The sequence below is a fragment of the Felis catus genome, chromosome C1, assembly GCF_018350175.1.
Source record: "Felis catus isolate Fca126 chromosome C1, F.catus_Fca126_mat1.0, whole genome shotgun sequence".
Classification (NCBI taxonomy): Eukaryota; Metazoa; Chordata; class Mammalia; order Carnivora; family Felidae; genus Felis; species Felis catus.
The window spans coordinates 212,093,788-212,332,385 of record NC_058375.1 but is presented as its reverse complement, the minus strand read 5'-3'; the positions used below and the strand labels follow the sequence as shown (position 1 = coordinate 212,332,385).

Sequence of the window (238,598 nt, the reverse complement as noted above, 5' to 3'; positions counted from 1 at the left end):
CCTGGAGAAGTAACCTGGAGGTAAGTAGAGGCACGTGTGCAGGACGATTAGGGGCGGGAATAGAAGAATCCTTCCAAGGTGGAAGGAAAGGAGCAGTGGGTTAGGAAGTGAAGCTGGCTAGTGAAGAACCTGGGATGTTAAAGGAGAAAAAAGCCGAGTGTTTACTGACCGTGAACTTGCTGGTGGGTAGGGCTGTGTTCTATTTAGACGAGCGTCCCCGGGGGGCTGAGTCCAGTGCCTGGCGCAGAGTAACTAACAAATGGTGTTTGGAAATGAATTAATAAGGAGAGTCAGGGCAGCAGCTAAGGGGGTGGCTTCCAAAGACTGCCGAGGGAGGGCAAGGCCAATGCAGGAAGAGCAGAGGACGGAGTGGGAGCAGGTGGGGGGGGGGGTGCTGGTAAACGAACAGTGGAAGAAGTTTGGTGGCCGCCAAGGAGAGAAACAGGATGGCACGAAGAAGGACAGTAGGGTGAAGTGAAGCTTCTTTCAAGGAATGATGGGTACAAGTAAGGGAAGGAAAGAGACGGGAATCTGTGAAGAGGACAGCCTGAAGGTGCAGAAGAACACGGAGGGGGAAGGACCGGGGTCCCTGCCAACAGGAAGGGGTGAGCACTGGAAATAAGGTGACGCCTGCCTCTGAAGGTGGGAAGAAGAAAAGGCGGGACCAAGGACGGGGAGATTTAGAGCAGGAGAGAAAAGAAGCTGTGCGGTTTACACTGGTAAGTTCATTGCTGCCAAGTGGGAGGCACGGCTTGAGGACCCACCGGGAGGAGTCCAGGAAGTAGATGAGACAGTAAGCGGGCTGTCGCAGCAATGGCGGGAGGCCAGATGAGCCGGGTCGGTCTCTGTAGTGCACCAAAGAGGCGCGTCTTAGGATGCTCTCCGGCAATGCTCTGCAGTCAGACGCAGGGAAGAGGAAGTAGTCTGCCAGCCCAGGGTGAAAGGGGAAGAGTGGTCAGGTGTCACTGAGGGTGTCACTGATCACGGAGTCCAGAGAGGGCAGGCAGCCAAGTACAGCCAGTGAGGGGCTACTAGATGAACAGGAAGAGATGGGTCTGAGGAGGCCCAGGTTAGAGTAGAGCAAAGAGTCACAAGTGCTCGGAACAAGTGGAGGAAAGGAGACTTCCCTCGAAGGGGAGGTGGCCTCACCCCAGAGATCTCAGATGTGAATGCTTCAGAATAACCGGCCATGTTGGCTGTGTTGGAGTGTGGCTTCTGTGGACCCGAGGCCTCCAAAGCAAAATGTCCACAAACAGCGAGGGGTGAGAATGCTGGTGTCGAATGACAAAGGCTGAGAAGCAGCTGCATTTGTCACCTAGGAAAGGAGAACTGGGTCATACGGAAGGCAGACATCACTGGAAAAGCATTCAAGGTGCCACAGATGAACGGTATTGACTTCCAATAATGACAAGCAGGGAGGGTTGGGTTGAGGGTCTCAAACTGGCCCTGGGGAGCCCCTCCTGTTGTCAGGTGAAGTTGAAAAATATAAGAGTCCTTCGGACGGACTGGTTCCCAAGTGGAGGGAGTGGCAGGAAGAGGAGGAGACTGAGCCTGGAAGGTCCTAGTGAGCCATATTGAACACTCCACTCAATCCCTTAATTTTCCTGAAGATTGTGTGAGGATTTTGAAAAAGAATTTACTCCTTATTATTAAATGAACTTAAGATATTTATTTATAGAAAAAATGGGCAATAATTTAATTCATCAAGAAAATAGATGGAGGGGCATTTGGGTGGCTCAGTCAGTTAAGTGTCCGGCTCTTGATTTTGGCTCAGATCATAATCTCATGGTTCGTGGGATTGAGCCCCACATCAGGCTCTTCATGGAGACTGCTTGGGATTCTCTCTCTCCCTCTCTCTCTCTCTCCCCACCCCCTGCTCTCTCTCACTCTCAAAAACAAATAAATAAAACTTAAAAACAAAAAAAGAACATAGATGGAAAAATCTTCAACAAAATATTGGCAAACCAAATCCAACAATATGTTTTAAAAAATCATTCACCACAATCAGGTGGGATTTATTCCCAGGATGCAGGAGTGGTTTGCCATTCACAGATCAATCAATGTGATACATCACATCAACAAGGATAAACCATATGATCATTTCAATAGATGCAGAAAAAGCATTGAACAAACTACAACAGCAATTCATGATAAAAACCCTCCACATGGGACTGCAAGCTGGTGCAGCTACTCTGGAATATGGAGGTTCCTCAAAAAACTGAAAATAGAACTACCCTACGACCCAGCGATTGCACTACTAGGCACTTATCCAAGGGATACAGGTGTGCTGTTTCAAAGGGACACATGCACCCCCATGTCTATAGCAGCACTATCGACAACAGCCAAAGTATGGAAAGAGCCCAAATGTCCATCGATGGATGAATGGATAAAGAAGGTGTGGTGTGGTATATATATATATATATATATATATATATACACACACACACACACACACACACACACACACACACACACGATGGAGTATTACTCGGCAATCAAAAAGGATGAAATCTTGCCATTTGCAACTATGTGGATGGAACTGGAGGGTATTATGCCATGTGAAATTAGTCAGCCAGAGAAAGACAAAAATCATATGACTTGGCTCCTATGAGGACTTTAAGAGACAAAACAGATGAATGTAAGGGAAGGGAAACAAAAATAATATAAAAACAGGGAGGGGGACAAAACAGAAGAGACTCATAAATATGGAGAACGAACTGAGGGTTACTGGAGGCGTTGTGGGAGGAGGGATAGGCTAAATGGGGGAGGGGCACTAAGGAATCTACTCCTGAAGTCACTGTTGCACTATATGCTAACTAATTTGTATGTAAATGTAAAAAAAATTTTTTTTAATTAACAAAAAAACCCTCAACAAAGTGTGTTTAAAGGGAACATACCTCAACATAATAAAGACCTTACACAAAAAAACCACAGCTAACATCACATTCAATGGGGGAAAACTAAGAGCTTTTCCCCTAAAGTCAGCAATAAGATACGTATGCCCACTTTCACCACTTTTATTCAGCACAGTATTGGAAGTCCTAGCCACAGCAATCAGACAACAAAAAGAAATAAAAGGCATCCCAATTGGTAAGGAAGAAGTAAAACGTTCATTGTTTGCAAATGACATGATACTATAGATAGAAAACCCTCAAGGCTCCAGCAAAAAAACTACTAGAACTAATAAATGAGTTCAATCAAGTTGCAGGATACAAATCAATGTACAGAAATCCACTGCATTTCTATACACTAATAATGATGCCACAGAAAGAGAAATTAAGAAAACAATCCTATTTACAACTGCACTAAATATAATAAGATACCTAGGAAAAAACTTAACCAAAGTGGTGAGAGATCTGTACTCTGAAAACTATAAATCACTGATGAAATTGAAGACGATACAAACAAATGGAAAGATATTCCATGCTCATGGATTGGAAGGAAGAACAAATATTGTTAAAATGTCTATACTACCCAAAGCAATCTACAGATTTGATGCAATCCCTATCAAATACCAACAGCATTTTTCACAGAACGAGAACAAATAATCCCTAAAATTTGTATAGAACCACAGAAGACCCCCAATAGCCAAAGTAATCTTGACAAAGGAAAAAACAAAACTGGAGATACCACAATTCCAGGCTTCAAGTTATATTACAAAGCAGTAGTAATCAAAGCAGTATGGTACTGGCACAAAAATAGACACATAGATCAATAGAACAGAATAGAGAGCTCAGAAATAAACCCACAATTATATGGTCAATTAATCTTTGATGAAGGAGGCAAGAACATGCAGTGGGAAAAAGGCAGTCCCTTCTACAAACGGTGTTGGGAAAACTGGACAGCTACACGTGCAACAATGAAACTGGACCCCTTTTACATCACACACAACTATAAACTCAAAATGGATTCAAGACCTAAATGTGAAACATGAAGCCATAAAAATCCTAGAAGAGAGCACAGACAGAAATTTAAAGACGTCAGATGTAGCAACATTTTTCTAAATATATTCTCTGAGGCAAGGGAAATAGAAGCAAAAATAAATTATTGGGACTGCATTAAAGTAAAAAGCTCCTGCACAGCAAAGGAAACAACCAATAAAACTAAACAACAACCTACTGAGTGCAAGAAGATATTTACCAATGACATATCCAATAAAGGGTTACTATTCAAAATATATAAAGAACTTTTACAACTCAACACCAAAACCCCCCAAATAATCCAATGGGAAAATGGGCAGAATACATGAACAGATATTTCTCCAAAGAAAAAATACAGATGGCCAACAGACACATGAAAAGATGCTCAACACCACTCATCACCAAGGAAATGCAAATCAAGACCATAATGAGAGATCACCTGACACCCGTCAGAATGGGTAAAATCAAACACACGAGAGACAACAAGTGTTGGCAGAGATGTGGAGAAAAAGAACGCTCATGGGCTGTGGGTGGGAACGCACACTGGTGCAGCCCCTGTGGAAAACAGTATGGAGTTGCCTCAAAAAGTTAAAAATAGAACTACCCTATGATCCAGTAATTTCATGGAGTATCCAAAGAATACAAAAACACTACTTTGAAGGGATACGTGCACCCCATGGCTATTGCAGCATTACTTAAAATAGCCAAATTACAGGGGTGCCTGGGTGGCTCAGTCTGTCGAGCATCCGACTTCAGCTCAGATCATGAGCTTGTGGTCTGTGAGTTCGAGCCCCGCGTCGGGCTCTGTGCTGACAGCTCAGAGCCTGGAGCCTGCTTCGGATTCTGTGTCTCCCTCTCTCTCTGCCTCTCCCTGGCTCATGCTCTGTCTCTCTCTCTGTCAAAAATAAATAAACATTTTCTAAAAAAAATAAATAAATAAATAATAAATAAAATAGCCAAATTATGAAAGCAGCCCAAGTGTCCATTGATAGATAAGTGGATAAAGAATATGTATATATATACACACACACACACACACACACACACACACACACACACACACAATGGAATATTATTCAGCTATAAAAAAGAATGAAACCTTGCCATTTGTAACAACATGGATTGATCTAGAGAGTATTATGCTAAGTGAAATAAACCAGTTGGACAAAGACAAACACCATATGATTTCACTTGTATGTGGAATTTAAGAAAAAACAAAGGAGAAGAGAGACAAACCAAAAACAGACTCTTTTTTTTTTTAAGTTTATTTATTTATTTTGAGAAAAAGAGAAAGAGCTTGAGCAGGAAAGGGGCAGAGAGAAGAGGGAGGGACAGGATCCCAAGCAGGCTCCATTTGGCCAGTGCAGAGCCCGATGCGGGGCTCAATCCCATTAACTGTGAGATCATGACCTATGCCAAAATCAAGAGTCAGACGTTCAACTGACTGAGCCATCCGGGCACCCCCAGACTCTCAACTATATAGAGAACAATCAGATGGTTAACAGAGTGGAGGTGGGTGGGGAGGACGGGTGTAATGGGTGAACGGGATTCAGAGTACACTTATCTTGATAATAATATGTGAAATTGTTGAATCACTATATTGTCCACCTGAAACGAATATAACACTCTTAACTACACTGGAATTAAAATCAAAAAAAAAAAAAAAACAACTTAGTTCATCAAAACTTGGAATATTCCCTGGACAACTAAATTAGAATGGTCTCTTATATTATGCTCAAGGCCCTCTAATTATTTCAAATGACCTTGGGCAAATCCTATCACCTTTTCAAATTCCATTGGTCAAATGAGGTGTTGGCTCCGCAAAGAGAAGTGGTATGTGGTTTTTGTGGTTAAGCGCACAGACTTTAAGTACAGATTTAAATATCAGTTTTACCACTTATTAGTTACGACACCTTGGGAAAATTAATTTGTCCTCTTTGAGAATAATTTGAGCCTTGCAGGCCATACAGTCTGTATTGTGACTCCCAATTACTGCCACCGTAATGTGAAAGTGGCCATAGATGATGCTTAAACTATGTCCCAATAAAACTTTATGCTACAGAAAGAGGCGCTAATCAAATTAGACCTACACCATAGTTGGTAGATCTCTGATCTCTAAGACAGAAATAATAATCACTTACTTTCAAGGGTTGCTGCAAGAATTAAGTTGGTTACTACCTGTTTCTTGGCACACAGTAGGCATTCAACGAATGAAAGCTGCCACTACCATTACCGTTACTATTTCTAAGCTTATTCTAACTCATTCTGTGACCATGGATCTATGGCTATAAGACTTCCTGGATGGGTGGAACAAATTTCACAACTGCAAATTACTTTTCTGAATGGAGACCTATGTGGAAGGAACATGGATCTGGGAACAGGATAAGCAGGGAACACGGAGTCTTTGGTAGCTCCCGGCCCTGAGGGTTCCATGTTGCAAGGAAGGGCAAATGACTGCCACCCCGCGGTATGGATGATCTCGTTTCAAAACAATAAATACGTAAAGCTAAGATATCAGTTTTACTTTCTAAGATGACCTCATGCATAATGTTATGTTTTAACTGCAGGGGCATGTTTTTTCTTTCATGTGGTGGTAGCCTGTCTACGTACCGTTTTTAATATCGAAGACATTCACTCCTATTTCACCAATGGCTCCGAACTGAAAAGCTTGGACATTCTCCCACAGTATATTATCTTAACACAAACTGCGGATAAATGGCATCACCTTAGAGCTCAGAGCAAAAAACTGTCGCACAAAGGTTTTCTGTTTTTAGTTAAGGTCGTTCTATGTTAGTCTTGGGCGTCGTGGGAGTCAGTTTGGGGTAATTAATGAGGGCTGGTGACCATCTTGGACAGAAGCAGCTGGGAAAACAATGATGAGTGGTGACTGGTTAAGTTGTCCCACCCCTGCTTCCCACCCTTCGCTCAATTCATAGTCTCTGTCTACATCTTGAGCCTACTCAGAATCACTATTTTGATCAATAATCCAAAATTGATCATTTGGATTCCACATAAGTGAGGCTGAATGCAAGTACCGAGCTAACTCGTTCAGGAAAAAAGCAGTAAGAGAATTTGTCATTAAGTAAAATATATTTTTTGTTGTTTATAAGTTTTCACATTTGCTGTTGTTAAGTGGTCATTTTTTTTTAATGTTTATTTATTTTTGATAGACAGAGACGGAGCATGAGCAGGGGAGGGCAGAGAGAGAGAGGGAGACACAGAATCCGAAGCAGGCTCTGGGCTCTGAGCTATCAGCACAGAGCCCGATGCGGGGCTCGAACTCACAAACTGTGAGATCATGACCTGAGCCGAAGTTGGATGCTTAACCGACTGAGCCCCCCGGGCGCCCCAAGTAGTCGTCCTTATAACACGAAACATATAAATCATCCAGGAAATATCAGCATTTTGCTTTTACTGTGACAACGGTAAATGATAACAGAGTAGGAACACTTTTGACTGAAAATATGAGAAGGGGCAAGATTATACGATGCTGCAGCATTTCACTGTGAAATGGTGTGTCATAAGCAAAGCAGATTAATTTGTCTATGTGAAAGCTGTCAAGTGAGGCAGAGACCAACACCAGACCTGCCTGTTCCCATCCAGTGGGATCGTCACGTGGGATCAAACATGGAGAATGAGGCTGGCGAAGAGGGGCAAGATGTATCAGCTGCTGAGGATACTGGTCCCCTGCAGGATAGTAGGTTGGTGATACTGTCTATAGGTTGACAAAAAAAAAAAAATTATAATCAGGTAATAAGGCACCCAAATCATTAGGGCAAATAATCCCCAGAATAATCTAGTAACCTATGTTATTTAAAGTCCTATCTAACAACAGTCAACGTATGAATAACTCCCTTTTCATTGCTATTTACTTTCAGCGCCCATTTTTACATTATATTTTACGTAGGTAATAAGAGTTTCCAAATGGCCACATTTGTGTTCCTCCAAACACAAATTCATATTGAATCTAGAATGTTGTGCCCGCCCATAAGCTTTCAGAGTCTGTCAGTTGATTAAACACTAGATATGCAATGCTTAAGCTGTTGACATATTTGCATCGGCGACGAATGAGTTGCAATTTTATATTTATGTAGTTATGCTGCACACCAAGTTGTGCACACACACAGTCGTTGCACACACGTGGTATTAATCTGTGTTCTGGCACTAAACAGCTGGCCCTGAGCGACCTCAGGGACCTCGGGGAGAAACAAGGCTGCAGGGGCCGTGACGAAGCGCGTGCCCTCCGCCTGCCGGCCAGTCACCTGCGTCACCCTGACAGATCTCTCCCGGGTGGGGAATGAGGCCTGGGTCTCTCACCCATGAAATCTTTGCTCTTTGCCTGGACTCCATCCAGGCACAACTTTGACAGGAAGCAGACTGCGCTTGATCTCACAGATGTTGCTGAAAAATCTCCGAGTTTCATGGGTGTGAGTTTTAAGGGATGGGAGTTAAAATCTGGTGCGATATTAGCACAGGTTTGGGTGAAAAAAAGAGAGAGAGAAAGAAGGTGTCACCAAGCCACAGCCATGAGCCGTTCGGAAGGACTCAGGCGTGGAGAACAGCCCGTGTGCGAGGTCTCGGGGCATCACAGGAAATTCCCCTGCACGGGGAACAGGTGCAGCATAGATGATCTCTTTTAGGCACTAAGGTGGAGGTCGTAGGGAAGAAGAAATGGTAACAGCGAAGAAGGTGATGGGAGGTTGACAGCTACTTTTTTCTGTCACCTAAAAGGAGTCATTAGATTACTTGCGCTAAGAGTGTCATTATCTGGGGGTACTTCATCCTCAGGACAGCTCGGGGAGAAAGCGCTTTCTAAATTACCCATCACATTCCTTTGGGGAAACAGCATCCCTCTGAGAAAAGCTGGTAGCTCTATCTGGCCACGTGAAGTCCTGGGAAGGTGGGCTCTGGAGAGGGGTCCGCAGGCAGAATGCTGGGCTCGCCGCAGGGCCAGATCTGGGGTTGTCCCCACGCAGGGATGAAGTGTGGCATCCCGGGGCCCACAGGATGGGGCCCTGAATTCAAATGTAGGGGAGGAGAGCTGGGAAGGCGGCTATGCTCACCAGACTGCCAACTGCCTCCCGTGGCCCCTGCCCCTCCCCATTCCCTGGGGGGGGGGGGCAGGGGGGGAGGACACAAAGCCACCTCCATTGGGGAAAGATTCAAAAGCTCGGGACGCCTTTCAAATGCCAGAAAAAAAAACTACGGATATGTAGTAAAAAAAAAAAAAACCTGCTAATAATCATTTATTGTTTGTTTCCTGTACAGCAGAAGCCTCTTATGGGTATCAAGGGCTTCCTGTCATGCAGCCCTTTGCAGGGGCCACGGACTTGACCCTCACTGCAGGAGACTGCGGTTTAGGTAAGGCACTGCCGAGTCGGGTTTGGTGCACCTGTGCGCCAACACCGGCTGGGTATGCTTCTCGGGTGGGTCCTTGAACCAGCCAGTTCAAATCGAAGGAAATCTTAGTGCTCAGTCGAAGGAAACAGAAGAGATTGGGACGCAGAAGAAAAAGACAGCCGTCTCTCGGCCCTCCTGCAGGTGGGAAGATGTGTCCCTAAAGGTGACTGGTTCTATGGCTCCCTTGTTTCTGTTTCCTCTTGCGGATCTGCCGCTGGAGCTGCAGCTTGTTGGTGAAGAACATCTGCCTCCAGCCCATATCCTTGGCCAGGGCCCTCATGTCGGGTGTGATGGTGTCACAGCAAGAGTGAACTATCTTCTCCCACAGCTCGTCCGACATGCACAGCTGTGGGTGGAAAAAGGCAGAGGTGGGTTACGTCGGTCCCCGGGTAGGGAAGGGTCATTCCCCCACAAAATCACTACCCGATTCTCGCGGCCGGTGAAGACACTGCAGGAAACATTACCTGAGCATGAAGACGTACCAGACACAGTTCTTGCCTCCTTTCTTTCCTCTTGGAGGAAAGGCAAGTGCCCAAATGCTTAAAAGGACAAGGCGGCATTTGATTCGGGGAGCAAACCAAGCCCTGCTCTCATTTAAGACGAAAAATACACGACAGCGGGAAATAGTGCATACACCACGTTATATAGTTAATTTATAAACACCACGTTATAGCGTCAGTTTCCAATTAACCATGCAATACAGGCTGATAATGGTATGGCCCACCAACCTTCCACCAAGCGCTACAGCAGCTTCGAGAGTGGGAGTGTTGCTAACTCCTGCTAAGCTTGCCTCCATTTAAAAAATGTTTTTTAGTGTTTATTTTTTTGAGAGAGAGAGAGAGAGAGAGAGAGAGAGAGAGAGAGCATGAGCCGGGGAGAGGCAGAGAGAGAGGGAGACACAGAATCGGAAGCAGACTCCAGGCTCTGGGCTGTCAGCACAGAATGCGGGGCTGAAACTCAGGAGCCGTGAGATGGTGACCTGAGCTGAAGTCGGACGCTTAACCGACAGCCACCCAGGCACCCCAACTTGCCTCCATCTTAAACCTTCACTTAAGCCATCTCTTCACTGGGCTCATACAGCTGACGGCTTAGTTTACTGCAGGCTGCTTGGTAGCAGATGGCCTCATAATGAACAAGCAGCCCTCAGACAGCCAACCTGCCCCCATTCCTGGTGCCAGGGTCCCATCCACAAGTTTTGCTCTGAGTCCTTTGCACACTGTGACATCACACCGTGTACCAGAATCACACAATTCTGTGTACTCACTGGGCCCATCCAGCACATGGCAAAGTGAGCCATTGTCTGGGGAGAAACTTCTCTGAGAGGTTCCTCTGCAGCCTGGGGCTTTAACTGGAAGCCATGAGGCTAAAGGACAGATAAGACCCCTCTGGCCCAAGATCTGCATGAGGCCATTTTGTCCTCCCTCCAAGTTCAGTGCGGCCACAATTCAGCTTCCATTTAGCCAGGACTTTCTAGTATGACATTTTTTTTTTCTTAACATTTATTTATTTTTGAGAGACAGAGAGAGACAGAGGGAAAATGGGGGAGGGGCAGAGAGAAAGAGAGAGACAGACAGACAGACAGAATTACAAACAGGCTCCAGGCTCTGCGCTGTGAGCACAGAGCCCTACAAGGGGCTCGAACCCACAAACCTGAGCCGAAGTCTGACGCTCAACCGACTGAGCCACCCAGGCGCCCCGAGTAGTCATTCTTATAACATGAAACATATAAATCATCCAGAAAATATCAGCATTTTGCTTTTACTGTGACAAAGGTAAATGATGACATTTACCTAGTGTGACATTTTCGGTTGGCACCATTATTTATGGCACTTTTGCCCTCAACAGTGTCCTCCTACTAAACACTGTGCAGATATCCTGACCCCTTCCATAACATGCCCCAAATCCTTCCTGAAGGTAAAGCTTCTATTATATTTATTTAGTATTACCCACCTTGGCATTCGCCATGGCTTTTTGGTCTATGCAATAGGAACATTTAAAGGTGCTTGGATATCTGGTGTTACACACAGCAGGCACTCTGGCTGTACAAATCGTGCCCTAAGAGGGGTTCCACGTGGGCCTCGGAGACAGACACTGCCTGACTCCGTCCTTCCTGTGCCGGTTCTGTGCTCCGGGGAGCTAATCAGCAACCCGATTTCCCTTTTCATCAGTTCCATTCAGTGGTCGTCATCTGTGAAAATCCGGAAGTGGAAAGGGCGAGGCATGGTGGACAGTCAGTAAGGTGCCTGGAGTTCCTCTAAGCCAGTGGTGCCAGGGCACGCTGGCCTGGGCTCCTGTGTCCCGCTCAAGACCCTCTCAGACGTACCCCATCTGTAGGCACACCCACAAAGACTCCTCTCCGAAGGAGACAGAAAGGCGAGAAGCCTGTGGACCCCTGAAGGATCTGTCGTTGACGGAGCATATGCCCAGAGCAAGGAACTTTGTGTTCATTGCCTTACTTATATATGTATTTATGTCGATTTCTTTAATAAGTTATTGATTACAGCAAAATAGTCTGAAGCAATCTCGTGAGGGATACGACGATGGAAAGCAAGGCATTCAGTCAGTTTACGCACGATGCTGCTGAAGAACCACAGCACGCAAGGAAAGCAGATGCCTATCTAGAATAGAACCAGGATCCAGGGAGGATAAATGGCTGCCTCCTCCATGATGAAGAATCCGGTGTTACTCACCCGCCACTGAGTTCCCGGCTGGATGCCCTAGAGTGCAGCACATTGAGGGCTCAGTGTTCGTCCCTCCTGTGACAGTAGCCGGATTCCTCTTGATAAGAAGAGGCTCCTTCTGAGTCCACACACAGGCCCCATCCTTGCCACTGGGCATTTTGGTTATGAACCCAGCAGACATTAGGGTGGCCAGGGAAACAAGCTGACGGACAGCCACAGGGCGGGGCATCTTCCCCATCTAATAACTGAAAACTTCCTCTGCATCAAGTGCCTTTTGATGAGAAGTCACATGGGACACAAATTTCTGTATCTTTTGGCTGATTCTGAGAAATCTGTCCAAATACCTCTTCCCTAGGAATCATCACAAATCTCCAAATCTTGTTCTTTTCAAGACTTTGACCATCTGGCCAAAACAGTAGCCTCAACCCCATAGGAACCCAAGAGCTGTTTTTCGAAAGCAGAACAGTTTTCTCCAAACGAACGCTTGTCTGTACTCTAAAACCCTGGGATACAAGCTATAATTTTCCTATGGAGGCACAACACAGGTCTCAGCGAGGATCTGGACAGGCCACCGCCATGTAGGCTGAAGACCCTCTGAGCATCACTGAATCTTCTGGACCATGAGAAGCCAGAAGCACTGCTGCTTACACCACAGTCAGGACCAGGAGCTGGGCTCCCCTCGCCACTGGCAGCTTTAGGTCTTCACGGAGAAGCAAACTCAAACTGTGCATGTACCTTGAAACCGAAAAATGATCCACAAAGAGCTGTGGTAGAGCTTATGGTCCACAAAGAGCTTACAGCAGGAAGTAGATCCAAGGCACGGGATCTCAGGTCATGTCTAGAGACGGCAGGCCCCTCAGTTTTTGCACAGTTCATCTCCAAGTCCTTGACGTACACGCACCTTACGAAGGCACCTGAGGTATCTGCTGCTTCCTGCTCATCAGCACGTTGTCTACAATGTTGACCAGCACATAGGAAAGGGATACGATCAACAGCTCTGTGATGGGGGCACCCGGGTGGCTCAGCCAGTTGAGCGTCCAACTTCGGCTCAGGTCATGATCTCACAGTTCGTGGGTTCAGGCCCCGCATCGGGCTCTGTGTGGACAGCCCAGAGCCTGGAGCCTGCTTCGGATCCTGTGTCTCCCTCTCTCTCTCTCTCTCTGCCCCTCTCCCGCTAATACTCTGTCTCTCGTTCTCTCAAAAATTAAATAAGTAAATACATAAATACTATTAAATATTTTTAAAAAATAGCTCTGTGATATAAGTAAATTCCACGGCTAGCAAACTAACATAATCCTGATACAAAATGAAGAAGGTATCCTGTCCTCCCCACCAGGGGAAAGCAAATAAATCTATTGTGTTCTTATTGGAAAATCTAGGAAGACATGAGAATGGCATATAATGGGGTGATAACAAAGGAGGAGGTGAGAAATGGCCGGATTGTAGGTATATTTTGAAGGTAGAACTCATGAGACTTGCAAACGAATTCAATGAGTAGAGGAAAGAGAAGAACTAATGATGAGCTCTTTGGCTTAAGCAGCTGGGTGAGTGGTGTTGCCAATGACCGAGAAAATAACACTGTGGGAGAGGTAGAATTGTTAAACAGGTGTGTGTGGAGGGACATCAGTAAGTCTGGTTTTGACGTGTCAGATCTGAGATGTCTATACTACATCTAGGTGTAAGTGTGGAACATGCAATTAGACATAAAAGTAAGGAGTTCAAGGGGGCAACCTGGACTGGAAACATATATTTGAAAATTATCAATATGTAGGGGCGCCTGGGTGGCTCCGTTGGTTAAGCATCTCATTCTTATTTCAGCTCAGGTCATGATCTCAGGGTTTGTGGGTTCAAGCTCTGTGATGGGCTCTGCACTCAGAGCACAGAGCCTGCGTGGGATTCTCTCTCTCCCTCTCTCTCTGCCCCTCTCCTGCCCATGCTTGTGTGCATGTTCTCTCTCTCTCTCTCTGTCTCCCTCAAAATAAATAAAAACATTTAAAAATAAAGAAAATTATCAATAGGTAAATACTATTTAAAGCCCTGGGATCAGATGCTATCATGTAGGTGTGACCATAGCTAGAGAAAATGCCCAATGTCTAGGACATTCCAACATTAAGCAGTCAAAAAATAGAAAATTTTTCAGCAAGGGAGACTGAGAATAAGGAAGAAAACCCAGATAGCAATCCAGGGGGTCAGATGCTGTTGAAAAGGTCGGAACTTGAGACTGGCTGGTGTTTTTGCAAGATCAGGGACAACGGCAACCTCGACACGAGCCATTTCAATGGCACAGTGGGGATGAACGCCTGGCTAGCGAGTTCAAGAAAGGAGAGGAGAGGAAGCGGCTATGGCAAGTACAGACACTCTTTTGAGGGAATTTTGCTTGGAGGGCAGAACAGGGAATCAGGTCAAGGCATTTTCTCTTTCTAATTTCTGTGCTGATGGGAATGATCCAGTAGAGAGGATAAGACTAGTGACAGAGGATAAAAAAGGACAGCCGCACGAGCAAAGTAGTTGAACAGAGGAGTTGAGATGCACAAGTGGAAGTGTGAGTGTAGGTAATAAGAGGGAGAACTTCTCACCTGTAACAGGAAGCTCACGGAGCAGAGGGTAGAGCTGGGGAGGGAACAACGGATCCCTGGTGATGGCTTCTAACTCCTCCGTGAAATAAGAAGCCAGAAAATCAGCCAAGAGCGAGGATGAAGGAGACTTGGGGAGAGAGAAGAGGCTGTAAAATAGACATCTTGGAGGGTAAAAGAGACTAAGACACTCAGTTTCTTAGACAAAGGGTATTTTATATATCTTATAAGTAGGATGTAGTCTTTGGTTCTGAGTCGGTTCTTGATGCCGGACCCATGCTCACGGAATAGGGTCCCGAGAAACACAGAAAAGATAATAAGCGAAAGTACGAAGGCCTCTTGCGTCTCATATTGACGACGTTAAAGCAGGGAACTGTGTTCAAGACACCACGCTCTCACGATCCTGCCTTGGGATAGACGAATCTGGAGGTGCACCCTCGTCTACCCTGGATAGCTGGTTCGCCGCACAGCTAGGGGGGCTATGCGAGTATTGCACCTGTTCTCCCACACTTCCCTGTTCCTGGCAGTCAGGGGGCTGCAAAATTTCAGAACATCGCACGTGAGGGGCGCCTGCCTGGCTCAGTCGGTGGAGCGTGCAACTCTTGATCTCAGGATTGTGAGTTTGAGCCCCAGGTGGGGTGTAGAGATTACTTAGAAATAAAATCTTTCCAAAAAAGCGTTAACAACATAGTGCACGAACCTCTTCTCTTCCATATTGTCTGAGGAGACCTCACATTTCAGATGGCGCAGTAGGAGACAGTGGGGTTCTCTCTAAGCCTGAGTGCCTGAGGGACTTTGTGCAGAGCATAAAGACCATAGACCCACAGTGGGTAAGAATTGTGGATGAAAAAAAAAAAAAACCCAGCTATTATTGTGTTAAGCCACTGGGGTTTGGGGGTTGTGTGTTATCCCAAGTCACAATCTAGAACTTAGTCTTTTTTTTTTTTCAACGTTTTTTATTTATTTTTGGGACAGAGAGAGACAGAGCATGAATGGGGGAGGGCAGAGAGAGAGGGAGACACAGAATCGGAAGCAGGCTCCAGGCTCTGAGCCATCAGCCCAGAGCCCGACGCGGGGCTCGAACTCACGGACCGCGAGATCGTGACCTGGCTGAAGTCGGACGCTTAACCGACTGCGCCACCCAGGCGCCCCTAGAACTTAGTCTTATGCTAACATCGCTATTGCACAAAGCTCTTGAGATTTTTAGTACATTTGGCCTATGCTATCTAATTGCAGTTTAAGGATGGCTATGAGCTTTGAGTCCTTCACAAGATAATGATGGGTCCCTTCTTACAGAGAAACTCACCCAAAACAGAATCACTTCACGTAATCCCATCAGTTAAATAATAAACTGGTACGGGGCTCAAGCTACCTTCTGACATCTTCCCTTCCGTTAGTTTAAATTCCATGATGGCGAACGTGGTCATTGGGAATGACTCGTAGACAAATATATAAAGCTACATGGAAAAGAAAGCCAAGTGTTCACAGTCGTATAGGTAACACAGCATAAAGGATAACGAAGACTTTGAAATAGACCGGACCAAAAACTCGGACATGTATCTTAAGATGGGGAGGAACCCCATTTACACATTGCTGCCAATGGATGCTTCCATGTGGCCGGAGGAAGAAAACCCTTTCAAAACGATGGTCTGTCATTGTGGTACCTACCCGCTGTAGTTCCTATCTACGGAGGGAAGAAACACATTCCCATACTTATCTCCAATTTTATAAAAGGCAGACTCTTTTTCTTTATGTTTTTCAGGTACTGAAGCGGACGACTAGTGAACGTAGTTGATTTGAATTCTGGCCCTGCCACTTAATAATTAACTAAACCTGGACGTAATACTTAATTGCTCTGAGCCTGTCTCCACACCCAGCCTTGTGCTTGGTCATCTAAGAAGCAGAATGAAGTGATTTTAGCACAACAGCTTTGGGGTAAGATTTCCCAGGTACAGTACCTGGCTCCCCTGCTCCCCAGCTGTGGACTTTATCTGAACCTCTGTTTCCTTCTCTATAAAGTCAGGACAAGATATTCTCTGCCATCCACCTCACAGGGCTGCTTAAGGATTACATCGAATTACGTATTCGGTGCTTAGCACATAGCAGGCACTCAGTAAATGACAGTTATGATTCTATGGAAATGATACTAAACTTTTAGTGCAGATTAGGACTAACATTTGTGGGGCGCCTGGGTGGCTCAGTCAGTTAAGCGTCTGACTTCGGCTCAGGTCATGATCTCATAGCTCATGAGTTCGAGCCTCTCATCGGTCTCTGTGCTGAAAGCTCAGAGCCTGGAACCTGCTTCAGATTCTGTGTCTCCCTCTCTCTTTATCCATCCCCTACTCTCACTCTGTCTGTCTCTCTCTCTCTCAAAAATAAATAAACATTAAAAAAATGTTTTTTTTTAAAAAGGAATAACATATGTAAAGCACATGAGATATATATAATTAACGAGCAGGAAAGGGAGACAGAACGGCCTGCTACCTCACCCATTTCTCAGAAGACACTAAGAGGGATGTCTGGGTAGCTTGGTTGGTTAAGCATCTGACTCTTGGTTTTGGCTCAGGCCATGATCTCACAGTTCATGAGTTAGAGCCCTGCATTGGGCTCTGCACTCACGTTGCAGAGACTGCTTGGGATTCTCTCCCTCTCTCTCTCTCTCCCCCTCCCCCACTGGAGCTTACTCTCTCCCTCTCAAAAAATAAATAAACATTAAAAATTAACAAAAAAAAAAGACACTAGAAAGAGGCCCCGTATGCATGTAGCTACCACTGGGTAGACAGTTCAGCTGCCATGGTTGGGAGTCTGGGGAAAACCAAGAAAGACCATCAGTTCACAGAATGGAAGAATGAGAAGTCAAATACGAATCCAGAGACATCAAGGAACCACCTATTTATGGACAATGAATAATGTGATTAATTAATTCCTGTTCATAGAAATTAACACCAGAGAAGGAACTACCTATTTATGGACAATGAATAATGTGATTAATTAATTCCTGTTGACAGAAATTAAGACCAGAGAAAAATGTTCTTTTTCTTCCAAGTAGTCACTTAGATAAACTTAAGGATCTGAAGAACCAAAGCATCTATCTATCCTCTCTCTGTCTACGCAGACGTTTCTTCAGAACCTCTATTTGCCAGGCATGAGGAATACTAAGAGAATACTACAGAAGACAGATTCACAATTAAGTCCTTACAACATGCTCTGTGCTAATGCTGGAATGAAACTAACAAGGCCAAACTGACCATCCTTTCGGAACAAGTTCTAGAATGTTCTCTCCCTCCAGATCATTGAAACCAAACTGAAGAGAACTGGACCCACCCATTCTTTCACTGGGCACAGTGCTGTCATCCCAGATGGTCCCCTGAGCAGCCAGCTCTGGCTAGCAGGAGGTCAGGAGAGCAATAGCCTTCACCCCCTAACCCGTGGGCTTAGACATGGTGTGAGTAGCACGACATCGAAGGGCTGAAGCCCCAAACCTTGTGGAGAACATGGTGGGTGGGGAAGCCCAGCTGCCTCCCTTGTCTCTGGGAGGAAGGCCTGAGCGATTGCCAGGCATCCCCAGACACAAGGTACGTTCTGTGTCTGCCCCTGCCCTGGACACACTCCTGCTCTGCCTGTCGCCACCACCATCTAGACCTGCCCCTCACAAGCTACAACCCACGCTGAGCACCCTGGGACCCACCCCAGCAGCATTCCACAGCCACCCAGAGGGAAACTATGAGTGCCCCTGATTTCTGTCTGCCTACCGGCGGCCACCATTTCAGTCCACCTGGCGCATACCCAGCCACGTACTGCCCACTCTGCCCCCGGCCCCAGGCAGCCAAGCATCCCACTGGCACCACTCCGGGCCTGGCCTTGGCTCTGTCCTGTTTGTGTTCGTGCGTCCTAACTTCCTTCTGGGAAGGGGAAAACAGGTCAGCATTACATCCACGTCAGGACACCATCACACTTGGTTATGAGCAGAAAGCAGCCGGGATTGTTTACTTCTATACTTCCCTATACTCTCATCCTACTCTAAAAGTACTCCAATAAGGGGAAAGAGTGAATTACAAATAGAAATGAATAGTATAACGAGCCATAATCACTTAAGATTCTTCTTGCGTAAACATCGAAGCAAAAACGATTACACATTCACACATGATAGTGACAGCCCCCCAAACATTTTGATATTCGTCATCTGTCATCCTATCTTCAACAGTCCCTCAAGGTCTGATTTCCCAACTGAGATCACAACATATTCTAAACACAAACGATAAAGGGAAACTCTCAGGAAATGTCTTAATAATAACAAAACAAAATGGATCCTCTGATCCTCCTTTAAAAGATTTGAACTCTCAGACGAGGATGACTACCCCATGACCAACACGACACATTCCAGGATATCTGAGTGTGTCTCCTATAATGAAGATTATGGGAGACAACTACGAGGTTTGGAGGAAAAGAAACGAATTCTCAAAAGAGAGCTGAAATCTCCACCAGTGTAACTCCATTCGTGACTCATATTTTATACTGGAAATATTTACGATTTGTGTTAAACTACAAATTAGTCTGCAAAATACCCTCATCTAAGCCTTCCAAACCTGGGGCTCTTAGCTTGGGAGATGCCAGGCTGAAAAACACAAGGTCTACATCTTGACTATGGTTCCAGGGGCTTTGATCCAAGGCACAGCTAATCGTGGAGTTAGCTCCCCCTGGCGGTGGTGCATGAACTTAACACACGATGCTATCTGAAAGTTGAAAGGGATCCCAGGGCTTAACTGGTTGAGACCTCTCCTTTTACAAAGGGGGAAATTAAGGCTCTGAAAGGATAAGGGCGCTGCCCAAGGCTCATAGTGGGAAGTGGCTGATCAAAGAACAGAACCCAGCTGTCTGTCAGGACACCACCACACTCGGTTTTGAGCAGAAAGCAGCCGGGATTGTTTACTTCTATACTTCCCTATACTCTCATCCTACTCTAAAAGTACTCCAGTAAGGGAAAAGAGTGAATTACAAATAGAAATGAATAGTATAATGAGCCATAATCACTTAAGATTCTTCTTGCATAATAATCGAAGCAAAACACCCCACAATACCTGTACACAGTAAAGATAGGAAAATACCCCCCCACACTCCCCCACCCTAACTTCCAGCCTTTTAGAGACCTTTTATCTGTAGCTTTTTTAATGTTTTATTTATCTTTTGGGCATGGGGGGGAGCTCGAGTTGGGGAGGGGTAGAGAGAGAAGGGGACAGAGGATCTGAAGCAGGCTCTGGGCTAACAGCAGCGATGTGGGCTCGAACTCATGAACTGTGAGATCATGACCTGAGCTGAAGTCGGAGCCTCAACCAACTGAGCCACCCAGGTGCTCCTATATGTACCATTTTAATATCAACCGGTCAAATTCTTGGACTGAACTCAGAATTGGGTTGCTGTAAATATAAGCAAACACATCAAGAGCACGGATGCTGGGTCCACCTCAGACCCGCCTACCCCCCTCGGGGTGTGGGCCTAGCCCCTCTATTTTCACCTGCTCCCTGGGTACCTCGCCTACTTGGCAGACTTGGGAATCACGGTCATAGGGAGCCTGTAACAGTTCCCGAGGCACAACCAAGATGAATATACCGGTCACCATTGTCCCTGTGCTGTCTGGGCTTCAGTGTCTCATCTAGCTGAGGGGGACGTTCTTTGGGTCTAATCTGCTGCAGTTTGCAGAAAAAGGATACCGCCAAGGTCTGGTGCCACCTGGGGCAAGCCAGCAGGCCCCCAGGCAGGTCCCCTGTGGCAGCATGACCTTAAATGAGCTCCTAGCAATCCCAGGGCTGGCCCTCAGGCTGACCTTCCCATATCCCCTGGCCTCGGATTTACCCCTCAGGGGTGTGCTCGTGTTAGCCAAGCTCCCAGAGGATGCCTCCTGTTTTACCCTCAGAAATAGAATCATCCGGCGGCCAGACTTTCAGGTGCGTACCCACGGAAGCCCTGTGGTTGGGTCAACATGGAATCAGAGCAAGAGCAGATGGCGGCTGTTAAGAGTGGTGGGTCAGAAGGAGGACTTTCCTGGAAGAGGGAACAGCACACAAGAGAGCTGCAAATAATTTACCTGGTTGGGGCCATAGGCGGGAGGCAAGGCCAGGGCACCATGGCCTGATGTGGCAGCTAGAAGTCTGGACCTCGTTCAGGAAATACGGGAAGTCACTAAGGGTCACTAAGCAGGATAGTGACATGACTGGAGTGCATTTTACGGCCACGCAGGGAAGACAGGCCAGTGAAGGGATGGCCACAAGAAAACCCAGCAGAGAATCCTGGAAGCAGAGATGGGTCAGGAAGAGGAAGGCCCGAAACAGGTCCTTTAGATGTGACAAGGAGAAGGTTACTGTGAACTAGGCCAGGGATATTTAGGAGGCACGGATAGAGGAGGGAACAGACGATGAAGTAGGGTGACCGTGGACTAGTGGCATTTGGAATACTTGGGCTGCTGGAAGACCAGTGAAATTTCTAGAAACAAAATTAAGAACCAAAATAAGGTAGCCAACTTTTTTATTTTTCCAATAAGGATAATTTGTTAAAATGATCATGTTTTAAGGTCACTATTTAATACAAAAAAAGGGGGGGGGCATTTTAACTCTCCCCAGGATAGGAAGGCCTAACCTCCAATAAAGGATGATCATTTAAATGGAATAAATTTAGCCTGATAACCAACTCTTCATATCGCATTTACTTACTGTTCTCATTTCATCATGGATTATACAATCTCACTTCTATTGATGACGCTAGTTCGCGGAGGGTGAATTGTTCTGTAAACTGTTTTGTTTTGTTTTCCCAAAGAGAAGAGGAAAGAGATTGGCTACAAATCGAGTCAAGAGTTTTTGGTTTCTGCAGGATGAAGACTGATTTGAGAAAATGAATGCACCGAGAGGAAAAAACAATTGAAAGAAAGATTTAAAGTTAGGAACTAAATGCAACATAGTATCCCAGACTGGATCCTGGAACGGCAAAAGAACATTAGTGGAAAAAACGATGAAATACGAATAAAGTCTATGGCTATCCCATAACAGTATTATATCAATATTAATTGCTTAGTTTTGATAAATGTCCCGGTTACGTAAGATGTTAGCATATGCGAACCCTCTGTATTGCCTTTGCAACACTTACAGATCTAAAATTATTTATAAACAGAAAAGGCTTTTAAAAACAGCAGCAACAACACAGAAGAGAAAGGAGACGAGCGACAGACTGAAGTTCCCCAGGTTGGACTTTGGAGCCAGGTGGCAGGTGGCCCGGGCCTCGCACAAGAGAGGAACACCTCCCTCCCCGAGATCAGAGGAAAGGGTTGGACGCAGTCACAAATAACTTGCTAATAAATTTGTCCGCAGGAATTGGAAAAGGAAGGTTTTTTCTTTTCACTAATAAGAGAATGTAGTAAATAAATGATAGGACAAACAGGTAAATAAAAATCGTTTCTAAATGCAGGTGAAAAGTAAGTAAATGGTGTCCAGGTAAAATGTAGACCGAAGATAGAAATGAGTGGTTAATATTGCTTGGAGAGAAAAACAGCAGCAGCCTTGGACCAGGCTCCGTCTGCTAATAATTCTGCTCTGCAAGGATACTGAGAGCTGAAATCAGCAACCTAGAAAAGCCTTACTTTAGAGCAGCAGGTAAATTACGGAGGGTATTTCCAAGACCGCACTGAAATAATGGCAGGACCCTGAGAGGGAGAGTAATCGAGAGTGGAAGTGAGCAAAACCTAGAAGGAAGACAGGTGCTCAGCACAAGGAATAAATTCCAGAAGACACTGCAGTTGCTGCCATTTTCTGTCAAATTCTTCCATTTCATTTCAGGAACAAGCGCAGGCCCTAGCAAAAGCTTTCCATAGATCCCCACTAGTACATTTTATGTATTTTAAATTCTTCTGCACCGAAAGTATGAATAATCAGCTTCTTAGCAGCAGCCGACCTTCACGTTAATACATTTTTTAATGGCAAAAAAATATACAGTGACTGCTCTAATACTTGCTTCTGGCTCTCCATTTTTAGGGGGAAAACCCAGTAAAAAATATACGCTTTTATTCTCAAAGGGGATACATCAAATAATATCAAACATATTATTTTTAATTAATATATGAAAATCAAGAAATATTATGGCATGATTGTGACAAAAGCATTGACTCTCTAGATAATAAGATTATTATGATTTAGGGGCGCCTGGCTGGCTCAGTCGGTAGAGAATGCAGCTCTTGATCTCAGGGTCCTGAGTTCAAGCCCCACATTGGGTGTGGAGCCTACTTAATAAAATAAAATAAAATAAAATAGAAATGAAACAAAACAAAGTAAAATAAAATAAAATAAAAATAGATGAATACTTCTTAAAAAAAAAAGATTATGATTTAAGTCATCTGGGAAACGTTGCATGCTCTTTTATAAATGGCCATTGTGCCCCAGTATATTGTAACTAAATACTAACCTAGGTTTCTTCCATTTCAAACAAACTCCAACTCTGATTAATTTAAGCCAAAAAAGGATTTAATGGAAGGACAGTATGTGTGTCTAAGAAGAGCTAAAGGGGCAGGAACCAAGGCACCTTCCAGGATCCAGGGAGAGGAACCAATAATGGTTGCATCAAGGCCCTGACATTGCACCAAGCGTGTCTTCTGATCTCGTGTCATTCTGCTGAGGATTCAGAGTAGTGAGAGAGTCCATTTGGTCAGCCTGGGGCATGGAGAACAGGCTGAAGAACCTGTTCATGAGAACGTCATGAAGAACAATTCTCCAAAACCATCCACACCGTGCATAGATAATTCTGCAAAGGACGGTTAGTGGAAGAAATGGAGGTACATAAGGGGCAGCCACTACTTACCTTATTCTTTCATGTGGCTGTGCCTCTGCCTGAACTTGGAATGCCCCTTGACCTGAAATGCCCCTAGTCTTCCAGACCACCTGGTGAACTCTTATTTTCCTCCTGAAAACCCAGATAAAATAGCCCTTTCTGTGAAGCCTGGCAGAGGAAATGACTTTGCACTGTCTTTGTACCTCATACACGCATCCCTTGTTGAACTGTTCACACTAAACTGTAATAATTTGTATTTGTTTGGATCTCTCCTATTAGACTGTAAATTTCTGGAGGGCAGAAATAATGTTTTTTCACCTCTGCTGCCTCTGTGCTCAAAACAGTGCTCATGATTAAGTATTCAACAAATGCTTGCTAAAATAAATGCAAACAATAAACCACTGCTATGTTTAAAAAGAGAAGAAGAAGAGAGGAAGGAAGGAAGGAAGAAAGGAAGGAAGGAAGGAAGGAAGGAAGGAAGGAAGGAAGGAAAGGGGAGGGGAGGGGAGGGGAGGGGAGGTGAAGGGAAGGGAAGGGAAGGGAAGGGAAGGGAAGGGAAGGGAAGGGAGGGAAGGGAAGGAAGAAAAAAGTGAAAAGAAAGAATAAATTAAAACTTTGAGGAAGCACAAGGAAAAACCTTTATAGACACAAAATAATTATCTGTTACCTTTGCAAATCTGCGTGATGTTTGAGAAAGCCTGGCAATATCTTCAAGATCCAGATAAGAAATGATACTCAGGAGCAAATTGTCTGAGAGCCGTTCAAGGAAGTCAAATTTACCTTCACATAAATTGAAGACATAGTCTAATACTCTTGCACCAAATATTAAGGCAATTTGAACTGCAATTCAAAGAAACCAACAAACCAACAAGGTTATCATGTGCAGTCAGGTAAAAACCACGACCTGTATCAGTAAGACGGGCTTTAGGGCATTCTTCCCCCCGGGGGGTAATGTTGGATTAGACCAAGTCATTCCTACTGTCACCAAGCTGCCCCTGGGACTCGTGATATGCCTTTGTGAGACATTTGTTTCCAACTGCTGTCCCCGCGGTGAGATCAGAACCTTTGAGGGACACTCACTGTTGAACGCAGTGATGAACTGCATCCCTTGATTTCATCAGCACCAACTTCAGACAACTGACTTAACTAGTCTCAGTGCCTCCCTTAGCCTCATCCCTGACTGGGCAAAGATGCTGGTCCACGTGGGTTTTCTGCCACCCTCCCTCTCCCCTGATTGGCCTGAAACATGTCAATATCTCTTCATTTGAGTTGAGTTTTCTTCTCTCATTGCTAAACGTGTTTCTCCACCAAACTTTCTTCTTTCCTCTTTACCTTCTTTCATCCCCATCTTTACATAATAGGGGGAAAAAATAGAAAGAGGAAAATAAGTGGATATTTCATGAAAATTGTGTTAACTTTTGCCTAATATTTTGTATGCTTTTTCAGTCATTTCCAAGTTAGGGAAAAGTTCACAAAGAATCAGCCCATATAATGGCCCTACCTAAGCATGTTCAGTGCAAGAAAGTACTAGCTTGGTTCTTTTTTTAACCCTGAAAAACCTTCAATGTTTGGAAGGATATATATTCAAATTTTAACGTGGTTAAATCTGGATGGTGACTTTCACTTCGCTTCCTTTTGTTTATTTGTGTTTTCTAATATTTCTACAATAAACCTGTATTACCAGTGTAATTTTTTTACATCTAGGTAGGAAGGAAGGGAAGAAGGAAGGAAAGCACGCTACCTCCTTATACAAGAGAGGAAAACATTGTGATGATGGAATAAGCATGTGGATTCCAGGGATCCCAAAGCAGGGACGTTTTTGGTTTCTTGAGGCTCATGTTTTCCATTCGGACTCTGAAAGCACCGCTATAACTAGCCTCTCTAGAGACCTGTTCTTCAAAGACAGAGAACTCTCTACTCTACATGAGACTAAATACCCAAGATTTGGGGGACCACCTTCCTTCCTCAGCCTGGAACATTCCTCCTGGAGCAAGCGGGATGGAGCTGTCAGGAACACTGGGCCCCCTGTAGGAGTTGGCAGAACTGATTCAACTGGTTGATGGGTCTCCGATTTCAGAATGGATGTAAGGTGTGGACCATATTCGTGCAAAAACTCTAACTGTGCAACTTGGAAGAGCCAGGCATATGTGATTTCTCTCCCGAACTGGTCAGTCAAGCACTCTAGGGCATTAAGGGTTTTAGTTGCTTCTGAATCCCAAGTGGTTCCAATTCAAGGCACTTCGAAAGTCCAAGGGCTTTCCTCAGGGAAAAACAGCCCCGTCAACTCTAAAGGATAGTTATTGTGGACAACTCCTAGCCCACCAGCAGAATAAGAGGAAAAAGTGGTGCTTACTTATTGGAGGGAGAAGAGAAGCCCTGAGTGCAATAAAACATCCCTTAATAAAACTGGAGATGTTTGTCCATTTTACAATGCCAGGAAAACACGTTCAATGAAGACTCAGATTTACTTTAGGAATTCTCTACCAGTAAAGTCCTCAAAATGTAAAAACTAGAAAAGGATATATATCAGTATTTTAGGATACATAAAAGTATATAAAATATATAATTAAAATTAAAAGTATATAAAATATATAAAATATATAATTAAAAAGGATATACAAAATGGTATATAAAAGTATTTGTGTTCAGTTGTATGTAACCAACATTTATTTCTTTTGAAATAACAACAACAACAAAAAAAAGGTAAAACAAAATCCATTTTGAAAAGCAAAATCACTGTCTTCATGTTGGACTATGTGGCGACCAGCCTCCAAGGTGGTGCCACAGATTCTCTTCTCCTAGGCTCATTTTTCTGTGTCTCCCTCCCACACTGAATTAGAGGTGACCTATGTGACCAATAGGATAGTGTATGAACGACATTCCAAGTCTTGGTCGTAAAAGACAGAGGGCATTCTGTCTTGCTGCTGCCTCTGGGATCACTCACACTGGGAGAAGCCAACTGCCATATGCTAACAATGCTCAGCAGTGTTCTGGAGAGGCCCATGGGGAAAGAAATTGAAACTTCCCAGCTACAACCACCACTTATTTGTCAGCCATCTATGGGAGTCCTCAAGGGATTCGAGCCTCAAGCCCCAGTCGAGCCTTCAGATGACCGAGGCTCCACACGACACCATACGAGACCCTGAATCGCACGATGGAGCTAAGCTGCTCTCAAACTCCTGACCCACAGACACCGTTTGAGTTAATAAACATTTATTATTGTTTTAACCAATTAAGCTTCAGGGGAATTTGTTACACAACAATAGACAATAAAAATTTGGGTGCCTCCAAGTGTTGCGGTGCCATAATGGAAACCCAAGATGTGGGAGTAGCTTTGAAATTGGCAATTGTACAGGAAATATGAATGAGTTTGAGGAGGGTGTTAAGTGCCAGGATGGAGAGCTTTCAGTAAATAGTATAATTAATTAATTAATAGCTGTTAGTAGATGCTTGATGGACTCTGAGGAGGCTTTACAGGCAAGAGTTTAAAGGAAAGTGAAGAAAATATTATTAAAAACTGGAGGACAGATCCTTGTCACGTAGTGGCAGAAAGTTCAGTTACATTATTGCCTACTGAGATATGCAAAGCAGGAAACAGACTTAAGGAGATGTGATTCAGCTATGTAGATTTCCAAGCAAGGTGTTGAACATGCTGTCTGATTTCTTCTTGCTGCTTAAAGTAAAATTTGAGAGCAAAGAGAGAAGCTAAAGAAGGTTTCTTACAAAGCTGCCAGGATTTGCTGGTCTAGAATATTCTGTGCCTCGTCAGATGGCAAACAATGCTAAAATTAAGGAATGCCTTGGGAAGGCAAGCTGGTGCAGCCACTCTGGAAAACAGTATGGAGGTTCCTCAAAAAACTAAAAATAGAACTACCCTACGACCCAGCAATTGTACTATTAGGCATTTATCCAAGGGATACAGGTGTGCTGTTTTGAAGGGACACATGCACCCCCATGTTTATAGCAGCACTATCAACAATAGCCAAAGCATGGAAAGAGCCCAAGTGTCCATCGATGGATGAATGGATAAAGAAGATGTGGTATATAGATATAATGGAGTATTACTCGGCAATCAAAAAGAATGAAATCTTGCCATTTGCAACTACGTAGATGGAACTGGAGGGTATCATGCTAAGTGAAATTAGTCAGCGAAAGACAAAAATCATATGACTTCACTCACTCATATGAGGACTTTAAGACACAAAACAGATGAACATAAGGGAAGGGAAGCAAAAATAATATAAAAACAGGAAGGGGGACAAAACAGAAGAGACTCATAAATATGGAGAACAAACTGAGGGTTACGGTTGGGGTTGTGGGAGGGGAGATGGGCTAAATGGGCAAGGGGCACTAAGGAATCTACTCCTGAAAGCATTGTTGCACTATATGCTAACTAATTTGGATGTAAATTAAAAAAAATTTTAAATTTAAATTTAAAAAAAAAAAGAAACAAACAAAAATAAAAATTAAAAAAAAATTAAGGAACGCCTCTCAGGCAAAAGTCAAATTTGGAAAAATCTCAGGAAAATATGGTCTGAAGATGAAGCTGAGGACATGGCTGGAAAATGCTTTGTTAAGAACCATTCAGTCAAATTTTAGAGCTTTCAAAAAGCTGAAGGGTATTGCCACTCAGGAGGCAAGCACAGAAACCAAGTTAAAGAAGGGCTTATCTAAAAACAAAAACAGGGGCACCTGGGTGGCTTGGTCAGTTAAGCGTCTGACTTCGGCTCAGGTCATGATCTCGCAGTCCGTGAGTTCGAGCCCTGCGTCGGGCTCTGTGCTGACAGCTCAGAGCCTGGAGCCTGTTTCAGATTCTGTGTCTCCCTCCCTCTCTGCCCCTCCCCTGTTCATGCTTTGTCTCTGTCTGTCTCTAAAATAAATAAACGTTAAAATTTTTTTTTAAATAAATAAAAATAAAAACAAAAACAAACAAACAAAAACAAAAACAAAAAAAAAACAAAGCTGTGTAGGTGTGGTTTTGTTTAATGGAGTGAACCCCAGTAACAGCAATAGACAATACACGAAGTTTTAAGAGAATTCTACTGGTAGAAACACCGCCTGCCAGCTTGAACTGGAAGGGTCAGAGGCAGTGGAAAAGGAAAAAGACTTTGGACTCTCAAATTCCTACCAGCAGGAAGTAGGCTGAGAAAACAAAACCTGCAAAGATGGGTTATCTTTTGTGGACAAGGAAGATGGCTCAGACGATGGAACCAAGAGCCCAGGAGGTGAAGCCCAAGACTCATGAAGAATTGGCTACAACAGGGACTTAGAAATATTGTTACACTAACTAACATAAAATCAGACCTACTGGACAACCCCTCAGAAATATATAATTTATCAATTCTGACTCAAGAAGAAAAAGAAAACCTGAGAAACTATAACCAGTAAAAACTTTGAAACCACTGATTGGATTAAAGAGGAAAACCGTCAAGCAAAGCTTCAGATCTACACTGCTTGTGAGCCTTTAATAAACTCCCAGAGAACAGACAATCCATATAGAAGTAGAAGGAAACCCCCAGCTCACATTATGAGGTTGCTTAAACTAGAAATGATGGTAGGCAAGAAGAAAATTTGCATCTGGAAAATCACTTAGGAGCATACACGGCAAAAATTCTAAATAAAATGTTAGGAAATTCAATCTATCAATATATAAAATAAATAGATAAATTGTGACCAGGATAGTTAATCCCAGGATAATCCAAGGATGCAATAACTTTGGAAGACTATTTAATATAATTCACCATATAAACAAATAGGTTTATAGGAGGAAAAATGATCATCTCAAAAATACAGAAAAATTATTTCGTGAGTTCTAACCCCTATTTATGAATAAAAACTCTTAGGAAATTGGGGCACCTGGGTGGCTCTGTCAGTTAAGCATCCAACTCTTGATTTCAGCTCAGGTCATGATCCCACAGTTCATGAGAACAAGCCTCACGTTGGGCTCTGTGCTGACAGCAAGGAGCCTGCTTGGGATTCTCTTTCTCCCTCTTTCTCTGCCCCTCTCCTTTACCATCTCTTGCTCTCGCTCTCTCTCAAATTAAATAAACATTTAAAAAAAAAGAAATTCTAGGGGCACCTGGGTGGCTCAGTCGGTTAAGCGTTCGACTTCGGCTCAGGTCATGATCTCGCAGTTTGTGAGTTTTAGCCCCTAGTCGGGCTCTGTGCTGACAGCTCAGAGCCTGGGGCCTGCTTCAGATTCTGTGTCTCCCTCTCTCTCTGCCCCTCCCCCACTCTCTCTCTCTCTCTCTCTCTCTCTCTCTCTCTCTCTCAAAAATAAATAAACATTTAAAAAAAAAGTAAAACAAAAAAAGAAATTCTACTGAAAATGGTCAGCATCGCTTCTCTGTATACCAGCAACAATTAATTCAAAGTGATGACTTAATACGCATTTGTCTTTTGACCCAGTAATCTCACAAACATATTGCCTAAATATGAAACAACCCATGCACAAGGTTATGCATTTTGGCACTCTTCGTATTATCACAAGATTGGAAAGAACCCAAGATTTCCTCACTAGGATTCTGGTGCATTCACACAAAGAAATACTATGCAGCTGTGAAGGAAAAGAAGAAGGAAGAGGAGGGGGAGGAAGATCTCTAGAGGCATGAAGTGATCTCCAGGATATCCTGGCGGAAACGGTAGGGGTAGAACGCTACCATTTGTATAACAAGTAAGGGGATACAAACACATATGTATATGAATTTGTTTATATCGGCACAAAGAATCACTGAAAATGTCCATAACAGGCACAAGCGGTTAGCCTAGGGAAAGGGAAGGAAAAGGCGGAACAGATAGGGACGAAACCAAACCTCTGTATGTACGTTGTTTTACAGTTTTGACTTGGGAAACACATCCAAGTTTTACATAATCTTAAAACAGAATTTTAATCGTTTCAAATTTTAATCTTTAAAACTTAAAACTGGGGCGCCTGGGTGGCTCAATCGGTTAAGCCTCCGACTTCAGCCAGGTCACGATCTCGCGGTCCGTGAGTTCGAGCCCTGCGTGAGGCTCTGGGCTGGTGGCTCAGAGCCTGGAGCCTGTTTCCGATTCTGTGTCTCCCTCTCTCTCTGCCCCTCCCCCGTTCATGCTCTGTCTCTCTCTGTCCCAAAAATAAATAAACGTTGAAAAAAAAAATTTTTTTTTAAAACTTAAAACAGAATTAAAGTGGATTTTTTACCTGATTTTATTCTTTTTTTTAAAGTGTGTTTATTTTGAGAGAGACAGAGACAGCATGGGTGGGGGAGGGGCAGAGAGAGAGAGAGAGAGAGAGAGAGAGAGAATCCCAAGCAGGTTCCCTGCCACCGCCAGCAGCTCAGAGCCTAATGCGGGGCCCGAACCCACAAAACCACAAGATCATGACCTGTGCCAAAACCAAGAGTCAGAAGCTTAACCAGCTGAGGCACCCAAGTGCCCCTACACGATCCTACTCTTAGCTAAAAAAAAAAAAAAAAATCACCAACTACCCAGGAAGAATTTGAGCAAAACATGTTTAAAGGTCAAATAAGACCGATGTGAAGAAAACGTTAAAACTCTACGTAAAAGAAGACCTAAATCAATGGAGACCTATACCATGCTCATTTTGAGAAGACCAAAGGATGACAATTCTGTCCTCAAAAATCTAGAAATTCCACCCAATTCCAATTAAAATCTCAACAGGGATCTTTGCATAGCTTTACCAGCTGGCCTTAAAACTCATATGCAGAGTAAAAAGTCAAGAACAGGTAAACAGTTCTTTTTTTGTAAAGAAAAGGAGGAGGAGGAAGATGAATTCATTTTAGCAGGTAAGAAAACTTACTATAAAGACGGTAATTAAAGCAGTGTAGTGTTGGTGGGAGACAAACTAAAGATCCTGTCCTATAAATACAGAAAAAACGTAAAATTTCTCATCTCATCATAGCCAAAAATACACTTGAGATAAGTTAAAGACTAAAATATGAGGAACAAGTTGTAAGATAGTTCAATTAAAAATAGGAGTATATCCTCACGAAATCAGAGAAGGGAAAGATGTCTTAAAACACAAAAGTATAAGCCATATATTAAAAGACTGACAAGGGGTGCCTGGGTGGCTCGGTCAGTTAGCATCTGACTCTTGATTTCAGCTCAGGTCATGATCTCATGATCGGTGAGATCAAGCCCCGAGGAGGGCTCTGCACTGACAGTGTGGAACCTGCTTGGGATTCTCTCTTTCCGTCTCTCTCTGCCCCTCTCCTGCCCCTCCCTTGCCCCTCCCTTGCTCTCTTGCTCTCTTGCAAAATAAATAAATAAACTTTTTTTTAATAAATAAATCATTTTCAAAAACACTTATAAAAAAAGGTTGACAAATTTGAACTACATTAAAACTGCAAACCTCTATATGGGTAAAAACACATAAACAAGGTGATAAGATAAACCAAAAACTTGGTGAAACCTCTGCAGCACATTTAACCAAACTTAGTATTCAAAATATGCATGTAAAAAAATTCCTACGATCAATAGAAAAAAGGATAAACAACCAAAAAGTGGAAACAGGCGAAGAAGTGAACTAGCACTTCTCAGAAGGGAAGACCCACATCATTAATAAATGTAAGAAAAGATATTCAACCTCATTAATAATCAGGGAATTTACACACCCAGTTTGGCAAAAATTGACATGTATCTCTGATTACAGCAAATGTTGGTAGGAATATAAAGAAATAACATCTCTCATAAAATGCCAACGAGAGTATAAACTGATTTAACCCCCTTGGAGAGGAGATTGTCATTCCCTGGTAAAGTTGAAGAGGCACATATCCTATAACTTGACAAATACACTTCTACACACCCAACTTAAAGAAACATTCACACATTACACAAGGGTAAATGAAGATGTGTTGTTGCAAAAAAGTGGAAACCACCTAACAACCCTCAGTAAGGGAGATGTTTGAGTAAACTATGGTTTATAATATAATAGAATACCATTAACTATTGAGACGAATGAACTAGATCTACATACATCAACATGAATAAATCTCAAAACCAGTGTTGAATAATAAAGCAAAGTTGGAAAATGATATATTAGGATGCCATTTATGTAAAATGTTAAACATCTAAAAATAGTATGTATTATTTATGTATAATAGAATATCCTTGGAAATGAAAATCGCAGTATAAGGGAATGGAGGGAAAATAGGGAAGAGGTAGAAATTTGACTATATATGTAATGATTTTATGTTTTTAAAAGATATTAAGTAAATATGGGGCTCACTTCGGCAGCATGTATAATGAAACTAGGATGATAAAGGAAGATTAATATGGCCCTGAGAAGGGATGACAACAAAGTTAAAACCATTTAGAGTAGATTCTCTGATCCTTTGTTACCAGCTAGAAATAAAAAAAAAAAGTAACCAAAAAAATTCCAACTACCTGGAAATTGAACAAAATGTTTCTAAATAATCTATGGGTCAAAGAAAAAATCAAAATGGAACTTAGGAGATATTTTAAACTGAATGAGAATAAAGGTAGAACTTATCAAGACTAATATAGCTACACTTAAAGAAAGTTTAGGGCGAAAATGGCTGAGAACAGTGATTTAAGCTTCTATCTCAAGAAGCTAAGAGAAGAACAAATCAGACCTAGTGGAAGTAGTAGGAAGGAAATAATAAAGGTAAGAACAGGAACAAAAATAATAAATAAATAAACAAACAAACAAACAAATAAATAAATAGAAAATTAACAGAGCTAAAAGTTCTTTGAAAAAAAATTATAAAACAAATAAACCCCTAACAAGGGGCCACAAAGAAAAAAAAAAGGAGAAAGCACAAATTATCATTATCAAGGGATGAAAACTAGAACAGCACTACAGACACTACAGCCATTGAAAGAAGAGGAGATTATGAGCAAGATACACCAACATATTTGATAATTTAGATAAATGAAGTAAATGTGACAAATGCTAACATCTTTTGTTATTGGTGTTGGGTTATCTTCTGTTTTGTAGGTTTAAGATATTTCTGAATTTTAAAGCTTTCAAAGGGCAAGGTATAGAACACAATGTATAAGATTCTTCTTTTTGGGTTAATATATTTTGTATATATGCATAGACCATTTCTGGAAGGATATTCAAGAAACTGTTACTGATGGTTGTCACAGGAACTGAACATGAGATCAGAGGGAGACTTACTTTTATTCTAAAATTGTTTGTTTGTTTTTGAAGTTTATTTATGTTATTGAGAGAGAGAGACAGAGAGAGAACCCCAAGCAGGTTTTACACTGTCAGCATGGAGCCTGACATGGGGCTCAAACTCATGAAGAGTGAGACCCATGACCTAAACTGAAATCAAGAGTCGGACATTCGACCGAACCACCCAGGCACCCCTATTTTAAAAATCTTTTTAACCTGATTTAATTTTTGCTTTACTATGTGTATTATCTCAAAAAATTAGTCAATAAAAAAATAATAAAATACAACAAGTCTTACTCAGGTCTGCTTTCCCTGCTCTGTAGCCCAGAGCTAGGCTCCCACACTTCCTCGAAGTGCTTTTGCCTCTAACACTCTCCTACCCCACCTCTACCCACAGGCCCCTACCCCAGGCGGGCAGAAACTAGAAACCCAGGCTGAAGACAAGGACCAGCTGATTGAAGAGGCCAGAGAGAAGGAGGGGAGTTGACTAAGAGGTGGTGGGTAGGCCTGAGAAAATAAAGTCCCAAGTCAAAGTCTGAGATACAGTGAAGAAGGAACCCAGAGAAAATGGATCACGGATCCATGGTGTGGGCCTGGCACAGGTTTGGGAATAAGGTAAGAACATCTGTTTCCCACTCTCTTATTTCCCGGTGTACCAATATTCTTAGAATCTTACCACAGGCCAATATTTCAGGATTATTAGTACTTATTCGAGTTATCAACTTTCCATTATAGTCCCCATTTCGAACGTGCAGTCCCATTTTCCTCATAAATCATCTAAATGTCCAAGAGAATTTCCATTCTTTGACGTCTATACTACCTCACCATATCACCCACGTTTCCTTTCACAAGCAATGGCAGAAACAAGAAACTTTGTCGTTTGGTTCAGAAGATACGGTTGTTGAAGCCATTTGGTTTTATCACAGGGATTTTTGTGGATTGGCCTAAATACTTAACCACTACTTATACCTCATTCGAAGATCAAAGCAACCAACTATAAAAGGGACGTAAGTTGGAAAACAACTTATTTTTAGGTTGGATTCAACTTCAACCCATGAATCAGCACTTTGGAGTTTATATAGGCAGATTTTTGCCTTAGACTCAGTTTTTTAAAATATTTCCAATAGCTAATTTTCTGATTATTCCCATTTATTTAACTGAGAGGAAAAAATCCATAGATGTTTCTTCAGATTTTTTAAGGTCTCAGGAAAAAAAAATTCAAACTTCATAGACAAGTGGACAAAGAATACAGACAAGCAAATTACTGAAGGATATAAATGGTAATTAAACATGACAGGATGCTCAACTTACTAGTTATCAGGAAAATGCTAATTAAATATGACACTATTTTCACCATCTGGCTGCAAAAGATGAAAAAGAATAGTAATATCTAATTAGTGATGGCAAAGGTGCAAGAAAATCATATCCTGGTGGATGGAGTATAATTAATACAGCAGTTTTTCGGAGAACAGTTTTGTGTGTGCGAGAGAACAGCAAAGTAATTGGCATTTTGAATTACTCAAGCTTTGAATTACTCAAAATTAAAATATGGTGACATCAAAATATTAATGAAGTCTCATTTTATGAATAAAACTTGAAATAATGCAAATCACCCAATTTGAAATGCTTTCCAAACTAGCGTAATTATAAAGGTCAGATAAATTATAGATGGCATTTGTGCTGTATCCCATGACAGGGCTACTCAAGCCAGCTAACAGAAGTTCCATCCTCGGTCAAGTTAGCCCTGAACTCTAGGTTCAATAAAAAAAAAAAATACTCTGGGGTGCCTGGGTGGCTCAGTTGGTTAAGCGTCCAACTTCAGCTCAGGTGTTGATCTCACGGGTCATGGGTTCAAGCTCCACATCGAGCTCTGTGCTGACGACTCGGAGCCTGGGGTCTGCTTCAGACTCTGTGTCTCTCTCTCCCTCTACCCCTCTCCTGCTCATGGTCTGTCTCTCTCTGTCTCTCTCTCTCTCTCTCTCTCTCTCTCTTTCAAAAATAAATAAACATTAAAATAAAATTTTTAAAAATACTCAAAATACTCTATCAAAATTATAATGTACATTTCTTTAGTTCCAGTAATTCCAGGAGTTCTCACGTAAGTGTTCAAAGATAAATACATCCCAGAATGTGCCCAAAGGCTTTTGAAAATGCCCATCAATTGAGGATTGTATGTTTCTACAATAAAATACCATACAGTCTTGGAAAAGGACAAGGTACTTCTTTACGTATGCTCACAGAAAAATGTTCACAATATAATCAGTGCAAAAACAAATTAAGGAATGAAAGATTCTATTTCTGCAAACAAACACACACACAATCCCAAGCAGAAAGAATTCAAATGCAAAGAATGAAGTTATTTATAGTAGTTACCTCAGGGGAACAGAGCTTGGAGGAAGAGAGAAGGAATTTTCACTTGTCAAATTTTAAAAACTGTGATAGCCAGTTGGTACGTGTTTGGCAAATTCTAAGCACTTCATTCAATTACTCCTCATAAGGACCCTATGTGTGAAATGCTTTTATTATTTCCATTATCAACAGTTGAGGAAACTGATATCCAAAGAGACTAAACCCCCTGAATGCGGGGGGGGGGGGGGAGGGTAGACCGAAAGAGGAAATCTTAAGCAAGCTCCAAGCTCAGCACGGAGCTGGACTAGGGGCTCGATCCCACAACCCTGGGATCATGACCTGAGCCAAAATCAGGTTGGATGCTGAACCAACTGAATCACCCGGGTTCCCCCATGAATGACTTTTTAAATAATAAACTTGTGAATTTTGTCCTTTAAAGATGGAAATCCAGGAGCGGCTGGCTGGCTCAGTTGGTAGGACACCAGACTCTCGATCTTGGGGTCATGAGTCCAGCCCCCTATTGGGTGTAGAGACTACTTAAAAAAATAAAAACTATGGGGCGCCTGGGTGGCGCAGTCGGTTAAGCGTCCGACTTCAGCCAGGTCACAATCTCGCAGTCCATGAGTTTGAGCCCCATGTCAGGCTCTGGGCTGACGGCTCAGAGCCTGGAGCCTGTTCCCGATTCTGTGTCTCCCTCTCTCTCTGCCCCTCCCCTGTTCATGCTCTGTCTCTCTCTGTCCCAAAAATAAATTAAAAAAAAAAAAACGTTGAAAAATAAAAAATAAAAAATAAATGCAAATCTGGGGGGGGGGGGAGTTCGGCAATGTTTTTTATTTTGCAATTTAGATTGTGACACATATCACTGTGGTAGGCAGCATAACGGCCCTGCCAAAGATGCCCTGTATCCTCATCTCCAGAAGCTGTGAATATGTGACCTTATATTGCAAAAGGGCCTCTGCAGGTGTGATTAAAGATCTTGAGAGGGATGCCTGGGTGGCTCAGTCAGTTGGGTGTCCGACTTTGGCTCAGGTCATGATCTCTTGGCTTTTGGGTTCCAGCCCCAAGTTGGGCTTGGTGCTGATAGCTCAGAGCCTGGAGGCTGCTTCGGATTCTGTGTCTCCCTCTCTCTCTCTGCCTCTCTCTCTCTCTCTCTCTCAAAATAAATAAACATAATAGTAATAATGAAAAAATTAAAAAAAGGTCTTGAGATGGGGAGATCACCTATCTCACAGATCAAGTGGGTGGACCCAATTCAATCACGAAGGTCCTTAGGAAGGAAGGAGGGAGGCAGGAGGGGTAGAGTCAGCAGAGGAGGACATGTGACCACTGAAGGAGTGTCAGAGCAAGAAAGATTGGACAGGCCATCACTGGCTTTGAAGATGGAAGAAGAGGCCAGAAACCATGGAATGTAGGTGCCTCTAGAAGCTGGAAGGGGAAAGGAAACAGATGTTCAGAGCACCTAGTGGCTCAGTCAGTTAAGCGTCCAACTTCACCTCAAGTCATGATCTCATGGTTCGTGGGTTCGAGCCCTGCATTGGGCTCTATGCTGATAGCTCAGAGCCTCGAGCCTGCTTCAGATTCTGTCTCCCTCTCTTTCTGCCCCTCCCCTGCTCATGCTCTGTCTCTCTCTCTCTCTCTCTCTCTCTCTCTCTCTCAAAAATAAACTTTTTTTTAAATGTAAAAAAGAAAAGGTAATGATTAATAAGACATGGTCCCTGAGCTTGAAAAACCATCTTAAAATTACCAGTCTGGGGGGGCGCCTGGGTGGCTCAGTTGGTTAAGCAGCTGACTTCGGCTCAGGTCATAATCTCACAGTTAGCGAGTTCCAGACCCACGTCAGGCTCTGTGCTGACAGCTCAGAGTCTGGAGCCTACTTCGGATTCTGTGTTTCCCTCTCTCTTGCTTCTCCTCCCCTGCTCGTGCTCTGTCTCTCTCTCTCTCTCTCTCTCTCTCAAAAATAAATTAACATTAAAAAAAGAAAGAAATTTAAAAAAAAAGTGGACAGTCTTTCCCCAACATGATTCTTTTTAAACCACTAATGCGTATTATAAATACCTGCTGTAAAGAGGTTAACAAAGAAAGATGTATGCAATATCAGAAATTGAAGGCAATCAATCCAGACTTTCAAAGATTTAATGAAACAAAACAAGACAAAACCTACTCTCTGTCTAAAACAACAACTATTACACGCTATAATTTAAATATAGAATATCTTTAAGAGGGTTGATTATCAAAGATCCACCCAGAAGGTGTCTTTAAAAATAAGATTGATATACTTGATTTTTTGGCTCTCAGTGCTTAGTCCTGGCAATGTCTGAGGTTAGCTGTGGAGCCCTGGAAAACCATAGCATTCTGAGTCTCGTCTGTGAAATGGGGATAATACTCGTGATTTCACAAGGATATTGTAACAATAAAATGAGAATGCATATGTAAAAGGTCCTTGATATTAACTCCTAATGAAATAAAAATCTCTATAATGCCTTCTAGCTTTAAATTTTTATAATTAAAGTAAATTATTATTAGGGAGTTTAGTTAAAAGGAATCCTTTTTAAAGACACCTACTCAAGTAGTTTGGGATAAAATGATGTAACAATTGAGATTTGCTGCAAACGAATTCAGTGGGAACAGTGGCTTTGTGTAGAGGTTTGGCTATATTTTGAGTATTATTGAAGCCAGGTTATGGGTACATGAGAGTTTGTTAAAAACCATTGTTTGATTTGTATTTGAAATTTTCATACTGTGAAAAGCAAAACAGCAAAGGGGAAACTCAGGGCAATTTCTATTTAGTCCACATGCTACCTAATTAAGGCTATTTCTTTTTCTTTTCTTTTTTTTTCTTTTTTTAATGTTTATTTATTTGGGAGGTGGGCAGAGAGAGAGGGAGACAGAGGATCCGAAGAAGGCTCTGCACTGACAGCAGTGAGCCCAACGCAGGGCTCAAATTCAAGGGCTGTGAGATCATCACCTGAGCCGAAGTTGGACACTCAACTGACTGAGCCACCCAGGCACCCCAAGGTTATTTCTTGAAGCAAACTTTGATATTTAAAAAAATGGTAGCAAGAGATACAGGTATGCTGTTTCGAAGGGGAACATACACCTCAATGTTTATAGCAGCACTATCGACAATAGATGAAGTATGGAAAGAGCCCAAATGTCCATCAATGGATGAATGGATATATATATGATGGAGTATTACTCGGCAATCAAAAAGATTGAAATCTTGCCACTTGCAACTACGTGGATGGAACTAGAGGGTATTATGCTAAGCGAAATTAGAGGAAGACAACTATCATATGACTTCACTCATATGAGGACTTTAAGAGACAAAACAGATGAACATAACGGAAAGGAAGCAAAAATAATATAAAAACAGGGAGGGGGACAAAACAGAAGAGACTCTTAAACATAGAGAACAGAGGGTTGCTAGAGGGGTTGTAGGAGGGGGGATGGGCTAAATAGGTAAGAGGCATTAAGGAATCTACTCCTAAAACCATTGTTGCACCATATGCTAACTAACCTGGATGCAAATTAAAAAATAAATCATTAATAAAAATGTAAAAAAATAAAACTGAAAAATGAAAAAAAATGGTAGCAATTTTAAATGCAAAATGCATAAGCGTTCAAGGATTTGATAATTTGATTACATTTTCACATAAGCTTTTAATTCATTTTTAACTAAAGGAAACCTATTATAATTAAATGCTACAGCAAAAAATTACATTTACGCAATTTGAGATTATTAGTGGAATGAACACGTTAACCTATAGAACCTTAAACATTTGGGAGATTTTTCCCAAGAGAAATTTCAGGGTATGTTAACAATTTTCTGTCTTTAAGTACATAATTACATATCAATAGTTCAAATGATGATATGTTGGATATTTCTGCAAGAAAATCTATCACTATTGTAAAGAGAACTTAGCAGTAAGTATATACAATGTGCTCCCTTTCTGACCTTGGAGGTGGGAGTTCTCTAGGAACTCTTCGTGAGTGTCTTTTGCTTCTCCAGGCTTTGCTGATCGATGCTCACTCCTCAGAGAGATCTTCCACCATCTAAAGATTACCTGTGATTGGATAGAAGGGGAGAGAAATTAAAGCTGATCTCAATACCAACAGCTACACTTCGGTCTGGGATTTTGAAAACTCGTGGCAGTAGGCACATAAGGCTGTGTGTCCAACATCAGCTATGACTTTGCGATCCAGCATCACATCAAATTAGAAAGGAGGTCTGTGCATCTCACATTTCCCTTAGAGATCAGGGTCACAAAATCAAAGTGCTGGAAGGCATCTTAAAAATCTATCAAGTCGGGGCGCTGTGGGGGGCTCAGTCGGTTAAGCGTCCAACTTCAGCTCAGGTCATGACCTCACAGTTCGTGAGTTCGAGCCTCACTTCCGGCTCTGTGCTGGCAGCTTAGAGCCTGGAGCCTGCTTCAGATTCTGTGTCTTCTTCTCTCTCTGCCCCTACCCTGCTTACACTCTCTCTCTCAAAAATAAGCATTAAAAAAATTAAAAAAGAAAAATCTGTGAAGTCAGTGGATGTTAAACCACACAGACCCAGATGGCTATCTGTCTCTTGAGGATCTCTGAGTAGAGAGATTCTCTAACTTGGGGAGCTGGTTCCAAAGTAACTGCTCCGCTCCACTCTCTGCCTCCCTTCCTGTCTACGGGGCAGACGGGATGAGTGGATATTTTACTCATAGAGAAAGGACAGTTACACGGCCAGGGCTGGGGAAAGCACCGTTGTGCTTTGTTTGATGCGTGTAAGTGTCATTACGTAACCAGGACACTTCTTGGTAATGGATCTGCCCATAGTCCATTTGTCTTCTACGAGCATGGTGGTTTATTTGAAGCAAACCTCATTTCCCTGGTTACGAACCGCACCTAAATTCTATGTTGATTTCATGGCAGTGTCAGCCCTTGGCCCTAATGAGGAGCCCTGTGAAGCTTATTCAATTTATCTCACGTTTTTCAACCTGTCATGGAACTCGGTAGTTAATTGAGATCGTAAAACTTCCACCAAACAAACCAGCTTCTTTCTACACTTAGATGAGGGCTTTGGGGGAAGAGATGGGTTAGGAGACAGTGCGGAGAAACTGGTTGGCTTCCTCTCTCCCTAGCATTGCCACGTGAGGTTAAAATTGCCGTCAGGAAGACTCTCCCCAAGGCAAAATTGCTAAAGCAGGTAAAGCTTGCTACGGGGCCTCCCTTTATTTATTTCCTCTCCCCTATCCCCACCCACCCATTGCTCCCTGGGGTCCTCACAAGTCTTGGTGTACCTTTTTTGGGCCACTGTGAGCAAAAGACACTCACGAAGAGTTCCTAGAGAACTCACATCCCTACTAGTTCTTTGGCCCTTCTTGGTTGTTCTGGAACCACCCCCCCACCCCCACCCCCACCCCCACCCCCACCCCCACCCCCACCCCCAGCCTTTGAAGTGCCAGACCTTCTCCTTGCTTCTTACTCCTTGCCCCCTTGCTTACAGGCCTGGGCTTCAGCCAGCTTTCCTCTCCTTCTAGAGCTGCCTCCCTGCGTCCTATCATCTCCTGAGGCTCATCTCCCACCTGTCTCCCCTTCCCTGATATCTGAAGGATAACTGCTATCTCTCAGGAACATGGAGATGTGCTATGCCACCCTACCTAGCACCCTGCCCAACAGCAGGTAGGTCCTTTAAAGGGTTACTGTTCATTTGGATGTTGTGCTGATTGCTATAGATAAGGGGGAAAGAATGTGTACGTTACAAAACTCTAAAGTCTTGGGGCGCCTGGGTGGCTCAGTGGGTTAAGCGTCTGACTTCAGCTCAGGTCATGAACTCGCAGCTGGGGAGTTTGAGCCCCGCGGCGGCTCCAGGCTGACGGCTCAGAGCCTGGAGCCTGTTTCAGATTCTGTGACTCTGTCTCTCTCTGCCCCTCCCCTGCTTGTTCTCCGTCTCTCTCTCTCTCAAAAATAAATAAACATTAAGAAAAAAAAAAAGAAGTGGTGGGTTGTCTCTCCCTGTGGCCATACCACCAGGAGGTATGTTACAAGGAAAGCGAGTCTCAGATTGAATTCTGCCATGTCACCAAGCAGGCACAAAAGTCCAAACTACGTTTCTGGAAGGTCAGTGGAGTCCCGTCCTCGCCAACCCCTGGGGCACTGTGCGGGAACCTTCACGGGAAAGTTTCTCTCTGCTACAAGCACACCTATGTTACAATGACATAATCAGCCACAGTTCTAGCCAGATCACACAACCAAATCCTTAGTTAGGTGGACAATTCAGGAACAGATGGAGTTCTAGACCAATCACTACTCCAGCAATGTTATACGACCAAGCTTACTTCTTAACATTGTTCAAAGAAAGGCGGAGAGATGCATAGAGTTGTTGACTCGCTATATTGTACTCCTGCTATGAATATAACAGTGTGTGTTAACTACTCCGGAATTAAAGTAAAATAAATAAATAACAAAACATTTACTTTTTTTTTTATGTGTTATTTATTTTTGAGAGCAAGAGAGACAGAGCACGAGTCGGGGAGGGGCAGAGAGAGAGGTAAAGACACAGAATCCGAAGCAGGCTCCAGGATCCGAGCTGTCAGCACGGAGACCCCACACAGGACTCGAACTCACCGAACCGAAAGATCATGACCTGAGCCGAAGTCAGACGCTTAATCGACGGAGCCACCCAGGCGCCCCGATAACAAAACATTAAGAAAGGCAGAGAGACACTTGTTCAATCTTATTTATCAGCCTCATATCTTGCTTGTTACTCATTTGTTTCATCAGTGAAAAATTATTTCCAACATTTAGTATACTAATTCATCAACCCTCTGGTACTGATTTAGAAGGCCACATTTGAAGTGCTTGCCAATAATGGCCTCTAGAGGGAGAAGCCTCAGGGCACAAACTCAAGTCAACTTGCTCACAGATCAGCATCGGCTCCTCTGACGTATCTGAAGTGAATTACTGAGAATGTAACACTAGCCTAAAGAAAGACGACTGGCTAGACCCAGAGTCCAAGCCTCCTCCCTTCGAACTCATAAACATAGGGTTTGTTCTGAGGCCCGAAGCTTTCTTCAAGTATGACCTTTATCCTACAGTCATTGGGTCATCTCTACAGGGCAGTACATAAAAAGCTAATATTCAGAATCACTACTTAGCTTTGTCAAGACTCGCTTATGTTCCAAATGTTGTACTTATTAAAACAGAAAATTATGGTAGATATTTTCTACCACTTATTGTCTTTCAGATTGGTAAAGGTTTCCTTCCCTTCCCTTCCCTTCCCTTCCCTTCCCTTCCCTTCCCTTCCCTCCCCTCCCCTCCCCTCCCCTCCCCTCCCCTCCCCTCCCCTCCCCTCCCCTTCCTTTTTTCTTTTTTTAAGTGACAAGGGAAGAATAAAGCCCTTAATAATCATTGAGAGAGGCGTGAATTGGTTTGGCAAATACCTATCAAAAGGCCATTCATGCCTTTTGACCCAAACATTCTACTTGTTAAGAATGTATCCTTTGTTGGGGCACCTGGGTGGCTCGGTTGACTAAGTGTCCATATCTTGATTTTGGCTCAGGTCATGATCTCATGGTTCTTGAGCCTGAGTCCCACATTGGGCTCTGCATTGACAGTGTGGAGCCTGCTTGAGATTCTCTCTCTTTCCCCCTCTCTCTGCCCTCCCTGCCTCTCTCTCTCTCTCTCTCTCTCTCTCTCTCGCTCTCGCTCTCGCTCTCAAAATAAATAACTTTTTTTTTCTTTAAAATACATCATCTTCTTTTTTTTTTAATTTTTTTTTCAACGTTTATTTATTTTTGGGACAGAGACAGAGCATGAACTGGCGAGAGGCAGAGAGAGAGGGAGACACAGAATCGGAAACAGGCTCCAGGCTCCGAGCCATCAGCCCAGAGCCCGACGCGGGGTTCGAACTCACGGACCGCGAGATCGTGACCTGGCTGAAATCGGACGCTTAACCGACTGTGCCACCCAGGCGCCCCTAAACAACTTTTTTTTAAAAAAAGAAGTTATCCTGAGGAATTTGCCAGAAAATGTGTATAGCATTTTCCATGTGTTTGCCATAGGTTAATTACGACAATGAACAATCAGAACTGACCTAAGGGTTTGCCAGCTGGGACTAATTAAATAATGATGGCACATTTAGATGATGGAATATTTCACAGCCAATAAAATATTATGTGAAAATATAACACAGAACAATGCTAATGATGATTTGTTAAAAGGCTCACAAGTGTATACACCACTAATCCAAATATTGAAAGGAAAGTATTTATACATGCAGAGGGAAGGAACATCAGAGTGGGAGCAAATATAACATGCCAGATGGAGTTTGAAGGGAGCAGAGCTATGAGGTATCCCCAAATATTTGTGAACTGATTGCTACTTATTAGCTAGATATTAGCTCATCAGCTCATTTTAGCTCATATATTCATACATAGCTATTGTCAGGTATTTAGCTCTATTTTGAAAATGTTCAAGCCTATAAATATTGTTTTAAGCATCTTGTTCTTATTAACCGTGCATGTTTTGTTAACGAACATGCAAGACAAGCTGCTGAGGGGCTTACGCTGGTTTTTGCAAGTTGAGATATGGCTGTCACATGGGCTTCACTGTCCTCTCCCCGGGTCCCCCGAATCTCCCGACTGCCTGTGAGCAGTACACGACTGTCTTTTTATGAATGGAGAAACCCACCGTGGACAGCTGAGATAACTCGCATCCGTTTCTGAGGCTCGGGGAATCTTCTGGTGTCGCCCCGTCTACTTCTCGTACAGGGCCTCATACCCGCTCCAGGAAGGATGGGCAGGCAGCCTCCTCAGAGGATACGCACCAGGATTTGATATCTTAGTAGAAAACACGTGATCGCTGGCAGAATTCTTTAACATTTTAATTTATATATAGCATGTTTTTAGACTTCTATATATTTCCAGTATATCTTTGTATTATAAACTTGGACATTGAGCTTACTTTGTTGTCGTTGTTGTTTTAATGCTTATTTATTTTGCGAGAGAGGGAAAGCAGGGGGGACAGGGCAGAGAGAGGGAGAGAGAGAACCCCAAGCAGGCTCTGCACTGTGAGCCTGTCATGATCTCATGAACCACGAGATCATGACCTGAGCTGAAATCAAGAGTCGGACGCTCAACCGACAGAGCCACCCACGTGCCCCTGAGCTTACTTTGAAAAGAGAGGTCAAAGATTTCTCATTAACCTCCTGGCATCTCTCCTTCACCGGTTAGGAAGGCAAGATGAGGAGGCATTTGTCGTTCATCTGGTAAAGGCCCCTAAACGTTAGGTCCTTTCCACCACTGGGACAGCAACTCAGTAGGCAGCCCTTGAGGGGACACGGGAAAAAAAGTGGGCCCAGCTGGGCATCTCAGCATCTGAGTATATTTGGACAATGCACACCCCCGCCCTCCCCCAGGGTTGAGACTGTGCTCCCACCACTACCCCTGCTGAGAAATCCTACTAATGGGAGAAAAGCAGAGACTCTGCGATTAGATGGGTCTGGGTTTGTTTTTTGTTTTTTGTTTTTTTTTTAATTTTTTTTTCAACATTTATTTATTTTTGGGACAGAGAGAGACAGAGCGTGAACAGGGGAGGGGCAGAGAGAGAGGGAGACACAGAATCAGAAACAGGCTCCAGGCTCTGAGCCATCAGCCCAGAGCCTGACGCGGGGCTTGAACTCACGGACCGCGAGATCGTGACCTGGCTGAAGTCGGACGCTTAACCAACTGCGCCACCCAGGCGCCCCTAGATTGGTCTGGGTTTAAACCTTGTTTTCTATCAGATACCTTGGGCAAATGTCTTCATCTTTTTTGGCCTCGGTTTCCTCATCTCCAAAATGGAAATAATGATGATGACTCTTGGAGGGATAACACGGGAGAAATCCAAAGCCCCCAGCCCGATGCCAGATATGGAGTGTGCCCCATAGAGGTGGGTCCTTGCCTCTTTCTCCCTTCTCCTCTTGTTCACCTGCTGGTCAGGCCTTCATATCCATAGAAACCAACTCAGCCCCAAATCCCAAACATCTTCTTTCTCATCAACTAGCTAACAATATTCGCTCTTATGCAGCGAGGTTTGCTTTCCTGATCGGATTCTTCACAACACATAATTTATTTCAGTTTTTCACTCTGACCTGATGTTCGATTTTTTTTTTAATCTTCAGTAATCATTAAGAATTGCATGCTCTTTGCTGTAGTTCTTCAACAGCATAATTAAGAAGAATCATCTATCTGTCATCTATCTAGTTAAAAACAAAGTTACTTAGGAAGGGTTAGAGTAACTTGCCAGATAGCACACAGCCAGTGGGAGTTTCCAAATCTTTCTCAGCGTCTGTCTAGGAAATAGTTTTGTAAGTGAGCACACGGTGCTCTCTGCTTTGTCTTGCAGACTATTGTTATTCTAACAGATCAAGTTTCTCCCTGCTTTGGACATCATGTATAATTGGGGGATTTCACAGAGTGGGGTTTGAGATTCTGTGTCATGGAGAGCTTGGGAATCAGATCTGTTATTAGGTGAAGAAGGATTTTGTTATCTGAACAGCCTACTGAGAAATGGAGAAGTTAGGACTGCTAGGTAAACTCCACATGTAACTTTACCTTTCAATACCACTCAAAAACTCACAAAGCACTGGTTTTCCAAAAGGTAGAAAGGTGTTATTTTTTTAGATGAACTATGAAGATAGTTTTATTTCACCTTATTTAAAATAGCCCATAATTCTGATATGTTTTGGGGGCAAATTTACAACATCAAATATGTGTTCCTCTATGTTTGGTTCAATTTGTATAAACACAGCGAAACTTAGATTTTCAGCCATCCAAATTTTCACTCTGGGATGGTAGTAATCACTAGGAATTAAAACCTTAGGAATAAAAGCAACATTATTTAAAATGGAGAGGAGTCTGAGGTTGAAATAAGAATGGAATAAACTGAAATTAACAAGGATTGTGTTGAAATAGTTCTTTCCTTCAAGAATTCACAAATGAAGTTGCCCTTGGAGAATCAAATTAGTAAATTTCAGGGGCACCTGGGTGGCTCAGTCTGTTAAGCACCAGACTTCAGCTCAGGTCATATCACCGTTGGTGAATTCAAGCTCTGCATCGGGCTCTGTGCTGACAGCTCAGAGCCTGGAGCCTGCTTCGGATTCTGTGTCTCCCTTTAGCTCTGCCCCTCCCCCACTTGCTGTGTGTGTGTGTGTGTGTGTGTGTGTGTGTGTGTGTGTGTGTGTGTCTTTCAAAAATAAACATTAAAAATTTTTTTAAGTAGTAAATTTCAAACACGATGAATGTGATTAGGAATTGATAGCAGTCTTTGTTGGTTGCCACCCACCTGCCTTTTCTAGAGGAGCCCTGATTTGTCCAGCAAAGTCTCTCTTCTGCATAGCTTACGCACAGATTGCAGGCCTCATCTCTAGCTCCAGAAGGCGGGACACGATTGGTCTAAGTCATTTCCGGTAGTTCCCTCCATACCCTCACCAGTGATTGGTATGGGCATGGGCATGTGATAAAATTTTGGCCAATGAGACACCAGAAGTCAGCAGAAGCTTCCAGAAGATTTTATCACTTATACAGAGAAACACATCCCCTTTTTGGACACCGGCCGTTGTGCTTTGATGTGACTGCTGGAGTTACTGTAGCCATTTTGTGACTAAGAGGGGAGCCAGGTTGAGATGACAGCAGTCACCTGGAGGACACAGAAGCAATAAGTTGTGGAGAGGAGGAGCCAGAGCACTGTCACTGTGTTGGGAACCTCTTTTCCGTTGGATGTGTTTATGTGAAATAATACCATATTTCATCAGATCGAATACACCAGCCATTGTATGCCACGGTATTATTTTATGTGTCATGTAGAAATAGCTCTGTCCAAAAAAATCGAAGTACAATGTTTTTTTAATCACTTATATTTATTGAAAGTCTCTTTTGTTCTTCACTAGACATGTACTTCATTATGTTTTTCTTAGCATTTGAATTACTTCATTAATTGTATAGATTATATTGACACAATATATGTATTTTTTTAATTTTTATTTTTATTAATTTTTAAAATATTTATTTTTGAGAGAGAAAAAGAGAGAATGCATGCACATAAGCAGGGGAGAAGAAGAGACAGAGGGAGAGAGAGAATCCCAAGCAGGCTCTGCACTGGCAGCACAGTGCCTGATGTGGGGCTCGATCTCATGAACCATGAGATCATGACCTGAGCTGAAATCTAGAGTCGGTCACTTAACCAACTGAACCACCCAGGGGTCTCTGTATTTTGCTAAATATAATAAAGTTATATTGCCCGCGTGTATACTTAAAAAAGGAAAATATAAGTGGAATAAACAAATGAAGGTATTCCTGAAACTCCCCCATATTCAGAATCTGAGTCTTCTGGATCATTCTTTGAATGAGAGTTTCAACGTCTGACTCAGAATATCGTCCTCCATGACATCAAGAACATGGTGATAACAGCAATACAGTACTGAACTCTTCAGCTGGCTTTGCAGTTCTGTAGAGCCGGCTTCCTTTTGATTTCTACTTTGGGAGGGCTGTAAACGTCTCAGATTCACCCCTACTTCCTTGTAGCTTCTGGATTTTCTTCCAAGCTGCTGCTCTCATGCTTGGGCTTCTGAGTTGTTTTCAGTTTCTGGCTCTTATGGATAAAGTTTCTGTAAACATTTGTGCACGGGTTTTTGCCCCCTTTTGCTCCTTTTAAGTTGTTAACCATCGGGGCGCCTGGGTGGCTCGGTCGGTTAAGCGTCCGACTTCGGCTCAGGTCATTATCTCACGGTCCGTGAGTTCGAGCCCCGCATCGGGCTCTGTGCTGACAGCTCAGAGACTGGAGCCTGTTTCTGATTCTGTGTGTCCCTCTCTCTCTGACCCTCCCCCGTTCATGCTGTCTCTCCCTGTCTCAAAAATAAAATAAACGTTAAAAAAAAAAATTTAAAAAAAAAGTTGTTAACCATCTTCTATTCATTAACAATTCTTTATAATAAATTGTCCTTGGTAAAATAACAGTATGGTTTCTGTCTCCTCAGTGGACCTTGCTTGAGATCACTGATACGAATCTTTAATCATTCATTATGTAGGGCACTCAGTAAGAGCTTTTAATTTGGGTACACTTCAGGTTTAGGACATTTTCTTGTACAGTGTTTCTCAGGAATTCCTTTTTTTCAGGTATTGGATGTCCTGGTCTAATTCTTTTATTTTTTCCCTGTTTTCCATCTCTTATCTTTGGTTCTTTTTCTCTAGGAGATTTCCTCAATTTTATATTCCAACCCTTCTGTTGAGTTTTTCATTTTTTTCCTATCATATTTTTTTATTTTTTAAAAGGTGTTTAACTTTTTCTGAATGCTACTTTTTTATTGTGTTCTATTCTTGTTTCATGGATACAAAACCTCTTCTTACCCTGCTGGGAACATTACTGATAAGTATTTTGCTCTGTCTGTGTGCATTCTCTACTTTTTCCAAAATTATATTTCCTGGATTTTGTTGTTCATGGTGGTATTGATGATTTGATTTGCCTTTCCTCAAAAGCCTGATAATTCTTAGATGTGCATGGGTATTCAGGAGTGGGGTGCTAGGAAGCTGACCGGAAGTTCTGGCATTCGAGCAGGGCTTGTTCAGAGGAAGACTTCTTTATAGGGTGACCTGCTGGGGCTCTCTGGTTGGAGGATCCTGACTATTAATACCTTTTGATCTCGTTACTTGGCCTGGTCTGATTCTCCAGGGAAGAATCTTCTAGTTTTTTCCCTCCTGAGCCTTGGGAGAGTGAGTCTCCTAAATCAGTATTTGGATTTTCACTTAATCTCTTGCCATAGTTAACACTGAGTCCCTCTGTCCCAGTGGCCTGGGGGCCCGAGGCCATACATACTCCTCCAGAGTACATACATACATCCATACTCCTCCAGAGACCAAACTTCCAGTCTTCTGGGGGGTGAAGCAAAACTGATGTTGGTTGTGCAGAGGAGGGGAGGATATGAAGAAGGTGGTTGTAACATCTCAAACAGAATTCCAATCATTCCTACTGTTGCCAGGTCCTTCTTTACCCTTGCTTTCAAAAGAACCCACTCCTGGGACGCCTGGGTGGCTCAGTTGGTTGAGCGTCCGACTTCGGCTCAGGTCATGATCTCGCGGTCTATGAGTTCGAGCCCCGCGTCGGGCTCTGTGCTGACAGCTCAGAGCCTGGAGCCTGCTTCGGATTCTGTGTCTCCCTCTTTCTCTGCCCCTCCCCTGCTCATGCTCTGTCTCTCTCTCTGTCAAAAATAAATAAACATTAAAAAAAAAAAAAAGCCCACTCCTACCCATTCTTGAGCTTTGCTGCTCTTGAGACTCTGGGGCACAAATCTGATGGCTTCTCCACTTGCCCACCCTGAGCTTAGATTTTAGCTTTGTCAGGGCTGTTAAATCAGCTTCTAGTAGGTCATCCAACTTCTAGCACGCAGAATTGTTGCCTTTCCTATTCTCTTTGTCTTTGTGGGTTTATGCTTTAGGAAAACCCTGTAATTGTCATTTTAGTGGTGTTGCCCGAGGGAGGGAAGGTATATAACAGTTTTTTAACTAGAAGCTGTACTTAGTGTATTCTTAAGATGTTTACAATGCTACAGAGAATCTGATATATATATTTCTTAATTTAATTTAAATACATAGGATAATATAAATGATTGAGTTGGTAGTCAATATTTAAACTTAGGAATATCTATTAAGTTTATCATGATTTTAAGATATCTAAAAGTTTAAAAGAGTTTGATCTATATTTTTACATTTGTTTCATTACAGTTTTTCAAACACTTGGTTTGATTTTGTTAGATTTGTAATTATGTCTCTTTAGAATTTAGAAATGCTTGAGAAAATAAAAGACATTAAATTTGTGGTATAGTTCGAAATGCTTAAGATGATTTAATTAAGTTGCAAATGGTATTTACATTTAAGAGAACTTAATTTTATTAAATTTATAAGTTCCATGGCTTTAATTGATAATTTCTAAGATAATCTGATTAAGTTTGTAAATAGTGCTTAAAAGTTTAAGAGATTATAATTTGTTAACTGTAAGTAGCTCATTAAATGTTTATCAAAGGATAATGGAACTCAGTGTTTTTAATTTTCATTCATAATTACTTGATTTATATTTGAATTTACTAGGTTTGTATTTGAAAGTTTAAAGAAAAATAGGTTTTAAGGGCGTCTGGCTGGCTCAGTTGGTGGAACTCACGACTCTTAATCTCAGGGTTGTGAGTTCAAGCCCCACATTGGGTGTAGAGATTATAAATAAATAAATTTTAAAGAAAAATAGGGTCTTACTTTTTAGCTTTAATTGAATAGCAGTGATAAACACAAATAACTGTAATAAATTAAAATATTTGTATTAAATTATAAATTATAAATAATTAAAAATAATTATAAAACAGTTTCCTAAATCAGATTAAAAAGATTGATTTAGGAATCTGGGGACAACTGAGTGGCCATTTGGAGAAAAAAAAAAAATTGATTGGCCTAACGACCAAGATAAACTCCAAACAGATCAAAGATCTACATGCTAAAAATGAGACCATAAAAGTACTAAAAGGAAACCTGGTAAATTTCTTTATTATCTTTCCAACTATGTTAAAAACCCAAAAACCAGGGGCGCCTGGGTGGCTCAGTTGGTTAAGCATCTGACTTCGGCTCAGGTCAAGATTTCACAGCTCATGGGTTTGAGACCCGCATGGGATTCTGTGCTGACAGCTCAGAGCCTTGAGCCTGCTTGGGATTCTGTCTCCCTCTCTCTGCCCCTCCTCTGCTCATTCTGTGTGTGTGTGTCTCTCTCTCTCTCTCTCAAAAATAAACATTTAAAAAAATTAAAAATAAATAAAGATTTAAAAAACCCAAAAGTCAGGAAAGAGAAGATTGATAAATATGACTCTATAAATATAAAAAACTTGGAAACATGGAAATATTTAAAGCAACTTTATCTGTAACAGCTCTAACTTGGAAACAACCAAAATATCTATCATTTTATGATAGATAAATACATCCATATGACTAAATATTACTCAGCAATAAAAGGAACTGCTGATATGTGCAATCACATGGTTGAATCTCAAAAGAATTATGTTAAGTGAAAGAAGCTGGACATAAAAGGCTACAGACTGTCTAATCCCATTTAGGACATGTTGGAAAAGGCAAAACAGAAATCAGATGAGTGCTACTAAAGGGATGGGGATGGGAGAGGAGAATGTGACCAGAAAGGGGCATGAGGGAAATCATGGGTTGATAAAGATATTCCCTATCTTTACTATGGCACTGGTATTTCATTTGTCAAGCTCATGAAACCTATACAGGGTGATTTTTACTATATTAAAAGCATACATTGGGGTGCCTGGGCGGCTCAGTTGGTTAAGCGTCTGACTCTTGGTTTTGGCTCAGGTCATGATCTTACAGTTTTGTGGGTTTGAGCCCCGCATTGGGCTCTGCACTGGCAGTGTGGAGCCTCCTTGGAATTCTCTGTCTCGCACCCCCCCTCTCTATTCTTCCCCCATTCACTCTCACTGTCGCTCTCAAAATAAATAAATAAACTTAAAAAAATTTTTTTTTAATCATACCTTGGGGGCGCCTGGATGGCGCAGTCGGTTGAGTGTCCGACTTCAGCTCAGGTCACGATCTCGCGGTCCATGAGTTCGAGCCCTGCGTCAGGCTCTGGGCTGATGGCTCAGAGCCTGGAGCCTGTTTCCGATTCTGTGTATCCCTCTCTCTCTGCCCCTCCCCTGTTCATGCTCTGTCTCTCTCTGTCCCAAAAATAAATAAACGTTGAAAAATCATACCTTGATAAGCGGGGTGTCTCCCTCTCTCTGCCTCTCCTGCTCAAGCTCTGTCTCTCTCTCAAAAATAAATAAACATTAAAAAAAATTTTTTTTAAATACCATTTTCGTTTAGAAAATGGTACAGGGACCAGGGATAGTATCACACTGAGCATGATCATGCATGCTTTTTATTATTATTTATTATTGAAAGGCAGTTGACATCCAATGTTATATCAGTTTTAGGTGCAAAACACAGCCCAATTTTGTACGTTATGCAATGCTCATCGAGTGCTGTTACCATCTGTCACCATGCAACGATATTTCAATATTATTGACTATATTCCCTATGCTGTGCTTTTCATCTCTGTGACTCATTTATTTTAATACTGGACGTATTTTTCTTTTTATTATTATTTTTTTAAGTTTATTTATTTTTTTAGAGAGAGACAAAGACAGCGCCGTGGGGGAGGGGCAGAGAGAGAGACAGAGGGAGAATCCGAAGCAGGCTCTGCACTGTCAGCACAGAGCCCAATGTGGGGCTCGAACCCACAAAACCGTGAGCCGAAATCAAGAGTCAGGCACTTAACTGACTGAGCCACCCAGGCGCACCAATACTGGAAGTTTTTTTTACCTCTTAATCCCCTTCACCTATTTCACCCATCCCTTCACCCTCTTCCCCTCTGGCAACCACTAGTGTGTTCTCCGGATTTATTTTTTGATTATACATGGTTTTTTTGTTTTTTTTTTTTTTAATATTCTCAACGTTTATTTATTTTTGGGACAGAGAGAGACAGAGCATGAACAGGGGAGGGGCAGAGAGACAGGGAGACAGGGAGACACAGAATCGGAAACAGGCTCCAGGCTCTGAGCCGTCAGCCCAGAGCCCGATGCGGGGCTCGAACTCACGGACCGCGAGATCGTGACCTGGCTGAAGTCGGACGCTTAACCGACTGCGCCACCCAGGCGCCCCTGATTATACATGTTTTTAATATCATCCTTATTTTCACACTGAAATCCTGGAATCAGAATTCCAGATTCTGACTCATTAGAAGCTATTATTTTAACTTGATAACTCACTATAGAGGTTGTAGCTATTAGTTTTGTTTCCTCCTCCTAAGTTTTGAGATCCAGAAATGCAGCTTTAAGCAATATTCTTTCTAGAAAAACATTCTATTACGATAAAGCAAATTGGAGGTCCTACAGAATTCATGACGACTGTAATTTCCTCCTTACCATGCATAAAAACTTGGGCATTTATACCCCAGACACTATACAACATTAGGAAGATTTTCTGAAGGCAAAACTTTCACAAGATTTTGCACAGAAGAAGGAGGATATGCAAGAAAACTACACATGCTAATGATAAAAATCTTTCCAAAAGAAAACAGGGGCAAAATCGCACATACTTATGATACGGGAAGAACAAGTCATATAAGCAGTAAGAGGATAGGGAACCTGGCTGGCTCAGTTGGTAGAGCATGTGACTCTTGATCTCCAGGTCATGAGTTCAAACCCCACGTTGGTCTTAGAAATTACTTAATTAGGGGTGCCTGGGTGGCGCAGTCGGTTAAGCGTCCGACTTCAGCCAGGTCACGATCTCGCGGTCCGTGAGTTCGGCCCCGCGTCGGGCTCTGGGCTGATGGCTCAGAGCCTGGAGCCTGTTTCCGATTCTGTGTCTCCCTCTCTCTCTGCCCCTCCCCCATTCATGCTCTGTCTCTCTCTGTCCCAAAAATAAATAAACGTTGGAAAACAAAAATTTAAGAAATTACTTAATTAAAAAAAAAGGCAGCAATAAGAGGATAAAACATGTCACAGCAAAGTGGATGGGACATCACTGACTGTGGTCCTACACCGTGAAGGCACAAATGGGGTTTCAAGGGTGTTCAAGCAGCTATTTTGGACCCAGAGGGACATTCCAGTGCTGAGATTTAGTACCAGGGTGACCTTGGGCAGGTCTCATAGTCTCTGCCTGCTTGCTCATATCCATCACAACTTCTGGGAGGATTAAAATGAAATGGTACATGTAAATGTGCTTAGCAGAGCACCAGATACGGTTTTGTGTTTCTATTCTATAAAATCATCGCTGGAATGCGTTTCCGTAAGAGGTTAAAAACACAGACGCAGCTCCCCAGGTTTAGAAGCAGCGCAGATCCACTCTTGCAGCGGTCGTCGGAGAACTTGATGAAACCCGCAATTTTCTCAGGCTGGAGATGGTGGGCTCATCCCCAAGTGCAGAAAGACAGTGTGAGGCAGGGCCACGCCAGTCAGTTCTAACACACGCTTTGCAGAGGCCTGACCCCAAAACAGTAAGTGTGTTTGCCAGATGGGCGTGCTAAAAATCTCAAAGAAATCCAAAGTACTCTATAAACAGTAAGATCAAAGCAAAAAAAAAAAAAGAAGAAGAAGAAGAAGAAGAAGGTCTGAACACAGCTGCAATTGCTTTTTTTTTTTTTTTTTTACCTTTGTATTAGCACAATATTATCTTCTGGAACAATGCCCAGAAAAAAGAATAGAATCTCTCCAAAACCTTCCTGGATAAGGGCAGGAAAAGTGACTGAGCAGGCAAAAGGCCCAGGTGTCTACGGCCCCGCTTCACGGAGCCCGTCTCGGGATGCACATGCCGCTAACTCACAACCTGCTTCTCCATAAAATTACTATTTACAACTCGAAGATGCTTTTGCTTTTACTTCTGGTAACAAGATAGTAATCTACTGGCAGAAAACTTAAAATGTCCCCAAGTTTCCTGGAGGTCTAGTTAGCGGTAGCTCTACATGTGCCTAATTCCCTGGCACGGAATGATGGAACAGTATGGACCCAGAGAAACTGACAGTTTCTCTCTCGATGAGATAAACATTTACTTATCAGAAACACAGTCTCCTCTCTTTCTCTCTCTCACCTCTCTGTCAGCAGCTACTAACTGTATTTCCTCTTGTTCCTCACCCATTCGATATTACACTTTCTGCAAATGCAGCCCCAGGTAGGGTCCAACCACTCGGGAAGGGGCCACTTCCTGGTTTTACTTGTGTGCCCCCTCTCAGGCTCTCTCCACATGTCGTGTTTCCCTCTTCCTTATGGTTTCTTTCTTCTTGTTTGTAAGATGAACACCTGCTACTGAATATTTCCATCTATTCCCTTCTCAGCCCCTATCTGCGAGTCAAAAAAGACTCACTAAAGTACGTGTGTTTCTGGGAATTAAATATAATTATTAAATATATCACAATTGGAGGTACTTTGTGCAAACCTTCCTCACCTTCTCTTATGGACTGAACTGTGTCCCTCTGATATTCCTATGCTGCAGCCCTAACCCCCAGTGTAGTTGTATTTGGGGACAGGGCCTTTGAAAGGGTAAAGGTTAAACAGGTAAATGAGATCTTATGAGTGGGTCCTAATCCAATATGATTGATATATATATTTTTTTAATGTTTATTTATTTTGAGAGAGAGAGAGAGAGAGAGAGAGAGAGAGAGAGAGAGAGAGAGAGAGCGCACAATTGGGGAGGATCAGAGAGAGAGAAAGAAAGAGAAAGGGAGACAGAAAATCCCAAGCAGGCTCCATGCTGTCAGCACAGAGCCCAACACGGGGCTCCAACTCATGAACTGATTATGACCTGAGCTGAAATCAAGAGTCGGACGCTTACCTGACTGAGCCACCCAGGTGTCCCATGACTGACATCCTTGTAAGAAGAGGAAGAGACAATGGGGATGTGCACTTTCAGAAGAAAGACCACAAGGGGCCACAGTGAGAAGGTGGCCATTGCAAGCTCAGGAGAGAGGCCTCAGGAGAAACCAAACCCACCAAGCCTTTGATCTTGGCTTCTACCCTTCAAAACTATGAGAAAATAAATTTCTGTTGTTGAAGCCACCCAACTTGTGGTATTTTGTTATGGAGGCCCTAGCAGACTAATACAGCTCCCAAAATGATTATGATAAAATAATAACAGGTTTTTAAGTGCCCACCATGAGTCACATGCCGTGTTCTTTGGACTTAATCCTATTTAATCTTTACAACAAGGGAGGTTAGTGCCGTTGTACATTTTACGGATGAAAAACTGGCTCTAACTCATTCACTGCTCAGTGGGATTTGAGTCCAGGTCTGCCTGACCCCAAAGCCTCTAAATCTGTTCAACATCTTGCCTTATTGGAATGATGAAAAGCCTTAACTTTTCAACGTCCACGATATGCAAGGAAGCAGCGGTGTTTATAAACCTGAAGGTGTTAATCTGCAAATCGTGACTATGTGGCATTGGATGGGTCTTTCACTTACTCTGGGTGGCGGTGTGACTGATGTGCTGAGATGTCAGAGCATTTCATTCCCTTCACAGGCCACAAGCACAGAGGGCGTTGTGTTGTTCTAGCAAAACTGACAAAGCCCTGTGCCCGTGGAGCTTACGTTTATGGGGTATGGGGTAAGTGAGCAAAACAAGTAAATATATTTCATAGTGTGTTAGAACATTAGGTAAATGCTGTGAAGAAAAACAAACTAGGAAAGCCAGACAAGGAGTACTGAGCAGGGACGGGGGTTCCATTTAAGTTGGATGATTGGAGCAGGTGTCATTTGAGCCCTTGCGAAGCCAGACGGTGAGACACAGGAGCCAGTAAACTGCTTTGCTTCTCACCCGACATGCCCCGTGTAGCCCTTCCCAACCAACAGGTTGGTAAGGAAAATCCTTTTCCAGCAAACTACCCTAAAGCTGAGTTGCTCACTGGAGACAAATTCTACCTGTACTGTATCGCATGACCCCAGGGTTACATCGCACGGACTTTCCTCCTAAATTGCAGATTGTAAGGGAGAAGAAGAGCAAAAAAGCAATCATGGACATGTTCTTCAAGTGCTTTGATATTCACTCACGTATTTGTTTTCATGTCTGGATGCTTTCTGATAGCCAGCCCCTTAGAAGATCTTGTCTGGAGCCCAGTGCGTCTTCCACCTGGAAGATGCTAGCAAACGCAATGAGAAATTGGCCTCCGGATGATCATCATCCCGTCTCGCTGGCCAGTGTCATGTCTCATCACTACCCCAGTGAGTTGTGTGCAGGTGCCATGTTTGGATTATACCGCCATGGATTTGCATACGCATGTCCGATGCCTAGAGTGTCCTCCCCTGCCTTGTCCTCCCGAAAAACTCATTCTTCACGACTTAGTTTGAGTCACTTTCTTTGCATCATTAACAGTAAAAGATCTTATTTGTCCGCCATTCAAATGACCCGCCGGGTTAACAAATGTTCTCTATTCTCTCTGGAAAACACTTAGCCCTCAATATATGCTCAAACTTCCCAAGAGATTTGAATCAGATCTTCAAAGGGTCTATAGTGATGGTCACATATCCATTTACGCGAGTCAAGACATTTATCAGTCAAATAAATATTTACTGTGTCCCTCTCCTCTGCGCAAAGCAGTGAGCCGGCCAACTGTTCATGGAAGAGGGCGGTATAAAAAGTGACTAAGTCTTACTTAAGAAGATCATATCTGTAGAGCTAGAATATGAACACAAAGTAATATAAAACAACTACTTATGTGACTTGTAAAATGAATATATGGCTTTAACTACTTAGAATCTATATTATGATATTGTAGTAAATAGGACACTCACTGGCTTAACACTCGTGTGCAAGAAATACAATTTTTCTGGGAAGTTTCTCTCTCCATCCCAACCCGAAGAAAACATGTTTCCTAAATCTAATCTCCGTCCCTTTGGCACCTCTTTCCTCTCTACTGAGGCTGAGTCCAAGTTTCTGAGGAGTGGGGAGTCCTCTGTGCCACGTTCGAGCCGGCAACGTGTGAGCTGCCCTCCATCCCATCGGTTCTGGGTTATCATGGAACAGGTCACAGGTAAGGGCTGCAGCGGTCTCCTCTTGGTCCTCTTTTGGCAACATTTCCTCCCACTAGTGGCCCGCAGAAGGAGGTGCCCTATGACACCTGAGTCCTGCAGGAGACAAAGAGCGTCCAGACACCGCCTTCTTTGGCCACCTGCTGGGGTAGGAGGGCACCCGAGACCCCTTAGCAGACTCCTATTCACCTGCCTCACCTGGTGGGGAGGAGAATGGTGAAGGTCTGTTCAGCTCTGGGAACTTCAGTCTACCTGGGGAGTCCACTGGGGTTTTGACCTTCATCCCCAAACCACCTTGGAAGGAAATGGTCAAGGACTCTTCAGGTGAACCAGCAGCATCTAACTCCTCTTTCCCTCCTCCCTGAACCTCTCTTCCCTCTGCAATCTGGAAGGTTTTCTCGATTACAGAATAGGGAGAGGAGCAATCTTACACGCCAAAACTTTTAGGTGCCCAACCCCCACCCAGTTTGGGCTTTTGAAATTTAAAATGCTGGGGCCTTGCATCTCAAAGCCTGATCTTGGGAAACTCCCCGAAGGCACTGAATGAAGCTGACTTAAGGGAGGAAAGCGGAGCTTGAAGGGAAAACACGATACGAAAATTCAAGAAGTCCTCAATCAAATTTCAGGTTTTGTGTGGCTCACAGTCTGGTGTGATAGCATAACCTTTTAAATGTATAATTTAAAATAAAATAATGCCTAAAAATATTTTATTAGGTACAGTAATTAAAATGATTTATGAAATGTTCTTGTGGGGAGAAAAAACATTTTCTTGAAGAAATTTAAATGAAACACAGTTGATTCAAATACTTCTTTTCCCGAGTTACATTAATGACCACAAATGCAAACTTTGGCAAGTTTTCTTGTCAATATATACAAGTTTCCATTCTCAGGTTTAACAGCTGGCCAAGCAACCCATGGTCCTTTCTGTTTAACCTAAATTGGAATCAATCAAAAATCATTCGTAAGCATCCACAATCTAGATTTTTCTGGTTCCATTCCCTGACTTCTGATCTTGGACAGAACCCACCTTATCTCCTGTTAAAAAGAAAATCACAGGTCCAAAATGGAGTCACTTAGGCCAAGCCAAGTCACCAAACAGAACTTACTACTTAACCTAACTGCAGTTTCAACATCCCCCAGATATGTGACCTCAACCAGTCAGTCAGGCATTTTCTGGTCAGCACAAAGGAGGTCACCTGTCACATGGGCCTTCTCCATCCTCCTTCCTCTCCAGAGGAGGATGAGATAATCCATCAAATAAGACCCCCTGCTCTCCCCCTAGGGAAAGTGACCTTGCCTGAAATAATCCTTTCTTTTCTTTTGCTAATTGTCTTGCCCCACTTCTGCCAGTAAAATCCTTCCATTTGTAGAGCTCCTTGGACCTCCTCTTTACTTGCAAGATGGGATGCTGCCTGATGCATGAATTGATTAGTAAAGTCTATTAGATCTTTAAAATTTACTCAGTTGAATTTTTGTTATTTAACACCCCTCATCTCCCCTCCCCCCTTCCCTCTCCTGCGGGCTCAGCTCTTATCTTTTTATTTGGGCCCGTGATTTTTATGCAAGGTCTAGGTCTCAGAGTTCTGATCTACTCCCCTGGGCCAGTCCTCAAGCTCCATGCTAAGATTCTTTCTTCCTGAGACAAAGTAATGTAAATTTTCCTCCAGTTGGCTGCTGTCCAACATATCTCCGGTTCTTCAGACAAGCCTTTTTCAACAGTAGTCTATGCATTATCTCTAATTCCTCATCCCATCACTTTTCAGCCCACTGCAGCCTGGCTCTGTACTGCTTAGAGGACACTGCTTAAGTCAGCAGTGATCTCTTTAGTGGTTTAATTGTGAAACATTCATTCATTCATTCAACAAATATTTACTGTCAACCATGCGCCATGCACTTGTTCTGTGTGCTAGGGATAGAGCAGCATAAGAAATGATTAAAAGTCCCTGTGCTCATGGAGTTTACATTCTAGCAGGGGAGGGAGAGAGACCATACAGATTTGCTTTCTTTACCCTATTTCAGTGATATGCCAATCCTAGTCACAAGCTCATAAAACAAGAAATCTAAAAGAGCCTGTACTTTATTCTCCACTCAATTGGTCACCAAGTCTCAGTTCAACTCCTAAATCTCTTAATCCACCCTTTATATTCCCACGACTTGCCTTGGTTTGGGCATGACAGAAATATTTACACACAGAAATTGGCAATTTCCACAAACCAGCACTCCCCCCACCCCCACCAACGCCCCCAGTTAGTTGTAAAACATTTTCCAGCACATTACTAAGTACCTTAAATGTTTTCCCCTTGGGCAAGTACAGAGGTTTTCCATTCTCCACCTCCTTCCTCCCCGGTCTATCCTCCCAGAAGTCATCATTCATACATCTGCTGCTAGAATGCCGCTTCTAAGCTTCTAAGACATCAATGTGATTGTGTCAGTCCTCTACCTGAAACTCTTACACGGATCCCCATCCCTCTCAAGGCATTGGCATTGCGTATAAAACATTCCTGATCTGGCCGGTCCTTATCTCTCCAGCCTATGTCTGAAGTTACATTGTAGTCTACCTACATACCAGCCCTTGTATTTGTCTCCTACTCTTCTTGTGCTTTTGTACAGGCTGTTCCTTCTGCCTAGGATACTTGACTAATTCCCAGGCATCGCACAAGACTGTTAACGCATGATATTTGGAGTTTCCTTTTCAAGCTCAGGCTGGTTAGATGCCTCTCCGTGTGTGCTTATAGAATCCTTTGCAGAAGTCCATCACAGCACATAAACCACTGTACTAGAGACTGGTCTCCTTCTTGTCGAGTTCCTGGTTAACCTCATGTGGGACTGTGACCTTCACTCCAATCCTGGAGTTCAGGGCTCTCTGTAGGTTCTTCCTTAGCTTTTTCCTTATCTTACTGGTAGTCTTCCTGGGTGATCGATCCATCCCTGACTTCTTCCCTGGATTTCTACCATCTATGCGCTAATGATTCACCATTTATATCTCCAGCCCAGATCTCTTAGCCTAATGAGCATCTCTACCTGGATATGCTATGCTACCTTAATATATTTAAAACAGAATTCAATTATCTTCTCCAAGCCTCCTCTTCCTGGATTCTTGTGTCAGTGAATGGCATTGTTAGGGGTCCACAAATTCCAGCCAATAGGCCAAATATGCCCATAGCTTGAGCAAAAATGGTCCCTACACTTTTAAAAAAGAAAAACCAAAACACAAAGAAGAATATACTATACACACCATACGTGGCCTACAGTGCCTAAAATATTTCCTATCTGGCCCGGTAGAAAGTTTGCCAACTTATGGGTATTACCATTTGTCCAAGAACCTGGGAATCAATAACAATGTTAATTAATTAGTAGCAATAATTAGCAAAAATTAAATTTACCTCATTGAAACACCAGATGCTGTACATATTTCACTTTATTCTCAGATCAACCTATAACTGTTAGGATGCTTTTGGCTACATTTAACAGACAACCCTGACTAGCAGGCTGAAATGGAGTCTAGGGAGAGGGGAGGCCCAGGCACGGCGTGTGATCAGTGGTTCAAGTACGTCATCAGCGATCTAGGTTTTTCCATTGCTCTGCTTTCTCAGGCTCAGGCAGTATTGGCTTCAGCTAAAGCCTGGTTCCCGTATGGTCACGACTTGGCTGCCGGTGGCAATTGGGGCTACATGTGTTCTCATTAACATCTGCTGAGAGAGAGAAACGCCCTCAACCATGGAATATGAGGACTTCTGTATGACTGAGCCAAATAGTTCAACATGCCCACCCCACTGTCTACTGTATAGCTTTCTTCCTTCCCCCAGATCCAAACAATAACCAAGTCTTCAAAAAAAATTTTTGACCTCCTAAATATCTAATTTATTTCTATTCCTCACGACTGCATCCACCGGTCTGTAACATCCTAGCAGGCAAAGGACAAGTGTCTTCTCTTCTCTGCATGGTCAGCATCTGCCTGGAAAGTGAATTTTATGAATGAATGAAGAAACTTCATTCACGTATCAGGTTTTCATTTTCCCGTTGAGGAAGGTGAGATTCAGAGGGCCAAGGTCACAGAGCTAACAAGATCTGATGTACGTCGGTCTGACATGGAAGCTCGTGTTACTCCAATTAGTCTATGTCTCTTTCCTCCTGTTTCATCATTTCCTTTTCCATTGGCTTCTTCCTCTTAGCCTTAAACATATTCAAACCTCTCCTCTCTGACAAGCATATAATCCTTTGGGCATGCTTTCCCTACAGTTTGAGCCTTCTCTGACCCTTCCCTTTACAAACAGTTTTCTTAGAAAAATTGTCCACTTGCCTTGTCCTTATTTCCTCTTTCTCCATTCACACCTATCATGTCACTGAATTCATCTTGCAAATGTTACCAGGATCCTCCCAAGTTTGTATCAAAGGGCACACCCACCTTTATTTTACTGTACTCTGCAGCATTTGATTCCCTCTCTTGATTCCTCCTCTTCTCAGAATCCTCCCATATTTCTAAGGCTAAGTTCGCCAAGGATTCCTTGCCTTGTAATGTCCCCCTGTCTTTGCACAGGATGGCCGAGAATCCCCTCTTCACATCCCAGAAGGGATTTCTACGGCTCCAATTCCACCCAAGCTTCACGGTATCTGCTGAATAGCCCAGTTGTTATCTGAACTATAATTATTTGTTTATCTTTTGGGACTGCCACTACCCTCCAAAACAACCTCCAGGTCTTAGTTGGAGACTTTTTTTTTTTTTTTTTTTAGTCTACAGAGCACCCTTGGTGAAAGACACAGAGTTGATACCAATAAGTGCTTGTTGAACGAATCATTGAATAAATTAATGCATTGACTTATCCCACACCACACAGCCAGGAAATGGCAGAAATCAAATCAAGAGAGGTCAGAGGTTTTTCGAGTAGACTATACTGTTGGAAATGATAATAAGGTTTTTAGGCTTTGGAGGTCATCGTTGGGGCACCTGCATGGCTCAGTCTGTTAAGCATCAGACTCTTGATTTCGGCTCAGGTAGTGGTCTCAAGGTTTGTGAGTGTGAGCCCCACTGACAGCATGGAGCTTGCTTGGGATTCTCGCTCTTTGCCCCTCCCCCACTCATGCGCTCTTGCTCTCTCAAACTAAATAAATAAACGTTTTTTAAAAAAGAGTATATAAAAAAGAAGTCATTGTGAATGAACTAGAATTTCAATAAAAATTTGAGGGGCACGTGGGTGGCTCATTCGGTTAAGCATCCAACTTCAGCTCAGGTCACGATCTCACGGTTCATGGGTTCTGTGCTGACAGCTCAGAGCCTGGGGCCTGCTTGGGATTCTGTGTCTCCCTCTCTCTCTGCCCGTCCCCTGTTTGTGCTATATCTCTCTGTCAAAAATAAATAAAAACATTAAAAAAGATAATTTAAAAAAATAAATAAAAATTGAAAAGAAAAAAATGTTTTTAATTTTTGTTAAACAGACAAAATATCTGTATATGATAAAAATAAGATTGGAAATAAATAAAACAACATTTTAAAAAAGAAGTCATCCCTATGTGGGATATAAACTGCATAAAGCTATACATTGGAAGATACAAAATTCAAGTAATATTTATATTGGAATTTATATTCATAGATTTATATTCATAAACATTTGTATATACGTTAATTTGTTTCTGTTTAAACATACCTTGCTATGTACACTCATTATGCATTTATGTATTTCATTTAAAAATCAGAAAAGTGGGGCGCCTGGGTGGCGCAGTCGGTTAAGCGTCCGACTTCAGCCAGGTCACGATCTCGCGGTCCGTGAGTTCGAGCCCCGCGTCAGGCTCTGGGCTGATGGCTCGGAGCCTGGAGCCTGTTTCCGATTCTGTGTCTCCCTCTCTCTCTGCCCCTCCCCCGTTCATGCTCTGTCTCTCTCTGTCCCAAAAATAAATAAACATTGGGAAAAAAAAAACAACAAAAAAAACAAAAAATAAAAAAAATAAAAAAATAAAAATCAGAAAAGAATAAACTAGAGATACCAAGCCATCTAAAGCTAAACTGAGAAATCCTTATTATCAATTTTTTTTTTTTAATGTTTATTCATTTTCTGAGAGACAGAGAGAGACAGAGCATGAGCAGGCAAGGGTCAGAGAGAGGGAGACACAGAATCCGGAGCAGGCTCCAGGCTCGGAGCCGTCAGCACAGAGCCCGACGCGGGGCTTGAACTCACGAACTGCGAGATCATGACCTGAGCCGAAGTCAGAAGCTCAACCGACTGAGCCACCCAGGTGTCCCTAGAAATCCTTATTATGAAAATACCACAAAAGCACTGTTGTGTGAATGGGCAGACTATTTTCTGTTAAGTAAAATTAAGTACTTTAATCATATTTAAGCATATTAAATCATTTAAAAATTAAGACTGCAATTCAGCCACATCTTATGATTTCATGGCCTGCCAGATCTAAAAGAAGTGTGTGGGGGGTACCAAATAATGGCTGCCTGCTGCTTTTCTATGTTTTGGAAATGCTAAGTAAGGGCCAGTACTAGGGAAATCAACTCGATGAAAATGAAGAAGGAATTCTCCTGCAGAGTTACTTAAATGGCCATAAAAGAGAAAAAGATTAAACTCCACAAAAGGGCTAAAATGTTTGCAGACTGGGAGGCAATCTTTCAAATTAAAAAAATAAATAAATAAATAAGAGGGGTGCCAGGGTGGCTCAGTTGGTTAAGCGTCCGATGCTTGGTTTCGACTCAGGTCGCGATCTCTCGGCTTCAGGGGTTTGAGCCCCTGCATCAGGATGGGTGCTGGCTGCATGGAGCCTGCTTGGGATTCTCTCTCTGTCCTCTCTCTGCCCCTCCCTCACTTGTGCTATCTCTGTCTCTCTCAAGGTAAATAAATAAGCTTAAAAAAAAAAAAAGGAAAGATATGTTTTAGAATTTTAAAATTGGGAAATACTACAGTGAACAGGCCTTTAATAAATAGATTAAAATTAGCCTTAACCTCTTCAGGGTGCTCCGCTATTTTATTTCCATTTAACTGCTATGAATTGTATACGTGCATTGCATTTCTTTGCAAATAAATTAAGCTTTTTGTAACAAAAAATAAAATGAAATAAAACATAAAATATAATCAATAATCTGAGGCTAGGGTGGGGAGATAAACTGCACAGTTGCTCTGGGTGTAGGAACCCATCTTTAAAAACTCAACATTTGGGGTGCCTGGGTGGTTCAGTCAGTTGTGCCTCTGGCTCTTGATTTGGGTGTGGGTTATGATCCCAAGGTCATGGGATTGAGCCCTGTGTCAGGTTCCATACTGGGTGTGGAGCCTGTTTAAGGTTTTCTTTCTTCTTTTGCCCCTTTCTCCCTGCTTGCTCGCCCTTAAAAAAAAAGGGGGGGGGTGCGCCTGGGTGGCTCAGTCGGTTAAGCGTTCGATTTTGGCTCAGGTCATGAGCTCACGACTTGTGGGTTCAAGCCCTGCATCTGGCTCTGTGCTGACAGCTCAGAGCCTGGAGCCTGCTTTCAGATTCTGTGTTTCCCTCTCTCTCTGCTCCTCCCCTACTCACATTCTCCCTCCCTCTCCCTCTCTCTCTCTCTCTCTCTCTCTCTCTCTCCCCCTTTCTCTCTCAAAAATAAATATTTAAAAAAATCTATAAAAGAAAATAAATAAAAACTCAAAACTTCAGGGACACCTGGCTGGCTCAGTCAGTAGAGCATGTGACTCGATCTCAGGGTAATGAGTTCAAGCCCCATGTTGGGCATGAAGCCTACTGGGAAAAAAAAAAAAAAAAAAACTTTCAAATCTTCAGTGGCATTGTTCTCACACTGTGTGCATAAATGAATATCTTGCTAGACTTACTAAAAATTACTGTGGATATGTTTCTAACAAAAAAATAAAAACGAGGTATCCTGAATGACTGAAGTTTACCCTGAAAACGTAAATGTATCTCCTTTTCCCATCTCAACTCCCCAGATCTATAAAAAGTAAAATGGAAGAATTCAAATATATTCTCCATTAAGGTAATCATCTAAGCTCCAATTATTTTTTCAGTAGAAAGCTTAAAAATCTGCCAATTAGGATGTCTCCACCTACTATGGGCTAACCACAAAAAAAGGTGAGTCAGTTTTCCTGGAGCGTGTTTTCATTTATCTGGCTTTTAGCAATATTGGCCACACCCCTTCCTGAACAGTTTGCTGGCAATAATTCCCCACATTACTTTCTTAATGGTATTAATTTTTTAAAGAGAACATTTTAAAACATCAAAAAAACCTTTACGGTTTTTTATAACAGTGGTAAGGCTGATAGTAAACAGTTCAAATAAGAATACAAAGCACAAGAGGGGGTGCCTGGCTGACTCAGTCGGTAGAGCAAGCGACTCTTAATCTCAGAGTCGTGGGTTCAAGCCCCACACTGAACACGGAGCCTACTTAAAATTTTTTTTTTTTTAATTTTTTTTTCAACGTTTTTATTTATTTATTTTTTTTTGGGACAGAGAGAGACAGAGCATGAACGGGGGAGGGGCAGAGACAGGGAGACACAGAATCGGAAACAGGCTCCAGGCTCTGAGCCATCAGCCCAGAGCCCGACGCGGGGTTCGAACTCACGGACCGCGAGATCGTGACCTGGCTGAAGTCGGACGCTTAACCGACTGCGCCACCCAGGCGCCCCCAAATTTTTTTTTTTTAACATTTATTAATTTTTGAGACAGAGAGAGACAGAGCATGAGCAGGGGAGGGGTAGAGAGAGAGGGAGACACAGAATCGGAAACAGGCTCCAGGTCTGAGCTCTCAGCACAGAGCCCGACGCAGGGCTCGAACTCAAGGACCACGAGATCGTGACCTGAGCCGAAGTCGGCCGCTTAACCGACTGAGCCACCCAGGCGCCCCGAACACGGAGCCTACTTTAAAAAAAAAAAAAAAAAAAAAAAAAAAAAAAAGCCACTCAATGGTACAAAGCATGGAGGGGAAGTCAAAAAGAAACCAAAATCTAAAATCCCATTTTCAAGCATTAAGTGTATCTTACATTCTCCAAACATTACTCAGACTCTACAAACATTTACAGATGGATTTGTGTGTTTGCATATGTGCATATATTAGTTTTACATAATTGGGATAATACTTAACATGCTCATTTGTGAAGTCTTCTTTTACTCTATGTCACAGACATGTATTCCTGTGATGTCTATATAAAACATCATCATTTTCAGTGGCTTCACGGTGTTCCCTTACACGGAAGTATACATACTCTGCTTAATCAATTTTCTTTTGAAGGACTTTCAGCTTGCCCCACTTTACTTTTGGGTTGTTATAAATAATGCTGTGATGAATATCCCATTTACGTGTCAGTTCAAATGTGTGTAATTATCTCCTAGAGGTAAATTCCCTGAGGTGGGCTGGTAGGAGGGTAAAGGACACAACACTACTTGACAAAATATTGCTAAACTGCCCTTGGGAAGCAGATCTGTCAGGATTAGGTTCAGCTGACTTCGAGAGAACTCCCAACAAGATGGCTTACACGAGACAGAAGGTTACCCAGAAGAGGAGGCAGTCCATGACCCAGGGGACCAGGCACCTTCCATTTTGGTGCACCACCATTTCAGAACATGGCTTCTTCAGCATGGTGTGAGGTGGCTGCTTAAATTCTAGCCATTGAATCTGCACTCCAGCCAGCAGGAAAGGGAAAGGGACAAAAAGGGTCAAATCCCAGGGACTCTCCTGTGAGGTCAAACTCACCATTCGGGCAACATCTATTGGCCAGAATTTGGTCATGTGGCTACACCTCGCTGCAGGGCAGGCTGGGAACTGTAAGTCATTTTTCCTTGGATGCCTTTATGTTCAGTTAAAAGTCAGGTGTTCTTTTACTGAGGACAAGGGAAAATGGATATTGGGGACAGCCAAGAGTTTCTGCCCCGGGAAGGATGTACCAACTTACATCCCTGTCAATGTCATGCAAGAGGTGTCATTTCCCAAGTCCCTACCAACCCTGTTATCCAACTGTTCTCACTGCCAACGCATTTTATTACTTAAAAAGGAAAATATGTAACCTATTCTCAAATAGCCTGTTTTAGTGCATACCACTAATATCAGTGATGTATACACCAACCCCCGCAAAAGTATAAAGAACATGCAAATGCGGGGACATAACTGTTACTCTGCCTTGACTTGTGCTTCAGTGTTAAAGCTCTGTCCTTAGCTGACTTCTCTTCTCCTCCAGGTAATCTCATCCATAGCTTTAATGCTGCTGAGTCAAAATCTGTATTTTCACTCCTGATCTCCCGAGTCTTAGTAAATTAGCCAGCTGCTTACTCCGCATACTCATCTGGGTAATCCACCAGCATGTTACAATCAACTATGAAAAAAATCGGTCTCATCATCTTCTCTTACAAATACTTCCTCCAGCGTTCCTTATTTTGGTGGCACCGGTTGAGTCATTTACCTTTCTCTCATCAAGACACCGCCTGCATGACCAAATTCTATGAATTTCACTTCCATAACAACTCTTGCCATCCCCTTCATCTCCACTGTGCTCTTGAGGATCAAGATAAAATCTCATGACTCTCTGCCTCCATGCTTGAACCAATCCAGGCTACTCTCAAACATGGCAGCCAAGGGCTTCTTACTAAAATGCTAATGTGAATATGATGGCCCTTACTCTCTCTCTCTCTCTCTCTCTTTTCCCCCACCAAATCCTTTAAAGGGTGTCCATAGTCAAAAAGCTGGATGTGGCACGTGCAGTCCCCCAGCCAGTGACCTTCATCGGCATCACCTTGTATGAATCCCCTGACTATATTCCACATTTCAACACATCACTTGTGGTTTTGCAATGCAGTGAATTTGCTAGTGGGTCCCTCCTGCCTAGGATTCCTAGAAAAGATCTATTCCCTTTTTTTTTTTTTTTTTTTTTTAAGATTCAGATCCTAGAGACACATCAATAAAACCCTTCTCGACCAGACTCCCTACCTTGTGGCTACTTCGTTTTGTGCCATTTTTGTGTTCTGTACTTTCTTCTAAAATATTATAGTAAAGAGGGTTAATGTTTATTAATCCAGCAAATGTTTACTGAATTTCCACTGTGTGCTTAGAATTATGCTAAGAGCTAGATTCATGACCACATGTAAGCTGAACATAGACCTTACGTCTTCGCAACCTTTAGTCTGTGCAGCTTGCATTAGGAAAGGCTAATTTCCATTTACCATCTCTGGTTGGCTAGAAAAGAAATTCTTTCTCTCCCCCATTAATCTGAATGAGACACTAAGAAACTGATGTTGCCCTGTTGATCATGTCGAGATACTCTCTTCAGTGTCTTGCTGCTTATTCAAACACGCATTTATTTTTGCTTTTATGACTTCATGCTGTTGGCTGCCACTATCCAGGATCACTTGGATGTTTAAGAAGGAAAAATTAAGGGTAACCTTATTTGACCTAGTATTTCTCAAGCTCTTTCCTCAAACTTAACCCTGACGAAGGCCCGGCTTAGGGGATTCCTGGCAGAGAGGATGCAGACCTAAGAACAGGATGCACGGCCAAGCAAAGATTGGGGAAAAGGTGTTCCAGGTGGAGGGCGACGGACAGAGCAAAGACGGATGGACAGAGGTGAGGAAATGGTGTCTCCATGAGGATGGGCCCTCCATAAACAAGACTGCATAGGGTTAGTTCACAGCACGTTTTAAGACCTGGCTCAGTGGATCACACATGACCCATGGAGGTGCAGCTCTAAGGGCTGTGTTACCTGTCTCTGCTTCCCTTCTCCCTCTTGGGCTGCCCTGCAAAATTGCTACTCCTGTTTTCCTCCCTTCCTTTCCGTCTGCCCAGTTCCCAGTTTCCTCTTTTACCATCGATCCAAGATAGGCATAGTCCTGAACTGAAAAATCTCGCAGAGGCGATTTACAGAACGAAGTCCAGGTACACTAAATTTTGCACAAAAAAAGAAATCCAAGTTAGGGACAAACTCGTGAGGTAGAGGAGAGTGCTAGAGTGCATTCCAGATAGATCAAAAGTGTCTGGGTGTATTATTCAGGACTGCTGATCTCAAGAGACAGAAATTCAATCCGGAGAAGTTTAAATAAGAAAGCAGTCGTGTCGGGTTATATAACTTGGAAAGACAGCGGCATGGCTGGCCTCAGGCACGACGGGATCTAGGTGGGGGTGCAAAATGACAGCATCAGATTATCAGCTCTTTCCCTTTCCTTCTGTCTCTGCTCCTCTCTGTTGTTGGCCTCATTATCTTCTATTGTAAATGTGTGTCACTTACGCAGTGGGGAGCCTGGCAGCTAGAAACTCCAAGCCTCTATCATCCAGTGTGAGGATCCTCCAAGAAATGATAAACTAACTCTTCCTAATTGAGGGTGGAAGATCTCAGGGAATAATTGCATGGAGCCAGTCTGTCAACCACCCACATGTGTCCCGGAGGCAAGGGGGGGAGGTGTCATGATTGGCCAGGTGTGGGTCATGTGCCTGTCTTTCTGCTTGCACCTGGGTGGATTCCTCACAGGTGTGGAGATGGAAGTAGGGGGAGGAGCAGCGGCTGAAATCTGGGCAGGAAAAAAAAAAAAGTGATTTGATTGGAACAGAGACTTTGTGGCAGAGTATTAGGAGACAAGCTAGGAGTGGGAAATGGGGCCAGGTTGTGTAGATCACTATCATGCAAATGAAACGGAGAACCGAATATTCAGGAAAGTCTCCGGATGTGTATGTGTACAGCTGATTCTCATTATTCATGGTACTCAGGTTCTAGAAAGTCACCACCGTTGCTGAATCCGCAAATACCGAATCATTGCCCTATGGGAAATACAAGGGTAGGTTCCTGCGAGTCTCTGGTCACATTTTTATCAACTGATCAATACATAACCTTGTTTTATGAGTGTATATGTTTACAGATACTTTAAAATATGCTGTCGATTCATTCGTACGGACCTCACAGCCAAAAGCACAATCACTCATGTCTGGACGAAGCTTATCTAACGCACGTATTTTCTGCATCAGGCACATCACAGCCTTCTCCCACTTAGGGGCACCGGACAGCACTTCAGGACTATGTCTGGGGCCAACTTAAATAGCAAACTCACCAAACAAAAAAAAAAGCACAAACATAAGAAAAACATGGCACCGAAGAGACCACGAAATGGACACTTGCTTGTTTACCCAGTGAGAACTGAAACATGAAGGCAGGTGTTGTCTGGTCCCATCTCAGCTGGGAACGTGCCAGTGGGTGGAGTCAGCATTAGCTCTGCGCGGGTCCAAGAATGAGTGAAGAAGCGTAGAGAGAATATGGATGTGGGGGCTACGCAGGCATTTTAGCGAGCAAATTCACAAGTACAGAGTCTCTGAATGAGTAGGATCGGCTGTTAGTTTCCCCCTCAGTATTTGGAGGATTCATCTGGCACTGGTGGGCAGGAAGGAGGATGGCACTGGATGGGAGATCAAGTGGGAGACACAGTGGCACTGGTGGGAGGCACCATGGGAGCCATGTGGCGGGGGGGGGGGGGGGGGGGGGGGGGGGGGGAATGAGGGATGAACACGAGAGGGAGGGAGGGCAAGCTGGGCTTCTAACCCAACAGGACATGACCGTGGTGGGGGTGGGGAAGAGGGCCCCATGGAGGAGGGAGGGAGGGGCCAGCAGTATAAAAGGAGGGAGGGAGGGAGGGAGGGGTCAGTGAGTCTAGAGAAATGAAGAACCCAGTTTGGAAGAGAATCTGACTTCAATTCTGAAATGAGCCATTGGTCCTGTCAGACACTATGTGTTCTTCGCTCCGAGATTTTTTAAAAAGTGGACATTCAACTGACATGAAAATGAGGAACAAGTAGCGTTCTAGTATTAAATGTCCCCATTTCCAATCAATTAAGCAACCTTATTAATAATAATGGTAATAAAAAACCACACACATGGCACTTACTATTTGCCAGGCATTGTTCTAGGCTCTTTATATTTATTCGTCCATTTATTCCTCATAGACTATGAGGTATCATTATTAGACCCATTTTTATTTTTTTATTTGTATTCATTTTTTATTATTTTCTTTTTGTTTACCCCAGTCTTATTTATGAGATAGATACATGTCTGTGTACATGTATGTATATGTATATATGTGAGTATCGTGCAATTATTTAAAATGACTATGAAAGAATATAATCCAGTAGAGAGAAAAAACACAGCCCAGAGAACACATGGTAACATAGAAATTTAACATAGCTTAACAACATAGAAAACATAAACACATAGAGAAAAGACAGAAAGGAAAAGTCAAAAATGTGAAAGTAGGTGGCAAGGTAATTTAAAAACTTTTTTCTTTCTACTTCTCAACATTTTTTAAGTTTTACACACACACACACACACACACACACACACACACAAACCCTATTACTGTGCATTGCGGAGGGCACCTGTTGGGATGAGCGCTGGGTGTTGTATGTAAGCGATGAATCATGGGAATCTACTCCCGAAGCCAAGAGCACACTGTATACACTGTATATTAGCTAACTTGACAATACGTTATATAATTTAAAAAACCCTATCACCTTTGTGATCGTTGATATTTTTCATTTTATTTTAATAGGCAGTTGGGGGGGAGTGACTGCTACCCATCAGTGGCTCACCCCCAGGTGCTCTAGGTCCCCTTCCAGGACCAGCTGGGTTGGGCTGTCTGTCCATCCTGCAAGTTTGCTGTCCCTGAGGAAGGAAAGGTCCTTTGTGGCTGAGGGAAGGTTTTGTGTGCTTTACAAATAATCTCCTTCAAAACCTTCTGCTTGGAGCCTAGAGCTGTATCTCTACTCCTGGGCTCCAGAGACATGTCTGTCACCCAAGGCTGGGTGTCACCGCAGCCTGGGCACTGCCCTAACAGTCCCGGAATGCTTGTGTCCGAGACCTTAACTGGGGGCAGCCCTGCTGAAATGAGCTCTCTGTCCCAGGTGAGACTAGAACTGCTTCTGCGGCATTCCCCGAAGTCCAGGAGTCCTCCTGGGGGAAGACGACCGGAATGTGGGACGGGAAAAGGGCACGGGATCTGCACCTTCCTACCCTTCACTAATATCCCCAGTGCTAGTTTTCCTTTGACACCCTGGCCGGCCAGTCTCCTTCACTCCCAATGGAGGGATTCTCACACCAATCGGATTTCCCCCTTCTGAGTCTGCCAATTCAGTCCCTCCCTTCTCTTTGCTTTTTGTAGGGATACAGGCGACCCTTGCTACATTTCTCTCATAATTGCCGTATGGCCACTTCCTTTATTACTCTGTTTGTGGAGTCATATTCCCTCTGCTTACTTCCTGGAAATGATTCCCGGAGACCCCCAACGAGAAGACTACTGTCTTCTCAGACTCAGAATGGTCACGGCCCAGTGCTTCACAGTGATGTCTCAAAGGGCCACATGGTTCCCTTTTGTTCTTTACTACATTTTTTTTTACTATTTATTTTTTTAAGATTTTATTTTTAAGTGATCTTTACACCCAACGTGGGGCTCAAACTCACAACCCTGGGATCAAGATTCACATACTCCACTGAGTGAGCCGGTCAGGTGCCTCTATTAAATATTTATTTATTTATAAAGACTTTATCTGTAAATAATCCCTACACACAATGAGGGGCCTGAACTCACAACCCCAAGATCCAGAGTCGGATGCTCTTCTGAGTAAGCCAGGCGCCCTAGACCCGTTTTTAGAAGAACAAACTGAGGCAGAAGGGTAGTAACCTGCCTGTAATCCCTAAGCTAGTAAATGCCGGAGTCTGTTTATAGAATCCATGTTTAACCACCATGTCATGCTGGCAGTATTCGTTATGGTTTTTTTTTTTATAAGCTCCCTTTTACCACACTGCTGTCTCCCTGCCTCCCCCCTGCCCATGCCAATTCCCCCCACGCCCCCTCCATCCAATGTATGGTTTTGTCAATATTGCTCACCCTTTCTCATCTAAAATCGAACAGTAATAAGCCACGTTCACACTAATTTCCTTCTTCATTTTCCTCCCCCAAAACCCAACAATGATCTTTAGCTAATTTCAAATTATAGCCCACAAATCCCGAAGTCTATCAAGTTTCTTTTCTGAATAAGCCTAACTGAACTCCTCATTTTCTTATACTTAAAAAATACCAGTTTGTGGGGCACCTGGGTGGCTCAGTCGGTTAAGTGTCTGACTCTTGATTTCGACTCAGGTCATGATCTCACAGTTCCCTGTGTCGGGCTCGGCACTGACAGTGCGGAGCCTGCTTGGGATTCTCTCTCTCCCTCTCCCTTTGCCCCTCCACTGCTCGCACATGCGAGTGCACACACTTTCTTTCTCAAAACAAGTAAACATTAAAAAAATACCAGTTTGCTAGCCTCTAGCAGAAATTGCTTTTTATTTTTTAATTTATTTTTAATTTTTTAATTTTTTTAAAGTAATCTCTACACACAATGTGGGGCTCGAACCCATGACCCTGAGATCAAGAGTTGCACAACCCACTCACTTAGCCAGCCAAGAGTCCCACTTTATCTTTTATATTTAAAACAGTAATCATCTAGATTTTTAGGTACTAATAAAATGATTCTTTTTGCCTTAAGCAACTCATGTGACATCCTCATGTTTTTGTTTTTTTAAACTTTTTAACATTTATTCATTTCTTGAGAGACAGAGTGTGAGCCGGGGAGGGGCAGAGAGAGAGGGAGACACTGAATCCAAAGCAAGCTCCGGGATCTGAACCAACAGCACAGAGCCCGACATGGGGATTGAACTCACAAACTGTGAGATCATGACCTGAGCCGAAGTGGGACGCTGAACCAACTGAGCCACCCGGGCGCCCCAACATCCTCATGTTTAAAGGAGTGACACTATATTTCTCATTGGAATACTATTTGATATTTACAAGACAACTGGAAAGTCAGACATGGAACTTTAAATAAATGCAAGTGTTTGTGGAATTTGCCTAGAACATCTACACAAACATCTCTTTTGTTTGCCAGCTTTATTTTAGTTTTGATTTTGCGTTAATTCCTTAAACACAGCTGGTTTCTAAGTGTGGAGAATGTGGGAGAGGTTGTCTTCAAGAAAGGTGGGAAGCATTTAATTCAGCAAACACATACTACTCTGTGGCAGGCCCCTTTATTCAGCACACACAACCTCATGCAGTTTTCATGAAAAGAGCTTGGGCGATGGCTACATCAGCAGTCTGTCTAGGTTCAAGTGCATGGCCACAGCGTGCCAGCAAGGTTGCCAATGGGCCAAGGCTCCAAAATGCTTCACATACCTACTCACGTGCTTTAACAATAATAACAGCCTTCTAACAATGGCCATCATAATTTAAGAACTCAAAACTTTTTAAAAACCATTTGTTTTTGAGAGAGAGAGAGAGAGAGAGAGAGAGAGAGTAGATGCGTGCTAGAGTGAGGGAAGAGTGGGCAGAGGATCCAAAGCGGGCTCTGTACTGACAGCAGAGAGCCCGACGCGGGGCTCGAACTCACGAACCAGGAGATCATGACCTGAGCCAAAGTCAGACGCTTAACCGACGGTGCCGCCCAGGCCCAGGGGTGCCCCTAAGAACTCAAAACTTTTAAGCTTGCCTTGCACACCCTTATTTATATTGGAGAAGCTAAGCATCGAACTCCCTGTCTCACCCACCCTTCCCATCTCTGGGGCTGAACGTCCTTGAGCTTACTTGGTTCTGCAAATGACATCTGGCGTGCTACCCTAGCTGCTGCAGGTTGGACCGGGGTGACCATCTGACCTGGACCAGTTAGCACATTTTCAGTTTTAGGTGATGGAAAACCCTGTCAACCTGGTTTGAGTGAAAAAGAGGAAAAGCTTATTGGCTTACAAAGCCATAGGCCCAGCTGGCTCCAGAGGCTGCAAATGAGGCCACAAAGACCCCGATCTCTCTTTATCTCTTGGCTTCTTCCTCCTCTGTGTTGGCTGCATCTGCAGGCAGGCTGTCCCTGGTGGTGACAAGTTTGCAGTTCTTTGGTGATGACAAGATGGCTGATTGTAGCTCCAGGCTCGTATCACTACAGCTCCGAGTTGGGGGCAAAGGGAACGCTCCTCCCTCAACAATTTTGATATCAAATTGGCTTCAGTTGTGTTGTCGGCCCATTTCTCAATAACCATGACCACCGATGACGTCAGGTACAGCTACTTGGACCACATGCAGTGAACATGAAGTAGGATGATCGGGACACTATTACAAGAAGGGAGGCAGATACTGGTGGCAAAAACATCAACTCTACACATATGACCCAAGGACATGCAATACAGAGGCTTGACTGTGGCCAAGGAGGAGGCCTGCTGGGAAAAACTCAACAGGGACGAGTGGCTGAAGAAAAACACAAGATCCTCTCTCTGGAGGAAATGGAACTAGAAGTCCAGAACTGAGGAGCTGGTAGGGACAGTATAAGTGGAAGGACACAGAGACACAGAGACCCAGAGACCAGGAGGGAGGGGGAATGCTGGAGTCTCGTGGTAGGGAGCAGGAAAGCCCCTCGAGCTTCTGCTGAGTGAAACCAGGCTAGTCCTGGGGCCCCGGCACCTGCAACATCCTCAAGTCTTTGGGGCAGAGCTGAGCCGCTAAGAGTCCTATGATCACTATCCAGGTATTTCCTCATGATGAAGACCCACGGCATTAAGTCCCAAAGGGCTTAACTAACATTTAAGTCAGGAAAGGTAAAGACAAGAAGGAAAAGAGATAAAGGGACAAAACATGGTATACGGGGGAGTGGCAGAGAGCACGATTTTCTGTGCTCTAGGAAGCTCCATGCTGTGCCAGGACGGGGTGGTGCTGGTGGTGAGCATGAGGTGTTTCCCATGATTCCTTCTACCCCTTGCCTCCGATTTTATTTCCAGGCAGCCAGCTGGAGAGGCCCCTCACCCCACCCCACCCTTAAGGAAATTTCCTGCAAGTCTTGAATGCTTAGCTTCAAGATCTTACCTAGCTACTAGGGAGGTGGGACCTGCGGTCTTTAGCCAGGCAGCTCTCAGCCCAACTACGGTTCGGTTCTTTTCTAAAGGGTGAGAATGGCTGTGGAGAGGCAACGTGCCATCTCGGCCACATCCCTAAAGCCAGGCTCTGTGCTGTGCCTAACAATCCCCCTCCTCTGTGCCACCACATCCACCTATGGTCATGTCCCTTCTGCTCCTCTTGCCCAGTAGGTTCCATATGGTTCAGAATGGCCATCTTAAACTTCCTCTTTACTTTTCTATTTCAGTTCCCTGCCCCGAATTGGCTATATCACTTTAAGTGCTTGTCCAAATTTTCTTTTTTTAAGTTAAAAAAAATTTTTTTTAATGTTTATTTATTTTTGAGAGAGAGAGAGAGAGAGAGAGAGAGAGACAGCGTGAGTGGGGCAGGGGCAGAGAGAGAGGGAGACACAGAATCCGAAGCAGGCTCCAGGCTGTGTGCTGTCAGCACAGAGCCCGACGCGGGGCTGGAACCGGTGAACCACGAGATCATGACCTGAGCTTTGACCGACTGAGCCACCCAGGCACCCCAGTTCTTGTCCAAACTTTCAAAAGAAGGATCAGCTTGTCACGCTAGGCCACACAAGTCATACAGTTGCCGGTCAACCAGCGGATTCGATGGCCCAAAGACAGGTGTCTATCTTGGTCCAATTAACTGGCAAGGGGAGGGACAGAGCAACTGCATGGCGCAGACGGTGACTTATCTCAGACGGGACTTAGCCATGGTATGCAGTGACGGACTATCCAGACAACTGTGTTTTCCCACTGACATATTCAGGTGAATCAAATAGGTAGGTAACAAATATCCTCACATATTGTATTAGTTTCCCACGACTGTTTTAACAGAGGACCACAAACTGGGTGGCTTAAAACAATAGAAATGCAGTGTCTCACAGTTCTGGAGGCTGGAAGTCGGAAATCCTGGTACTGGCAGAGCCCTGCTCTCTTTGCACCCTGCCTTGCCTCTTCCAGCTTCTGTGTTTTACTGACGATCTTCGGTCATCACATGGCCTTCTGTGTCTGTCTTCACACGGCTGTCTTCTTAAAGACACCAGTCAGACTGGAGCAGTGTCCACCCCACTCCAGCATGGCCTCATCTTAGCTAACAATATCTGTGACAATCCTATTTCTAAATCAGGTCACTATCCGAGGTAGTGGGGGTTAGGACTCCAACGTCTCTTTTGGGGAGGACACGATTCAATCGTAACACATACCTACTCAGGTTGTACAGCCAATTTCTCCACAAATAAAATAGACATCTAACCATTACGGCGGACTTGCTACTCAAAAGGCATAGGACGCTGCAGTGAGTACTATGATATGGATGAGTATGGACGCTGGGTGGCTCAGTCGGTTAAGCATCCGACTCTTGATCTCGGCTCAGGTCATGATGTCGTGGTTTGTGGCATCGAGCCCCATGTTGGGCTCTGCACTGATAGCGTGGGGCCTGCTTGGGATCCTCTGTCTCTACCCTCCCCCACTCACACGTACCCACTCTAAATAAATAAATACATACATAAATAAGTAAGTAAAGTTTGTTTTAGAGAGTGAGTGGGGGAGAGGGGCAGAGGGAGAGAGAATCATTTTTTTTTTTGTTAATGTTTATTTATTTTTGAAGGAGAGAGAGACAGAACATGAGCGAGGGAAGGGCAGAGAGAGAGGGAGACACAGAATCTGAAGCAGGCTTCAGGATCCGAGCTGTCAGCACAGAGCCTGACATGGGGCTTGATCATGAGACGTGAGATCATGACCTGTGCCGAAGTTGGATGCCCAACTGGCTGAGCCACCCAGGCGCCTCCAGAGGGAGCGAGAATCTCAAGCAGGTTCCATGCTCAGCGTGGAGCGCAGAACCCAACACGAGGTTCGATCCCATGACCTTGAGATCATGACCTAAGCTGAAACCAAGAGTCAATTCAACTGACTGAGCCACCCAGGCACCCCTAAAGAAACTTTAAAAAGAAAAAGATGTGTTTACTGTGTCTTTCTAGATTCATCAGATGTTCTTAGTTATGATGGTAGTCTTAGTGTTAGTAACCTCTTTCCAAAAAAGAAAAAAAGGTACAAAGAAAATCAGTATTCAAAGGCAATATTGAGGAATAATTTTTATTTGATTTATTTATTTTTATTTACTTTAAAAAATTTTTTTAAAGATTTTTTTATGTTTATTTTTGAGAGAGAGAGAGAGAGAGAGAGAGAGAGAGAGAGAGAGAGAGAGAGTGTGAGCGGGTTAGGGGCAGAGAGAGAGGCACAGAATCTGAAGCAGGCTCCAGGCTCCGAGCCGTCCGCACAGAGCCCAATGCGGTGCTCGAACCCACAAACCGTGAGGTCACAACCTAAGCTGAAGTTGGATGCTTAACCGACTGAGCCACCCAGACGCCCCTGATTTATTTTTATATTCTTTAGTCACTGGTGAGATAAAGTGTATTAATTCAGAAAAATAAATGTTACACAGTAGGCAAAATACAAAAGCACGAAAAATGCATCCAACTGCTCTTAGCTCCTTTAGGGTGTCTTATGTGGAGCCTGTGTAAAGGCCAAGATGGCTGCCATCTTCAAGGAAGAAAGAATCTTTTGTAGCTGCAGGAAGTAGTGACCATGTGGAAGAGAGTAACGGAGGAGCTGGAGGCAGCCCCTGAGACAGAGTCTGGCATAAAAGGATATGAATGTGTAAATAATTTTTTCCTGTTGAATGCCAACGTCTCCCTTTAAAAACAAATGCCAAAGAGACATTTTAATAGTTTCAGAGAAGAGAAAGACTCATCTTGGAACTACAGGAATGTACCAAAAAAATAACGTAAGGCAGGAAGGAAATTGTGTCAAGAGTTTGTATACATAAAATCCTTAAAACATTATTATGAAGTAGAAAGTATTACCTACATCTTTTTGTGTTTTCTTCTTTCATAAGAAAATGAGACCAGGGGCGCCTGGGTGGCTCAGTCGGGTAAGTGTCCGACTTCGGCTCAGGTCATGAGCTCCAGGTCTGTGAGTTCGAGCCCGGCGTCGGGCTCTGTGCTGATGGCTCGGAGCCTGGAGCCTGCTTCAGATTCCGTGTTTCCCTCTCTCTCTCTGCCCTACCCCACTCACATTCTGTCTCTCTCTGTCTCTTAAAAATAAACAAACATTAAAAAACCTTTTTTTAAATAAAAAGAAAATGAGACCATTTCAGGAGCCTGACTGCCCGTCTCTCTTCCATTCTCCCAGAAGCTGTCTCCCTCTCCCTTGTGTTGTCTACACAGCTGGGGCCAGAGTCACAGTTCCGTAGTACGGCTGCATTCATGCCATTCTCCTCTGCAAGAACTCCTAGAATAGGAGTTTCCAAACTTTTTCATAGCAGAACCCTTTTATTAAGGGAAATTCTGTACAGATTTTATGTATATCTATTTATGTGGGGCTACATCAATTTATGTTTATCTATTGGACAAAAGGAGTATTTAATGAAGATAGTTTTTTTTTTTAAGTTTACTTATTTTGAGATAGAGCACATGTGTGGGGGAGAGGGGCAGAGACAGAGAGAGAGAGAGAGAGAGAGGGAGAGAGACAATCTCAAGCAGGCTCTGTGCTGACAGTGCAGGGCTAGATCTCATGACCGTAAAATCATAAACCTGAGCCGAGACCAAGAGTCAGATGCTTAACCAACTGAGCCACCCGGGTGCCCCTGACGTTCTTTTCAAATTCAGATTAATAATATCATCAAGTTAACAAGAACACAGAAACTATTCTCCTAAAAACAGCACTTTGAAATTAGGCAGTGAAATAGAGAGGAAGACCATTAGTGTTAGGACGAGTAGTCAGTTAAGTTCTGCATTTGACGATAAAATAAAAAGAAAACTCTGATCCATGCCAGACAATCATAAATCTGTTCTCCACATTCTATCCCAGTGATCTTTTAAAAATGCAAACCTGATTAACATATTTCATCAACTCGTTAAAACGCCGACGGTAAATTGCATCATTATTTCATGTATGGTCCAGAAAAAAAATGCTCAGTAAATGTTGATTTGGGAGATATTAAGATGTGAAAACAAGCGTGTCTCACAATCACTGGAATGTGGTATGCCAGCCGCGTCACCCTCTTAAAGATCAATGGCGTCTGGTTCTCTCGGAATCACGACAACACTCCTGATGTTCACCACTCTGTTCTCTGCACCCTAACTGCACTGGCCTTCTCTCCATTCACCCAGTCTTCCAGATGGCAGATCAAGCTTCACTTCCTCTGGAGAGCCTTCCCTGACCTCCCTGACCAGGCCACGTTCCTGAGCATTTAAGTGTCTCCTTGACAGCACTTACCATGGTGGACATCTTCTTTGGTTCCCATCTTAGTTTGGCTTATGTGTTTGTATGATTAGCATCTAGCTCCATGAGGGCAGAGAACATGAACTTCTGCTCCCCACCGCTCCCCACTGTAGCATCCTGTACACAGAAAGCACTCGAGCATTTGTTGAATAAATGAATTGAAATAAAAAATTTAAAAATTCATGTTGCTCATTTTCAGATATCCTTCAATTCAAAGGATCCAGAAGATTCATAAGTGTGAGCAGTAAGAATTGTGTTTCATAGTTGAGTCATTAACAGTATCTACCAAATTCCTGTCTCCTTATCACAGATACCAAATTTAGACAAAAATCATTGAAAATTACTATGCGTTAAAACTCTGTCCCTGAGTGTTATTATCACAAGGTGGTCAGTGTGTTTTTGTGAATTCTCAGTTCCAAGATTCTGTGCTGAGCTGGTAAGTCTGAGCTTCTGATTTTCAGGTTTCCTCTCTGCTCTGATTATACCTGCCTTGTACAGGCATGAATCCAAAGAGGGTTGGTCAGAGCTCAACCTTCTGAAACAATGACACATTTGTAAGAAATTCTACTGTGTTCACAGCGATGATAGATGCTTTCCTCTGGCCTCCACCAAAACATGTTCATCTAGATTTTGGAAGCACGAGTTAAGGCATTAAAATTTGGTATATAAAATATCTGAGGGTGTAGGCATTTCTTTCGTATAACAAGTTTTAAATTAGTGAAAAATATTCCCAAAGAGGTTATTTGAATAAAATGCTTGTGCAACCTCAGAGGTACATTTGTTTCCAAAACCAAAGGGTAATATGAAAACCACTGACTCACTGAATCAAGTTTTTTTTGTTTTTTTGTTTTGAGATTTTATTTTTTTAAGCAATCTGTACAGCCAACATGGGACTTGAACTCACAACCCCGAGATCAAGAGTCACAGGCTCTACAGACTGCAGCCAGGTGCCCTGGGCTATATCAAGTCTTAAGGCTTGATTTGTCAGGAACTTCCTGATCTGCTCGCTGGCTGCCGCTCAGTGGTCCTGGCACCCAGCTTCACATCCTGCAAGAAGACAATACTTAGGACTTGTTCCGGAACAAGCTCTGTGCTCACGCGTTTGCGCAAAGGCCCATCCCTGGCTTTTCTGTCTTGGTCTCAAGCTCACATCTAGTAGTTTTCACTGAGTCTTCCCTGATGCGCTGACTTTTCAGGATTCCCTCCAATTCCCTCACCAGGCAGCTCAGATCTCTGCTACATGACCTTGCTGTCACCTGTCTCCCCACTAGACCGCAAGCTTCCTGAGGGAAAGGAACTCATCTTTGCACTGTTGGCACGTCCGGGACTTGGTATGCAGCAAACACTGAAAGAAGCCCTTTCGGAGCTTTGCCAACTTGGGTAGTTTCAATTGTTTGCCAGTAGAAAAATTTCTATCTTGTGGTTTTATTTTTTAAATTTTTTTAAAAAGTAGGCTCCACGCCCAAAGTGGGGCTTGAACTCACAACCTCGAGATCGAGAGTCATGTGCTCCACCAACGGAGTCGGCCAGGTGCCCCTCTCTTGTGGTTTTTTAAATTGTATTTCCTTGATCACTAGTAAGATTAAGCATCTTTTCGTGTTTATTAGTTATGTATTTCAGTTTCTTCATGTTCCTTGCCCATTTTTCTGCAATGTTATTTACTTTATTAATTTGCAAATATTTATCTATTGCCTCGACACTTGTGAGACTATTTTAAAGCTCTCCCACGTAGGAAATTCCATATCCTTTCGTAGTCATTCGTCCCACTGAGCCAGTTCTTCCCTACGTTTAACCCAAATCCCACACGCTGCGGTGGGGGCTAATGCCTCTCGTTTTGAGCCCTGCTGAGTTAATGGAGAATAGCTGATTATCATCAATTATGATGAAATCATTCTTAAAAAAAAAAAAAGTACCATTAAATAACCCAGATCTCCCTGTGTAGTTAAATAATCGTATAATTATTCTAACCTATATGAATGGATTCTATTTCCTAATTATCTTTCTCTTTACTACTCAACTGTGAGTCTTCTACATTCTTGAATCCAGAGCTTAGAAATGGGGCCCAGGGACTGGCTAGCGGTAAGCGTAACTGGAAGATGAACTTACGGTTGCTGATTTCTGCACTTCTATTCTTGCCTCTCATGATGGCGCCTCCCCCTCTTGCAAGGCTACTTTTTTATTTCAGCGCTTGATAATCACTCCTAAAATATTCATCAGCCAGACTGAGCAAGATTACAGAGCAAGAATTCCCTTTTAGTAATTATTGCTCTGCCCCAAGCGCTTGACACTCTTAATCAAAATTCTGTGGCTCTCTTACCATTTGTCCATATTGGTAAGGAATCTACGTTAATAATGCTGATCCTACCCTCTAATACCTAAACCATGTTGGCAAATGGGTTTTAAGGCAAATGAAATGGTATGTTTCTTCTTCTTCTTTAAATGTTTATTTATTTTGAGAGAGAGAGACAGAGAGAGAGACAGAAAGAACACGTGCTAGCAGGGCGGCGGGGGGTGGGGGGGATGCGGAGACAGAGAAGGAAAGAGAAAATCTCAAGTGGGCTCTGTGCTGACAGTACGGGGATGCAGGGCTTGACCTCACGGGCCGTGAGACCATGACCTGAGCCGAAATCAAGAGTTGGACGCTTAACTGACAGAGCCACCCAGGTGCCCCTCTTCTTCTTTTTTCCCCCTAGATCATTGGCCACTTTGTCCTGACCCCCCATTCTCCAAGTCAGCATGTATTTTCATAACTATGCTCTGAGGTTGGTCCTCTGTCCAGTGAGCCTTTATAGGATGGTTGTAAACTGATTCCCTAATAAATGGGTGTTTCCTATAGAATATAATCTTAAACATGTTAAAGCCAAAAATAGACTGCATCAATTCTTCCAAATCCCCCTTTCAAGGTTATAATGAATGAGTCTGACAAGGCTTTTTTCTCTTCATGAGTATTCACTTATCTGTTCAAAAACAAAAAACAACTTTAATTCAGATGACTCTTTAACTTTAGAAAATTATACTGCTAGAGTTGTCCTAACAAAGTACTCCAGACTAGATGGCTGAAACATAAGTTTATTTTCTCATAGTTCTGGAAGGTAGAAGTCAAGGTGTTGGCAGGGTCGGCCTCTTCTGAAAACTTTCTCCTTGACATGTAAATGGCTAGTTCCTCCCTGTGTCTTCACATGGTCTCCTGTCTGTGCATGTCTGTGTCTTAATCTCTTTTTATAAGGACACCAGCCATATTGGATTAGAATCAACCCCAATGACCTTGCTTTTTCTTTTCTTTTCTTTTCTTTTTTTTTTAAAGGCAGAATAGATTGAGAAAAGCTAAGGCACAAATACAGACTTTAGAAACAGCAACATTAATGTGGTCATGAAGGCAAGAAGCACTTCAGTTGCCATAAACCTAGAAGAAACCAAGAAAGAATCCATGGACTATAACAAAGGGAAGCATTTCAAGAAAAGGCTGATCAACAGCATGAAACGTCAAGTATGCTAAGGTCATAAGACATCCTTTAGATTTAACAATTCTAGATTACTGAAGTAACATACCAGGAGTAAGAGGGAGGTAGGAGTTGTCTTAAGGAATGAATGAGAGAAAGGTCATAGAAGCAGTGAGTACTTTGTGAAGGAAAAGAGGAGGTGAGAGACAGAAAGGACGTGGGGATGCCTGGGTGGCTCAGTTGGTTAAGCTCAGCATCCAACTCTTGATTTTGGATCATGTCATGATCCCAAGGGTGTGGGATTGAGCTCCATGTCAGGCTCAGCTGGGCATGGAGCCTACTTAACATTCTCTCTCTCTCTCTCTCTCTCTCTCTCTCTCTCTCTCTCTCTCTCTAAATAAAAGGGATGTGGGGTCAAGGATGTGATTTTTATTTTGAAGTGACAACATGAAGGAAAATAATCCAAGAGTAATTTGTTGCATATTAATCTCTGAATCATTCTGAGTCATTCATTGTTTTCATTGAAAGATTATTTTGTTTTAAATGGAAACCAAGCTGAGATGTAGCTGTGGCATTTAGAAAAAGCCTAAGTAAGATTGGCCAAAGGTTATTCTCTGCTTGGTCATAATGGATGGATCCCAGGCAATTCGTTTAAGCTCTCTAAATCCCAGTTTCTCACCTATGTAATAATCGTACCCATTTTGTAAGCTTGTTTCAAGGATTAAATGCCTCACCTGTTATAAGCACTCGATGTTTAGTTTTATTACAACAGTTAGGTTTGTTATTAAGAGGTGGCTTTAGAGGGATCAAGCAAATTCTATTTCTGGATTTTAATATGGTTCTTAGGTGAATAATTGTTCACTGAGATATATAGTAAGAAAAAAACCAAGCATCTTTTAATTTTTTTATTTAAAAATTTTTTTTAAATGTTTATTATTGAGAGACAGAGCGTGAACAGGGGAGGGGCAGAGAGAGGGAGACAGAGAATCGGAAGCAGACTCCAGGCTCTGAGCTGTCAGCACAGAGCCCGACGGGGGCTCAAACTCACAAACTGCAAGATCATGACCTGAGCCGAAGTTGGACGCTTAACCGACTGAGCCACCCAGGCACCCCCCAAACATCTTTTTAAAAAAATTATTTTAAGTTTATTTACTTGAGAGAGAGCAAGGGCAAAAGCAGGAGAGGGGGAGAGAGGAGAGACAGAATCCCAAAGCAGACTGCACCATCAGCCCAGAGCCTGATGTGGGGCTTGAAGTCATGAACTGTGAGATCATGAGTTAAGCTGAAACGAAAAGTTGGATGCTTAACCAACTGTGACACCCAGGCACCTCTTTTAAAAATTTTTTTTAAGTTTATTTATTTATTTTGAGAGACACAGAGAGAGAGACCAAACTGATCTTTTACCTAAGTAAGCAGGGAATCTATTTCAATGTTAAATCATAACTCGTTAAAAAGTTTATTAATTTATTTTGAGAGAGAAAGAGCGTATGAACATGTGAGTAGGGGAGAAGTAGAGAGAGGGAGGAAGAGAGAGAATCTCAAGCAGGCTCCACACTGTCAGTGCAGAGTGACTTGGGACTTGATCTCATGAAACTGAGAGATCATGACCTGAGCAGAAATCAAGAGTCAAACGCTTAACTTACTGAGCCACCCAGGCACTTTTGAAAGTGAAGAATGCTACCAATCTCTCCAAATCCCTAAATAATCCGATAAACCGTTTAGAATTTCTAAATGTTATGGAGATGTTAGAATACTAGCATAGTTATTCACTTCTTTAAATATTCAATTTATTTAATCTAAAAAAAAAAAAAAGTTCACCCATTTCTCCCATTCCCCACTCCCTGCCTCTGGCAATCATCAATCTGTTTGTTCTCTATGAGTTTGGTGTATATATGTGTGTGTGTGTGTGTGTGTGTGTATGTGTGTGTGTGTGTGTGTGTGTGTATCTTAGATTTCACATATAAGAGAGATCATATGGTATTTTTGTCTTTCTCTGACTTATTTCATTTAGCATAATACCCTCTGGGTCCCATCTATGTTTTTGCAAATGGCAGGATTTTTTTAAGTAGGTTTCATGCCCAGTGCAGAGCCCAATGTGGGGCTTGACTCATGACCCTGAGATTAAGACCTGAGCTGAGATCAAGAGTCGGATGCTTAATGGACTGAGACACAAAGGCCCCCAAAGATTTCATTCTCTTTTATGGCTGAAAAATATTCCACTCTTTGTGTGTGTATGTATATAACTGCTTTGTCCATTCATCCACTGTTGGACACTTAACACTGTTTCCGTATCTTGGCTATGATAAATAATGTTGCAATGAACATGGGGGTGCATCTATCTTTTTGAATTAGTGTTTTTATTTTCTTTGGACAAATATCCAAAGAAGTCAAATTGCTGGGTCATATGGTGGTTCTATTTTTAATTTTTGAAAATGTTTATTTATTTTGGGGCACCTGGGTGGCTCACCCAGTTACGCATCCAACTTTGGCCCAGGTCACGATCTCGAAGTTCACGAGTTTGAGCCCCATGCCGGCTCTGTGCTGACAGCTCAGAGCCTGGAGCTTGCTTCAGATTCTGTGTCTCCCTCTCTCTCTGACCCTTCCCCACTTGTGCACGCTCTCTCTCTCTCTCTCTCTCAAAAATAACTAAACATTAAACATTTAAAAAATTTAAAAAATGCTTGGTCTCTTTATTTAAAAAAAAGTTTATTTATTTTGAGTGGGGGGAGGGTAGAGAGAGAGGAAGACAGAATCCCAAGCAGGCTGTGGCAGAAGAGAGAAAGAATTCTAAGCAGGCTCCGTGCTGTCAGTGCAGAGCCCAACGTGAGGTTCAATCTCAGTGAGATCACGACCTGAGCCGAAATCAAGAGTTGGCTGCTTAACTAACCGACCACCCAGGTGCCCTGCTATGCTGAGGCTTTTAAGTTCGATATAGTCCAACTTGTTTACATTTTGGCTTTTGTGGCTTTTGCTTTGGGTAGCAGATTTAAAAAAGCATCCCCAAGACTTATGGCAGTTTACTGCCTATGTTTTCTTCCAGGATTTTATGATTTCAGGTCTTCTATTCAAGTCTTTAGTCCATTTTGAGTTTGTGTACAGTATGAGATAGTGATCTATTTTCATTCTTTTGCACGTCTGTCCAATTTTCCTAAAATCATTTACTGAGGAAACTTTCCTTTCTCCAGAGTGTATTTTTGGTTCCTTTATCATAGATCAATTGACCATATAGGTGTGGGTTTATTTCTGGGCTCTCTATTCTGTTCCATCGATCTGTAGGTGTATTTTGGTGCCAATCCCACATCGTTTTTTTAATTTTTATTTATTTTTAAATATTTCTTTTGAAGTTTATTTATTTTGAGAAAGAGTGAGAAGAGTGCAAGCTGGGGAGAGGGGCAGAAAGAGGGAGAGAGAGAATCCCAAGCAGGCTTTGCACCCTCAGCGCGGAGTCCGATGCGGGGCTCGAACTCACGGAAATGCAAGATCAGGACCTGAAACCAAGAGACAGACACTTAACTGACCAGGCACCCTGGGACTGTTTTCTCAATTTCTTTTTCTGATAGTTCTTTGTTAGTGTATAGAAATGCAACAGACTTTTGTGTATAGATTTGGTATTCTGCGACTTTCCTGAATTTGTTTACTAGTTCTAACGGTTTTCTGATGGAACCTTCGGAGTTTCCCACGTCATCTACAAACAGGGACGGTTTTATGTATTCCTTTGCAATTTGGAACCTGTCATTTCTTGCCCTTGCCTAATTGCCCTGGCTAGGATTTCCAGTACTATGTTGCATAAAAGTGATGAGTGTGCATCCTTGTCTTCTGAACTTACAATTAAAACTTTCAGTTATCAACCATTGAGTATGATGTTAGCTGTGGGCTTGTCATACAGTATATGGCCTTTATTATTTTGAGGTATGTTCCGTCTACACTGCTTTACTGAGAGGTTTTTTTTTCTTTTTAAATCATAAACGAAAGTTGAGTTTTGTCAAATTGGTACAATTAATAATCTTTGGATACTGAAGTATAGGAACTCTTTGCCTGCTAAATATGCGGCCAACATTTTCTCCCAGGCAATTTATTAATTTTAAGTATTATTCATGAAACAAAACCTTTTTATTAAAAATTTTTTTTTTATTTTGAAGTAATCTGGACACCGAGTGTGGGGCTCAAACATATAACCCTGAGATCAAGAGTCACATTCTCTACTGTGTGAGCCAGGCAGGCGCCCACAAAACTTTATTTTGTAGGTACTTGATCTGCCATTCTTCTCCTTTCTGGCTTCCAGATTCGGAGTCTTGTGTATACTCTACCTCCAGACTCAAATGATATTCTCCCTTATTTTCTTATGGTACTTTCATAGTGTACGTTTGTGTGTATAACATTTAGCTCTTTGATCCATGTAAGATACTATTCAATGGTTCTTTATTTCCATACTGATCTCAAATGGTAAGTGGGAATTTTCTTTGTTTGTTCGTTTATTCTGAGAGAGAAAGAAAGCATGAACCACACTCAGGGGAGGGGCAGAGAGAGAATCCCAAATGGGTGCCAGGCTGTGAGGGCAGAGCCCTACTGCAGACTGGTGGTGATCCCACGGAACTGTGAGATCATGAGCTGATCTGAAATCTAAAGTCAGATGTTAAACAGACTGAGCTACCCAGGCTCAAATGTTAGGAGGCATTTTCTTTTCTTAATGTTTATTTTTGAGAGAGAGAGAAAGAGCAAGCCTAAGCGAGGGAGGGACAGAGAGAGAGAGAGGGAGACACAGAATCTGAAGCAACCCCCAGGTTCTGAGCTGTCAGTACAGAGCCTGACGTGGGGTTCAAACTCACAGACCACGAGATCATGACCTGAGCCAAAGTCAGACGCTTAACCGACCGAGCCACCCAGGTGCCCCTAATGATAGGCGTTCTTTAAGGAATGGTGAGAATGGTGATCCTGGAGTCAGGAAGCACTCAGTTTATAATAACCTAAATAATAACTTAGAGAAAAACAGCAACCTTGAATTTTAGCATATAGCTTAAAGTCCTATTTTTTTTTTTGTAAATAAAATTCAATTATTCATTCAAAATAGAAACTTTCAGCAAACATGAAATGAAAGGAAACATCTTAAATGTGATTTGAAAAAATCTACAGCACACATCATACTTTATGGCAAAATACTGAAAGCCTTTCCCATAAGTCTAACAGCAAGACAGAATGCCTGGTGTCATCATCTTTCTTCAACATTTTAGTGGCAGTCTTAGCCAATGTCATAAGGTAAGGACAAATAAGATAGTTGGCTCAGAAAGGAAGAAACATGTCACTATTCACAGAAGACAAGAACGTGTCAGAAAATCTAAAAAGTTACAAATTTTTAAAATTAGTGACTTGGTAAGATCACCAGATAAAAGGAAATTTACTGGAAGCAAAAATCAATTGTTTTATTAAAAATTTTTTTAATGTTTTTATTTTTGAAAGAGAGAGAAAGAGAAAGGGAGAACGAGTAGGGGAGGGGCAGAAAGAGAGGGAGACACAGAATCTGAAGCGGGCTCCAGGCTTTGAGCTGTCAACACAGAGCCCGATGCGGGGCTAGAACTGGGAAACCATGAGATCGTGATGTGAGCCACCCATGCACCCCTAAAATCAACTGTTTTCATTAGTAGCCATAAATAGAAAATACAATTTTAAGAAGCAATATAACTTACGATAAAATAGGTAAACACCTAGAAATCTAACAAAAATATAAGATTTCCATACTATAAGATATTGTTGACCAAAATTAAAGAATACCTAAAAAATTTCTAGAAAATGGGTATACTGTATTTGTTGATTGGAAACTTGATATCATAAAGATGTCAATTCACCACAAATGAAGCTATATATTCATTGCAATCCCAATCAAAACACCAATAGGTACTTTGTGGAAACATAAGCTAATTGTAAACACAAAAAATAAAAATAAAATAGGAGGTGAGTAAAGAGTTACTATAATCCTTTTATGGAAAAGGTGAAATTTGGCTGGTTTGGCATTGGAAGAAAACAACACAAGAAACATTTCCTCGGTAGTTGGCCGCTCTGTACCAGGCACACTGGTAGGTATTTTGCAGTCAATATTCCCCAGAACCTCAGCTCCTGAGATACTCAGAGAAAAGGGGGCTCCAGAGTCACAAGCCTATAGGAAAAGCTCCAAGGTACAGTCTCCTCTTGAGAGATTCATGGTGGACAGCAGGATTTGAAAGGCTCTGACAAATTCCGGAGAAGAGAAGCAAATAGACTGTGTTTGACCCAGGATTTTCCAATCCTATTTGATCAGACGACCTCTCTTTGAAAAACACTGGCCTGGAGTGCTTTATGTATATATATATATCTGGCTTTTACTGTATCTGTGAAATAGCCAAGAGCTGAATGGCTCATTTTACAGATGAAGAGATGGAACCTCAGGCAGGTGGAGACTTATACCAGGTCACATAGCTACTAATATAGAATCTTCAATGCAAATCTAATTTTTCTCAAAAAAAAAAAAAAAAATCGAGTGCCGTTTCCAGGATGAAATACCACTTTCATGCAAAACAGCATTTTAGAAATGGAATAAACCTTCGTGATCTCTTGGACTAGGAAACTTACAACGTTGATGAGGCAACTGGGGCCCAGAAAAATGAAGTGTCTTGCCCCAGGTCAAGAGCTTGCAGGCTAGCAGGAGGAATAAAAGAACCCATGACTCAGTGACTCCCAATTAAGTGCTCTACTGCCCCATATAATTAGGAGACAAATCTGTGTCAGTGTAGGGTGAGACCAAATTAACTGCCCAGAATGAGTAGGTGCTCATAGGTGCTGAATGAACGATTTACCTGAGAAAAGATATGATCCTGGTGCTCTGTCGGGCCCTCGTGTAATTTTGAAATGAGGGTTTAGGAGTCACTGGACAACTGGCTTCTAATATGGTAAGGCACTGAATACTGTAATTTTAAAGAATTTGATCAGCTTATTTGTATTATTTTATCCCCCCTCTCCCCAAAAGTGCCACGTCACTTTGGAAAATGAAAAGGAATTTCCATTTCTGATGAAAAGCCACTTGACAATTCGAATCGGGTACCTCCTGGAGTGTCACGGGCTGGGACTCATTTTTCCGAAGGGCGTCAGGTCTGAGGAATGGAAGGACAATGCAGGAGGCGTGAACACCTGGCGGAACCCGTGGGGCAGGGCAGGGAGATCAGGGCAGGTGTAGGTCGCTGCAGGTCAGAAAGAGGTGGGAAAACCAGAACGCTCCCGAGGAGGGCCTGGAGCAGAGGACCGGACGTTCTAAGAGCGAAGAGGGGAAAAGCCTATATTTAACAGCAGAGGGAAGAACAAGGAGCTTTGGGAGACAAAGAGCCCCCAAAGAGGGGGATAGGTCAAATCCTAAAGAGTAGGCAAGAGGAAAATAAACTAAGGCAAGCATTCCGCTGAGTTTTGGACTTTAAAAGGAGCGGCAGGGGAGCGGGGGTGGCTCAGTCGGTGAGGTGTCAGACTTTGGCTCAGGTCAGGATCTCTCATGGTTCGCGGGTTCGAGCGCCGCATAGGGCTCTGTGCTGACAGCGTAGAGCCTAGGGCCTGCTTCAGATTCTGTGTCTCCCTTTCTGCCCCTCCTCAGCTCGCGCTCTCGCTCAAAAATAAAATAAACATTAAAAAAAAAAAAAAGGAACGGCAGTTCTGCGTGAAAACGTTTTGGCTGTGGCTGGTGGCCATTGGGCAGAATGGGCGCAATAGCTCGATGTCAGAGATAATGGCATGACTTCAGTCCATCAGGGGAGACGTCCCCTTAGGGACAAGGCAAGAGTAACCAGAAGCAAAAGGGGAATGTACGTTTACTCCCCTCTGCTGTGTCTTCTCCATGTATGTGATTCTTGGGGACCCTATGTGGGAAGCAGGGCTAGAGTAAGGCATGATTTAGGGGCTCCTGGGGCCTCTGGGAAAATGCCATCATGATAACAAGTTGACTGCACCCCATCCTACTTCCAAAATGTGCAACCTGGTGTCTAGTTAATATGCTTTTATTTATTTATTTAGAAAATTTTAAGTAATCTCTACACCCAACGTGGGGCTCGAATCCATAACCCTGAGATCAAGAGTCGCGTGCACCACTGACTGAGCCAGCCAGGCGTCCCTAGTTAGTATAATTTTAGATTACTTGAGAGGTTCTGTTCTTTAAGCTTTATGGGGTGGGGGCATATAAATCTATTCAGTGGATGACCTCTGCCTTATTTTCTTTTCTAGATCTCCTTTTTAGCTCAATAATACTATGTCATCCGCAACAAAGCAAGAGAACAAAGTTGTACTTTCTCAAAAGTAATTATCAGCTACATTAAAAAACAAAAGACAAAAGCAAAAAATGTAAAATCAGAAGTTTCTAGACCTTAAAATTTCCTAAGTAGCCATTAACCCATTTGCATCTTCTAAACTTGTTGAATTAGAACCCCTCCCCCCATCAGTAGAATCTGGTGACACAGTTATTAATGCTGCTCATTATTTAAGGTGGGAGGTGGCTGAACGGTGGTACCGGTACAGCAGGTGGAAGCTAATGTAAGGAGCAGGACTGCTCAGAGTAAGTGTTATCCGCTTCCATTTTCATTTTTCCTGCTTTTCTCTGATTACAAAAATAAATGCTCATTGTACAAAAACTCGGATCTTTCAAAAACACATAATGCAGGGGCCCCTGGGTGGCTCAGTTGGCTGAGCGTCCAACTTCAGCTCAGGGCACGATCTCACGGTTCATGAGTTTGAGCCCCGCGTTGGGCTCTGTGCTGACCGCTCAGAGCCTGGAGCCTGCTTCAGATTCTGTCTCCCTCTCTCTCTGCCCCTCCCCAGCTTGTGCTGTCTCGCTCTCAAAAATAAAAAAAATTAAAAAAAAATACATAATGCAGGAAGTGAAAGCAATCACTAATTCCATCTCTGAGTGATGCACTTCAGCTGTTTCCTCTTACACTTATTTAAACGCCATTAACATTTATTAAAAAAAATAAAACTACTCTGGTGGCTGTTTTTTCCTATAGGATATGTTTAACCCAGCAACTTGCTTTTCTTGCTTAAGATTTGGTCTACTGAAGAGATCTGGCACGTTGTTTTTTAAAAGGTTGCAGAGTATTCTACGGTATGAATGATTCACAGTTTAACCAAATTTCCACTAATGGAAAGATGTTTTTACAATTATTTCACTCTGGTGAGCTTCTTGCTCACAGATCCTAGTACTTATGTGAAAGCATTTTTGCATAGAAAATCCTAGAAATGGATTTGCAGGGTCAAAGGGTGTATGTATTAACATTTTTATTAGGCTGTACTTGAATCTTATATCTTTAAAATTGCTGTGCAGTTTTAAGTAGTACCTGCAGGATTCTTTGTTGCAAAGTCTAAACGTCAGTCACCAAGTCTAGTTTCTTTTTTTTTAATTTATTTATTTGGAGACAGCCTGTGTGGGGGAGGGGCAGAGAGAGACAGAGAGAGAGAGAGAGAGAGAGAGAGAGAGAGAGAGAGAGAGAGAGAGAATCCCAAGCAGGCTCCACACTCAGCATGGAGCCCGAGATGGGGCTCAGTCCTACAACCACAAGATCATGACCTGAGCTGAAACCAAGAGTCCGTAGCTTAACCGACTGAGCCACCCAGGCATTCTCACCAAGTCTAGTTTTCATTCCTTTTTCAGAAGTCTTTGGAGAAGACAGTTTCCTGTCACAGGCTGGCCTGCGACCTCAGGTGTTTTCAGTCTGTCAGTGCTGCAACTCTAAAGCATGTCAAAAATATTGGTTATTTTGGGGGGAATGAACTTTTGGAATTTTTTTTTCAGATGACATTGCTTTAGGTATCTTATTGGAGTCTTTAGGAGGATTAAGTAAAATAGGTAAATTAAGGTCATTATGCAATTCTTCCTCTTTTCATTTGCTGGGGTGACTATCACACGTTGCCGCTCCAGGGACAACCGTCTAACACAGGTGCAAGTAGCCAGTATCCGCCAATTCTCATCTACTTAGCTTACAGTTAATGCTTCCCGCAGTTTTCCAGTATTTGTCACATTAAACCTAAGCCACTAGTTGTGACCACCTTAAGCAATACTTCCATTTCAAGAGTCAAATATTGATAATAGTACCCTCCTGAGCCTCCTAGCCTGAAGTGATTTTTGTTTCCTCTGAACTCACAATTTATTTAAAAAGTTTTTTTAATGTTTATTTATTTTTAAGAGAGGGAGAGAAGGGGGGGAGAGGGAGAGAAGCGGGGGGGGGGGGGGGAAGAGGGGCAGAGAGAGAGGGAGACAGAATCTGAGGCAGGCTCCAGGCTCTGAGCTGTCAGCACAGAGCCCGAAGCAGGGCTGGAAACCACGAACCACGAGATCCTGACCCGAGCCAAAGTCAGATACTCAACCGACTGAGCCACCTAGGTGTCCCTGGACTCGGATTTTAAAGCATCTGTGCTACTCATTAACTTGGCGATGAACTTCCTCTGTTCTTAAAAAAAAAAAAAAAAAAACAAAACTATTTCAGTGTTTATATAAATCAAATCACTAACTGTTTGCTCCTACCTAGATTATATGCTTCAGAGAGGAGGGACTTTTGTTTGGTTCACTGATGTTTCCCCAGCATCTAGAACAGTACATATAAAAGGTATATAAAAGGTGCTTGGGCACCTGGGTGGCTCAGTCAGTTAAACATCAGATTCTTGATTTCAGCTCAGGTCTTGATCTCACAGTTCATGCCCTGTGCTGGGCTCCAAGGCTGCTTGGGAATCGCTCTCTCTCTTAAAATAAATAAATAAACTTTAAAAGGTGCTTAATACATATTGGTGGAATGAAAGATGAACTCTTTGAAGGCAGAAATCTTATATTTTGCATCCCCATAGTAAATGCCAACTTGCTGATTATAATTAAGCAAAGGGTCACGATTTAAGATTTTCTTAGAGGTGAAGTGTGGAATATCCCTTGCCTAAATAACATTCAAGGTTCTTTCCAGCTCTTACTATTAATCTACTAGTTTTCAAAGAATTAGAAACCAACATAAGAAAATATATTTACTACTAAAACTAGGTGAAAATAATTGGGTAAACCTTTGATTTAGAAAGCAGGGCATTGATTTTTCTAAGATCATTATAAAGATCGAATTTGAAGGGTGCCTGGTGGCTCAGTTGGTTAAGCGACTAACTCTTGATTTTGGCTCAGGTCATGATTTCCCAGTTTGTAAGTCTGAGTCTCAGTCTGTAAGTCCCCAGCATTGGGGGCTGTGCTGTCACTGCAGAGCCTGCTTGGGATTCTCTCTCTTCCTTTCTGTCAACCCTCCTCAACTTGCACACCCTGCTTGCTGTCTCTCAAAATAAGTAAATAAACATAAAAAAAAAAAAATTGAATTTGAGAAGCCATATTAACCACAAGCTATATTCTATAAGTTCCTTTCTTGGGAAAAAAACAAAACATCATAGCAGCAAGTTGTTAACTGGGAATGCCTCTATAAGCATTAAAATATATATTTAATGTTACTGTATAAGAAGCAAAGAAAATATTTATGTACAACATTTATATTCTGTGCTATCCCAACCACGGTCTGACCCTAATGAGAGAGATACCTGTCTTCAAATCCATGTCAAATGTGCAATCATTTGAATTTAAAGTCAATGAAAACAAAAGCAGTGAAAAAGAATAAAAAAGAGAATCAGAGGGAAAGAAAGATCTATCTAAATCTGGGGTATATTTTGAATAACATACAATATTTTTTAAAAAATAAAAGAAGAAAGAGAAAGGAAAAATTTTACAAAGTCATTCCAGAAAAAGTCCATCTTATAAAACATAGTTTAATTCTAGTCTTTTAGTCCTTATTTATGTCAGACCACCTCTTAGTGGATGTTTGGTTTCCTGTGCTGAGACTTAGAAAAATTATCCTGTGGTTAGAAAATAGCATATTCTCAAGACGGTTGACTGAAAAGACTATTTTTTTGGCTTACTATTTTTTACAACAAATTTTACTTTAAAAAGAGAGTGAATTAATCAGATTTGAGATGAACTCTCACTGGTAGAACTATAGTGGATATATTCCATCTGCTTAAAAAAGAAAATGGATCAGCTTGAAAAGGATTTTTTATAGAAGCAATTGACAGGAAGAATAGGGCCTGAAATAAAAACCAGTTTTTGATCTGTTAAAAAAAAAAAAAAAAAAAAAGAAGGAAAGAGAAAAAATTAAGAATACTTGCGTGGGGGGAGGGGGATTTCATAAAACACAGGCATGTGCCCAAGTTAGACTACAGAGCAAAGTCTGAACGACATCAACAAGGGAAGCATTCCTGGGGAAAACTAATGCCAGGCACTCTTAATGGTTAATTTACTAAAATAAAAAAGTAAACAACTATTCACTTGTTGAGGCTTACAACATTATAACACTTGTAATACCAGACCTTCAAGAAAAAGAAAAATCTCAAAAAAATGTTTAAAAGACAAATTATGGAAAAGACTGTAAACATTAGAACATTTTAACTTACGTGAGGTAGATGAAAAGAGAAAATGAAGTATGACTATGGTAACATGTTATTGCTTTCAATCACTAATGTTAGAAAGTAAGAAACTGTTAGGATCATACCTCCTAGAACAAATGGAAGATAGTCCCAAAATGTACAAAACAGTGAATTTCAGCTTTTAAGAAATTCTAATTAAATGTGTAAAAATTCCCCCCAAAATGTTCAATCAAATATTTAAGTTTGATAGGCTATCACGCTTTTATTACTGACACTACACTTGCAATATTTAAACATCTGAAGTTTAAACAATAAAATATGTATTATTTTTACTTTAAAAGATGCTTTTGAAGCTATAAAAAAAGCATTCTCTACCTACTTAAGGGCTCACGGGAAAACTGATGCAATATTCAAGATCTACACTAAAACAAATATATACAACGTTCTAAATTTCATTTTATAGAAATACCATCTATTAAAGTACAAGGTGCTTTATCTCAGTGACAGGCTTAAGCTCAGCCAGGAATCAGAAAACGGGTTCCGAGTGGAGGCCCAGTTCAACTTGATCATTTCATGGGCACAATAAATCATCCAAAAGCCCACCTTAAATAGCTAAAGTAGTCATAAAAATAGGCTGATGGTTACTTCACTCCAGCGATAACATAATCCTCGGTCTTATTGTTGTGGAGCAGATGTCATTATGGGTGGGGCCGACGCGCAGAGCAGCTGAAACATTTTTGTACCACCCCCCGCACACTTTCAATGGGATAGAAGGGGCTCCAAAAAGGTAAGGGGAGAGCTCTCAACGATCAATTCCTACTAGAAATAAGGAAGTTTTGATGTGGTCGTGGTACCCGTAAAGACCACAATGAGATTTTAAAAATCCCCCATGATTAACTCCTACCCTGGAAAAGAGATCTTCCCTTTCTCCCCTCCCCTGCCGGCTCCTCCTTGGGACACTTGGCTGAGTCTTTCTTTCTCTCCTTCCCACGCTGAGGTGAGGCTGCACGCAAGCCGGGGACGCCTGTTTTTCTCTTCGCGCGGAGGGAACTCTGCGGGTAGGAACCCTCGGTGGCAGGAAGGGAGCGGGGTGCGATGTGGGGAGGCAGGAAAGCTCGCCAGGGACGAGCGGCCCTTGGGGTGGGAAAAGGCACGCGGACTACGGAGGAGCCGGCCGAGGAGGCCGAGGTGACGAGGGAAATCTCCCGGCTCGGAGCTGGGACCGGACGCTTCCGGCGGGCCACAGTCGCTCTCGGCCTAGCGGGGCTAGCGTTCCGCGCTCCACCGGGGCGGCAGGGAGCTTAGAGAGGGTAAACCGCGCCTCGCACTTGCCTGGGACCGGGTGACCAATAACTGGTAATAGTCTTTGCTCGGCGCTGGGCCTTGTCCTACAATTTCGAACAGAGTCTCCGGCAGCCACGACGCCATCTTGGGACGCCACCGCCGTCGCTAAGACAACCAGGAAGGGGCGGGGCTTGATTGGGGTCATGGGGCCAAAGCCCTAGTTTAAATCGAACCCGGTTTTGAGCTAGCAGGGGGTTTCTTCCTTAGGGTGATGGTCCCTTCTCCTAAGAGTCAGAGGGAACACTGATCCGTGAGATTTCCACCCTCAGGTCCCCGGTGACCCGAAGCGGAATTAGTTCCTGCTGCCACGGAGGGGAGGGGGTGACCCCGGCGGAGGGATATCAAGCGGAGCCCCACATTCCCCTTCCTGGTCCCTCGAAGGGATCGGGAGGAGAGCTCAGGCCGCTGGGAGAGTCACGCCGGGCGGTGGGGGAGGGAGGGGCGATGTGATGGGTTGCGTGTAGGCAGCGGGGCCTTACCCGCGGACGAGCCCGTGAGCCGGCGGCAGCGGGCAAAGTAGTTCCCGGAGGGTGTTGGAACGGGCGGGGAGGGAGGCGGCGCGGGCGGAGGCGCACGCCGGCCGCGGTGCTGCGGCTCAGCTGATAATTGAAGGGACCCGAGGAGCCGCCGCCGCCGCCGCCGCCGGGGGGGGGTGGGGGGAGCGAGTGGAAGTTACTGCCGCGCCACCGAGTCCGGACCGGAGACTTTGGGGCCCAACTAGGTAATTGGGGCGCAGGTCTGAGTGGCCGGGCCAGGCTTGGGGGAGGGGGTTGTACGAGGGGGTGAGGGGCTGGGGGGGCGGCGAGGGGGGGGGTGGGGAGGAGCTGGAACAGAAAGTCCCAGGAAGCCCGGTTGTGTCATCGCCGCGATTCGGCCCCCGCTCGGCCTGCTCCCGGCGGCGGCGGGGCCGCGGAAGGACCGGGTCGGGGGTTGACGGGCGAGACGCTCGAGGGAGACCGGGGCCGGGCGGGAGCGGGTGGGGGGGGGCGGGAGGAGGGTTCGCTGGGTCCCCGCTCAGGCCCCCCGCGATGAGGAGGGCCCTTCACGGAACCGGGGTAAGGCGTGCGGGTCTTGGGGAGCCCGGTGGTGGCCGGGGGGCCGGAAGTGGGCTTTGGAGCTTGGAGGGCCTCTAGGAAGCGAGAAAGTGGGGGGCCGGAAGTGCAGGTGGGGGGTGTGAAGACGGCAAGGGTTCCCCGGAAATGGGATGGGGGGCCCGGAAACCGGGAGAGGAGAGGCTCCAGGGCCGGGGACGGCCCGGAAATGGAAACTAGGGAGCAGCTCGAGTGACAACAGTTGTGGGAAGCGAGGGTCAGAGGAGGGAGAGGCCGGAGTGACTTTAGACCGCAGTAAGGGGTTTCCTGCCAAGGGGGAGGGTTGTGGGCGGGCGAGCCCGGAGACGGGGTCTGCGCTGGGCTGTTTCTTTAGCCGTGGGAAGTTGAGGCTGAGTGAGGATGACGACGAGACGGGCGTGCAGGGGGGCTGGAAAAGAGGCCGAGAAACTTGGCTGAGAGGAGCAGAGCATGCTTCTAAATAGATCAGGATGGAAATGGGGGGTGGGGGTTCAGGACTTGGGAGGGAGGTGGACCAATTGTCACTCCAATCGTATTAGTATTCAAAGCGAGTCAGGCGATTAATTTATTTATATGTGGATTACATAAAACCTATTATATCGTTTGCCCATTCAGTTCACCCTCTCCTCCGTCCTCCTCCATAGTGAGTGGGTTTTTAGTTCAGAAACAAGTTAGAGGGGACTTCAAATAACGAAGGTTGGAAAATCCCCAATCCTGTCCTTCGTGGCGCTTCCTTCCTCAGAAGAACAGAAATCCTTAATTTGCTAGAGGGGAGAAAATAAAGATTTAAAAACACATGCAAATCGGGAGGAAATAACACATTTGAACGGCCGGGGCGGGTTTGGGGGGGGGGGGACGGGAGGGGAATTGGTTACCCTTGTGTGGTAAGGAGAGAACGGAAGGGGCTGCTCCTAAACCCTTAAGACAGGTTGGTTGGTTTTTGATAACGTCGTTTTACTTTGGGGACGGTTAGCTTAAGCATCGTGTCTGGCGGTGGGTATAGTTTAATTGCTTCGTTAGTTAATTGAAGGAGGGACTGTGGCAGTGAGTAAACGTTCGTGTGTGAGGGGTGCGGGGGGTACGTTTAATAGCGCAGCGAATGTGTTCTGAGTGGCCGTCTAACTGCTCCCCTGCTGTCTCCTTTCCTAGTCGGCCTTCCCCGGATCCTGCCTGGGTTGCCAAATCACCCGATCCCCGGGCTTTACTCCGTTTTGTAGGCCCTTTAGTGCTGTGTTCAACTTTCTATTGCTCTCCAGTCTCTCTATAGATATTTTTGGCATTTCATTTTTTAAAGACCCGGGAAGTGGAGGCTGAGGATCTCCTCTCTAAAAACAAAACAAAACAAAAAATATAGGGTGGAAAGTTGAAAGAGCTATTGAGTGGGGCAAAAAACCGACGCTCTGAACAAAGGTCCTAGTTGTTGGAGGAAAAGGCAAGAGGCCTATATATGAGGCCTGTGTGTGTGTGTGTGTCGCATTTACACGGGGTGGGGTGTGTGTGTGTGTGTGTGTGTGTGTGTGTGTGTGTGTGGAGGGAGCAGCTAGGATTGAGGAATGGCCTTATCAGATTTAGAGACAATAAGTTGCAGATGGTTTTATTGAGATTTATTTTCATACTTAGATTATGCAAAGAGATCAGTATTGGGAATTTTAGAGTAAACAAAATTTCCAGTTCTTCATTTTGAAACAACCCTGCTCCATGTTCAACCCCAGAAAGATTGAATTGGGCTTTTACATCATCTTTGTGAGATTGTTGGCAGAGTTTTTATTTCATTTATTTTATGCTTAAGAGAGCATATTAACATGGTTGGAGGTTGAGGTTGTGGGCTTTGTTCACATCTGCCTTTCTATGAATGTGCCAGTATCCGTAAGAATTTAAGGACTGTAATAAACATTATCATTGTTTCTATTCCATTCCCAGTTTTTAAGGAGTTTGAGTGGTTTTTTAAGTCTGCTCTGCTGACAATTACTGTTTAAGTTTGTGTCGCGAACAGGCTTTTTGTTTTAGTTTTTCATTTACTTTCTAAGTTTTAGAATACTTCAGGCAGTTAGAGTTCTAGAAGCTGCTAAACTAAAATAATTATTTTAAAAAAGTGAAAGGGATGCTAGGCCAGTGTAAAATCAATGCTTTCACCTAGCAGAGTAAATTTGAAGTAATGTTTACTTTTCCATTCTAACTTTTAAGATTACTGGGTTAATGTTGTCTACGTAAGATTTTATGATCCTATTTTAATCACATCATCCTAGCAAAGAGACACAAACTCATGGGAATTCACACACTGACAGTAGCTGTGTGACCTTGAGCTTTTCACTTATTCTATCTGGTCTCCAGTTATCTGTAAAATGGGGATGGGCAGTCACTGTCTTACCTCACTGGGTGGTTGTGAGACCCAGTGGATACAATGGCTGTGAAAAATCACAAACTGCTAAATAAGTGTAATATGTCATCATTAGTTTTAGAAAATTACATTTGCTATTTGAGGCCATTAAGAACACTTAGAGCTTTTCACCAGTGATGGTGAAGGGTGGGGGGGCGGTGACCTTGATGTAAGATAAGTTACAGCAACTTATTTTTTTGAAACTGCTGTTAAATTGGTAGTGGAACTTGGGCCCAATTTCTGTTAAGTTACTCTTGGGTTGATTGGTTGGTTTTGGTTTTGGTTTTCGTTTTTTTGCATCAGCATGCTAGATTTCTACCATACTTTCTCCTGAATAAATTTGTTAATCATATTTAGAGAAATTTCTTTACATTTTCATTATTGATAACACATGTACCTGTTTCGGATCGTGGCTCTTACGGAATTGACTTTATAATGTCAGAGTCTACAATGAAGGGAAAACCTTGCCAAATCTATTTTTTTTTTTTTTTTTTTACAGAATTTGGGGAGGAGGTGTTTTGTTTTTTTCTTTTAGGTGGATGATGATCTTTTCGAGCCAATAGAATACCAGTTGCCCTTTTATTTTTCCATTTGCTGAGGAAATTTGATGGACTCAGGTTGAAAAAAGCAACCTGTTTGTTGCTTTTCATCTTCTCTCAGGTTCCTGTTACTGCCAGACTGACCTGCACTTTTCCTTTATTGAAACCATTTTAGGTTCGCTTCAGCTCACCCCTTTCTAGCACTTCCTCAAACCCTTCTATCCCAGGATCTTTCCCATTTATTTCTTGGTTATCTAAATAGGCTCCATTTTGGGATTATAGTGTTAGATTTGTTGACATGTGTTGCGTTTGTTTCCTGACTGGATTATAGGTTTCCCCAAGTCCAGGATTATCTTGTATCAACTGTGTTTTGCATGAAGGTGCACTCATAAGCCTCATTGAAAATAACACCCATTTTCCTTCCCACTCCAAACCAATAATGTTAACCTAGTCTTGCTGACTGTGCAACCAATCTTCCTGCTTGGAAAGTTTCTTGGTCTCAACAGATTCCTCAGGATGCTATTTGCTTTGGTGATCCCAGCCTCTTCCTATCTTCCTGACTGCTGGAAAGGGCTTAACAGTAAGAAAGAATCTGATGGATATTATACAATAAGTATAATCTGTCAATTGTAATGTAATCTTGATGCTTGTAGTTCGTAACATTTGACATGAGCTTTACATTTGTGTATTTTCTTTCGTTGCCTCTGTATAGTTCAAACAGCTGTGTCACAGATTTCTTGAAGGCACAAACTCCTAGCAATTGTTCTTTATAATCTCTGCCTGGTTTGCTGGGTTACTCTGACACATAGTGGGTGCTTGCTGCTACTTAACAGTAAATAGGTAAGTATACTTCTGCTGAACCAGTCTCTTGATTTTTTAAGTAAAATTTAACTTGGCCAGTGTCCTGGATTTTCAAAAATGCAGTTCTTTAATTAAACCCAATATCCTAACTTGATTTTAGGTTATTGGCAAAAGAAGTTGTTTCCTAGGCTGAAATAAGTCTGCTTTGTAGTTCTTCTCTGAGGCCTTTCAGCTTTGGGTTGGGATTCTTACAGTTTCATTAAACTGGATTGGCCAGAAGAGAAAGGAACTTGTCCATTATTCAGACCTACCTATTTTGTCTGAGTGTGCAGAAGCTATTGGTAAATAGTTCTGCAGCTCTGTTTGAATTCAAACATCATGTTAGTGGACTAGAGTGAAAAAAACTGCCTGCTACCCTGTCCTCTCATTAGTGAACAGCACTATTCAAGTGAACATCTGATTTGAGTGTAGACTTGGGCTGCAATCTTGACTGCCTTTTCCTGGGTCTTTGTGACCTTGGACAAATAATTTAGCCTTTGTGAGTTTCAAGTACCTAATCTGAGCGTGGCTAATTGCCACCTAGATTTAATTGTCATTTGTATGCTAGACACTACTTAGGAGATTAGGCTCCAAAGCTAGATTGGAACACAGGGCTCTTCCTCCACTGGTTCATTGCAGCACTGACCATTGCCTCATTTGTTAACACCCTTCTACCTAGAGCATACTTCTGTTACATATGTAGACTTGAAAGTCTTTGAGTATATCATATTCCTTAGTCGATTATGAATTCCTTAAAGCCAGTCTTCCCCCTTTTTAATCCCTAGTATCTAGCACAGTGTCTGGCCTATAATAAGGAATCTTTGAATGCTTCTTGGAGGAGTTAGTCTTGTGAGAATAAAATATTACTGTAAGTGAAAATACTTTGTAAGGGCTTAATGTCTGTCTTGTTTTGACAGACATTTTGAATCATAGTTAATCCTAAAAATGATTATAGAAGTTTTCTTTTTAATCTGTTGATATGTATTTTAGAGACTGCAAGTTATTTTAAATCACATACGAAAAAAATTAGGACAAGCCATTTGTATTCTGTGATTGGCCCTTGTTTACATATAATAGTTGATCATTTAAATGCTAGATTGAGGCCCTAAATAGATTTTGACATAATGTGTGTATTAAGTACAAAGCTGAGTTTTATACCTCATTTGAGTTTATTTTTGTTTTGTTTTTAGAAAGTATGTACTTCTATAAATTTGGGTTACTACCCAATATATACTTTGAAGGCTATTTATAAGCTGAAGTGTCTATCAGCAAGCCTTCAAGACTTGAAGTTAAAGCATTTCAATGTGTATTTTAATCAACTTGTTGGCTGTGGTAACCAATGAGTTCTACCCTGACTTCAAAACTCCTACTCATTCCACCCGTGGGCAGCATTCTGAATAAATAGATGTACCTTGTGCTATAACTTCTTAAGGTCAAATTAACTAAATTTGAAGTCCTTATCCTGGTAAACATATGTGATGCCCTGGAAAACCCAAAATGAATTTTTTCAGGTAGCCCTTCTGAAATTCACTGTTGAGTTGTAATTTAAGCTGTTTTGTGTCCTTAAAGAGCAGGTTTGTGGAGATCATATGGAGCTCCCCCTCCCCCTTTTGTTAATCTTCCTGAAAACCAAGTGTTTGTAGTTTCCTTGTAAGTAGTAAATATATGAACATGCTGTAACTTCTGCTATGGCCCCAGTATTTTATAATCTTGTCTGTGTTGCGCCCTGGGCTGGATGTGGGCAGATTGAGCTGTTCATTCCTTCTGAACACACTCCAGGAACCTCAGCATTCTTGCCTGGACTTTGACTGTTGAGTCCACCTGAACTGATACCCTTCTCTCATCTTGTATCTCTTGTAGTGACATTTACACATTTAACTTTTTCTTTGGGTAGCTACTGTAAGAGTTTTACTCTTCACTTCTTTCTTCCATAACGTTTTACTAGTTATTGCTTTCACCATCTGCCTTAAATAATTAGTTGCTTACTTCTTCTTAAGTAAATTTTTGGCTTCTTGTGCTAAAGGTTTAATTTTTCCATGCCCACAGTGGCTGGCACAAGGCTCCTAACCTGCATGGTATATGGGCAGGGATAGAGTTCGTTTCGGTGACACATTGAGAAACTATATTATGAAGTATTATTAGCACCATTTGCCATGGTTTCTGTCTGCTTGCTTATTTTCGTTTCTCAGGGTTTGGTAGCTGAGTGTAGGATGCTAGAATATAAATTTTTCAGAATTAGGTTCATTAAAATATGCACTTAAGGGACTGATAAGACAGTAGACCATTTTACTGACTTTGTGATGTTAGGTTTAGCATTTGCGAATTCTGTTTACCAGTAGATAAAAGCATATTTATCGATACGTATTTATCAAGTGCTGCTGTGTGCCAGGTCTCTGCTGGGAGGAATACAGAAGGTTCCTGTCCTGAGTTTTTGTTTCATTTAGTTGAAAAACACTTCTCAAACTTGGTAACTATATATAGTATAGCGTTTAGCATCGAGAAGTATCCCGTAGATACTCTAAATGCAGGTTTTCTACGTTTAGGAAACCTGATAGGCGAATCTAAATTAAGAAACAGAAGAATTAGGGCACAAAATTTGGCTTTACCGAATAAATTGTTGGAAGTACTTTAATTGTGCAGATATTTCCTCAGCAACTAATCCATGTGCATTTCTGGTTCCATACCAGGTTTGCCTTCTTGAAGAGTGAGGAAGAGAAATAGGAGATTTATAAAAGATCTCTTACGTTGGAATGTCCTTTACCGTAAACGAGTTCAAACTATGATAGTAGAACACAACATTTAACATTGTGCATATTTGTTACTAAGTACAAAGTTGAGTTTTTTATACAGTGGGCCCTCGGAGGTTTAGAGAGAGATTCAGTCCTAGGTTGCAGTTACTGAGGAAGACTTGCTACTTGAACTGGCCTTGATCGTTTGGGTAGGTAGAGAAGAATGGGTAACTTGCAAAGGTGTAATTGAGGCGAGGGGCTGATGGGAAGCTAAACTAGCCCTTTGCAGTAGAGGATCCATATTTATGAACTAACAGAAGATTCAGGCTGTGTTGATTGAGGTTCTTAAATGGGAGATCAAGAAATTAGCTTTAACAAATAGACATGTTGACTTTATTGTTAATCCCTGAATAGGCTGTGACAACATGAAAAAAGTGTACGGGCATATTTACTTTGTAGGTGAACTGCAAAGAAAAAGTGCTTTTACATTTTATTTGTCTTTCAATGAAATTGCTTCCTTTTCTAGGACTGTATGTTATAGGTGTGTTTGTGGTAAGTTTTGGGGTGATAGAAGCCGTGGAGGTAAAACTTGTTGTTTAGTGTCCCTACTTAGTAGTTAGGATACTTCCAGTAAATAAGCAGGCGATGTCTAAAGGACTCCTGTTGCTTCTGTCCAGTCATGGAATCTTTAGTGGAAGCTGGCAATCATTTTGTCTTAACACATTCGTCTATTGTTTATTCAGAGATTTTTTCTTTTTAAAATCAGAGTACTGGTCCAGAATTAATAACATGACTTTTTGTGAGTTACTCAGTAATGTCAGGTGTAAAAGAAACTTCTGCTAAACATCTAATGCAGTAAAAGAAAAAATGATGTTTTTAAAAAAGCACGTTGTGGCTTAAGTATTTACATACTTTTAAAAAGTGCAAATTAATATTCCCTGTTTCATCAAGCTAAATATCTTGGTAAAATATTTGCATAGCACTCCAGTTTGATGTATTAGTAGACTGTTATACCTTTTTCAAGAGTAGGCAAGATAGGATTTCAAAATTGGGAAATGAAGTTAGATGGTGACTGGAGGGAAACTGAAGATGCAGAGAATAATACTTTCATTCAGGGGTCTGGTAGCAGTAACATTTAGCTTTCTTCCAGCAGCTTTTCTTTCTAGATTATTCTCGTAGACTTTGCTGACTGCAGTTTGCATTCATTTTATTTTTACGGGGAAATAGCAGAGATGCTAGCAGTTAGTGCAAATTCATGAATTAAATACCTGTTCAAGTTATAGAGTGCAAAATTTGTGGGATTTTGTGGACTGTAGAATAGAGACATTGGTGAAGGCTGTGTATTTTACCGCTACAAGAGACATGGGTGTTTTTTAATGTAAGGTATTCATGCAGCTGTCTAATTTTTCTTTTAGTAAACCTATATTTCCATTTCTTCTACCCACTTGGGGAAAGCAGCCTCGTCTCAAAAGGGAGTTAGGGACTTGACATCTCCCCCTCCGTCCCTGACCCGCAAGCATTTCTGCCTTCCTCCCAGTAGATGGCAACAATTAGGCTGATTTTTGAGAAGAGTCAGTAGTTCTTACCTTTGTGATCAGACTTGTTCCTAATTATTTCTCAAGTGTCTTTAGGAACTTTAGTGTTGATTTACATATTTTGACGTCAGCATACTTTTCTCAGAAAACTAAACTGTCAGTTGCAGAGTTCATTCTTTTTTCTGCTTTACTCTTCACCCTGTCTTTAAGTTTGCCCTTCCAGTTGCTGCTATGAGGTAAGACTTGGGGAATTTCAGCCTTTGGTGTGGCCGTGTAAGATAATCTGCTTCTGCCTCTTTGAACCATCTAGTATTACTTTTCAGCTGCCTGTATATTAGGTCAGGCCATGTTTTCTCCAGGTATCTTCTCATTACACACACTAAGTTTTCTGAAAGGAATTTCGGGAGAGATAAGACACTATCATTTGGGATCTTTGTGGTGGCACTAGTTTTAAATGATACCCAATTTATGCTTCTTGAATCAGTTAAGGAATTGGTCAATTTAATGTTGGCTGGAATAGCAGCATTTCTTTTCTGGTGGATGGGCCTCCTACTTCTGCATTTACTTCTATTCAGCGTATGTTAGTTTTTTTGTGTGACTGAAAAAGAAAAATAAGATGATTCATAATGCACAATTAACTTTTCAGAGTTTACTATATTTAGAGATACTTAGAACTTTTTTCAGGATGCCTTCTGAGTTGATTTAAATTTTTGATGTGAGAGTAAAGGATTTGGGAAGTTTCCATATTAAGAGTTTTATAGTTAGGAACGTCCTAATCTGTAGTTCTTTTAAGGAACACATAGAGACTTAGCAAAACAATAGTTCTAAAAAAAAATTCTGCAATTATGTCTGTTTTGTGGTCCAGTATTAGAATCCTGGTCCAGTAGAAAAAAATTATGTTGGTTTCAGCAGCTGCTGTACTCACACCTAGAAAAATACTCATGTAAGGACATCTTTGCTCTCAGTTAAGGTAGTCTGAAGTTAGCAGTGGGCATAGAATTAATGTGTATAAATAATCAAAGGGTATGTATTAATAAATATTTTTGAATACTACTGACTTAAAGTCCTAGATCAAGATTTGGGATTCTGAAGATATGTAAGATGACCACATTTAACTCTAAAATCAATTCCATGTTGTATTTCTGATGTGGCTTTCACTGTAGATATGCATAATATAGCCTTAGCAGTCATGGTGTGGGAGATTAATGGGATAAAAATAAAGAAAAAGGCTTTATGAATCATAGCAACCAACCTCTGTTGCATTCTTCCCTTAGCTCAGTGGTGTGTAGGTCAGTATCCAGGGGACTGGGATGGGAAATGAAGAGGTGGGTGGGGTGGGGATGGATAGGTAAGTGGGTAAATAGAAGAGAGTTGGACATTCTAGACCAGAAGTGTAATGAAGGTGGGTGAGTGTCTGTGTCAGAAGAGGATGTCATTTTTGGTGGCCAAGGAGAGTTCGTTGTACTGAGTAAATACATTCTAGATTCTGTGTTTGTTTTAGTAGTTTTTTTGCCCCATGACATTACATAGGCAGAATGTACCATATTCTTCCTATGCTTTGAGTATCCTTTGCTTTGAGTATCCCTATGCTTTGAGTTATTCATAACCCCAACTGGGATAACAGGGATTATATAAATATAGTATAATGGAAAATGAGATGGAAGTATGAGTCAATTAATCAGTGCATACATTTACATGAACATTTCTCTTTTTAAAGTTGGCATTTTTATCATGAAACTTCAGTCAGTTTCCTCGGACAATTTTGCTTTTTTATGGCTATACACATTTACATATTTTGAAGGCGGTGCCATATAGAAAATATGGGCCTTGAAGCCAGAAACTCTGTATTTAAGATCCTCCCTGTTCTAGCTATGTGATCTTGGATAAGTCATTTAAACCCTCTGAGACTTCGCTTTCTTTTGAATAAAATGGGTTGGTATTAGAATCTTGCATAGGTAGTATATACTTGATAAATGGTATAGCTGCTGCTGCTGTTACATTGATGAAGAAAAAAATGTATATTAATTTGGATAGTTTAGAGGAAGCTTATACCCTGTCTTCCAGAACCAGGGTCAGTAAACTTTTTTTACGAGGTGCGGGACAGCAAATATCTTGGGCTGTGTGGGTCATGTAGTCTCTGTTGCAGTTACCCTGCTGTTGTGGGGCAGAAGCAGCCACTAACTTTGTTTTAATGAAAGTGATCTACAGGGTGAAGCAGCGGTCCTGATTTGGCCTGTGTGCCAGTTTGCCAGCCCCCATTCCACGGTATTACTTGCTACCTTTACTTTGTTCACACGAATTTGAAATGGCATCTATGCGTTCTAAAGATCGTGTGATAATGTCTAAGCGATGAAGGAATTTGGTGTAAATGGCTAAGGACAAAGACTGGGATTTTATTTAAACCCTGGCTCTGATACCATTAACTTTGTGACCTTGGGTCAGTCACTTTATTTCGGCTTTAGTTTTTCCATTTGGAAAATGGGAATAATAGTAATACCTATCGTAGGCTTGTTGTGAGGATTAAATTAGTTAATGTGTAAACTGTAAAATAGTGGCTACTGTAGGATAAGTGCTCGATGTGTTCTTATTTGTTAATAATCATTCTTTTTGAGAGGAAGCATTTCTGTTTTCCTTTGTTGATTGTCTAAAAAGAGGTTTGAGAAGATGGGTTTCTCTGACATCATCTTGGAATTACGAAAGTGGTAGAGTCTTAAGGTTGAAGGAGATAATTTGATAGGTTCGGTGGACTCAACAGCAAGATGAATTTGGTCCCGGTTTCCCGGTTGTTTGAACTCAAATCGGACAAGTTATTAAGGTGCAAATGATAGAAAAATCTTACTTTACAGGATTCTTTTGAGTTTGTGACGAGAGAGTGAAGTGCTTAGCACAGTACCTTGTTCACAGTGAAGTGATCAGATGGTAGTTGCTATGATTACAATTTTTTTTGATTAGGTATTGGCTCCTAGAAGGAGTTTAATAGTAGCTTTTATTCTATATAACAGAACCATATAATAGTTCTTTTAAATGATGGCTTATTGTCACAGTTGCTGTAAATGTCTAAAATTACAGTCAACAGGGTGTGAATTTATTGTTTTTCAGATGTTATAATTTAGGTGTTAGTAAATTTAATGGACAATTAAAATGACACTTTAAAGATTGAAAGGAAAAGTATCCTGACCTGGACTAACATGAAGTGTTTGGAAAAGTTTTTTGGGGACCGTATGTACATCTGATCCAGGTTCAAAGATTTTATCGTTGCTAATTATAGTCTCTTTGACTACTAATAGTTTCAGTAAGGTCAGTGTTAGATGTGTGATATGGCTTAAGGCTTTTTGTTTTGATGGCTTTTTGATATAACTTCAGACTCCTAAAAATGTTGTAAAAGTAGTGTAAAGAATATCCCATATTCCCTTTATCCAGTTCCAAGGTCAAATTTTTATATCGTTAGAAGATAAGTCTGTTTTCTCTTTTAAAAGTTTTTTAATCAATAAAAAGCCTTTTTTTTTTTTTAAGGAAATACATGTAAAATCGGAAAAAAGGTCAGTGCAGTGAACACTTTTTTTTTTCATGTGGCTCTTTACCAGTCATTAATACACTTGTTGACTTTTCAGAATGTTGCGAATGGGTTTTGTTCCTGACTCTAGGCTGTCATTACTGAACATTACTATTGGCAGTCGGACCCTCCTAAATAGCCTGCTTTTTAAGGAATTACTTGCTTCGTACAGTGAGTGCGCCTTGCCCCTCCCTTGCTGGCTGGTGGTCTTGTATATGTTGCGGTACTCTGTGTGTTCCCCCTACTTCCCCTGGCTTTTAATATGTGTTGAGTTGCAAAATCACTTCCTAGAATTGTGCATTAAGCAAGTACGTTCTGAGTGAAGGCTTGCGTTGTGTGGCTTTAAGAAGGTGATAATTCTGGTAGCTCATTTTAAAGATGTATTCTCAGCACTTTTTAGTGGAGGGGATCAATAAGACCTTTTAAAAAAGATACTTTAAACTGGTTTCTGAAAAGGGTACGATAAGTGAGAGCCTTATTCTGCAACAAGTAAGGGCCTATTGTGTGCCCTGAAGACCTATTGTACAAAATCTTTTGCTCTTAACTTTCAATATATAATCTTTTTTTTTTTTTCCTAAATGCCTTCTCTGCTTTTGCCTGCTATTCCTTATTAATGATTCCTTCTGTCTGTGCCTGCGTGCTTGAAGAGTCTTAGGTGAGAGGACTTAAACATTAAAAAACCCAAAAAACCACAAAACACCTCTTCTTGGATTTATTAAAACATTTTTTTTAATGTTTATTTTATTTTTGAGAGAGACAGAGCACGGGCAGGGGAGGGGCAGAGAGAGAGGGAGACACAGAATTTGAAGCAGGCTCCAAGCTCTGAGCTGTCGGCACAGAGCCCGACGTGGGGCTTGAACCCACCAACCCTGAGATCGTGACTTGAGCTGAAGTTGGACACTTAACCCACTGAGCCGCCCAGGCACCCCCAAAACACCTCTTTTTAAAGAGTAGTCTTAGATTTATAAAAAAGTTGGAGAGATAGTTACCTTATACTCCTCACCCTGTTTCCCTTTTCTTAAGATCTTAGTATGAGTGTATTTTTGACTCAATTAATGAACCAGTATTGGTAGATTATTACTACCCACACTTTATTTGGATTTCCTTAGTTTTTATCTAGTGTCTTTCTGTTCCAGGATCCTGGATAGATTTTGTGAGGCATTTATTTCTGATAATAAAGTACAGTCAATAAATTTGAATAAAGAAAAATATAAAGAGAAAATTAAGAACCCGTCCATAATGTTTCTACCTGACACACCAGTGTAAACATTTTTGTGTTTTTTTTCTAGCTTTTGTTTTAATAAAAAGGGGTCCATGTTATGTTTTTCTCCATGCTGTTATATGATGAACATTTCTCTGTTTTGTTATTCTTTATTGTTTACTTTATATTTACTTGTCTAATTGTTTTGGCAGATTTTTAAAAAACTGTTGTTAATACTTTAAGGAACCGCTTTGTACTAAGTTTTAGAATGAGGGCTATTTATCCATTTGTATTAACTTGGAAAACATTCTTGTGTGTGAGAGGTGTGCATGTGTATGAGACAGGTGTGTGTGTGTGTGTGTGTGTGTGTGTGTGTGTGTGAGAGAGAGAGAGAGAGAGAGAGAGAGAGAGAGAGAGAGAGAGAGAGAGAGAGATGTGCACGTGGTAGCATTTGGTGGGAGAGTTAGAATGCTCCATAGGACTCCTTTCTGTTCTGCCTCTCGCCAACCTCTCTGACCGTAGCTCTTCTTTCACCTTTTAGTGGCCCTTTGTGCTGCCTGGAATGCTCTTCTAGATCTTCTGCATCTGTCTCCTCATGTCTGAGGTCTTGGCTCAGAAGTTACCTCTCGAAGAGGCCTTACTTGGCCACCCTATCCATGATACATAATAATCCCTTTGATAGGAAGTTTCACCTGCAGGTAATAGAAAACTTGACTGGACCTTAAACAGTTCGAGGTTTATTTTTCCTCCTATGACGTGGTTCAGGTATGCAGTGGTTCCAGCAAGGATCAAACTCTGTTTCTGCTCTGCCACTGTTAACAAGTGGTTCTCCTGGACACTGCATAGCTGCGTCATGGCTTGAAGTCATTATGTTCATCACATTTGAGGCAGGAAGGAGATGTGGGCCTATTTATTTATTTATTTATTTTTTAATGTTTATTTTTGAGACAGGGAGAGACAGAGCATGAATGGGGGAGGGTCAGAGAGAGAGGGAGACACAGAATCTGAAGCAAGCTCCAGGCTCTGAGCTGTCAGCACAGAGCCCGACGCGGGGCTTGAACTCACGGACTGCGAGATCATGACCTGAGCCAAAGTCAGACACTCAACTGACTGAGCCACCCAGGTGCCCCCCCCTTTTTTTTTTTTTTTTTTAAATAAGCTCGATGCCCAGTGTGGGACTTGAACTCATAACCCCAAGATGAAGAGCTGCATGTTCTGTGATCCAGCTGGCTACCTCCTGGGGCCTTTTATTTAAAATCCAGAAAGCAAAAGTATTCCTAGAGGAAGCCCAGCATATGTTACCATACCTCTTATTGGGGAAGAGCTAGGGTATACCTCTGTCAAAAACAAATATGAGTAATGGTATTGTTGTATGAAGATAGGTTTAAACCACTGATTTTTGAATTCTTTGGATCTGCAATCCATGATAAGAAATGCCCTACTTTGCATTTCCAGTGTATGTGTAGATATGTGTATGCAACTGAAATTTCAAAACAGTACTTAAGCATTAGGCACGCTATTTTCTATTTTCTATTTCATTTAAAACCTCTGATTATGATCTTTTAAGTCTGAGAATTCTTAACCTTTTTTTGTGGTGTGGACCCCTGTAGCAGTCTTAAGCAGTACACCCCTCAAATAAGTATTTTTAAATCCTGAAATAATTGCATAAGACAAAAACTCCAGTATATCAGAATGTTGAATCTATCTCTTAAACTGCTTAACTAGTATGTTGTAATGCAGTAATATGTTTCTTTATTTTCACTTTCAATAACATGATCTAGCAGCTGTTCAGAGTAGTGATGAGTGTAAATGATATCTTGAGGTATGTGCAACAATTGTAATGCGATAGGATAATATCTGTGATTTCTCTTGGTGCAAGGCCAAAGGTACTGCCAATAATGCTGTGGTTTGTTGCCTACTCATGATGGAGGGAAATGTTAAATTTCAGTTAGAGGTTAGTGAAATTATATTCTTTTTGTTTTTTAATTTTTTTTTTTCAATGTTTATTTATTTTTGGGACAGAGAGAGACAAAGCATGAACGGGGGAGGGGCAGAGAGAGAGGGAGACACAGAATCGGAAACAGGCTCCAGGCTCTGAGCCATCAGCCCAGAGCCCGACGCGGGGCTCGAACTCACGAACCGAGAGATCGTGACCTGGCTGAAGTTGGGCACTTAACTGACTGCGCCACCCAGGCGCCCCTATATTCTTTAATCCAAGTTCATGAACTCCTGATTATGAACCCCTGGTCTTAATTGATTTCAAGGCTCTAATCATGCAGTTTGAGAAAAAAATACTGGCTTTGGCCCAATCATGACTCATCCTTTAGGGCCAGGGGAGTAGCCTACTTCCTCAGAGGTGAATGGATTTGTACCCCCCTATAAGGCAGGATTCTTTTGGCAGGGAAGAGAGTGGGGTACATGGAATTAGGGTAGGGAATGTTATCTTCTGCCTTCTCCTGCCTGTAGTCCCCCCTCCTTTATTCTTTCCAATTGTTTTAATTTTCTTCCTGCGCTATCCAGTGTTACTGCTTCTGCCTCCCCAGTGGAATGTAAGTTCCCTAAGGGAGAGACTGTCTATTTTTCCCTTTCTCCTAGTGCCTAAGGCCTAGGAACTAGGAAGTAGGGTAATCAAGAATTGAGCAGCTGAGTAAAACCTGTGGACTCCCCTATACCGTACAGTGAGTGTGGGCCTTGCTATCCCCCTCCTCCTCCCTTTTCCCTTCTCTCAAAGAAACAGGTGTGACTGATGTAAAGGCTCGAATGTGAGAAATGTAGGTAAAGGCCTTGCTACAAAATGCTTCATACACATGAGATGATTCTCCTGGTGGACAGGGGTGTAAAATGACTTGCGTTCATGTGGTTCCCTGCCTTGCACTTTCAGATCTGTGGGTGTATTTCAAATAGTTTGTAAGCCAGGAACAGAGATAGTTTTTCTTAATTTGTATAAGAGGAATAAAAAGAAAATCCTTCAATAAAGAACTGTAGTCTAAGGACATTAATCTAAACCTCCCTGGAGTTAATAGTATGCTTGCCATCTTTACAGTTTTTTTTGTTTTTAAACTTCAAGGCAATCTTCCTTTCCTTTTATTTATTTCTTTCCCTTTTTTTAATTTTTATATTATTATTTTATATTATTTTTTAAAGTAGGCTTCATGCCCAGCGCCAAGCCCAACTCAGAGCTTGAACTCACAACCCTGAGGTCAAGAGTTGCAACAACTGAGCCACCCAGGCACCCCTTTCTTTCCCTTTTTATCTATTTTATTTTTTAAAATTTATTTTTTATTTAAGTTTATTAGAGTGCACGCATGTGAGAAAGGCAGAGAAAGAGGGAGAGAGAGAATCCCAAGCAGGCTCTATGTTGTTAGCACAGAGCCCAATGTGGGGCTTGATCCCACAAACTCTGAGATCATGACCTGAGCTGAAGTCAAGAGTCGGACTGCTTAACCAGCTGAGCCACGCAGGTCCCCCTTTAAAGTAATATTTCTGACTTAAAAGACACATTAATGCCTTTTGCACAGTTGGGCTGCAAAATTCTGTTGATTGAATGCATTTTTATGAGTCTGCATATTTGTCTTGAATATCTGCCTCTCAGTCTTTAGGGTTTGTTACAGTTTTGTTACAAGATAAACTAGTACTTCTTTTGGATCACTGGACTTGTGAGTCCTAGAAGAACTTCATTTGGAACAGATAAGTTGGGTTTAATTGTTTTGTTTGCTTTAGAAAACGTTAATAATGCTTAAATTGATCAAGTGTGAGATACTATGAAATATAGTTGTTAGTTCCTATGTAAGTACCTCTGGTTTTCATTTTATTTTTATATTTAATAGCAATGTTGGGAAACAGGAAAAAGCTATTGACTTCCTAAGCAGTGTAAGGACTATGAAGGAAGAAGGCATCATTTATTAGAGAATAGGAAGATGTATAAGTGCATCATTTATTAGAGAATAGGAAGATGTATAAGTAGTGAAGAAATTGGATTATCAGTCAGATTTAGTAAATGCGTTAAAAAATAGATTCCATTATATATAGGAGTCTTTTCATTCTTAACAAACGATGATTATTTGTCTTTAAATGTCATTTGGTTTGCAGTACCTTTCAATACCTATTGGGAAGAGTCTGGCATGTTACATTTTATTTGTTGACATATATGAAGATCCCAAAGCAACAGCTTTGGAGTTTTCCTTTTTATGCAATACTTCGGAAGGCAGGAACTACTTTCAAAGCAGAACAGAATTTTTAAAACTGCTTTATCCAGATAATGTAATTCATATGCCATACAATTCACCCATTTAAAGTCTACAGCATTTTTAATATATTCAGAGTTGTGCAACCATCACCACTGTCTACTTTCAGAACACTTTCATCGCTCCAAAATAGACCCTGTACTCACTGGATTCTGTACATTTTAGTTTAAGTTTTAGAATTGACGATTTGGAGATAATGTGCTTTCTGTTACTTAAAATCATACCAGGTAAGACCAGTCTTGCCCATTGTGTAATGTGGGACTACACATGGGAACCCCGTTACTTGGATTTGTCCTCCAAGGTGGGTTCATCTCTTATGATAATTTTTCTATTTGAAGTTATTATTAGTTGAAGTTAAACATCCTATTAACTAGAAACTCTGCTTCTTTGTTGGCTGTAACAGTGTCACCTGAACAAGGCAGGATAGGAAACTGTTCTTGGAAGATGCCACATGTACTTCAGAACCAAATTCGGAGGGCTAGTTCTCCATGGTAGGGAGCAACTTAGGAGTTCTTTCTGCTTTTCCAAGGTAGAAGTCCAACTAACCGATAAAAATTGAATTTTTGATTGGCTTCTACAGACTAATATCCCTTTTCTTATTTAGAATTTTATACAGAATGTTTTGTTTTAAAACACACCTATTAACACTCTACATTACTGTATCTGGAATGCGGTTTAGTTGGAAGTGTTTAGGTATGATTTCTGTCTTTGGAGTGTCTTTTGTCATTTCTGTTGTTAAGGTGTTTTCAGACTCTCCTCTTAGACCCTAGCCGGCTATTTTCTGTTCGTTCGTTCATTCATTCATTCATTCATTCATCTATGTTCCTAAGTCCTTCTGAAGCTGTTTCTCTGTCTGAAATGCCCTCCTTGCTTTCCAGTCCCTCTCTCTTCTGGACAAATACTTGGGTTTTTTTTTTTTTTTTTTTTTTTTTTTTTTTTTTTTAGTTTATTTATTTTGAGAGAGAGCGCAAGCAGGGTAGGGGTAGAGAGCGGGGAGAGAGAGAATCCCAAGCAGGTGTCGTACTGCCCGGGCTCTGTAGGGCACAGACTCATGAGTTGTGAGACCATGACCTGAGGTGAAACTGAGAGGCAGACACCTAACGACTGAGCGAGCCCCCCCGGCTGCCCCGCAAATACGTTGTTATCCATAAGAGTTTTCTTGCTTGCATCCCTGGGAGGTGTATTGCCTCCCCTAAGGAAGGCTTGGGTTGTTCTTTTGTAATAGTTCTTCCAGTAGTAGTCTATTAGTTTTCATTCTAGGTACTTTACAGTTTGGTTTTTCATTGGTCTGAGCTTCCCAGACTTCCTTTCGGTCTTACATGCATGTTACCCAGGATTCTAATAGCATCATCACTATCTGCTCATCTTCTCTATTTTTATTTATTTATTTATTATTATTATTTTTGAATGTTTACTCGTTTTTGAGGTAGAGAAAGAGACAACACAGCAGGGGAGGGGCAGAGAGAGAGAGGGAGAACAGAATCCGAAGCAGGCTCCAGGCTCTGCGCTGTCAGCACAGAGCCCAACCTGGGACTCTAATTCACAAACTGCAAGATCGTGACCTGAGCCGAAGTTGGACACTTAACCGACTAAGCCACCAGGTGCCCCTCCCTCACCTTACTTTAAAAAAGGGCCAGGGCTAGCTGCTGTCTCAGCACAGCACAAAATGAAATCTTTCTTAACCCTTTAGTCACTTGGTTTATTCTTACTGGTTTTGTGATTCTTTTTTTCCAGGAGAAACTTAATTGTCCTGTTTTATGTTTTGGTATTACCTTCTCTTTCTACCTTTCTTCCTAGTTTTGTTTTGTTTTTTTTCCTTGTTTTTTTTTGTGTGTGTGAGAAATGACTACGCATAGAAATTTGGTTCTGGTTTCGTTTGGTTCTCTTTCTCTTTTACTCCGACTGCAAGTGGGTACTTGTATTAGTTGTATTTCATCTTAATATTTTTCTCCCTTAAATTTTAATAAAGGATGGGGAAAGAAGATACTGAATTTTGATTCCTTGATAACTGATTTTAGCATATTCAGCAATGCTATTTAGTACGGTTTTTAGAGTGGTATGTTATTTTAGTGTTACTGTATGTGTTACCACTTAATTTTGAATTTTTTTCACTAAGGGTTATATGTAGTGTATTACAAATGGAAAGTTACAAACTAGGTTTGATGCATACTTTTTTTAATTTAAAAAATAAAATTTTTTTTAACGTTTATTTATTATTGAGAGACAGACTAGGGGAGGGGCAGAGAGAGGAGGAGAGACAGAATCTGAAGCAGGCTGCAGGCTCCGAGCTGTCAGCACAGAGCCCGATGGGGGGCTCGAACTCACAAACTGCGAGATCATGATCTGAGCCGAAGTCGGATGCTCAACCGACTGAGCCACCCAGGTGCCCCAATGCATACACTTTTAAAAAAGGCACTGTATAAGTAAATTCGTCTGAGAGGAGACTGGAGTTCTAATCTGGTTTCAATTTTAGATACTTGAGCATAGTTGGATTTCCTTTGAATCTCTTCTGTTAGATATGAGTAATCTTGCTATAGTTCTGGAATTGCTAGGATTAAAGAAAGTCATGTGTTAGACGTATACAAAGTATTCATATAGAACAACAATATACAAAAACTTAGTAGTTTTGTCTTTGTTATTGGAGGAAACACTGAATCTCCATGAATGAGTTGGGATTAAAAGAACATCTCAATTTGGAGGCCTGAAAAGTAAAGTAGGACTTAAAAAAAAAAAAACAAAACAAAACTCTAAGCATTAATTGAACACTGGGTCACCTGGAGCTGTTGGTTACTTGAGATCGACTAACTACCCATCTGTGTCTCATGAAATCTTTTAAGGATGGAATCAGGAAGCTGGGCCTCAGGAACAACAAACTGAAACCAACAGTTCAGATAGTCTTACCTGTTGTCTCTACCCCGTGTGTGTCTGCTTTGTCCCTTTCTCTCAAGACTGCTTCCTAATGAGGCTGTGTTAAACATAGCCATTATAATGCCAGGCTTTACCCTTAACAGTCTAGGTACCCAGAGAATCTTGGGGAAGGACTCTTGAGTAGTCCAGCATAGGTCATTTACAGTCTCCTGAGCCCTAGCTAACTTGTGGGTGTTGTGGGATATAGGGGCTTATCATGTAGTATGTGGCAGCTTCTGTAGGAATCTGTGGGAATACATTGCATAGAGAGAAACAGATGAAACATGGTTGTCTAGTATGCGTACCCCTTGTATTTAATGTCGTATTTCAATTTGCAAAATGCCACGGAGCTCTTCAGATCTCTTCTGTAATACGCAGAAACATTGAGAAATTTAAGGCAAGATTTTTTTTTAATGTTTATTTTTGAGTGAGCGAGCACAAGCTGGGGAGGGGCAGGGCCGGGGCGGGGGTGGGGGACAGAGGATCCGATTCGGACTCTGCGCTGACAGCAGAGAACCCATGTGGGGGCTCAAACATACGAACCATGAGATCGTGACCTAGCTGAAGTCAGATGCTCAATTGACTGCACTACCCAGGTGCCCCATACTTTAATGTTTTTGTTCATTTTGATGTTTTTATTTATTTTTGAGAGAGACAGCGAGTGGGAGAGGGGCAGAGAGAGGGAGACACAGAATCCGAAGCAGGCTCTGGGCTCCGAGCTGTCAGCATGGAGCCCAACACGGCGTTCGAACTCACCAGCCATGAGATCATGACCTGAGCCAAAGTTGGACGCTCAGCCAACTGAGTCACCCAGGCACCCCTTTCATCAGTTTTTAAAACCTTACTAGATAGTGTATGTTCATTTACATTTATCTGTCACCTTTATTTTTGCAGTACTGTATCTGGGGTCATTTTATTGCTGGTGGAAAAACTCAGTTTTTAATCTGACAAAAGCTTAATTCTTAAAAGATAATTTCATATGGTATAGAATTCTCAGTTGGCATATATCTTTAGTGTGCTGAAGAAAATAATTCCACTGTCTTCTGGCTTCCATCATTGCTGTCAAGAGGTCAGCTGAGAGTCTGTAAAAAATAATTTCTCTCCTTTCCTTAGATAGATTTTCTCTATCTTTGATACTTTGTCATTTCCTTATGACATGTCTAGGTAAATGTCTTTTTATGTATCCCGTTTAAGATCATTTGGGCTTCTTGAGTTTAAACGTTGGTAGAGAACACCAGTGAGATCACCAGTGCTAGAAGATTCCAAGCCATTAAATGTTTCGATATGCCTCTACAATGCCTTCATTCTTGTACTTTTGCGATTGTAAATGTTATGTTTGAACGTCTTACTTTATCCTCAGTATATCTTCGTTTTTAATCTGTTGGCTTCTGTGTTGAATTCTCTGTAATTTTGGTCTTAATGTTTGTTGCCAGATCTATTGAGCTTTATTTTTATACACATATTAGAAGTTCATTTTGGTTTTCTTTCATACTTGTCCTTCTAATAGTTTCCTTGATACCTTTGGCTTTTTTTTATTAAAATTTTTTTAATGTTTATTTTATTTTCTTTTTGAGAGAGAGAGCGTGAGCGGGGGCGGGGGGGGGTGCAGAGAGAGAGAGAGAGACACACACATAGAATCTGAAGCAGGCTCCAGGCTCTGAGCTGTCAGCACAGATACCGACGTGGGGTTGGAACCCATGAACCATGAGATCATGAGCTGAGCTGAACTTGGACGCTTAACCCACTGAGCCACCCAGGCGCGCCCCGCCCCGCCTTTGGCTTTTTCAATTTTGTCTCTTATATCTTTAAACATAGAATTTTAAGATTTGCCTGATAATTCTAATATCTGAAATCTATGTGATTGTTTCTGTTGTTTGTTTTTGCAAGTTCTTGTTCATGGTGCCTTGTTTACTTATGTATACTCTGTGTGGTGTTCACCATGTAGTTTATTTGTAGAGGTTTCCTGAACCTGGAATAAAGGAGCCTTTATCCAGAGAAGATGTGCTTTGGCTTCTGGCAGGTATTTAAGTGCACAAAAACTTTGCTACCAAAAATGTAGCCCTTCGCCTGGCAAGGGAACTTGTTAGAAATGCATCACACCAGGCCTGTACTTATATTTTAATAAGAACCTGCATTTTAATGAGATCCCTAAATCAGTGTTAGGCAGGCTAAATATTGAGCCGCCCTGTACTGAAAAATTGGCAAGATTTGGAATACTCCGGTTTGAAGTTTCTTGGATTATTCAGATGATTGAAATTTCAGATTATTCAGAATATGACAGGAAATCTTGGCAAGGCATGTGTAGCTTTCAGATTTGGTTTTTTACTTTCTCTTTTCTCTCCATCAGTGACTCTTCCTGTCCTCACTGCTTAGCAAGTTGATTTAGCAATTTAAAAAAAATTTTTTTTCTAATGTTTATTTATTTTTGACAGAGCATGAGTGGGGGAGGGGCAGAGGGAGAGGGAGACCCAGAATCCGAAGCAGGCTCCAGGCTGTGAGCTGTCAGCACAGAGCCCGACACGTGGCTCGAACTCACAGACCGCGAGATCATGACCTGAGCCAAAGTTGGACGTTCATCCAACTGAGCCACCCAGGCTCCCCTGATTTAGCAATTGAGTGGAATGAGGATTAGGGATATATCTGGTCATTTTAATCCTCAAGGTGTAGCTCATAGTGGGTTGTTTTTAATAAATTGATGATGACCAAAATTTGAAATAAGATTCGGTTCTTGAGTAATTTGGGTTTGGAGAGTAAAGTGGGGAAAAGCTTCAAACAAGTGATCAACATCATTCATCGTTAAGGAAATCTAAATTAGATCAGTGAGATACCACTGTACCTCCATCAGAATGGTTAAATTTTAAAAGACTAACACCATATGTTGACAAGGTTATGGAGCAACTTGAAATTGTATACTTATTGATAGGACTGTAAAATAGTATAGCTGCTTTCGGAAAGGTTTTGTGGTTCTTTTAAAAGTTAATTATAATTGTTAGGGTGCCTGGGTGGCTCAGTCAGTTAAGCATCTGACTCAGCCCAGGTCATGATCTCACAGTCTGTGGGTTCAAGCCTTGCATCAGGCTCTGGGCTGACCACTCAGAGCCTGGAGCATATCTCGGATTCTGGGTCTTCCTCTCTCTCTCTGCCCCTCCCCTGCTCACATGCATGCGTGCGCACTCTCTCTCAAAAATAAACAAACATTTAAAAATGTTAAAAAAAAAGTTAATCATAATCTTCACGATGATATAGATATTTTGCTCTTAGTATTTACTTAAGAAAAGTGAAAGCATATATCTATGAAAAGACTTCCAGAAGAATGTTTGTAGCAGCTTTATTCATAATGGCCCAAACTTAGAAACAGTTCATGTGTCTGCTAACAGAAGAATGGATAAACAAAATGTGATATAATAATACAGTGGAATACTACTTAGCAATAAAAACTGATAACACTCAGCCACGTGAATGAATCTCAGGATATACAGAGTCAAGGAAGCTTTGTGCAAAGGAGTACACATTCTGTGGTTAAATTTACATGAATTTGGAAAATAGGCAAAACTAATCTCTGAGAAAAATTAGAACGGCACTTGGAGAGTTGGGAAAAGTGCAGGATTGGGTGGGAGCACAGAAACTTTCTTGAGTGGTATTCTATTTGATAAGGGTTTAGTTAACACATTTAGGACTAGGTGTATGCATTTGACAAAATTCATTAAATTTTATGCTTAAGATTTGTGCATTTCACTGTTTGTAAATGTAACAAAACTTGAAACAAAATTTTCATGTTACTTAATGATATACACAAAGTATAATGATGTCTGCAACTTAACTTTGAAATGCATCAGAAATAGGATGGACATTTGGCCAGACAGGGATGTATAGGTGAATAGATAGGGATACATATGTGATAAAGGAGATTAACACACCACTACTTGTAAAAAGCTAGGTGATGGAATTATGGGTGTTTATTAAACAGTTCTTTCAAATTTTTGTATTTTGAAAATTTTCATAACAAATTGTTGGGGAGAAAGTAGTGAGAGAGAAGTGAAAAAGATTAAAATGAGTTCAGAAAGGGAATTGGATTTATACAACTAGCCTGTTGTACGAATTCTGTTCATTTTACATTTGTGCCATGTTAAGGATGATAACTATTGATTTGAAAGTGGCTTTTAATTTTTTGATTTAATCCTTTTATTCAGCTAAGAAATTTTTGTTTTAGGCTAGAAAGCAGGAGAACCGCCTGTCTATATCAACTGTAGTGTGCCAAAGACTCTTTGTAGCTCAATTATTGCTGGCTGTGTCCACTCGTGTGTATGTAACAGATCCAGTGCTCCGTTTAGAAGAAGGGCTTTTGTTAATATACCTTATTGGTCCACCCCAGGGTTGTTTCACTTTATTTCATCATATTCCGTGTTTACATGTTATTTACATGTTACTGCTTAAGGCGCCCGTTAGTCAGTACTTGTGATTCAGCAGGATGCTGAAGGGCGGAATGCCTAAGGTGGAGGAGTTGTGCTAGAATGGAGTCATGTGATCGCTGTTGAGCTCCGCTGCAGATAGTTGGGCAGAGTGTGGAATTGATTCTGCATCCTCTGGAGTTTACTGTGAGGCAGTTGGATCTCGTAGTATCAGAAGACTCGTACTCAGCTTCATATGATGTGTGAGGAGGGAGTACTTCTCCACTCAGGAACTATGAAAACAGGACTGTGGGAAGATGTCCAGTCACTGTGGCCACTTCCCACACAGATGGGGGACAGGGTTTTCTTTTGTATCTTCACCTCTGAGAGGCATGTTTTCTTTGATAATCTTACACTGTTAGAGTTGGGAGTCGGGCAACAGGGATTTAAAGGATGAATTAATGAAATGTAGGTTGACACATTTAGGTCAAGGATGATTTGTTCTATATCCAGAAGCTCAATTTTTCTCATTTCTGATAGAGAACTCTCAATGGACATTTTTTTTTTTTTTTAAAGCAAGTGGTGATGACTCTGGAAACAAAAGCAACAGTCTTCCTTTCCCCTCCAGAGATGATAGTAACATATATTTGAGTGCTCACTCTTTCTCTAAGAGACTGTTGTTATGGAGGGTTTCAAACATACAGAAATAGAACTGTCTCTTGAAGCTCCGTGGACCCACAACCCAGCTCTGACACCATTAGCTCCTGGCCACTCCATCACCATACTCTTAACCCCGCCTCAGTTACTTTGAAGCAAATTTTTTTAGTTGTTATTTGATCTGTAAATGTTTCAGTCTGCTTCTCTGAAAGATGAGAACTCTTTTTAAAGACATAAGCTTAATACCATGGTTGTATAATAAAACATAGTTCTTTAAGATCTGTAAATATCCATCCAGTGTTCAAACTTTCCATACTGCATTTTGTTGATGTATCTCTTAAAACTTAGTACGTACATGTTCTCTCTTCTCCACCGCGCCCCGCCCCCCCCCCCCCCCCCGCGGTTTGCTTACTGTATTTTCTAAGTGTTTTACTTTCAGTTAATATTTTTTTTGTAATAACTCTGGTCATTTTTCCCATTAAAATTTTTTTTTCAATGTTTATTTTTGAGAGAGAACGAATGCGAGTGGGGGAGGGGCAGAGAGAGAGGGAGACAGAATTTGAAGCAGGGTCCGGGCTCTGAGCTGGCAGCACAGAGCCCAATGCGGGGCTTGTACCCACCAACCACGAGATCATGACCTGAGCTGAAGTTAGACACTCAGCTGACTGAGCCACCCAGGCGCCCCAATTTTCAGTTAATTTTAATAACTTAATGAGATACAGGTATCCTCATTTTATAGGTGAGAAAACTAAGGCTTTGGTAGATAAGAAATTTCTCCAAGGTAACATGGTTTATGCTGGAGCCATGATTCGAACGAATTAAAGAAATAGATGCCCTTTATAAGCTTCCCTCTCTGCTCTACTGTTGACATTTAAGGTATCTTTTTATGGACTTTCCCCCCTGCATATGTACAGACCAATACATGGAATTTTTCCCTGTTTTGTTCTTATCCTCAGGTCTCAGCTTAACATATCTCTTCAGAGAAGTAATATCTGATGAGTCAACCTTTCCTTCCCCCTTCCTGTTACTCTCTACTTTGTCCTATTTTTCTTCTATTCCATCTTTCCTGGCAGTTACCACAATGTGCAGATAGCTGGGTTATCTTCGTCTTCCCAATTGAGCATGAGCTCCATCCAGGCAAAGGTTATGCCAATGCCTGTGAAAGCTTGAAAATACTTGTTGAGGGAATTTACTGAGTTCTGCCCTTCGTCTGAGTGCAGCATTTATGTTTACCTCTTTGTTTTTAGGACTTCTGGGCCTGCCGTAGACTTGCAGCAGTGTGGCTATTTCACCATTCCCCTCCTGAAAACATTTGGATTCTCTCCAGTTTTTCCTCTGTGACATACTGCAGCTAGCATCTTGATCACATATATTCTTGCATACTTGTGCAAGTCTTTCTTTAGATTCCCTGAAGATTCCTAGAAGTGGAATGCTGGATTCTAAGAAGATGAGTGCAGGTTTTAGCTATGGGATGTAGAAGAGTCATGTAAAGATTGTGGAGGATTATGTGAGGTGTAATGATAGCAAGAGAATGGTGTAACCTGTGTCAGTTCTCAGACCTAGCTGAATTGGAATAAAGTAAGGGTCTTTAAAAAAAAAATCAGCTTTGATTTCCCTTTACCCCCATTCTGATAGGGCCCAGGAACCTGTATTTAAAAAAAAAAAAACTTAGGTTTGGGAACAACAGCTTTTTTTTTTTTTTTTAAGTTTATTATTTTGAGAGAGAGCAGAGAGCAAGCATGAGCAGGGGCAGAGTGAGGGAGAGAGAATCCCACGCAGGCTGTGTGCTCTGAGTGCAGAGCCTGATGCCGGGCTTGATTGCATGAACCGTGAGGTTATGATCTGAGCCAAGATGAAGAGTTGGATGCTTAACCGACTGAGCCACCCAGGCGCCCAGGGAACAACAGCTTTAATATTTTTCTTGGTTATAGGTTTGTTACGTGTTCTGGCTCATTATGGAGGCAGTCCTTAGCACCTGTTTATTTTTAATTTTTTAATGTTCGTTTATTTTTGAGAGAGAGCGAGACAGAGTGCGATCGTGAGGGACAGAGAGGAGGGAGACACAGAATCCGAAGCATGTTCCAGGCTCTGAGCTGTCAGCACAGAGCCCCACGCGGGGTTTGAACTCAAGAACTGTGAGATCATGACCTGAGCCAAAGTCAGACACTTAAACTGACTGAGCCACCCAGGCCCTCCAGCACCTACTTATGTTTTGTAAAAATGCTACTGTTTGTAGAAATGTGGAGCACTGGTCTGTAGAGTTTATGACATTCTTTTTTTTTTTTTTTTTTTAAGATTTATTTAGTTTTGAGACACAGACAGAGCATGAATGGGAGAGAGGGTCAGAGAGAGAGAGGGAGACACAGAATCTAAAACAGGCTCCAGGCTCTGAACTGTCAGCACAGAGCCCGACGCGGGGCTCGAACCCACGGACCGCGAGATCATGACTTGAGCCGAAGTCAGATGCCCAACCGACTGAGCCGCCCAGGCGCCCCGAGTTTATGACATTCTAAATGTGAGGCTTTTTTTAACCTTTGAAAAATACTGTCTGAGACTATTTTCAAATTTACATACAATTCCTATAACATACAGAATTTTTTAAATTAATTTTTCTCCTGTGACATAGATAATTTTAAACAAAAATTTGGCACTGTGCATTTTTCTGCTTTATGTTAAAGTTAGTCTGTATCTTGTTTCCCCAACTTTTGAGTTAAATTTTTTAGTTTTGTTTTCCCTGAGCCTAACCACAAACTTAGTAGTATTTGTTCCTGAAAATGCTTCAGGATCTAACACTGTTGATTACAGGTTACATATTGTTGTTTCAAAAAGTTGGTACCAATCCATGATTATCACAGTGTTGAAATATTTTTTGTTGTTACCAGGCAGGCTAGGTAGACTTTTTAATACAAGCAGTCTTAAATAAATTAACCTCTCTGGTTTCATTATTATGGTGGAGTTCGCAGCAGTGATGAGAACATACATGTATTGAAGAAAATATTCTGAAATTGCCTTACTACATGTATTCTAAAGGTCATTTACCAAACAAAATTGTTTTTATCCATGGGGAGCACCTTGTTGTAAACTACAGGATACTTCGCGTTTTACTTTCAATGACTGTGATTCTTACCCAGCGGGCATCTTCCTATCCCTTCCTTTCCCTGGTGGAGAGAGGCATTTTACTGATTATTCTTCCCTCCTTCCTTCAGTAATTCTTTCCTTTTGATAATCACTGTGTCTGATTGTGGTGTTACTAGGTCTTTATGAGGAAGAATTTACACAATATACCCCATTTAAGAAAAGCTAAAATGTTAGGCTAGAGTGTTACAAAATTGAGAGCGGAATCAGATTTTAGAGGCTAGCTGGTCCATAACCTTTCCCTTTTGTCTCTTCATTCCTGGGTAGGTAGAAAAGAACATCTTTAAGAGGATGTACTAAAAATGCTGGTGATAAGCTGACCTTCTACCCCCACCACCGACTGGCTAATTATGGTAGCCCGCAGGATTGAGACCTGTTAAAACTGGGTCTGTGAGCCATCTTGGGCACATGGGCCGAAACTTGCTGACTCTAGTCTATAATCTTGAGGCCTTAACAACAAGAAAGAAATGCTCTATTAAATGTAGTTAGTGTTTTGAAGGATTATAGAAGTGATAGGAGCTAAGACAGGATTTATATTAAGGAATGAGGTGCTCTGCATTTTAGAAGTAGCTGGACTGGATTGTATCTCTTTGTGATAAATTGGCTGATCATAGTATAGTATTCCACAAAATAGATTTTTGGTGCAGTGACGGATACACGATCTCTGGCTGATTCAGCATGTCATTCCTTGTGGTCTGTGTTTTAGGCAGTAAGAACTCCATTTACTTGGAAACAGGATTTGAATTACAGATTACTTTTTTTTTTTTTTTAATAAACATGTATCTGGGGTGTGGAAACCTTTGAAAATTACGTTTTGAATTTTTCTGCAGTTTTTAGTAATGAGGCCACATGACTAAAATAAATGAAAATGAGAAAATAATCTCAACATGGCTAGTATTTTAATTTTTTTTTCCTGGTTATTCTTACCCACTAAGTGTTAAAATTACAACATATGTGATTGTGTGAAGAATTTTTTGAATAGGGAAATAGGTACATGGTTCAGAATGTGAAAGGCATCAAAGGGTCCTGTTCTAACAAGGTAGATGATTTAAAGTTTTTTTTTTTTAACGTATTCTTTATTAGTAATATTTAAGCCAGTTATTATTTACATGTATAATATATATGTAGATGTGTCTGTGCCTAGCATTCTGTACCTGCTTTTTTGCTTAACAAAATCTTGACAGTAGTTCCATTTGTAGTGCATAGAGCATTTTCCTTTTTAAAAATCTTAAGGTTGTCTTTCTGTTTTATAACCTGTTTTTAACATTGTACAATAGTGTTTTTTCTTCTGTTTCTTTTATTACCCATGTCCTCCTTTTTTGTCTCCTTCAGTTGTTTGCCCAATTCAGATTTCTTCTTCTGCCCTGCAGTTCATTTTCAGTTTTGCTTTTGGTCATTCTCCTTTTGAGCAGAACAGATCATCTCAGTGCAAAGCCCATGTGCTACCTTTTGCGTGGTGGGTTGGTGATTGTTTCCCCAGCTGATCTTAATTTTGGAGTTGCTGTTTCCCTTTCCTGCTTCTCTCTCCAGTTCTAGGCTGTTTTTTGTCCTGATTAATCAGGGTGCTGTTAAACACAAATGGCGAGCCTGCCTCCTTTTTAGTAGGTACACCTCCCTCCTGTTCCGCAGCTTGTGAAATTGGCCCCTAAGGAGAAGGCACTTTGATCTTTTGTTGCCCTTGCTCTGCAATTCTGTTTTTTCCAGGAAAGGATCATTGATGGAAACCCTTGAGGTATTCTTACCTTTTTCTTCTTTAAAAACTCCATGGTCTTTACCTCTTTCCTGTTTTTGGTATAGATTTTATTGTATCTGTTGAATTGTCTTCTATGATTTAGGGTATAGTCCACTTTTCTCTGGCTTCATTATGCGTGGGATTTTTTTTATGAGTTTTTAAGCTTTTATTCATTTTGCTTGATTTCAGGAAGGGAAATGAAGAGCTTTCACCACGCTGTCTCCTTTCTGGGAGATAACTGCTGTGTCTGGGTTACGTCCAAAAATCTTTTGAATCAAGTGTGCTTAGACCCAAGAAATATTGGAGTCTCTTATATACTAATTAATGTATTGACAGAGTCCATTGTGAATCTCAAGTCTTGTTGAATAATATACTTTGTAAGAATAATGCCAAAATTAATCTCATGAACTCTTGCCAGATGGCACGTAAGGTAGATTCTTAAGGCATATTACAATTGTAAAATGGGGGTGTTGGCATCCCTTCCTGTGCCCAGTTTTGAATTTAGTTGGTAGGTGTTGGGTGATACTTAGAAGATCGAGGGTTTGTTGTAGGCATTTTAGTTTTTAATTTGCACTTTGTAAATGAAAGTATAGTATAGAAGTTATTCAGAGTTCAGACCGTGGTGGGTCAGGTGTATTCTATTTGCCCCTCTGTAAATGGATTAGCTGTCCACAGATCAATAAGCAAAAAGTGGTTAATTTTTTGGAGTAGAATAGCATGTGTAAAGTATATTTTCCACTGGCGTTCTGGAGAGCTGGATTCTGCTGTCAGGTCTGTATATCCCTAAATAGATGTAGGCTCTTGAGCAGTTGACTCTTTGGATGAGGATATCCTCTTGCATAAATGAGATAATTCCATCAGGTATGGATTGAACATAAGTTTATGGTTTCTACTCTCATGTACGTTCTTAGTGCTGCTGGGCAGTCATCCTTTCCCATAGCTCCTTCCTCTGTTTTACTTTAGGTAAACTCTTTGAAATCTCCATTCTCTCTTATTTTTCTCATACCTGTTAGTCACAGATTCAGTCAAGCTAGGCGTGTACTTCCTTGCTTCCATTTATCTTCTCTTGCCTTGGAGATTGATGTACCTTTCTTATCTGAGGCTTATGCTCTTAATTCTGTTTTTCTCCTGTAGGATATTGTTAGTAAACTATACACCGTTTCCAGCCCTTTCAGTAATTTTTTTCCTTATGACATAAACATGTTCAAGACATTTTTTTAGAAATGAAGGTCACACCATGTGGCCTTGGTCAAACCTGCTGCCCTTACTTGGTTGGCTGTCTCTTCTCTGTCCTCTTTATAGGCTAGCATTTAGTATTTACTGTCCATTTAACTTAGTCATACATTCTCCTCCCCTCCATTTCTAGAAACAACTCTCACCAGTATCCAAATCTGATGGACACTGTTCCGTCTTGTGTGTCTGTTCTTTCTGCCTATCTTATTCCACTTAGTGTCTGCAATACCACCTTCCTGATTTTTTCCCCATACTTTTTGTTTTTGTTTCATATTTTCAGTGTTTATCCCCCATACTTTGATTCTTCTCATCTGAATTCTTCCTTTTCTGTTTTCCTTAGATTTCGGTGTTTCCTAAGGTTTCATCCTGGGCCTGTTGCATACTTTTTATTGAGGAAGTGAAGTCTCCTTGATTATCTTGGTTTCACCTTCTACACATTGATCATTTTTATCATCTACACATTACCCTTAACTACTTAATTCCAGATCTTTATTTCCATCTGTATGCTGGAACTCTTCACCTAAGTATCCTACATAATAACTCAAACTGGACATGTTTGACATTAGACCTTTTTTTTTGCCCCATTGGTTTCCTTGGGTAATGTTACTACCATTTCTTATGGTTTTCTGAAGTTAAAAGCAGAACTTAAAACTATAGAATGAACACGTAGTAAAGATTTTATTCAGCTCACTAATTAATGAAGGGGAACCTGTTAGGGAAAGCTGGTTTAAAAGCGTCTGGGGAACTGCGTATTTAAAGGAAATTTGATAAAGGATTTTAGAATAAGTTTACTGGTGTCCTACAGGGCAACAGGCTGCACTCTTTGGGGTTATCTTATCAGCTGCTGTAGAAGTTCCTGTGGTATTTCCACTAGACACAGATCTGCAAGTCAACCTGTGAATTCATTGTCAGAACCCCTAAATAATAGTATATAGCAAAGTTGATGCTAGTCTTCTCTAGAAAATTAATTCCTAAGTGAGCCTGCTAATGTTTCATTTGATACTGAAAGGATTTGCTTTCTTTACTTTTTAGATAACTTTTCAACCCTTGTTACCACAGCAAGGAACCTGAAAGGCATTTCAGATCAGTGTTTCTGTTCATATGCATGCTGAAGTTGGATAACCACAGACCCATATTCTCTTTTTTGATTGCCTAGATTTTATCGTTTCAACCTTTGACTGCCATCTCTTCATCATTTCACCTTCCATCGTTATCAGACCCTCATTTATCTATCCTTAGATCTGTTTGGTAGCTGAATAGTTGATCTGCCTCCTTATCTGTAGGTCTTAAACTAGTAATTTTGAGTTTTTAGGCCCTTCATGATACAGATCAGATTTGTTTCCAGGTCCAAGTTCTTCCCAGATCCCGTGTTTGAGCGCTGACAACTTACTCAGTACTCCTCCATTGTGATTTCTTCATTCCTGTGTGCCATCCTTCTTGGCCCTCTTTAAGCTGAGCCTTCTCAATGGAGTAAGGGCAAAATTAAGTCACCTTTTCTTCTCTGTTTACAATATTACCTTTGATATTGCCTCTTGTATCATTTAGTATAATTTCTGATCATTCATTTAAGGATTGGGCAGTTAACAATGATTTTCTCAAAGAACTGTGAAAGGATTAGAATCTTCTGGATATCTTCCAAGCTTGGAAAGGTCATGGTTCTCTAATGTTTTGACTCTTTAAAAAAGGTAAATGTATAATTATTTTTATTTGTTCAGCCATATAACATAGTCACAAAGAGCATGGACTTGAGGTCAAATCTGTGTTTGGTGCTGACCCAGTTTCTTGTTAGCTTTGTGGTGGTAGGGTTATTTTAACTTAGCGTGTGCCACAGTTTCTTTGAAGGAAGTGAATTTCCAGTACCTATTTTTGGTAAGGTTGTTGTGAAAAGTAAATGAAAAAGCATTTAGCCTTGTACATGGTAAGCACGGAATAAACATTACCCATAATTGTTTTTATTTTAGTTTTCCCTTTAAAACCTGTATTTTCCACTAAATATTATTTTCTAGTGTTAAAATATATAATTTGAAATTACTTTGTGTGTTGTACAACATTCAGTATTCCATCATAACACTGGATTGGGTTTGATGCCCCTACATTGAATCAGACACTTAGCTGACCCAGTTCTCAAGTCACTTGGCCCTTTTCCCTGTACTCCGTGGCTCTTCTTCCTCATTTCTGCTCCTTGTGAGCGGGGATTGTTTTGTCTCTCTCGTACCTCTCAACCCCTTGCTCTTCGGGAAGCTGAAAGGTTGTTCATTAAAGATAGTGTTGTTTGAAGTCCTTGACATTCTTCTGCAAAAATGGCTTTTTGTTTTCGTCAACAAGGGTGACTTCTATTCCATTTTATTGTGGAGTTTAATACTGCCACTGGGATGTTTAACTTCCCATACCTGCTCCTAAGTCTGGACTTTTTGTTTTCATCTAGTATTTAATCTAGTATGTGCAGTTGTTCACATCTGCGGTTCTGGATGCCGTTACCTGCAGTCTGAAAGTCCACATGGCTTTACTCCGTACACACAGAGGCTACTTAATTTTGTAACACTTCCCTTTCCTTATTTGGAAAGTAGGAATAATAAAATGGTTTATAAGGCTCATTGGCACATTTAAATTTTGCTTAATAGAATAAACAGAGGAGTAAAGTGTTAACGCAGTTGTGCTTATCACTGGTGTTATTAAACTCTAGTTTCAGAATCTGAAGCCAAACCAAGTGCCCTTTGCAGGCCCACGTCTAAATAGAGTGCCTAAGAAATGGGGTGCGGGGGAGACAGCAGATAAATAAGATTCACTTTCAGTGTCAGTTCTGGACGGGGAAAACTTTTCTGCAGACGTTGTGTGTGGGACATACATTGTAGCTTTTTAAAATGTTACCATCTTTACTGTGAAATAATGCAGCTTTTTTTAGTTTCAGTGTCGCCTCTTAAATAGGTAATAGGTAGTGATGACATTTACGAATTAGCTAGCTCACTGTTCTGGGTTACTAAGTTGGAGATTGGTTTTCCAGTCTGTCAAATGTCCTTCATGTGATAAAAATTCTGCATAAGTACTAACGAACCTCTGTGGTATTCCTTTTCGTATTTTCCTTTCATACTTGGCCATTTGATTAGGAAGAACTACTACATCCTGAAGTTAATTTTTGTAATCCATTTCTCTTGGTGTTCTGAGTTTTACACTAAGTGAGTGGTTGGTTTATTTCATTTTATTTTCTCTGTTAAAGTTTATTTATTTTGAGAGAGGAGAGAGAGAGCGGGGGAGGGGCAGAGAGAGGGAGAGAATCCCAAGCAAGCTCAGTGCTGTCACCACAGAGCCAGGTGTGGGGCTCGATCTCATGAACTGTGAGATCATGACCTGAGCTGCAGTTCAAGAGATGCTTAACCAACTGTGCCACCCAGGTGCTCCTGAATCTTTTTTTTTTTTTTTTAATCTCCTTCCCTCCCCCCCCCCCCCATCTTAATCTCTTTTCTGTGATTTTGAATTAGCAGAATTAGAGGGAAATCAGTTTCCAGAATGACTACAGTTGAAATTTCCTTGAAAGAATATCCTTCTTTTAAAATTTTAAGAGTGCATTTTTAAGTATAGATTAATATGCCATTCTGGATTTCCTGAAAGAGTTCTATTTGCCTGAAGAGCTAAGTACTTTTCACATAAAATTCAAATGCTGTTTAACCTGAACAATGGGTAAGTTTGTTGGCCACTTAGCTGGGAACAAAGTCATCGTGAGTTTTATAGTCGTGAACATACCCATTAGTGTTTTTATGCTTTTCCCGTTGAGGTCAGAGTCCTATATGCCATCTATTTTATTTGAATATTTTAGGATTTAATATCAGAGGTTTTATGTGATTATTTTCACAGAAATGAAGGTAGTATGTTAGAAGAGTAGGATGTTTCAGGACTTGATAGGGTTATTAACAGGTTGGACTTAAAACTTATAGTTTCAGCTTTAAGATGGAATCTTGAGTTCATACTCATTTCAGGTTCTTAAAACACAAATTATAGCTATGATATAGTTTCTATATTGGTGTAACTCACACGTGTGTGTTTTAAAATTTAGTTAATAAAATGTAGTAGGCATAAGAGTATAACAAGAAGGAAAAAATCACTGTATGGTGAAAATATTTGGGCTCTTACCTGGAGCCAGAGGATTCAGTTTGGTTGAAGTTGAGGTAGTGGTGATCTCCGGAAGGGATAGATCTCCGTGTCAGATTCAGAGGACTAGATCCTCAACAGATGGCTTGAACTTTTTTGGATTGGTAAAGGGTGGTTGAAGTTGGTCGCCCTGGATGGTCCCTTCCAGCTTTGGATTTATTGGTAATCTGGCAGAGGGGGAGGTCCTGTATATATTTTATGTTAATCATAGATTTACTTTTTGGGGTTTCGTACTCCAGAGTTGAACAGAGCCTGGCAGCTTTCCTTAAAAAACAGTTAGCACTTGGGTAAATAACTGTCTTCTTATTTGCCACCACCCTTTCTGTCTTTAGCAAGAGTTATCTGTGAACAGGCCATGGGCTGGTAATGGTAACGGTCACCGGTACTGGTGGACAAACTCGGAAGAAGTCGGGAGTGTTGTTAAGGCGCCTTCGGTAACTGTGGGTCCGAATGACCAGTGTCGCTTCCATCCCTTTGAATGACTTAACATCCCGTGACCTACAGTGTGCATTTCAGAGCGGGAGGTAGGCTAGTGAGACCTACCAGTCTTGGTCACTAACAGTCTTCTTTGCTTTTCAAAGTGAAGGCAGCAGTAGCTTGCTCTTCTCTTGTTTCCATGCTGTTGAGGGTCCAAGTGAAATGGCACTGTGATGTTTGAATTAGTAAAGCTTCTCGGGCGAATCCTGAGATAGAATGGCTTTTGCTTAATTCCTGAATAGGGTGCGGTTGTTCGCGGGTGCGGTACTGCCAGGAGAGGTCTTTTAAAATGTTTCCGGTCCTTGTCCCCACAGAATCAGAATCTCTGAGGGCAGAAGCTGGGCGTTCATATTTTGACAAAACTTCTCAGGTTATTGTGTAATTAATCCTTACTTAAAAGCACTATTGATTGTGTTTATAGCAGAATTCACTTTGAAACTCTTATCTCTAGAAATGTAAGACTCACCTTGATAGTGGTTTTTATGAAGTTTCCCCCAATGCATTATTTGGCCACAAGGGTCCTATTTATTTGCGATAAGCATCTATAGTAATAAGAGTAATAGTTAATATGTACTGAGCCTTCGGAATAGCGTAGGCACCGTGGTAAGTGGTTTGCGTGGATTTGTCACTTAGTCCTCCCAGCTGCTCTATGAGGTAAGTTCTTTATCCCCATTTGGTAGACTGAAGCAGAGAAGTGTATGTACAAGGCCACACAACTTGTTGCTCGTAGAGTCAGGACTCAAACTCAGCCAGAGGCAGTTTGACTTGGGAGCCGAGAGCCGTGCATTTCTAACTACTCTGCTAGAGTGACCTATCTCATGGCTTATTGTGGTTTATTGTTATTATGGTTTATTATGGTAGATAACAACAGTGACTCTTTTCATTTCAGACCTCAGACCCCAGGTCCTCTTTCTGAAAGGCAAGCAGTATTAAGTTTGCAATGTGTAGACAATAGATAAGGATACATATGCAGTCTTTTAAATCCGCATACACACAGCCAGGAGTTTTATAGTGTTTACCCTCTAATATATCTTGGGGGAGATCTTTCCACATTGATACATGTAAATTCAGTCTTTCTCTCAGTGTTTTGTACTGTTCCCTGTTTTTTCTTTCCAAAATTGACAGTTAGTACATGAGTAATTTGAACTTTCTGACCAGAGTTTATTTAGTATATTGATGATGATGTGGGCATATGTGACAGAAACCATCTTTTTCTGCTGCTGAATTGGGTCAATATGTAACTCCAAAGAGAACCCACTTCTTGTTCTAGAGCATGGAAGCTCTTAAAACAAAATCCAGTAATAGATTTAGTCGTGAGTAATTTGCATTGTCTTTGGCACTGTGTCCTGTGATGTCACATGCGTTCTTTTCCCTTCCCAGTAAACAGAATGAAAGAACTCTAGTTGGAGTTTGACTGGAGGCTTAAGAAAAATTGTGAAGATTTGATTTACACAAATTGTGGTTCTTTCTATGATGGTGATAAGGGCCTGTTTATCAGTTAACTTGATTTTCTTTGGGTATCAGCATTTTTTCTACATAATAAATTTCTAATAGAAAGTTCACATGGATTAAGAACTGTGTTTCGAGTTAAATTGTTATATTTGTGAATTATGTTCTCAATATTGTATTGCTAACAACTCTGTGGGATAGGTGATATACTGATTTCACAGAAGAGGTAAAAAGAAATCGAGAGATTAAGTGTCTTGTCCAAGGTCACAGCCAGCACAGCTAATGTTGAAATCCAGGATATCTGGGACCATTTCTTAGTTCACTGGACTTCAGCCCCTTTCTCCTCATTTCTCCATAGTGTTACAGTTTCCTTTGCATTTATGATGTCATTTGTTATTCACAGCAATACTGTGAAGTAGGCATGACATGTTGTTTATTCTGTGGCTGAGGAGTTGGAGGCTAGAGGCTCTGATTTGTACAAAGGCAGACAGACCCCTTTAATACCTGTTCTGTCACAGGACTTGAGCCAGAGTGTTCTGATGCTGGGTGTAGTGCCCTTTCTTACACACTATAAGAAATGGAGAAGCAAAGACAAATTTCTGCTTGTGCCCTGTTTTCTTTGAATTGAGAATTTCCTGGGTGTTCCATGAGAAATCTATGTTAATTTTATGTGCTGGGCTCTGGACCACATGCCTTGAATTTGGTATATTCTTGCCATCTTATATGACATTAATCAGATTTCAGATAAGACAATGTAGCATCAGTTTGGCCGTATAAATTGCTGACCTGAAATGTCCCCTTCATCTTTGTTGCCCCTTATCTGGTTTCTGTGGTGTACCACATATAGCTGATAATTTTTTCTCATTTTTCTTTTCAGTGAATGGTAGTGTCTAGAAAGGGTATGTCCCTTCAAGAGAGAGGTGCCAATGTCCAACCGGCCTAATAACAATCCAGGGGGGTCACTGCGACGTTCACAGAGGAACACTGCCGGGGCCCAACCACAAGACGACTCGATAGGAGGAAGGTATGTATTGGATGGTAATTTGAAAAGTAAGTGCTGAAAAAAAAATACTTTTTAAAAACCTCATTTTGAGGACAGAAAATTAAATGGTTCACTGCAAATGGGTAATTTTTTCCTAATTTTTTGAGCCAAGTAACACAAACAAAACTGGAATTCAAAGCAGTTCTTTCATCATTTTCCAAATGCGCTAGGCTCAAAAAATAGTTGCCAGTCACTGACATTATCAGAAATCTGATTCAAGGGTCGTTAGCATATGGTATGTCCTGTTGTGCTTGCCCTTTCTCCTCACTCTCTTAAACATGCTACAGCGTGTCTTTCGATCGTTTGTGGTACCTTTTCTTTATGCAGGTCTTATTTACTTTATTGAAAGGAAGCTTCGTTTGTTTTAAGACCTTGAGTTCTGATAACTAGCTTTTGAGTCTTTTCCCCATTTTATTTTTTGCCAGTGTGTGGGTACCGACAGGCTGGTGAGGCAGTCTGACTTTGTGGGCCTCTCCATTCTTGTTTTCTCAGTGGTATGGTGTTTCGCAGGTTTTTCAGTTAGAGTACTTGCCTAGGGGGGTAGTGTGAAGAATCAGATGCATTCTGTGGAATGGAAAATTCCTTGTCTGATTTAGCCAGGGACTGTCATTGTATGTATAAAATACTCAGAACCTCACTTGCAAAGCCTTCCTCTCCAATCCATGTTTAGCTTGCAATAAATCATGGCAAGGTTCTGATACGATTATCTGACACAACATTTGGAGACACTACCATGTGTATATTGTCTAGCAAATTATAAAAAACTTTAAAAAAAAATTTTTTTTTTAACGTTTATTTATTTTTGAGACAGAGAGAGACAGAGCATGAACGGGGGAGGGTCAGAGAGAGGGATACACAGAATCTGAAACAGGTTCCAGGCTCCGAGCTGTCAGCACAGAGCCCGACACGGGGCTCGAACTCACGGACCGCGAGATCATGACCTGAGCTGAAGTCGGCCGCTTAACCGACTGAGCCACCCAGGCGCCCCTAAAAAACTTTTTTTTAATGTTTTATTTATTTATTTATTTATTTTGAACGAGAGAGAGCGTGAGCAGCGGAGGGGCAGAGACAGAGGGAGACACAGAATCCGAAGTAGGTCCAGGTTCTGAGCTGTCAGCACAGAACCTGACATGGGGCTCGAACCCACGCACCGTGAGATCATGACCTGAGCCGAGGTCGGACGCTTAACCGACTGAGCCACCCAGTGCCCCTATAAGGAAAGTTTTTAAATGTCACATGTAAGGAATATATTGAAACCGATCCTGCTGACATCAGGCTCTTTTAGTAGGTGAGCATATGGACTTTGGACGAGGACAGCATTGTGTGAAATTACTGCCTCTGCCATTAAATAGCTGCGTGTCCTTTGTTGTATCTTTTAGGACACCTCGGAGTTTAGGACACCTCCCCACGCAGTGGGGAGATCTGTTTCATAGGGCTGTTGGTTAACATCAGCAATCTGTAGTATGTTACATTGCGAGCACAACGCTTAGTGTGCAGAGTTCTGTTCTGAAATTGTTTTTTGCTTTATTTTACAACCATATTATTCGTTGGAGTGGCGACACTTTATTTTCTGTTGATTAAAAAATATCCTTCCCCCATTGTAAAGCATGGCATGTTAATTTTAGTGAATTTAGAGAATAAGAAGAGTATAAAGGAAAAAACCATAATTCCACAATCCACTTCTGACTTACGCTGTTAACACTGGCATGTTTTTCCTTCGTCTTCTTTATTGCTATATATATACATATATATACATATATACATATATATATATATATACATGTATATATATATATATATACATGTATATATACATATATATGTATATATATGTGCTTATATGTGCTTGTGTTTACACGTAAATAACCTGTACCAATTTGGGGGTGCCTGGCTAGCTCAGTCGGGAGAGCACATGACTCTTGATCTTGGGGTCGTAAGTTCGAGCCCCATGTAGAGATTTTTTTAAAAAGCAGAAAAAAAATCAGTAACTTTTACCTTTTGAACAACTGCAGTTTTATGTAGTAATACTCAGGTTCTATTGGACTCTTGCACGTGAGGGACAGTTTGGTGTCTCACATAGTACGCTGGTTCTAAAATCCACAGCGATGTTTTCAGTGCCTTTATCTTTTTCTACCCATTGGTGTTAACTATTTTATTGTATTAATGTATTTTAAAAATATGAGCAAGAAATAGAAATGGAAATGGTTAATATTAGTTATTAAGATGTATTGGTTTAAAGAACTAAGATAAAGTTGTAATCAAGATAGAACTCTTACTTATTTGTAGAATGGCACATTTTTGCTATAGTTTATTTGCTTTAAGTCTGTCAATGATTAGTTCAGTTGGTGCAGCCACTGTGGAAAACAGTATGTAAGTTCCTCAGAAAATTAAAAATAGAATTACCATGCAGTCTAGTAATTCTCTTGCTGGGTATTTGCCCCAAGAAAACAAAAACACTAATTCCAAACATGCATCCCTGTGTTCATTGTAATAGCCAAAATACGGAAGCAACCTAAGCACCCATCATTAGAATGATGGATTCAGAAGATGTGGTGTATATATGTACAATGGAATATAACTCAGCTATAAAAGAGAATGAGATCTTGACATTTGCAGCAACATGGATGGACCTAGAGGGAATCATGCTAAGTGAATTAAGTCAGTCAGAGAAAGACACTACCATGTGCTTTCACTTATATGTATAATCTAAAAAAAACAACCAACAAACAAAAAACAGAAACAGACTCATACAGAGAACAAATTGGTAGTTGCCAGAGAGGAGAGGAGTGGGTGGCAGGATGGGTGAAATAGGTGAAGGGGATTAAAGGTACAAACTTTCAGTATTAAAATAAGTCACAGATGTGAAAAGGACAGCATAGAGAAAATATAGTCAGTAATATTGTAATATATGGTGACAGATGGTGACCACACCTAACTATGGTGAGCACCGAGTCATGTGTAGACCTGTCAAATGACTGTTGCACACCTGAAATTAATATGATTTGTCAGCCATACTTTAGTAATAACGTTGAAAAAAAACCTGTAACTCAGTTGTGAAGGATAAGTGTAGAATTTAAAAATGTGCTTGGAAAAAAAAATGTGTTTGGAATGGCAGAAAACATGCTGAAGAAAATAAAGCAGAGTATACTTAGGGTTTTTATACTTTAATCCCTTCTCTCTTTCCATAATGTAGCCCATTTCTGTTTTTACAATTTCAACTTTCACATATCTTCAAAAAACATTTCCCCAGAAAATTAGCACACAGAGGAGGGCCAGTTCCTCCCCCCCCCCCCCCCCCCCCCGTTTTAGAAACCCAGAATCATTTGTGTCATTTTCTGTGTCCTTAAAATTGTTTTAAAAACATGACTTTTAAAGTCTTTATGTTCCATTGTGTGGCTATACCATAATTCAGTAATAACTCTGAATAGATATATTTTTCCTCTTTTTATGTGGATAAGTGTAATTAATGACTATGACGTATAAATTTAGACTGTTAGCCAAAAAAGTCTGAACCAGTTTGACTAAGAATGCAAATTTGTTCATTTGAATTTTATTTTCCCCTCTCAGCTTGATTCTTTGCTCATGATAGAATCTTGAACCTGGAAAGGACCTTTTCATCGAAGCCCAGAATGACATTGGAAGCCCTCGTAGACTGTGCTATACTAGAAGGGAACTAACCTCTAAGAAACCTCTCTTTCGATTTGGGGGAGACAGAGAAGATGGGGATAAATTGGGAGGGAGCAGTTACAACTGTATTTTCGTTCTCTTTAGCTGACTCCTGTTGATCAGCTTTCCTGAGTAAAATGCTGCTATTAGGCTTTTGACTCAAAAATAGACGTGGTCTTGAAAATGTATTCATAGCGGTGCAGCATTTCAGCTGATGGGCACAAGAGCAGCCACTACAATAGTGCCCCGGTGGAGTGCTCCCAAATGTTTTTATACGCCTTCTTTTAGTAGAGACTCAGAGGAGCTCTGCTAATAAGTAGGTAACCCCTGTTCTCTGAATGTGGTAGTTTGCTCAGCATTCTACAACTAGTATGTAGAGTCAGGACCTAATTTCCAACCACTTGACTCTAAGTCAGTGATTATTTTCGTCACTCCAAACTGTTTTTACTGCACAAACCGCTCAGTTCCTATGATGAAGGACTTGGAAGAGGGTATGAAGTATGTATAATGGAAAAACCTCCACTCATTCAGTTGAGGACTTCAGTAGCAGTATTTCCCTCCTAGAATTTTTAAATGCATTCATTTTTTTATTCACTGTTTTCTTTCAGACTTGCATTAGGCTGTTTGCATAGTGTCCTTCCTGTGACCGGTCCTGCCCATCCCCCAAATCAAGGTCATTTACGGTTTCCTTTCTTTTTAGGAGACTAGTTTTCATTCATTCTTAAGCTAAAAGGAATTTGGATCTTTGGGATGTATTTCATATCTCCTGGTTATTTTCTCTGCTCTGTTTCCCCTGTCCTCCTCTGTCCATATATTAACTAGACTTCCTCCTCTATTATTTTCCTTTCCGTTTCTTGTGTAGTTTTTTGGTTTATAGGTGATCTGTTCTTTTCTGTACTCTATCGGATTTTTTAATGGAGTGAGGAAATGGTTGAATCCAGTCCTCTCCACCTGCCCAGCCCCATTAAAAAAAGTTTGTCTTCAAAGTTTTAGTTATTCATTATAGAGTAAAACCTCGATTATGAGATCTATAGGTTATAACTTTTTCTTAGCATTGTCAGAGCAGGGATTTTTTTTTAGCCAGTGTTAATTATACAGAAAGGAAATAGATTTGTGTTTCACTTAAAAATCTATTTCAGTGGGATGGATACAGAAAAGCACAAAAATAAGTATCCGGAGATAGGTCTGTGTTAACATTTTGGTTTTTATTTGCCTTTAAAATACAGCTTAGCATGTAGCTGATTACACTATAAATATGGTTTTGGATCCTGCTTTGTTCAAAACTCAGCATCTTAACAAACATTTTCTCACATCATTACAATTTTTTTGGTAATTGTTACAAATGGCCACATGATTTACTGAACCACTATACAATGTTTTCCAGATTTACTTTTTAGTTTTTGGATAGTTAAATGGTTGTAATGGGCAAAATTTCTGCGTAGGCTTAAATGTTTGTATTTCAGGTGTCTCTTTTTTTTTTTTTTTTTTTTTTTTTTTTTAAGAGAACAGGAGCGGGAGAGGGAGGGAGAAAGAGACTCCTAAGCAGGCTGCATACTCAGTATAGGCTCCATCCCATGACCCTGAGATCGTGACCTGGGCTGAAATCAAGAGTTGGATACATAACTGACTGAGCCACCCAGGCGCCCCTCAGGTGTCTCCACTTGGTCAAAGGGAGTTTTTTTGTTTTGTTTTTTTTTTTTACAGTCAATTTGTTTCACATAAGTTTTTTTAACCCATTTACTTATCACCATCAGGAAAAAGAGTGCTTTTTCTCATCATTCTATTCATGTTATTTTCACTGTGCATTTTTCTGTTAATTTAATAATGAAAAAATCACATTAATTTTCTTGGTGTTTTTATACTAACAAGGTTAAACATTGGACAGATGTTCAGGTTTGAGGAATGAGATCTGAATGAAAATATTTTTTTGTTTGAGAATATTTTTTGGCATAAGCATACCAATAAGTTTGTTAATCCCCCTTTGTACCACTGTACAGGAGAACTGACCTTTAAAGCATTCAGCTGACATGAGCCCCTCTTGTCACAGTAACCCTCTTTTGTTGAATGATCTCCCTCAGTTCTTCACCCATGTGTTTTGAATGGTACTTATTCTGTTTTTGTTGTTGTTTTTTTTTAAGTTTTATTTATTTATTTTGAGAGCAACAGAGACAGGGTGAGCCGGGGAGGGGTGGAGAGAGAGGGAGAGACCAGAATCCCAAGCAGGCTCTCCACTGTCAGCACAGAGTCTGACTTGGGGCTCGAACTCCCGAAACCATGAGGTCATGACCTGAGCTTGAACCAAGTTAGACACTTAACCAACTGAGCCACCCAGGCGCCCCTAGTTATTCTTTTCCAACATGATCTTAACTCAGCTCTTGACTGTCCATCGCCAGCGCCGGCCAGCCTTTTGCCAAAGCTGGGAGAATCTGCAACTCTCCCATCTTTCTGAGTTCATTGATGGGGCTGGGGCGGTCACATGATTCAGACTGGACGCTTTCTCTTTCCTGGTAGTAAAGAGAAGATGCGAATCTGAAGTAGCCAACTGCACATCTCCTGCGTTAGGGGAGAAGATGAACAGACAGAGAAAAACAAATATATTAGTATGTGTGTATTAAAGTTCTGTGAAGTTTCAGTCTTTTAGTTCTTGAGAGCTGTGTAGACTCTTGCCTTCTCTAGGTTTGGTTGATTAGCTATTGTGTTCAATCTGGAGATGTGTGTGCATTATTTCAATCAAGCCTCTTTTGGCTTTAAGGAGTCCTGTCCTGCCTTAATGTACTTGTAAGCCCAACTCAGTGTAAGGTCATTCTCATTCGTTTGTAGAACACCATGCTAGTAAGCCTCATGCTGGCTGGTAGTTATCAAACTGAGAGTAGAATAGCCTTTGTTATAAGCTGTTCCAACTCAGTGGGGGAAATGGGCGTGCAGGTGATTATTAGAGTCAGGTGAGAAACATTTCTAGGGATGACCTCATTGATTTGGCCTCTGAAGGCTGAATTGAAGAAGCAGTTGCAAAGCAGGTGTTACATGTCAGCTATATTTGTCTCTCTCTACTTGACACGTGGTGTCATTAGTTGCAGGGCGTGGATTGTATTTGTAATTTTTTATGTCACTTGTTACTTTGCTCTTAAGTGGTAGGTGTTCAACAAATACTGGTATGGGCTCCAAATAAGAAGGTTTACTTTCTTGGCATTTCTAGGCCCAGAGATAGGACTGCCTTTTATGGGAAAGGTCATGCGAAGGTGATTGACTGCAGTGAAGGAAGAACTGAAATAGGGCACGGTCGAAATGGGCTGTGTAACAGGGTGGGCTGGAGCACCCTGCCGCGGGAGCACACAGCTCGGTAATCCGTATAGGTGACAATCGAGCCGCCAGCGGACATGCCATCTTGGGTCAGCTGCAGGCCCTGCTCGCGGAGTCTGGGCACTCGGTACTCGGGTAGCATTGCTCTGACAAGAGAGCACACTGAATTGCTCTCCGACTCTCCAAGGCTTCCCCCAGAAGGGTTTCATTTCCACTCACGTTCCCTTGACAGAGCAAGTTATGCGGCTGCACATAACTTCCAAGTAGTTCGGCAAGTGCCCCCGCACCGTGTGTTCCGCTCAGAGGAGAAATGGGGTATTTGTAAACGGCACATTATAGCTGTCAGAGGCCCTTGAAACATTTTTCATTCTTCCTCCCATGTCTACAACAGACCCTTCGTTCCCCTCTATTCTACTTGGTGCAACATAGCCATGCGTCTGGTATGTTTTCTTCATTCTCCTACTCAACCAGTATGGATACCATTTTCCTATTCTTTTTTTTATCCTGACCTTTGCTGAGGCAGATGGAAGTTCAAGCTTTATCTTCTTTGGGAGGAGGAGAACATTAAAGAGAGACGGAGTTAATGTGGTGTGAAAATGACCTCATTGTTTCTTAGGACCAAATTGAAACCACTTTTATAAACATGTATATAGAGTTAGCCAGGTAACTTGCTAACTTGCTTCTTTTAATAATGGTGAATCTTACTGCTGTAATTAGATACTCTTGAGTTTCAGCCACAGAACCATATTTGCATATACTTTTTCACTTCTAGTGATGCTTTGGTAATGCTGAGAAGGCCTGTCTGTCCCATCATGCCTTTGGACAACCTTTGGAGGCAAGGTTTACAGGGTTGTGGTAGTGTGTTTTGTTTTGTTTAAGTTTATTTGTTTATTTTGAGAAACACAGAGAAAGAGCACAAGTGGGGGGGGGGGGACAGGATCCGAGGTGGGCTCTGTGACTGACAGCAGAAAGCCCAACGCGGGACTCGAACTTATGAACCATGAGTTCATGACCTGAGCCAAAATCAGATGCTTAACTGAGCCACCCAGGCACCCTTACAAGGTTGTGTTAAACACTGGCATGGTTGCCTTGGTCTGAAGAGGAACAGAAGCTACTTTATTGTAGTTGGAAGTTAGGCACAGTGGAGTGTGTGTGTGTGTGGGTGTGTGTGTGTGTTTGAGAGAGAGGGAGACCGAGCATGAGAAGGGCAGGGGCAGAGACAGAGGGAGACACAGAATCTGAAGTAGGCTCCAGGCTCTGAGCTGTCAGCACAGAGCCCCATGTGGGGCTTAAACTTAAGAATCGTGAGATCATGACCTGAGCCAAAGTTGGACGCTTAACCGATTGAGCCACCCAGGTTCCCCCAACACATTGGATTCTTAATAGTTACCCGTGTTAAGTTCTTTCTTGGACCAACAGGGTAATATCTCATGTGTTTTGCTAACTTTCTTTGCAGTATAGGTATCTTGCTTTATTCACCAACTGTGAGATTTTGTTTAAAAGTCACATCATAAAAAAAAGGTCGTATCATAAGCATATTGGGAACCTGTAAGATGTCAGCTGCTGTAGATTATTTCTTATCCTTACTGAGGCTTTGCTCTGATCCTTCTGTCCCTCAATATGAGGGAATCTGATGTTCACACCAGTTTTCATACATGTTTTCTCCATATCGGAATGCATTCCTAGAAGAGTGTTAGTGTGAATGAAAAAATGAATATATACAAAAGCTTCTTCAATAGTTGAACAGCAAGTTTAGCATCACCTATGGAAGGCAGTTTTTTGGTAATAGGGAAAGCAAAAGAAAGCAGGAGGTCTCCTTTTTTGACATCTTTTCTTCCATTTTTCTCACATATCATCTGTAAAACCTTAAGCCATTTAATCTGACATGTATACAATTAGGGACAGAGGTACCAGCTCTGAAGCTGAAGGAAAAAACTTCATAGCTATGGATATAGGCCTTTTACTTTTCCCCCTGAGTCCCTAGGTACAGCTGCCAGGTTTCAGATTGAGAGAGTCAGAATGCCTGGGTTCAGTTGTACCTTTCCTTGCCTAGGGACTGGGTGATTTTGTGCAAGCCTCATTTCCTACATCTTTTTTTTTTTTTTTTTTTAATTTTTTTTTTTTTCAACGTTTATTTATTTTTGGGACAGAGAGAGACAGAGCATGAACGGGGGAGGGGCAGAGAGAGAGGGAGACACAGAATCGGAAACAGGCTCCAGGCTCTGAGCCATCAGCCCAGAGCCCGACGCGGGGCTCGAACTCACGGACCGCGAGATCGTGACCTGGCTGAAGTCGGGCGCTTAACCGACTGCGCCACCCAGGCGCCCCTCCTACATCTTTAAAATGGAAATAGACCTGCCTTGAGTGTCATCTGAGAATTAAGTTGGATAACACAGTTAAAAAAATTAATGTTTATCATATAGTCATACCTTTAAATGTATGTGTTCTGGGGTGGTCTTAATAAGTTTTACTCTGTTATAAAAGCCAGTCTAGCTATGAAATACTCAATACTGCATCACTCATCTATCACTAATGACTAATTTACTTTGGATTATCTTAGTTTTTATACTCCTTACCCAACTACTTTGTAAAATGGTGGTGGTGGTGGGGGAAACGGTGCAAGTATAATGAGCTGTATGTTCCCTTTTGTGGGCCGTCTTTTTCCACAGTTTTAATTACATGCAGTCCTTCTACCTTGTTCTTGTTACACAGTGAAGTAAGTACTTCTGTTTACTCACCTGTCCTTAGTATACCCTGGGTAGTTGAACATACAGAAATTTTGCTTTTGCCTCACTGTTTCCAACTCTGTCAATCTCCTAGTGCCAGCCTTACTAAGGACAAAATCTAGATCCTTTGACAAGGCATTTAAACCCTGGCCTGTCCTTTCAACCTTGTTTCCTAATGTAGCACTGTGCTCCGGGAAATTCTTATCATTTGCCAGGTGCCATGTGGGTTTCATGTTTTCCTGCCTCTGCCTTTCCCTATACTCTGCGCTTGACTCGAACATTCTTTTTCTTCAGCTTTTCATTCTTCGGGGTGTGGTTTAAATGCCATGTAGTCTATAAAGCCTATATTCTCCTCCTAGAAGTAATTTTTCCCTTTGTTGAGAACTTAATAGCATCTGGTAGATCACTTTGTTTTATGAGGCACTGACCTCTTTGAGGACAGGAACTAGACTGTGTGTTATCCATATTTATATGCCTTGTCATGACTTGCATATATTTGAGTTGGCAAACCTGACAAATCTGTTGAAATGAGTAGTTTGTTCCAGTAGTTCTCACCTCCGTCCCGTCCCATCTAGTGCTCCCTCCCACTCTGTAATGTGTATCATATAATGTAAACCTCTTTATTATGATGCCGCTTTTGTTTATCAGTTGTTTTCCTTCTACTTGTTTATTTTTACGTTATGTTTTATATATTTAGAAACATTTTATGTTTCTAAACTGTTTAGACAGATATTTTGTGTTTCTTAATTTCAAGATAATAAATAAGATCTCAGTAGGTAAATGCTTGGGTGCCTTGACACAAGATGGCACTGTTTTCAGACGCTTGCATCTGCGTCTGAATTTATTGAAATGTGACAGCTACAGGAACATGCTTAAATGCCATAAGCAGCATTTTCTTTGTAGGCTTCTTCAGAATGATACATGACCCATGGTAGAGCTGCCAAAAGGTAATCTTCTGTTGATTCCCATGGATAACTGGAGAAATGGTATATAAAAACCATGCAAAACGAATAGAAGCCGAGAAGTTATGAGCATCTATTTTACCTATATCATGGCCAGATTTCAAGTTTTCTCCTAAGGTTTTCATATATTACCAAGGCTACTTGTGGTCTGGGTCATGGGACAGTCTTTCATGGGGTCCTGCTGTTCTGTATACTTGCATGGCTGGCATCTTTTACCTCTAGGTCCACACTCGCTAAATGGCAGTAACACCCTGTTCCCTAACATGTTTTCAAAATGTTCCCTAGAGGGGAGAGCCAGTGATGTTTAAAACATTGTTTTATGAGATAAATAAGGAGTTCTTTACCGTAAATTACAGAATCCATTAGGCTGGCATTTTTGCCATAACTAAACATGGGAACACTGGTCAGACTAATCAGCTTCCATTTTGTGATCAGAATAGAAAAACAGTGCATTTTGCTGAGAACATTAGTGAGCTTTTTGTTTAAAGTGCTTTAACTGAACTTTCCAGCCTGATGATTGCAAATCAGTGACTTATTTAAAACATGCATTTAATTTATGAACATTATAAACAAAACATTTAATTTTCAGAAGACAAAATTATGATGTTAATTGTGTATATAAAATATAAAGGCATAAAAATGCATGTGTGTCTGTATACACACAAAAAACATTTGAGATTTAATGAAGCCCCGAATAATTTGTTTGGTAGTATGTACATGTATTTGAATTGTGAATATGTCTGGCACGAAAAGTAATTTCAGACAAAATTTAAGACGTGATGTATTAACTACTTGTAACTAGCCACTCATTTTATCTACCATTAAGAGAAGAAGAGCTCTGTGATACAAGATTTTGCCCTTTCTTAGATGCCCTCTGGATTAGAGATGGTTTTTAACTCTTTGGACTACCAACTATTTTAGTAAATAGCAGTAAAAGTAAATTAAAGTATCTAGAAAGGGGCAGTCACTATGATTTTCCTAAAAGGCAACAAGAGGCATTTGAGTCTTGGAAGCGCATAACCCAGAGTTGATTGGTCTGTTCTCTTGTCAGCTGGGTTTGTTTAATGTGATCTGGCCCTTACACACTTGCTAAATAGGGAAATGATGTCAATATAATGTGGAAGCACTGTTGGCTCATAGGCAGTATTTCCTCCAGTGGTAATATATGGACTGAAATGGGATAGCCTTTCAATTAAAGTGGAAGATTTGGTTATTTATGAAGATCTTATGAAAAAGCTTAAAAATCTTACAGAAATGATTTAAAGAATTCATTTGCAGGAAGTGCTATTTCAGTGACTTCTAGAACCACCACACTTTGCCTGGTTAAACACTCTAAGGAAGCTCAAAACCATTTACTCCTGTGTTTATAAAGGAAGAAAATGAGAAAAAGGAATGTCTCCCCCGGAATTGTATTTTTTTAATTTTGTTGAAGCTGGTCTTAAGAGAAAATGTCTAAAAATTCACACTCGAAAGGAGAAAGCGCAAATATAAGATCCCAAAGAGTGGACCAACTGTGATTATTTGGTGCAAATGTTAGGGGAGATTTAATCTTTAAAGTTGGTGATGTTTTTGTTAGGAATGTGATCATAAAATAACATAGGTTTGAGTGCACTATGCCTAATCTTATTTTCACCATTAGCCCGATTATTTTTAGATTTTGCAGAAAGTAAGCTTTTTCCTCAGGAATATCCATAGGATGATATAAAAGCTCCTGAACATACACACCCACCCATTTATCTGCCTATCCTTGGGTTGTATTTTACTAAATGGGCTCATTCTGGTGCTATCAAAAAGATTTTGTCATGAATTTTACTGCGTTATTCTTGCAAATTTGATTTATCGTGGATATAAATTTTACTGGGTCTTAGATTATGCTTTTTAATAAAGATTAATGTTGAGCATTAAGGTCTGATAAATCGGGGAGTTGTTGAAATGAGCTAAAAGGCATCAAGGCTTGTTTAGTGCTGAATACTGTGATATTCTGATTGGGTATGCTAGATTAGGTGTTATTATTTTATGGAGATTTACTTTACAGTATTCTGAGCTTTAATAATTTATAAATGGGCATAATAAAGCAGAGCCCTACTTTGGGAGGCCCCATATTGTCTCTTTATGGTACCATCTGTTTGCTTACTCTCTTGTGGTAAGCCGAGGACTGGCATGCTATGTATGACCCATGGGACAAATCCAGCTTCCTGCCTGTTTTTGTAAATAAAAATTTGATTGGAACATAGCCCTGCCCATTTATTTACATATTGCCCACAAAGCCATAAGTACTATCCTTTACAGAAAATGTATTAAGCCCCTCTTAAACAATAGGCAGAAGAACAGTAGCGATCAGTATTTTGTATCTTAAAATATTTTTAACCAGGCCTCAGTGAGACTATTGCACTTAATTTTAGGAAAGGTGCAGTCAGATCATTGTGGGCGTTGTTGTATTTAAGCTAGTTTTGTGAGTTTCACTTTCTAAGATGGGTGGATTTTTTTTTTTTCCTTTTGTAATCTAATGTTGAGCATTGAACTGATAAATTCTTTAGTTCTTGAAGGTGTGAGTAAGGACAATAGAAATTCAGGAGTTGATTGAAGTCGCTGTAAAGTTAGATGTATTTAAGGTCAGGGAACAATTTATTTACTGTACAAAGAGGAGGACAGCCACTTCTATACCACTGTAGGCATTGGGTTAATGTTGGTCAAAATCTGTTGACAAAGAGAATGAATTCCCTTCCTTCTTTTGACACTTAACTAGGAATATGTTAATGATTCACATTTTTTAAGATTGCCATTTGAATATTTAAGTGAACGTTATCACAAAGTAGTCTAACTTTAGACTTTAAAGTTTTCTTTTAAAATGATTTTAAAATTATAATCAAGGAACATAGCAAGGGGTATTTTAAATTTTATAATTAAGTAGAAATTGTGATTTAGTTAAAAAATTAATCCTTAGCAAACTTCACTAAAATAAGAATGTAGAGAACTTGAATGACATAATTTATAAGTATTGTTCCATGGATATTAAATTGTACACCCTGAAAACAGAACATACCTTTTAAAAAGTAATTATGGGATGATTTGAAAATTTACTCATTTCATTTCTTTCTTTCCTTTTTTTTTTTTTTTTTAATATACAACTCTCAGATCTGTTAGTAGAAATGTAACAAAACCAAAAGCAGTTCCCAGAAATTAAATCTCTATATTAGGAAACCCATGGGTTAAAACAAAATTTCACTCTGCATTGGAAGACTATTTAGGAAAAATGCATAAACTAAATCACAGTGGATAAATCTTACAAGGTTCAGCTTGGCTACACAGAAAAAATATTAAGTAGCTTGAAAAATACTTGTATTCATTACTACAGTCACTTGAAAAGACTAAGCCCACAAGACTAAGACACTTGAAAAGACTAGCTTAGAGTTTTTTAGTAGTTGACCTATTCTAGTAAGTCTTTGGAAAGTTCTAGTCTGTCATTTATTAGAATCTTAAAAATGAAAGTGGTATTATGGATCCAAAAATATTTCTTTTTTATTGAGAAGCTAATTTCATGTCTTCTTTCAAGAATCCAGTATTGAACTCTTCTGGAAAAATGGAAGAAAAAAAATAAGAGACGAGAAACCTTAGAGCATCTTTTTGAAGAAATGGTGGAACTTGTATGATAGGTTAAGAACTCTGTGGCATTCTTACAGATTCAATTAGAATCATCATGTGAGGTTTCAGTGACTGATTTATAAGTTCCTTTGAGATGATGTTAGAATTAAAACCTTTGAAAGATTTTTTTTTTTTTTAACAGAGTAAACAGCTTTGGTATTAATGAGACTTTGTTATTCTCATTAGAATATGCTCTTTTATGTTCCTTACATGAAGGATGGATGTTGTCTGTGAATTACAATAGTTGCATCTGTTATGTTAATACCCCTCACCTCTGTAACACCAGCTTTTCTGGGTATATATTAATGCATGCTCTCTTTTTATTGCTTATGTAAATCTAATGTAATCATTGCCTGAGGTTAAAAAAAAAACCTAACCGCTGAAAAACAGTTTATTCATGGCCTGCAAACTTGCTCGTAGAACAATGCTGGCACAAGAATATGTCTTATTATAAATATAACCTAACCATATATCAGTAATGGAATCTTTTGAATGTGTTTGGAATATTTTGTGGTCAATTCTTTCTCTCTTTCTCTAGGACTTGGTTTTTGTTGTACTTTTTTTTATTGATTAGTACATTACATTCTTAGCAAATATCACTCTATTGATTTCATGTAAGTTTATTTACTGTTGAGTGCTTCTGATGATTGTCTGTGTAAAATCTGTTTGAGAATTGATTTCATCTGTCTCTGCATTTACTGTGCTAACCTGAATTCTACAAATTGGGATTCGGCAGCATTGTAGGGATGGGTCACAGACTGCCTCTTCCCCAAAGCTTTTAGGCTGTTATACTCATGTTATCTATTAAAAGTAGGGTTTAGATCTAAAGTCTGGTTTTGTGCTTTGCAAAAATTTAGCATATGTGAATTCGCAGTAAAACTGTTGAAAAATTCTTTGTTGCTTAAGTAACTCTAATATTGCTACTCAGTCATGAAAAGTGGTAATAAGATTGATTTAACTCTTGGGTATTGAGTCAGTTCTAAGGCAAGTTTTTTTGCAAGGGTATTTGGTAGAGCAATAACTTAGTTTTGGAAATATTTGGGAAAAGGGTAGTCAATAATGAAGAATTGGGAGGCTTTTTAAAAAAATGAAAACATATTTCACTTTCAGTGCTGTATTTGCATCTCAGTGTCCTGATAGATTTCTGTTTTGATTTTCTGCTGACAGGTCACATTTAGGGCAGGCAAAACATAAGGGATATAGCCCTCCTGAGAGTAGAAAATCTAATTCTAAGGCACCCAAAGTGCAGTCTAATACTACTTCTGAGCTGTCAAGGGGACACCTTTCTAAAAGGTAAATCTTCACATTGCTTGTACATTTTCAAGGCAGAATTATTTGCATTTGAATCATTGCATAATATTAAAATTTAGCAGGTTATCCCAAATGTTGTGATAGGTATTTTCATTGTTCCCTGAATGTAACTTTGAGGGTTAATAGTTGATTATCTTTGCAGTGATGTCAATGCAGCGGACTCTAGACAATGCAGTTTTGCCCTTGCTTAGAGAACCTCTTTAACAAACTTTTATAGGCATCCGAAATGCCATTTTACCTTCCCCCCCCCCCCCCCCCCCCGAAACCCTTAAGTTTTTTATTGTTTTTTATTGGCAGAGCCAAAGGTCATTGATTTCTTAAGATCTAATTGGTAGGAGTCTTTTAGAAAGGAGTAACACAATACTATAAAACTTTCTTGCCTTGATTTGCATACGAAAGTGCATACATTAATGGTTATTTAAAGCTTTGACAAAGAAGTTGTATTTACAAATAGAGTGTCAGTATTCTAGCTTCAACTGGTTCTGAGCATTCTTTTTCTTGTAAATTTAATTCATGTTTTGTGATTGGTGGGGGGGTTAGTGTCAGTAATCTTTGGGCTGAGGAAATGCCCTGATCTAATCAAATATTTGATCATGTCATCAAATATTTAGCCATTTAAAGTCACACCTATCCCCCCCCCCCCCACTGCCCCCAGTTTTGAACCATTTGAAAACCTGTATTTATTAAGCCCTGGACTCAATCAGGAAAACTTTTGCACCTTTTTTATTTTTAAAGCATTTATTGCATAGATTTGAGAAGTTAATAAGTATTATAGGACAGGTTTAATGATGGCCAGCCGATACTAACTCTCTTCTTATCTACCCTGTCAGAAGCTGCAGTTCATCATCTGCTGTCATAGTTCCACAACCAGAGGATCCAGACAGAGCCAATCCTTCAGAAAGGCAAAAAACGGGGCAGGTGCCTAAGAAAGACAATTCTCGAGGAGTGAAACGCAGTGCTAGTCCAGACTACAACAGGACCAACTCTCCCAGCTCTGCCAAAAAACCGAAAGCACTTCAGCGTACTGAATCCCCCTCAGAAACGAATAAGCCACATAGTAAGTCAAAGAAGAGACATTTAGACCAGGAGCAACAACTGAAATCTGCACACTCGCCATCGACAAGTAAGGCTCACACCAGAAAGAGTGGGGCCGCTGGCAGTTCACGGAGTCAGAAAAGAAAGAGGACAGAGAGTTCTTGTATAAAGAGTGGTTCTGTGTCTGAGTCCACTGGTGCCGAAGAGCGATCTGCAAAACCCACCAAGCTGGCTTCAAAATCCGCCGCCTCGGCCAAGGCTGGGTGCAGCTCCATCACTGATTCTTCCTCTGCCGCCTCTACTTCCTCCTCCTCTTCCGCTGTTGCCTCGGCCTCCTCCGCCGTGCCACCAGGGGCCAGGGTGAAACAAGGAAAAGACCAGAACAAGGCCAGGCGTTCCCGTTCGGCATCCAGTCCCAGTCCCAGAAGAAGTAGCAGGGAAAAGGAACAGAGTAAAACTGGTGGCTCTTCAAAATTCGATTGGGCTGCTCGTTTCAGCCCTAAAGTTAGCCTTCCTAAAACCAAACTGTCTCTTCCAGGGTCTTCTAAGTCAGAGACATCAAAACCTGGCCCTTCTGGATTACAGGCCAAATTGGCAAGTAAGTGGATGGCGACATCTCTTTTTAAAATGAAATGTTTCTTGGTTTGTCAGAAGTGACTATGCTTTCAAGGTAGTCCGATTTGTTTTGCTTTTTTTTCCGGCCTGAGGCAGTCTCAGGTTTATTACCGGATCTGTTTGTAACAGTGCATAATAATTGATGCTGCCTTTAGTTTGAAGGAAACCGGTAAGAAATGGTGCCTTCTTATTATTACTAAGTGGTCACATTTTAGTGCTGTGTCTTTCTCCTTATAGTTCTTAAGTTATTTCCTGTTATCAGGGCAGGACATCAAGTTGGATTTTCTATAAGCAGACCAGAAAGTTATTTCAGTTATGAGTCGCTTTGGACCATGATCAAAAATCACATGGTGGGTTGTGTTTTGGGGATGATACATTCTTGATGTATGGAAATACTGAGTGAGCTAAGTTTTCAAAATAAATGTATCCTCGTATAAATTAAGCCTTATTCACATGTCCTGTTTTGTGGCCTTGAAGGAGTCTGGTCTAAAGATGAATACCTCTTATGTTCCCTACACTGGCTTTGTTTTGTCCCACATAAATGGGAAAGAGTGTTGCCCTCTTGAACCGCGGAAGAGAGCTAACATTCGGGAATAATACATTTCAAGCAGAGAAACAAACTAGATGGGAGATAGGGATCTTGAGGCACTTTTCTCTTTCTCTTTTTGTCAAAAGGCTTCTTCAGGGAAGCCAAATGTTCATGTCCTTAGAATGATTAGGACTGGTGGCGGCCCTCTTCAGTTACATGATTGCTGTCACACTGAAGGGTGTTCTTTTCTTTTTCCTATTTTGAGAAATCTAAAACACACAAAAGAATGATATAGCCCTTATGTATAGTTTTTTTTAAGCATTTAATTTTTGTAGTATTTATCCAGGAAGCTTGCTTTTGACCGTCTTTTTTTTCTTTGCCCTCATAGAACATTTTAGATTTATATTTTGTTAGGGCTAGAACCTTTTCTTGGTTCTTGACAATTCTGTATAGCGTGCTAGTATTCTTGTCAAAGTTTAGCTAATATTGAATCAGCCTAACCTAATATTGAATCACAGCCAATTGTCAGCACTGTTTCCTTTAACCCTACTATCTGTACTTTCACTTGATTCAATATTAGCTGAACTGTGATAGGAATACTAGTAGGCACCACATAAAATCTTGTCTTTAATCTGTACCATAGGGTTATTGTGAAAATAACATCTTTTACGTTGCAGCATTTTGTTCAGTTTGGCATTTTATTTTAATTTTTTAGAGTTTATTTATTTTGAGAGAGAGTGCATGCGGGGGTGTGGGGGAGAGCCAGAGTAGAAGGAGAGAATCCCAAGCAGGCTCTGCTCTGCCAGCTCAGAGTCTGGCATGGGGCTCAATCCCACAAACTGTGAGATCACGACCTAAGCCAAAAATCAAGAGTTAGATGCCCAACCGACTGAGCCATCCAGGCACCCCCAATTTAGTATTTTAAATACACCTTACATCTGTCTAAAATCTTTTGAATTTCAAGGTACAGATACTGGATTAAGATTAAGATTGGTATCTCGAGGGGCACCTGGGTGGCTCAGTCGGTTAAGCATCTGACTTCAGCTCAGGTCATGATCTCACAGTTTGTGGGTTGGAGCCCCACACTGAGCTCTGTGTTGAGAGCACAGAGCCTGCTTGGGATTCTCACTCTCCCCTTCTCTCTCTGCCCCTCCCCCCCACAAAATAAACCTTAAAAAAAAAAAAAAGATTGGTATCTTCAAGTCAAAAGGGAATTAAAAGCCAGGTAAAAAAGGGCACAGCCAACTGTCCCGTTGGATCTGCCAAGGTTTTCTAGGCACTTGGAGTTAGCTTATCCCTTTTATACCTCTTCTTCTCTGTTTTTAAGGAAGTAGAGAAGTGTGAGAGTGTGTGTGTGTACACATGTACATACGTACGTACCCATTGTAGTAGCTGCGTGACCTCCACAGCCATCAGGCCAGGTTGAGTGTGTGGCATGTTCAGTGGAATTCACTTCTCCACTTCTGCTTTCCAGTTGGCTTTACTTGAAGAGCTTACCACTTTCAGCTCTTTTTTCTGGGGAGTCCAGTGCAGGGTGAGTTCAGATTGTTCTCGAGTGTCATGTCCTCAACTCTTCTTGGTCACTCGTTTTCTTTTCTTCAGTCTGTTAACAGGAGTTTTCAAAGAAAACCCAGCCCCCGGTGGGTTGTCCTTGGTTTCTCTAAGTGAGAAAGCACTGAATGTCCTGTTGCCACCTACCCCTCTGCTGTAATAAAACCGTCTATGAAACTCACTCTGCACGTGGTCACAAACGGAGTAGTTTAAAACTCACCTTGGATTATCTTCCTCAGTTTCACAAAATCTCTATGTGTTGTCTGGTCACAAATACCACTTTCCCATTTTCACTACCACTACCCTAGTTCTGAGCCCTACGCTGTTGAAACAAGAGAAGGTGCAATTCCTTAGCATCTGATAAGTACGAGGTATTTTACATAGGCCATCCACTTACTTTTTTTAAAAAAATGGTGCTTAAGGATAGTTATTAAGGAAATGTATTTCATGAGGTGAGAACTTGCACGGGTAACGTGTCTCACAGATGGCAGAGCAGCGATCGGAAGATGGAGGCTACGCGTGACTTGAAGCCACAGCCTCTCTTTGCCGCTTCCTTTTCAACCTTGGGAGCTCTGTCTTGTGCTGATACGCCGTGTTTGGGGTCGTTAAGAGACGTTAAGGTCCCAGAGGAGACGAAACCCAATTTGATCCTTCTTTACTGGGGTTGATTCATCTTCAGAGGTGAATGTTGTGTGAACCCAAGGATTTATATCCTACCATTCACTACAGATTTGTTTATTTTCAAATAGGTGAAAATCATTTCAGAACAAAATAGTAGGGAATATTTACGTGTAATGTTCTTACAAGTGCCTGATAACTGGTAAATAGTTTACACGGATCATGTCGTTTACTCCTCATCAGCCCCGTGTGGCAGATACTATTCTTACAGGTAAGGAGACTCAGGGACAGTGGTCAGGTTGCCTGCCCAAGGTCACAGAACTTAGAAGTGATAGAGCCAAGAGTGAAACCCAGGCCATCTGGTTCCAGAACTCAGTCATGACACTAGAAGCATAGGATTGAGTAGATTGGGTGAGCTAAATCTAGGAAGGCTTCTTGAAGTCAGACAGGGCAGGGTGGATTTTAGGCATGATTACATGTGTCACTTCGGGAAAGAGTTTGTAAAGTAAGAAGCAATACTGCGATAGAATTGACACTACTTGGTAATTTTACTTAAGAACATAGGGGCAAAGTAAGGTAGTTTTGGGGGATCTCTTGAGTTTCGGGGATAGTGAACTCTTATTATACAGGTAAAAACCCTGGGTTTGAATTCTAGTTCTGCTCTTTTATCAGCTGGCAACTGTGGGAAAGCTCGTCATCTTTTCCTTATAAATGGGCATAACCGTTTATTCGAGGAATAAATGAGCAGACTTAGCATAGTGCTTATTAGTATATGAGATGCGTCATAGAATTTAGAGTGTACACTAGAAGTTGAGTGTCTTAAGACAGAAAACACATTCAGCAACCTTTTGAGAATGAAGGACTGATAAATCCTAGCCTGTGATCAGTTTAAAGCATAGCTATTTTTAAATTTGGAAGGTCTTGATTTAGTTATATTACTTCTTCATAATTTTGTGTGTTTGGGCCAATCATTCAGCTATAGTTACAGTAGCAGCCTAGCCCCTGATGTTATATGTAAAACAATATTCTTGTGAAGCATCAATAAAAGAATGTAAAAATAACTTTGTAAAATTAACGTGCCATGCAAACATATAAAATGGTGACTTGAGAGTTACTGCCATATATTTGAAGGGCTCTTTATGCATGAGGAATCCCCTCCCGCCCCACCCTGCACGTCAACCCGGGGACAAGATTAGATTCAGTGGGTAGAGGTTGAGAGGCAGATTTCTGATTAGTGTATCTCGGGGAACCAGAATCTGCAAGTTACCCGAAAAATGGAGTAGACCACTTTGTGAGATAGAAAGCATTCCAAGTTGGGTAGTTACTTGTTTTCTTCAACTTGTTAGCATTCAGTGAACCTGTTAATTAGAATATGGTATGTTTTCTTAGGTAAAGGCTCACTGATCTGATTGGTCAGTAAAACTTCATGGATCAGTACTTACGTGAAACTTTGTGAAAACTCATTTCCCACAGCCAAATACTACTCCAAATACTACTCCGGGAGATGGAGCATACGCGTTAACACATCGAAGGCTGTGAGAAACCTCATGGTAACTTCTGCTTAACCTCGTAGTTTACAGATTTGCCTGACCACAGGTCATTACCTCGGGAGACAGCAGTAGTCCAAGGAGCACCTTTGGGAAATGATACAATACATTTAGTTGGGACACTTAAGCAAGACGACCTTTCCCAATGTGCTGGTTCGGCAACTGTTCACAGACTGATGGGCAGGTTCCTGCTGAGGAATTAGAGTTGGCAGGAGAACTAGTGAAACAGCTACTTTTGTGATGGGCTTCCCAAAGCCTTGTGGCTTGCCAGCTGCAACTGATCAAAATAGCTCAGTGGCAAAGGTCACACACTGTATCAGTTGGTTGAAGTCTCGAGAATGCCCCAGAAAGGATAGTGTTACGTGACAATTTTTAATATGCATTAGGAAATTATTCTTGCTCTGTGTTGTTAAACGTAAGCAAACAGACCTTCTCAAAATTTACGTAGCGTAAATGTACAACCAGTGGGGCAATGTAATGACTCAAATGATTTTGGAAAATATTTTATATCTTAATGTATCTCCAAATGTTTTTACAATTATTAATGGCTTCAAGATCTATTTTGCTGATTTGCCTTTTTAAGCTAAATTTGAAATAATAGGACTGTTTCAAAGTACGTGCTGAGTGTAGTAGGTGATGGATGGCATAGAAATGTAAGAAAGTTTGTGATCAAAATCTGGGCTGTTACGGAACTTCTTTATGGAAAAACGTAAAGATATTTCTAGTCTGATATGTCTGTTTGCAGATCTGGTTTCCTCTCATTAGTTAAGTGGACACCATGTGCACATTATTAATAACATAGCAGCAGTTATCAGCTTATTTCCAGCTTGAGTTTTCTACTCTTCTGGTGCCTTGCATGCAGCCTGTGGCCATTATTAGAACTAGACAAGAACCAGGCGGATGCAGAATTCTGGGAAGGTAATTCAGTCTAGATCAGGACTCTACCGTCAGCCCGAGACTGAGACATGGTGCTTTGCACCTCCAGCCTGGAAGGAAGAAATAAGAATGAGTTGAGAAGGAGAGAATTTAAGAGTTACACTCTTGGTTTCACCTAGAGTCTTATAGGGTCATACATGCCGAGCTTATATAATTAAATTATTTTTCCACCTCCTGAGGTGTTGGCTGAGGAGCTTAAAGGGAAAAGAATGAAGTGGTGACAGTTTTCTATATGGTAAGACAGCTGTTGAACTAATTTGGCAACTTAACACTGTAATAATTCTAGTATGTAATTACTTTGAAAAATCACCAATGATTCCTAATAATTTTGAGGCTTTAAAAAAATTAAATTAGGAAAATGAGTTGCCAAATTTAAGAACATTGAATGGAAACAAGTATCATCAGCTTCTTTGTTGAGAAGGCTTTGTTTTATTTTACCCAGTGAATTTTAACCAACCATGGTAGGTATTTTTGTATGCCACGTTAGAATAAGAATTATTTTGGTCAGATTACTTTTTACTGAAGTTACATATAAATTGATTAGGAAAAAACAGTCTTCCCGCCACATTGCCCTTCCCCATTGGATTATTTTGGTATCTATTTCCATGTGTTTGGATTATGTACTCATGTTTATTTGTTGCTTTTCTCCCCCCTCCAACGTGTGCTCTGTTACACACCCTTTATGAAAGTTACCGCACCTCTGTACCCACCAAGCACACACTGCATACACTTCCCATTTGCCCCGTCATGATCAATGCCTGATGTTTGTATGGAGACAGAAATGCCATTTACAGTCGTGTCAGAAGGGTTCCTTTCTTAAATATTTTTGTTTTTCTTGATTTAAATATTTTGTTGATGTTGTTTTCCTTTTCTGTGAACCCATTACTCCAAACTCTTTGCTAATTGTCTAAATCTTTTTCAAGCTGTCTACTTGTGTTTGTTAAATTTTCCTAAAGAAATAAAGTCTCTGGATGGCTGTTCTTTTATGCCTGTGCACTGTTTTTATTTAGCCAGGGTATTTTCTTCAGTCTTTGGTTTCTTCAGTCTTTGGTTTAGTTTTCTGTTAATAGATCCCACATTGTCTTTCCTGGATTACTATTCTGTGTGATGGAACCTCACTTCCACTTGCTTTCTAAGAAAGCGTGCATACAAGATTTTTAAAGGCCTTTTATTTATTGATTTTTCAGATCTTGAATGTCTGAAAGTATATTAACCTTGATACTTGTTTGAATGAACATAGAGTTCTGAGTTAGAAATTATTTTTCTTAAGAATTTTGAAGAATTACATTATTTTTAAGCGGTTTTTACTGGAAACATTCTGATTCCTAATCTGTTGTATATGTAACCCATTTTTCTGGAATCTTGCAGCTCGTTACCTCTGTGTCATGATATTGCCTTCCCTTTGGGTTTTCATTTCTTGTTAGGGTACCCCGCAGCCCTGGTTTCCCTTGGGACTCTCACCTTAAAACCTGGATTAGAACCAAGCAAACCGAAATGGTTGTTCACTGTATCCTTGTTTCTTTCTCTTTCTAGATCTCCTGTTGTTTTGGATGATTATCCTCTTGGAAAGTTCTGGTCTTTTCATTCTTGATTTACTTTTTTGTTCTGCTTTCTGGTAGATTTCTTCAACTTCTTCCAACCTTTCTATTGAGTTTTTTTTGTTTGCTCTCTATTTTCAAGAGATTATTTTGTTCTCATTTCCTTTTTGTTACGGACGCCTTTCTTTTTTTGACGACATTAATGGTGAGTTTTCTTTGCACTATTCTCTTATGACGTTTTTTTGGGGAGGGAGGTTGGTTTGGTTTTGATTTTCATACCGGGAAATTTCCTTAGGCTTTGGTAATTCCTGGTTGTTTCCTCATACTCAAGTGTATAGGGACCAAAAATCCAATTTGTAAGCTCTGAGCACAGAGATGAGATTTGACTGAAACTCATTCTCTAGTGATCTGGTTGGTTTAGTCATTACAAAACCTCCTCTATCATTATTTTTAGATCTTTTTCTTTGGTAAAATTCCACAGAGAAGATTCCTTTATGCTCCTGCCTGGAGTTAAAAGCTGACCTGACCGAGGTCTGGGGGCTGAGCAGGAAAAGAGGCCACCTGTCATCTAATATGTCTTGTTGATGCTTGATCTTCCTGCCCTCCTCTTATTTTGATATGGTGCACCTATATGCAACTCTGTCCTTTGAGAATTTCTTTGTTTTATACTTTCTTAAGAATAGAGGTCTTGTGTTTTGCTGGGTCAGCAGAGGGACAGTTACCCAGCTGTACAAGTGGGGGAGGGGATCTGGGGATCTGACTGCTTTATAAGCAGCCTGTCAACCAATCCTCAGTTTTAATTCCAGAGCCATCCCAGAGGTACCTGGTACCATCAATTCCTGAACCTTTGTGAAATTTTGAGTGGCCCTCTCATTGGCAATTGATCTCAGTTTTCTGGAATTTCTCGTGCTAAAATTTCTGCTTTTCATCTTGTAAAATTGTATTGCGATAGTAATCTCTTCTTCTCATCCTTGTGGTTTTATGCCTCAGATTCTTTTTTTTTAAGTTTCTTTATTTATTTTGAGAGAGAGCAAGCAGGGTAGAGGGCAGAGAGAGAGAGAGAGAGAGAGAGAGAGAGAGAGAGAGAGAGAATCCCAAGCAGGCTCCTCACTGTCAGCACAGAGCCTGATGGGGGCATGAATTCACGAGCTGTGAGATCATGACCTGAGCTGAAATTGAGTCAGATGCTTAACTGACTGAGCCACCCAGGTGCCCCTGCCTCAGATTCTTTTAATGCCATTTTAGTGGAGCTCTAGGAGAGGACAGAAGTGAATGCATGTGTACTCAGTCTGTCTTTAGCTGGAAGTCACATACTTTTTGATGTTTATGCACATACTTGTTCAAAAGTTGGAGCTTGCTCTGTGTGACAGTAGAATGCCCTAATATTATAAGCCAGGCTCCATGCTGGATATGTGACGCACACTAAATTCTATCCTTGCGACAACAGAATGAGGTAGCATCCGTGTTTTTGGTATGAAGAAACCAAAGTGCTTTTATTTGCCTACACATTAATAGATTTTTTCCTTTCAAAAAAACTATATCATTTTAATGGCTGTAAATGGATGTACTCTAATTTAGCTCATTCCCAATTTATATTGTTCTAAATTTTTATATTGACTAGAGCTTTGTAATTTACATCATTATCTCCTTGTTAGGTTTCTGGTTATGTTCTTTTTAAATACTGATTTATTTTGAAATTGCCCCTAGAAATATATGAATTTACATTCCCACTAATAGGGTAAAATGCCAATTGTTCAAATCCTTATTAGCTAATAGTGTGTTCTGCAGTTTTTATTACTATACTGGTGTTTATTTAACCATTCCCTATTATTGGACATTTAGCTCTTTTCCAGTGTCTCATTATTAAAAACAATGCTTAGATGAATATCTTTGTACATGTCTAATGTTTTTAATTTGTATTGCCAACTCCATGCATGAAATTGCATTGACTAGGAAATAAAAACTTGGCTTAGGAAATTCCATTTGGGAATTAGCTTACTGTCATCTGCAAAACTTATCTTTTATTGTTACTGAGTGATTTTAAAATAAACATCTATGATCCCTTTTAATAGGATAGGTTACTTTCCATTTTGTGAATTTATTTTGGTAAAGTAACCATTAATTAGTAGGGATGTATATACTTGAAAGTAGACACGCAACACTACCAAGTTATACCAGGTTCTCACAATTCTGTTTTGACTGAAGGGATCAAGATCTAGTTACTGAAAATATTCCCACTGTTAGTTAATTCTCTTTATTTGGTTCACTTTTTCCAGTAGCAAAATGGCCCCATTGCAGGATTCTAAATTGAAGTCTCCATGTGCGATAATAGTCATGTTGTTTGGTTTTTCTCTTTATGAAGAAAAAACAAGTCTTTCTGAAAACCTTTTGAAATAGATTCAACATGTGTAAATAAATGGATACTTCATAGCTTTTTAAAATGTATAAACAAATTGGGGATTTGTGTTTCAAAAATCATTCCTGATCATCCTTTGATGCCTTTAAATATAAATGAATTGATTTTGAATACCCTTGTTTAAAATACTGATTTGTGTACCTTATTCATTGGTTTGTCTGCTCCATTTTAAAATGGAGATGTATTTGTTATCTGTGGGAATATTGCAAAACTTAGAAGTAAAAAAATCAAAATAATTAATCTAGAAAAATTAGGACTGAAACTAATACTGCTTAGCTTATTTTTCTAGTCTTATTTTTCTTTATTTTTAAAAAAAAAATTTTTTTTTTCAACGTTTATTTATTTTTGGGACAGAGAGAGACAGAGCATGAACGGGGGAGGGGCAGAGAGAGAGGGAGACACAGAATCGGAAACAGGCTCCAGGCTCCGAGCCATCAGCCCAGAGCCTGACGTGGGGCTCGAACTCACGGACCGCGAGATCGTGACCTGGCTGAAGTCGGACGCTTAACCAGACTGCGCCACCCAGGCGCCCCAATATTTAACTGATTTTTGAAGTTTAGATGAGTCCATATACTGTTCTTCCTTTTTCTCTTCAAAGTCCAGGTCAGTATATATTTTCTGTAAAGTCCCATAAAGTAAATATTTTAGGTTTTACTGGCCACGTAAGTTTTTTGTCACATCTTCTTCTTCTTTTTAACAACTTACTAAAAATGTAAAAAACCATTCCTAGCTAGTGGGATGCACAAAAACAGGCTGCCAGATGGATTTGGCCCATAGGCTGCAATTTGTCAACACCTGCCTTTTTTTAATTTTAATATAATTCTGTGTTATATAAGGTAAATATATTCTATGACATATATTATATGATATGTGGCATACATACATACATACACCAGTCAGTTCACATGACTGGTAAAGTCAGGAGATTGGTTTGCTTCAGGCTTGGCTGGATCCAGGAGCTCAAATAAAGATGACCCTGTTGGTCCCCAGCCTGTGTTACGGCTCCCTCACCCTACCTTCCCCAAGATTACTATCCAGTCATTAATGAATTTCACTTGTAAGAAAGCCCCTCATTTCCTTGGGCCTTGAACAAATCACTATTGTGGAGGTAGAGTTGTAATCTTAATGCTTTTCCAGAAGTACAGTAAAGATGTAGTAGCCTCTGTTTTGCTTCAAAATAAGCTTAGGAATTGTGTAGTTGGCTGGGTTACGCACCTTTAAGCAAGTCAGTTAATATTTTTGTGTCTGAAAAGTAAGAATAATCATAACTTTATATCTGAAAGTGCTTTTGAAAACTAAAGCCAGTCTAATATTGTGAAGACAGTATGTTCTAGGGCACCTGGGTGTGGCTTAGTCGGCTAAGCATCCCGACTTTGGCTCAGTCGTGATCTCGTGGTCTGTGAGTTCAAGCCTCCCATTGGGCTCACTGCTGTCAGCAGCAGAGCTTGCTTTGGATTTTCTGTCCCGCCCCCCCCCCCCCCCCAATCTCTGTCTCTCTCTCAAAAATAAACATTAAAAACAAAGAGGCTTGATGGTATACTTCATTAAAAAAAAAAAATGTTCTAGAACTGACAGCTGAATGGCCAAAAGAAAGTTAAGCTCTCCCCATTTCTAGGCAGAGCTTGGTTTGCCACACTACTTCAGCTTTCCTTTTTCCCCGAAAGTTTGACATTTCTAATCTTAACATGTTTTAGATTTGGGAGGGAGAATTTGTAGAGTTCTTCCAACATTTGACTTGATTTGCCTAGAAATACTGAAAAGTTATTAATTATCACTCTTTGCCAATTGTGAGGTGTTCCCCTGTTCCAGATTTTGGAGCAGAGATACATACAATCGCTAGTTTTGTCTCCCATCCTGGGTTCAGGTAATGTTACAGATAGAGACCTCTTTTCCACCAAAGCGTTACATGTAGCAGCTCCTTTACCATTGGATTGCCTTTCAGAAAACAACGTTTGGGGTTCTCCTAGTTTATCAGGCTAAATGGAGTCATGTCACGTAGCCTGACAGCCATTTTACTTTGCAGCGGGATTATAATACCAGTTAAAAATATCTATCTACTCTGTTGTGGTTCTCCTTTGTCCTACTTTTCTGCAGTTTAGTACGTTTCTCTTAAATTTTAACACCAAGAACGGATGAAGATTGTGGCACATCCATACGAAGGGATACTTCTCCACAATAGAAAGGAATGGACTACTTATCTGTGCAGCAATGTGAATTCATCTCCAAAATACTATAGGACTCCCATTTTTATGAAATTCTAGAAGAGGCAGTAATGCCAGACAGGCACACGAGTGGTGTCCAGAGGTCCGAAATGTGGGGGAGGGAATTAGCAGCAAGGAGCATGAAGGGACTTTTTGGAGCGATGGAGACGTCCTGTCTTGATTGTCATGTTGGTTATATGGGTCGGTACGTTTGTTAAACTCCATATTGAACCCTGTAATTTAAAGTGAGTACATTTTATCATAAGAAAATGACATATGCGTGAAATTATTTAAAAGAAAGTTAAACACTGAAGTCTAAAATAGGGCATGGGTGGTGAAAGTGTAAAAGTTTGGTCAAAAACTATACTGTCACCTCGTTAGCAATATAGGAGTAACCCACAGTGTGTTTATTTGAATTTTTGGGGGGATGTCACTGAATAGATACAAATATGTTTGCTAATGTCCATTGCTGTATCACGGTATATGTATAAAGACATTTAGTATCATATTAAGTAATATTAGTGATAATAACAAGGGATTTTAAAGTGCTTTAGAGGTAAAAAACACTGCGGAGTGTTCATATGCAATGTGCACTCATTTTTTCTGTAAATTGTACATTTTTAGTCTATTCTAACTTAGTTGCACAATTCAAATAGATGAGTGGAATATTTTCTAAAACATTATTTAAAAATAATTTGAGTCGTTTACAGATTAAAAAAAGAGTGATACTAATTAGCTGAATACATGAAGCTAGTCCCGTAATCTGTCCACATACCATGTTCGTCTTGCAGATGACGGGGTGTATGTCCAGGCAGAGGAAAGCTAGTATAGGGTATCAGGCATAGATTGGTGATTGCACTGAGGAACTGTGGTGATATGCTGTGTAGAAACTCAGTCTAAAAACACAATTGAAATTTAAGAAACTCTTCGGCCAGTTTTTCCCCAATTAAAGTTTCAGCTTGGTCCTTTTATGCTAGTTGGAGGAGTCTGCGTAAAGTTTCCCAAAAGTTACTCTGGGGGAGACAAAAAAAGGCGTGGAAGGTTTGGTTTAGATTTCTAAATGGTAGTAATGCCTGTCTAAACATCGATTTTTGTCTTCATAACTTCTGTTTGGTATTTAAAGATTCTTTAGTAGTGTGCTGTTTTTACTTAGCAGCTTTTATTATACGTGGTATGGGGACCATCCCAAGTTAAATGAACTGAAGTTTTAAATTAAGCAGCTAGAAGCCCAAGAAGATGTCTGGAATTTTTTTTTTTTTTTTTTTTTTTAAACCACCTCTTATCCAGGCGGTTACTGGTGTCTTTATCCCAGTCGGGAGTAAGGAATTTCTGATCTTTCCACTGTGAAGCAGTGAAATGGTCCAAAACATTAGAACTTCCTGGGGGAAATAACAAGCGAGCTAGAGAGTTGTTATTACTGTGTAATTACTCTCAGATAAAGGTAAGGGCTCTGTCAGATGATGCTGTACTTCTCCTGGAAATAGGCTTTTTGACTTTGGAGATCTTTCACTGTTGGAGATCGTTGTTTAGGTCCAGCACACTGCCCAGCGTGTCATCATGGATGATAACGTTGTTGGGGGGGTGGGGGCAGGGGGAAGGGCGAACAGCACTCTGACTGCTTCACCGTTGTTTATAAAATAGTAATAAACTTTACCTTTACCTAATGCTGTACCTTTTTAGGTTCTGTTAACCCTATAAAGGGTATCAGTTAGCTTCTAGAATGACATGTGAAGTGTGCTTGATTTACTTTTGACCCCGAATTATCCAGTTATCTGTATATTGGACATCCTAATAGCCTTCGGCTCCAGTGTATATTCCTTGTTGATGGGGTGGTGTAAAGAAAAGAAAGCATTTCGTGCTCTCGTAGTCTTAATTGACAAACTTTATATAAACTAGGTGAAATGGGACAGTTTAAAGGCCATGTAATAAAGTGCTAATGAATGAGAATGAAATTTAGGCAATTTTTTCAGTTTAGTAAAAACCTGAAATACGTAGTAAATGCGAAAAAGAAAATCTCTTGGCTTAGTTAGCGGAGCAGTACAGCTGTGATCAGAACATTTAAGGGGATAGGATGAGAGAAGAAGTACTGTCACTCGTGGGGTGGCATAGCTTGAGTCAAGGTTGGGCTTACGTGAGAAGGTTCTATCCTGACCAGGAGTGCGGCGTGTCCCACGTTAGCTTTGCCAGTATGAGTCAGGTAAGTAAAGGCCAACTGGGAAGGGACCCTGGTAGAGTGCTACAAAGGCCACGGAAGATGCTGCGGTCTTCTGACCTGAAGAGTTTTGTACTTTTTAATTTATGGTAACTTTTAAAAACAAAAACTGATCTTGCATTTCACACGTATAGGTTTAAGAAAATCTACCAAGAAGCGCAGTGAATCCCCACCTGCTGAGCTCCCCAGTTTGAGGCGGAGCACACGCCAAAAGACCACGGGCTCCTGTGCTAGTGCCAGGTAACACATGGGGTTTTCCCGGTTTATGATCAGTTCATTGTCTTCTGTTCCACTCTGATCAAAATCTTTCCTTTTACAAGTTTTCAAAACTTACTGAAATTTCACTTGACATTTATTTGTCCTATGTAAATGAATTCTTCCCCAGTGTTTTTATGTTTTTGCTAAGCTTTATTCATGCTAGTTTAAAAAACTTTTTTTAGGGGTGCCTGGGTGGCTCAGTCGGTTAAGTGGCTGACTTCGGCTCAGGTCATGATCTCGCGCTCTGTGAGTTTGAGCCCCGCGTCGGGCTCTGTGCTGACAGCTCAGAGCCTGGGGCCTGTTTCAGATTCTGTGTCTCCCTCTCTCTGATCCTCCCCCCTTCATGCTCTCTCTCTGTCTCAAAAATAAATAAAAGTTTTAAAAAAAAATTAAAAGAACTTTTTTTAATGTTTATTTTTGAGAGACAGACCACGTGTGAACGGGGGAGGGGCAGAGAGAGAGAGGGAGACACAGAATCTGAAGCAGGCTGCAGGCTCTGCACTGTCCGCACAGAGCCTGACGTGGGGCTCGAATCCATGAGCCCCGTGAGATCAAGACCTGAGCCAAACTCAGGCGCATAATCAACTGAGCCACCCAGGCGCCCCTCGTGCTATTTTTTGACAACACTCTTAACCATCTGTCTTGTCTTCTGTTGCTACAACATTTTCACAGAGTTCTTGCCAGTAGTTGGACTTGAGGCTGTTTTCAGAGTTCCAGTCGGCCAATAAATCTCTAATGAGCATCTTTATGCAGATTTGGGTTATTTTGTAAAGGTAGCTAAATTTCCCGGTAGTGTGATTAATGGATCAAAAGGGATGCCTGTTTTAATGGCTGTACCATTGCCTACTTAGTTTCTGAAAATGTGGGCACCACTGGAGTTGAATGGATCAGGGGGAGAGAGATGCTTCACTTTCACATGTAGGACGACACCTACTCCTGGAGGCCGGATGTAGGTTCTGCGTGTGTGCTTTTCAGGACTCCAGTCCCCGTTTCCCTCAGTTGCTGGATGGGATCTCATTTTCAGGAAATCCACTACCTTTGTGTGTGACACGGTGCATTTTGTCACATGCTTTTGTTAACTGATTGAGAATCTGAAGTTAAAGTTAAAAAAATTTCTTACAGTTGCCTCCCATTTTGGGGCGTGGTCAGTTGCTCAGATGCCCTTGCGAAGCTAATTATTCACTCTTTTATATGTAGTTTGTTCTTTCTACGAAGTGTGTCACGAAACAGTGGTGGGGCAGAGGGTTTGAGTGTCCTTTTCCCCTACTCTCCCTCAGGTGAGCTAAAAGGGCTTAGCTCTTGTTTCCGCTCTAAGGTAAGAGACATTGACTGCTCTCAGTGCCGGGTCCAGTGGTGACGTAAGGAAACAGTGAGACTTGTTATAGGTCAGAAGAAAAGGACTTGTGCCACTTTAACTCTGTTTTTCCCCTTATTTTCTGCTTCTATCTGGATTATTTAATGTACTGGTTAAAATCTGTGGAGTTAGTGTACCTGTTGGCTTTTGAGGTTTCTTGGCCATAGTTTTCCAAGAACTCTTTTGAGAAAATGTCTCAGTTCCTCAAAGGGTTTGTCTTATTTTGGGCTAGATTTTGAATCCAGTTTTTACCCAGAGTTTATCATCTGAGAGGTAAACTGAATTCGCTGTGGTTGAAAATTAATTTTAGGTTGATGTGAAGTCGGGTAATCTAAGGGTCCCATCTTTGCTGCCTTCTGTTCATGACCGCTTTCTTAGAGCATGTCACGTTACTTACAGTTTACGTGCTTATGCTCTACACAAGCAAGCTAGCCACCTGCCTGGAGAGCTCTTCATCTCGAATTTTTTCTGAATTAGTTGAGATGCCTCTTGAATTTAGTGCTTTCATAGCCTGCTACGGGTGTGTCTTCATCTCTGTAGACCAGTGACTCTTTGAGGGCAGCCACCCAAGTGTTCAGCATGGCGTGTGTTACGGGGCTGGTGCAAATTGAATGTTAAATAGATGGATTAATTTGAATCCCACTAAGTGGTAGCTTGGTAAATTGGGTTTGCAGTGAGCTGTTTCCGTGGAAGAGAAGATTGGCTAAGCAAATTCCCGTGTAGGGGGGATTACAGACTCTTCTAGCACTGTCTGGAGATTCAGAGCCTTCATTTCCATGTCACTTATGCCTGCTGCCGCCTTCTTGTTCTTTACTAGCCAGCATCCAATTCCACTGCAGATTGACTTTGGTCTAAAACATTTCCTTAGTGTCTTTCTTCATTTCCTAAGGTACTTTGGAGGCTACATATTTAAACAGTACCAAGTTGTAATAACCTGGGGAAATCTTTTGTTTTTACCTAATTTGCTTACTGATTTCTCTTTTAAAATAGAAAAAATTGTCATCAGTAAAATGTTACTTGCTTTATGAGAGATGATTGATTGATGTTCTGATGCATATTACACTGTTACTTAATCCAAAACCAGTGTCTTCCTCAGTGTCATCTGTATGTATTTATAAATATTAAACCTTCCTTCCTTCCTTCCTTCCTTCCTTCCTTCCTTCCTTCCTTCCTTCCTTCCTTCCTTCCTTCCTTCCTTCCTTCGAACATTTATTCATTTTTGAGAGAGGCAGAGAGAGAGGGAGACACAGAATCGGAAGCAGGCTCCAGGCTCTGATCTATCAGCACAGGGCCTGATGCGGGGCTCGAACTCGCTGACCACGAGATCATGACCTGAGCTGAAGTCGGACGCTTAACTGACTGAACCACCCAGGCGCCCCTTTAATCCTTTATTTTAAAAGATGGAACTCTTGCTCATTATTGGGATAGTTATTTTTTGTTGATGATTAAAGTTGTCTGGAACTTAGTGATGGGAATCCCTACCCTCCCCCCACCCCCAGCCCCGACCTTTTTGTCTTCCACTTTCCTTCCCCCTCATTGTCAAGTGTAAAGTCTGTATATTGACCCACTATTTAGCCTGGAAGTAGGGATCTATTTCAAATGGTTGAATTCTCTCAGCAGGAGTCACTTTTCCATTTGGTTGAAGTGTTTAAAAATCATTTTTGTCTGTAAAGATGACCACAGCTCATAGCGACACAAAAGCGTGTATTGTGAATGCGACGTAACTTGGAAGAATTTTAAATATACAAAGTCTTGGTTGTTACCCATAGTGATTTTCTGCAACAATTTTTATGTAAAAAGAAGAAACTGGCTTTGTGCTCCATGCATTGGAGCTTTGTGCTGTGTGGACATTGCTCCTGGTCACTGGTAGTGCCGCCTATGATGGCATCTTTCTGTTGCAGTCGGCGGGGCTCTGGCCTGGGCAAACGAGGAGCAGCTGAAGCTCGTCGACAGGAGAAAATGGCGGACCCTGAAAGCAACCAGGAGACAGTAAATTCTTCAGCTGCACGGACGGACGAAACCCCCCAGGGAGCTGCAGGTAGATTGGCACTTCTAGCCCCGAGATGCGTTTATGTGTCTTACAGATTTATTTAGAGAGCAACTGCTTTGTGGGCGTACCAAATATAATGCAAGAGAGGGGACAGAAATATACTCGATGTTACCATCAAATAAGCTTTTGGTTCTCTTTGGCTTTACTTTATAGGTTTGGGTTTTTTTGATTAGTCGGATTCATTTGTTTTTTGGTTTGTTCGTTTGTTTTTGTTTTAATTCTTTTCCAAATCCAAGTTTGTGATGATTACATTCAAAAGGCTCTTAGGTAAGATAAGTCACTCTCTGTTTAAGATTCTTCACTGTCCATGCGGACATACAATAGTCGCCCATTGTTTGTGTGAAAATTTGAGTTTATGATCAGAATGTTAGGATGTGGCTTAAATTGCTTCTTCGTATATGTGTAAATTTTGATGTAGAATATGTTGTAGCCTCTAAAAAGTAAGAAGTATTCAGTTTGGAAGGAACTTGAAGAATGCTATTTATGTTTTTATGGGCTTATTTTTATTCTTCTTGATACCTCAGCACAACAAAAATTAGGCTGCCCCCCACCCCTTTCAGCTTTAAATATGTATTGATCACCAATACGAATAGGAGACTAATAATTCAGAGGTTAATTGTGGATGACAGTTGTAAAATGTAGCTTGTTGTGAGCATTTTTCACTAACGGTAAGTACAGATGGAAAAATGTCGCAGTCTATCATTATGAACCTGGGTATGATGAGTCCCTTATGTCCGAATGACACACATGGGCTTAGGTTTAGGTAAGGACTGACTTTAACAGAGCACTTCCACTTACTGTAACGTTAGTATATGTGCTAGTTCTCTCTCATCCCTGTGGTGGAGCCTGTGTCCTAGTTTGCCAGGAAGCTTCGGGTTTGCCCGCAGCTATTCATGGTTTGTGCTTTTTGTCTCCGCTTTCTGTCCACCTTAACGTTTTTGCCACTGTCTTTCTTGCTTTTGTATGATAAACGGAACCGTGAACTTGAAGCACTTCTTCTGGTAGGAGGGGACTTTTCTCACGTGCTTTTCTTTAGACTAGTTTTTCTGAAAGTTTAAATTTGAGGGAAAGTCCAGTCCATTGTAGTACAACTCGGTGAAACTCTTCATGCCACACGGGCTGTGCTTCCCAATGTCTTAATGTTTATTTCGCATCTGCATATGGAAGTGGGGCAGTTCCCGTGCGGACAACACAGATGGCGCTGCTGAGCGTGGTGTTAAAGTGGACTCGTTACAGGAATTACCGTAGCCAGCGTTTATAAAGTTGTAGGCTGCTGCAGACAGGGTATTGAGAGCTCCATGTATATTCTCTTTTAATATTCAAAACAGTATGCTGAGGTGTGAGTGCTGTTACCCTAATTTTGGAAACGAGGAAAAACTGAGACACATGATAGTTGAGCTTGCCTGGAGGTGTGGGGCTCCCAAATCCAGGTTTTCAAAAATAAGGGCGCATTTATAAAGGCTGTATCATTCTGCTTCCCCCATAGTCACGAGAGTTTGTTTAATCCGTACGGATATAATTGGAGGCCAGAGTGAGGAGGTGGTGTGTGAAACTTTGATCCCTGGCATGTATACCTAAGAGGATAAAACAAACCTTCAAGGGATTAGGTGGGTACGACTGCCCCCCGAAGGCTTGTGTTCATTGTCGTTCTTACTTGCAGTCACAGTGTGATCTAGGTGTTTTCCAAGTTTCTGTAAAAGATGCATGTGGCACGCTGACTGGTGTTTGAGCAGCACTAGTTAATTTTATTTTGGAAGCAGGATGCCTTATGGATCCTGCAGGAATACTTTCTCTGCCAGCTCACCACAGTAGTGCTGCGGAAAGAGGCAGATTCCTTATTAGCTTTAAGTCTTCAGTGCAATGTGCTTTAGTTTCTCAGTATGCAAAATTGGAATTCAAGGAAAAATAAAACCCTCTAAGTTAGCGCAGAATATAAATCCATGATGGTAACGTAGAGCATCTTTCGTGAAGCATCCGTTATCAGGAAGCTCTTAGACAGTTGGTAGAAGACGCCGTTTATTGGAAACATTTATTTTGAAATAATGTTTTTACTCATTTAAGGAGATTGGTTTAATCTCTTCAGTGTTTTTGGTGTGGTTTTTTATCCCCAGTGTTACTTATTTATAGAGATCCCATCTTTCTGATCTATTTTAATGAAATCAGTAAAATAAACTTACTTCTTTTTACATGTGTAGTAAGAAAACGTTGCTTCCTCTTGGGCAAACTTGTTCATATCACCCTGACTTTGCCAGTGTTGTTGACTCTTAAGAACATTTGTTCACAAGAGTGTGCCTGCTCGGTCACCTTGAAACATAATGTTCTATGGAGCACAACTTCTTGGCTCTTTGTGGAAGAGATGCCAGCTCTTGGAGTTGAAAGTTAAGTGTTCTCCATGCTTGCCCACGAGTTGGGGGGTCTCGTTTTTGACTTTATCAGAACTGTGTACCTTTTCATAGTGCTGGTGAAGTCTTGCAAATACTAGAGACACCACAGTGAGAAATACTCTTCCTTACACCTGCAAAGCAATCAGATGGCAAGGAAAAATAGCCCATGTCCTGGCACCTGATTTTGCATTGAGAATCTTAATTTCACAAGAAATAAACAGGGTCATTTTGTAAAAAGAAAGCAACCCAGTGTTTTAAGTTTTTATCTTCCTAATTTTGTTTAGAATCACTAAAAGTTAGATTGCTTCCGTATCACCTGATACCAGGGCCTATAATAAGGCAGAATTACATTACTGACAGTGACTGTTTTGGTTCTCCTCAAAAGTTTTCATTACGCTCCAGAAAAACATCTTCCCGTTGCTTCTTGTACTTAGGTATCTGGTGAACCCTTGGAGTTCCTGTCCAGTAAAATTGAACTCTGTCAGCTTTCTAATATTTTATCACTTCTTTCTGCATAAGAGGCTTTATCAGTTAAAGTGTAAAACCATGGAGTTCTGGGATAAATTTCTTGTGTTCGAATTTAAACAATATTTTTTCCATTGTTTTCGTTCAGCTGTGTATTAGAAACTGTCTTTCGAGGTGCTGTGAAGATGGGAGAGATAAGAGTAGATGGGGGAGATAACTGGTGTAAACGTCAGCAAAAAAAGATGGACACCTCTTACAATCTGGCATCACATTTTCTCTGCTTGATGGTCTTGTTTTTATATTTGTATCAGGAGAGATCTTGTGCATGTTGCCCAAGGAGGTTTGACGCCTCGACTAAAGAACTTTGTCATTGACTGTTGGTTGATGACACTTCCTTGCCTGCATGACTTTACAGACCTGCTACTCACAGACTGGTTATCTAACTTTGTGATTCTCACAGGGCACTTTAGTACCCTAATGCTTGATACTTGCCTTCAGTGGGCTGGCAAAGGATCTTTTTTCCTTTGGGTTCAGTGACTGATTTCTGTTAAAACAGGCCCTCCACTTCCATGAAAAATCAGAATACCCTTGCCTCTTCTTATGGTGACCCTCTAATACAGAAACTAAAAAAACCAGCATTACCTTCCCAAGTGAATTTTTGGGTTTTTTTTTTTCCTTAAAGGTGTGGTACCAGAATGTACATTAAAAAAATCTACCTCATGGGGCGCCTGGGTGGCTCAGTCGGTTAAGCGTCCGACTTTGATCTCGCGGTCTGTGAGTTCGAGCCCTGCGCTGGGCTCTGTGCTGACCGCTCGGAGCCTGAAGCCTGTTTCAGGGTCTGTGTCTCCCTCTCTCTCTGACCCTCCCCCGTTCATGCTCTGTCTCTCTCTGTCTCAAAAATAAACATTAAAAAAAAAATTAAAAAAATCATTTGTCAAAGCTTTTTGTTTGCTCTCCACATACTTGGAAAAGTTTAAAAGCAAGCATAAGAGTCACTTTAACAAATGAAGTCATAATTGGGACCTTACTAGCAGTATTTGTTGGGGCGCCTGGGTGGCTCAGTCAGTTAAGCGTCCCGACTTCGGCTCAGGTCACGATCTCACAGTTCGTGAGTTCGAGCCCCACACCAGGCTCCGTATTGACAGCTCAGAGCCCGGAACCTGCTTCAGATTCTGTGTCTCCTTCTCTCTGCTCCTCTTCTGCTTATACTCTGTCTCTGTCTGTCTGTCTGTCTCTCTCTCTCTCTCTCTCTCTCTCTCTCTCTCTCTCTCTCTCTCAAAAATAAAGAAACATTTAAAAAAATCAAAAAAATATAATAACATTATTTGTTAACAAGATTTCTGTTGAATATGAAGAAGCAGCTGTACTGGAATAAAAAAATCAGTACTGCAGAATATATTCAGGGGGGCAATAGAATGCAGTACTTGAGAACAGCCTATGAAGAGTCAGACCACTTGTGCTCGCATCTGTGCTCCATCGTTAGCTGTCTGACCTCGGGCAAGTGCACTCCAAGTTACAAGGCCTTAGTTTGCTCACATGTGTGAAAAAGCTCACGATACCCTCTTGTATGGTTGTGAGGAAACAGACACAGCCTGCGTATGGTGAGCATTTTATACATGCCATGTGTAGGTGGCATTAGAGAGTGTCGTTACTCTTTTTTCTTCATCCAAAGTATGCATTTTGTCAAGCTCTGATACGCTTTTATATTAGCATTTCTGGTTCGCCTGTAACTATAAACCATGGGGTTGCTAACCTTTCTGGTGAAGGGCCAGACAGTTGATATTTTAGGCTTTATATCAGCTCTGTTGGAACTACCCAGCTCTGTGGTTGTAGACTGAAAGCAGACACAGGCAACTTGTTAAAGAATGAGTTTGGTTGTGTTTTAATAAAATTTTATTGACGGAATGATGTGCTGGATCGAATTTGGCCCGTGGGCCGCAGTTTGAGAACTCTTGTTCTTAAATCACCCATTTTTTGATGAATTTTCTAAAAATCCCAGTGAAATCATAGGAGATACTTAATGAGGTGTGAAGAAAACTAAGAAATCCACGCTTGGTGGCTGGTATGTTAGCATCTTTTCAGAAAAGCTCTGTAAATTCACATGTTATCTCTGTGCTTCTTTTAACAATCAGCAACATTGTTTTGGGCTGACCTGTCGTCATCTGGCAAGTGTGCAGGGCTTAGGGTATTGTGGATAATGTGGTCATAACATGGGTTAATTGTGTAGAAAAACTGCTTAAAGACTCAGCGGACATGGAGAGGAGGAACAGAACAACCGCTGGTTTTACAGGACTATAGTGTTTCATCAGGGCAGGTTCGTAACAGACTCCACCTCTCTGCTTAGACCGAATCATTGTTCAGGTTAGCTTTTTGGGGAGTGGAATCCTTCTAAATCTGAGCTCTTGTTTTTCTGCACTTGTTCTGACATCCTAGCTGTCCTCTCTTTTGTATTTCAGTGCTGGGCTGTTAGTTAATGTGTATCTTCAGTATTTGGTCCTGGAAATAAGCGTGTAATCTGCACATCCTTAAAACGTGTAAGGGATTGTGTCGAGGCTGCAGTCCAGAAATAAGTTAGACCGAAGAAGACACTCATCTACACGGAACATGTCCCCCAAATGTCAGTTTTGCTTTCTGTTCTGTGACTAATTGCCCAGCCATTAAATACCACAGTGGTTTTGGCAGTATGAACTTCGCGGACTTTTGGTAGGCGAGTTCGGGACAAGGCGTGAGGAATCTGTCAAAGCCGTGTATGAATGAGATGTAAAGGTTGTAGTTTTATGCTTCTTGAACACTAAGATAGTTGAACCATCTTGTTCATAAAAGCTACAGGATGAAATCTAGAAGAACAGTTGAGTGTGCAGTGGGCAGACACATTTAATTGCCATGATTCACTATAGTCCGTAAAACTCTTTTTCTTTTTTTAAGATAAACCAGGCATAATAAGTGTGAATATTCCTCTCCTAACCCTCGCCTTCTTTTTTCCCTCCCTTTGAAGCTTCTAGTTCTGTTGCAGGGGCTGTGGGCATGACCACCTCTGGGGAGAGTGAATCCGATGATTCCGAGATGGGACGATTACAAGGTAAAGACGGTTAATGAGCTTATAAGAAACAAGAAGCCATTACCAGATGCCGCCTGTTACTTCTGTGCTTTGTTGAAATTAATTCAGATAAGCTCATTTAAACATAATCTAGCAATGCCTATACTTCCCCCCCCCCCCCCCCCCAAAAAAAAAAAGCTGCTTATTTAGTGATGATTTGGATTTGGAAGATGATCTGTCTCACTCTTTAGTTTTATTGTTTAAACAAAATCTTGTATGTTTATTTTTTATGTTTTTAAATTGTTCTTTATTATGTTTGCTTGTGTAGCTGGTAATAAATTAAGAAAGATCTTGAAAAGGGGATAGTTGAGTATATTGCTGCATGGTGCCTGATAACATAATACATCCAGTGGGGTGCTTTTCGTGTTTGTTCTTTTGTGTTCTTGGTCAGCATTTAAAAATGAATGCAAAGTGTATACATAAACACCAGGTATTTTAATGTTGTGCTTTTGAAGAAGCAACCTTATATTATGTATACACTCTTTACAGGTGGATGGGTATGTATTTTTATTGTCTTCAGATAGTTGGTTTATATGCTAGATCCCCAGTGTGAGGCTTATAAGAAACATTTATAAATCACTTTCAGATCGCTTTTAAGTTCCTAAAGTAACTTTTACAGCAGTCTCTTTTTGACTAGAGGTATTGTGATTCCATTTTTTCTCTTTACGGACATTATAAAAATAATTTTTCATGTTTTTAGAGGATCTCATGACCAGTGTTTGATTGGTAGATAATATTACAGGGAAAACAACACAAGGGTACTTAACCTATAATTTTTTCAAAATAAATATGTACTCTGGGTTTTTCTTGGATCAGTTGAGACAGTCCCCTCTGGCACTAATATTTAGTACCTCCATAAAACCTTAAGATGCCTGCCGTGGAGCGGCACATGGGTGTGGTAACTTATATATTAATATTTAAGAATGATCTTGAAAGTTTAAGGTACTTTCTCTTAAAGTTAGAAATGGGAAGTAACATTGTCTAAATCAGTTATGTGAGATGAATCAGTTGCTTGAAATTTTTAGGTAAGATCAACTGCATTCATAATTCAATTATTCCTCCCGCCTTTCTTTTTTCTTTAGCTTTGTTAGAGGCCAGGGGTCTTCCCCCTCATCTGTTTGGCCCTCTTGGTCCTCGGATGTCACAGCTTTTCCATAGAACAATTGGAAGCGGAGCTAGTAAGTGAATACTTTTGAATTTGCCCTCCCCCTCCAAAACCTTCAATAGTTGAGTGCTGTTTTTACTGTTTATGTATTGATGTAAAGAGGCTTTCGTGTAAGGAGCTTTTCACGAATGTTAACCTGTTTTTAAAAATAGGGTTTGTGCGCATTCTTGCCTTTAAATACATCAACTCGAAGTTCTTCTGTACTTTTATTTTTTGTTAGAGACACGTACACACAAGTGTGAGCGGGGGAGGGGCAGAGAGAGGGAGATACAGAATCAGAAGCAGGCTCCAGGCTCTGAGCTGTCAGCACAGAGCCCGACGTGGGGCTTGAACCCACAAACCGTGAGATCATGACCTGAGCTGATGTTGGACGCTTAACTGACTGAGCCACCCAGGCGCCCCTTGTACTTTTATTTTTGATTACTGAATTGGAATCATTAGAAAACCATCCAGAGTTTATGGCAAGATTGGATCTTTGTTTAACTCTAGGATAGTAAAGAATCTCAAATGATTGCATTGATTATATTATAGCATCTGATTGCATGATTTGCATACGTTTGAATCTTGAATTTTTTTGTGGCATAATAAAATTTAATCCATGAGACAGTCAGTCGTAGAGCTGAGCCTTAGAGAAAAGATTTCTCAGCAGAATTACGAGTCGCTCGACTCATTTAATCAAATTAACATATTATAATCCAGAGATCTTGTCATATATGGTAGACAAAACAGTGACTCTTGAAGTGGCAGTTTGTAACAAGAATAACTTTTGCATAATTACAAATCCAGTTAAATTCTTTTGGTATAGCATACTATCTTTAGCTTTCTTAAACAAAATTTGCATTTAAGTATTTTTTAATAACTCCATTGATAATGTTTTCCATAGAATCAGCAGGCTATTTTTAGACTTGTCTTGATTAACTTTAACATTTCTGAAGTGTTAACTGAAACCTATTAACTCTGACCTTACTAATAAGTGCTCATAGAATTTTCCATCAAGTATTCTAAGGTGTTTTTTGTTTTGTTTTTTGTTTTTTAAACCTGATGCGCTGTGTGGACATATGCTCACATGTGTGTATTTATACTTAAGTCCTTTTCAAGTTTCTGGCCTTAGCATTTGACAGGAAATTTAAGAAGCAGCTGGTATTTGGGTTTGGTGTGGTTTTGCTTTTGCTGCCCTGACACTCAGCTCTCAGATAATGTGCCCTTTTGCAAAGTTCTCACGAACTTCTGAGTGAGGATTTTGATTTAGTGTCATTTATTAGGTACGGGGATTGTCCTGAATCATAAACAGGATAATATACAGAGTTTTTCCCATATGGAGCTTCCATGCTAGAGGGTGACCCTGACAATGAGGAAGACAGCTGTCCTATAGAAAAATTTCAGATAGCATCAGTGCAGTGAAGGAAAACAGAACAAAACAAGGATGTCAGTTGGCTGGTGAGAGGATATCAGTAGGCTGGTTAGAGAAACCTTCTCCGAGGCAGGGTGAGTTTGTGGATCCTTAAGTGAGGAAGCCTGCCCCACACGGGTCTGAGGGGAGATGAAGTTCACCACCAGAGGTGGGAATTAGCTTGGCATGTTGGAGACATAGCAGGAGGGGCCTGCGGAACGAGTTAAGCTATAAAAGATGAAATCTATGAGGGGTAGATACTTTTTTTTTTTTCAACGTTTATTTATTTTTGGGACAGAGAGAGACAGAGCATGAATGGGGGAGGGGCAGAGAGAGAGAGGAAGACACAGAATCGGAAACAGGCTCCAGGCTCTGAGCCATCAGCCCAGAGCCCGACGCGGGGCTCGAACTCACGGACCGCGAGATCGTGACCTGGTTGAAGTCGGACGCTTAACCGACTGCGCCACCCAGGCGCCCCTATGAGGGGTAGATACTTGATAGGTCAGGTAGGGCTTGGCAGGCCTTGGGCCAGTGTGGGGTTTAACCCAGTACGTGTACTTAGGAACCACTGAAGGCCTTAGGAAAGGGGAAGGACATATTTATTACAGAAATGATCAAATACACCCCAAAGTTGAGGGTATAGTAGTAGACTAACCTCCATGAACCATGAACCCATCAACAATTACCAGTCCACAGCAACTGTTGTTTCAGTTACATCCTCAACCTTTCTCTCAAATCCTTTTTCAGGCAGTCCTAGGCACCATTTCATTTGCATGTCATTGAATTTGTAACTATAAGGACAAAAGTTTTTAGACAGTGTTGTGGTCCTGTGAAGAGGAATCCTTACTTTTATTAAATGCCTGTTTAGAGTGCAAATGCTCTAGGCCTCTCAGAAATCCAGTTAAAATTTTTGTTTGAATCAGGACCAAAATGTGATCTGTACATTGCCATCAGTTAGTGTGTTTAAGTTCTTCTTCTTTGTCTTTTTTTTTTTTTCTCTTGAGAGAAATTTGATGCATTTATTTTGCCACTTCATTTATTTCTTAGAGAAGGCTAGGAAGAAAACATGTTGCAGGGCTGCCTGAGAGTATTAAGAGTAAAGTATCTCAAACCCATATTAAGGGTTGACCATTGCATATGAAATTAATGTGGGCCATAGATTAGAACCAGAGTAGAAAGAAGTGGTGTCCCCCCAGGCCTGTGACCCAGCTTCAGCACTGCCTACTCCACGGCCAGTCTTTGTCTTTACCCTTGCCCACATCCCTTCTCCCACATTGTTTGAAATGAATCCCAGACATTATATAATATTACCTATAAACATTTTATCATGTAGCTCAAGGTAATGCCCCTTAAAACACACATACACACCCCCAGATTATCGTTATCATACCCAAAAAATTAAACTAGTGATTCCTTTAATAATTACCGTCTGATGGGTGTCAAGTTTCCATCTGTTGAATATCATCAGTGTGTTTCTCTATAAACTGGCAGTTGGATCCAGAGGATTTTTCAGATTCAAGTTTGATTCTTTCTTTAGTCCCTTGGTGGGAAAGACTGCTGAAGTGGTAGTGGGTTCTAATACGAGGAGGTACCTTAAAGTCTGATTGTCTCTTCTGCCATCAAAACTCAGTGTCTAGATGACAGGGAGTATAAAATGATGGTACCTCACATCTGATGACCAGACTTCATTTATTAGAAGTAAAAGAGGTGATTTTTAAGTAGAAATCTATTAAGAGTATCTCCCTTCTATTCTGCCACACAGAAGAGTAACAGGAAAAGTGGTTGTCTCGCCTTTATTTACCAGTTTGGAAAGTAGTTGGTTTTTGCTTCCTCCAAAGTGCCATTGTGGTTTTAAATATCACTGTCAAGTGCAGACGTGTTTTTAGACATTTCTGTGATTTTTACTGATTAAATTGTCATATTGGGCAATGGCGTCTTTTTTAGGTTGGCTTCTGAATCTTTTTGATTTGATCCCAGTAGTTTTTGTTAATTTCCTTCCTCTCTGATATGTCAGGCACCACCCCCACCCCAAATATCTGAAATTAGGGATTTTTTCAGAACACCCTGGTTTCTTTTACATGAAATAGTATTTAGAGCCCATTACCTAGAGTCTAGGTATGTTCGTTTATACCTGGGTGATCTTTGTTATTGGATGCTTGTAATGAACAAACCTAGAAAAGAATTGTATTTTATCTTTTAAAATAAAAATAAGGAGTTCCTACTTTTAATGCCAATTCAAATTTTAGGGCTGCAAGATTTACCTTTATCGTGTATCTCCCATGCCACAAATTCCAGTTCCCAGTAATAATATCATAGTCCTCTGTTTACTTTCTCCTACAGTACAAACTTCAGTGTAACACCAAAAGTAATATGAATGAGAATGTTTTAATTTTTGAACGGTTTTTCTTATGGTGTTTGTTGGGACTCACTTTGTGGTCAGATTTTTGGATTTCAAAGTAATTTGAAATGATTGCTTCTATATTCAGGCTGCCACATTGGTTTGGTTCATTTGCTTTGTGTTGCTTTTAACTCTTAGAGATTGCTTTTAAGTTTTAACTTCAATTTTATACTTATGGGATGTTCACATGCTTTAAAAAGTCAAATTATTAATAAGGTATGTTTAGAGACGTCTTATCATCTTTTGTGATTCCCTTTGCCTTGCTTCCTCCTCCCACACAAATAACCTTTGTTAATTTTATGGCTTGTCCTTCTGTTATTTACTTTAGAAAACAAAAACAAATTTATATTCTCTATTCCACACACACGCTGCCTTTTTAAGATAAGAGTAGTAAACTTTATACGCTTTATGTTGCTCTTAACAATATTTTGGGGTTCACTTTCTATAGCTGCTGCATAGTGCTCCGCCGTGGGGCTGAAGTTTATTTAGCATATCCTCTGTTGGACATTCAGGTCATTTCCAGTCTTCCTTGTATTGCAGTAGTAAAACACAGCTTTTGTATTTTTTCCTGCGTCATCTTTAGGATAGATTATTATAAATCAGCCTTTTTTGAAGTTGTACCTTTTTGTATTTCTTTAACAAACAACGTGGTGTCATTTTTTTTTTTTCTTCTAACCTTTTAGGTATATATCCTTGTAGACCTCGGTTAGTGGTTACTGTAGAGATGTTAATGCGTGTCCTTGGTTTATTATAGCCAACCTTATATTAATACTTTACCACATCCCAGACAATGTAAGGAGTACAACACCTTTGCTCTTTTTACCTCCTGCCATCCTCTATGCTGTTGTTTTAATTTGTTATGCTTATACATGTGTTAGTAAACACAGTAAGACCTAATTTTTGTTGTAGATCATCCATATTCCTTTGTCCACATACATTTTCAGTGCTCTTAATTCCCTCCTACAGTTCCTCTCTTCTAATCAGAATAGTTTCCCTTCAGCCTGAAGAACTTTTTTTGATGTGGTGAATGACTGCTAGTAATGCTTTTTCTCTGCTTTTGAGAAATCCTTGATTTGCCTTAATTTTGAAAATATATTTTCCCCAGCTATAAAATTCTCATTTAGCACTTTGTAATGTCTTCTGGTTTCCATAGTTGCTATTTAAAAGTCTTACTGGTGCCCTTTCGAGGCAATGTCTTTTTTCTTCTGGCTTTTAAGATTTGTTTTTTTCAAATTAGTATTAATTCTTAATAGTTTGTATTCAGCCTAGTGACTTATTTTTAATTTGCTTAGGTTTGACTGAGCATTTGAGGCTGTGAGTTTGATACCTTTCATCAGTTTGGAAAATTCTTGGCCATTATCTCATGAAATAACTGCTCTTATCTCATGATCTCTTCATATATTCCTCTTTCTTTCCTTCTGGGAGTATCAAGATCATACATGTTCAGCTTTGGGCTTCATCCAGCATGTTTCTCTGGCTCTATTTTACTTTATTATTTTTTTTCCCTTTTGTCCAGTTTGAAAACTTTCTATTGATCAGTTTTCAGATTTCACTAATTCTTTTTTCTGCTGAAATCTTTAATCTTTTGGTAAACCCACCAATGAGTTTTTAATTTCAGATACTTCCACTTCTGGACAGATAACTTGATTTTGTTTTGTAGATTCTTGTTTTCTATTAAATGCTTTACATTCTTATTCATGTTGTCTATCTTTGGTTATATTTGCAGTTTTGGTTATGTGTGTCATAAAATACTTTTCAAATTAGGGGCACCTGGGTGGCTCATCAGTTAAGGGTCCAACAGCAGCTCAGGTCATGATCTCACGGTTCGTGAGTTCAAGCCTCGTGTCATACTCTGTGCCGACAGCTCAGAGCGTGGAGCCTGCTTCAGATTCTGTGTCTCCCTTTCTCTGTTCTCCCCCGCTCATACTCTGTCTCTCTTTCTCAGAAATGAATTTAAAACATTAAAAAAGTTAAAAAAAAAAAAGTTTTCAAATTCTAATGATGTTGGTCGGTTTCCATTTTTTTCTCTCTTGATTATCTGTCACATTTTCCTGCCTCTTCATGTGTCTAGTAGTTATTTATGTGCTAGACATTTTGTATAGAAGAACTGGAGAGACCCCAAGTGAGATTTTCTACTGTAAAGGTTTCCCCTTTTCTGTATTTAAATATTAAGGGTCAGATGCTAATCAGTTTGTTCCCTTCAGGGCATTAGCTTGTTTTGACTAGAATTGCAATTTTTGTATGACTCGTTACACCTCTGGCTCATCCCTGTTTGTATGTTGTAACCCTCCCACGGTGTTGATTGAGAACCTTGCAGGTCTCTGTCGACTGAGACTTCATTCATTATGCAGTTTGAAAATATTGTTGATGTCTTGGGGGGTAGGGCCTACCGACTGTACATATTTGAAGCAGGCCTCCTCCCTCTGTAGGGACTTTTGTCTTCTGGAGCACCGTGAGAATGCACGAGGTTTTGTTCTGTCTTACCAAAACTTCTGATTCATCCCTAGCCCTCTTCACAGCTCTAGAACTGAGCACATGTCCGGTGGGACCAATGCAGTTGGAAACATCAGCTTCCTGTGACTCCCAGCAGTACTATGGGTTCTCTCCATCCATATCAGCAGTTGGCAAACTGCTGCCCAGTGGCCAAATTCAGCCTCCTGCTTGGTTTTATAGAGTCTGTGAACTAATAAAAATGATGTTTATATTTTTAAATGGCTGAAAAACTTTCAAAAGTAGTATTTTCTGACACGTGAAAATTCAATGAACATCAGATTCTAGTGTACGTAAAGTTTTATTGGAATACAGACAGCCATGCTTATCTGTTTACGTATTGTCTCTTTTTGCCTTTGTGCTCGGGTTGAATAGTTGCAGCAGAGACCCTATGGCTTCTAAAGCCGAAAATATTAATATCTGGCTCTTTATAAAAAATGTTTGCCTACCAACCCTGATCTGTGATGGTGGTTCTTAAAGTGTGCGTCTGTGGATTGCTGGCTGTTCCTGAGACCCTAACGTTGAATCCATAGGCCAGAACTCTAGTAATAATTGCTGAGGTTTTGCCTCTTCTACTTTGTTTCACGTTTGAATTTTGTTGATGTTGATGGTGCAAAAGCTGTGGTAGGTAAAAGTGTCGGTGCTTGATTGAAAAAATCAAAGCAGTGGCTCCAGACTGCACGAACAGTCGCTGTAGTTTTCAGTACCATAGGCTCCTAGTAAAATAACTCCATTTTTTTACGTGAGGATGCCCTTGCTAAGCAAAGTTATTAACTGTATTGTCTTTACCAGTAAGTACATGTCTTTTTAATAGTCTTTGTGAAAACTGGGGCCCGTGTTCTCCACATTCTTCATCTCAAACAGTGTTGCCACAGATTGACAGTAGATGCAGAGGTGGTCATACCGCTGGTTTTGTTGTTGTTGCTAGTTGTTTTTTTGTTTTGTTGTGTTCTTTTTGTAGTCTTGACCTTTAAATGATTTGCAACAGAAAACGTAGTCATCTCTGAATTTTTTTGTTTTAGAAAGTAGGGTGGTTTTCACACAAATTTTGTTTATATTAATATGTAATGATTTAACAAATAGTTAAAAATTTTCTCTTTTAATTCCAAACATATTTATAAATATCAGCAGATATAAACCACATAAACAAGAGTGCTTTGGGGCTCTTCAGCAATTTTTAAGAGTACAAAGAGGTTCTAAAACCAAAATTGATCAGAGCATAAACGATAGCTTTGGCTTTTTATTGTCATTTTTGGTTTGGTTTAGGGTGTTTTTAGGAACATCCTAAAGGTTCAGTGGTTATTGTTGATGATTTTGATCATGCTAACATCATCTGTGTCCTAGACCTCCAGTGTTGATAAGACATGTGTGTTGATAAGGCATCCAGTGGCATGTGTCAGTTTTTCCTATTTTGGGTGGTTGTGCTATTAGCGTATACTTTCATGAGCTGTTTCATCCTTGAAAAGCAAATCTAGAAGCCACCGAGGATTCTTTGTTTTCATTAGTTTACTTTCCATTCATTTGTTTGGCCTTTCACATTTCAACTCAGAAACGATTAGCCTGCTCTAACTGGAACTGACGTTATTTGGAAAAGTTTAAAGATGGCAAGCCATATGAATTTGACTTTCTTGCGGTCTGTTGTTGGATTGACTCTTAGTTACGCTAAAGTTATGTAGGCAGTAATAGTTGTCCAGTTCACTAGCCACAGTCTTACACGATAGAGAAAAATAAATCTTTCAAGGATCACCATGTGTCCCTTTGAAAGGCTGTGCCATCCAGGAAGATCACTGTAACTTAATTCAATTTTAAAGAAACTTTGGTTTTCATGTGAATCCCACATTCATTGGACAGTTTCCAAGTGTGTGCCATTTCTAAGCCATTTCATTAATAATACAGGAGTGGAAAAATCCCATACACAAACAGCTTGAAAAGGTATAAGAAGAGAAGGGGCCTGAAGTAGCATCAGTTATAATTTAGTTAGCATTAATCGAGTTAACCATGCTCACAAGTAGGAAGATGTTCGTGAAAATTTGAAACACACTTTATTTTTGAGTATGTTTTCCAGTTCACTGACAAGTCTTTCTCTGTGGTGGCTGAATCTTAGTGTTTTTCAGTTGTTTGGGCAATGGATTTGAGCCTTAAAAGTGAAAGTACTCTCTCGCACTCTGATGGCAGCATCTGCACTGGGAATGAGAGGAGGTGAAAAACCCAGTCTTTTCCTGTTTTTAGAACTACTTCATTCTCTGCAATCTCTTTCCTTAGATGCATTGCTCCGTCTGTCTTTATTTTCTTGCCCTCTGTTAACCTGGATTCCATTTATGCTGACCAGGTCTTTAGAGGTATGCGGCATTTCCTTTTAAGACAGGACATCGCACGGGCGCCTGGGTGGCTCTCTCAGTTAAGCGTCTGGCTCTTGATTCTGGCTCAGGTCATGATCTCGGGGTCTGTGGGATCAAGGCCCACGTCAGGCCTTGCTGCGCTGACAGCACGGAGTCGGCTTGGGATCTCTCTCTCTCCTTCTCTCTGCCCCTCCCCTGCTCGCTCGCTCACTCACTCTGTCTCTAAAAATAAATAAATAAACTTAACAGGTTTTATAAAAAAAAATACACGTTAAAGGTAACAATTTATATTCATTTCACAGATACCATTTTTTTGTTTCAGCTAGTAAGAGCCAGTCAGCTTGTCTGATTTAAAAGGAAAATTAAAAGACAAAAATCTGTAAATACTGTGAGATCACTTTAAGGTAGACTAAATCCAACTCATTTAATTCTGCCTTGAAGTATCAGCACCCTGTGTTAGCGCTGGAATAGATCCAGCCTTTCATGGGGATCCAAAGACGACAAGCAGCCAGCTACCACGTAGAGTCCCACCTTATACCTAGGAACCGTTTCCTTGCATGTTTGAAAATGACGATTTTCTTTCCTGTGAAGGCTCTAAGGCCCAGCAGCTTCTGCAAGGACTGCAGGCGAGTGATGAAAGCCAGCAACTCCAGGCGGTTATCGAAATGTGTCAGTTATTGGTCATGGGAAATGAAGAGACGCTGGGAGGGTTTCCCGTCAAGAGTGTCGTTCCTGCTTTGGTAAGAGACTTCCCCCTTCTTTCTACCTTAGTTGTTCTCTGGATGCTACCGTGAAAGCACAATTAGTGTCATCGTGAATTTTAAAATACGGTAGAACTAAGAGCGGATTGTGGCTTCATGCTTAGAGATCTCGTGACTGATGGTAATAATGAATCAGTACATCTGCTCAACTACTTCTTTGTAAGTAGTTACCCATCCTTGATACGTAAATGACTGGTCTTCAATTTCCAGTTGTTTGTCCCATCGGGTAGGACCTAGACTTACTGCGCCAAAATTGACACGCTTTCTCTTTTAAACTGGTGATACATACGCAGTACTAAATGGCTCGCTTGTGGGCTGGCTTTGTGGGTCACAAAGGTTTCATGTTTGATAATTGTATGCAATGGCAGAGCATTCAAGCCAGAATACCACGTGAATCCTTCCAGGTTAGGTGTTACGTTAAGCAAAAATCAAAGAAACAAAAAAATCTTCTGGTGACTTTTCAACACGGTTGTGAGTTGATGTTTAAAATTTTATTAACATCTTAATCGCTTAAGCTTTTTAATGGAAAACAACAGGAAGAGAAATTGCCGCTACTAAATATGTGCCCCTGAGTCTTAAATAGTGGCTTGGTAGTTTTCTGAGTTCAAGATGAGAACACTTGGCTATAATTGAAAATTAAAATTTAAGTCGACTAAAAGACTAACATAAACATCATGAACACACTCAGCATATTTTACCTTGGAAGTTAAAAATAAGTATCATGTTAAGTCTTGTTGACGGAAATTTGGTTGATATGGGATCGCCCCATTTGATCACATTATCAGATCGTGGGGGCAGTTGAATGAGCTCATTGAAACACAGGGTGACATGGTCTTTGTTTTGTCCGTTCTTGTTGGGTGGCTCCGCTCTGGCAGGGGTGATAAAGGATGGGCCGGTTTCTTTACCTTCTGCCACGCAGACCTCTGGGTAATGGACACTAGCATTTAAATATTACCAGTGCCATTCTGTTGAAGGCTGGAATGTTGATTTCTGAATGTGTAATGAAAGCAGTATTTATTTTTCTGTCTTTACATTTTGCCTCTGTTAATATTCACACTCACCCCACTCATTTCCCCGCTCGTTACAAAATAACCACAAAGAGCTAGGTTTATCTTATGTTACCTAAAATGCAGTTTTTATTAGTCGGATAAAGAGGTTATTAAATCTAGGCACAGATGTTGGCACATAATGTAATTTACTTAATTTCTTAGTTGTTGATTAGATTTGAGTGCTCAGTAGGCCTGCACAAGTCAGCTCTTGCTATTAATACTGACTGCTGTTAATGAATTGGCCAGATTTATCTTGTATCATAATTGAATATTGTGATTATATATCCATCCATCACCATTCACTTGTGTGACTGTAGTCATTTTTGGTGATGAGGAATCTATAGCAGTTTTTCCCAAACATGGTCTGTAAGGTTCATTCTACCTTAAGAATTGAAGAACTTGTTTCTTTTCTTGTTAACGTTAACAACCCCTTTCAGTTTACAGTGGGTGTTTTAGATGGCTGATTGTGGATGGTTTTGAGTGCCACTGAACCCCAAAATGGGGCATGTGTGTATGTGTTTGTGTGTGTGTTTTAACAAAAAGTTATCAGGTCCTTTAGTATGTGTGTATACCTTACCCAGCATAATTCAAAGCTGAGAAGGCACTCCTATGAAATGAATATTGTATTAGAATATCTCACGTCCATTATTAAATAATTTAATTGAAAGGTACTTTATAGCTTAAATTCTACACATTAAAAATTTTCCATTTAGAACTAGAAGACCGTGACAGATTGCTTCCCCAAATAGGAAATTTCTTTGGTAGCTTTGGCTGCTTCAGGAGGATGGACAATTTACATATATGCATATATACTTCTGTATAGGGGTATTCCCACCTTTGAAAAACATGGCTGAAATTTGCTTAAGGACGTTTCCACAAGAGAAAGTAAATAAAATATTTAGATTCTCTCCTGTATTTGTAGAATAATTACATTAACTTGGGTTTTAATTAGTGCATAATTTGTTTCTGATGTGATCAATTTTGTGTTTAGATTCTATACTACTGTGCATATTACAGCTGAGTTAAATGGTGTTTGGTTCAACTTGTAGAGAAGCTTATTTACAAGAGATGAAGCATTGGCCTTGACTCTGTACTGACAGCTGTTCACAAACATCAGTGCATTGCCGGTCTGTTTGTTTATGTATTAAGTATTTATTGATGCCTGGGATTCTGAAGGGGGGCTGGAGGTAACCAGAGTAGTTGGTTATAGGTGACAAGAAAGCTTTCTTTTTGACCTGGATCATGAAAGGGGATGATCATCTAGCAGAGTTCCGAAGTGAGCTCTATAGTCTGTGAGTCATGCCATCCTTAATATAAATCATTTCTTGTGTGTGTGCTAGGTTTTATCTTGATGTTATTTTTGTATGATAAAAGTCTTGAACGATACTTTCCATTTCCGTTGACATAGAGGAAGAAACCGTTCTTCTAGGGCTTTCCTCTAAGAATATAGATAGCTTCTAACACTGTTATCTTTTTTAACAGATAACATTACTGCAGATGGAACATAATTTCGATATTGTGAGTATGTGTTATATTTTGAATATCCCAAATTTAAATGTTGGGTTCTCATTGAGTAAAAGTGCCTTCTTGTTTTCCAGATGAACCATGCTTGTCGAGCCTTAACATACATGATGGAAGCACTTCCTCGATCATCTGCTGTTGTCGTAGATGCAATTCCCGTCTTCTTAGAAAAGGTAATCCTGCTTTTGCTCAGCTCGTTCGGTAGCAGGTGTAGGGGAATCCAGTCGAGGACTCTTGACTTCTTTAAATTTTTTTTTTTTTTTCAACGTTTATTTATTTTTGGGACAGAGAGAGAGAGAGCATGAACGGGGGAGGGGCAGAGAGAGAGGGAGACACAGAATCGGAAATGGGCTCCAGGCTCTGAGCTGTCAGCACAGAGCCTGACGCGGGGCTCGAACTCACGGACCGCGAGATCGTGACCTGGCTGAAGTCGGACGCTTAACCGACTGCGCCACCCAGGCGCCCCTAACTTCTAAATTCTAAAGTGGTACATCACATTGTAAGGCCACCTTAAAGGACATTTTTTTTAGTGTCTATTTTCTAGTCAAAGTATATTTTTTAGCCAAGATTCCAGAAAAATATTTTATGTTTAGCAGACCAGTAGTTTAAAGTTGATGCTAATAAAGCATTTCATAGAATCATTTCAGCTTTATAATTTTTAATGGAAGCAGTTTACCACATTACTATAAAATCTTTCAGAGAAGAACTTCAAGCACTTAATTAAAATAATCGCATTCTAGAAAATATCCCAATGAGGTTGATAGCTATTTATACCCTCATTTTACAGCTGAGAAGGCTGAGACAGACAAAGTGCCTTGTTCAAGGTCATAAAGTGAGTCAGTGGAGAAAGGAAATTTTTTCATGTGGCCTGTGGTAGGTTGTGTTTTTGGTCTGTTTTAAGGGCCTCTTTCTTTTTTAATGCATAATAAAATTTGCATTGTCTGATAACCTTGGAATAGGATATAAAGCATAAAAGCTAACTTTTAAAATTTGTTACATAAAACCACCCATTTATTGTAAATCTGAAGATTTCAAGTCATTTCATTGGGTTTAGCTTACTCTCTATGGAAAACCTATTTTTCTGTGTCCTAAAACAGAGCAAGGTAGTCGGAAGGAAACCATAGTGACTGTATGTTATAGCTTAAGCTCCTAAATCACTGGTTTTCTATGGTGGGTTTCATGTCAGAGGCAGTATACAGATTGATGGAAATTAGAGAAAATAACTGTTTATTCGTGTAGAAGATAAGCGACTAGAAAAGAGCTTGAATGATGGGCTTAAGTTACCTATTTTTATGTTCTCAGCTGCAGGTTATTCAGTGTATTGATGTGGCAGAGCAGGCCTTGACCGCCTTGGAGATGTTATCACGCAGACACAGTAAAGCCATTCTACAGGCGGTAGGTGTTGCCACCCAAGGACTGTATTTCGTTTCAAGGGGGATTTTAGATCCACATTTGTCCTAGCTCCTAGATTGCAATCTCTGTAAGGTAGGCATGATGTTTCCAAAGTGATGTGTTAGACTTCTTAGTAGTTTTGTTTGTTTGTTTAGTTGCTGTTAGAGGGCATTTCTTCACTTGAACGGTTTCCTGTGTTTTAGGGTGGTTTGGCGGACTGCTTGCTGTATCTAGAGTTCTTCAGCATAAATGCCCAAAGAAATGCACTAGCGATCGCCGCCAATTGCTGCCAGAGTATCACGCCGGATGAATTTCATTTTGTGGCAGATTCCCTCCCGTTGCTCACCCAAAGGCTAACCCATCAGGTAAAACATGAATCTGTTTTGTGTGTCATAACATGTTTTTACTATGTCTTTTAAAATGCCACTTTCATCTAGGGCTTTCACTCTTCCAACTGGATAGATAAATTGGAAATACTCTGATCCATGTTTCTTTCCTCTGTGCTTTCCAGTCACGTACCACATTAGGTAATGTTACACAATTTGGTGGACTTACCCAAATGACCAGCATTTCATATGCTTGATGTCTTCAGGTATTTTGACTTTAAGGGATGGAATGGTTATTTCAGCAAACATTGAGTGTTTCTTGTGTGATAAAATCAGGGTTTCCTTTCAGAACGATCATCTCGCCTGTAAGGCATTGGGTTAGTCAGGAAAGACTAGGAAGTTATGCTCAGATCGGAGGTGAGAAGAGACTGTGTCCCAAATAGAAATGAACTGGAAAAAAAATGCAGACTGTGGCTGTCTGAGGTTGGGGAAGAGCAGGAGCCATTATTTGGGAGATGGAAGTGGTGGGCCTGGTGATGGAGGATGAGAAGCAGGAGACCCTGGTGTGGAGGACCGTGAGTTAAGCTTCATTGTGGGGAAATCAAAAAAAAATTTTTTTAATGCAAATCAATTTTTTTTAATTCTTTTTAATGTTTATTTATTTTTGACAGAGAGAGAGAGAGAGAGAGAGAGACAGAGCATGAGCAGGGGAGGGGCAGAGAGAGGGCGAGACACAGAATCTGAAGCAGGCTCCAGGCTCTGAGCTGTCAGCACAGAGCCCGACTCGGAGCACGAACCCACAGACCACGAGATCATGACCTGAGCCGAAGTCGGACGCTCAACCGACTGAGCCACCCAGGCGCCCCTGCAAACCAATTTTTTTAAAGTGTTGTTGCTAAAATGATTTTTGGAAATGTGACTTTTAAGTCACCTTTACAAAATATGTTTAAAATCTTTTTGGGAAAATTAGGTAGAGAATATGCTAAATAAGGGCTTTATATAAGATAGATAAAATAATGATTGAGTCACTCTGAAATGTTTTGCTTCTAAGATGATCAAGACATAAATCAGGCCATTCGTTGTTTCTTTAATGTTAAAACTTAGGCTGAGATGGCCTGTGCTTATCAGGGATAGAAGTATATTCTTGGGTCGGCTGTGATTTCAGTACCTTACTTTGGAAATAAAGTGTGAGAATCAGAGAAGTTTAATAGTTGGTCTCTGTTTGTAGCACTCTGTCTAGACTGAAGTACTGATGGTGAGGGCATAGGGCCTCTATAACACCAGAGTTATTCTTTTATACAAGCACGTCTGGTTTTCATATCTGAAGCCCCTTTATCGATAGGAAGAAAAAATAGCAGTATCAAAACACTTGCTTAGCTGTTAAGTTATTCTTCCCATTCTAATAAGGACATTTCATATGTTTTCTGAATGAGGCCCCTGCACTAGTTTTTCTAGATTATTTTCATAGTGAATACAACAAATCTACACCTGGTTTCGCACATCATCAGTAAACCTCTGGTTCATGCTTGTATACTGAACTGTTTCCAACTTTTTAGTGTATATATGTTTTAAACCTTTCTATGGGGAATGCTTTTTTAGAGTGGTATCTTTATTATAATTTGTGTTTAGGTATTAAGTTAGCAGAAGCACAAAAGTTGTTCCTTCCTTTCTATATATTTTCTCTTATCTCTTGGGGCCTTAACGGAGGAGAGAAGCTCTCTCAGTGTGATTCTCTTTGCTTTGAAATCATGGTGTTACTGATTGTACCTTGCTTATTATAAAGGCTCATTGGGTTTTCAGAGCCCATCTAATTGGGCTGGCCTTGAAGAATTTGGGGATAGGAAGAAAATTAGGTAATAATATGAGATAGTTTTCTATTAACAAGCTTTTTTCTTTTATTAAAAAAAATAGGACAAAAAGTCGGTTGAAAGCACTTGCCTTTGTTTTGCACGTCTGGTGGACAACTTCCAACATGAGGAGGTGAGCATGTAGTCTTTGGTGGTATTTTTGTGAAAAGGTTAAATTGCTGAATCACAATATAATGGTATCTTTTTTCCTTCTGTTTGTGAAGAATTTACTCCAGCAGGTTGCCTCCAAAGATCTGCTTACAAATGTTCAACAGCTACTGGTAGTGACTCCACCAATTTTAAGTTCTGGGATGTTTATAATGGTGGTTCGCATGTTTTCTCTGATGTGTTCCAACTGTCCGACTTTAGCTGTTCAACTTATGAAGCAAAGTAAGTGCTACTTTATTATCCTGCTGTAGGCGAGAGAGGCGGTTGTTTTGTTTTTTTTTTTTAAATGTTTATTAAATAAAGTCAACATAAGCAAGTAGAAGAGCTTGCTAATAGCTCAGACACTGGGTAGTAAAGGAAGAAAAATGTTAACGTGACGCAGCAAATCCTTAGATTGCAAGTAACTTGTTCTGCGAGTGTTCTGCAAGATGAGCAAACATTTCTAACATTTTAACTTGATAAATGAGCGACGTCTTGCAGTACAAGTAGTTAGTACATGTCGACGAACATCACGTGATCACAGCTAAGCCAACGGTTCTTGAAATTCGCTTTGATATTCAAGTGCTTTGGATTACAAGCATGTTTCTGGAACAAATTATGCTCACAAAGCAAGGTTTTGCTATATAATAAATTTGTGTGGGAACAACATAGTAGTGCTCCTTACATACAATTGTTTGGGTGTGTAGTATATTAAAATTTTATCCTAGGTGATTCAAGGGCTAAAGGTGCAAGATCATTGCCTTCTCTACAATATCAATGATGTAGTGATGCTTCATTGGGAGAATTCTGAATTTTATGTTACCAGTAACTGCTTGTCTTCTGCTTCTAGGTGGTCCTTTCTGCCCCCATTAGAGTTTTTCCTTATCTGATTTCACAGTGCTTTACTCCCTCAAAAATTCGGAACTTCTTTACACAGTTGAATCTCTCATTTTTGCTGCTTTAGTATTTTCTAAACCTTTCTCAACCTTATCTATAAATATAGTTTCCCTGCACTGCTGTGTTGCTATTGCTTCTGTCTCAGAAACCTTCGATTCCCCAGGTTAATGTCAGAAGACAGTGGGCCTCAAAAGCATCTGTATGTTAGGGTTATTGCTAGGAGAGTGGTGGTCACATTTGTATGGAGTGCGTATTATAGTGGGTAATTTCGTGCTTCTAATCTCTGAGGACATCACCGCGGTGATGGTATTCACTGACAAAATAGCCTTTGTTGTCACTGCCTCAGATATGTCACAAATACTATTTTGGGGGGGGGGGGTTCAGTTTTATATTTAGTCACATTTCTTGTGAGTAAGCACATTGGCCCAGGATTTTGCAGAAAAATAGTGTTGTTGAGGTGTTCTATTGAAAAGATTCCTCTTAATGCAGTGAATCACTCCCAAACCTGGTATTCCAGAGAAAACTGCATAGCTCGTGTCATAACCAAAGTGAGAAGCTGAGGAAAGGTTTAGCTTTTTCTTTAATCATCACAGTGCATTTTGCTTGTTAAAATCCCTAGGAGCCCTTTGAATCTCCCCTCTTTCCTGAAGTTTGAGTGCAGATTATTTCTTGTTACCATGTGGTGCACAGCATTTCCCTAAAACCAGTTTGGGAGGTTGCTCACTGACTTGTTTGCTTTACCATGTTGAATTTTTTTTCCTCATGATGAATATTTTCACCTTTTGCATACTCCATGAAATTTGCCACACATTTATCATGTGGACGCCACTAGACCTTTGTTTTCTTCGTTCAGCAGTAACACAAAGGAAAAATTTTGTCACCCTCTAATCTCTCAAAAAATTAAGGAGTCCTTATAATGTAACATTGCCATGAATTCACATTTCTTAGGAAAGTTGGCGAAACCGTAGTTTTTCAAAAAACTTAAAATATTTTTTTAAATTTATATTTATTCTTGAGATAGAGAGCTTTAAGCAGAGGAGGGGCAGAGAGACAGGGAGAGAGAGGATCCTAACTATGCTTTGCACTGTTAGCGCAGAGCCCGATGCGGGGGCTCAAATTCACAAACCGTGAGATCATGACCTGAGCTGAAATCAAGCGCTGGATGCTTAACCTGGTGAGCCACCCTGGCACCCCAAGAAATTTAGAATATTTCTAATCACTGTCAGTGAAATTTCTGTGGGGCAGCAATTTAACTATCCACACTCTGCCCCAATCAGTAGTGAATACTTTCTTTGATAACATTTTTATGAACTTACGGGACATAAAACACTTCAATGAAACGTTTACATTTTGCACACGTATAGTATGGTATTTGCGGAAACAGCCACAACGAACAAAGACCTAGCTTTGTTACTTTTAGTTATTTGAATGACTAAACCTGTGTGGGTAATGGGGGCTTCCTCATGTCACAGCATCCGTACATCAGACTGGTTTTCATGCAGATCACTTTATAAACTGATGTCTTCTGAGAATGGAAACTTAGGGTAGAGGATATGTTAACGATCTTTGCATTAAGTTGGCATGCTTGTCTTGTAAGTAATTACTTCCTGATCACAGTATGGTAACATTCAGATGCTTGTAACATATAGGTTTTACCGTGTTTGACCCTGGGTTTTCAGTATAAGACAAATACACGAATATACTTGAATTGGGGATTAAAATGTGCATTGAATGTGCCTTTGCACGAAGCACTGTGTTCCTCAATGCAACACAAAATTAAAAAATTCCCCAAGTCTCTGGGGGTGGATTAGTGATTAAATGTACAGCTGGACTTGAGACTGAAGTCTTTTTTCTTTTTTTTTTTGTTTGTTTGTTTTTGAGAGAAAGAGAGACAGAGCACAAGGCGGGGAGGGTCAGAGAGAGAGGGAGACACGGACTCTGAAGCAGGCTCCAGGCTCTGAGCTGTCGGCATGGAGCCCGGCACGGGGCTCGAACCCCCACTGAGCTGAAGTTAGCCGCTTAACTGACTGAGCCACCCAGGCACCGCTAGACTGAAGTCTTTAGAAAGAAATTGTTAAAATCTTCATAAATTTCTTTTTAAGTTTTCATTATAACTCATTTGGACTTGTAATTTCTGTAGTAATTGTTTTGTAAGAAAATAATTCATTTTACTTTTTTTCATGTATAGTTGACTTTAAGAAAATAATTCTGATTGCCACCGCCCCCCCCCCCCCCCCCCCCCCCCCGGGAATGATTACCTATTACGTTAACTTTCATGAGCTTTTGGTTTCTGTTGTTGGTTTTACAGATATTGCAGAAACACTTCACTTCCTCCTGTGCGGTGCCTCTAATGGAAGTTGTCAGGAGCAGATTGATCTTGTTCCACGAAGCCCTCAAGAACTGTACGAGCTGACGTCTCTGATTTGGTAAGGATCGGGCCAGTAGTAACTGTGGTTTATAGGTGGGTGTTTCACTTTAGAGGTCTGTCATTTCATAGTTCAGGAAGCTACTTAATAAAATAATTGCACCTCTGTTTTCAGCGAACTTATGCCATGTTTACCAAAAGAAGGCATTTTTGCAGTTGATACCATGCTGAAGAAGGGAAATGCGCAGAACACGGATGGTGCGATATGGCAGTGGCGTGACGACCGTGGCCTTTGGCATCCCTATAACAGGATTGACAGCCGGATCATTGAGGTAGTAGTTTCATCGTACCGTTTAAAGATGTTTATTTTGGTGGAGAGTGGGTGTAGGGATGGAGTGGGGAGGTGGATGTGTGTACTTCAATGTGCTCGCTTTTGAATTAACTCAAGATTCTCTCATTTTGTCTCCTGAGAACAAGGTCCTCATTTCTGTTCAGGTCAGAAAACATGATGTTCTAGTCCTGCTTCTGCTGCTAACTACCTGATTGACTTGGAGCAAGTAATTTAAGTTCTTTGTTCCATAGTTTCCTCATCTCTGAAAGGAAACATTGGAGGAGTTAGGCCAAATGTTTAAAAGTCCCTTCTGTCTCCTACCCAGAAGAAAACCTCCCATAAGCAAAGATTTGCATACAAATCGCTGTTTCTCAGCACTTACTAAAGAGCGAAAACATGGAAACAACTTACATATCAAAGTTTAGGTGAAATGGTTAAGTAGGTTTTGATACATACTAGCCTCATGTAATCCATTGGGATAAATTTTAAGTGACATAAAATGGGATATGATAAATGACCACGTAATAATCAAATTTTGTGGCTCTTTGGGGAGCTCAGCAAAATAATAGAAAAAGGAATAATACAAAGGAGAGAGGGGCACCAAAAATATTTAGTGTTTTCCTGTGAAGATTTTTTGTGTGATTTTATTCTTTTCATTACTTCCATGTTAAGTATGCATTGAATATTTCAAAAAATTTTCAGGTCCGGAAAATTGCCCCGTGTAAGAACTGTTGGTCACAGCATTAATTGGGGTGCCATGCATCATTTACTAATACTTTCAGTGTGTGAGATACCTTTAAGTCATACTGTCTTTCCCAATTTTGACCTGTGATGTTTGAATCTTCATAGAGCATCACTCTTGAAGAGACATTCTTTAAAGCTGTCTTCTACCTGTTAGTTTTTAAAACCAAATTTTTGAAAACCAACTTTGAAACCACTGTTACCAAATCAGAAGTTCTTCCGAAAACATCCAAGTTTTGAGTCAGCTTTTAGGTGTGATGGGTCCACTGTGTGTTCTCTTAGTGTGTAAGCAGGCCATGGTCTAACGTGGTCAGTGCTAAGCCGCCTTCTTTTAGCATTTTCTTATTAATTGCATTTTCCCTGTTTGCTTACTCTCTCATACTTCCCTGGAGGCCTGTCTTCCACTTAACCTAGGAATTCCATACATCGGACTGTTACAAAAATGAATATTCTGTCACTTCTTTTGGCTGTCTTATGTCAAGCACATAGTGTCAAAGCGTGTCATTTTCTTTTCGGACAGTGCCTGCATGCACAGCCTAAGCATTGCTCTCTCAGGTCCAGTTGTGTCCCTTTCAATCTTAGAGCATGATGTAAATGGAAAGCCTTTTGATCTAAGGGTAATTTTATAGGAGCATATTGTTTAAAGAAGATTTTGGTGGGCTGCTAAGAATCCATGATGTAAATAACATTTTAACCTAAAAATTAGATACTAAGAGTTTATGGATAATGATTTTTTTTTTCTATCAGCAATGTCTTAAAAGCTTCCTTAATACAAATGGTGTCATCTTCATGTCACTGATTCTCCATGACTGGATCTTTCATCAGGAATTTATCTGTATTTATTTATGACTCCAGGGGCCTTAAAGGGCCTGTGGTGTATATTTGTGTTTAATTAAAAATGATTTATTGAATAAATGAGTGTTGTCACATCCACACTATTAAATTTTCCATATTCTTTGACTTCACCATCTGAAACCTGATCAATAAATCTGTAAGTTAGCGTTTATGAAGGTTCCCCACTGTGTCTTAAGTTAATAAATTTCTCCATGTTTATATTCAAGGTTTCTCTCTCTTTGCTCTCAGGCAGCCCATCAGGTCGGTGAGGATGAGATAAGCTTGTCCACTCTGGGACGAGTTTATACTATTGATTTTAATTCTATGCAGCAAATCAATGAGGACACGGGAACAGCACGTGCCATTCAGAGAAAACCTAACCCCTTAGCCAATACTAACACTAGTAAGTACCTTTCGAGTTAATAGTAGTACGATACTGTCATGTGAATAATATTTGCGGTGATTGTTTCATTGAGTGTCTTTATTAAGCTGAAGACTGCTGCATAGGAGTAATTAATTTCTTGTTGTTTCTATCGTGTTTTAATTGATGAATAAGCCAGGATTGCCGAAATGGTATCCTCCGCATTATTTTTCTGCTGTGTGGTTTGCTGTGTTCCGGAATTCCAGCGAGAATTGGCCCATGCAGTTTTTTTATCTGATCCTGTTCTCCCTCTTTTACCTCTAGATCCACTTGCACCTGTCAGATTAGTTTTTCCAACCTTACAGATGATACTTTCCCGTGAACGTTCTCTTCTTAACTAATGACCAATAGATGATTTGACTGTTTTTTCAGGTTTCTGACATTTATCTTTGTCCTTGGGGATACGTACCGTCTATTGCTTTTGCAGCTCTAGTTTAGAATGCAGGGGTCAGCAGACTTTTTCTGGAAAGGGCCAGATAGTAAATATTTAACCTTTTGGACAGCACGGTCCCTGTACTCAACACTGCTGTTGTGACTCCAAAGCCCCCATATACAATATGTAAACAAACGCACGTGGTTATGTTCTGGTAAGATTTGCTGTACAAAAATAGGTGCTGGGCCACATTGGGCCTTTGGACCAGACTTTGCCAGCCCCTCATCTAGAGCTTACTTTTCATCAGTTTCCTTTCCCCTGTACTTTATTCCCCCTAAGGAAAGCAACAGATCATCTTGTGTTTCCGTAGCTTCTAGTCACGTACCCTCTGTCCATTACTTGAACTCTGGTTCTTACCAGTGGTTTAGGTTTCTAACACTGAACATCCTTAGTGTTTTGTTAAGTATATATTATTAAAATAAGAGGTACAGTGTGCTGGTGGCTTGTTCTTTCGAGCTGGCTACATTTTGTCTAAACGCTGCTCGTGGCATCTTTGTAGACCCTAGTCAGTCATATTAGATAAGTTGACTTGTTACATGACCAAATTTTTAAAATAGCATTTCAGATAATCACGGCAGCTTGCGTGCTTTATGTTGTTTACTTCCTTGTGTTTCTGAGGTCTGTCACTTCAGGATTGTCCGTTTTTTTACAACAGGCGGATATTCCGAGTTAAAGAAGGATGATGCTCGAGCACAGCTTATGAAAGAGGATCCGGAACTGGCTAAGGCTTTCATTAAGACGTTATTCGGTGTCCTTTATGAAGTGTATAGTTCCTCGGCAGGACCTGCGGTCAGACATAAGTGCCTTAGAGCAATTCTTAGGATAATTTATTTTGCGGATGCTGAACTTCTGAAGGATGTCCTGAAAAATCATGCTGTTTCAAGGTGTGTTCATGAAAATAGTGAAGACTTTTTAGAAATTCAAGTCTCTGCAAGTAATTTCAGAAACCTTAAAAGTGACAACATAGAAAAAATATGCACAGAACAGTTTATTTGTAGTATCCGGAGCCCCTTGTGTCTTTATATGCATATACACCTTTGAGAAGGACTAAAACAAATGCAAAAGTTGAGCGTTTAAGAAAAACTTGTCGTTGTAGTGGACTGTTTTCATAATTAAAATGTTTTGCTCTCAGAGTTAAAGTAGTATGGCCCAAAATAATTCTCACATTCAGACAGATGTTTTATATATGAATGCTTTCTTTTTTTAGTCACATTGCTTCCATGCTGTCAAGCCAAGACCTGAAGATAGTAGTCGGAGCGCTTCAGATGGCAGAGATCTTAATGCAGAAGTTACCTGATATTTTTAGTGTTTACTTCAGAAGAGAAGGTAATGTCCTCCATACTCAGTCATTAATGGCTAGTCTTTTCGCTTACGTAGTATTGCAATAGCATGTATAGTTCTAATTCCGAACAACCTCTTACGTGAGAAGTCTCCATCCTTACAGCTCACATACATACAGGGTGTGTCCTTTGTAAAATCTGTTGATACAAGTTGTGTGAGATTCACAGTCTGTTGATAAACAGTAAGTTGTAATGATTTGAATGTTTATGGCCCAGAAGTAATCATTAACATTTCCTTTCATGTAGATAATGTGCAGCTCCCATAAAGATGCCTTGAGAAAGTCAGAGGCCACTTTCTTTCCCAGTGAATCCCATTAGTAGATCAGAACACTTGTAAGAGGGATTATTTACTTTGTTGTGTGCCTAGTGGAATATTTTTAGGCTTCATTTATTTATGTACTGAAATCTTTAGTATGCAACTGGTCTGGTCCCCTGATTTGAGGAATCTGAATGTGGAAATCAGCCTAGGAGAGATGGTACTTGTCTGTTCTCTTTTTGAAGACCTCAAAGACTGTTGTCGCTCATTCAGGTGTTTTCTCCTTTCCAAGCATTCCAAGATATTAAAAGAAGTTCTTTCTCATAAATAGGTCTCTGTAATTCTTTTGGTCTTTTAGAGATACTTTGGTGTTGCGAGGACACAGGAGATCATGGTGTTTTTATACTGAATTAATCCTTAGCTTCATCTTCCATCTTACCAACAATTCTAGTTCTTTCTGCAAATGATCTGTTTTCCCTTCTTTCATCACCTGATGCTGGCTCTGTATCTCTTCACATCTTGAGAATGCTGTAGTCCTGTTAGTGTAAGAGTATTAAATAGGAAGAGGCTTTCACCATTTTTTACTAGTTTTGTTTAAAAAACAGTCAAAAAAAAAATTCCAGTGCTACATATTTATTTGAAGTGGAAAGCAAACTCCATAACTGTGGTTTACAAATGGGGTGCCTGTATGAATAGATGTTTCTGTGCTCACATAAACATTTGGTATGTGGTTTTTTTAGCCTTGGATTATCTTATAATTTGTTTTGTATCTTAGTTTTGGTGTTAGCCTTTAGTTCTACCTTTCGGATATATTCCGCCCTCTGATTTGGAAGTCTTATGAGAGTATGTCTTTTTCACAAAGTGATTTTTTTTTTTCTTTTTACATGTATAAGAACACTATGCCATCAAATTGAATTTTCCACCCCCCAGATAGTCATATAGTGTATACATTATGAAGTTTGGGGGGGGAGGGGTGCTTGATTAGTTCAGCTACTTTTCATCTGGCATTTGTTCTGTCCAGTTCCACCTGTCATTTTTTTTCCTGAGGACTTGCCTTCTAGAATCTGTGTTAGATCCTCCTGCTGTGTGTTCCATCAGCACTGTATTTTCTCTCTGAGGAGCAGTTTACTCTATTTGCAATTTCTTATAAAAATTATTTTTTCTCCCCAGTAAGTGCCCTAAGTCCATTTTTCTCACCAGTGGTCATATTCTTAGTACCTTGCGCACAGTCTGGCATATGATTGCTGCAAACAGTATTTGTGGAGTCAACGCCTGAAGTTTGAGATCATTCAGACATCTTGCGGTCTTGTGAGGTTTTTTTGTTTGCTTTAAGAATCTGATGGAAAACTCTGGACTCTATCCCGGAAAAAAACGTGAATGTGTGAACATGCGCTCATATACTCAGACATACACCTTTGCATACAGTTAATAGTTCGTGGCACTCCCCTCCGCCCCACCTACATTCTCCTGTGATTCTAGCCCAGATATGAACCCCTGCCTTCATGAGTTACAGTTCGGCTCTCCTTGTACACCTCCAAGGATGTGAAAATCCCCATCCTTGGGTTGCTGGTGTTCTCTCTTTTGGCAGCAGCGTCACGGTTACTTTCGTCTCATTGTAGCATTTGAGGCTGGTTAATAATTGTAGCAGGTCTTTCTTTACTTGTGGCGATCGAACCACAGGTGCGCTACTGTGTTTTTGTAGTTGATTGTTTTTATAATGGGTATTTTGAATTTTCATTAGGTATTTATGTGTGACCCTATTAAAACTTCCTGTTACCAGGTTTTGAATATTAGATGATGTTCAAAATAATTATCTTTCAATATCAATATCAATATCAATATCTTTCTTTAATGTTGAATTTGCCTACGACTCTTTCGAATGGGTCAAGTTGAAAACCCTGGCACCTAAGGGCCTCCACCCCCACTCCTATCCCCCCAATTCGCTGGATACTTTTGATTCATTCCCTGTTTAGCATTTAGGGATTTTGTAATCGTGGGAGGTGGTTCTAATTAAAACTGACTCTTTTAAATCTGTTACTGTATAGGTGTAATGCATCAAGTAAAACACTTAGCAGAATCAGAGTCTTTGTTGACAAGTCCACCAAAGGCATGTACGAATGGGTCAGGATCCTTGGGGTCCACGACGTCAGTCAGCAGTGGAACAGCCACGGCTGCCACTAATGCTGCGGCTGACGTGGGATCCCCCAGCTTGCAGCACAGCAGAGATGATTCTTTAGATCTGAGCCCTCAAGGGTAAGTCAGAGTTCTGTGGTGGTTTTTATGCTCTTTGCCTTTAACTGTCTCCTGGTACCTGAGATTCCCATAGGGAATAAAATGGTAAAATATTCGAGAGTACACCTTGTATTTTCCCGTCTGTATCTTCTTAGACCTTTAATGGGAATGGGTGGGAAGAAACTGAACATGTATTACAAAGCCGTGTTTAGGAACCACAAGAGATACTAGGTATTTCCAGGGACAGTGAAGGCAGCTGAGGCTCAGAGAAGTTAATGATGTGCCAAAGTCACACACTGATTTTTACAGATGTAGGATTTGAGCCCTCATTTCTAATTCCCTGATCTTGCGAATATTTACTGCATTGTAGCATACATTCCAGGTTTGAGACATCCAAGTAGTGACATATGAAAAATATTAAAAATTAGAATTTTTAGAACGTACAGGAAAAAACCTGACTTCCCATTTATCTTCCATTGGCAAATGAGAACTTTGCTCTTAATAAAGGAAAATGGGAGTTCTTAAGTGTGTCTGCTTCCACCTCTTTATCTGTTTTTAATCCCCTTGTTGTACTGTGCTACTGAGAACATCGCCACCAAACCCTCATATTAGCTTTCATTTTGTTGGGTTAAAACAAATTATACTCTAAAGTGTTTTTGTTTCTTTGACATCAGAAACTTAATATGGCTGTAAGAATGGTGCATGATCAACCAGACTCGGTTCTGGAATTCAGAATGTACTCCATGTAATATTCCTTTTTACTCCTTTTAAGTTGTAACGTGGATCTGGGTGAAACATATAGTCAATAAGTGAGGTCCAAAAATTGAACCTCTGTGAACTGCAAGGTAGCATTGTTCTAAGAAGCTGGCCAGCCGAGGATCCAGCTCCTTTTGGTGCCACCTGGTGGCAGTTATCCGCTCTAGCTTAAGTATGAATTTTGGCATTTGGACTTGGGCTACCCGCTGGGACTTCTGACACAGTGGCTGTTATTTTAGGAAACTTCTAGGTTTGGGTGGTGCCTGTGTCATGGATCCAGTCCTGTGAGATTGGGCCTGAACAATACTGGAGACCCTCCACCTTCTCTGTTCTCCGGTTGGATTTGTCTGCCTGCCTCTCTTCTTCCTTCCTTTCCAGCCCCATTCCTTCCCCCTGGCTGCTGTAGTAACTTCCGCTACCGCAGGCATGGTGCCCTAGACAGCAGGCGCTTGGTGAGATGTGATGCAGCTCAGAGAAAGACGCTGTTTCTGAGCCACTGAAGGATTAGGCTTGATTATAGTCTAATAATTGAAAATTCTAAAAAACAAAACAAAACAAAACGGAAAGAACCTTTTGGAGTTTTAAGTGGTTCCATTTCTTTTTAATATGGTTTCTAATGAAAAGTTCATATAAATTTGTAAAGGGGGAATTTTTTACCCATACATATCTGGACGTTCACTCATTTTGCTTGTCAAGCATAAACACATTACTGTTGGTTTTTTTTTTTTTTTTTTATGTTTATTTTTGAGAGAGAGAGACAGAGCATGAGCAAGGGAGGTACAGAGATAGAGGGAGACACAGAATCAGAAGCAGGCTCAAGACTCTGAGCTGTCAACACAGAGCCCAATGCAGGGGTCGAACCCATAAGCTGTGAGATCATGGCCTAAGCCAAAGTTGGACGCTTAACCAACTGATCACCCAGGCTCCCCAAACACATTAGTGTTTTTAATAGACATCAGATATTGGAAGAACTTTAAAACTTTTTCAGATTTTTCTAATTTTGTGGGTCACAGACCAACTGAACCAGAACATTTTTCCCATCTTATCTATCTTATTACATGGTTTGGTTATTCTAAGAATCATTTGATAATTTCAAACTATTTCTACTGTTAGGAATAGTGAAAATAAGACAGGCTACGTATGTTCTATTTCAGGTATTCTACTTCAGAATAGGTTATTCATACTATGATTTGATCTGTTTATAGGTAATTTTGAGGTTTTTTTTTTTTTCTTTTAATCCCTAAACTATTTATAAATGAATTCATTTAGGATGTTATGGCAGTTGTATACCGTGAAATTACTTTGGGCAGTGTCAGGAAAGCATTTTGATAATATTAACACTCAATGTCATGAGTGTTACTTCTTGTCATTTAGGTTAGGGAAGAAATACGGTAATCAGATTTAACATTCTATTTCTAGTTTGATAGCATAGGTCTTTTTAAATTTTTATTTTTGCATTGTAAATTTGTTTTATGTACTTTTCTGTACGTGTACAACATTTTATAGTAAGAGTTTACCACAGGATTATTCAAATAGTCTATTTGGTTTTACTTTTAGTAGCTCAGTATAGTCAAATAGCTTTTTCTGAATGCATCATCTTCTGTGTCTCTATACCTCTCAGATCATGACTGGAGCAGAGTCTGCATTAAATAGGTAATCACTGAATGAAAAATACCGTTATGGCAGTATTTTACAGCTCCTTGTTTCTGCCATTTTAGCTTGCTTTTCAGCGAGTGATAATAAATCGTGGTAATTGCTAAACTTCTCCCATATTTTCTCATGTGATAGTCGATTAAGCGATGTTCTAAAGAGAAAGCGACTGCCAAAACGAGGGCCAAGAAGGCCAAAGTATTCACCTCCAAGAGATGATGACAAAGTAGACAATCAAGGTAATTCCTTTGGTGACACTGTGGGGGTGGAAGGCAGAGGGCAAGATGGTACCAGTTAGAGACACGTATCTCACGAAAGCTGCTGATAGCTTTGAAGTACACCTGAGTTTACTCCGTGTTCTAAGTTGTTTCAGCTAATTCATCTCATAAGAACAGGAATGTTAAATTTCAGTTGGTTTTCATCAGTTACGCGAAAGTGGTTTAACCGTCATTCCCTTTTCTTCTCATAGCTAAAAGCCCCACCACTACTCAGTCACCTAAATCTTCTTTCCTGGCAAGCTTGAATCCAAAAACGTGGGGAAGGTTAAGCGCACAGTCCAACAGCAACAACATTGAACCAGCACGAACCGCGGGAGTCAGTGGTCTTGCCAGGGCTGCCTCAAAGGACACCATCTCCAATAATAGGTGAAGTGGGGGAATCATCTATTGCTTCTGTGCTTGGGATTAGCAAAACTGAGCATTATTTCAGTCAGCACGTGTATTGTATGGAGATGAAACATGGACACAGACCTTTAATTTATGCTCAGTAGTGGTATTGCTCAAAGATGAAGTAGATTTCTCAGTTCTTGAACTCCGTGCCTGGCTTTGTCCTGAATTTCAATCTTACATCTTAAAACATGTTTCAACATTTCTCGTTGGGAGTTGTAGACGTTCAAAACCAAGTAAATTCTCCCTGTGGAACCTGTTCCTCAGTTTTATTCTAGACAAGTAAAAGCTGGCATTTTCTGCATGCACACACAGACACGCACACACACACTCATCTGCTTCTCAGATCCCCTTCCTCTACCCTTTACATTAGGACTTAAAGATCTTAGAGTAGAGGTCGGTTGGTTGGGCTTAAGAAATTTAGAACTGTATCAGCTAAACTGTTTCACACACCAATTTGTGGCTATTAACAATTATTTCTTAAAAACCCTCTAGAGTTGTTCTTTTGACTCTGGATGTAGCACGCCAACATGGATTATTTCCTCTGCAACCAAGAAATTTTTAAAAATCAGATTCCACTGGCAAAGACACAGGCTCTTTTTGTTTGGTTGATTGGTTGCGTTGGTTATTGTTTTTCTGAATTTCATTTAATAATAATTAAGCACGTGTATTTCTAAAGCCATCAGAATTTGTAATTTAAGCAGCGAGGTTTCAGTTAATTGTACATCTAACAGGTGCATGTTTCTGGTCTATAGTTCTTTACCTCACCTCTCCAAGGAACACAAATAAAGGACAAAGCAAGTGTGTCTGTACCCAATGAAACAGTCATGTCAAGTTGTTATCAGGCGAATAGTTAGGAAGGAAACTATTAATGTGGTAGAGTTCCAGGGAGTTAGAACTTTTTGTATATGTTTCATGTCATGACCTGAAATATATTTTAAGTACCTGTGCATTTCTCTAGTACACCTTAACCCATTTTCAAAATGACACTTAAATTTGGTTAATATGGAATCTGAGTTCATGAATCTATAAGCATAGGCCCAAAAGGGTTTTTTAAAAATGTAGCAGCAATTTGCCTTTGGGTAGTTACAGTCGAAATCCTTTTTGTACACTGAGACTAAATTTAATATCTTGTTTTTCCTTTGTGCAGAGAAAAAATTAAAGGTTGGATTAAGGAACAAGCGCATAAATTTGTAGAACGTTACTTCAGTTCTGAGAACATGGATGGAAGCAACCCTGCACTGAATGTCCTTCAGAGACTTTGTGCTGCGACCGAACAACTCAACCTCCAGGTACCGCGTTGGGTGCACCTTGCTGGTCCTTCACAGTCTCTTTTGGCATCTCTTCTGTCTTCCTGTTCCTCCCTTGATGACTCTCTGGCTTTCCACGCATTTGCTGTCCTAGATCAACTTTTTAGCTAGACATGTACCTCTAGCACTGACGTTTCTGTAACGAGTCCCTTGACTTTCGTGCTTCATCATTTTATCATTAACGGTACTGGGAAATCTCTTCCTTGACTTTGTTCTCTTCACAACTCGTATTTCTTGACAAAAGAAGAGACTCGAGAAATGTCCCTTGAGTATATCTCCTCAACTCTGGGTATTAGAGTGGATGGGACCCTCCCTAACCTAACTGGGTCTCATAGTAGTTGAAGAGGGAGGTTGAATAAACTGTTTAAATTTCATCTGATTCTTAGCCTTTTTACATTTTTTTGTGCACCCTGAGCAATTTGAGTAGTACATGTTTTGCAAGAAATTGTCCATTTCATCTAGGTTTTAAATGTATTAATTTAAAGCCACACTTCATATTCTGTTTTACTCTTCTCCTTCTGGTGTTCTCTTTACCCCTCAATTTATATTCTCATTGTTTGTCTTTATTTATTTTGTTTGTTTTACATCGGTTGAGTGTGAGACTTTTCTATGTTAGTAGTGTGGATGCCGGTTAAGATCGTATTTTCCAAGGATCTACCAAGAATGCATCACTTCCCCTGCCTTCTTTTTTAAAGATGTTGAGAATGTATTCTGTTCCTTTGGGGGAAGTGTAAATTGTGCATTTAGTAAGGACTGTTTAAATCAACATAGAAATACTCTTCCCAACTCTTGCAGGTGGATGGTGGAGCTGAGTGCCTTGTAGAAATCCGTAGCATAGTCTCAGAGTCAGACGTTTCATCATTTGAAATCCAGCATAGTGGATTCGTGAAGCAGCTGTTGCTTTATTTGACATCTAAAAGTGAAAAGGATGCTGTGAGCAGAGAGATCAGATTAAAGAGATTCCTTCATGTATTCTTTTCTTCACCAGTAAGTTGTCTATAATGCTTGTGTATGTTATTACGGGAATCTTTGCTCACTAACGTGTGTATTTTCATCTCCGTGATTTCCATTAGGTGCTGGTCAAGATACTCAGGTAAAGCTTCTAGCTTCTGATACACAGTTGGATTCCTTGGTCTTTTATAGATCACATACACTAGTAAAGCAACAGAATGGTGATTTAATGGTGCAAGTGCCACAGTTTTTATGATCCGCGTTATCCTGAGTCTTTGTTTTTCCTGTAAGCCCAGTCGTTAATAGTAGTCTCTCACTTGTGAACGTGTTTATGCTCAATATTTGTTTTTAAGGGGCGCCTGGGTGGCGCAGTCGGTTAAGCGCCCGACTTCAGCCAGGTCACGATCTCGCGGTCCGTGAGTTCGAGCCCCGCGTCGGGCTCTGGGCTGATGGCTCAGAGCCTGGAGCCTGTTTCCGATTCTGTGTCTCCCTCTCTCTCTGCCCCTCCCCCGTTCATGCTCTGTCTCTCTCTGTCCCAAAAATAAATAAAAACGTTGAAAAAAAATTTTTTAAAAAATATTTGTTTTTAAACATACTGTAGTGGAAATACAGTAAACATAGCTATAGACGTAAGATAGAGTGGACATTTCCATTTTGCATCTAAAATACAGTATTAACAGTTGTATTCGAGAGTACTTAGTCACCACTTACAATCTGGATTACAAGAGCAGAGGCCACAAAGAGGCCCCCCTACCTTCAGCCTCAGTGGGTAAGAGCAAGAATGTATCTATTCTTGGACAATATTGACTTAACATCATTCTACTTGTTGACAACTACTTGAGATAAGGCATCCCTGGAGATGTCTCTGGATCTTCTGTGTAGTAGGGCTAAGGATGATTCTGTGTGTTAGTGGAAACTACTTCACTATGCCTTCCTTTCAGTGTTTGTAGTCATTTTGAGCATTTCTTGTTTTATTTTTTCAAATTTTAATTTTTTTATTTAGTTGTTAGTTTTGAGAGAGAGAGCGCGAGGGAGCGGGGGGAGGGGCAGAGAGGGGGGAGAAAGAGAAGCTCAAGCAGTCTCCATGCCCAGCATGGACCCCAATGTGGGGCTCCATCTCACCACCCTGGGATCATAACTTGAGCCTAAATGAAGAGTTTGCCACTTAACTGACTGAGCCACCCAGGCACCCCTCTTGTGTTGTTTTAACTTGAGCTACCGGAAGCAGAGTTGGTATTTGTTAGAGATGCATTAGATGTGTAGCAATACTGGATGTGGTTTTATACTATGCCTAAGATTATGTACAGGTAGATATGTAATCTCTTACCTGAAACTCCTTGGGGCTGGATGGTTTTCACAAGTTCTTCAATACAGTACATAGATATTACCTGATATCCCAGTGGATAAATGACACTCCACACACATTAAATGTTTTTGCAGCAAAGCATGTGAATATTCCTACTAAATAAACGTAAAGACTGCAGATAGCCTTGTGTCTGGGTCAGGTTTCACCACCACACAAGTTGTGTTTTCAAGCCCTTTGGACCTAGGAACTAGGAATAAAGGATTGTGGACCTGCACATAAAGCGTCTCTATTTTGAAATAATTTATTTGGAAGTAACCATTCCAACCAAATGTATCAAGAGATAAAAGAGAATAAATGAATGGTTCTCTTCTGCAAAACTGCCTGTTAAAAAATTTTCTTGTTGAGCAGTGTTCCATTTTCAGGAGGCCTTGCTTAACCGATTGGTTTATTTATAACTTCAGCTTCCTGGAGAAGAGCCCATTGGAAGAGTAGAACCAGTGGGTAATGCACCTTTGTTGGCATTAGTTCACAAGATGAACAACTGCCTCAGCCAGATGGAACAGTTTCCAGTCAAAGTACATGACTTCCCCAGTGGGAATGGGACAGGAGGCAGGTAAGAATCATGGCTTGGGTGTGCCCTTGCCATTGGACTTTGTGCTTAATTTTGTTGAGGTAAAGTGGCAAGAGGTCTGGTAATATCTTCCATCTGCCCAAAGACCATTTGGTTGTAATGGCTAAAGAAAAATACTTTTTATATTTAAAATCCACCCCTTGTGTTTTTTAAACATGGTGTTTTGGAAATCTGTAACCCAATGACTGTGTTGGCAACCTGTAATAAGCTTAGTGTTCCATTACTTTAATCTAGAATGCTTCTCCGTGAATTTTACAGGCATGGATGATAAAATATTTGCATTCTGTGCAGTATTGTGATTTCCTGTGTGATGTGATTGTACCTTTGATGGGTTTTAACAAATAAGTTTATTTTGGAGTTTTCTTGTTTTAATAAAACTTTCTATTTTTTTCTATAATATAGTACTTTTACTGGACTCATGAAGTGCTACAGAAAGAATTCACTGTAAAGGTTCTTTATTGTATTTTATGGAATGTTACAAGGTTTCTAGAATGTCATGACTGGAAGCATACAAAATAAGAAATTAGTTTGGTTGTTTTGAGTTTATTTATTTTGCGAGAGAGTGCGAACATGTGTGCGCAGGGTAGGGCCAGAGGGAGACAGAATCTCAAGCAGGCTCCGTGCTACCAGTGCAGGCCCCATACGGGACTCCATCTCAGGAACTGTGAGATCATGACCGGAGCCAGAAAGCAAGAGTTGGATGCTTAAGAACTGAGCTCCCCAGGTGCCCCTGGGATCAGTTTGGTTTAAAAATACACAGTCTGATGTATTTTGAAAGCATTTAAATTTGTGATTGAATTAAAACAATATGCATTACTGGATCAGATAGAGGGAGCAGTGTGGGCTAGAGCTTTTTCTGGCTTTGAAAATTAATATAGAAAGTGGTATTCGGTTTTAATCATCCTACTGGAGGATTTTATGAAACAAGGGGGCATCTCATCTATGCCTGAGAAAACCATGACGTTTTTCATTTTCACCCAGATTTGTGTAAAGTGTGTATGTTTACATATGTATCCGTTTAATGCAATATTCCTCTCCAATACCCCAGTTTGCATGCCTTCTGGAATCTTAAAGAGAACTGCATTTTAAGCCTGCCTGTGTCTTGATGTTGTCAGCCCTTTTTCAGAAATGAGCGATTAATTCTCATTTCCAGGGTCAGACTGGTGTGGCTCTTGAACTGCTTCATTCAAAAGAATATAGTGAAGTAAATTGTAAAGGGTAGTTTTTAAAGTAATTTTGTAGCAGAAGCATTTGAAAGCAAAAAAGGGCTTTTTCTTTTGTTTTTAAATCCATAGAATTTAGTTAGGCAGTGGCAAAATACTGCGGAAGTGAGCATGCACAGTGGTTGCGGAATGTTTATTCTAGAGAAATGGCTAAATCTCGGTGGGGAGGGATTTCTGCCCGCTTGGATTTATGGTAGGACAGAGAATGATGATTTAATGTTCTCATATGCGTGCATACACACCCTCTTTTATTTCTTACTTTAACAACTTTACTAAGTAAGTCAAAGTGCTGACTTCACTATTTACATAACTGGTAAGTAAGTGCTTATTTTGTGCCTTAAAAAATGCAGTTTGTATTATCTTGCTTTTGTGTGAATTATTATGTTGATTTTGAAAATAATAGAATAACTTTTTTTCACAAATTATCTTGAGCTTTTCTCTCAACAGAGGATCACAGGCTTTAAAATTTTTCAACACCCATCAGTTAAAATGCCAGTTACAAAGACATCCAGACTGTGCAAATGTGAAACAGTGGAAGGGTGGGCCTGTCAAGATTGATCCCTTGGCTTTGGTACAAGCTATCGAGAGATACCTTGTGGTCAGAGGTACTTTCCCTATATGTGTGTTTTGTTTCCATACGTACATGTGGGCTGGGAATATTGGGGGATATATAAATGATTTCCCTTGTATTACTACTTCTGTTCAAACCTAGCTTCAGGAACTCGGCTTCCCATCATTTATTTAACACGTAGTATGTGGAAATGTGGTAAATTTCCTAGGAGCTGACTGCTTACAGTCAGCTGGAATGTAATGTAGTGGGAATGGCATTTTGTATGTGACCGTTTTCTTGAATCCTTCTGTTTCATAGGTCAAGGTGTAGTATACACGTGTTTTTCTAAGAGGATATTAGTTTAACCGGTATATGTGGGCCCTGGCATATAAAGTTGCTAGAAATTTAACAGCCTTCTTGCATCCTTAGGGTATGGAAGAGTAAGAGAAGATGATGAAGACAGTGATGATGATGGCTCTGATGAGGAAATAGACGAGTCTCTGGTAAGGTGCTGTTCTCACCATGTTGTGGTGGATGAAGTTCAGGGCCTGTAGCTTAACTGGATTTTCTTTTGCTTCATTTAGGCTGCTCAGTTCTTAAATTCAGGAAATGTGAGACACCGGCTACAGTTTTACATTGGAGAACACTTGCTCCCGTATAACATGACTGTGTATCAGGCAGTCCGACAGTTCAGTATACAGGCTGAAGATGAAAGGGAGTCCACAGACGATGAGAGCAATCCTCTGGGAAGAGCTGGTATTTGGACAAAGACTCATACAATATGGCAAGTAAAATGACTTCGTTCGGTTTTCATCAGCTTTGTTACTGTTTGTGTGTTTTGGGAATTCATATGAATGGCTGGCCTAAGTAAGGGGAGGAGACCCAAATCCTACATTTTATTGTCAAAAGCCACTTCAAATACTTTGCATGAATGCCTACACGCATGCACATACGTATGTGTGTGCTTACCTTCGTTATGTCTACTAGAAAACGTGTTTGTTCAAGGGCAGTAATCCTAGCTTACATCACCTTTTTAGATTCATTTCAGATCTTTAAATAAGACAGAAACATCTCCATAAGATGAAGTTCCTTTGGGTGATGAGCAGCTTGGCATCTTTAAGCCCTTAGAGGCACTTGGATGCAGCTTCCCACATTGTGAATGAATGTCTGCTACTTACATTTAATTAAAGAGATCTGTTCTCCCCTGGACCACCCCCGGAGTTCCTCAGGTGGCCCCTCCTGGGAATGTGGTCTATTTGTGGTCTCTTTTTGGAAGCGGTGCCGTTGGTAATTCTCCAGACCCAGAAGTCAAGAGAAACTGGATAGATCTTAGAGTTCTAGAAACTCCAGTGTCTGTGGGTCACCCTTTGGCCCCTGTAGAACAGTTTTGATTCTTAAGATCTACATTTAGTTTACATACTCTCCAATCGATTTAGGTACAAACCCGTGCGAGAGGATGAAGAAAGTAATAAAGATTGTGTTGGTGGTAAAAGAGGAAGAGCCCAAACAGCTCCAACGAAAACATCCCCCAGAAATGCAAAAAAGCATGATGAGTTATGGCACGGTAAGTTCGTGCAAGGAACGGGAAAACCCATCGCCATGGGGCAGTAGACTTCTTGTCCTGATTTATACCTAGCAGTCAAATCTTTATAATTTAGAAAATACAAAATTACCACAAATGAAAAATTAAGTGTCTGCAAAATTAAATTTGGAAAGAAAATTGGAAAAGACTCAGATACTCTTTCCATGAAAAATTTGTTTTCATGAAGGCTAAAACACATTTCATTAGCAGAGCACATTTACTGAAGAAGAGACTGATCGTGGTCAGGCAGGCCCTTCATTTTCATCATTTATTGTACTCTAACAGTTCTAGAAGAAATGAAAAGTTTTGCCAGGTAATACGATGACTACTGAATGGAGTAGCATCTCCCAGTCTGAGCTCTTTTCTTTTGTAGTATTTCTTTCCAGTCTACATGTGCTTGTTCACCGCCCCCCCCCCCCCAACCCTCCACGTTTTTTCTGTGGTAGTGGCAGTGCCTCGGGGCATTGGCTGCAGGGTCGTTGCACAGAGACCATCCCTATTAGGGATTTCCAAACTAAATGGTGTCAATTGCTGAAAATTTCTCTGGTCCTCAGAAATAAGGACGTTGTAACAAATGTTTTTGGGGTTCGTTGTTGCTGTGGTTCTCCCCCCCGCATCCTCCCCCACAACTAAGTTCTTTTTTAAAGGGTTTATATTTTGAAATTTTTATTTCTGTGTTTTTGGTGTTAGAAATTGCCCTTTGTTTTCTGTAGTGATAATGTTGTGATTTTGATTCCTGTGCATGGTAACAAAGTAAATGGCAACAGTCCACACCCCCACAACCCCCTTCCCCACCATGCTGCTACTAAGTGAAATCTAAGAAGAAAAGCATCCTAGATCCCCTCAGAAATCATCACAGTCTTTTCTATCCTAAGCCTCGAATTAAATAACCAAATCTCTTATAGATTTACAATTGGGAGTGTTTGTCTATTTTACATGGCCATTTTAAGCTGGATATAAAAATTAAAAATCCAAGAAATTTATATCTGTGAATTTAAATTTACACATTTTTCCTTTTGTCTTTATTCTTTCCCAGCTATTTTATTATTAGCTGTTGTTTCTGTTGAAAGAGGAAATGCGTATGAGTCAGTCAGTGTTTATTTTGATATGGGAGGCAAGTGAAATTCTTATAAGCCTGGATGATTTTGGTATAAGATAAGAGGGAAAAAATGTTCAAGCTATCAATACCCTAATAAGATACCAAACATTACATCTTCACAGCTTGTGCTTACTATTTTAGGTGTGATAAGGTGACACCAGTGCCACTGGCATAGCCTTTGTAACCTCGGTCAAACTTAACTTTGATCTTTTGCCCTCTAGATGGAGTGTGCCCATCGGTAGCAAATCCTTTAGAAGTTTACCTCATATCCACGCCACCTGAAAATATAACTTTTGAAGACCCGTCATTAGATGTGATTCTTCTTTTAAGAGTTCTACATGCCATCAGTCGATACTGGTATTACTTGTATGATGTGAGTAATGTGGCCCGCTGATGATGGTTCCCATGGTGTGGTGTTCACGGCACACTACCCATAATTTTCTGTCTAGTAGTTGATGAATTTAATTTCTGTTGTACTAGAAACAGAAATAATGATTCGGTTAAATGCAGGGATCATAGCCCAGTGAAATACAATTTATTCACAGTGGGAGCTTCTCCCCCACTTTTTTTTTTTTTTTTATGTGTATTTACTCTTTTTTGAGAGAGTACAAGCTGGGACAGATCAGGGACGGGAAGGACAGAGGAGCCTGACAGCAGTGAGTCCAGTGGGGGGCTCAAAGTCACGAACTGTGAGATCATGACCCGAGCTGAAGTCAGACGCTCAACCAACTAAGCCACCTAGGCGCCCCTCCCCCACTTTTCGTTGCTGGCCTATATTTTGGATTAATGTTTTCCTAGCTGTAACTTTATTAAGGTAGGCTGCAACAAGAAATATGAATGTGAATTTACATAGGTAAAATTCTTTCTCCATTAAACAGAAGTTACATTTGTCTAAGTTAAAGTACATATTAAGTAAAAAATGAAGTGAAAGTTAAGTACTACCTTTGATATTTATACAATACAAAGCAGAATGAAGGAATTGGCCTCGCGTGAGCGTTAGCTGCCGCATCAGTGACTGGGACAGTACTGGTGCCCTGTAGCAGTTCGGCCATTCCGCTGGGCATTGTAGAAGTTGTCATTTAGATTGGGACACTCCTGTGGAAAGCTGTGTATTGTATGTTGGGAACCGGCTGGAATCCAGGCACTCTGGGTACATATTTGCAGGTAAAGAAAGAGTTAGTGGATATAATCCTAATGTTTTCCTGCATGCAGACCTTTTTGTTTTTGGGTTTTTTTTTTTTTTTTTTAACATTTTACAGAATGCAATGTGCAAGGAGATTATTCCAACTAGTGAATTTATTAACAGTAAGTTGACAGCAAAAGCCAACAGGCAGCTTCAAGATCCTCTAGTGATCATGACCGGAAACATCCCAACATGGCTGACTGAACTGGGAAAAACCTGGTAAGACGATCATTTCTGAAACGGCGACTTTGGGAGTGTTATCGTTGTGTTGGTCTTTATACATTTTGTCACAGAAGCATAGTCTTTGATGAACCTGTTTAAATGTGTTTAAGTGACGTTATCATATCTGATGACAGCTTGCTGAATATTCAGTGGCTCTAGCATCCAGAGGAGGCTAGCTGGGGCTCGTACGAGATCTTTGTGGCAGTGTGTATCTATGTGTGTGAAATAGGAAAGTACACAAGGATCGTTAAGGAGATTAAAATCCCCTGTCATCACAGAATGGGGACTCCACAGGTATAGTCAGTTGATTTTTCTGTGCCTGTTTGGGCCCAGACTTACATTCTCAGAGACCATAGAACTGCACTGATCGGTATGATAGTCGGTAGCCACACACAGTTGTTTACATTTAGATCAATTAAAATTAAGTAAATTAGAAATTAGTTTTTAGTCCCGCATAGCCACGTCTTTATGTGGCTACCTGTATTGGACAGAACAAATGTTGAATATTGGGGTCTTCAAAGGAAGTGCTTTTAGCCACTCTGTGTCAAGAACTACCAAAATCCTACATCATGAAGCAATAGAATCTGTATTACTGTAGGGTTCATTCGTTGGAAATCAGCATGGCCGTTTGGCATGCTTGAGTGACTTAGAAATGCCAAAGCTGGGAGGAAAATCGTGAGCTAGTAAAGCCATTATCTATTATTTGTGTATATGTGGTATGGGGATGGGATGGCAGTGAAATGTGACCAGGCTTAAAACTATATTTTAAATTTAAAATTTCTCTAGTCGTGTTATGCGTCCTGAAGGTCTTTGGGTAGATCAAAGATAATCTTGAATAGACCTGATATGATATGAATAGTTGGATTTCAGATTTCACAGCAAAAAACTACTTAATACGTTATTACTTGATCACTTAGACATTTCATAAAAGAATTATGAAAATTGTTCAAAATTAGTTTGCCTAGACCATTTTTGGTTATGTTTACAGTTATTATTCTGTATCGTATTAAAACTTGTTTCTAATACAAGGGTTTGTATGGTTTCTGATTCTAATTCAGATCATCTGTATCGCATCTTTTTACAGCCCATTTTTCTTCCCTTTTGATACCCGGCAAATGCTTTTTTATGTAACTGCGTTTGATCGGGACCGAGCGATGCAGAGATTACTTGACACCAACCCAGAAATCAACCAGTCTGATTCTCAAGATAGCAGAGTTGCACCTAGATTGGATAGAAAAAAAGTAAGTTTCTCCCCCCAGATATTCAAAGGTAAACCAAACCGGCCTTTGGAAAGTAATGGGGAAACTAGAAATGGGGTGCACCTGAACGTGCCTGTTGGCACAGGGCCGTAGCTCAGCCACAGCCAGCTCTTGGCTTGTCTGATTTCTCACCTGGATGTTTTACTCTCAAGCTCTTGGAACTGGGCTCTTTGTGGTTCTTCTTCACCCGGCAGGTAAGAGTCCCTTCTTCCTGTTTCTGAAATAATTTCTGCAATTCTTTTTCCTCTCTTGTGCCAACAAAGAATCTCGTCTTCTCTTACTGAGGATTCTTTTCCTTTTTAAATTACGAACTCAAACTGTAGCCTCCCTTTTATAATTGATGCTTTATGCAGTAGGTAGAATTAATCAGATCCACTTTCTTCCCTTCACAAATCACTCTGATCAGAAATGACTGGAACAGGATTCATGGTGTAATTCCCAGCTCAAGCCCAGTCAGCCCCTGTGCTGCTGATCTCATTTTCCTGGGCTTCTCATCTTGGCTGCACATTCGTAGATCTGACCACACTGCTCTGAGCCATTCCTGCAGAGACCCCATCCAACATTGCTGACCCTGCACTGCCTTTTTATCTTCCTCTTTTGTGCTGAAGATTCTTACTCAGGTCTGTCCTTCCAAAACCTTTCACTCCAAGACTCATGAGAGCCATTAGTAATGACATTAGAAGAGGAGTTAGAAGGAATGAGAAGCAGAAACCAAAAAGTACTTTTTTTTTTTTTTTTAAGCTTTGCTATTTCTATTTTTACTTGTGTCATTAGGATTGAGTAAACAGTGGTGTTGGTGGGATTTGGAAATCTAGCAGGACCTCTCTTGTCCTCCTGAATCTCCTGAGTAGATGTTTGTAGTTTCTGCAGGTCGGAACCGGGAAGTTTCCGCTCACCTGTGTCACCAGCCACCCCCATACCTATTTCTCCATTACGTCAATGTACGTGTGCCTGGGGGGTGGTTCATGCAGCTGCAGCCCTGACTTGCACTGGTCTTGGGCAAGGTCACAGAGATCCTTTCTTCTCCACCTTGAATTTTCTGAACCTGTCGTGGGTTCAAGAGGACACTTCCCATGTAGCCTCGCTGTCTGTGTTTGTAGCCGTGCGGCCACTCTCTTACCCTTTTCTGAGGCGTGCTTTAAAGAAACAGTTAAAACAACCAAATTGATTTTTTTTTTTTTTTTTTTTTGCACTTCGATAAATGCCACCTGTTTATTATAGTGTAATATGAGTCTAGTTTCTTCACCCTTGTTCTTTCGTTCTTTTTTTTTTTTTTTTTTTTTTTTTAGCGTACTGTGAACAGAGAGGAGCTGCTGAAACAAGCCGAGTCTGTGATGCAGGATCTGGGGAGCTCGAGGGCCATGTTAGAAATCCAGTATGAGAATGAGGTGAGCTTATGAGTGTTGACGCTTTTCAGCTTCATTTGTGCTTTCGTAAGAGTTTGTTGGTCCTCTGAAATTCTAAAAGACGGTTGGGAAATTTATCTGGAAACTGGAGATGTGCTCTGCTGGTGATCTAAGCTCTCCATTTTCCAAAGTTCAGTTGTATATTAAGAGAGAGTTTTTATTCTTGCCTAAGAACAAATGTTTGTGCGGTTGTTAGGTTGATAAAGTGAAAGAGTGTTTTAAGCCGTATCTTTCAGAATGTTTGAACTGCCTTTTTAAAAATTTACATTTACCGAAATAGATAACCTATGTAATAAATGCACACTTTTAACACGTCCAGTTCTAATTGTACAAATTCTCGTGGCCAAATGTACACACCCCACCCCCACCCCCAGGCAACCATTGATTGGTCTGTTTTCTGTCCCATAGTTTTGTCTTTTTCACAGTGCAGTAGGCAGTGGACACCTGTGGTGCGTAGCCATTTGTGTCATTCTTCTAACACTTAGTGCGTAGTGCTTTTCAGATTCATCCTGTTGTTCCATATATCAGTTTGTTTCCTTTTATCACTAGTATGAGTTTATGGTAGGGATATCTCACAAAATGTTCAATCACTAGGGGATGCACATTTTAGTTTCCAGTTTTGTTTTGTTGGTTTTTTTTTTAGTTTCTTTATCTTAGAGAGAGCGTGCGAGTGCGCACGGGTGGGGCAGGGGCAGAGAGAGAGGAAGAGAGAGCATCCCAATCAGGCTCCGTGCCGTCCACGCAGAGCCTGACGCAGGGCTCAAACTCACAAACCGTGAGATCATGACCTGAGCCGAAATCAAGAGTCAGGCGCTCAACCAACTAAGCCACCCAGGCACCCCTAGTTTCCAGTTTTTGATACTTCTGAATAATGCTGCTATGAACATTTGTGTACAAGTCTTTGTAGACCTAGGTTTTTTTTTTTTTTTTTTCTCGTGGGTGAATAGTTCAGGGATGAATTGATAAGTTATTTAGTAAGACATGTTTTTTTTTAATTTTTTTTTTCAACGTTTATTTATTTTTGGGATAGAGAGAGACAGAGCATGAACGGGGGAGGGGCAGAGAGAGAGGGAGACACAGAATCAGAAACAGGCTCCAGGCTCTGAGCCATCAGCCCAGAGCCCGACGCGGGGCTCGGACTCACGGAGCGCGAGATCGTGACCTGGCTGAAGTCGGACGCTTAACCGACTGCGCCACCCAGGCGCCCCAGTAAGACATGTTTTTACTTGATGAGAAACACCAAACTGTTTTCCAAAGTAGCTTTGCCATTTTCCATTCCCACCAGCGATGGAGTGTGTAAATTTCAATTGCTTCACATACTCACCAGCCCTTGGGTACTGTCTTTTTAATTTGGGGTATTTTGGTGGGTTTGTAGTGATGTCTTAATGTGTTGTATTTGCACTTTTCTGAAGATTAATGATATTTTCATTCCCGTTTGTTTCATTGGCCACTCATGCATGTTCTCTGGAGAAGTGTCCCAAGCATTCTGTCCACTTTTTCATCATTGGGTTTTATGATTAAGTTGTTGAGTTTTTCATTACTCTGGACACAAGTTCTTCATGAGATAGGTGTTTAGAGATATTTTCCAGTTTGTACTTCATCTTTCAGTTTCCCCGTGAAAGGTCTTTGGAAGAGCAGAAGATTTTAATTGTGATAAAATCCAATTCATCAATTCTTCTTTTCTAGTTTGTGCTTTTATATATCCCAGGAAATTTTCCCCTGACCCTCAGATTTCGACCTTGTTAAACTTAATTATTCTAATAACTTAAAAATTTTTTTTAATATTTATTTTATTTTTGAGAGAGAGAGCGCGTGCACACGAGCATGAGTGGGGGAGGAGCAGAGAGAGAGAGAGACACACACACACAGAATCCAAAGCAGGCTCCAGGCTTTCAGTACAGAGCCTGGCATGGGGCTCAAACTCAGGAGCCGCAAGATCGTGACCTGAGCTGAAGTCAGCACTTAACCGACTGAGCCACCCAAGCACCCCAGTTGTAATAACTTTGTAATACATCACTTAGGATTCCAGGGCTTGGGAAGCTTTTCTATAAAGGGCCAGATTCAGGTGGTGTGGGCCCTGCAGCCTCCCATCACCGCTACTCAGTTTCGCCTTTGCACAAGCGTGAACGTGGCCACAGACAGTACGTATACAAATGTGCCTGGCCATGTTCCAATAAAATTTTGTCAGTGAAGTTTATAGTTCATACAATTTTCACATGTTGTGAAATATTCAAGATTTTTCTATCAACCGTTGAAATTGTAAAAACCATTCTTAGATTGCAGATTGTACAAAACAGGAAGTGAGCCAGAGGTGCAGTTTACTGATCTGTGTTGTTAGACAGTCGTGTCGGCTGTGAAAGAAGATGGTTTTACTTCCTTTCTAATTTTTGTCATTTATTTCTTTTGAGATGCTTTTAAACAGCCAGGACAGTACACCAAATACTTATTTTCTGTCTCTTTTTACCATGAAATACGGAGTTTCTTGGGGATACTTTCCTCCCTCTTTCCCCTAAATATTTTTAAGACAAAACTTCAGAATTTTCAGACTTCTGAAACTCTTAGAGACGTAAAATATCCAAACCTTCTATTACGCCAATTATTTCTAATAGCCAGTCTCTCTGCCTCTCGGTTTTCTTATCTATAAAATGTGGGTTATAGCACAATCTCTAATAGTCTACAGTATGACCTGTAGTATGCAAGTAATTTTAAGTATGACTTTGAATTTTCACTCATTTTCTTAAGCATTTTCATCTTCTCCTTAAGGCTCTTGAAAAGATAATTTGAGAGTCTTCGGTCATCAAAATTAAAACTCTAAGTACTTCTGTACTGGGAAGTATACAGCGCCCTAGTGATACAGGTTATAGCAGAGTTCAAAGGATTACAGAGGTCAAAGGATATTACGGTGTAGTTGGGAAGTCCTGGGACAAAGGTATACGGCCGATGAGTGATATAGGTGTCAAGAGAACGAGGCTTTCACACAAGGACAACTGTCCTGGGAGCCATGAGGACCAGTAGGCCATAGAGTTAGACCTTCATGGAAGAGAGTGGGAGCATTAAGGGACCAAAAAATAGTGTGGCTTGAGCAAAGGATTGGGCTTGGTGGTGTGGTAAGCAGCAGAAGTGAGTACCGGCTCCAGAAGTGATGGGGTGAGGGGACATTGGGGCAAGGCCTTGCATGCTGGGATAAGAAATTGGGATCGAGTTTTGATTCCAAGGTGATTGGGCCACTTGCTCAGAGGATACAGGATTTAGATGTTTACATGCCCACATTTCTTCTTCATAAAACTGCAAGACCTCTGCTCCAGCTCTGACTTCTTTTACCGAATTGATTTTAACATGCTTTCTACTTTTTTACTCCAACATACTGTTTTCTTGCCAGGAATGTCTTTCCTTTCCTCTCTCATCCTTTGTGCCTCTCTTCAAATTGCATCTTACATGGAGCCTAAACAAGTTCAGAGTAGCATCACATTGATCTGAGGATCATCAAGAATGAATTACTGATGCAGAAATCATGAGCTTATAATCTTCATGGATGGTCCTAACTACTGACGCTGGAAAAGATTCCAGGAGCTGACTTCAGTGGGGAACAGGGATTGGGAGGAGTACTGTCTTTTTAGATACAAAGGGTGTCAGGTCATAAATCCTATTCAACTATACAAGTATGCAGGTGACCTTTGGGAAGACTTCAGAGTAGCTCCAGAAGAATCCTAGTTCACAGTGTCAAATCAAAATGGCCCTAGCTTGAACAAGGATGATTGGTGAGCCAGGGAAGAACCAAACCCGTCTCTGGGCTCAGAGAGTCTTCAAAGCCTCAGGATTCGCTGGGGCTACGAATGACCAGCCTCTGGGGCGGTGAAGCATTAGGAGCATGGACTGTGGAGCCTGGTGCCAGCACTGACTGACCGTGACGTTGGGCACGTTATGTAAACTCCTCGGTGATGCCTCAACAAGTGTGTAAGAAATGGACCTTTTTCATCATGTTGTTAGAATGACTAAATGAGCTAAGGTGTGAAAAACACTCAGAACAGAACAGTGGCACATGGTAATTGCTGGTACATAAGGGTTAGCTTTTGAAAGAAAAAGACTCGCAGCACTTCGAGTAAGACAAGTTGTCAGAACTTGGTCTTCTCTGTTTTTATTTCTAAAGCTTTATGCTTTTCTTTCCTTTAAAGACAAATGAAGCAAAAGCAAACTCCCTACCTTTTTACTGGAGTGGCTGAGTAGAACAAAGATGCCTGAGAAGATCAGGTTGCGAACAGCAGCACGGTTGGCCAGCGCAGGGCTTGGGAAGAATTGCCAGAGCATCTTTTTCTTTCTTTCTTTTTTAATGTTTTTCTTTATTTTTGAGAGAGAGACAGAGCACGAGTGGGGTAGGAGCAGAAAGAGATGGAGACACAGAATCCAAAGCAGGCTCTAGGCTCTGGGCTGTCAGCACAGAGTCGGACGTGGGGCTCGAACTCGCAAACAGCGAGATCATGACCTGAGCCAAAGTCCAAGGCCCAACCAACTGAGCCACCCAGGCGCCCCATGCCAGGGCAGCTTCGACCTGTTCCTTCCACCCTCACAGAGATTTGCTGTGGTGACGGGTTTATAGTGATACCCAGGCCACTTAATATTTTAAGTCTGTTTTGCCTTTAGAAAGAACAGTATTATTTGGATGAAGGAATTTGATCTGATTTGTGATTTCTCTTTCGCCTAGGATAATTACGCTAAAGGGAGAAAAAGTTAAGCAGCTCTAAACTGCCCTCTGGTGGATGTCAGATGTTACTGCAGTTTTTTCTTTTCTCTGCTTCTCTTTTTTCCCCTTCTTCCTCTCCTCCACTACCCAGTATTCAGTGAAGAACAAAACATACAAAATTCCTACCATCTCAGAACTTTGTTCAGTTTGGGAAGGCCAGTACGCACTTCCTTATTACATATTATTATGTAATAATTATTATGTTAATATTATTAACATATGTATATGTTAGGCCGCGTGATGAAGAAAAATCTAAATGAGATGGATCACGATGGGGAAGGGAAAGGGTGGCCCAAGAGGACCTTTGAGCACAGGTGAGCCATTACCATTTAGGGAAGGGTGTGTCTAGCAAAAGAACTGAGAAGCAAAAGCCCTGACACGGAGACCTGGCCTGTCGCAGAATGACTGGCTGGAGGTCGGAGTCCAGCTGTAGGAGGGGTCACGGAGGACCTGCGTGGAAGAACTTGAGCTTTTGCTTTTGCGAGAGACGGAGGCCTCTGTCAGCGCCGCGAGCCTAGAACAGGAGACGCCAAGCTTGCTGGTGCAGAGACCCTGGAGGAGGGCTGGCGGTAGCCCAGATGAGGGGTGATGGCGGTGACCGGTTTAGAATATATTGTGAGGGTAGGGCTTACAGTGTTCAACGATGGGTTGGAATGCGGCGAGTGAAAAAGAGATGAGCCAAGGTTTTTTGGAGTCTGGGGTGAACGCAGAAACCGTTTACTGCCGTAGAGGAAAACTAACGAAGGGATGGAAGTGGATCCCCAAGGTGCCACCGCATCCAGCCTGGTAGATCACTGTTGGCAAAGTTAGAGTCAAACATTTGGTGGATTGCATCTTATCGTTTGAACTAGTGTAGGCACTTTTTAAAAGTAACTATGGTAATAAAATAAGGCCAGTTATTTACAGTGATCTATAAGGGAACTCTCGTTTTTTTCACCAGGACTGTGGATGCAGCATATAAACTATGATACTAACTTGTCATTAGCCAAATATCTAAGTTATGGTCTGAGCTGGCAGGACCTTGAAACATGAAGGAATAACGAGACTGTGAACATGGACACAGGATATGTCTCACAGAGGAGGGGTTTCCATTCAAGGCTGTGCAGTCACCTTGGAGCTGGGCCAGGCTCTAAATCAGACCTGTCAGTTGAGAGTCTTCAGGACATGCTCCCCATCCCGTGTACATACCGATAAAGCTCTCCGGAGTTGCTAGTGCACCATGAGGCTCCGAAGCTGAGTTAGCCGTGTGGGTGCTGGCGTGGGTTCTGGCCTTCCCTTATTCTTGTTTTATTCAACGAACCTCTGTTAAGTGACTGGTGCGTGCCCAGGCACCACTGAAGGTACAAAGGTGAATTAAAGTTATCCTCGAGTGAGAAACGTGAGCCCGTAACAAAATTGCGGTGCTATGATGTGATAAGCACTAAAGTAGCTGAACTAGAAACCCTAAAAAAAAAGGGGGGTGGGCAGAGTAACTGGGCAGAAAAGGAGGCTTCTCCTGAGGAGATGACATTTGAACTGGTTTCAGGCTAACAGCTCACCCATGAGAGCTCGGGAAAGAGATTCGTACTCAGACGAAGCCATCTTATTCCCCGGGGGCGGGACAGCTGCAGTGGCACTGGTACCGGTGTAGGAGCCGGACCCTTGCAGCGACAGTGTTAGGTCCTGGGGAGAAAGAGGAAATACAGGGCTGCTGGTTCTTGTTCTGGCCGACCAAGACGGAAGGAAGATAGGATGGTCTGGGCAATAACACGTCCAAAAAATGGTTGCTGTTAGCGTCTGCGTTGCAGAAACGTTGGCTGGTCTAAAAGGCAGCGTCAGATCTGAAGTTTGAAATCGTTCTCTTTTTGGTCTCCTGTAGGTTGGTACCGGTCTTGGGCCTACACTGGAGTTTTATGCACTTGTATCTCAGGAACTACAGAGAGCCGACCTGGGTCTCTGGAGAGGTGAAGAAGTGACTCTCAGCAATCCAAAAGGTACCATCAATTTGTGAGTCTCTGTGCGTTTTCCACATCAGGTAAAAGAGCCATTACAGTTCACTAAATATATTTAGCTTCTAATAAACTCACGTGCTCTCCGACCTCAATCCCTTTTACCTTTTAGCCTTTGTTTTCTCTGTTGTCAAATAAGAGAGCCTTCCGGCTCTAGAGGTGTTCATTCTGTGATCTGCCTTCTGATTTTGAGAATACTGAATTTCTTAAGTGTTATTAGTTAACCAGGTTTTGTCTTATTTTGTTTTGTTCTGGGAAATCGCACCTAAAGTTTTGTGACTTGCTCATTTTATAGGAAGCCAAGAAGGGACCAAGTACATTCAAAACCTCCAGGGCCTGTTTGCGCTTCCCTTTGGTAGGACGGCTAAGCCCGCTCATATCGCAAAGGTTAAGATGAAGTTTCGCTTCTTAGGCAAATTAATGGCCAAGGCGATCATGGATTTCAGATTGGTAAGTGTAGGATTATTCGCTTGTCGACGGTTTTGTTTTGTACCTGTACTATGAAAGTATCTTAATCCCCTGCACTTAATGCTGTATTTTATTTTTTATTTTTATTTTTGAATTTTTTTAATGTTTTTATTTATTTGGAGTGAGAGAAAGAGTGTATGCATGCATGCGAGCAGGGGCGGGAGGCAGAGAGAGAAGGAGAGAGAAGAGCCCAGTGCAGGACTCGAACTCAACAACCATGAGATCATGACCTGAGCTGAAACCAAGAGTCAGATGCTTTAGCCAACTGAGCTGCCCAGGTGCCCTGAGTTATTTTAGAAGTTACATTTTTTCATTTTTAATTAGTTGGTCCTTCCTTTTAACTTCTTTTTCTTCCAAATGTGCAGTAATACAAACTTCAGTGGAATTTAGTTTACACCACCCCAAATAGAGTAAGATTCCTATAAACATCTCTTAGTTTGAGGCTCTTATGGAGAATATATATGTCCATCACCTTTTTAGCGTCAGTTTTTTTAAATAGGATTCTTCGGTGTACGAAGTTTTTCACAATATCAGGGCCCCAAATTGGGTTTAAATGGGAACAGTTGTGTGTAATGAGAGAAACCATTCCAAAATGTGGGGGTTTTGGGGGAGTACTACTCAACCTTTATAAATGATCTCTTAAAGTGTCAGTTATAAAATTGAGGCAATTCTAGAAGCTTAGCATGACTGTTTTATTTTGTGTATATTCCCTTTCAGGTGGACCTTCCCCTTGGCTTACCCTTTTATAAGTGGATGCTACGGCAAGAAACTTCACTGACATCGCATGATTTGTTTGACATTGACCCGGTTGTAGCCAGATCAGTGTATCACCTAGAAGATATTGTCAGACAGAAGAAAAGACTTGAACAAGATAAATCCCAGGTGAGCCTAGAAGATAAGAAAGCGGTCAAGTGGATCACTTTCTTACCGTTGCGAGATGAGGTCTTTGTTAAGTGCTTTATATTTGATCCAGTTACTATTTTATATTAATGTCGTATTTTAGAAGAGTTCTAATTTTTTTATTAGAATAACTGAAAAGACTTCACAGTGGGTAAGATGACCTATGATAACAGCAGGTGATAAATAACAGCTTGATTAACAAATAGGATACAGTCCTGACTTGAAGCCTTAGGGCTCTCGTTTATTAAATTTAGATGGGCATTACGTACCTGGACAGGTAGTGTTATCATACTGAATTATTTTTTTTTCTTTTTTTCTTTTAGTTTTTATTTATTTGTTTTGAGAGCGAGCGAATGCAAGTGGGGTGGGGGGAGCATAGAGTGAGGGGGAGAGAGAGCATCCCAAGCAGGCTCTGGACGCTCAGCGCACAGAGCCTGATACGTGGCTCTAGATCTCACGAAACCGTGATAACGTGATCTGAGCCGAAATCGAGAGTCAACTGACTGAGCCACCCAGGCCCCCTGAATTCTTTTAGTAAGCATTTGAATCAATAAAAACTATGCTTAGGATAGATTGTTTTTCTGGAAAGAACAACAGTCCGCCTGTTTTTAGAAAGATCTCAGGAAAATAGTTTTAAAGGTCATGGTAGAGACCATGGTAGATAGAGACCAGAAATTCTCTATTTCTCAGGAACACCTGTTGAGGTTTCGCTATTAGAATGTGTAATTTTTCATTTTATATCATGAATGTGTATTCTTTATATATTGATAACAGATTAAAGATTATTTACCCAGTCTGAGATTAATAGCAGTTCTGCGTCAGACATTAGGAGAAGACAAAAAAGTGGCACGGACTCAAATAGCTATGTCTGGGCATGTAACATGGCCCGATTTTAAAGCAGCTCCCATTTTATAAATTATGTAAAGTAAGAATAGGGGAGATTCTGTAGGGAAGCGTCACATCTCCTGATAAGCTGGAGAAGGGCTTACTGTAGACAGATGGGTTTTAGAATGCCTTGTTATCAGAGCAGAAAATGATTTGTAAGGGAAATAATTTTATCTCCCTTATTAATTGGTGACTTGAGGAAAAATGTTTTATTAAGAGAAATTGGCATTTAAAAGAGGCCATGTAAGGTTTGTTGTCTTAAGATTTTCTAGAATCCCTTAGATTTACGCTTACCAACTTGATAAATTTTCATAACTAATACAGTCCTCTTTAGGATTATCTCTTAGGTAAATAATGAGGGGAAAATGAAGGAAGGAAAGAAAGTAAAACTCACGGCACTGTTCCAAGTGCCTAATGTCTATCAATTCATTTCATCCACAACGCCCCTGGGAGATTTAGGTCTTTCTGATATTCCTGCCTTACACACAAGAAACCCAGGGCAGACCAGCTGAGTAACCTGCCAAGGTCACATACCTAGAAGTGGGGGCAGGGCTGAGAGTTCACACCCGGGCTGTTTGCTCTGGAACCTTCACCGTTACACATTTTGCAATATGCCACCCGGTTTTCTTCCTCATATCTTTTGAGATTTGTTCTTATCTTTATTTTTGATGTTGCCACTTTAAAAGTATAAAATGCACAGCACGGAAACCGGATTCCAGAAACCGACGTACCATGTTAACCGACTTTCATCCAGCACGTGAGGAATGGCGTGGGTTCCAAACCCTCCCCTCATCGTTTATAAAGTACACGGATGGAGCAAACTCGGTAGTTTAAATTCTCAAAAGATACATGGGAAATGGGCTAAAGCTTATTAGCCTTCGATTTAATGTAAGATTTAATGGAAGAAAAAACGAATAGTGAATTTCTTTTAAGCATCTCGAGGACACTGTATATTCTAGATTCCTCTCAATGATAGCGATTTTTTTTTTTTTTTGAGAGAGAGTGAGTGTGAGCAGGGAAGAGGCAGAGAGGGAGAGAGAGAGTCCCGAGCAGGCTCTGCGCTGTCCAAGCAGAGACCAACGTGGGGCACGAACCGTGAGATCATGACCTGAGCTGAGGTGAAGAGTCGGATGCTTCACCGACTCAGCCACCCAGGTGTCCCAATGATGGCAATGAAAGGTCTTCATTCAGGTGCCCTCAAATGTGCACCCGAGTCCGAGGAAAGACGTAAACACAGGCTTTTACAGGCGAGGACAGACGGCCATAGTCCCCAGGCACATTATACCTCAGTCTTCGCGCTGTTACCCCTCCTGCGTTCTGAATCATGTGGAATCCTAGGCAGCTTTTATTTCCCTTTTTAAAAATGACTAATTTTAAAAATGCCTGGGTGGCTTCATCAGTGTGCACACACACTCTCTCAAAATAAATAAACAAATATACATTTTTTTTAATTAAAGAATGACTAAGTTTAAATGAGAACTTCTAAAAATGACTGTAAGCCAGAACTTCCTAGCTTTTTTTAGTTTAAATGACTAATTTCTTGTACCTAGACTCTTTGGCTGCTAGGAATTTCATACGTATGGGTATCCCCAGTTTGGAAAGTCACTTGGCCCCTTCCTCCTATACTGAACACCTTTGTTTTCGGATAGTATTTGCAGTTCTGCATGTTGGTCTTTGATTTCTAATCTAAAGAAATTTTACGTAAGCCTTTCGTATTCTTGAGCATTTAAAAAGGGGAATAATACAAATCGCTTTTTAATATTTGTCTTTAGAGTGGGACTTGAGGGCTTTGTTGGAACTTTTCTTCATTGTGGATACAGATCTGTTCCTCTAGTCCTGAAGTGATTGAATGAGGAATCCCCAGGGTATTCCTTAGACTTGAGCTTTGCAGCAGGAAGAATGTTAATTATAACCATTAGTAGATAGTACATTATTTGTATTTACAGTTTCCTAACTATTGCTTGGTATTTGGGGGGTGTGTGTGTAGGATTAAGATAGAATTTAGGAGAAGTTTGGCCCTATTAGCTACTCTTAAATTAACCATCATGTAAACTATTAGGACTTTCTGTGAAAGGTGATTTGAGATTCAGTCAGATGGAGTAGCAGACCTCTCATCTTGAAGGAGCACTTAAGTGATCTTGTTTTTCCCCCATATAAAAATAGTTGGATTCTAAAGTGCTTATTTCCTTTGTGATCTGTGTCATGTGTAAATTATGACAATAAAAGAAGTATTCTAAGAGCTGAAGGAACCCATAAAATTTATTAGCATATCTTTTGTTTTATAAACACAGACATACAAGCAACTGAATTACTGTGCTTGATCTCCCATCCCCCTTGTTTAGACCAAAGAGAGTCTACAATATGCGTTAGAAACCCTGACTATGAACGGCTGCTCAGTTGAAGATCTAGGATTGGATTTCACTCTGCCAGGATTTCCCAACATCGAACTGAAGAAAGGAGGAAAGGATATACCGGTCACTATCCACAATTTAGAAGAATATTTAAGAGTACGTAATCGTAGCACCCTTTGGGGAAAAGGCCAGCGTGGTGGGCGACACAGGACTTCTGTGGACACTGTTCTGGGGGAAGGGGGAAGCACCTGTCCCGGGAGCCTGCCTCCGCTGCCTGAGACCCTCGACACCCAAGATCACTGCACAACATCCACTTTTTCAGGCCCTCATTTCTGTCTGCACTTGACAAAATGTGTCAGATATTTCATGAAGCCTTATATATGACCTTGAATTTTCTGTCTTGAAGTTTGAATACTACTAAACTCTCATTGTCTTCCTTTAAAACAAATCCGTGAAAAGGAGCCATCACTTGTGTTCTCATTAAACTGCATTCTGTCTATCAAGGCAAAACTAGACATTATTCTTCACACACACACAAGCACATTTTTATGGGTGTAATGAGGACTTTCAGATAATCTATAGTCCTTGACTATATTTGTTAAATTAAGGGAAAACAATTTTGTATTAAAAAGAAATTGTATTTTAAGTTCCATGCTATATAGGTCTTTACTACTGCTTTTTGAAAAGTTTCTTTTGGTTTATTTCTGACCCTGAGTGGAAAGAGCATTGGGTTCAAGATAGAAAACCACCTATACCCAGACTTGGGTTTTCTGCCACCCTACAGTAGGATTTTATTTAAAAAAAAAAAAAAAAAATTATATTTATTTATTTTTGATAGCGAGCACAAGCGGGGGAGGGGCAGAGAGAGAGGGAGACACAGAATCCCAAGCAGGCTCCAGGCTCTGAGCTGTCAGCACAGAGCTGGACAGGGCTCGAACTCCCAAACCGCGAGATCATGACCTGAGCTGAAGTCGGACCCTTAACCAACTGAGCTACCCAGGTGCCCATACAGTGGGATTTTAGATAGAACCTCTGAAAAATGGCTCTGGTTTCTTCGTCTGTTAGAGAAAGAGTAGATAGCCAAGGTCTTCAGATATCTTTTGGCATACCCAACTGTTCTGTGACTGTTAAACACATTCTTTAATATTCACAGGACTATCTGATCAAACTTACCTGCTGCTTCTCCTAACTTTGAGAAAGCTAACCTTTCAGCTTACTTGTAAATGATGAGTTAATGTCCAGATTAAAGTTCTCTGAAAAGAATTTGTGATGATGCTTGTATTTTTCTGTCAGCAAAATGCTGTTGTTTTCATTTTTATCTGAGTATGTCCTGTATTTCTTGAACCCAGTGGGTTAGCTGGAGTCATTGGTGACTAGATATCATTGAACCAGTAACAGATGCTTTCTGTTCCTTTTCTTTTTTTTTTTTTCCTTTTTTTTTTTTTTCCTTTTTTTTTTTTTCAACGTTTTTTATTTATTTTTGGGACAGAGAGAGACAGAGCATGAACGGGGGAGGGGCAGAGAGAGAGGGAGACACAGAATCGGAAACAGGCTCCAGGCTCCGAGCCATCAGCCCAGAGCCTGACGCGGGGCTCGAACCCACGGACCGCGAGATCGTGACCTGGCTGAAGTCGGACGCTTAACCGACTGCGCCACCCAGGCGCCCCCTGTTCCTTTTCAATGTCACGTGACTGCATTTCCACAGTTTGCCTTTTTCTAAGTGAAGGTCCACTTCAGAAGCATGGGTTCTAAGAACTTAATCGGGATTTGGATAGAAAAATTTCACATTAAAAATTCAGAACACTTAACAGTTGGTTATTATGCATCTTGACACATTATCTTTAATTCTTAATAACATTTTATCCTCTTGAGAAACTTTCATCTGCTTCTCATCTAGTAAGGTACCGTTCTGTGCCATCAGGGTTTTATGTAAATGAATTTTTAAAACACACTAAACATAAATGGTCATCGTAATTGTTTTTACATTTTCTTGCTGGCCAGGCCCCGAGTTAGAAGTTGACCTGAGAGATCTCTTATGTGGTTTTCTGAGAGAGGTTTTAGAGACTTAATTCGTGTGGGGTTTTTTGTTGTTGTTGTTGCTGTTGTTTTAAAAGTGATCAGGATGGATGTTTCACTGTACTTTGCCATGTATTGGGTAGGAAAGAGATAGGAAATCTTGTCACGGTTTTTAAAAGACCTTTCTTTTTACAGCTGGTTATATTCTGGGCACTAAATGAAGGCGTTTCTAGGCAATTCGATTCCTTCAGAGATGGATTTGAATCGGTCTTCCCACTCAGTCATCTCCAGTACTTCTACCCGGAAGAAGTGAGTAGCTTGTGTCTGAAGAAATTGCCCATTGCTCACTGTGTACCTGTAGCAATCGTAGCACGCTGTCTCTGTGCCATCTGGCCGAAGAGGATTGCAAACGAGAGAACTGGGGGGCGAGGTGGGTTTGTGAGCCGAGGGGTGGATGTTGGTAAAGGTAGAAGATCATTTCTGAGCAAAGAAGCGTATCAAATACTAAGTGTAATACGATGTAATATAAATATAGCATTTTATATTGTATAAATATTAAATATAGTTGAAGTATAGTTGAAGTGTAATACGATGTAATATAAGTATAGCATTTTATATTGTATAAATATTAAATATAGTTGAAGTATTGGAGTGGGGTCTGTGTGCGAGATTGGGTGAGCCCAGCCTCGTCGTCAGTCACCTGACCCTGGATGCCGGCCAGTGGAGAATGGGATGCGCGTCTTTGCGGTCGCTGAGGAGAGTGCACTTTTTTTTTTTTTAACCTAAACTTCCTGGATTGGGTGAGACACTGTTTTATGATTGGAGTCCATTCTTGGAGTTAAGGAAGTGTTGCAAGTACCGTTAAGAGGGGGGAAAAATGAGTGTGCAGTTTTCCAGCCATCTTAAGCGCAACAAGAATCTGGAACACTGCTCTCGAGCGGGGAGATGGCACAGAAAGGGTCGCGAGGTGTGGGGTTTCTCCAGTTTGGGATCCTTTTTGTTCAGTATTTGAATGATAACTTTACACATATATTACTGGCTGAATCCGGATACCTTTGAATGACTTGGACGTAGCATTTCAATCTCAGTTACGACTTTTATGTCCACTCTGATTTGCTGCTCGCGGGAGCGTGTGGTGTAGCCGACACTTTGAGGCACTAAGTGTCACCTGGAATTGAAAGCAGCAAGGGTTGCTCCTGGAATTGAATTCCGGTCCTTCCTGCTTCACTGTATGACCTTGTCTAGGCTGTTGTGTCTGACCTGACTGCCTCGTCCATAAACTCGGGATAACCTCTGTCTTACTGAGCAGGACACATAGAGTACCTGCCAGTGAGTGACGCGTAGTAGGTATTAAATTTTCTCAAAGCACGCAGTCCTTCTGCAGGTGGGCAGGTCACCAGAGAAAAGATGGCTTAATGTGAAACTGGTGTTAGATTTTCCAAGGGGACGCAAGCACTTCTTGCTTTCTCCTGGTCCCCCTGGAACGGCTTGCCTGGTCCCCGTGCAGCCCCAGCCGACCGTCTGGCAGCCATCTGCCTCTGTACAAAGTGAGGAAGCTGCCCGTTGGCTGGGCCTCAGTTCAGCTTTCTCCCACTTCTCTCTCCAGCTCACTAGTCTGTGTCTTGGCTTCTGGCATTTCTAGAAAACAGGATTTATGAAATCTCCCTGGCGAGATGTAGGTTATGGAGTTAAAGCCTGTAAAGACACGAGAGGCGTTAGGAAAGCTTAAACAGAGGTTTGTCTCAGGTATGTTTTGTTTGCGATTAAAGTCTTCTCGAGAAGCCAGTCCCTGCAGATGGGCAGGGTGCCTTTAAAGGCACCAGAAGAGGAGGCTGAGTCTGTAACTGTAGTAGAAGAGCACGTTGTCGAAAAAAGAGGTCCCTGCGCAGAACTTCCGGTATTGAAAATGATACTTTGATTTGGTGCCCGGTAGTCCTGTGCTATATTGGCATCTGCAAAACAGCATGTCCGGTGAGTTTTCACTGAGTTATGCAGCCGTGTCCTTAGTAATTTGTTTCTGTTGGGTGACCACGCAGCTGGACCAGCTCCTGTGCGGCAGTAAAGCGGACACTTGGGATGCAAAGACACTGATGGAGTGCTGCAGGCCGGATCACGGTTACACTCACGACAGGTGAGTACCCGGATCTGCTGGGCTTTCGTTTGAGGGTCAAGAATTTGGTGGTGTGTGCGCACATGCGTGTGTATACGTACGTTATGAACAACAACAGGGGGGTGCCGTTTTTAAATTTGTCTGCCTATTTTAAAGGAGGCTTTCTGATATTTTGGCCTCATTTCTATCAAGACCTTAGGACTCAAAAGATTTCTTTTTCGGGTATTTCTGTGTAAGTGAACAGGGAGGAGGAAAGAGAGGAAGATACAGGTCAAACCCGTTACCCGTTTTTGTTGGCGGTAAAATGGAAATATCCGTACACTCCCGACAAGTCTTGTTTGTTACAACGGTAATCATTCCCTTTGAATTCCAGCTGTGACAACAGAAAACTACGTTGGTTTCCGAATGCGTCCTAATGCAAATTCATAGGTAGTCGTGTTGAAATTTGGTAGTCTGCAGCTGGCTCTGAGAGTCTGCGGTGCGGTGCGGTGTGATTGAAAGGTGCACAGTCCCGTGCTGAAATGATTTTGCTGACTTGTTTCTATTGTAGTCGCGCCGTGAAGTTCCTGTTCGAGATTCTCAGTAGTTTTGATAACGAGCAGCAGAGGTTATTTCTCCAGTTCGTGACCGGTAGCCCGAGACTGCCTGTTGGAGGTGGGTGTGCCCTAGGCGCCTGGCCACCACCATTCTGTGGTGGTGGGGTGGGGGGAGGGGGGGGAGGAGGGAGGGAGGGAGGGAGAGAGAGGGAGAGACGGACAGAGACTTCGGTACCACCAGCAGGATATTCTGCATTTGACCCAATAGTGCCTTTTCGTTACTCTAGTATCCTAACGTTTCTTGAGTTTTCCATTGGCTTTGCGATATGTGAGAGCTCTCGGCCGGCAGGGAGATTCATAGGGATCATCTTAAACACACTGAAGTAGGATTGTTAATGAACACGTAATGCTACTCTTCTAGGTGAAATTCACATCCTCCGGCCAGCTGTACATTACAGACTCTTGGATGAGAATGCATTGTAAAGTCTACTTTTCTAGGAGTGAGTCAGTCCTAATGGGAGTCAAATTGGTACTCGGTTTTAAAAGCCAAAAAGCAGAAAGAGCTGTTGGCCTCCTTATTCTACAGTGGTTTTTTCCAGTAAATAAAGCAGATGTTGGGGTCCATACACTAAACGTACATCACGTGTGTAGACGTAATTGCCCAGCAAGAAGGAACACTTGGCGTGTGTGGTAACACCGTACAGCCAAGCAGCGTGACGTTTCCTGATGGTAGCAGCACAGAAAGGCTACGTTTGTGATTCCAGACGGATTCTTCTTCTGGCTAAAAAACATCTGGCTCGGAGTTAGCTGTGTGCGGCCTGTTAACTCACTAACTTCCCTTGGTCTTTCTTCCTTCCCCTTCTGCTCAGGCTTCCGGAGTTTGAATCCACCTTTGACAATTGTCCGGAAGACATTCGAATCGACAGAAAACCCGGATGACTTCCTGCCCTCCGTAATGACTTGTGTGAACTATCTTAAGTTGCCGGACTACTCGAGCATTGAGATCATGCGTGAGAAACTGTTGATCGCGGCCAGAGAAGGACAGCAGTCGTTCCATCTTTCCTGATCACAGCGAGAAATGCGGTGTCTGCCTGTTACAGCAAAAGAAAAAAAAATCATGATTTCTTTTCTAAATGTATCACCTGAGTCAAGGAAACATGTTACGCCTTCTTGTTGTAGGAAAAATGGCTTGCAGATTATACAAGAGACACTTGGTTGATATTCATTAATGGCCCCATGGACTTAAAGTGATCAGGCCCTAAAACGTTGTTGTGATGAGGTTTCTTTAGCAAGTTCTTGTTTAAATTATCATTTATTTGATGAGTGAAGTTTTTAACTTGCTTTGCTGTGTGAAATTTAAAAAAAAGGGATGTTTTTCAGGCTGAAACAATAAATGTCGCTGTGCAGTTTAATTCTGGGCTGTGTGTGTCCATCTAGCTAAGTCTGCAGTTTTGTTTCCTCCAAAGACCACTCTTGTACATAAGTACAGACACGAAAGCTCACGTGTGTTTGACAAATCCGGTTCGGTAGGTTAGCTCTGTGTGCATCTCACTCCCCTCTCATTTCCCTCCCCGGTTCATGTAGTGTCCGCGGTCCACACGGGTTTTTTTGTGTGCGACACTCACGGCTGTCACATCTTCATTAGCCATGGGCTCCCGTTGTTCCGTGTTCTCTCTCAAATTAAGATATA

The 238,598-nt window shown here is 41.1% G+C and overlaps 2 protein-coding genes across 22 annotated transcripts; one reads left to right on the top strand and one right to left on the bottom strand.

The window, feature by feature from the left end:
- Window positions 1-9,153: 9,153 nt before the first annotated feature.
- Window positions 9,154-99,390, bottom strand: FBXO36 (F-box protein 36). Of its 4 annotated transcripts, none has more exons than XM_003991229.6 (5): window positions 99,264-99,390; window positions 98,773-98,889; window positions 39,825-39,933; window positions 24,047-24,219; window positions 9,154-9,666 (listed from the first exon to the last, which is right to left on the bottom strand). In XM_003991229.6, the coding sequence occupies exons 2-5, from the start codon at window positions 98,866-98,868 to the stop codon at window positions 9,478-9,480; spliced, it is 567 nt and encodes a 188-aa protein (XP_003991278.1). In that variant the 5' UTR covers window positions 98,869-98,889; window positions 99,264-99,390; the 3' UTR covers window positions 9,154-9,477. The 4 variants fall into 4 exon arrangements, with proteins under 4 accessions (XP_003991278.1, XP_023115555.1, XP_019694371.2 ...); XM_019838812.3 differs by lacking the exon at window positions 99,264-99,390 and adding an exon at window positions 14,578-14,704 and having other exon boundaries at window positions 9,534-9,666; window positions 98,773-99,237; XM_023259787.2 differs by lacking the exon at window positions 99,264-99,390 and having other exon boundaries at window positions 24,047-24,159; window positions 98,773-99,237.
- TRIP12 (thyroid hormone receptor interactor 12) lies at window positions 98,204-238,320 on the top strand. 18 transcript variants are annotated; one of them, XM_023259781.2, is made up of 43 exons: window positions 99,377-99,505; window positions 137,871-138,017; window positions 153,499-153,624; window positions 154,473-155,128; window positions 155,216-155,275; window positions 168,975-169,080; window positions 172,354-172,490; window positions 178,347-178,430; window positions 179,531-179,626; window positions 188,822-188,970; window positions 191,523-191,558; window positions 191,639-191,734; window positions 192,864-192,956; window positions 193,157-193,318; window positions 195,191-195,259; window positions 195,351-195,516; window positions 198,479-198,596; window positions 198,711-198,867; window positions 200,691-200,844; window positions 201,951-202,179; window positions 202,503-202,621; window positions 204,937-205,144; window positions 207,668-207,768; window positions 207,999-208,173; window positions 209,345-209,486; window positions 210,300-210,491; window positions 212,223-212,374; window positions 214,063-214,220; window positions 214,595-214,668; window positions 214,750-214,949; window positions 215,602-215,729; window positions 217,068-217,219; window positions 218,106-218,248; window positions 219,336-219,492; window positions 220,800-220,898; window positions 227,513-227,627; window positions 227,938-228,092; window positions 228,828-228,992; window positions 232,238-232,402; window positions 234,458-234,571; window positions 236,299-236,393; window positions 236,923-237,026; window positions 237,778-238,320. In XM_023259781.2, the coding sequence occupies exons 2-43, from the start codon at window positions 137,920-137,922 to the stop codon at window positions 237,972-237,974; spliced, it is 6,102 nt and encodes a 2,033-aa protein (XP_023115549.1). In that variant the 5' UTR covers window positions 99,377-99,505; window positions 137,871-137,919; the 3' UTR covers window positions 237,975-238,320. The 18 variants fall into 18 exon arrangements, with proteins under 18 accessions (XP_019694367.1, XP_019694366.1, XP_023115549.1 ...); XM_023259780.2 differs by having other exon boundaries at window positions 198,711-198,870; window positions 214,048-214,220; XM_019838808.3 differs by lacking the exon at window positions 99,377-99,505 and adding an exon at window positions 98,204-98,227 and having other exon boundaries at window positions 154,473-155,275; window positions 198,711-198,870; window positions 214,048-214,220.
- The last annotated feature ends 278 nt before the right edge of the window (window positions 238,321-238,598 follow it).

Excerpts from the sequence above, each read along its gene's own strand:
- FBXO36 (XM_003991229.6), bottom strand. The coding sequence starts at position 98,868 with ATGGCGTCGTGGCTGCCGGAGACTCTGTTCGAAATTGTAGGACAAGGC. Across the intron at positions 39,934-98,772 it reads TATTGGTCACCCGGTCCCAG|GTAATCTTTAGATGGTGGAA; the intron begins GCAAGTGCGAGG and ends ATCCAATCACAG. Across the intron at positions 9,667-24,046 it reads CATCACGCAGATTTGCAAAG|CTGTGCATGTCGGACGAGCT; the intron begins GTAACAGATAAT and ends TTCCACCCACAG.
- TRIP12 (XM_019838808.3), top strand. The coding sequence starts at position 137,920 with ATGTCCAACCGGCCTAATAACAATCCAGGGGGGTCACTGCGACGTTCA. Across the intron at positions 155,276-168,974 it reads ATTACAGGCCAAATTGGCAA|GTTTAAGAAAATCTACCAAG; the intron begins GTAAGTGGATGG and ends TCACACGTATAG. Across the intron at positions 208,174-209,344 it reads GACACCATCTCCAATAATAG|AGAAAAAATTAAAGGTTGGA; the intron begins GTGAAGTGGGGG and ends TCCTTTGTGCAG.